Source organism: Cebidichthys violaceus, unplaced genomic scaffold (genome assembly GCF_023349555.1).
Source record: "Cebidichthys violaceus isolate CVI_PGR_0920_01 unplaced genomic scaffold, fCebVio1.0.p SCAF_5, whole genome shotgun sequence".
NCBI lineage: Eukaryota > Metazoa > Chordata > Actinopteri > Perciformes > Stichaeidae > Cebidichthys > Cebidichthys violaceus.
In genome coordinates this window covers 4,075,048-4,363,405 of record NW_027176705.1, presented here as the reverse complement: position 1 = coordinate 4,363,405, position 288,358 = coordinate 4,075,048, and the positions used below count along the sequence as shown (strand labels likewise).

The 288,358-nt window shown below is 40.2% G+C and overlaps 14 protein-coding genes and 1 non-coding gene across 18 annotated transcripts; 5 read left to right on the top strand and 10 right to left on the bottom strand.

Moving 5' to 3' along the window:
• Window positions 1-55,708: 55,708 nt before the first annotated feature.
• Window positions 55,709-63,981, top strand: LOC137887442 (proline-serine-threonine phosphatase-interacting protein 1-like). Its single transcript, XM_068730432.1, has 15 exons — window positions 55,709-55,889; window positions 56,480-56,580; window positions 57,133-57,207; window positions 57,632-57,666; window positions 57,771-57,877; window positions 58,261-58,323; window positions 58,515-58,607; window positions 59,004-59,049; window positions 59,264-59,343; window positions 59,745-59,843; window positions 60,693-60,789; window positions 60,952-61,048; window positions 61,511-61,599; window positions 62,197-62,312; window positions 62,510-63,981. The coding sequence occupies exons 1-15, from the start codon at window positions 55,839-55,841 to the stop codon at window positions 62,639-62,641; spliced, it is 1,281 nt and encodes a 426-aa protein (XP_068586533.1). The 5' UTR covers window positions 55,709-55,838; the 3' UTR covers window positions 62,642-63,981.
• LOC137887443 (tetraspanin-3-like) lies at window positions 63,972-68,670 on the bottom strand. The gene is made up of 7 exons (XM_068730433.1): window positions 68,505-68,670; window positions 67,399-67,590; window positions 67,100-67,174; window positions 66,613-66,714; window positions 66,285-66,437; window positions 66,019-66,102; window positions 63,972-65,113 (listed from the first exon to the last, which is right to left on the bottom strand). Exons 1-7 carry the CDS (start codon window positions 68,565-68,567, stop codon window positions 65,021-65,023), a joined length of 762 nt encoding a protein of 253 aa, XP_068586534.1. The 5' UTR covers window positions 68,568-68,670; the 3' UTR covers window positions 63,972-65,020.
• Window positions 68,671-72,569: 3,899 nt separating this feature from the next.
• On the bottom strand, window positions 72,570-73,621 carry nmbb (neuromedin Bb). The gene is made up of 3 exons (XM_068730812.1): window positions 73,386-73,621; window positions 72,963-73,150; window positions 72,570-72,867 (listed from the first exon to the last, which is right to left on the bottom strand). Exons 1-3 carry the CDS (start codon window positions 73,549-73,551, stop codon window positions 72,814-72,816), a joined length of 408 nt encoding a protein of 135 aa, XP_068586913.1. The 5' UTR covers window positions 73,552-73,621; the 3' UTR covers window positions 72,570-72,813.
• A 2,022-nt stretch (window positions 73,622-75,643) lies between these two features.
• Window positions 75,644-80,576, bottom strand: sec11a (SEC11 homolog A, signal peptidase complex subunit). The gene is made up of 6 exons (XM_068730973.1): window positions 80,409-80,576; window positions 79,837-79,946; window positions 78,303-78,452; window positions 77,925-78,044; window positions 76,260-76,317; window positions 75,644-76,149 (listed from the first exon to the last, which is right to left on the bottom strand). Exons 1-6 carry the CDS (start codon window positions 80,457-80,459, stop codon window positions 76,099-76,101), a joined length of 540 nt encoding a protein of 179 aa, XP_068587074.1. The 5' UTR covers window positions 80,460-80,576; the 3' UTR covers window positions 75,644-76,098.
• Window positions 80,577-87,085: 6,509 nt separating this feature from the next.
• On the bottom strand, window positions 87,086-99,252 carry alpk3b (alpha-kinase 3b). The gene is made up of 14 exons (XM_068730556.1): window positions 99,092-99,252; window positions 98,696-98,846; window positions 96,788-96,909; window positions 96,316-96,433; window positions 94,797-96,051; window positions 90,795-92,910; window positions 90,335-90,482; window positions 90,063-90,190; window positions 89,924-89,959; window positions 89,554-89,828; window positions 89,262-89,350; window positions 88,926-89,143; window positions 88,304-88,352; window positions 87,086-88,205 (listed from the first exon to the last, which is right to left on the bottom strand). Exons 2-14 carry the CDS (start codon window positions 98,821-98,823, stop codon window positions 87,893-87,895), a joined length of 4,995 nt encoding a protein of 1,664 aa, XP_068586657.1. The 5' UTR covers window positions 98,824-98,846; window positions 99,092-99,252; the 3' UTR covers window positions 87,086-87,892.
• Window positions 99,253-103,023: 3,771 nt separating this feature from the next.
• On the bottom strand, window positions 103,024-108,482 carry cry5 (cryptochrome circadian regulator 5). 2 transcript variants are annotated; one of them, XM_068730664.1, is made up of 11 exons: window positions 108,398-108,482; window positions 107,830-108,048; window positions 107,538-107,732; window positions 107,260-107,378; window positions 106,945-107,099; window positions 105,851-105,991; window positions 105,461-105,628; window positions 105,188-105,328; window positions 104,489-104,640; window positions 104,136-104,368; window positions 103,024-104,030 (listed from the first exon to the last, which is right to left on the bottom strand). In XM_068730664.1, the coding sequence occupies exons 2-11, from the start codon at window positions 108,042-108,044 to the stop codon at window positions 103,969-103,971; spliced, it is 1,581 nt and encodes a 526-aa protein (XP_068586765.1). In that variant the 5' UTR covers window positions 108,045-108,048; window positions 108,398-108,482; the 3' UTR covers window positions 103,024-103,968. The 2 variants fall into 2 exon arrangements, with proteins under 2 accessions (XP_068586765.1, XP_068586766.1); XM_068730665.1 differs by lacking the exon at window positions 105,188-105,328.
• Window positions 108,483-108,832: 350 nt separating this feature from the next.
• trnah-gug (transfer RNA histidin (anticodon GUG)) lies at window positions 108,833-108,904 on the top strand. The gene has a single exon. It is a non-coding gene; the product is annotated as a tRNA-His (tRNA).
• Window positions 108,905-110,764: 1,860 nt separating this feature from the next.
• On the top strand, window positions 110,765-180,886 carry LOC137887508 (FERM domain-containing protein 5-like). Its single transcript, XM_068730567.1, has 14 exons — window positions 110,765-111,153; window positions 163,038-163,142; window positions 164,211-164,253; window positions 164,402-164,480; window positions 166,457-166,554; window positions 167,218-167,341; window positions 171,149-171,236; window positions 171,508-171,596; window positions 173,336-173,399; window positions 173,817-173,908; window positions 174,008-174,082; window positions 174,256-174,324; window positions 174,451-174,557; window positions 177,181-180,886. Exons 1-14 carry the CDS (start codon window positions 111,052-111,054, stop codon window positions 177,765-177,767), a joined length of 1,722 nt encoding a protein of 573 aa, XP_068586668.1. The 5' UTR covers window positions 110,765-111,051; the 3' UTR covers window positions 177,768-180,886.
• Window positions 180,887-181,107: 221 nt separating this feature from the next.
• Window positions 181,108-187,820, bottom strand: wdr76 (WD repeat domain 76). Of its 2 annotated transcripts, none has more exons than XM_068730569.1 (15): window positions 187,650-187,820; window positions 187,281-187,400; window positions 187,111-187,188; window positions 186,839-186,931; window positions 184,833-184,885; window positions 184,492-184,609; window positions 184,264-184,359; window positions 183,984-184,024; window positions 183,652-183,805; window positions 183,102-183,260; window positions 182,856-182,971; window positions 182,635-182,733; window positions 182,375-182,527; window positions 182,229-182,282; window positions 181,108-182,123 (listed from the first exon to the last, which is right to left on the bottom strand). In XM_068730569.1, exons 1-15 carry the CDS (start codon window positions 187,698-187,700, stop codon window positions 181,868-181,870), a joined length of 1,641 nt encoding a protein of 546 aa, XP_068586670.1. In that variant the 5' UTR covers window positions 187,701-187,820; the 3' UTR covers window positions 181,108-181,867. The 2 variants fall into 2 exon arrangements, with proteins under 2 accessions (XP_068586670.1, XP_068586671.1); XM_068730570.1 differs by having other exon boundaries at window positions 184,492-184,606.
• Window positions 187,821-188,294: 474 nt separating this feature from the next.
• LOC137887350 (pro-cathepsin H-like) lies at window positions 188,295-194,251 on the bottom strand. The gene is made up of 12 exons (XM_068730267.1): window positions 194,156-194,251; window positions 193,147-193,178; window positions 192,911-193,016; window positions 192,693-192,763; window positions 192,496-192,600; window positions 191,868-191,954; window positions 191,579-191,634; window positions 191,381-191,462; window positions 191,224-191,292; window positions 190,832-190,938; window positions 189,193-189,321; window positions 188,295-189,075 (listed from the first exon to the last, which is right to left on the bottom strand). The coding sequence occupies exons 1-12, from the start codon at window positions 194,229-194,231 to the stop codon at window positions 189,000-189,002; spliced, it is 996 nt and encodes a 331-aa protein (XP_068586368.1). The 5' UTR covers window positions 194,232-194,251; the 3' UTR covers window positions 188,295-188,999.
• Window positions 194,252-194,426: 175 nt separating this feature from the next.
• LOC137887349 (ras-specific guanine nucleotide-releasing factor 1-like) lies at window positions 194,427-223,984 on the bottom strand. The gene is made up of 27 exons (XM_068730266.1): window positions 223,381-223,984; window positions 217,381-217,487; window positions 215,437-215,584; window positions 214,547-214,639; window positions 212,857-213,110; window positions 212,660-212,739; window positions 212,073-212,266; window positions 210,660-210,769; window positions 210,373-210,491; window positions 208,449-208,609; window positions 207,924-207,987; window positions 206,820-206,962; window positions 206,440-206,522; window positions 205,550-205,798; window positions 202,653-203,026; window positions 202,098-202,214; window positions 200,114-200,284; window positions 199,623-199,729; window positions 199,392-199,504; window positions 198,882-198,942; window positions 198,655-198,761; window positions 198,397-198,481; window positions 197,972-198,169; window positions 197,452-197,531; window positions 197,226-197,343; window positions 197,067-197,135; window positions 194,427-196,802 (listed from the first exon to the last, which is right to left on the bottom strand). Exons 1-27 carry the CDS (start codon window positions 223,654-223,656, stop codon window positions 196,710-196,712), a joined length of 3,774 nt encoding a protein of 1,257 aa, XP_068586367.1. The 5' UTR covers window positions 223,657-223,984; the 3' UTR covers window positions 194,427-196,709.
• Window positions 223,985-243,387: 19,403 nt separating this feature from the next.
• On the bottom strand, window positions 243,388-247,583 carry si:ch211-107o10.3 (uncharacterized protein LOC407663 homolog). 2 transcript variants are annotated; one of them, XM_068730764.1, is made up of 7 exons: window positions 247,316-247,583; window positions 246,676-246,816; window positions 246,292-246,483; window positions 245,767-245,928; window positions 245,466-245,582; window positions 245,007-245,211; window positions 243,388-244,767 (listed from the first exon to the last, which is right to left on the bottom strand). In XM_068730764.1, exons 1-7 carry the CDS (start codon window positions 247,389-247,391, stop codon window positions 244,671-244,673), a joined length of 990 nt encoding a protein of 329 aa, XP_068586865.1. In that variant the 5' UTR covers window positions 247,392-247,583; the 3' UTR covers window positions 243,388-244,670. The 2 variants fall into 2 exon arrangements, with proteins under 2 accessions (XP_068586865.1, XP_068586866.1); XM_068730765.1 differs by lacking the exon at window positions 247,316-247,583 and adding an exon at window positions 247,222-247,308.
• Window positions 247,584-248,807: 1,224 nt separating this feature from the next.
• Window positions 248,808-252,378, top strand: tmed3 (transmembrane p24 trafficking protein 3). The gene is made up of 3 exons (XM_068730442.1): window positions 248,808-249,212; window positions 249,620-249,865; window positions 250,702-252,378. Exons 1-3 carry the CDS (start codon window positions 249,069-249,071, stop codon window positions 250,933-250,935), a joined length of 624 nt encoding a protein of 207 aa, XP_068586543.1. The 5' UTR covers window positions 248,808-249,068; the 3' UTR covers window positions 250,936-252,378.
• Window positions 252,379-252,960: 582 nt separating this feature from the next.
• Window positions 252,961-258,557, top strand: LOC137887447 (isocitrate dehydrogenase [NADP], mitochondrial-like). The gene is made up of 11 exons (XM_068730441.1): window positions 252,961-253,155; window positions 254,235-254,326; window positions 254,507-254,672; window positions 255,238-255,398; window positions 255,500-255,643; window positions 255,838-255,974; window positions 256,178-256,329; window positions 256,520-256,632; window positions 257,694-257,791; window positions 257,882-257,974; window positions 258,107-258,557. Exons 1-11 carry the CDS (start codon window positions 253,035-253,037, stop codon window positions 258,189-258,191), a joined length of 1,362 nt encoding a protein of 453 aa, XP_068586542.1. The 5' UTR covers window positions 252,961-253,034; the 3' UTR covers window positions 258,192-258,557.
• A 1,930-nt stretch (window positions 258,558-260,487) lies between these two features.
• znf710b (zinc finger protein 710b) lies at window positions 260,488-271,632 on the bottom strand. The gene is made up of 5 exons (XM_068730881.1): window positions 271,588-271,632; window positions 268,325-269,899; window positions 265,553-265,744; window positions 264,998-265,169; window positions 260,488-262,248 (listed from the first exon to the last, which is right to left on the bottom strand). Exons 1-5 carry the CDS (start codon window positions 271,630-271,632, stop codon window positions 262,067-262,069), a joined length of 2,166 nt encoding a protein of 721 aa, XP_068586982.1. The 3' UTR covers window positions 260,488-262,066.
• Window positions 271,633-288,358: the final 16,726 nt, after the last annotated feature.

Genomic DNA, 288,358 nt, shown 5'->3' with positions numbered 1-288,358 from the left:
GTCTCAGGTGTGAATTGGCACTTAGTGTTGCTGTGGCTTTTTCTATCAGCGTCTCCCTGGAGATGTGGTGAGTCGTGGTCTTGTACGCTGACAGGAGGTTGGTGGCGAGCCCAGATTGTGGGGACAGACACTCAAACACCAACATCAACTCTGCTGCTCTCCAGCAGCACCTACTGGAGTCTGCATGAACCTGCAGACAACATACACACGTAGAGTCAGAAAATCTTTAACACATATCGTATTATAAAGGTTTGTTTACTTACTCATGTCAATCCAAATATAAGAGTCTAAAGGGTTGATTCACTGATATAAACATAACGTACATATAACTCATGTGGACACCTTTAAATCATCTTTTCTAATTTGTTATTTGATTAGGTGTGTGAAAATTATTGAAAGGACAGAGAGGGGGTATTCAGTGTGTGGGAGACCCTGGACAAAGAGAGCGAGAGAGAGGCTGCTGTTGCAGGTTGGAAGAGTGAGGATTATTGTGAAGAGTGGATACTTGAGCTGTATAAACTGTGCTCCAGCATGTGTTTTAACATTCACATGACTAATCACCACTCAACACATTATGTGGAAACACAACAGAACATAAAAGAGAATTAAACCATGTATTTCAATTACGTGCAATTATGAATTTAACTTTAAAATGTATATTTATATCGTTGATATGCAAGGTTTTGTGTTAATGATAGAACAGCTATTATAGTAGTTTAAGGGTCCAGCCACAGTAATGACATCATTTCATATTTTCCTAGAGTCAAATATATGTACATACATATAATGTATACATATGACATGTACCTTTTTCACTCATTACATGAATTACAACAAATACTTTGAGGTCCAATCTGCTGGGTCAGCTCAAGGAAACCTGTGTGGGAGCAACATTACCAAAACAAAAATCAATCATCATCCATTTGAGGGTTATGGACAGTGAGGAAGAGACAATATATTGTGTGTGTGTGTGTGTGTGTGTGTGTGTGTGTGTGTGTGTGTGTGTGAGAGAGTGAGACTATGGGTGACAACCAAAGAGATAGTGAATGCTGCTAATGTGTTGTGTGTAGTATTGTCTTTGTTTATTAGGGATGTTTAGGGTCAATGTCTTGGAGATTGGCTATGCACATTACATAAATATTTCTGCTGCACGCTCAGGAGATGGTTACTTATCTCCTTCTCCCTCTCAGGACCACAGGCCTCACTCTCTTGTTACACAGAGAAAGAAGTGCGCTCAGTTTTTCAGAGTTGTTCATTAAAACTGCAGAAAGCTAACATCTTATATTGTCTTTTTGTTGCTATAATCTTTTTTTAGAGATAAAGCTCAAACAGCATGAATAAAAAGAAATAAAGAGGGTGTGGGGCTTAAACCTTAGTCAATTATGTACATCATCCCACCAAACATCAGTCTTACATTAATGAAAAATCCTCCAGGTTGCATCTTTCCAGAGAATAACCAGATTAAAAAGCCCCAGAGATCTCCTGAAAGGGGATTGTTTTCCTCCAGGTGCCTCTTTTTGCCACCGTAGTCCTTTTGGTTAATGACTTGACTTACTTAAGGGATACTGATCAATATGGTCCGGAGGTAAACTTGCTGAAGTTACCGTCAGCCCTGGTATCAGCACACCTCACACCAGCATGAAGTAAAGAAATGAGACTGACAGGACAGAATGGGTTGATCCATATGTATCATACATGATGCATATGAGTCTGACCTTGGTGATGGAGAAAGAACAAGTAATCTAGACATCAGTCTTGAATGGCATTTTGCAGAGAGATGGAGAGGGGAGGGGATGAAAAATAGAGAGTGGGCGAGAGAGACGGGAATCTGAGACAGAAAAAACAACTATAGCTAAAAAAAACAAACTTTGCAAAGGGATTCAGTGAAGGTAACTCAAATAAAACAGAGAACATAATATGTGTGTTGTGAGGTTACATGTAATGTGCATTCAAAGAAGAAGAAATAAAGATTAAAAATGTTTTTCTTATTACGTGTGTTTCGAGTTGTGAGAACGATGTGGCTTCCTTCCTGTGGTCCATTACTATAAAGCCAGGCCCTGAAGGAGACAGATCCCAATGGACCACCATGGCGGTTGTGGGTTTTTTACAGCTTCCTGGTGTTTCTGAGTAAGTGTAGGTGTTGTTCCCCATTTAAATTCTATTCAGGGAAAATACTTGTTAAAATACATGATAATTGTGTCGTTAGTTGTCCAAAAGTTACCTGTATTAAATGACAAATGGCGTTGACTGTATTTGTGAGTGTGTTTGTGTCCTGGTTGGACTATCACAGCTACAGGTCTAGTCTACATTATCTGTATAAGCATTAGTGATGGGATTCGTCACTGGTGGCACAATCCTCCCTGGTTCACACTTCTCAACACCAGTGATAACACAAGAGGAGAAACCTCTCACACTCACACACCACACTAGCACATGAAACTCAAACACACCTACACACACAAACGCACACACAGGAGGCAGAGAAGCTGGGGAAGCCCCCTTCAGACCAAGAACAGTGCCCACTTGCTTATCTTATGCATGCATGCATGCATGTGCGCACACACACACACACACACACACACACACACACACACACACACACACACACACACACACACACACACACACACACACACACACACACTCAGTCTTTACATTGCACATAGAAATGCGCAGGAGATTTGCAGAAGGTTGTTCTCCAAAGCCAAAAAACCCCCCAGTAAACTGAATGCAACTCAATGCACTGCCTTTTGTGACACAGTACCACCTATATAGTATTTTTGGTATTGTGCATCAACCTGCCATATATTTATTTGATCTTGGTTTAAGTGGTTTGCCATCATTTTGGGTGCACTGCAGTTCCTGCTCTGAAAAAAAAAATGATTAGAAAAAGTGAGGAGGGTTCAAAAGTTACAAGATTCAATACAGCAAACTTTCTGAGCCATTAATATGTTTTCATTTACATGAACATAAACTCTTTACTGCCCTACCTATTGCACCAGGATTAATATATCCGCTCTGGACAGCAACCGCACCCTTATCAAAGTGTTTTCTTGTTTTGCAACTCAAACCAATACTTTCTCCCTAATGCGCACAAAAAACCTTACTTCATATTCCACAATCATGTAGATTATGATATTGATCGTTCCGCTCTGTAAAAGCCTTATAAATATAAAGAGCATTTCTCCATTAACGGAGAGTAGGAAGCTGGCTAATGCTAATGAGCCTCAGAGTGCCCATTCCAGTCCATTAAGGGCTCTTAGCGCTGGGAAATTATTGTGTTTTCGCAGAGAGAAAAACTAACACGGCCGCACGGACCCACAACTTGCACACAGGGAAGTTAATGATAAATGGTACTAATGGACTTTCTGTACATGTGAGGGGAGAAAAAATAGGAGATTAGAAAATGAGAAAATGTTTTTGTTGCTGTAAACTTGAAAGAGTCAATTCATTTGAGGATCTAATTTGATTTCTAATGCATGACATGCAAGGAAAGGAGTTTTGCCAAGCTAAAAAAAAGTCATGCTGATGTTACATCATGCATTTTGGAAAGTTGTGATGAGATTCACTGTATTTGATATATATTGATATAAGTGGTCATATTGATAAGTTATCGTGATATGCACTGACACATGAGGATTCAAGGGCAAGACGACCTTGAATAAAGAGCAATGGGATGATGCATCACATATGGTTGACACTGCACTATTCAAGTCAATCAAATCCAGTAAATTGAGCCATGAGACATAATCTAAAACAAACTGTAATTTTGTGAATCAACAATCATTATTAGTGACTTATGTCAAGTTTATCCAGTTATTTGAATTTAAAGGGCAAGTGTACCTCCATTGATGCAATGATACAATAAAATAGTATCTCAGCTTTGTCCATCAGTTGAGTGTTGGCTTTGTTTAGTATTCACAGTTTTAGGTCTAAAGGCTTGTAGTGAAAAGATTGTGGTAAAAACATGCAACATGGCCTTTTGGGAATCAATTAAATGAACCTTGTATTGTTGGATGAAGATCCTTCCTGTGAAAAGGTCTGACAAAGGTCAGAACATTAAACAAAGGAACAGAGCGAACAGTGTGTAATGAATGGTGTGATTAAGGGGGGGGGGGGGGGGGGTTCAGGCTGCTTGTGCTTAATACTGAGTCAAAGGAATGCTCATGGGGTTGTGTAAAAAGAGGGGACGGGTGGCGGAGCAGGAGGTGGTGGGGTCAGAGTGAGCTACCTGTCTACTGAATCAACAGGAGATGGAGAGGGTGAGAGAGAGAGAGAGAGAAATACAACGAGAACGTAAGAACCAGGGGAGAGAATGGGGAAGAGAGACCAGGCAGGGGTGAGAGCAAGCATGTGAGAAAAAGAGATGAAGCTGGTGTGTCGGTGTGTGCGTGTGAATCTGTGTGAGAGAGACTTAAATGGGCTATGGGGGGGGGGGGGGGGGGGGGTTGGGGGTTCAGTGACTACCTGTCTGGAGAATCAGTGTTCCCTTCTGACCTGAAACATTACTCCATCTGCATTGTTCAGTGACGGACAGAACAAGACACAGTCAAGAACAGCTAGCTAAGCTGGGGGATCGAATTATTCTCAGAGAGGAAAAAAGATTTACCCTGAACACCCCCCCTGCCCTCCTCTCCCACCCACATTCTCTCTCTCTCTCTCTCTCTCTCTCTCTCTCTCTCTCTCTCTCTCTCTCTCTCTCTCTCTCTCAATCCCCCCTCCTTCCTCTGCTACCTCTAAAACTGAGGTGAAATCTGAAACAGAGTGATCCCCAAAACATTCCTGCTAAATCTCAAAAGCCAAGGCATGTGCCTAACCCCCAGCCACCCACCCACCCTCACACCCACAAATGTGTACGCACAAACACAAAAACACATTCCAACACACACTTGCATACGCGCTTAAACATGCCCATACAAAACACTGTATCGGTGCGTGCGTGCACGCACACACACACACCTATATATACACACACACAAACAGGGGTGAGAAGTGAGATTGAGAAGTTGAGAAAAAGCAGGTCTGTGTGTGAGCGGCAGCAGGGAGGTCTGCTCTAATCCAGGGCATCCAGAAGGAGGAGCAGGATGAGGAGGAGGAGGAGGAGAGCATCGGAAGAAGGACATCAGTCAGACACCTACGTGACAAGAATACATTTGTGGCATTATTTTTTGTATATGTTGATAGTGAGAGGAGAAAAAAATAAAGTAAAACTACTGTTAAATAAGGAAAACATGGACCACAGATATACACTATGTGTCTATATGTGTGTGTCTGGAGTGAATATCTGAAGCCCAGTTTATCTAATAAAGTTGGATAAAGTTTGTAATCACATTAGTTCATCAGACTCAGATGAAACCTGTGTACTCTAAAGCAAAGAAACATTTTCATCAGACTAATTTAAGTGTTTGCCATTTAGTTCTTTTTCTGACAGGCTTTATAAACCTTTTTGTTGAACAGTGATTTAATTGACAATTTTTCTTTGGGCATCAGAAATAGGAGATGGAGAAAACATTCCCAGCATGTCTACAGCGCCCGCCTCCATTGCCCTCTCTAATTCTCTGTATAATGCCTTATCTAATTTTTTTCCTGTTTATACAACATTCAACATCATATCACCCAGCAAACTCCTGTGCCTATTTGGTTATTTTTTTAAATGAATATTTACAAAGGAATCAAACAATATATTGCCACAACAACAAAAGAAGAAAAACTTCCTTGCAGGCTTCTAACCTGCTTTCTTGCTGCAGCCTTGTGAGATGACATACCTACCTCCTGGAATTAACAGACTAGCCACCCAAACTGTAATGTACAAGTTAAACACCACCCACTTTTAGGGGATTAGAGGTAGTTGCTATGTGCAGGACCTGTCACTGAAGGCCTTTATGATCTGTTTGCATTTCTGACATGCTTACCTGCTTCCAGGACATACACCCTGAAGGCTCTCTGTTAGGACTCACAGATGGTTTTGCAGGGTGGTAATGAGGCTCAGAAGCTTTGGCTGGTTCTAGGAAACAGATGATTATATTTAATGATTATATTTATATTTCATGTTCATTAAATTGATAAATAAACTGATGCATGAGTGGAAACAAACTGCACTGATATGATTTATAGACGAAATACAGTTGAATGAATACCTGAAACTGACAGTAATCTGAAATAAACTATGAATCCGGTACATGAGAAGACACATAAAAGCACTTACACTGCACATAGCATATCAAAGTCTAAAAGTCTCATATATCTCCTTGAGATTCTGTGCCAGAGTCAAAACACCTGGACTCTGGCAAGGTTGGCGATGATGAACGAGCTAAACCGATCTGAAAGTTCAAAGATGTACATTATAATTCTATCCTGCCCTGCCAACTTCAAGCAGACAGTATGACAGTTTTGCAGTGTGGGTGCTTTGTTCCAACCTCCTGCGAGTCTCAACACATTTCAGATGGAAAAATAGGAAACTTTCCCCTCAATTGCATCTGAGCAGCTTTCTGTCCATCACCTCAAGCGCCCAGAGGTTTCATCATGCTGCGGTAGCCAGAATAATGGCATTTTGGCATGGGCCAACACACTTTGGTTTCAATTGGCTGGAGTCCACCCATGCAATCGACTTCTGATTGAACTGTGTGCCGGTGATTTCATGATGAGACATGTTTCTTTTTGTGTGAGAACAAACGCGAAAGTGTTTACTTAAATAAAGTGTGTTTGTGTGATCTACCTCAATAGCAGACTATACAGGGGAGTCCCTGTATTACCAAAATGCAGACTTTCCAACTGACCAATCAATAGTAATCAAGAAAATATCTGCACTAACAGCAACAATCTTTACAGGAATGAATATATATAAACACATGCATACACATATACTGAACCATAGAACAAAACACACAGAGGTGAAGCGGTCATATGAGCATATAGCTGGTCAAAAAGACTATATCTCTTTTAATGACAGGCTAAGGAGAGAGACAGACAGACTGAGACAGACTGTTTGCCTCGCTGACCAGCGACTAGATTAGAGGCTCAGTTCTTGAGCAACAGACCAAAGACAAACAAAAGAGGTGGGCAGGGTGGGACGGGAAGAGGACTATCCTAAAGATGAGTGACACAGCCCGGCTAGCTGTATCCCATGATTAGCCCTTTGTGTCTAGGCGTTCTTGGCTCTAATCAAACGACTAAGGGAGGGCAAATGGCTAGAAATGATGGCTCAGAAAGGGGTGGAACAGGGTCAGTGGGTGGGCCAGACAAGGTCTTTGTACTGCCCTCCCCCCCTAATTAGTTGACATTGAGGGAGGAGGAAAGAGGGGATGTAAAGGATAGAGAAATACAGGGGAAGAAGGGAGCAAGAGGAGGAGGACAACAGAAGAAATCGTAGAACTGTGGAGAGAAGATGGAGGAGGAGGTAGAGAGGATGATCGTGCTGTAAGATCTCAAGCAACAGATGGAGACCAACGGGAGGGATTCGTTCAGAGAGCAGTGGGAGTGGTGCAGGGCGGTCAGGTCTGCTACTGTTACAGCACATCTGACACGATACACACAGTTTGATGGAAACTGACACGCCGTCACACGCATTTCAACACAACTAAACAAATGCCTAGTCAAGCTGCTGAACGCCCTCAGGTGTTCCTTTGAGCTGCACCAGTCCCACTGTTTAATTCACAATAACTTGAATTATAAATGTACCAGCAGCCATCATGACTACATCAAAATGTTTACACAAACTTAATGGGTTCATGAGCAGTGAATGGGGTCCTGTTTGAATTATGTTAGTGTGGGTCGGATGTGGGACGAGCTGTGATCACACTAAAAATCTAAGTTGGTCCCACGAAATAAATAAATGAATACATAAATAACAAATAGCTTGTTAGTTAGGAGACTGTCTTTTGAATTGTTTTTATTATTATTCTTTTTTCTCTCCTTTACCCATTTGTCTGTCTGTGAAATAATATAGTGATGTTTGATCACATTTAACCATCCAATATCTTTATCAAATGAAACTCTAATAAACTGGATCTTTTCAAGCATCTTGGGTTTAAATAACTTCTATTGCTCATAGTATTGATGCTATCATTTGAGGAGGCTCTTAATGTGACAACATTTCTCAAGTTTATCAAAATTGATTGTTTTTGCATCTGAAAAACCTCTTCTATACTTTTCTGTCAGTGTGCAGGCATTTTTGCCAATGCTATGGGGTTGTAGATTATTTGTTCATGAGAAGCTGAGCAACCAGGGAAATAGTGGAGATTCGTTTTACGAGCCACTAAACACCCACATGAATTAGTTCGCTTTCTCTACCTGCTTTAATGATTAGGTTCAGGCAACAATAGTGTAATATTCTGTTGATCCTCTGGTGAAATGTAACCTTTATACATTTCATAAATAACAAAAACAGAAGTTTTGAGTTAACAAGCTTTTTCTTGAAAGACTTTCCTTTAAGGTTAGGACCCAGAACTGCTCCTTGCCTTATCGGGGTCATGGGCAGATTTGATTGACTGCACCCTAACAATTTCCACATTTGTATTTACATTATTCAACACTCACCCTTTTAAATTAATGTGCCACTGAAATCAGCACATAATCAAACCGCTATGAAGTAATGACAACACAATTAAGGCAGAAGTGACTCAACAACTTCTTGCAAGTTTCAAAGGAGCAGCACACACAAGCCCATTATTCATTGTAGGTCAAAACCATTGTTTAAAACAAAATAATGCATAAGCCACAAGGTGACCATGAAGCATCCAGACAGGCACCATGAGACTGCAGTGGGGAGGCAGGGGAGGGCTCGGCAACCATCAAATTAGCCTCCAAACACCATCCCAGTGGACAGAGCTGCCAGCCGCAGCCCCCGACAGCTCCCAGCATCCTGTAAACACTGTCCATCTTGGCTACCTTTTATTTGAAAGGTGTGACAAACAACGGCAGCCCTGCATTGTAAACATGTGAGCTCATGACTGGTTCGAGTTGCACAACTGCTGAATTTGTCCCGAAAACTTGAGCAGAGTGGAACCAAAATGCACTTTGACACAAAATAAACCATTACTGGTCACCGAGGGAGCTGCACTGGGAGGTCATGGGCTTTGCCAAACTAGTAGACTGGTAGAAGAAAGGCAGGGTCAGACAGTGGAGGGGGAACAGCAGGGTGGGGTTGGAAAAGGAGGGGTGCTGGCTGCAGTCTCTACTCAGCAGAAATAGGGCACAAGATCAGATAATCCAGAGAAAACAAACTTTAAGTAAGGGTGACTCCAGGACACCGATTAGGTCAAAGGAAAAAAAAGAGATGCCTTTTTGCTGATTTGTCAGAAGTTAGGTTTGCACAGCAGGAGGTTGTATTTATTTACATGATGGTGAGGAGCTCTTGAGCCAGCTTCGACAGGGAATCAACTTCACCCTACCTCTGCACCAAACTTGAACTATTCTAAGAAAAATTGCTCCGACACCAGATTAGCATTTATATACACACTTATTTGCTGTGTCAGTATTAGAACACAAAGTGCTGTTCACCAGGCCTCCACACTGCTAAGGACCCATGAGCCTGTGGTAACTCAGAAGTAAACGGATTCGATCAGCCAAGATGAACACAAGAAACTAAAACTTGCTCCAAGGTAAAAGCATCAGCCTTCTATGTCTGTCCTCTCTACTGGATCTTTGCAGTATGTGTTATGATTTTATTTCTCTCTAAATTTGTAAGGTTTATTAAAGGACATCCAGTTATAACAAAGCCAGGAGACATTCTTTCCTTCACAGATTGTTGGCTAAAAAGTCTTATTACAACATAAGGTCATAGAAAAGGAGAAAATGAATTTAGTACAATGACCTCATCAGCACAGACCTTTATCAATCTAATGTTTCAATCTCAAGGATCCTGCAATAAAAAACGGATAAAGGAGAACCAAATATACTGTAAATCAATGTGATGCAATTCCACAGTTGAGTCTATAGAAAAAGGAACAGCATTGCCAGTGTCTGTAACAGTGACAGCAGCCAGTTTATTGACTGGAGTGGATATGTGATCTGAGCGCTCTGCAGGGGGACGTCTTGCCCTTTGACCCTGCAGCCCTCAGGCATGGCCCTTGTGCACGTTGGCAGATGTGACTTACTGGAGCAGACTTTCCTGCAGTGTGACAGCTTGTTACCCCCCTCGCCCCCCTGCTCCCCTGCACGCACTCACACAGACCCGCACACGCAAACTCCGCCTCTGGTGCCTCCTCTCCTGTTGCAGCACCTCCTCCTCACTCCACCCCCACAATCTCTCGTCTCTGGGGAGATTCATTAACGGGCCCCAGATCCTCCCTCACCAATGACTGGCACCATCAACCACCCATCCACTCCGCCCCTCTGCATGGATGATGGGTCAACTGCTTTCTTGGAGAATGGATAGTAACAGCTGGAGAGAGGGAGGAGAAAGACGGTCAGTGTATGTCTCTGGTTATAAACACAATAGCAACTTGTGTAATCCATCTTGTCTGACATTACCGATTGAATACAAAGAGAGGTAACAGGAGTAACACATTGACAGTAGCAACAAGGTTTAGGTGTCGCTGGGCACTCATCAACGTCCACTGCTCCAAAAATCAGTTTCCTCTCCAGCTGGTAGGATCTCTCTCTGACGTCATGAATATGTGTATTTCACTAAACTTTACGTCCTACAATTTTTTTTAAAAACCTTTTAGCCATTTAGTATACTTATATTTTTATAATTATGAGTGTTAAATAATATATTCATCATTCCAGATGTTGAGGTTTTTTTTTTTTGCCAGCATAGCTCTGCCCCTACAAGCCAAAAGATATCATCATCCTCACCATGTGCATATCTTGCTCTGCCGTGGCTAAGTGGAAGGAAAGCAGTGAGTGCTTGCCAGAGAGAGGTGTCACTTGTTCTTAGTATTAGCAGTGGAGTAGATAAGAAAACAGATGGGACAGGGAAGGTCAGAGGGCCATGCTACGGCTGACAGGTTTGTTTATTTGGGCTGTCTCTGATATCCTGCTTTCCCCCTCCACTCCCCTCGCGGACTCTGCCTACAGCCTGACCTGGAAGTGACCATGCAGAGATGGATCAAGGCCACTTTTCACCAGAGAGTCAACACTACCCACCCCACTCACCACTCAGGCCAACTCAAAACACATGGGGCAAGTGTGGGCTTATTACCCTTCTCTGACAAGAATAACTATTGACTAATTTGTACTCACATTTTTAGCAGAGTTTAGATACTGTAGGGGGGATTTCAAACAAAACAAACATGGCTGACAGCAAATATACATATCAGATAAAAGTGATGGAACTGCTGACATGTTACCATGTAATTATGAAATGTATTTACAGTATTAAAGTTGTGTTTGATTATTGCAGGAAAAAGAGCCTTCTCCGAGGAATAAAACTTTAATAACAGGCTAAATTCCAGCTTTCCCTCTTTCTTCAAGTCTGTGTGAGGTCTGAGGTCCTTATGCCTGATGTAGGCCAGAGCTGATAACCCCGCCTGGGTACCAACAGATAAGAGCATTCAGTGAGATCCCACTAACACCGAGCTAAAGAGGCTCTGCAGGCAAAAAGAAGATAAACTGGATCCAACAGATTCCAGGAGATTCTCTCAGTCATTTCCTTTAATGACAGATGCCAAAAACAGATGGTTGAAGTCGGGGACCCAAATCTAACACAAAAAAGTTTTCCACCTAAAAGTTTATTACACTTCTCCTTAGATTAACTCATTTTGACACTTAAGTCATAGTTGTATCCATGCCAGACCCATTGAGAGGAGTGTTTTGTTCCTTGCATTTAGTCTCAAATCCTAAATGGTCTTGCTTGTGTGTAATTATTTCAAGAAACTGCTTATAACATACTAGAATGATGAGTGGTCAGTGGTCAGAATTCCACTATGATACAAGCTGAAAATCCCTACATTTTGCAATCTGAGATCTTGCAACGTGATCTCATCCCTACTCGTCATATTTTGCAGCTTGGGCAGTCACTAGAATGACGCTGGGGCAGCCATTTGCGTAGTATCGCGATGCAGAAGGTTTACACGTGCTTTAGTTGTGAAACAGTTGCGGTTAGATTTAGCCAACAAAATGACTCGGTTAGGGATAGAAAAAATATTGGTTTGGGTTGAAATAAGTATGTCTGTTACGTAACTTAAGCTACGAAAGTAACGTCACTTGACTCCGTGGCATAGCATCAGTGACATTAAGTCGTCACTATAAATAAATAAGTTACTCAACTTTTGGTTTCAAGTGGAACGCCAATGTCAGTACCCTTGAACGCCCGGTGTGTCTCAAATAGATGCTAAAGGGTGCCTTGTGCGTCGGTATCAAGACGCTGAAGGCTACATGCCCAAGCGTCGGTATTTGGTGCTGGACCTTAAATAAGAGTCTGTATTACCGTAGTAGAGTATACTGTATACAGTAGAAGCGTGTATACATTCTTTTCACATGATATATCACTCTGTAAACGCCACGCTCTTCAGACAATGTGCATGGCAGAAATATATATTTCAGATGGTAACATAGTCAAAGGGTAAGAAGAGACTTATTTTCAAAGCAGTGATTTACAGTAAAAGCAAATCTCCACCCTGCTTAAGTGTCCTTCTGCAAGGCATTGTGGCAATTCCCTGATTGTAGTTCTGTAGCTGACTGTTTGCTGACCCCTCAAACAAACAGAAATCTTTCCCAAAGGCATCAATATAGTATCGTACGTGCATTCTACAACTGCTGTATAAACACACAGACAAACATTTAGTTATTTGCATAATTTCACAAGAAAAACAGCCAACATAACTCCAAACAAGCCAGGAAAGTAAACTGTATAGGCAGCTGCAAACAAATCATGAAGTTTAACCCCTACCATAGAGAAGCTGGGTCTGCAGCGCAGTGCAAAGCTCAATGGCCCCATGAACTACAAGTTGATTTTAGCAAGCATTACACTGTGCTATGTTCTTAATTCCAGCCTTTGCTCCAAGAAATAAGAAAAAACAGAAGAAAACCAGGCTTCTTCATATTGTAAATCTGTGTTTGAATAGTTCCAAGATAAGAGTGGCAAGTGGCAAGTAAGTACAAGGCACCAGACTGTTTTGTAGAAGGGGCTCAACACATAAACTTCTTCAATTCTTCAGATGTCCCATAGTGGATGGGATGTAATCCCTTCAGTTCTAAACAGACGAGGGGAAATCGAAAACAAAGCAGCGCTAAAAACAACCAAAACATCTGCAGGGCACCCAGGCCAAGGCAGAGGGGATATCAAGCACACCCAGATTCAGCCAAACAGATGGTTTGTCTCCGCCATCACTCTCACACACACATACCGTGCTCAGACACACACTCACACTTGCTCCCACACATGAGACGCCTAGCCTGGGAGTGTCATGCTGCAGACCGGGAGGGTGTGTCTTAAGAGTGTGTGTTTGAAACATTTGAGATGAAATCAGACAGTTGCCCACATTAGGTCCACATGTTGTGCAATTTGAAATAAACACATGTGACCACAGATGCATACAATAATAACACACATCCTTGCCCTTGCTTCCTCCGTGTAAACTCAAATAATGTTTTAGTTAAGTGTCTTAAAGTCACTGTACTCACTATGGAAGGTAGGAGAAGGAGGGGCAGTGTGTTAATTAACTGCGAACAAACAATTGGACAGAATGAGTGCATGCAGCAGGAGAGATATGCATAAAGTACAGTGGGTGGTGTTTGCTGGATTTCTTCTTTGCGGTCTTTCTCTCTTTGCCTCCCTCTCTCTGCAACATGCTTCAGTGTGAAGCAGACCTGTTCAGACAGCGAGGGCCGACTCCTGTTTAGACTGAGATGGCGCCAGTCGTCCCCTCACTTCGCCTCAGCAGTGACAGGTGAGAGCCTTCAGCTGACTATCATCACACTCACCACTGACAACAGTGACACGGTGCAGTCAATCCATCACTTCTGTCACACAGAAAACAATGCAGTGTTAAATTACTATTACTATTTCATTCCTTGAGTTTTAACAGTAAAACAGTAAAAGTTGTATGTGCATAATACAAGGAACAGGAGAACTAAACAAACAAACAAACAATTTTCACATTTGACACTTGTAAGAGTATGGGGGATATACTGTAGTATGTTGACGCAACAAACACACAAAGGTGCTTTTAAGTCAGATCCCAAAGAGCAACAACATAGAAATAGTTTCTGCAGTGATAGTTTGAAAAATTGTGCCTATGTGTCTATGTGTGAATTGATGGGCATTGATGCCTGCAGTATTCCAAATCTGTGAGGTAAAACCATGTGTTCACCTATTGTTTCTATTCATTAAGTATTACTGTGTATTTATGTTTTCATTAATTCTGCTGATGAACTGTAAGCAAATCAGCAGAGCTCTTTCTTTTCACGCTCCCTTTCTCTCTCCTCATTATTACAGTATGTTTGAGTACGATCTCTGTCGCACAGGAAGAAAAAAAAAAACATGTCTCTATATACTCATACCCCTCTCACACACTCTCTGCATCAGGACAAACACAATGATTAAATGCACGATCCTCTGACAGTGGATCCAACTTCTTTTTTTCCCTTTCTTACTTTTAGAGGAAGAGGACACTGTATCGTCTGGAATTTAAAATTTAGATAAATAGAGAGACGTGTAAAAGTTAAGCTCCATATAAAATTAATATCAATAGTTTAAATGTCATAAATTAATACCAATGTTGATGTAAAACTGGATTCCAGTTGGTCATAAGCTGTTTAATGTTGATCATTGGTTTTATTAAACCATTTGAAAAAAATGCCAACGGAAATTCATCAGATAATTCTGATTTCATAATTCTATAAATCTGTGTAATGTGTGTTTTGGAGAGAAATTCTTTCCTTGCGGTGAAACCCTCTTTTGCATTCAGTAAGTAGGGCTTTGCCATATTTGCTTAAGTTTTGAGCAACATTTCAAATCAGTTGAGATTTAAATAAATATGTTTTTTCAATATTAGTGCAACTATTCAGCTTTCAACCTGCCAGAATTTGTGAACCAGAGTTTTAGGTTTGCCCAGTTTGCCCCCTCATGAAGGTGAATATTACACTGTTCCGCCACGACAGCTTTACAATCCTCAAGGTTAAATGAGGACCAATTGCGAAGCAATATATCACATCGAGACCGGTTTCAGTTAAATGGGCTGACGGTTATAAATATTAGTAATCAGCCAGGGCAAAGAGGGGGAAAACACATGGCTTCAAAGCTGAACTAATAATCAATTAATCAAAACTGTCCCTACATTCACCCCATTGTGGGATTGATGCAGACAGCCCCTGTCATAAAAAGAGATCACTGAGGAATTTGGTTTTAGCGCTGCTTACCAGGCACTGACAGAGCACATATATCTGTTTAAAAGCCATTGTGAGTAAATGCATTCACTGCATTACATGTAGTGACCCAGTCATACTATGAGAAATCTTTAGTTTAGATTGCATGGTTTGTTGTCATCTAGAAATTAATATCTGTAGCCGTATGAGCCTGCATGGAAAATATAAGTCAGCCACTGTCATGACTCTAAATGACAAAACAGGCCAATTATTAAAATGGATTTTGATAAAACACCATGTCGAATGTAATGTCATTTGTTATAACAATAGAGATGTATTGTAGACACAAACTGAGAGTGAAGAGTGGTGACTCTTACTAGCTGCAAACAAAGCTGGTCCAGGATTTAGTGATAAAAATAAAGCATGAAACAAAAGGTCTGACTGAGGAACAGTAAGTGGCAACAATAGCCATGTGGAGAGTCATTGTTTCACAGGTAACATGGCATTTCAAAGGCTAATCCAGCCTCACCTATGCAGCAGCCCGGTATACACAACTCCCTGCTGTGCTCTTTAGGTGGGCTGGACACACAAACGCATACACACACGCGCACTGAAATGTCCACTGTGACCCACCTCCCTCTCTCCTTCCATTCCCCTTTTACAGCCTCTAAAAGCCCTTTCTATTTAACAGTGGGCCTGGGGCTGTGAGTGACAGGGAACAGAATGGACCTTATGTTGTCACTTTCTCAGCACTGTGGCCTGGAGGGAGGCCTGGCACAGCAGTCTGCTCCTGGTGGCGGAGTGGGGGCTCTAAGGGGAGGACTGTGGAAGAGAGGAGGGGGGTGGGCAGTCCACCACGGACCTGCAAGGGCACAAACATAAACTTGGCTACAGTTTCAAATTTACTCAGAAAGTGTAGCCTGGAGGGAGGCCTGGCACAGCTTCTTGTCCTTTTGTCTTCAGAATTAATGGGAGTGAACAGAGATTTGCTTGGGTTGAGTGACATTTGGCCAGAAATAAGGAGAGGTTAATGGGAAACCAATGGTAACAAGCTCAGTGGAATATAATTGTCCAGAGGTTGTTTGATTTATTCTTTGGTTCTGTGCAACCTCATACAGAAAAAATATACTGCACAGTAAAAACGTTTAAATCGGGTTTTACACTTGGAGTCTGAAAAGTCTGTAACATCATCCTGAACTTACTTCTGAGCTTGGCAGCAAGTCAGTTGCACATTGAAATTGATTCTCAGGTAACTCAACAACAAGAACACCTTTATCAACTATTTACATTGACTCCAGAATTGGGTTTAACCCTAAATTCCTCTAGCTCTAAACATTTCCCATTTTCAAACCTTAACTCAAACCACAGCTTCACAGTGGTTTGTAAAAGAGACATAGAAACAGAAGATTGCTTTTTTGCATTTTGCCTCCGTGTGTTAATCACAGTAGAGATTCCGCAGGAAATGTAGAGAAAGAAATGTGACACAATGTGGGGGAGTTAAAGTTATACAGTATACTTTGTAACCACTAAGTCACGGGACACCTCAACCAGACCTGTCAGTGATGCATTTTGGTTATTTGATTTATTGACAATGAGACGACTGTCAAAGATATATATAAACAAAAAAAATTCAGATACATTTAAACTCTTGAAAAAATATTCTGGCATAGACAGCTATCAGGATCAAAGAAAACAAGTTTCAAATAGATACTGGTCCATTGTTTGGCCCCTATCTATGACTGCTTTCACCTATTAAAAATATGAATCGCTCACTCAGGGTTTGGTTACAGACTTCTTTCACTGTGGGTCTGTGCAACCAGCCAACATGGGTCCAACATTGGCTCAACATTCAGGTATGCAGCGAGAGAGGAGACGTGTGACGTTGACAGATGGCTAGGTGTTGACAATGAGTGGCAGGTAGACTACCTGTTTCACAGTTCACCTGGAGATTCATTAAGCATTTTGGACAAGCTCCTTTGGAAAGGCCTCGCTATGGTGTAACCTGATCCCCGGCCTGAGGGATACTGTAATGTTTTTACATGAATCGCCCCAAAGTATGGGTGAGCGCTCTGTCACAGGCCAGGGGAGAGAGGGAAGAGCGAGGAGGAGAGGAAAAAGATAGGTGGATGACTAGGTTTGTGTAGGATAAGCTCGACATCCCTCTCTCCTTATCTCTCTTCTTCTCTAATGACAAATTGCTCATCCCACAATGCACGCTCCATTCAAACCAGGGTCTCAACTTTTTTACGTCTCCCCTTCGTCCCCATGTTGTGACAGGCATCTAAATTGATTAAGCTTTGCCCCAGGATCTGACACTACAGCGTGTTGCCTTCTATTTGTTGATTACTATTGATTTTCTTTGATACTTCATTTAAAAATCAATAGCCAGAGCAGAAGAAAAATAGGCGCAGTTTACACATACTTTAACATACTATTGTGCAACAGAGAAGGCCGCAGTTTTGGCAGTAGCAGCCAATTACAAGGAAAGCTCTTAACAGGTGAAAGAGAGAGGCCCCAGATCGATTCTAAGCTTTCTTGTCCAATCACAGAAAGTGGCCATAAATTAAAGCGCATCTGTTTTGTTTTGAAGACAGCCATGAAGCATGGCTGCAACTTTTTTTTTTCTTTTCTTGTTATCCTTTACTTCTTATATATAGCCCCCACTTATGAAATAACTGCTTCATTCTCCATCATTACATGACAGACAGAAAGGACAAGTGTCAAATAACAGGCAAACAGCGTGCCTACAGCATGATATATCAGTGAAATTTGACCTGTCTCACTACATTTGAATTTACAATGGGAGTGTGAAGTAATTTACAGTAAGTTATGTTATTCTACTCCTCAGATCAGCCACTCTAGCTGTATTGCTCCAGAGTTATTATGTATGAGGCTTCTGTGTTTTTTTCCATAAAACGAGAGTAGCAACTTGCCCATAAGTCACTGAAAGTCACGGACATATTTTAGGATTGTTATTTTTATTAGTAGTAACAGCAATACTTGTAGCACTATGTGCCATTTCAATTTTATTAAACAACATAGAGGGGCAATAAAGATGAAAGGGAGTGACGGATTGCAAGCAACAAAACTGAAATGCATTCAATTGTTGGATGCAGTTGAGGCTCACTTGACATCTGCCTTCTGCAGTGACACACAAACTTGACCTATGCTGAGAGGAGGATCTCAATTCTTCACTTTTCTCGCTGACATAACATAAAATATGACTGCTTCTTCATATCAGACATACTGGGTCTAAACAGATAAACAGAGATGAAAATACAAACACATAAAAAGTGCAATTTATTCTTTACTCAAGAGAAGAGAAAAACTGGGTAAACGGAAATGTACCTTAAAATCTTGTTTTAATTAACTAGAGGTAGATTCAGTCCACAGACAAAAACATTTCAGAACAATTCATTTAATTTTATTGATTGATTTATTGATTAATTACCTTGCTTAATCTAACGGTTGAGTTTGTTAATAGTAATTAAACATATTCATATTGTTTTAAATAATATATTTATTTAGTATTTAAAGTGTCCAAGTTGAATAAGCAATTTACTGGTTATTTTTTGTAACTTCTAATCTTTTGTATGTATTTTTACTTGATAATTGACTATAACAATTCATTGATCATCAAATTATAATCAGTCAAGTTGAGCAATAAACAGAGTTGGGCAATTACTTGAAAACGTTTAGCAATTATCATCACATATTACTCAGTTAAAAAATACTACTGTTGAAGATAAATACTAAATACTAAGTTTTGGAGGTATTTACTGACCATCAACAACTAGTTGTATTATCTCCCATGGCTGCACACACTCAACAGCACTACAGTAGTCCTCCCCTCACAATGAATGTGGCATTCACACTCCACTCCAACTCTGAGCACAATCCTGGTTATATCTGAATGTAGGCTTACCACTGACTAAATGCACAACATATTCCTTTGAATGTACTGGATACTCTATCTCTCTGTTCTTCTCCCCGTCTACAGCCATGAATATCTGTCATTTATTCTCATTTGCACTAATCCTTTTCTCTAATTTCTTTCTCATTCTCACATATTCCCCCCCCCCCCTGTCACCCCTTGCCCAAACTCAAGCATGCAGAACAGAGCAGGCCGGTCTTCTCTAGCAGACCAGAACGCTCTGTTCTCAGAGTTCTCACCTTTCACCCTGGGTGAACGTGAGGCGGCATCACTCGGGGCCCCCCGAGCCCAGCGGAGACCAGAACACAACACTAACCTGAGTCGAGCTGTACTATGGAGAGTCAGTGGCACATTGAGAGACACAAGCTTGGAGAAAGAAACCAGGTAGAACAAACAGGTAACGGACATAGAAGAGACACAGAGATGACATGGAGACATCAAAAGCTGGTTGGAGAGTATTGTTGGCGAGTTTAGGCGTCTTATTCAGGCAGCAAGTGTCAGTGTTAGTGTCATATACAGATCCCTCAAAAATCTGCTAATGAGGACCTACTATGTAAATTGTGGGTTATACATTTAATATTGTGTGTGTGTGTGTGTGTGTGTGTGTGTGTGTGTGTGTGTGTGTGTGTGTGTGTACATACTATATAAGATACAATAATTTGTATTTGGCATGCAAAGTATTCCTGCTGTACAACCATGGAAGATGTCCAAACTAAATCATGTCTTTTCATTTACAGATCAGAGAAAATCTGCTTTGTAATAAAAAATAAGTCAAAGACTGATTTAATTTGTAAGTCTCCCTCAAAATGTTCATTTGTCATTTGTTTTGGCCCTTCTTTATGTCTAGCTCATCATAGTAACTTCTATGCTTCTTGTAAACTTTATAACATTATTAGATTACCATAATAAGTTTATGAAATGTGTGTGTGCTGGCCTGTATACTGGTGTGAGCACATGTGTGTGCCAGCGATAAAGCTGCGACCTTGTCCCTGCCCCCTCCAGCAGGAGTGACAGATGCTCAGTAATCTGTGTGAAAGGCGATCCACCACTTAATGGGATTGTTTCTGTTACACCTTAAAGAAGAGGCAGCCATCAGACCAGAGCTGAGCAGTCATCTACCATAACTGCTGTCCTGGGACCTCAGGTGGACATAGCGGATGAAAAAACACCACACGCGTGTCAGAGGGCTTCACACCTCTGAATCATAAAACAGTGCAGAGCTCCCCTCCCTGCAGAGTGCATTGTCTTAAAACAGATGGCTGACATATTGACAAGGAGCAGTGAGATGATATGGTTGAAAAGTGTGAAACCCCTTGAACATATGGAAGCCTGATTGCCACAGTTAATGGATATGTTTTTGAGGTGCTGTCAAACAGGTGTCTGATAGACCCACAATGGAAAAAGTTTGTCTGGAGTTTTCAGGAAATAGGTTACTATTTGGCATCAATGCTATGGCTAACTGAACACGTTTAGGTCCTTGCCACACCAGTGTCTTAAATTCTCATTAGAATATAATAGAATATAATAGATTTATTGAAAGTATGTAAAAACATAGAATTTGTCAAAATTATCTTAATTTGGTTGTAGATACACGTAACCTAATTAAAGAATTTGTTGACATTTTGGGAAATAAAACTTGCATTCCTGCTGAGAGTTAAACATGCAATATACAGGATTCAGAGCATTAATTTAGCAGTCAACAACTATTTACTTTGTTAAGATACAGATATTTTACCTGCTTTGTTTACATAGCTGAGCTGGCAGTACATGCTTTTAGTGCATGTGGGCATGCCCCACTGGCTAGCTCACGGAAGCTGCTCTGCACTGTGCTCATAGGGCAGTTACAGCTGATAACACTGTCCCAACAGATGGAGTTGTTGCAATTTCCTTAATAAATATTATCTCATTTTTGGAAAAACAAAAAAGCTATTTCAGAGAGAAGCAGACAAAAGAGTCTACAATATGAGTCTGAAGGCTATATCCAGGACGTCAAACTGATTCAACCACAAAAACAGGTTAAAGTGATAAAGATAAGTTAAAGCCTACAGAACACAGTGTAAAGTGAACCACCACATCACCTGGTGACCTGATAATGAAATTAAGGAACAAAACTGTTCCTGTTAAGCCGGGTAGGTCTTTATTCACTGTTCAGTAAAATCAGTAAAAAGCAAAAGCAGCATGTGTACATTTAGTATAGCTTCAGTAGCAAGTGTAGCATAGGAGTGCTAATACAAGTTAATGTTGTGCTAATGTCTTCTGCTAATGTTAGCACCACAGGTTTTTACGTTTTAGAAATCTCCTTCCAACCTCTCCAGGTAACGAGTATTGCTATTAAATAACGTCGACTAGCTCAAAATCCACAAACACAGTCTGAAAATGAAAAACATCTGACACGATTGCATGAGAGTCTAAATAGCACAACTGGATAGTTGTTGGACCCAGGTCAGAGCTAGCCAATGCTATGTTATGATTGGTCAGTCTGCGTTATAGGGGCGGGACTTAGCGAAGGGCCAATTAATGAGCTTTAGACATGCTGGTAGGCAGATTTTGCTTCCTTTGGACGGAGCCAGGCAAGCTGTGTCACCCTGTGTCCCAAATTTGTGCTAAGCGAAGCTAACAACTGCTAGCGAAAGCTTCATAGTTACTGTACAGACATTAGAGAGGTATTGATCTTCTCATCCAACTCTGGGCAAGTAAGGAAATGCTTATTACCCAAAACGTTGAGCTATTCCTTCAAAAACTGTCCTCTCCTCATCAAGACACCCAACCTGAGACAGAGAGGGGGACATTAGAGACACAAATACACACACAAAGACAGCAAAAGGGAAAGATACAGAAGGGAAAGACAGAAAAGGACGACAGCATCTTTATCTTTCCCCTCTCAGAGTAACATGAGAAGGAGTTTCCTTCCTTCCTACCTATGGCAGCAGTAAAACTGTCCGTGTCATAACGCCCAGCGTGTCAAAATGATATGTTTGACCATCTCCTGCCTATTATCCAGGACAATAGCCACCCTGGATGGATTTCCTCCCAGTGATAAATGACAGATTCACCTCCTTTTCTCCCGAGTGCCCACTCGGCTCACCGCTCCTCTTCAAAAGGCTGCGACTATGTGTCACCTGGGTAGAATGTAAAGACACGTTAGATAGAGTTTCACAGCAGTCTTCTATTCATGCTTATGATTGCTTTGTTTGGTGGACAGATTTCAGTGTGTCCATAGGGGATGGGAAGGTGGGACCTCTGCTTTATAAATGAGCCGTTGCTTTGTCAACACGGGAGTGGGGTTATCTCAAGCAGCAGCTGAAGGATTGATGGACTGAGATGATTATCAGTGACACCACAGTATGGTGATCGGCCACAGAGACACTGTACCTACAGAAGAGTGAATAAATTAAGAATAGAACAGACTAGGGTTGACACTTTTTTCAAGAAAGCAAGTTAAAAAGAATCCCATGCAGCCTGATCATAAAATTTGTTGCAGAATTGATGTTCTGTTTAATCGTGGTGCCTCTGCTGCCTCACTGAGTGACAAGCTAACAGGTGTCTTTAGATTTGTAGTTGTGGTAATGTTATTGTGGGCAGTTGCATTTTGAGAAGTCAGCAAACAGCCTCCCCTATATCCATGTTTTACTTCCATTCAACCAAAATGCATGATTATGATTATTCAATCCAAGTGACAGGATGTTTTAAAAACACCTCCCACTGGAGTATATACCGCAAACTGTTATGCTTATACAATTTTTTTGGCATCTTTATTCCTTTGTTTGATAAAGCCAGTTGAGATATGAGAGGAAATGATGGGAGAACGAGATGGAGAATGACATGCAACAAAGCTCACTGGCTAGATGCAAATCGGGGACATTACGAACATGGCCGGCGCCATAGCCCCAATGTGAAGTTTAAATTTCATTACAGATTTAATATGTAGTTTGTTCCCCACAGACAAACGGCATTTGGAATTTTTAATAAAAAACAAAAGCTCTTCAACAGATCAGTCTTAATCCCGATTATAATTACTTTGAGAAAATAACTTGTCATTTCCCTTCATGTTAGTTTCCTGTCTATCACAGACCAACAAAGACATAATATACAGTATGAGCCACTGAGGCTACTTTATGATGTCTTTATGCCAGAAGAATGACAAGAAGAATAGCATATCTAAATACAGTGGAAGAACACACTTTAGCTGAACTCCTGGTACTTGTGAGTAATTCATGTATTTTAAATCATATTTAAAATCTGTCTTTACTGTGACAGACAGAGAGACAGATGCACAGTTGAATGAGTGAAGACCTAAGGGTCACAACGGAGGGGCGTGGGGCCACAGATCAGGGGTCCCGTTCCTTCTCCAGCCTTTTCAATTAAGCCCCAGCATACTGGTAACAATTTATGAACATGACCTTCCAACTCTCCAGCTCCCGCACTCAGCCCCGGGAGCCAACCTCTCCCACCCCCCAACTACATCAAACCAACCCTCAGTACCCCCCTGACCCTCTGACCCACAACGCATACCCCATCTCGACAAGATAAACGTAATGTCACACATGCAAAAGCATGCGTGTATTATGTATGTACTCATACAGGCCCAATTGCGCACACACACACAAGATCGGGTCCCCTGTGTTCACATTGAGGGGTCAGCGGTTATTCTTCAGCACAAGCTCAAAGGTGAGTAATAAAAAAATCCAATACAGTAAATGCACGGGGTCACCAGCATATCAATATATAATACAGAAAGGGGACAGATGACAAGCCATAAGCTGAAGGAAAGCGATTGAATTCTCTGTTTCTCCCAATCTCGCTATCTCTGAATGCATCAATCTGCAGCTGTTGATAATTGAATTAAGAAGGAGAGGTGATTAACAAGTTCTTCAAAAAAGCTGGAATTGCCTGCAATCGGACGCCCGGAGACCTTGATGGGCTTCTTTGGAGGCAAAAACTATTTGTGACATCTCCACAGTTCAGCCAGCTGTCTTCATTTTAATTAAAAATCTTTCACGGTTGTAAGAGTTATGGAAGGTACAGCGAGGGCTTCTGGCAGGGGCCTGAATGAAATACCACGTAACAAATTGATTGTGTGTGCGAACAGAGTAAGCAACAGCTACATCAATCGGATGTGACTGAGGATGCGATTTTTCCAAAAAGGGGGCATACCAAGGTAGCCAATGCACAGTAATGCCGGAGAACTTTATTGAAACTATGAAACTTTATATGATATTATGGGACCTGCTGTAATTAACCTGAGCTCACCACATTACCAATAACTTTATTGTAGTGCTGTTTGACTTTGGCAGGACTATTATAGATGTATGTTTCATATCTTGACTTTTAATCAACCTGAAACATGATGTCAAACATCTATTTAAAATATAAGAAATTTGGTGCTGCCTCTAAAAGGTTGTGAATGTTTTTATTGTACTACATGCCCCGTAATTGGAGGCTGTGAGCTTCTAGATATTGGTTTGTATACATACAGAGAAGATAGGTTGGAATTTCATTAACTCTATTCATTTTGGAAGCTTACTTCTCCTTATTCACGTATACATTTCTGTGATCAAGTTCGATCCTTAAAGCTTTTCTTTTGGTCAGTTTAACAATCCAAACAAGTGGCAATCCCTTTAATTTAATTCTGTATGAGTTGACACTATATAATGAGGATTCAAAGGTCTGTATTCAGTTGCTGTACAACTGCACAGTACATTAACAAAAGAAAGAAGATTATTCAGCTGTTGACTTCCAAACATCATGCTACATTTTAAACTCTGTAGTTCCATAAATTGTCAATAAATAAAAAATGCTTGAGCAAATGTCTGTTTTATCCAATGGTAGAAACATTTTTCTTTTCAATGTAAAAAATATACTTCTTCATTTTGGGCTTATCTGAGTGCTCCTTTCTATGTATTAAAAAAAGCAGAGAGCATAACAAGACAAATGAGCTCCTGTATGCACAATCATCTGCATAACATTAACACTGGGCGAAGCGAGCGTTAGACACATGAGGTTGTTCATCACAAAATTAATTGTCAAATTAGTTCTGATCTCATTGCTTATTATGTCATGTCTGTGCGAACCAATGAATATAAAAAGACAATATGCTCTACCTACAATAAACGGGCCATGGGGATAATTTGAGGCACCTGTGTTTAATGACTATGTATGTGGGGCCATATTTGCAAATCATTTTAAATACCAATGAATGAGACATAACTGACTGACCTCACTATAAGTCTGCTAACAATTACACCCTATCTTACCTCAGATAACATCATCTCCTTCAACCAGTAAGAGAGGAGGAAACATATTTCAAAATATGTCTGTTGTGCATGGGAATATATAAAAAGTGATTTTTTTTTTTTGTTTAGTTGGTTATAACCAGATTTTTACAATGCAAAACAAATGTTACCAAAACTGTTACGGCCTGTCATCTTTATTCAAGTTCACTCTTCCAAGACCTCAATCACGCTTCCTGCTGCTCCTTAATAGACTGAGGTCCTCCCAGTGACACCATAACTCACTCACATGTCTGTGCTGAGGCTATTGTTCTCTTCCCTTTATCACCGCACCAAGTCTTCTCACCTTCTGCAGCAGCGACGAGGAGTCAAACAATCTGTCATGCACGTTTTAGTTTTTTAAATTGCAAGTCTTCACTTTGATTCTGTATCAGCTCAGGCCTCCAACACTAACATATTTTCTCATTATTGCCTTCACACAAACGACCAGACATCAGAGGAATGCACCAAAGACCGAACACAGGCCTCGGTCATCATAATAGGGTCCAGTGCGACGCATTTCATTTATGTGACCCTGGCAGGCCAGTGGAAGAGGAAGTAATGAATTAGAGTGGAGCTTGGAAGGCATTAGAGATTAGGCAGAAGAGAGGGCTCCACTGAGGAACGACTGCAAGGTCAAAGGTTAGGCATATACCACCAACAGTTGTCAGACAACCTCAGCATGTTTATTAAGCAGAGATCTGCTTATAGTGGAATGGAAAAGGGAATGAATTGACTTGTTTCTATTGCAAAGCCAAAAGGTTGAGTGGGTACAAATTTAGCTTTTGCATGCAAGATGGCATGTACAGTATGTTGCCAATTATGGGACAATTTCTGGATGAGTTATTGGACACATTCACGCAAACAAAATGATGCCGTTGATGCAGACTTTGATATACTGTATTAAAAGTGATCACGCTGAAGAAAAATGACTCTTTGAATATTTGAAGTACACAGTAACAGAGTTTTGGCAATCTATTTCTCCTTTTATAAAAAGATGAAAATAGAAAAAGTCTGCCTTTGTTTTTTTCACATCTCCAGCATAGTAGAGTGGTGAGTAGCCTAAATAAAGTTACAAATCACATCTTCTAAATTAGGGCCTGAACGATATGGAGAAAAACAAATGTCAAAATATGTTTGATCAAATACTTCTATATTGACATTGCGATGATATTCTAGGGTTGACTATTGACTGTTGCGTTCACAAAATATTTACACATCATTGGTAATGTGGATATAATGGCAAATCATAGAACAGCTAACAGTCTGGTAACTTCAGAAAATTACATCACAAAGGCAGCCATTAAAACCAGGAAAAGACACTCATTACATTACATTACAGTCATTTAGCAGACACTTTTATTCAAAGCAACTTACAATTCAGTATCTACCTACACACCGTAGACACAGCTACGGGAGCAATTTTGGGGTTAAGAGTCTTGCTCAAGGACACATTGACATGAGACTAGTGGACCCTCTGATTGAAAGGCAGCCCTGCTCTCCACTTAGCCACGGTCACCATCCACTCATTGGATATTACGATATTGATATTGCCTTTTTGCACTTAACCAAATATTCTACATGAAGACACTTTGTATTGCAACTACACTAGAACTAGTAGGAGGAGGCATTTTTTCTCATGTGTACATCCAGCTGTAACTCCTCCTTTAAAACTAAATAAATGTGAGATTCATTGCTTTGTGGATCTGATCCTTCCCCTTTAGAATGTAAAGAAGCACTCTCAGGAGCTTGACGAGGTATAAATTGTGCAACACTCGTGAGAAAAAAATCATTCTTCCTCCCTGCCTGCCCCCATAGGCGCGATAAGTAAAGCATCCCCGTAAATCTGTGATCATCAAAGAAGTTCTGCTTCCAGTAATTGTAACCACAGACTCTGATCTGAGAGACAGAGGGGTCAGGAGCGCGGGGCATCCTGACTCACACAGAGACCGTCAATAACAAACTCCTTCCCCGACCGTCCAGCTTCTTGCACTGGGCTCTTGTGACACATCGTCTTGTTATTCTTCCAGTGAAACATTAGAGTACAGTCATCTGACGAAGTCGTAAATGAATAAGCGGCCCCAGGAGTGGGAATCTGAGTAAACTTCAGAGGTCAGGCCAGACTTGTTGTGATGTCACTTCCTGCTGCAATTACGATGACATGATTTTTTACTGATGTGTTTACTGTTAATCACTAGATATATCCTTTTCTGACAGTTAAGTGTGTTTTTTATGAAAATTAAGTTTTGTGAATGTGAGATGTATGCTATACCTGGGTGTCTGTGGAATGGAAACATAAGCTCATTTTGGGTTTTTTCTGACAACAAACAACAAACATTTAAAGGGAATATAGAGTACACATGGAAAACATTTTTAAAAATATTTTACTTTATAAATACACTGTATAAGTTTGGAGCAGCTAAAAGTTTCCTTGATGGTATTTAAAGACCTTTACACTGGCAATGTTCTACTTTTTTAGTTACCCAAATAATTATTTGTTAAAAAAAAAAAAATGAAGTGAAACGGATGCTGGCTCTTACTTACATTTACAATTCAGCCTCCATGACTGATAACTTGTGACAAACAAAACGAAAATGAACGTTTTTTAAGAAGAAAGGCAGAAAAAAAACAAAAAAAAGTGTCATTGTCCAATCTGATTACGCCAATGGGCCATGTGTCTGAGCCATGTGGGGCTTTGAGACCAAAATACAAATAATGACAAAGTATGAACACCAGCAGTGATCAGCAGATCTAGCACAAGATCATTTGATATCTTGCTTATACAAATAATAAAATGATGGACATTACAAATGATTGATTTTAAGACCAGCCTGTCGTCCACTTTGTGACAATTTTTGGACAAAATGGTCAAAATTATGGCCTGCATTGTCACAAAGAGAAGCATGAATGGTGTGACTTCTCTCTCAAGCCCGGTTGTGCAGCCGTGGCTAAAGTCAATTAACCAGAGTGGCTTAGTGACGGTGACCTGAAGATGATCGCTGGTGTCGGCTGCTGGCCAAGGTCATGCCACAATGTTAACAGGATTTGATCCTCTGAGCTCTCCGTTGCACTTTCCCTGCGTCTCCCTGTTCATCCTTTCTATGTGTCCCGTCTCTCGTAACGATATTTCACTGTCAGGTTTTTGTTGCTCTTGGGTTTTTACTATTCACTCTGTCTCTCCTCCTTGCCCTTTACATCTCTCTTTGTCTCCCACTCTCCCTCCTTCGTCTACGGGATCGTTTTAATCAACAAGATGCCGGGTGACATTCATTGTCCCATTCGTTCCATTTTGTTCCCTTCCAGATAAATGTTGCATGTTTTGATTTGTGGCTTGCTGTCCCTCCTCTATAAGCATAACCATAAAATGTAATTTATCACACTGGCCACTTCATGTTCAATGAATGTAGTTAAATACTCATTTAAATATGTTCTCTGCAACAACAAGAGTACAGGGGCCAACCCCTATGTCAGTGCGTGTGCTAAAATACAATGTAAATGAAACATCCCACTCGGTTGTTTGATGGCAAATCACATACAAGGAAATATTACAAGCACAACATAAATGTTGCTAAATGCTTCTGTTGAGAAGGATTCAAAATCGCATTGCATGATTCAAGGCACCAGTGTTTGATTTTATTTACTTAAGTGTTATTATAAATAGTTTCAACAAAATTATTGGAAGAACAACATAATTTGTCTGTTCCTTCTAAAACTGTTTAATTCACTGTTGGAAAAAATATTTCTAGTGGACCCATCCACCCTGACAAGTTTATCCTCTACAAAAGCGAAACACACATGTAAAATACATAAATACAGATACAATTAATAGGCAACATCCCTACATGTAATGTTAATGAGGGTTGCACTCCATTTAGCTTTACTAAGTTTAGTTTCAGGGACCTGCCACTGTGAGTGCAGACTAATTGATAAGGCTTACTGATACACTTAACTGTCTTTTGTGAAAAAGGGACATTGATTTGATCTTTTGTTTTTCTTTAAATAAATGTTGTTACATTTAAGGCAATTATAATGGATTATATTTTAAAAGTAACTTCCTTTAAAATATAGGTGTCCCTCTATCATCTAGTGATTTGGGCTCAGTACCAGCTCAAATGGCTTATTTTTGCTGAGAAATTAGTTCTCAGTGTTCAACCTTAGCAAGGCTTTTTCCGTAAGGCTGTTAGTGTTTCAGTGAATCGCAGTAGACAGTACCTGCAGCCACTGATCCACCATCAGGAAACCCATTGATTTTCATCAGTCATACATACTGCATCCATCTCTGGTAAGTGATGCTTAGATCATCACTCGGGCTCAGTAAAAATGATTACTCAGCTCAAAGAAGACATTTTAATTGGAAGTAAAAATAAACACATTTCCTTATAAAGCAGTGGTCTGACAAACAGGCAGGCATATATAGAACCCCTGACAAACACGCACGTACTACACTTACAAACACACACATTCATTGTGTGCAGCACTTTCACATACGGCATGTGACATTCATACACACACTTTGCAGACATCATAAGTGTCCATTTGTCTAACTGCCTCTGTTTACTGGTCTTTGTGTATTTAATGCAAACCCTCTATACACACACACACACACACACACACACACACACACATATATGTATATAAATATATATATATATATATATATATATATATATATACACACACACATACATATATATATATACACATATATATATATACATACACATATATATATACATACACATATAAGTATGTATATAAGATATATATACATCTTTGTGAGGCAAAGTGTCTTTTCTAATAGTGATTGTGTGTGTGTGTGTGTATAGAGGGTTTGCATTAAACACACAGACCAGTAAACAGAGGCAGTTAGACAAATGGACACATATGATGTCTGCAATGTGTGTGTATGAATGTCACTTACTTATGCACACACATAGGAACATCATACACACATATACACACACACACCGTCTTTTGTTGGGCAGCGGGGGGGGGGGGGGGGGGGCATCAGTAGTATTATCTTCATCATCATCAGCAGCATTAGAGGCATCGCCGGGCTGTGCAGGTCTCACTCAGATGATGTGATTACCTGCTCCACTGGCCACTGTCTCCTGGATGGTTGGTTAGCTATAACACATTAGCGACCAGGATGTTTCTGCCTGGTAGAGCCAGAGCTCCACACCACTTCATTTTTGCAGTGTAGAGGGAGAATATGTCACATAACCAAGTCTTTTATGTAAAGTGTCTGTCTATTTGTGCAGATTTGTATACCCCTGTGAGAACTTTCTACTTGTAGATCTTATGAAAAGTAAGGTTATTTTATCTCTGGTTTGGGTAAGGAGATGCCCTTAGGTCACCATCAACTTTGGGCATGGCATGATGGGTTACGATGTAGTGACAGAGAGAAATCAACTAAAGGTCGTCACACGTCAGTACGACAAATAGGTACAGTATGTTTATTTATATGCATGCATGCATTGCCTATGAGACGGCCCCCTGTGGACAAAGCAACCGCACCAACATCCTCTCAGTCAGCGAGGCAGTGAGATGAGACAGAGTTCAGTCAGACGTAATGGGCGGAGATCTACAAGAGCTCCCTGCTGGCCCACCAGAGGCTCGCTCCCAGACGCAGCAGCACTGTACAAACAGCCTTTAACACACCTGCATGCTTCACTGAAGCCAACACAAGTGTGAATATCTCAGCTGAAGCTCACTAAACATGAATACCCTACTGAAAATATGATTAAGGCTGGGTAGCCTCGAAGATTAGTGGTTATTAATGCAAGCACCCTAGTTGAAATTGTAGCTTAGGCTGAATCATTTTCTTTTTGACAATACATTTTTAAAAGTAGAATAGAAATACCACAAGTGAAACACAATAATCCTATTGCTTAAATCTCCTCTCAAATAATACACACTGTACAGTACAGTACTGCCTATTGCACACAATTTTGCTCACGTCCATCTTTTGGAAAAGATGATTCACCATGCCAACACCGCAGTTTATCATCATTTTGTCCACAAGGTGTGATTTTTTCAACAACATATTGTACCTTGAGAATAAAAAAGTTTCAGAAATTCCCTGTGGAGGCTCAGATATGGTGCTGTCATGTACAGTATAAGAGCATTGTAACTTTGCGTGTGCTTTACTAGGAGGTGTTGCTGCTCCGTCTTAACACCTGTTCTTGAAAATGTATTTAATGCGAATGTGAGGAAGGGGCTTAAGAGGGATAGCAAGAAAGAGATTGAAATGTGAGAGATAAATAATAAACAGGAAGAGAAAGCAATTGATAGGGATAAAAGATGAAAAGGAAGGTAATAGACCGGTTGATATTGGTCGCTGCGTAACCGAGGCCAGCAGCCACGTTGGCCAACTCACGATGAATGAGCGCTGTGTTAGCTTCTGTAGCCAGTTTGATCCCAGTCAATGTGTTCTCACTGGCCTTCACTTAACCTTTTTCACGCCTCGTACTGTGGCTGTTGCTCAGCTACTGCGGATGCCAACATTAGTCGTCACCCATTTCTCTCCTCCCATCAACTGCTTCCACTCTATAGACCCCTACACTGTTAAATGTATGGCAGGGTCTCTCTCTGAGGCCTTGGGCTGCCACTGGTCTGTCAACAGATTGCCAAGAAACCTGTTGCCTAAGGTGAAGTCCACATTCGTCTTCTTGTCTATTTACGTTCCTGCACACAGCTCCTTGGTTTTGGTAAATCGCCTCCAGCCTTTGGTATGCAGCCACAGCACAACCGCATGTAAGTACATCAGGCAGCATACACAAACCAACACAATATATCCCTCTGTTCCTGTCCTTCCAGTACCTCTTCGTGCAGATACCAACCCACCCTGCACTCTTAGATCCAGGACGTGTTCGACAGCAGATGGTATGAATTATTTGCTGGAGTTTCAGTCAAGGCTTCTTGACATCTTGGTTTTTTTGAGGTTAAATATTTATGGAGCCAGTGCAAGCCGGCGCAGCCGGTGCAGACGGGCACCTCACTGTGTATTTGTGAGGAAATGAAGGCAGACCACAAACACAAGGGAGCGGATCTCTCTGCGAGATGAGTTCTGACTGCTCTCTCATGTGCTATCAGCACTGACGTGTCGGCTATGGTTATGTTAGGTGTCAGATAGGTTTAGATAAGGCCATGACAAGAAGCCCTCCACACACACAAATGGTAAGAGATAGGCCATCTCGCTGTGCTGCAGTTTGCCAAGGCTCATATTACAATATCATCTCTGCTGCGGGAGGAAACCTCATATCAATACGTCGTATCTCCAAAAGCGTGGTTTCAAACCGATTCGAGAATTTTGACTTTCTCGCAAATTGCTTTGAATTTTAGCAACAATAGAACATGTTTTGAATCATTGCAATGGCTTTGTAGAAAATATATTTTGTATGTGACTCTAGCAAAAAAACAACATACACATTATATTACATACTGAAATTACAGTTAATTGTATTATTAAATTACAAATTATTTAATGTAAATGTAAATCACTCATATCCATTGTGAGTGATATCTGGGGATTTTTCTTGTTAGACTGATCCAAATGTTGTACATTAATGCTCTATGAAATGTAGTTCCAAAAGGTATTCATGAATATTTTTAATTAACTGCCTATATGTTACATCTTAAATGTTATAACTGAATTCAAACCTTTCCAATTAAAACTATGGTTCCTTATCATATCATGTTCATATTTACACTAATAGATATCACGTTTAAAACCTTATCCTCTGCCAAAACCACTATGCTCACTCCTCTGCTCAGATACTTGTCCATCTTCATTTTCCAATATCATATCAATTTACAGGCCAATAATTTACCATTGTTACAGCTCATTAGCCTGAAATGTATCACTAACCTCAAATTGAAGACGCAGTAAAGAGCAATAAACCAAGTGGGGAGACTTCACACTAAATTACTTGATTGTTTCATAGTAAAGAACCAATTAGATAATACTGACTCTCAGATTAGCTAAAGCTTGCTGTCCATACCCATTTATAACAAGCTTATATTAAGGGTTCAAGTGCATTTTAGTTTCATCTTGCAACCATTTAAACAACATTTGAGACAAGCATGTATATGTTAAAGGTGTTATGGAGGCTAGCTGTCTGAGCAGCGTGTGTTTAGTTTTGAAACACTTATCCTCCTGTTGACAGATGAGACTAGAGTTTTTCCATGACAACTCCAGACTCAGTCCACCTAACAATAGCTTCCTCAGTCTCGTGTCTGCTAACGGGCTACAACAGGACTTAATGAGGACAAGGAGGGACAGGGCTCCTTCAGCACCATGGCTGTTGTCGCTATACACAGAAAATCTACACTGAAATGGAATCTTTTGTTATGGTTTTCAGTAGAACGTGCACAGCCCTTTGTCCTAAATATATGCTGTAATATATTTATAGCATTTATATAGGGTAGCACACATTTAAATATGAAATGTATTTGTAGGAAGGAATAATGTGTTGTCAGTAGTTTGAAAGGCTTTGACCACTGCGGAAACTTACTGTATGATTTTACAACACTGTGAATAATTGGTGAATTAACACACCTAATTTGTGCTCATTTTTACAAGTGGATTCTGTTTGGGTGGCATTTTGAAGACCTACATTGGTGGGCTGCCTGCACCAGTTGCCACCCAATCTGGTGTTTTAGCCCACACTGAGAGAAAGAGCCAGACCAGCCTTCTTAGATTAGTATCAATCCCTGAAGGCTATTAAAAAGCCATTTGTCTCAATACAAATGGCAGCCAGTCAGACACAGCCCAAGTGTTGCTTGTTTTATTTTAACCCTGTAGATTCTCCTCTGTCTGCCATAATGCTGCTTGTGTTACAACAGAGCTTCCGGTTAAAAAAAGATGAGTAGGTGTTCACTCATCCCAGAGAAGCTAACGGCTTCTACTGGTTATTTCGTTGATAATTTATACAATGACATCAGAGATACTTTCCACTGCTCAGATAGAAAAGAGCTATAGGAAAACACACTGGATTTTAAACTACCCACCTATGTATTATGAGTAAATGATCAAACTGTATCGTAAACTGTAAAGCTTTTTCAATTAAACAATGGTTATATTAATGCCCCCATCCCTACATCAACTGGTTATAAGCATGAGTCATTGTGTGTTTACTGTAAGCTTTAAAATGACTTCATAGTACGTCATTATTCAGATAATACATATACCTTCCATCAGAATTTAAATGCAGCATAAGAGTTGTGGCAAAAAATGGAAAATGGACTGCATTAATATAGCACGGTTCTAAATTACTGGACAAAACACTTTCCAATTTGCCTTTCATTCACCCATTCACATACTTTATTGTGGGGGAGCTGCCGTGCAAGGTGCTGGCCTGCCCATCTCAGGAGGAGCCGGGGATGAAACCACCACCCTTTGTAACTAAAGGATGACCCGCTCTACCCAAAATAAGGGTTGAAAATGTTTTTGGCTTCCTTGCCAAAGCAATGTGAAGTAGCTAGTATAAGCTTAAAAATTCTGTGGATGCACTGCATGATATTTGCCAAAAAAGAAATCGCAATTGGAACATTTTTGCTTAGATAGACAACACAGCACATGAGATATTTTTGGCAGTGGTTGGTCATGAGCTCTTGACTATTTGAAGTATTTATATTTATATTAGTATTACAAAGATTTTAAGGGAGAACTGCACAGAAAGAACAATGCAATAACCTGATATGAAATTATGTTATTCACGTACTACATTTAATGAAACTTGACAAACTGATGCAATCTTACTTAACTATTTCCTATTTGCACTGACTTTACTAAATCAGTCTACCTCTAATTTACTCACCTACACTGAGCTTGTAACCTCAATTTTCTGCCCTGAATGTTAGTGAAGACCCCCGATATTTCAAGTATTACATATAAAGACAGAAATATATATGTTGCAGTGAGGGGGATTTTACACGAGTGAATAATGCAATAATAGGTGGATTATTGCTAATATGACACAGTACAGTAGTTGCCATTGGGTTGCGTGGCCTTCATCGTGACTGAGACCACAGAGATGGAGAGCGTAGTGGAGAGGATGACAGATGACAACAGCGAGAGAAAAAGAAAAGGAGATAAGGATAGAGACAAAGGGAGGGTGAGTGGAGAGTTGTAGAGAGCAGGCAGGTTGGAGTGTGCTGGCCGGGCCCCAGCGGAGCCATCGATCCAAGCTGGCCTTACATCAGAGACAGGAAACCTGAGCTGCATGCTTCATCACCTTCCCCACAGAGTCCTCCCTCTCTCTCCTCCCTTCTAAATCGTTCCCCACAACCATCTTCTCTCCTCAGCTCTCCTGCACCGCACAGAACTATTCTCCTCTCCCGTGATCCAGGGCCTGTCAGGCTCTACTACAAGCTGCTGTCAATTCATCATTTTATGGCCGAGGCTGGCTGCACCCTGAGCTAAGTGCACACAGTCGTCCATTCACAACCACTCATTCATTATACTCCCTGTGCATGCATGTGTGTGTGTGTGTGTGTGTGCGCACTTGTGGCTTTCTGTGTGGCAACATGTGTGCACATCAGTGTCTATATTATGCACAACCTGTCTTGCCTGTCTGCTTAAGCTATTGTTTTGAATGGAAGGAGGTTATTATGGAGGCCATTGCCAAGCGACTTGAGGGTAACAAGGTTAGGTTATCGAATTTGTTTAGGCGTCACAGTCTCCTGTGGGAGGCAGCTCAACCCCCATACACCACTACCTCAACCCTCATCTCTCACCCCGCTCAGTCTAAAATCTCAACAGGCCAGTGTTAAGAAGTCTGCTGTGGAGCAGCTTGGGTGACACTGTAAGACTCCATTTAATATAGAGTTTAAGAGATGTTATCATTTACACTGTGTAACTAGCCACAGAAAACAGTTATGGACTAAAGCAGTGCCATTACAGAGTGTGTTAAGTTTCACTGCTAAATCTGCCAATAGTGACTGTATTGAAAGCTAGTTAAATTCAACCTCATCTGAATATTTACCATATAAGTGCTTGGTAGCCCTTCCTGTTTTCCTGTGGCAAATAAATTCACAAGAATTCTGCTCTTTAAATAACAAAAAATGTGTTAATGTTGTCTCAGTGAAAGCAAAGCCACAAAGGAGTTTGTGGGCAGATAAAGCAGTAATATAGATACATTTACATCAACTGAAACATTAAACTAAAGTAAGTCAAAATCCGTCAGAAGAATGAATGTGAAGGAATTGAAAACAACCTTGCTACTTTTAATAACAGAATAAAGTGCCCGTTTAGAGAATTTGCAGCTGGTGAAATGTCAGTGGATTTAATTTAAAGAATGCTTTATAAACTGTATATAGAATTATTTTAGCAATAAACAATTACAACCCCATCCATGTCTTAAGTCTAAAGAGAAGTATTCAAACTACTGCAAAGTCCTTTGCCGGTATGTTCTGAGCGGGGACATCTCGGTGCGCTGTGGCATGGAGAGAGACCGGGTGCCCCCCCGCTGCAGTACCACAGAGCTGCTGTTACGACCAGTTTATCGATTTTGATTATAAACAGGGGTAAGTGTACTGTAGGAAGCATATTGTAATACTCTTATAATAGGCTATGTTTATTGAAAATTTCAGGGGTAGAAAATGTTGTTTTGTTTTGTGCTGCATATAATGACATAGCCTACAGTTTGTCAAAATAAAATGAACTTAAATTAAATTGAATCTTATGGTTTAACCGACTGTAAAATATTCTATAGTTTTATCGATAGAGAATTGGTCATTAGTGGCAGCCCTAGTCACACCATGTTGATCCAGAGCAAATCTGCTAAATCTCATTTCATCTGTTCTCCCTAAAATATATTTTTTTAATAGGCCCGAGACAGGAACTCGATAATATTTAAATCGAGACCACAGTATTTTCCTTTCCTAAACCAAAAGTGCTTTTGTTGTCTAAACGTAACCACAAGCAGGACTTTGAACAAGAATCCTTAAATTTAGAGTCAACGTCTATTTTCTTTACTCAAAAAAAACATGCATAAGAACATAATCCAATTTCTGTAAAAAACTGTTAAAATAAATTATATAAACGTAAGGCAGGGTTGAATGATTAGAAAACAATATTTCATAATTTCCTGTATTTCAGTAATATTACCCAAAAAAGACGTACGGACATTTGTGGTCCCCAGATGATGAATCCTACTGATGTTGGTGATTCCCCGACCATTCCTCTAGCTCCACAATGAGATTGATATTTGTGATCTTGATAAACTTTTGAATGGATTGTCATAAAATTTGCCTTGAATATTCAAGTTGCCTGATACATTGTAAGGACTTTAGTGATCCTCTGAATTCTTGCACCTCCAGCAGGTCAAAGCTTTCACATTGAAAATTTGATACAGATATTCACTGTGCACAGACGGATCAATCCTTCTGTCTATTTCAGTGATCCCGTGTCTTGTCTTGTGCTTGATATTTTCTATTTATTTTTTTTGTCACAAAAACTCAACTACTTTTGACAAATTATATTAAATGTGGTATACACATTCATGGTCCCAAAAGGATGAGTTGTAATAACTTTGATCCCTTGACCTTTCATCAGGTCAAGATTTAATTTGGTCAAATGTGGCTAATGACTAAATACCTGCAAATCTAATGAGATTCTCATCAGCTTCAGCTGTACTTTAGTGCTAATTAGTAAATTTTAGCATATTACATTAAAGTAAGTACAACTATGAAACATCGACATGCTAGCATTATCATCATAATAATTTCAAGAGCAGCCTCACATAGCCACTAGCATGGCTCTTAGTCTTGTTTCGAACTCAGCACAGATTTATTTTCAATAGGAGCTGAAGATCATTTCTACATTTAAATGTCCTGGGAAACCCCTACCCAGATTTCTTGAGTACCATACGATCTTTCAGACCACACATTCTGCACAACACACAGAGTGCGATACTCTCAGCTTTCAATAGGAGACATGAGCCTAATGAACAACCCAAACAGGACAAACACACTTTTTCTCCTTCCTCATTCTGTATTGATTTATTCTGTTGATATCATACTCCTCTCTCTCTCTCTCTCTCTCTCTCTCTCTCTCTCTCTCTCTCTCTCTCTCTCTCTCTCTCTCTCTCTCTCTCTCTCTCTCTCTCTTTCACACGCACGCACGCACACATTCGTATTGTCCCTACTCACACATCACCCATTTCAACTCTATATGTCTAAAGGTTTAACAGCATTAACTGAGAAAAATCCTCTCACATTCCCTGCCTTCTTCTTTATATCATCATTGTGTACATCTTGTTGGTCTATGTGTGAATAATACCACAGACATCAGTGTGTTTGTGTGACTGTGTGTGTTTGTGGGGGCGGGATCAACCAAAGCCTCAGTGTTTTTGTGTAGTACTCATAACATAATATAATGACAATTGCATCTTGAAATTATGACAGTGTCTTCTTGATTATGTGTTATTTTTCACTTAAAAAAAACCCAAAATAATTTGTAACCAACTGCTCTGGGTCTTCTCACACTAAGATCTGCACAAATGCTCAATCAAGAATAGAAGGTAAACCACACAGAGTGTCGCAGCTACAATACAGAGAGAGAATGTGATCGATTCATGGAGGCAGATGTATGATGGAGTTGAGAGCAGAGCCCGTATGAAATATTACCCAAGAAGAGCGTTTGGCGGTTATCATGGCAAACTTGACTATTCTGAAATGGCATTAGCCTGTCATTTCCTCACGCGCGACTAGTTGGTGCATTTGGCCCCTGCGATTAATTTTTCAACATCACAGGTAGCTTCAATAGCCTGATATAGAAAAATGCAGACACTAACAAAAGTTGAAAGCCCAGGCTTTAGTGTCTGGGCAAACAGATTTCTGGGATATGAATTATGTAAAGACCAGAGGAGAGGAGATACGCAAGTAGCTCAGAGAAGAAGAGGATATAGCTACATCTCCTGCTGATGGCATGTAGTAGAAAAATATGTGCTGTCCTGGTAGATGGGCCTTGGAACAAAGGGTCTCGTCTCAAAATGATGAGTTTGGAAATGGCTGTTGATATTTGCTAAATGTCTGTCATTTTGTCCACCGTTTTACTTTTACATTAATCACGAATGGCATAATATAATTTTAAAGGATAAGGCCCTGGATAAAATTGTTCTGCTATTATCAACTAATTCCATAAAAGGTATCCCCATCATGTCTGTGGTTCTCAGTCCCAAGCAAAGTAATTCCTACTTAAAATGTAGATCTATGAAAACAAGTTATAGTAATCTTTCATTATAAAATAAAAGGTAACACAATTTCCCAAAACAGCTGCGCTTTTAGCAAACCGAAACTGAGTGAATAGTGCATTTGTTGTTAAGATAAGTCAGGCTTTAGACACACAAACAATACTTGTTAGGTATCAATTCATTGCTGGTTTATGGTCTTTTCTTGAGGGTTGTTGTAAATTAGAAATATCACCTGGCTTATCATTTAAAGAAGACACACACAATTGTCTGCAACAAGACTAAAAGGCAGCTCTGCCATCTCAATATGACAAAGATTCTTCTTGGTCTTGCTTTGCCCCACACACAGCCACAGAGTGAGTAAATGGTCATCATGATCAATATCTATTTCCTGTGTCAGGTTTCAGGATAATGTTCATATTGAACCAATGTTTCAGCAGACTCCCACCACAGCTTTTCTCTCCCAGCCGTCCACCGTTTCCGTTGCTGAAGGAGAGAAAATCCCTACAAATCAGATTAAACAAATGATTTTCAGGCAAGCCATTGATCATCCATCCTGCTCCACTGGCCTAACTGGGAGATCCTAACAGCACATACTGGGCATCTGAGAAGGGAATGTGCCTCTAATCTGGTTTGCAATTCCTGTTTATCCTGCACAGATCAGCAGTGTTAACTTAATGGGTGGAAACTCTTGATCTCACTGCTACTCGGGGCTCAAGAAAATCCACCCTAAAACTAAATTCATGCTTTATGTTGGAGATAGAAGCTTTTGATTTGTGAAGAAAACTTCCAAGAAACAAGGAACTGTAACCTGTGATCTCAGTAAAAACCTCGTTGACATTTCTGTGGACACTAATTTAATGAAATTTACTGTAGGTCAGGTCACCGTTTTGCATTGCTGAGCACTGTAAATCAAGAAGGGGTTCATGATCTGGCTGATTTTGGCCATCTCGTTTCTAACTGTGGGAAAGAGTTAAGTCCACAACTCAAGAATGACACCCCAAGATCAAAGAGACCAAAAAATATTTTGTACAAAGGTGGATTTTCCCTTTGAAGGACAGTTGAGAATGAGACTTCATCAATGGAAAGCTTTCCTGAGAGGCAGCCCTAGTTACTGCGATGGTGAGGGGACCTCCCCGTTACTATCTCTCCCCAAAGGTAATCTTTGTAATACTAAAAACCAGCTCATGTAAAATACATTTCTAAATCAGTAAACTGAGTGATTACCCTTATAAGAAACAGAAAGGCCAGAACCCATGCAAAGCACTATAGTTAGCCAATCAATGTACAGTCTGTGCTAAAAGCACAAATTGGGGAAGGGGGAACCTACTTAACAGCCTGTACTTTGATGCCTTAATCAATTTATGGGTGTACTGGTCATTCTGTTAAAGACAATAAACTGGTGGATTACCTTGAAATACTGCTTAGCCCATTGACCACCTATTATTATGACACAAGTTACAGAGGTGTGTGTGTATTTATGCGTTTATGCTTGGTGTAAAAGGCCGTTAGTTGATCCGTGATCTGTACGCATCCTCCCTCACGGTTCGGCACGCATGTGAGCCATGGATTAATTACGAAGTTTAACGATCATATTGTAACAATATGTTATTGGGGGAATAGCATTTATGCTTTCTAGTCACCTGATTCCTGATAATGCTACATTGTGGACTACAAATCTGTGTTGAAGTGCACTAGTGCTAACAGCTAGCATACAAAGGTTACATTCAGATACATTATGATGTGTTCATGGTCTGCTTAGTAAAAAATATTATTGGGCAAAAGCAAATCATAACATTATCACGATGTGTTCTAATGTAATGTTGTAAAATGTAGTTTTTCAACGAGACACTAACTAAATGCAGTTGTTTGAAGCAGAAGTTTTCACAGAAAACAGATATAAAATAGATATTAGTCAGGGAAATATGACCCGTTTAACTTCACAACTTGATGATAGGTGATCTCATTCCAGAGGGGAACAAGCATTGTGAACCACTGCTCTTGATGACTTGCATGGAGTATTTTTTTTTCCTCCAGCTTTAACAGGAGAAGCAGTGATATTTCCACCACAGCTTCTTTCTGGAATTGCTCCCTGACAGAAATCTTAAGCTAAAACATTACTTAATGTTGCATTATCCTGGTGCCATAAGGAGATTGTGGTGAACAAGTGAACTGGTAAACTACTGCTCTATGGGTTTTGAAGCCAAGCATGGTGTTTTTAACTGTTGTAAAACAATGGCCTTAAGACATCACATGTTGCTGTGTTACAGTGTTTTGTCAGATCACACGTTTACACATAAAGAAGTTGGTCCTGGTTGCAGCACTCCATTTGTTTCGTTTGAAAATTATTATCAGGTCCACCACATATTTGAGCATACGCCATTATTGACTGAAGTGAAAAGGGACAGAATATCGGCCATCGATGACTCTCCCTGTGTGTCATACATACAGGGAATTTGGAACAATCCAGAGGATTATGGTTTTTGAATCCACTACCAAGTTCAATGTTCTCAATTGGACACAGTAGGATTTGAAAGACACTATATGGAAGTATATTATTTTACTGGAACTACAGTTGTCACACAGCAAAGCAGAGACAGACTTTTGTGATTGATCCAGAGTGTTTTCATATTCTGCATTCATAAATGTAAGTGTCATTTCGTGATGTAGCTGCTTTTGTTTATAAAAACAACTATACGGTTCATCTTTTTCAAATATTAGTAACATAATATAGCTCTAAAGCATGCCGCAACATGTTCAAACACTATCACTGGCTGGACTGCAGCAAAGTGGAGCCATCCCTACCAACGCAAAAAGTCTGATTGCCAAGATACAATTATAAAACCTAGGTTGAAACAAACTAGAAGTATCCTTTGACTTCCACAGCTACCGATACTCACATGTCAAAATTTCACTGTGTAAGCAACAAATGACCTGAGACATTCTTTCTGAGACAAATGGGCGCTGACTGTACACTTGTATGCGTGACACACATCCACTATTTCACTCACGGGTCCTGAGCCTCTGTCTATTCCTCATTTGGTTTCATTTTCAGTCTCTCACACTTTCCCTCTGCCCTCCTGTCCTCCCACTCCTCTCTCTTTCTCTCTCTCGCACTCAGGCCGACAGGAAGTGTCAGGTCAGGCCAGGTTATTTCAGGCCTAATTGGGAGATTGATGTTCCTCCAGAAACCTGGCACCTTGACATGCCTTTCATCGTCCCTCATGCACTTCCTCCCAAACGGTAAGAGCCAGACATGTTGACGGCTCGCTGAAACACAGACAACTGTCCTTTTTGAGGACTTTTGGATGACACTTGAGTGATAGCAGCATCATCGGGGGGGGGGGGGACCACAAGCAGGCAAAACGGTCACTCAAGAAATGACTGCTTGTGCTACCCACCTAATCTCCCATGATTCCATAGCAGTGGTCTTACCTATTACTGAGGCCATAGAAATGCTGAAAGGAAGAGGGTATCCTTGAATGGGCTGGAAGAATAGGGGCATCGGTCCCAGCTAATGGGCCTATTTGTGGGGAATGTCTGGAGGGGAATAGTGGGGTCAGTGGCTCTACCGTGTTCCCAATCACCAGGCCACGTCAGAGCGGCACGTAACCTGAACCTCACATCCACCACTTCTACAACGCAAGCAACAAGCATCTGGGGCAGACCAAGGCCAGTGGGGCATGTCCTGACCAGTGTTTGCTGTTCAAATAAGATGCGACTCCAATGGGTCTGGGACACTTTTAAAGGTTTAGTTCACCCAATTTACAAAAATTCTCAACTGAAATTTTTTTGTCAGATGATCAAACAGTGTCTCAACACACAAACACCCACACATAAACATCACCTTTCCAAGGTTGGAATTACGTCTGAAAATGTTTGTAAATGTTCAAAAACATAAAGAGAGCAAACTTTTGCACACCAGTAGGTCAACAGGTGCAGGTAATGAAGAAACCTGATGAAGGTCTGTGTACCAAAACGTTGTCGTTAAATATCTCTGAATGCAAGTGATGACGATAGAGTGTGGGAATTTTTTGTTCTACCTTTTCCAAACAGGCAGACAATCATTCGGATGTGCAGCGGTGAGATAAAAGCAGGGTTTGAACTTTTCTCTCAATCAGTCCTTTACACAAACACTTCTGTCACGTTTTGTTGGTACAAACAAGTGCAACACTATGAATGTCTTCCAAGTAAGACTGTGCAAAAGTGTGTGCAACTATGACCGTTCAAGCTACTGCTGCATCTCGCCCCATCTCTCTGATGGCATCCTTAGCCCCATCCTCAGATGTGGTGATTTGAAACTACAAACTTGTTAGCCCTTGCTTGGGCACATGTTGTTAGTTTCATGCATAGCCCAGATTAAACATTTTAATTACTGGCTATTAATGTTGTCGGTGTCACAATTCTCAAATGAAGTATTTGGTTTAACGCATTGCCAAAATTGTTTTGATGGTCTAATGTAAGAAAATTGAACTTGTGAAACATTGGGACCACTGGGGCAGTTTTACAGTAATTTCAGTAACCCTGTAACAACACAGCTCTGCCAAAGGGTTTACTGTCTTTTGGCACAACTACAGCAAACAAAAGTCAGTCTGAGGGCTCCAGCACCAGTGGTCACAGCTAGATCCCCGTCCATGACTAGATAGGCAGCTGAAATTACCAATTAGTTCACCAATTGGCTGCAGCGGATTCGATTGGTTGTAATTAATTCTAGTTACTGGCCCGTAGAGCAGGACGGATGGCGCCATGCCTTTGTCCTACTGACACACTATCCCACAGAGCTGTGCCTCGGGGGGGAGGCAGCGGACATCAATACAGGGCCCTGCAGCTACTGAGTCCTCCACCTCCTCCTCCACACACACATACACATACACACACACACAAACGCACACACACATTCACACTCACACGCTGATACACAGCACAGGCGGACCGGACCCCCTTGCAGCGCTCGACTGATTCCGGAGAAGACGAAACCTCAACCGCCTGAGAAGGCGCTGACGACAAACAAAGACAACTGAAATCTTGTGTTTCGAGACCCTGACCCTGTCTGTCTGTCTGTGTGTGTGTGTGTGTGTGGGGAGGATGTGTTTGTGTGAAAAGAGAGAAAAATACAGACTTTTTTTTGCATGTGCAGCAATTGGAATCCGGTGTGGTCTGACAGTTCCAGGGGAGCTGAAACTTTACATCTTTAATTTAAACTTTCCTGCCTTTTTTCCGTTATTGTTATCCCTGATTCGCTGTGAAAGTACATTTTTGCATGTGAAAGCAGGTGTGTGTTACTCTGTGTGTGCAGTAGTAGTATGAGTGTGAGAGAATGGTGTAGCAGCAGTGGCCCAGTGCGGAGGTCACATGGCTCATTGATACCTCCCACACTGAAGGTCAAGGCTTCTACACCCAGGAGCAGAGGAGGGGAGGTTGAAACAGATCGATGATCCAGATAAAAATACACTGCACCTCAGCTAGTCTCCTTTATAAACACACAGACACACATATTCGCAAACGTATTCACACATCCTCAACAAAAGACTTAAATGCCCCGACAAATGATCCTGGTCTCCTTTTAATGAAAGCGATATCAAAGTGAGAGCCACGCCGCAGTGACTGCTGGCTTTTAGGACAACGATACAGTAATGGAAGACCATTAAAAGATCATAACAGCTTAAACGATGAGGTCTCTATTGTTGCTCTGGCCTAAACCTCCTGCAATCAAACCACCGTTTGCACTCAATATAAAGCAGGACAGGTTGGAAGGTAAAGTAACTACTCATAATGGCAGTACACTGACATCCACAAAGCATGCAGGTAAAAAAAAATAAACTCTGCGGGGCAAAGAGAGACAGTGGACTGGGTAAATGGGCAATGCTGGAGCGAGAGAGAGAAAATCAGACAAGAGTGCAGCTTATGAAAGACGACGATGTGTGATTTATGTGAGCAGTGAGGGGAGTGGTAATTGAGAGTAAAGCTCCACAATGCTTTTAGTTAATGACAAGTCGACTAGTGAAGGATGTCCGAGCCACCACAGCTCCTTATCATAGATGCTGGTTGACAGTGGGAAGAGGGCAGTGTCGGTTAACACCCATCAGGTAATGAATGAAGAGCCATGCTGAGAAAGGATGGGGGACATGCATGAGGGGAAGTAACTACATTTACTCTCGTTGCTGTAACAAAGTCATTTTTTATGTACTTACTTTTTTTTTTTGGAGTATTTTGCCAAATCTTTGAATTTACTTTTACTTAAGTACTATTTATCACAAGTATAGTACCTTGCTACATTTCGAGTCGCATTCATTAAAAACAAACGCCACATGAAAAAGATAAACTATGTGCGAAGGGAACAAAGGAAGAAGATAAATCAGCGGCTGCAGCAGAGAAGAAGCTGCAGGTGTGGCCAGATCTCCATGTCCAGAAAAGTGACATTGTGCACTCCAGAAATTATAATAAATGATACGTTATAAATGTGGGTTCACATTCAAGTTACTTGAAAGCCCCATGAAGATGATTGGGCTGAAAAGTTTTCCTTCATGGGTCGGGGGCTAGCACTTGTGCAAAATATGCACAATGCAATCAAATATAGTATAGTATATAGGGTGTCTTTATAATTAGCATTATTGTACCCCAGTACATAGTTTTTAAAAAAATGTACGTCTATCTTTATTAATGGCTGGTTTAATGCACCACCCAGCAAGCATGATAAGTGACACACCCACAATGTTCATGGCCTGTACAGTAGGGGCCCGCTGGGTCTGGCTTACATGCTACATGCCAAGATGCTAATAGTGGATCCTGCATTCACTGAGGATCTTCAACTTTTAGTGAGGTGTGTGAGGACTTTCTTCAGTTTGAGACTGTTAATCCCTGATGTGGCAGTAGATCCTCATTCAAGTAACACAATAACATTACTAATTGACCTACTTGTTGCTTTTATTGAAGTTTTATTGTCATTTTTTATACATACTTGAGTTAATTGAGTAAAACATTCAAGTGCTCGCTCCACTACTGGGGATGTGGCAGCTACAGAGCACAAGACAAGATAGAATGCACTTTTTTTTTTACTCCAGCAACATTTTGTAATGGTCATTAAGGAGGATGCCAAACATTGTTTGATAAAGTTAGCTGGTACAGAAAGTGTTTAAAAAAGTGGATAACAGCAACAGTTCTACTCTCTGTCGTTCACAGTTCCCTGCTACACAAAACAAAACAATTAACATTTTAAATGATAATTTCACATTGAACTCTGCTTGAAAGAACAGCGCTGCCAGAGTAACTTAGAGCCCTCAAGTCAAATGGGTAAATGCAAGAGAATGAATGAACAACACATCTGATCTCACCGCACTCCTCATCATCAGCCATCAACAGCACAGATAGATGAGTGAAATAACCACAGATGAGTTGAAATCAATACTGATGTTTTTCCTTCACCACGAGACAACTGCTGGCTTGACGCTGTTTGTTACAAGAATCAGTAAAAACTATGATCTTCATCAAATACATTTTCCCATCAGAGCAAGGGAGCAGACAAACTTTTCCATAATCTGAGAATATGGAAGTGTTTGGTGACAAAAATAAAGACAGGGAAGGAGACAGTGTTTGATACAAACTAATTAGGTATTCTTGCTGTGGCTTAAAGGGGTCTTGGTATTATTCAAACAAATTCATTAATTATGACTTGAATGTCAAGAAAAAGAAGCATAACTGAGCTTATGCTGACATTTTTGCTGATGTTACTAAAAACACAGAGGACATCTGTCATTTTGTATCATCAAGGTAATGATGTTAATAGAATTTGACACCATTCAAATTATGATTCATTCCGAATAGCAGATGAACAAGCTCATGCTTTGTAGGATGTATTGCTATAGCTTGTATCTACAGACAAGCAGACTACACTACCATACGGCTATCAGTTTAGAATTGCGATCAGTCATGGATGAATATTTGTCCAATGAAATGTGTGCACACAAGGTGTTTATTCAATTAAAATGTTAATTTGTTTGCTCCGTCAGTGGGCATGGTTTTATGTAAATTAAGTTAGGATTAAGTTCATAGTGTGGTTCAGCATCTTTATACCAGAGGTGAGTGCAAGCAGCTCTAGACTACATTCAGTTTTTTTTAAAAACAGATCGGCGGAGCTTCTACTTTCATGCATGCTGAAAACATACAAAAGTGTAATAACACTTACATAGCCACAATCAATAGTTTCAGTGTGTTACGACAAGAACCGAGCACAGCCACGGTTAAATACATCACATCAAACAATCGACTTGATGTCGAATGAGATGTCCCCATTCCACCACGACCGTATTGAAACTGTTGAGGCTTGCAAAACATACTGAGAGGGGATAGAGAAAATGGAGGTGTGCTCGGAGCATGCCTGTGGCAAAGCTCCGTCAGATATTGTTTGTGTTTAGCGCTGGGCTTCATGAAGAATTGATGAAGCTCTCTGGAATGGTGCTATCATCGGGACAGGGAAGAATCAGAGCATGGCAAAAATTGCGTCTCTGCCTCCACTGCGCAAAGCCCCTGCCATTTATGAGAGACATCCATTAGCTCCCGCCACGGGGCCCAACTCCTGCACACATCCGCGGCCACTGCAGTGAGAGGGCGATAGTGTGCATGTGTGCATGTGTGTGTGTGTGTGTGTGTGTGTGTGTGTGTGTGTGTGTGTGTGTGTTGTGTGTGAGCATGACAAGAGGCAAGCAAGAGAAATTTAGCCAAACCAATAAGGAAATAACTAAGACAAACAGTACAAAGTAAAAGAAGGAGAAGGAGAAGTATCACATACTATACATTTTGTCTTTGAAGACTCAGTCAGTCAAGCAGTAAGGTGACTGGTTGAAAACATTTTGCTGCATATTAAGTATGCGCTATGGCAGAGGTACATCCCCTCACGCACTCAGTAGGGCCATTAGTAGTTGGTGGCTTGTTTGAGGCCTAAGGCACTTCCCAAAGGCTCAACGGTAAAAGCGTATGTGTGTTAGTGTGTGTGTGTGTGTGTGTGTGTGTGTGTGTCTGTGTGTAAATGGCAGAGAAGACAACAATAGCTGAAGAAGGATCAGAGATACAAAATAAAGACAGAGGTTAGAGAAGTAATAAGATAGAAATTATATGCAGTCATAGATACAAAGCATGAAGAAAACACAAAGGGCACAGCGGTAGTACAAGACAAACCCTGCGTGCGCACACACACACACACACACACACACACACACAGCTGATCTTCTTACACATCCTTGGCTGTCTGTAGGCTAACCACAATCCTGCTCCCTGCAGTGCTGACCGCAAAGCAGTCAACAGAGGCACACTGGGCCTTATCCTGCATGACACGCTGGTCGATAATCATGCACACCACCGCATAGCACAACACCACTGTAACTGCAATACCTGGGCCTGCCTGCCTGCCTGCATGCACAAACAAACACGCCTGGATGAAGCCACGCTCACACTAAGAGCGACATATCTTGTGGAAATGGAGATTATTTCAAAACTTATTGAATATCTGATCTCTTCATACTGTTGTACCATGGTACATGTGAGATTAAAGCAGTTTGATGACACACTGAGTTTGTGGGGAATTAAAACTAAAGACAGTTTGGTAATCTCCCATATACTGTGTGACTTTGTGGTGAGAAACGTTGTCTCAGTTTCTCACCACAGTAGTGGTAGTTAGTTTTGGTTACAGGCCAGGAGACCAGGAGGCCAGGATCATTTGTCTTTTGTTGAGGATGTGTGAATATGTTTGTGAATGTGTGTGTCTGTGTGTTTATAAACACCCACAAATACACTACCAATTGTCACTTTGGTGGAGGCACTGGAAACGTTTACAGTGGTACTGGTTGGAAATGACTACTGTGACTACTGGTTTGACACCACACCATGACCATTAAAGATACACGGAGATTCACATAATAATGAGTTATTTTGAAATGTTAGTGTATATTAAGTTAAGATATGGATATTCATAATCAACATAGTCATCCTTTACTTGATTGTGATTCTGAAAGAATCTTTCTAATTACCTCAAAACAAAAATGATTAAGTATACTATCCCTGTTACACACAACATTCAATTCTGAATTAGCTGTTCAGTCATATATTTTGCTAGCTGGATAAAAGAAGGCAATAAGCCTGGGACAGAGGTAAAGACAAGAACAGCTAGATAACCGAGGCAACTCTAATACTGTAAAATGCAGCCTGTGCTGTCCTCGGTTTTACCAAGGCAATAAAGTGTCTGACGGATCACCAACAACCAACCTTGCACTGCACACAGCAACACAACATCAAAGACAAACTGTCACATAATGCCGCTCATGCAGCCCTTTTACAAGTCCTACATCTGTATGCAACAAATTACTCATTGCACCATCAGCCCATTTCCAGCATGAGGTTTGTGAACTGAACTTCAATTTAGTTGTCTTCTATCAGCCATCAGCTGATGCAAGAAGTAATTAAGTCAAAAATGTAGGCAGTTGTGATCTCTCACCGTTGTTTACAGAAAACTGACTAAAATGCATATATCCCACAAAGCTAGACCATAGGAGGTCTCCTGAAATATTAATTCATATAGGATTGTAAGGAGTATTTAATGTCCATGCATAAAAAAAATATTCAAAAGTTTGAAAGAGTGTAAGAAAGCTGTAAATGAAAATATTTAGTGATTTCCTAAAGTGGTTTACAAACAACTTCCCCAAGGTTTTTTGTTAATTTTGAAAGACACCGTTAAAAAGCAGTGGAGAAACAATCATTTAACGTTAAGCTTCCAGGTGTGAATCAAACAGTGATGCAGTGATGCAGAGCTTTGCTGAGATCGGTCTGATAAAGAATGAAAAAAAATGGACTGTATCCTTTGTGGGGGTTTTTCTTTGTTTTTTGACAATACTGTCTGTGAGCAGTTTAGACTGTGTTAACAGGCTGCCTGTTTGTGTTGGATGAGCAGCGGTGCAGCCAGTGATAATTTCCTTGAGAAGGCCTCACCATTAACTGTGAAACTGAACAGAAAACATAAAGAATGTGGATGAAGAGACTTGTGAGGCAAGAAACAGCAATTTTAGAAACTCGACAGCCCCACCTGCTGTTCATTTATGCATGTTCTCAGGGTTCAAGTTTACTCATGCCACTCTCACAGTATTAAGTGTACAGGGTGACAATACAAAAACAAGACACAGGATAATTATTAAGTGTTTAAGCAGAAAAAGCAAAAAACAGTCTATGGGCCACTTCAATTTTACACATGAATTATACATACTATGACTAAAAGGTGCATACTTCATCTGATTTGTGTGGCTCTGGAGGGAGCTTTCTAAAGTTTCAAAATAAAACCCTGATGATACCATCAGAGCTTTCTCCACAAGGGCTTGAGACTTCATTTTTTTGACAAAAAGCCTTTCTCACAAACAGTGGGATTTGAAAGAAATGGGCATTTAGGAGGCAGACAGGGTCCAATGAAAGACACTAACTAGTGTTGTTTTACTCATATTAAGAATTAAAAGTCAGGATATCTCCACCTATGCTGATTTTTTTTTACCAGTCCTTTCGTCTATTGTTAATCCACCAACTTAAGGACAGTTTAATACTAAATACCCTCAGTACCCCATTTAAACTCAATCAAGTCATGAAAATCAAGACGTGGCACATACTTATGCATTGCTCTTCCACGTTCTAAATCTGATATGTAAAACCAGTAAAATGTGCAATATCTCAGCATTTGGCTTATATTAAAAAATACTTGCTGTATTTCAAAAGAGTTGGAACTGCCACCATGTTTTGAATACAAAATTATAGTAAATAAACAAGTATGATAAAAGTATCATGAATATTTTTTTCAGTTAAATAAAAGAATAAGTACTGCTTCATTTTGTAAACCTTTAGTAGTTTTGAACAAATAATTACACTTCAATTAGTCAAAGATTATTATTTCTGGTGTGGTTTCATTCAGAAAAAGGCTGTGGACGGTAATGTCAAACCTGAGTCACAATTTAGTTTATTTGAAAAATCCTTAATTATCTTGTAGGGCAAGTTAAAAGTTGTGTCTGTATGAATGAGATAGCGGCGGACACCTTAAGATGGAACATATTCACTCGGAATCACAGAAAATAAACCGGATACCTTTTATCAGTATGTCAAATCACAGGCCACTTTCCACTTTATAGCCCTTTGAACCTAACAAACAAAAGGTCAGTATGTGCAAGCACACACACACACACACACAGACACACACAATCCATTATCTTCCACTGAGCAAATATAAACCAAACCTGCACACACGCATAGACACACTCTTAAAAAAAATCCATTTGTACTCTTTGAAGAAGAAACTACAAAGCAAAGAATGGCACCCGTCCAGATGAAGTGGCCGCGCGTTGGCCTGCATCGGGGCAGGTTTCAACTCCCCTTAAGGCCTGGATCAGAGGAGTGAAGCCAAGCAGAATCTCAGTCCTCTGTCAGATGAATGAAACCACTTAGCAAATTAGCAGTCTTTTCTCTCGGCCTTTGCAACACACACGTGGACAAACAATGCAAGTGCATAGTGCAAAAGCACACACACACACACACACACACACACACGCACACATGCACACACACACACAGGTGCACAAGTATGCACATTTGCACACACTCAAGTAAGCAGCATGTGATGGTAAAAGGCCAGGTCATGAGAGACTAGTGGGACTAGAAACATGCGGAGGCTGGAGAGAAGAAGAGTGAGAGCAAAAGAGGGAGTGAGAAAGAAGAGGAGAGTATGAAGAAGGTGAGAGGAGAATGGAGGATGATGACACAGAGAGAAGGGGAGTATGGAAGTGAAAAAAACCGAGAGGGGAGGAAGATGGTCAGGAGGTGTAAGTAAAGAGAGCAAGAAAAAAGAGAGGACATGGGGGCAGGTGAGGACGACAGGGTGCGTCCCAGTGGAGAGAATGGCCACTGGGCAAATTAGTGTAACACCAAAAGCCAGTCTGTTGAAGGGACCGTGTGGGGGATGGAGAGAGGAGCAGGACGAAGGGGGAATTGCCTGTGGCACGCATCCCTTTTACAGGGGTCACTACCGGTACACATTGACTCAAATGCACAAACACACACTTCCATACACGCAAGCACACACACACAACCCCTTTCCCCACATGATTTCTTTCACCAAACTTATAGAAGTGCACCTACATGCAATCATCTCAGGGCATTTTGAGATCATCAAATAAAAAGAAACATGGCCGTGATTGTATTATGTGATCAGTGCCGATTCAATTATTTATACAACGGACAATCCACACAATCGTGCATGCTAGACATGCGTGTATGTGTGCCCATACTGCCTTCATCCCAGTGTCCAGAGAATCACATCAACAGACTAGCAGAAGAACGGAAACATGAGGATCAAATTGATTAACATCGGAGTTCTTAGCAGTAATGCCGAGGATTAAGACAGCTAATAAATGTTTCATTCAAAGCCAGACCAGGATCAAACGTTAGAGAGGCCCCCGGCTCGCTCTCTGGGGTTAGCGTGATTCTGCTCTTTCCTCTCCTCCTCCTCCTCCCTCAGCTGTTGGTTTTCAGCTGTATTATGACAGCCACTACAGATTGTCTCACTAGCAACTACAGGCCCTGCCCTTGTGCCTACACATCATTAGCTCTCCATCTGTCAGCTTCCTAACAGGTTCCCACTAATTCCCAAGGACTCACTTCATTGCATTCCTATCCAACAGGCAGCAGCAACAGTCAGCTAAAGACTGCGCTCTGTCCTGTTCAGTTCGGAGCCTCTCTTTTCTTTGACTTTTCCTTCTCTCTCCTTCACATTCCCCCAGATTCTGCATTCTCTTCCTTACTTCATCCCTCTTCTCTTGTACCCTATTTGCCAATCCTCGCCCCCTCTCTCTCTCTGAACTCCTCATCCACTTTTAACCTTTCCACTCTACTCCTCTCATCCCTCTTTCATTCTTCTCCTCAGACCTGTTCCTTAAAGTATGTGGCGAGATTCAAGGCTAGCGCCAGTGGTCAACAGGGGATTAGCAAGTATGGAGGTTGGAGAATGTGTGAAAAACAGTTAAGTCAAACACTCTGCGGACCAGTGGCACTCTCCTTCTCACACTCACACACACACACACACACACACACACACACACACACACACACCAGAAATAACCCACACTAAAGCACAAACCAAAGCAACCGGACAAAAGCAGCTTCTGGCATCACGTTTATCACTTAGCATGCTCACATGGTCCAGAGCCCCGCTTCCGAGAGGAATATAGGCACACAAAATAAATATAAATAATGCAAGTTTTTGCAGATAAATTGATCTGCAGGATTAAAATAAAAAAGAATTATAATGAGAAAGCACAGAAAGATGTAGTGGCTAATGGCAGCGACGTTGACACTGGTCCTAGCAAATGGGCTTTGTGGCTGTGTATGTAATTCTATCTGTAGAGGGGGAATACAGCAGTGGTTGGGTAATGGAAAGGTCATTTAGCCAATCCCCCAGGTAGGGGGGCTGGTCTGACACAGCTCGTTTGTCACAGTTCAATAACTGCCACTCCAGGGAGTGTGAGGGAGAGAGAGAGAGAAAACGAGTGAGAGAGGGAAGGAAACTTAAGTGTATTTGTGTGTGAGTGCGCGCTGAAACCCTGGTGTGTGATAGTGTGCTCAGACCCTGGCAGCACAGCTGATTCCCAGAGCTTGTCCCTCCATTAGAGGCCTCAAACGGGGTCACAGCGAAGGCCAAGCACCACCGACTTGCTGAAAACTTGCTGGGATCCTTGATCTGGGAGCATTATCCTAACTTAAACTGGCAAATGTTTCCAAATGGGAAAACTGAATAGTTAAAATCAAAATGGCCACTCCAGAAGGATGGCTAGCTGGCTAGAAAATTAAACTTCCTACGGTAAAGGCCAACAAACATTTTAAAAACCAATTGAATAATCAGAAAAATGTATTGTCACAAGGTACACAGACCAGTTTTTAATTAATTGATGAAAACTTGTGGGTAAATGGTTTTCACAGGACAGCATTGTAGCTCTTGAATAAATCATCCAAAAAAAGATCTGTCTGTCCAATCAATCAATAAATCAAACATATCTCTGGCCGGTGCAATATACGAATTGCTCCTCAGAGTGCTTTATAATTTTTTTAAAAGACATAAATATAAAACAAATAACAGCAAAAGACGACACTCCATTATTCTCAGTTGGCTGTATTGATTAGAACTGTCCCTTTAACAACCTTTATGTCGTTAGGTGTGTGAATGATCCCCCAGCTTCATGAGAGAGCCAAAGATTTTCACACATTTCATTGAGTGACGGGTGAGAGACACCACAGCCTGTCCATCTCCTCACTTTGAAAATCAATAATACACTTCTAGGTTCACATTCACGTGTCTCCATATCTTCCCGGAAAGATGCCCGAGGCACAGATTTGTTTTCATCTCAACTGGATTGAGAGATTTGGGATTTTATCTCCGACCCCCCGTGGAGATTCGAGAACGACTGACTCCTTGATGGGAAGGTTTGATCCCATGTAATACTTAGGGCTGTTTGATAGTTTTTGGAAAGGTCTGTGTCTCCCCCTTGTGTTCATCACAGGAACGTGCAAGACAACAGTGGGATGAAAATGTTTGTCTGTCACAACACATCTTTTGGAGATATTTATTTATTATATAAACGTGCCAACATATTGATAAAGTATGATAATAATTTGAATAATATAACATAAAAATGATGTTGTATTTATTATATAACACAGCCACTCTAGGTGCTTGCCAGCCATCTGAAGCTGAGACTGAAACTACACTGTATGACTAAGTTTGTCACTAAATGACCAAACCACAAATAAAATGTTCACCTGCTAACAGATTATATCAAACACAAAGACATATAGATAATATTATCCAAGCAGATACAGTATATATCATTGTCTGTTGTGTTTGACAAAACCTTACAAAACCTTTAAACTAGACATTCAGCCTTGTACACCAAATGATAGTGAAAGAGATGCTGTCTCACACATGGGCTGAGCTGACTGTGGTCAGTGACATCATAGGACAGAAGCTCTTCCTCTTTCAAAATGACTCTCTGACGTTCAGGCCACTCACCGTTTGAACAGTTTACTCGGCCTTCAAATATGTTTTCAGGTTGTTGGTGAGCGATTAACTTGAGAGAGAAAGAAGTAAAAGAAGTTCACTCTGAGGAAAGCAACTGTGTTCAGTTCATGGACGTAACAAGTGAGATGGCTCCTTTGATGTTTAAAGATGCGTTCTGGGTAAGTCTGTTTTTGTGCTCTCGTGCTTTGCTGTGGTTGTCCTTGTTCTTGAAAACTGAAAGTTCATTGGTGTCTTCGCAGTCATACAATCATTTATGTTAAATGTTTTTATGTAGAATTCACATGTTGAGTAAACTACAATTTAGTTTATTCATTTTGCAGATAATCAAAATTACCTACAAAATCAAACCCCTTGATTACCAGTACATGTTGGCTAGTTTAAGTCTGCAGAATAGAGTGTAGACTTCAAATTTAACATGTTATGAAATAAAAGTTCTGGCAATTTTGTATCACCTAACAAAGACAATATTGACGAGTTTTACAGTTCATAAATACCCCCAAACTTTGTGCCACAAGGTCCATCTGTGTCGATCTACTTACTGTCAAATCTGTTCTACTCTTTGAGTGGCAGTTTCATGAAGTACTGATAATGTTGCCATGTCATACATACTATTTTTGCTAAATGCTAGTTCTGCATTTTTACCACAAAGTGAGTCCAGGATTGACTCAAGAACATGTTGCAACAGTTGTTGAGCAATGCTGTTCATTGCAGTATTTCACTAAGCTTGTTCTATGTCTTTTAAATACAGGGGTCCAATTTCACCTGTCATGCAGGGTACGACGCTATAATCCAAAGGTTGCAAGATGGAAAGCAAATGTGCAAAGATGTGGAGGAGCTTTTAAAGATGAGGTAGTGTCAGCCTGTATCTCCGTAACTGAAAAACGAAACTTGGGGATTTGGGAAGTTCCATTTTTTGTGATTGTTGTGTAGTTATGTTACCATAACATGGATAGAAAACAGTAAATATAGCTTTTTCCAGTAAGGGCCAGTTCTCCACATAAAGACAAAACAACTGGGTTACTCTGCAAATAATTGAGGCTACTGGAGTTTTTATTATCATGAGACCATGAGAGCATGTAATCAGTCACACCTGTGTTCAGTTAGTCCCACCGCTGCTTTGCATCCCAATAGATTAACATCTGTGCAGCAAAAATATTCAGCACCACCACAAATACTGGATATAGCAAATGATAATAAAGTACTTAAGTCATATGCAGTAAACCTCAACATGTAATCCAATATAATAAAAGTAATGATGGTAAATGATGACAGCATATCACAACAAACTACAGTGAAGCGTAATGCGTCTCTTTTGTTAGGACAAGAAAAACACTGTTCAGTTTTATAAGTAAATACTAATTCTGGGCTCCAGTGTGATGCATCTGTGTTCATACTTCACAGGACACTAGCAGAGGAGAAGTATGGAAAGGAACTGGTGACTATTGCTCGCAAAGTAGGAGGACACTCAGAGATCAGGTAAATACATTGACTTAATTAAACATTGTGTACTGTACACACATACTGTACACTTGGTGTATAAGTAAGACATATTAGAAAAAGGGTCACATATTTATTTTGTTGAAATGACAATATGATGAGTTTAGTGCTGATTGAAACTGACTCACAACATATGAAACATCAGTCAGGAGTCTATGAGTCATATATTCTTTTGAAAGCAAGCAAAAAATCTATGTCTGTGAGACAGAAATAGAAAGGAAAAAAAAGAGTAGCTGTGTGTGTGATTGTGTGTGTATGTGTATGCAACCTACTGCAGCAACAGTGGGTCACTATATGTTGCCAGATTTCCTGTTCCTGTCCTGTCACAAGCAGTCAGACATTTAAGTTGCACTGAGCTTTCTCTCATTTATTTCTGATCCTAAATGTGCATTGTTTTTTCCAGCACCTTGAGAGCATCCTTTGAACTATTAAAAACACGTAAGTTTATCTAGCCATGGACAAATGAAACAAAAGTACTTGCTGGTGTTTTTTTTGTGTCTATAATGTGTAGAATTTATTAATTTTGCGGTTTTTGGCTGCAGAAATCGAGAACATTGGTAACTTTCACATCCAGCTGTCCGATATATTGAAAGAGGAGGTGAAAAAGATTGAGACATTCAGAGAACGGCAGAAAGAGCAGAGGAAGAAGGTACTGGGCCATTTGTGTTTAACAACTGACTTATTATGCCCAAATATAGAGATGAGGTTTCACTGCCCTGATGAACATATGTGAGGTTTGATGGCTTTCTCTAGCTTGTCTCTATTCTTCTCTACTCGAGTGCAGATTGTATGTATCCCTAAGGTCAATTCATATTTACAAAGCTAAGGAATCGTAAGTAATGCATCACCACTAGAATTCCTACATTGATAACAAAATTCCAGTCAGCTGAACAAGTTATTTCAGAATTTCCATTTAGATCAAGATCAATTAGAAATAACTTTTTACAGTTAGTAACTGTGGGTATCAAAAGAATATACAGTAGATGAATACAATACATATTTTAAGTTTGACCATTCTCATTCCCCATATAGTTCCAAAGCATCATGGAGAAGGTTCAGAAGAAAAAGGTTTCTTTGTACAAGAGGACCGTGGAAGTAAGTAACAGCCAAAGCTGATAGCATTTCAATTGTTACATTTTGCATTTAATCCAGAAATCAAACATGACTTTTTTTGTCATTGTTGAGACACTGATTTGATGGCATGCTGTATATATGCTCATCATTGGCATAAAGAGCAAACATGACACAGCTCTTGGAACTCTAGTTTCTGTTTCTGTCTCTTACAGTCTAAGAAGAATTATGAGCTGAGATGCAGAGAGGCGGACGAGGCAGAACAGGGGGCTGAGAAGGCAACTGTTGCATCCAAAAACTCAGAAAAGGTATATTAACTAAATTGGCTACCTCACTATAAGAGTAATGTCAGGCCAGTTGGAGGTTTTAAGGAATTCAAATACAGACTTTCATTTAGACATTCGGCTTTGCACCCCAAACTGCAAGTTTAGTGGTGGGACCGTTCTGCAATTATAGCAAGGAGGAACTAAAGTATGTTCATGAGCTGCCGTTACTGTTATCACGTGCATTCAATCTTTCGCATATCCCCAAATGACTCTGATTATATTCAAGGGCTATAGACATCTTTTCAACAGGTCTAACATGCTTTAGCCTGATAATGTTATGATGATGATGTTTTAATATGATGAATTCTCTCCAGTTTGTGATGAGAGCTTGTCACAGTTGTCATGCATGTCACTTCCTGTGTAATACTTTTTTCACAGATGCGTCACAGGGCAAAGCAATGCAGACAGGCAGCCAATGAAGCAGGTATGACCCAGAATCATGTTTCCTTTCTATAATTTCTATATTTAACCTGTAAAGTTTATGTCGGTATTCATGACATTTTTCAATACAGCCATCACAGATTATATGAATTTAGAAAAAGGTTGCACTGTACATGATTTTTCTAATACATTTGTGTTTGTTGCTGTGTTTCATTTCTAACTCTAACCATCTATAATAATACTGCAATCTCTCACAGAGAAGCTGTACTTTACAAATATTGTTCAGCTAGAAAGTGTTCGCCAGGACTGGGAAGAAACGCACAAAAGCACCTGCGAGGTACTGGGGACTATATACCTATATTACATCATAAACCAGAACGAGGGCTTCTAACCACAAAGACTAGACCTCACACCAGGTCCCCTTTATCTGAAAGTATGGTTCCTCTCACAGCACCTTTCTACTGACCAATGAGGAAATACAGATCCTGTGCATGCTAAAAATGGAACTGCAAACTCACAACCACAAAGTAACTTTTTCAAAGTTGAGATCCGTTATGCTTTTTCATTTTACATTTACACAATTGGCACATCAGTCATTCCTAATACATTCAGATGATACTGCCAGTTTGCACTAATGCAGCATAACAAGCGGTAAAGAACAAAAAGGAATCAAGTTTTTTTAAGTCAGTGATATGAACTTTGGTACAGTAGAAACCAGCAGTGTACTATGTTTCTCAGGTGTTCCAGCAACTGGAGGGAGATCGCATCAGCATGCTCAGGTGTTCCCTCTGGGACCACTGCAATCATTTCTCCATGCAGTGTGTCAAAGATGATGAGGTGAGCTTAATTTCTTACGTTAAATATATTTAAATGGATACAAACCCAAAATACAAAATACATATTTTTCCTCTTACCTGTAGTGCTATTTATCAATATAGATTGTTTTGTGAGTTGCCTAGTTTGGAGATATCAGTCGTAGAGATTTCGGCCTTCTCTGGAACATAATGGGACTATACCGCAGTTTCAAGAGCTATGGTTGAAAGGAAATAATACCTACTTGAAACTGCTCAAGGTCTGTGGATTATCTTGAGTAATAGGGTCATGATTTCTGGAAAGATAAATTGCAGTTTTCAAATGTATTTTTTTGGCCTTTTGAGCAAGTCAAGTGCCATATAGTCATATTTTATTCAAGAGAAGGCATACATCTGTATGGCAGATATCTAAAAAAAAAATAGGCAATTCACATCAAAGCAATGCAGTTTGATAAAAAGCACTACAGGTAAGAGAATAATAATGTATTTTTGATTTTGGGATGAACTGACCATTAACCCTCTGGGTTCAGCTTGGAGTGAGGCCTAAACGCTTGTTTTTAATGACAGCTTGGTCATTAAAAACAATGGTCCCAAGAGGATGTGCTTATTAGCTAATGTTGGCATGCTAACCTTCTACCTGCTACCTTCCAAACAACAGCTTTGTCATTGTGAGCATGTTAGCATACTGAGGTTAGCGTGCAGATTAGTGCAGCCCCAAGTCTCAAATTTGGTGGATGATTTTGAAAGCATCTTTCATACATGCTTTTCTTCCTCATTTGATTTTTGCATGGATAACATTGAAATGAAAGTCTTGAACCACAAAAATGTTATACAGGAAGTGTACAATTCGAAGGAATTGCCTCTTGTTTTTCAGTTTATCGAGGAGGTGAGGAAGCAACTGGAACAGTGTGACATCACCACAGACAACAACTATTTCATAGGGATGAAAAGCACAGGAACGAGGCCTCCAGGTAGGAGAGTGCTCAATGTGCAGATTGTCCTTTACCCTTCAGAGAAAACTACAAACTTAAGGAGAGAAGTGAAAGAAGGTTCTCTCTTTCAGTGACCACAAAGACAGGAAGCCACACCTGACCTCACTTCTCAAAGAAGCCGTTTCTCTTTTCCCCACACAGAGCCCATACTGTTTGAGAGCTTCTACCCGACGGAGACATCCCGGGACAGCAACGGCCAAGCTCATTTCGCAGTAGGAGAAGATGATGTGATGATGAGGTCTGACACGATCCACATCGGAGGAGGAATCAGGAGAAGACAGCATCGTTATGAATTTGAATTCCATTTTATTTGAAGTTTTGTAATTTTGAGGCAGCCTTTGAACATCTGGCCGGGGACAGCAGATGAAAACTAGCCTCTCTGGCTAACTCTGGCTCACCTACAGTTTCACTGTTGATGGGTGTGCATTGTCCCTGCAAAATAAATAAACAAATAAACTGTACAACCTAGGGTAAAGGGTATAACACATGAATACTGCCAGGTTGTTGTGGCAGTAAGAAAACGCTGTCTCCTCCTGGTTCATCTTTCTTCAGTACCTTTCTCCATTTTAAACTACAAAAAGAAAATCTTCTTTTCGACAATGTGAAAGATCAAATGCAGATGTTATTTAGACCTAATTGTCTGTTGATCAAAACACTTCTGTGTATATCCTAAATATCTACCCTGACCTGGATCATGCAGGTGCTCTGATCCCCTTCTCACAAGTTCTGTGAATATCAGTGCCGACAGTCTTCAAAACTCACCATCAGCCATGACACCTTTTGGGGAGAGTAAGTATTGCATTCCATTGATAGATCTCTCTGAGACCATTGAGGGGACTAATGAACATTGCAGTGCTCATATGGTGGATCTATTTGAATATGGATTGAAGTTTAAAATTGTGCTTGCTTGATCTTAAATTTGAGCTTAAAGACAACCACAATAATTACCATAAGATTTCAAAAGAAAGTTTGAATCAACGTTTTATACAATTCAAATGGAATTAAGATGTAACTAGAACACTATTGTATGTTTGCAAAACACCATACCCTCTATGCCAATCGTTCACATAGATGGGTCGCAGGAGATTTGCATAATCTCTTCCATCGGTTTTTTATTTAAGATTCATATATGCAGTACACCTTTGAGCCACATGAGGGAACCTGAATGTTCATATTGTTCTGATAATTCTGGCCTACTTATAACGTTGAATCTAACATAAAACCATGATTTGTAACAAAAGATAAATGTGTGATTGAAGAAACATCATTTAGTTGCACATTTCGAATGAATGAAATATCGATATGCTGTGTTGTATACATCATGTTTTATTTCTCTAGTAGTTAACATTTAGCATTTGCAAACGCCTACTTTCACTCTGGCTTCAGTTGAGATTTCAGATGGAGGATATGCGCCCCTACCAGGCCTCCAGCATGCAGCATCATTGGCCACAGTTTCAGCTAATGAAGACAGCTACATTGTACTTTATCAATACACTGCCCAGGTGATTACTACGGCACATTATTTTGTATTATTTGCAATACGTTACTGAACATGAAACCAAGTTGTGTCAATATCTGTACCATTACTCCAATTGTAGAGTATGTAGGTATTCAGGTAAGAGATTTCAGTGATAAAGGCTCCTTAGTTTCACCCATTTGTAACCAACAATTATCATCTTTGTTTATGATGACTGGTCAGGAAGAGGATGAACTGTCTGTCAGTAGATGGGACATGGTCCGAGTGTTGGAACGAGGAGAAGACGGCTGGTGGGTAGTGGAGAGGAACGGACTGACTGGACTGGTGCCAGGAAACTATCTGGGCAAAATCTGACCGATAAACTACCCGGAGTTGAACATTTGGATGGTGCCGTTTGAAAACGGCTTCCAGTGACTTTGCTTTGTCAGTATATGTCATATTTTCAACGTGAGTCTGACGAACAAACAAGTTTAATATGCTAATAGAAGAACAACAAGCATTGTGGCAGTGCACGAGAGGTTCTACATTGCAACCATAACATAGCTTCTTTTTTTAAATCAACGATCTGCACTGTGATCATCAGACTCCAGACAAAGAGATCATGATAACTGATAAAAGATAATCAATATAATTGATAATGAAGCAGCACTGTTTGACTTCAGCATTCTATTCGATGTGATAAATCAGGAGTAAACATTAGATAAAGTTCAGTGGAGTTTTGGGGTGGATAGAGTGGTGGCACATCAACAAGGCTCTTTTCGGCAGTCGCAAATTACACAATTTAACATTTACCTTAATGCTCCAACGTAGTTTCACATTTACCACACAGTTTAACATGATAATCCAACTGGACTCGTACTTGTTCTCCTCCATTCACTGTTTGCGTTGTCCATTTGGGTAGCGTTGGCTAGCTAATTTAGCTGGCCATGAGGTGTTTAATCTAAAGTTTTTCTTCAAAAGGCAGACTTTGAAATGTGCGCTGTAAAAGATAATCCACATAATTCGTGTTGACCGCAGTACCTAACGTCTGCCACCTGCGAGCCAATGACGACAACTGTACTTGGCGAAACAGCAAATCAAAATGCAGCAGAGTAACAATCGTCGGGCATGTGTGTTGCTGTTTTCCCACACAAGGGACACTTGACATTGCATTACAGATACTTTGTTATATTACAGAGCATATTTAGCTGAGATGGCCCGCATGGTGGCTGCGGCCTCTCGAGCAAAGCCATTTAAAACACCATTTTAAAACCACTCTATCCAGCCACTGACTTTAAATTGTAGCATAATAACAAGTAACAGCAGTTGATGTTTTACGCCATGCTTTGTGCAGGATTGTAAATTTATCAACACAAAAAAAATAATTCTCATGTTCTATATGTGGCATTTCTTCAATGTTTTTTGTATGTTTGTGAGCTAGGGAAGATTGAAGGTTACAATACTGTATTTATATGTCTGCTGTGCATTAGGAATTATCTGTGACTGCTGGGTAGACCAAATTACAGAAAAGTTTGTATAAAAGGAAACTATTTTCATATGTTAAGTGATGACGTAGCTATGTGTTTAAACATCCTCATATTTTTCATGCAACTGATGAAATATCAAATTATCTGTGTAGTTTAACTGCTAATATACTCACTTCCATGTAAAGCCAAGTGGATGAAATGGCAATTAAACAGTCAAGTTGAAATGTATGACTTTATTTGTCTCCTGCCTGTTCTCCAGTCTATACACAATTTTGTTTGTCATGTTTTTTTTTCTGCGGCACAAGCTAAATATCTAGGGGTCAACTTAACAGCTCAAAAATATTAAAACGGTGCACAATTTCACAAAAATGTATAAAATAATGTCATAATTTCCATAGCAGGGGTATAACTAACAATCTAAACGGAGGGATGTCTCTGACTGTAATAAACTGGATCTACAGATACACAGGTCTTCAGGTAACACTGATAATATTCCTACTAATAGCACTGGAGAATAAAAGGTTCATTCACAATGTATATACTGGCAATGCCTCGCTAATGAAGCCTGATTCAGAAACATCCACACCAAAACAGAACATACATTATTCACAACCTGAATATTTGTGAATATGAAGAACTCTTTCTTCCAAACATGGTTTTGAGAGACAAAACAAAGAGCTGCTCCACAAATAGAAATGTAAAGATAAAACCACTGAATCTGTTCTGTCTATGGTAAAAAGTAGTTTCTTCCATTTTCACAAAATCTGGTTCTTACCAACCGCATTCTTAGGAATATTGTACATGTTCTTTTTAGCATAGATTTTCATTTACTACCAGAAAATATTTCCAGAGCTCCAGCCGTAGTGCAAACTAGCACACAAGGAAATACATTCTTATACACATTATGGTCCAAATTACTTCTCGTAATCTTCACTGGGGAGTTTGATCAAGCCACATTAAAAGAAAAGAAATTCTGCATCAACATCGATAATGTAAATTAGCCATATACAACTTTGGCCACTGTAAATATTTCAGTATTTGTAAGGAGAAAAAAAAAGAACATTTAAAGTAACAGTAACTTACAAAGCATGTCAATAAATAACTGGTTTACCCTTGAAGCACCCACCCACCCAGACCACATCACCAGTGTTCGCTACTTTATCAGGAATTGTGCAAGGTGTGCTTGAGCTTATATAACTACAGCTGAAATCTACTGTGGTGATGCTCCTTTTGATTTATTGAGTGCTTCGTTGGTTGTCTGCCTCCCTCATGCATAGCTGTTGGTTGTGACCAGCAGCTCATACGCAGGGTCATGACTCCTCCTGCACAGCACCACGCAGGCACAGAGCATGCCCAGCATCTGCAGGCAGACAGCAAGTGAACAAAAGAAAAGCTGTTATATGAGTCCTTATGCTCTTCAGAAAACTTGGCAGGAAAACAACACGAGCAAGAGCTAAAGACCAGTTATTTTCTAGTTCTTATCAAGCGTCCTGATCTCCTGGATTACTTTCTTTTTTTTACCACTTTACTACTATGGAAAATCACACTGTGTAAGCAAATAATACCAGATAATGTTAAAGCATCATCTTTTTACACACAAAGGATGCATGCTGTGTTATAATGAGAATGTTTGAGTGTAATACTAAGTGATTGACCACGCTGTCTTCGGCGCTGCTTAGGGAGCAGTGGTTTCCTGGTCAGCAGCAACCATGCTGAGCTTTTAAACACGGTAAGAATCAGTTGACACAATTAGGTCAGAGCTGCTGTTAGCTCAGTTTGTGTTGACAGAGACGACTGCAGCTTTAATTATTCTCCCAATCGACATGCTTTTGACTTGATTTAAACACAGTCTTGGAATAAAATGCCTTACGTGTGTTTTCTGCAGTGAGGCAGCAACCTCAGAGTGATACTGACTATAGTCCTTTCTTAGGTTTAGGATTACTGTTCCATTTTCTCCATAAGATACTATCCTTGATTTGCTTCATAACAAAATCCATTTGAGCAACATCCACAACATCAGCGGTCCGAGAGTCGGGCAGGTTTATACACATCCTTGGTTCAGCTGATTTAAACCATACAAATCAAGTAAAACCTAATAACTAATAATTTGCATGTGTATTCTAACATTCATCAACAATAAGTGGCTTAGATGCTATCACAAATCCAGGGATTTGTTTTGAACCTGTCTGGCTGCTTGCACTGATTGGCTCTACTAAATACATTTTTTATTTTCCCTGATGATTGAAATTAAGTTCTCCTCCTTACCTGTATAGATGCAAAAGTGAGTGCAGCCCATATGACATACATCATGATCTCCTTCAACTTTTTCACAACCAGAGCTTCACAACCCTACAACAGAAGATGAATGACATTACAATAGTTTCACAGGCATAACAACATTTCTCAAAAAACAAAACAAGACTAACACCAGATAACCTTTTACATTGTACTGCCATTTGTGCCACAGAAGAAAAAAAAAAAGGCATCCATAACTCTAACTTTGTTCTGTGGTTTTAGCCTCTTGTTTGTACCTCTTGGTAGAGATCTGCAGGTCGAGTGAGAGTGCCGGAACAGTTACTGATGCTGGGCAGACAGCAGCTGACTGGGACACTGTTGTTCTTGGATTCTTTAAACCAGCGCGTGTTCCTCCAGTCAGAGTAGTTGTGGATGCCACAGCAATGAAGCTAACAGGACAATAGAGAAGAATAGAGAGGGACAACCATCAAAGTCTGGAGCTCAGAACACAATTTGAAATTTGTTTCACGATCTGAAATATGTGTACATCAAAACATTTACAAAAAGGTGTCCACATAAGCTGTCAAAAGTCAAATGTTTGCCGCAACAGACTTTTCTCCTTACCTGCCTCTGCACATAGTCAATGGCGCGGCTGGGGGCATCGGTGTTAGTGCCGTTGTACTCGTTGTAAACCTTCTGAATGGAGTGATTCACCTCATCTTCTACCTAAAACAAAAGCACGGCAGCAGTTACTGTCCCTGCTCGGTGACTGCAAATTTCATATGTTGTCTCTAAGGGACAGTTTTTGACATTATTATAAAGCTAATTTACAATGTAGGCCCTTAGGTAACACTCTTACCCAATGGGATTTGTAATACTTGAGAGTGGCTAAACAAATCAACATTAGTTAATCCTAGCAAAGGAAGTTTTGAAACAAAAACATTATGCAACAAAATATTAAGTTTTGCTAAAATGTCAACTCCTAATGCTACGGACGATATCCATGTTATCTTCCACCTATATATTCCAAAACTATATAAAAGCAGACAGACACAAAATACAATACCACACAAATAGATATACAAATGTAGTGCAATGAGACAGTGTTTACCTTTGCCCTGTATATGTAGCCAAGCACCACCACCACACACTCTGTTACAAACACCAGCAGGAGAATGGCAGCAAACTGAAATGACAACAAAGACACATTGTTCAGAGGCTCATTAGTAACGTGAGTTAGCAAAAGAATGATTACTTGACATTGCCAATTATTTTTCAGCACGATTTAATTAACGGTTTCCCAAATTGGATGTTGTTTTATGTATTCCTCGTGCTCCCTATGACAAATAAATGCTCTTCCTCTGCATTCATCTGATTTTAAGGGTGCAAGTCGAAGTAGTCCACACTCACAGTTGCCAGACCACAGGAGCTTTCACGTATTGTTGCACAGCAGCCAATCAAGCCGATGATGAAGAGAAGAGTCCCGACAGCTATTATTATGATAGCAGGAATCAAAGTGTACACATCTTCAAAGAAGTGGTCATAGTCGTCATATGTGATAAACACATAGGCTCCGATGTAGCATAAAATCCCAGCTGCAGCCTGCAGAGAGAAACACAAAGCACAGACAAAGAAACACAGAGGACCTTTATTTTACCTTTATTTGTTATTGTATATTAATCTGTCAACTGTTAAACTACATCTTATACTGCATTTTCTTTTCTTCTGTTTGTAATTTGTGATGATTTGTTTTTCTTAAAATAGAATACAGTACTGTGCAGTACAGTAATTTAGTTGTTATATAGTGTGTGCATTCCCAGTCCCCCCCCAAATTTACAATACTATTTAGTATTAGTATTTGACAATACTGCAATACTGTATTTAACTCTGGTCATGCCACTAAAGCAAAATTGAATTCAAGACAGAACAAAGTAAAATAGCATACAGGCAAGAGATAAAGAAATCGGTTAAAACAAATACTTTAAGATAAAATATGCATTGTTTCATACATTAAAATAATATTTATCTCAAGCTGACAAACAAAGACAACACATTTGGGAGACTGTTGCAATGTGAACTGGGCCACTTGTTCTCTCTGCATTATTCATCCATCCTAGGAGGAGATATGGTCTTTTTTTTTTTTTTAAAGATAAACCGAATAGAGCAATATCCAACATCCATGTATATCTTAATCCAACACTGTTAGTTCCATAATTCCAGGACCGAACAGCTGCTGCATAACGTCATTGATACAACTTGTGGGCGGCAGCTACCGACACACTGTAGCTTGCTACCTTCACATTACTGTTCCTCATATTATTGCCCCTCACAGCAGAATGCTAAAGTGGGCCTTTGCGACCGTGAATATCCAGCCTTAAAAAAGCAGAGCTCTCGTCTTATCGCCACACTGCGGACTGCAGCGCATCTCTGGCGCAGTTTGCTAGCTCGCTAATGCTCTCCATCCCTGGCCTCACTGGGATGCTGCACATTGTTCAAACACACGTCGTTTTTCTTACCCAAAATATGAGATTGAGAAAAACCAACACGGTTTTGGATGACGTAATTCCACACTGCCCCATGGTAACTTGAGCTCCAAAATTAAAACTGTGACTATAAAAATATATATTGATGCACCTGCACCTTTGCTGTTATGATAATAAAATGGCTTCGGTGGTCCTGCCCCCAAAGCGCAAATTCTTTTGGGCTCAACCAATGAAATTGCCACAAAAAAAAGGTCACATGCTCCAATGACATCACCATTCAAAACAAACTGATGGCGTATATTTGAACGTTGAGCTCTGCAACATTGCATTATATGTAAAAAGTGCAGCGTGTGCATTCAATATACATTTTGAATGAAACTTGATTGAAGTTTGTGTTTTTACTTATAACAGTAAATCACTGCAACCTAGTTGCACACTTTCTTACACGGCCATCATATAATTCTGTGTTTAAAAAATTATTTAATATGACACCTTCAGATGTTATTTAGCTTTATTTGTTCACCACAGAATGGATTTAAGTGAACTCAGTGGGATGTAATTTGTCATAAGCAATGAGAATAATTTTAAGAAGAAGAATTGCATTATTGTTTTAATTGATCAAAGAATGATGTGCTTCACTACATCCATTGCTGTCACCATCAATCATTGGCACCTGTCTGGGTCTGCCTGTCTAGCAGTTGAGTTGAGAGATTTGTTTGTGCTGATTTCTCAATGTTATGAAATCAATTTAAGTAGTAGGCCTACAATAGCTCAGCTACAGCTTCCACTGGTGCTGGTTCAATGATTTGTTTGACGGTTTTATCATTTTCTACAGAAACGGTTCCCCTCTTACGAACATATAGGCCAACTGTAAGCCTGCTGAAAAACACTGACAGGCAGCATCAGCATAGAAATTGCTTTGGTTTTATTTCATGGTGTTTTAATGCCACAGGGTGGCAGTGTAGCATCACACTGGTATAAAATGAGAGGAAGCTGTATCAAGCGTAAGCCGGTGGTTAAAAACACCCTACAACCACATGATAAACCTTATGATGACTAAATACATGTTTCAGATGTTCAGTCTTGAATAAAATAATAAAATATGCTCTGCACCCACACAGTCCCATGGTAGATATAAATGAAGGTGATATGCCCCTGCTTTCTTTACTAAAACCTATCAATCTCCTATGAGGGCAAGATAGATTACTCAATTGAAAATTTGTATCTTTGGGGCACTCAATCCATAATGACTTGGACTGGTGCCGGAAGCCTTGTTTTTTATTGAGTTAAAGCCCGACACATTTGTCTCTGTAAGCTTTTGGTTGTTCAAACTAAGCGCTTAAAAATTCAAAGTAAGCCAAGGCTAGCACTGTTGACACAACATACATCCATAGTGTGAATTATGCATCAACTTCACCTGTTGGCTATGAATTGAGTCATTATTAAAACAGAACAATATAAAACAAAGAAACAAGCACATATGCAGGAAGTCAAAGACAGAGTGTAAAAAGTTCCAAAATCAGTTTAGGTCATATTTGCTTACAACTAACTTCCAATGAATATGTGAGTGACTTACAGTTTGTACATATATTCACAGATCTCACCATGCACTATGAGCAGTGATGGCTGTTTGGTTAATGATGTGGTAAATTACACTGGTTAAATGGAGGCTTCACTTATTAAAAAAGCAAAAGGCCTTGGTTGAGTTTACACATTCTACTCCTCTTTTGCATGTCAGATGATAACACAACATAAATCATCATGAATTGCTTGTGCACGAATGCAAATTGAGTTGGCTAGAGAGAGATCACTATATTGTATGGTAAACAGTGATGTTCTCTATTGTGTTTGTTCAAATTAAAAAGCTCTCACACATGAATCACATAAGCAATGCTTAAATTAGTGAAAGACAAAACTGTCCAAAAAACAAATGATAATAAAGTGAAGTCAAAGGGTCTGACAAAGCGTCAGCATGTGACGAGTTAAAATAAGAGCGTGTTGACTGTAAATCATGTTGCTGTTTTCTCAAAATATAAGCAAATATAGAGATTACTGATCCCTTACTGAAAAATAAAATTTGTCACACAGCAGAGATTTAGAATAACAGGCCATGATTTGGATGACATTGCAGCTATCTAAAAAAACAAAACAGATTTGACTCTTGGTTATAAGAAAATGAAAATATCAGTAATAAAATTCCAATTTAACCTATTTAAGATGAGGACATATATAAACTGGCCAATGTATGTGGGATGCAGATTGCCTCCATTGAGCACTCAGCATTTGATTCCCTATGCTGAATATAGTCTAGTATCTAGTTCTTCTGGTCGTCTGCTGTGTTGTTATATGCTGATTGGAATTATTTAATAGCCATAGTCACCCCATTAGCTATTTTACACAACAGTCTTGTTGTGTATAATAGCTGAGTCTTTAAGCCACGTGAACTTTTCATTTGAACTATTTTAATCACATTACAGCAGAGAGTTTAGAGTCCTCTTGGATGACCAGCTATAAATATTGTTGATGGATATAATTCAATAGTGAATATACACAATATTAGGGGCATCTTTTTGATATGAAATGTTTGTACATTCCAGTCGTTCCCTCACTCACGCACAAAAATTAACTATTATTGGATCAACGCATTGGCCTGCACTGTGCGACAGATTAACAACATGCCTGACATTTCAAGTTAATTAATAGAAGACGCAGTATTTGCATTTGAAGATGAAATTTCCCTCAGTATTCAAATACAGACAAGAACATATTGAGTACATGTGCTATCAGTAAAAAATAATAAGCTATGCTGATTCATTATTAGACAATACAATTGTCTGAATTTTGGCTCTGAGTGTTTTCACTGCAAAGACTGAGGAACAGTTTGCACTTTTACAAGTAACCAAAAAGAACATTTTAACCAAAACGAGAATGTGTTTTTAAGTTACTCACTCTCTTCATCAAAGCGGAATGCAAGTTTGAATGTTTTTATTTAAGGACTCAAATTTCATGTTACCTACTGAGCAGGCTCATTTTTATCAAATTGTACCCACTTTTCTAGTCTAACCTACTTATGTAGGCTACAATGTTCTGCACCTGAGAGTTACCAATTTTCAAGGCTGTTTGGCAAAATAAGGTTATAGTTTAAAATGTGTGTTTATAGAAAAAAGAAGAAAACTATTTTGGACAGATTATCAGAACACCTATCAATTGAACAGCACCACAAACTACAGCCTCCAAAATGTTTCAACATGTAAACATTCGTAAAGGTATTCATTTCAGGACTGCTGTATTGGATTGCATTTCTGTTTTTGGGGACCTAATTAACTGTTCTTTATTCTGAGTTTCCTACTGGGCCAAACTTGTTGAGCTAACCAGAAATCTAGATTACACAACTCTATATGAATAGTGGATTAAAGTCTATGTTTTCTCCCACCACTGACTACTCTGAATACAAAAGATGTAAAGCAACAGTCAAGGCATTGTGGGAGAGATATTGAAATAGCTTTCCCTTTATCTACAATGGATTAGCCCAAGGCAAAGAATGGGCCATCTCACCTCACCACTATTGATCGAGAGAATCATCCCTTCATGCAAGGACAGGAAAAGTACAAAAGTTAATATTGATTTCATGTCAAAATATTCAGAAAAATATAAAGTGTGATTTATATAAAATGCCTATATTCGGATTTATATAAGTGTTATTTTGGAAATGCCTTTAGTACAAAAGTGAAGAAGAAATCTTACTCATACTTAGCAATCAGTTGTTGGTGTTGGGCCTATAAATAAGGACTGTGGGGGTCAAATGTACGTATCAGACCCTTGTGGAGGCAAACAGAATGTTAAAGTTTTCAAACCAGGATTTACACAATTACAGAACCTGTTCTCTGTTAATTTTAGAACTCCACGTGCACTGCCTATGCCCCAATGAGTCATACGTTTCTCACTAAAGGACTTATGCTATTCTCTATTAGGAAAGAAATAAGAAGTAGTAGAGTAGCCATAATGAAGCAGTTCTGTGTGCCGACAAAGTTTCAGTGAATCAAAACGTGATCCATCAACATCTTATAATGTATCTTCCGCAGATCAAACTCAAAGCAGTGCAAATAATTATTTTATTTAATATAAATAACGTTTAACGACAAGACAATGTGAAATATCATCATCAAAGTAAATTGGAGAAAAACAACTTTACGTGTATTGCAAATGGCAGATGATCAGACAATTACGGTAAATTACAATCATGATGAGCAGGAGACTGTAGACTGCGTCTAATGTATTTATTTTAACCCATCAGGTCAGATGACATGGAATCCGTGTTCATGCGCGACAGACATCCTCTGTATCACTTTCTGCTTTGGATGTAGCTTTCTAAAATCTTCATCAACATGTCCGCATCCTGAAACAGAGAGCCCATAACATCATATTCAATGACAATTACATTTGAGTTATTTTTTTTGCGCAAAAAAACGTTTGCACACTAGTGGTAATCACCTGATTTTTCGTGCGGCTCTCTTGTGTGTCCACCTGCGCTTGCAACGCCACCCGCAGGAACTCATGAAAAAGCTCCACGAGTGCGCTCTGCTCCACGGGAAGGCTGACTTCCAGCGCATCGACGCCCTGCCCCTGAGCTGGAGGCAGCAGGGAGGTATCCATCACGCTCTTCTTGCCCATGAAATGTCCTGCCAAATCAAAGACAGCGCTCGTGAATATAGACTCAAACTAAGGGGAGAACAAACCTTTTAGGGACATGACAACAGCAATAACAGCAATATCGTTAGAGGCAGAACATGTCATCATGTAAAACGAAATGTATGGGTATTACATGAAAAAAAGTTATTATTAGAAATTATATTAATTTGATTCAATTCAATAAAAACATGACCGACTGGTCCAAAATCAGACGATGGTTCTTACCTGTAGCCCAAAGATTGCCTCTTGGATTCACTTTAATTTTTGCAACTTTATTCCTAAGCTCAGTCAGGTCGAAACTGACTGCAGCGGTGAAAGACATGAAAGAAAAGAGGACAAGACCAGCAAATAAGCCACAGTGGCAAACATTATTCAGCGTAAACCCTCTCATCTCAGCGCGGAGTGGCGAACTGTCCTCCAGGGTGCAGATTTTCAAGTGTCTCCTGTTGGTCGTGGATTGCTCAGACGCATCCTGCTTTTATAGGCTCTCCTGTGCGGGGTGGGCTCTGCTAATGTTGCGTGCAGTTAACTTTTGATTCAGCCAGCTGCATTAATCGAAATGTAGCCTACCCAGCCGAGTCATTGTCAACGTTTTGTTGGACCGAGCCTTTGGCTGTGCGTATTTACGCACCACACGATTCATCTTTAACTCGGGGCAGATGCGATTGTTTAATGAAAAGCAGTCTCCTCAGACACCAAATTACACAAGCAGCAATATACCAGTGCGCAAATGTTTGGTGGGGTTTCATTAAATGAGATTTGATTTTACTTTCTTCTGTTAAAGGTTGAGGGATTTTCAGACGTTTTGGGGGATGGGTATGGCTGCATTTATGTCTTTGAGGAAAATTCCCTAAAATAAATTCATCAAGCTCTTACAATTCACATGAAACCAATCACATGTGATATGCCACAACATAAAGTAAATTGCCACCATAAATAAAACCTTCACACACAGAGAAATAATTTCTTGGAGGTTGCGCACTGTTGGTGTAAATTGCGCGACCCACAAAAGGGAAGAGGCGATAGTTAATGCTTCCCTCTGGAGCAAAACACAGAGTGAATTCCTGGCCATGTCCCTCAACACTCTTCCCGTTCTCAGGGCCAGGTCTGGCCCCTAACAATGAGCAACATGACATTTGGCCAGTTGCAGCATGCTGCTGTGATCACCATCAGTCCTCTGAGGACAGGAGGACCTGCTGATTCTCACTGCTAATTTAGAGCTGATAAGACAGACAGCCTCTTTGTCACTTCAGGGTGCTAAAGTTGCAGGTTTACTGGAAGGGCTGCAGTTTACATCTTGCTCTTTTCATAACCTTTGGCATTCACACACATACTTGTGATTTTCAGCACAGCTGAATGTCAATCTAATTAGAAGACTGTCTGACCATCGCGACATCACTCTTATGAAGTTCACAGATTAGATGAACTGGGATAGCAGTGGCTTTGTACAACACTGCATTTTAAAAGACGTGATGAATATCACAATTCATTTCTAGGGTTACTTGGTGTTGCTTTGTTCACATAGGGACACACCAAAATGAGAAGCTGACAGTGTAAAAGCTTAGGCTTCAACTGATACCTGACTAACGGAACTATACAAAGTTTTATGAAAAAAGCAGCTTTAAAAGGAGACTGCTTGATATTTTAATTTCCTAAACCTTGTGTGATTTATGTCTATTTGTGACCACTGAAGCACAATGTGTTTGTGTCCAAACATGTCAGAGATAAAAAAAAAACTCCACAAAACAGACAAGATCAAGATCATTGGGGTCTAGAGACGACAACCAAATACAATTTTAGTGAAAGAACCCCAACAGAATTTTAAGTGGGTCAATATTATGGTTATATTTTGATCCATACTACTGTATGATTACATGACTGCATTGGAAAGCCTCAGTCAATTTCATCTTGAATGCAAGTACACATTCAGTGTGCTCCCATTATATAAAAGAGAACAGAAACAAGGTTAACACTCAACGCATGTCTAATGAAAAGCTAAGCCCACTTAAAACAGAGGCAGTGTGTGCGCCCCACTCCAGTGACCTTTACATGACAAAGTTATCAAAAAACCCATTACATCATTACATTTACATGAAAATGTGTAAGCAAGAATTAATTTGGCAAATTCACCCTAATTCGACAGAGCTTACTACTGGTTTTATAGGGTATTTAGCTTTATGAATTAAAAACAGGTTGCATGAAATCCATCCTCATCACATACATCTTACTTCAAGGAACTTTATATTTTACAATGCTCTATAAAAGAACAATATTTTGGATTAGCAACAATTTTCCAAGAATGTTCAAGATTTCCAGATGAGGAAATGCTCCCTGAAACAAATACTGGACAGAAACTCTCTTGATTCTGTATATCAATAAAAACTGATGTTGTTCACACTAATCTTGCGACAGGTCTTCAATATTTCAAGATTGCCGTTGCTTGATCACCCAATATACTGTTTTTAAATAAATTATGTCATCACTGCAGGGTGGACAGTGGCTTTTAATGTAACATAGGGGCCAAGAGAAAATGAGGCAAAGAGTTAAATAACCTATAATGGATCGTAACCAGATTTCATATTTAATATCATTCATATTCAATTTTCATAAAATACTTCACATATCTTTTTCAAAGACAATGAATCAACAGAAAAGAAACAACTTAATTCCTCTTGATGAATGTGGTTTCATATTCTGAGGATTACAAATAAAGATACATTTTAAACTAAATCGAGCCTAGATCCCTCACAAAAATATTTTTAAAGCTTGAATTTTTCAAATGTAAAACACCCTATCCACATTTCTACAAAATGTTCAAACAAATGGTACAAAAAAGCCAGTTGGGTCTGACAAAATCTAACTTAATTCTGTTTTGAAAGGCATGACTGAGGTTTCCTGGACGCAGTTTATCGTATCTGAGTTGTGACGTTTGGGTATCTCACTCTCGATGGACCAACACAAAGAGACCCAGCATGAAGAGAACAGCATACTGCAGAATGAAAACAGGAGATTTAACAAGTTAGATGGTCACGCCGAATATTTTCAAGCTTTAAAACTAAGCAAATCTTGTCAAAGGTGCAATGAGGTCGACCAACTTACTTTGAACTTGGGGTAATCGTTCATGAGAATGGTGACAATTCCAATGTATGGCACAAACCTGGAGACGATAAAAATACGTACGGTCAAGAGATTGATGCATCATATATGTCAGTATACAAAAGGTCCACAACTTAAGTCACTGAATAAAAAAATAACTTTCATGACTTTTGTTAGCATAAGGGATGTAATCAGATAGAGAGCAGAAATGATTGCTGCTTATCATAGTAAAATATAATCAGAAGACACCTTTCTGGTATGGGCCTGTCTCAAACATTTTATTCTTTATATCATTTGAGCTGACCGCAATCATTTTGCGCAATCGTCGGATTCCACAATCATGTGAAAGGAAGCCAATGTTACAAATAGAAAGTGAAATAGATGCATTTCCATCAGCTGGTTAAATAAGCCGCCTGCCTGAGCACGAGGATCTGTTGGACACGCCCTTGTGGTTCGGCTCTTATGAGACCATGGTTGTTGCTCTCCAAAGCAAGAGGATGATAGAGAGGTGCCAGAAACGAGTCTCTTGAATCATAAAGGTTTGTCTCTGATAAACACTGCAGCTCCTCAAGAGGCAGTCTCTCCTGTGCCTACCGTCCTCGCTCTGGGAGCTGAAGCTGGTACTGTTAATCCCTGTTGCATATTTACTCTTCAAGCCTACTTCTACATTCATTGAAAGTCTTGGAGCACTTTTTCACTACATTTGTTACATGCAGCCTACACAACAGATTTAGAACAAGCCATTTGAAATAAGTTTCAGCAAACTATTTGAAGATTAATTCACTCCTTTGCCAATGACCACATCATTTCAATGAGCAGCCATTCAAATCTCTTAACATGGATTTAGGTTTAGTTGCAAAGCCAAACCTAACAGCACTGCTGTGTGGCATAAAATAAAAAAGACAATTAAACCGTGAATTGCTATTAATTGTTTGAAGATTTATCTCAAATTTCATGATCGTCACAGCCGTATTCTGGGATGAACATCTGTTCAAACATACAGCTATGTGTTCAATGCCCTTCCTATTTGTAGGAGCAGAGGATGTCTTTAATCTCTGTGTGTGGAGGTGCAATTAATATTTCCTGTGCAACCGCTTGTTCTTATCTATTGTCCAGTTTTTCCCGCAATATCGCATCATGCACACCACATCTGGTAGGTTTTTTTTGTTTTGTCTGTATAATAAACAACCAGAACGCAGTAATGGAGTCATGCTATTTGTTTGAATGTGGCGCGTCAGACAGAGCTTCCTACATTAGCCCTCTCAGTGGCTAACTGCTATCTTTGATAGTCGCTACTACACCATCCCTCTCATTCATCTAGACAAGCGCGGATGAAGCGCAAGCATTGCTTAAGTCCTACCTTGTTCAATATATATTAAGTAGCAAAATTAATAGAACAAGTCTAATCCCCAAATCTTAAACATCAAAGATGGGAAATTGCTGCTTTTTGCATATGACCTTCTTCTCAGTTTTTCAACCAATGAAAATTCGATTAGATCCATTTTATAGTAAGTGTTGCTTTTATTGAGTTTACCCCAGAAAAGCCTTGGCAACACATATTGTTTTATCTCACCAATACAGACTACTGAATATAATACATATTCTTTGGCTTTTCAAACTTTCATTGTTTGTAATTCTCTTTTAGTTTCTTCCAAACAATGTACTTACCCCCTAGCTCGTCCCACCACATCTTTTTTCTCCAGCCAGTGTTGGCCCTGCTTGTACAGTCCTCTGTCGTCCACTGCATTGTTGTCCCCTTTGGTCAAGAACTTAATGTCTCCATTTTCTCTGTAGACAAAGCACCAGTGTGACTTTAGACCACAACGAACACCAAGTCCTCTTTTCCAACACATCTGTGTCTGGATGAGGAAGCATGATGAGCGTGAAATATCACAGAGGCCTCTCTGAGCATTTATAGATAACTCTTCAACACAGTTCAATACTGTGAATGACATTCTCAGGTTTGACACATAGGCATGGGACTCAATGATACTGAAAGTACAAATGAATCATGGCCAACACTACTAATAAAATGTGTATTCATACTTTTCATGGATTTTTAGTACTCTGTGTACTATTGGGATCTCTCTGCCTTCTATCCTGAAGACAACTATCTCTCCGACTCTGATGGGATCCTCTACCCGGTTGGTCAGAAACAGCAGGTCTCCTCTGTGGAAAGCTGGCTCCATACTCCCACTGAAATGAATGGTAGACACACATCATCAAAGTAAGTTAATACCATTTAGATCATTTATATTGAACATTTCCACTTGTATTAAATAATATGCCACGCCAATCTCAACCTTTGTTTAACAGACGTTAGCCACAACTTGTGGCAGCGAGTCCTTTAAGAGTTAAAAACAACTAAATGTTTGCAGTGTGGAATTGTTTTAAATTGAAGAAACAAACAAAGCCTAATAGCATATTGCAATGTTTGCAAAGCCAACCAACTGCATCAGGGCATTGACATCCCTACCCATCATCGGTTAAACTGGGATTGTATTGCTTATACTTAAAACTAAAAGGTATATTAGCATATGACAGAACTAAAAACCTATTTCAGTCAAAAAGATGACTTCACTGAAAGATCACTGAGCAGAAGAAACATAAATCACGGGGAATTATGTCATCATTTGAACAGCAGTCTATAATTGTACTTGTCCCAACAGTATGATCAACAGGTCAACCGCTGATCAGCTGCTTGTGTACATCGTTACTATTCACTGCAGATTATGAGGACCAATTCGCATATAGCTTAACAAAATATACGTAAACACACATGTTGTGTTGCAGAATGATCCTATTTCTACGGACTTTGTTCAAAAGTATTTCTGTATTTAGCATAATGATGGGGAAAAGGTGACTTGTATTTCATATGATTTCTGTTTTCAAAGGTTTGGCACGGCTAGATAAAGCTGGAGCTAAAGAAATGGACTTTAGACGGTCAAATATAGCTTCTGTAATCTGTAATGTTTGTGTGATCTTTCAAATACCTGTTTCCAAATCTAACTCTGCACTACAGAGGGATTCTCAATTGTTCAAGATTGTTGACGACTTCAAATTTGGTGTCATTCAGTCTGGGTGATGCTCTCTCTCATGACCACTCAAATAAAAAAATGTACAGTACATAGAAAGAGATGGTATAGAAGTTTACACCAAAACTACATCCTAGTTAAAATGAGAAACTCCATGAGATTCAATGACTGAGCAACTTCTTCTTTCAGATATGTGTTGTGGTAAAAAAGTAGTTTAAATTTTCAGAAGTGTGCTAACAAAGTCCTCAATCTCTTAGTGTCTCCCAATAATAATGTACAGCTGCCTAAGAGAAAATGCAACCCCCCCAAAAAAAACAATTGTTACAAATGTGGCTTGCCTACTATACATGCATCAGAAACTGCCCTTGGGGTGAAGTACTTGTTGCTTGTTCATGCAGAACCCATCACCCTGGGGAAGTTCTTCACTACTCACGGAAAGTTAGCTACTTAAATTCACACATCACTAACTCCCATCTGCAGGGACTACAAATGCCAAATTAAGGCCGAACAGGAACCCTAATTCCCAACAAATGTGACCAAGTTACCTGAGAACAACAACAATTGGACTCTCGCTGCCAGTGACAACCATCAGTCCCTTCCAGATCATCAGCGCAGAGGAAACAATCATACCAAAGTTCAGCACCTGGTAGTAGAGCTGCAAACACAACAAAGTAACATTAAAATTGCATTTCTAATAACAACACGCAAGTGTATATATAGCCATAAATAACACAAATGCAGGTATTAATCAAGTTAAGACCATATGTTTGATAACATTAAACCCAGTGGTGACTCCCTGGTACCGTTGAGCTAATCTGACGTTAGACTTTAGCTAACAGTGCCACGACAATACAGTGGTAAAATGAGGGAAGCAGCTAGCTACACTGAAGTCAGGGTACGTGTTTGATTAAGGTTACCGCGTGTATTTTATGCTGCAGTGTAAAGGGGACCTTTACGAGATACACGTGCACGAAACAGCGCACTTTCTATGTTGCTAACAGGTGATAGACAGGCTCCAGCGTTGAAAAAAAACGGCTAGCTAACGTTAGCTCAGAGGTATCTCAGCATACAAAGAGGCGGTCGTAACATCAGAGTAAACTCATGTTCGGTTACGTACCTGCCGCTTATTCATGCGCCGAACATCGTCAAGAAAGTCTAACGACAACATTGTTGCGAATACTACTGGATAGAAAAAGCACCTAAATCACATTAACACGTTTAAAGTAGCGGGCATATGGATACACGGTCCGCCGCTGAAACTTGCATCCGAATCTTCCGGGTGCGCGTAACCGGAAGTCCCGCCCCCGTGTGGGCGCTGTGTTGAGGTGTCAGTTCAGGATACGAGAGAGAGCTGAAGCGGCTGACAAAACTACAAAAAGGAACTGAAACTGGTTGCTAGCTCTACTTTTGTTCACTGGTGTTTTAGAGTAGTTTATGGACAGCCAGTTGGTAACATTACATTAAAATAAGGACATTAATGGGATAGGAATGAGTTGGGTGATGATTCCCTGTGGATTCAGTAGAGTCTTTAAAGGGAAATTGCTGTGCAGCAGTTGCAATTCAAAGTGGGAAGATTGCAAATATAAACTCGAAGAAAACAATATAAAATAGGTGCAAATAATGTACAAAACCCAAATGTATTTAATATATAGGCTACAATGTCAATATCAGGTTAACAGTATGGATCATAAACATGAAAAAGGTAGGGACAAGTCTAGGTGGGTTGCTATATAAGATCTAAAGCAGAGGTCTTCAACAAGTGGTCTGTGACCCCTAGGGTGCATGTTTGTGAATTATTTTTTCCCAAACATGAATCTGTCCATTATTTTAATTGTTCAGTATTGTATGCAAGATGACAGGTATGTTTATGCATGGGAGTGGTAGGCCATCAGTCATTTTCGTTTCCATGCTTATGTTTAAAATAAAAACATTAATTTGAATAGCTTGTATGCATGATTATCATACAAGGTATGTTTATTAATGGCAGTGGCACGGCCACCCTACTCACTGTACCTTGCACATGTTTAAAATAAAAACATGAATATATGAACCTGTGTATTACTTGAATAGCTTAGTATTGAATGCACAATAACAAGGTATGTTTATACATTGCACTAGGCCCAGTTTAATATAAAACACAATTTTATACAATATACTGTATATATTAGGGGGTCCCTGCTCCATCTCTCCATCAGTTTGGGGATCCTTGGCCTGAAAAACGTTGAAGACCCCTGATCTAAAGTATAGGTAGCCTAAGTGTAAGAGTACATGGTTAATACAGAATGTACATGATTATGATATTGCACTATAATGTATCCTTTCAGATATATGAGCCTTTCTTTTGATACAAATATTTCCTTCTGATTAAGAGCCAAATGGAGTAAAGCTTAAGCTTACGATCAGTGATAAAATGATTATGACTCAGTGGGTATCATAAACCAAACAACCACCAATATAAACAATCACTCTGATATAATGATTTATGGCATATTAATGGCTGCCTTTGAAGGTGGTTAAACTCTATTCTGTAAATAGAGCGCACAAAAGGGAATGTAGGTGAGTTTACTTACCACTACAACCTTAATCAACACCTGGACTGTCAAGATTGTAATAATCTAAGACAAATTATAAACAAGTGAGAAGCTTTCAACACCACTAATTATTAACTTCTTTCTTTTATCATGGACCATATCTCATTTCCTATAGGATGTGCATTTGACTGAGCAAGTGATAACATAATTAGTGACCGCGCGGCTGAAACCCACCTGCCATGTTTGTTTGTTGACTCAGCCTGTGGGGATTTGTAGCAACACATGTGTTACACCTGTTTGAGCCATCATTAAAAAGTCCAGTTTTATGTTGGCATTTATATGACTAATACTTAATTGTTTTTTCCCTCAGTGTTCAAAAGTCAAATCAATATAATTTCACAACATGTTCTGAGACTGTGTTGACTGTGTGTTTTTCTGAATTGTGTTCCATTTCCCCTGCTGCAGTGTGTTTCAGCAAACACTGGTTGGTTTGTATTTGTATAAAAAATGACGGGGTCTATGTCATTCTAAGATGGTGTTTTGGAAATGTACCTAATGATAAATTCTAACCACAAAGATATTGAATTATAAAAAAGTTTTACATTTCTTCACTGAAGAAAAACATATTATATATACTGTATGTTTATAATTGTTGGTGTGTAACACAAGATTATTAATCAACAGTGCCAATGTTAAAGGAATGTTAAATGTTGGATTTGTAAATGACAGATGATCTAATTTGTCAAACCAACAAACCAAGGGTGGTAACCTCAAATCCTTTACAGTTTTGTTATCAATTAAAAAATAAGTCAAAATATAAATCTAACTTTGTAACAAAACTTTCCTCTGTGCAATATGTGCTGCATGCATGAATATGCAAGTGTACTTATGGAACAACGGCAGCTGTCAAGTTCCCACACACTGCAGAGTTCAGTTATTCATTAATGTGCACGCATCTCTTGGGCAGTTTCTGACCTAAAAGTACTATTTAGATTTATTTTTTTTTGTCTTGCATATTTCTTGAAGAGAAATATGTAACTCAAATTTGTCTGAATTCACACTTTCGTATATGCTTAATGTACACATCAAAAAGCAGGGTGTGAAAGCAAAACTTAATTTCACAGCTGGTTTGAGGTGGCTTTTACTTCCTCAGATTGTTGTGATCTGTAAATGTCTTGGCTATTCTTTTTCATGCTTCATACAGAGGAGGCTGTGTTTACTGCATATCTTAAAATAACTTTTACTGCAACTTCTCTGAGCAAATGAGAACGGTAGTTGTGAAGTGATACACTCATGTTTTGATTCTTTTTTTAAAACCACATTCCATCAAAAGCAATATTGAAAAGGTTTTAGATTAAAGCTGTTCAGAGGTTGTCCACAATGCCTCTTGTATATGCATACCCCGAATAAATCAGAATTGTTACCAGGTGATAGCCCAGTTATTTTTGTTGTAGATATTACAGATACCTCTTGACACCCAGGTGTTAGAAGTGGCTGTGCTGTGCTTTATGCAAAACCTAATTGAGAAGATTTAACAGCTTATTGTTGCAGATTCATCTAGTATCCACACCTCCTCTTCCCCTGCAGTATTTGAAAGGAGGATTGCTCAGCCCTATTGGACAGTGCTTCATCGTGTGCATATCATCCATGGATACACAGCATTGACACGACACTGATTTTATTCAGATTTAGCCTTTATGTTCCCCCATGAGAGGAGATAACATGAGATATGCATCAGAGACCAGTGGCAGCCTGGGACTTTTGGTGGGCTGGAGATAAAACTTTTTTCAAATGCCAACTAGTCTGTGGCATTTAGGGACGTGTGATCATTTTCATATAATCTGCCTAAATGTTCACAACTACCCTGGCCTGCCGATGGTAATTAAGGTCAGTCAGGCAAAACAATGTGAGGTCAGGCAGCTTTGTGAGAGTGGCCAAATACACACATGTTGCTGTATCTGTTTTTCCTGTTTTTCCATTTGATTTAATGAACTCTTACTGACTGTGCCACCTCATTGTGGCTCTGATGTTGTACAAATAATGTCTGGCATAATGTAAATATGTTATTCTATAATATAGTTCAAAACTATCAAAAATGAAATAAGATCTTTGCGTGGAGGAGCCTATTTTTTTACATGTTGCCGCATAATGAGTCTGAATGTGAGAGTGAATTCTACAAATGTGTTTAATGTGCTAAAGACCCAGGCTCTGAGTGTGAGGTCTTCATATTAACTCAACAGTATGTCCTATTATATTAAATGGCAATTAATTAGGCCTACATGTACACACAATTTCTACAGTTGGGGACTAACAATTCTCTCATTTGCTGCGTCTTATCATTGGTATTAATGCTGAGATTACTATGAGCGATCCAGCGCTCTTCATAGCATTTGGTCAGAGCTTCTCAGTGCAGAAGGAAGAGCTGTGCCAACGCATCTTTTCTCTGTAATTTCCACGCTTCGTTCATAATTATTTCTGTAACGCCTTGCAGGAAACTCATTCGGATTAAGGTATGTCCCATTGTCATTGTCATTATTCCTCTCAGAGAAATGGGATTTTTATAATTGACAATTTAGATTGTCAAAATAATATTGATTTTACATATTTTTGCCACTCAGTGATAGTATTGTGGATAATTCTTTACATATACTATTATACTTATATTTCCGTGTGTATTTTGTGATGAGTATGTCACTTTTTACAGCACTATACCCCCACTTGTTTACTATTGTGCGTGTTCATTATTGCCATTTGAAAACTGATAATTAGTGACTAAATATTTAACTCATGGAACCCTCCAATGTACCATAAAAAACGATAACGGCAGTAGTACTTACAATCAGAATCCGATTTATTCCCAAATAGGTTTTCTATTCTATTGTATGAGAATACACCAAAATTACTTTGAATACACCAAAATTACTTTGTAAAAATCAAATCAAGTATGGAGCACCTTGGTAGCTGATGTGGTTCAGTTCATGCCATCCAACCACAATGTCGTGGATTCTATTAATAAAAGCAGGTATAGAAAAAGTCAAGAAACATAAATATAGAATAGAAGAAATATTAAACAAAATACTATTACAAATATTTACAAGATACATAAATAGAGAATAGAAGAAAAATATAATACAAATGTGAAAAAATACTAGCATTTACAGCTGTGACATCGATAGTGAACCATTTATTTGATCACTTTCCAGGATAAATCAAGCATTCACTTCAATATCTCCATACAGAAAGTTTGGTCAACTAAAAACAGACATCATTTGAAACTTAGTGCAAGCTAAGTTATTTCACTTGTCTTATTTTCATCAATGGTGCGGTGATTGAACAAACAGTAGGTGGCAGGAGTGTCTTGTTTCATGATAGGTCCAATCTCCTCCATGTTGTTATCACACTTAAATTACACTACATCCAGTCTGTTCATCTGCGATATCGCCCGTGTGTCTGATCCAAACATACTGAATACGGACGTCGTCTGAATAGAGTCATGAAAGGAAGCCATGCTCAACACCATGTGGACACGTGGTGGAAATCAATGAATTAATGAGACCCGTGAGCCAGATGTCATGCAGTATTGTTTTATTTAGATTCAATTAAAGGTTTGGTCTCATTGTTAGAGATGGTTGTTTCCTTCGTCACAGACATTAACTGCAGCTGGACGTCTGTGAATTCCATTATCTATAAAGTGTTAAATCATTTTGCTACCTCACTCTTAAGTCTTCCATCTCTTCCTTCTGTTGGCAGCATCTGACGCTCTCACGCTACTGGCCAAACATCAGAATTGACACCAAGTGAACTTATTTGTGAAGTGTACATTTCGGTTCATGGCACTGGTCACACTTGTGCGTGAGGCCGCTGCTTACATAAACAATGACTCACTAATGACTGGGAATCACAAATGATTATCATGATGAAGTTAGCCTTTCACCCTGTAACAACACACTGGTTGCGAGCAACACGTCATTCTCTAATATCTGTGAAGGTGATTTGCCCCTAAGTGGTAGTGCTGTTTAGCATGAGATAGCTGAAAGAAGGATTCCCTTTTTAACATTTATTTACACGATATGCCTTTTCTAGTGTTAGATATTAATAAGATCCTACAGCACAAAGTGATGAATCCTTTAGTGCATCTATTCAAAATGTTATCATGTTGTTCTGATTCCAAACCATATTAAACAAATTATTCTGGATCTATTGTAATTAATCAATGTCATTTTTAGCCATGCTAGCAGTTAGTCCACCACTTTGGTCCAAACTGAAATATCTCAACAACAATAACATGGATTGCCATTACATTTTTTAAAGAACGTTTTTTTAAAGACTGACCTTGACGATCCTTTAATTGTAGGCTGATGTTTGTGTTTTTTAGTGAAATGTCTCAACAACTATTGGATGGATTGTACACACATTCATGTCCTCCTGAGGATGAATCGTAATAACTTTGGTGATCCCTTCATTTTTCATCTAGTGCTATCATTAGGTTGAATTTAAATGTGTCCAATACTTTGGTTTATGACCACACACCAGCTAAAAACTAAAGACATTCCCCTCAGCTTCCGCTTCAGCTGTACCTTTAGCGCTGGTTAGCAAATGAGAACATGCTATGCTAAACCAGAATGGTGACTTGCTAAACAGTATCACACCTAAATGTTAGATTAAAGCTATGTTTTACCCATACAGTACAGACACAGAGCAGCTAGCACTGCAGTAGCTTCTTAGTCTCATTTTAATTTTTGCTGATCCCTTTGATGTATTTGTGCACTTTCATGAGTGTCTTTTGTCTTGCCAACAAGTCTTAAGGCCTTTAATTTTTTTATTGACCAAGTCCTTGTTCCAAGATGGCTGTGTTGTACATTCATGCTCCCCTTAGGTCAGCTTTACATCTTTTGTAAAATTCTGATGTAGCAGGAAGAATATTGATAACAATAAAGTGTTGCTTTACTAAAATTGTCTAAAGGAATCAGCCCAAATATGGCAATCCCCTTTATAGAAATGCTATAAATAACAGGTTCTTGTCAGTAATGACAGAAAGAAATGTGACAGAGTCCTCTCAGATAATAGGAGTCACTAAGATAACACCGGGTTACTTATCTTTCAAGACGATGCGATAATGAGTGACTGCAGATGTCAGAGAGACTGAGTGGGATGCTTTCGTTGCTGTGATTCAGCTCACTCCGCAATATGCTAATTTCCATTAAGAATGATACTCAAAATTCAAAAAGCACGTCATGCACTTTTACAGCACTTTCTACAAACGTACAAGGCATAATCATCTTTTATTTTACAGCTAGTTGCATTCAAAGGTGCAGTTTCGAAAAATGCAGTGCAATGTAGAACAGCAAGTAAACATGACAGATTACAATATAAAAGCACAGCACCATTTGCCACCGTACAACAGTGTCATGTGAAGCTACATTTGGCTTGATACATAACCAAAACATATAGTTATATAGTGTAAATATAGTGTTTACTCACAGCCTTAAAAATGTGCTGCACTGTGTATCTGTTATGACTTGACTTTACTATTGACATAACTGCCCTACATTCAGATTACTACAATAACTACATATTATGCCACTTCAGTTCAAAAAGTGTTATCTGGCAAATTCATTTAGTACAAATACACTGACCTGAGATTGGGATTCACAATCTGTGACCTACAATGGTACATTGATTGATAGAATACAAACCCAGGACAGCTACTTCTCATTACACTTCACTGTAGTTTCAACCCCAAGCTTGGTTGATTGTAGAAAACAACAGATAATCACTACAACACGTAAGGGCATCGATCCATTATGAGTGATAATGGCAAGGAATGGTGGCTGTCAAAACAATATTTATTAATCTCTTTCCTGGTCTCTGAAGTTTTTTTGTTTTTTTTACCTCTCTTAAAAAGGAGGTGTAATCAGCCCATTTTGTTTCTCCCTGCACTGTTTTGCTGATACAGTGAACCATTTCTGGTTTAGGACTTCATCGTGGAGAAAGTCAATAGAATTTGATTAGAATTCTATATCACTGAGAAAATATGTGATCTCTCATGTCTTATTGAGTGATGATTATTCTATTCCATCTTAACAAGTTTGGGAGCATCAGCAGCTTTTTGTTTAGTGGGGGTGTTTCTGCCCTCTTGCTCAGTCTTCTTGGGCAGTCTGGGGCTGCCAGCAGCTCTCCGGCCGGTCTGAGGGCTGGAGGAGCCAGCAGCTTTGCGTTGAAGTAATGGACTCCGGGAGCCCTTCGGCTTCGATGGCGTCATTAAAGAGTCCAGGACCTTTAGTGACCTCAGGCTGAGCAGACCACAGAAGTAGTTACACTGGTGCTGGGAGACGAACTGCTCAAAAACTTTGGGATTCCCTTCAACAGAAAGACCTTGATGCCTGCAGCAAAACACAACAAAGTCACAGTCAAATGTCACAGTCGAGCATAAATGTAAAATACCTGTAAAATTAGGTTTTCACTACATAATTATACTAACCCCGTCGATTTAACTGAAATCCCAACATTGGTGATCTTGGTGTCAACACCTGCAAAACAACACCACGTAATTACTTTATTTTTCTGTTGTTCAGGAAACATATTCAAATGTGACAGACATCCAATGTGAATATTCCCCACATTAACTCCAGCACTAAATGTAAGAGGTGGAAAAAAAAAGAAACTACAAGTTGAGTCTTATTGCTATTGTACATATAACACATAACAAATCATGTTTAATGGACTTGAGTGTGTTTAGAATACACATACCTTCTTTAAGGGTTGAGAAGGTCAAATTTTAAGCAGCTCAGCCCAAAAAAATTGTTTGGCTCCCAATCTTGTCTTTATTGCAAGCAACATTTTACTTCATTAGTAATGGTAACGTGTGTGTAATCCGTCAACCAATTTTGAGCTTCACACGCTCACTGCCTCTTCAATTCAATATGCCACTGATTTTAACAAAAACTTGATAAACGCTTGTTGTGTTGTGGGATGAACCAGGATAAAGAAGGTGGCCTCAGTTTCATAGCATTGTACGTCCCAAAACATCATCATATTATTAAAAACTTTTGTCACAAATTTGGCGAAAACATACATTTCACATTGTCCTGTTGTGAGCCTACCTTCTAGTCGAGTGAGTAGCAGACTGCCATTGGTCCACTGAAAGATCCAGTGCTGCAGGGCACAGCACTTCTGCTCCGCCTCAGAGCCAAACCTCATGTCTATTCTGCCTGAATCATCGAGGACAGAGTATTTCTGATAGACTCCTGACAGATCAGTCTCCACTGTGGCATAGGGGACTGTGTTTGCTGGTCGGTACATCAGGTAGACTGGGATCACCCTGTATGACAAAGATGACGTTATTGACCTTTAGTGAGGCTTGCTAGTCTGTGTACTGTATATGATACTCAAGAGGATGTTAACCGTTGGGGAAGAGTTAACAGAGAGATCATACTCACTCAAGCGAGGGGCCAAAGTTTTCAATCACTCTTGCCTCTGCGGAGAAGATTTTGCAGTATTCCCGAGCCAAGTTCTGAATTTTACACTTCTGTATTCAGAATGTTGGAGAACAGCCAGTAAAGATATGCTCAATTTACATCAGTAATTTATTTAATCTTCATCTGATTAGTGCCTCAGTAATCCTATGTGGGTGGCATGAATGACTACTGACGGATTCACTTTAATGCTGGATTTTTAAGCTTATTGAATGATATATCTAAATCTAAGACTAAATCAAACCTTTTTACATACCTGCTTGACAATGTCCAGGTTCCTGTCTATAAGGCAGCTTTCTGCTTTGCCTCCATAGGCGATGGGGTTGCATACTTTAATGATACACGTGTTTCCAGACTCAAACACAGGCTCCAGACCATAGATTACTTTTGCCCTCCAGACTTTATGAGAACAGCCATCACCAATATGAGATTCCTGCATCATTATACGGCCAAACAATTTGTTACCCCAGATGCCAGAATCAGCCACACCCTTGTTGAATATCATTGGTGTCATTTCGATCTCTTCTCCAACTGCATACAGAAGAATGTAAGAAGGGCAGTCACAAAAGCATTTGGGCTCTGACACTGGAAAAACTGGGCTCTAAACATGTAAAGTCTCATCTTACCACCAAGGTCCTCACGTAGAGACATTCCAGCCAAGACTGCAACACAGTAAGAGAGAAAGCAAAATGAGACTTGTTGCGGTCCAGTAATGCATGGAAAAATGTTTGCTTTATGCCAAATGTAAGGTAAAAGAGAACATACTATCTGCACTAAGGAGACAGTCTGTTGAGTCGGTCCCATATTCATTTGTAATTGTGCATCCGTAAACACCAGAGTCTTTGCTTGTTGCCTGAACAATGGCAAGATTGACCTGAGTTTCATCCCCTGCGCTGAAAAACAAACAAGAAAAGCTATTTGTCTTCCTATTTGGCATGCTTTCTTGCCACTTATAAAAAAGAAAAAAAACAGAACCATATTATAAGACATTTCTTGTGAAACTGTGGATTTTCTTTGGAGTCCCACTGAAAACTTACTTTCTTTTAATCTGAGCAATTGCCTCTGTATTTCTGTACCATTTGATTGTAGAGTCACTAAGTACGTTGAAGAACTGACACCACAGTTTCAAGTGTCCGGAGGCATCTGCGAATGTTTCACCCCTGATCTTACGAATAACTTGAGGTGCTGGAGGGTAAGACACAGACAGCATAGTGAAGAAACTTGATGTATCCAGTCTAATATATACTGTATCTGCCATATGCTACATAGCAAACATTCTTTGCTGTATAATTCAGCTTATATATAGAAAATACATATTATGGCGCTGAAAGCAAATGTCAGTATATTCACTGCAAACTTTGTCTTAAACAAAATAGACATGCCTTTTTGTAATTTTTTTGATACAACTACTGCCAAAGTAAGACATATGTTAATAGGCTACACATAGTAACAATTTCTGTTAAAGCTATTAACTATTTACTATTTTGGCTATAGTACCTTTGAATGGATCGTGCTTGTCCTTCTCAGCAGGTTTTCCCTCAGTTTTTGGGGTGTGAATCTCCTCGGTGGGCGGCTGGCTTAGTGCTTGAGTCTCAGATGCCATCTTCCTTCTGCTCAAGAGCGGAGAACGCCTTTCTGCAGGACCGGTTTGCTCGACAGGGGGTTGAAGTAGAGGTGACCGTCTTGACAGGCTTGGAGACGTAGCGAGGGTCACAGGACTTGTGGAAAGCTTGCTGCTCTCTGTAGGAACTTCCTTTTTCTGAGTTTGATTATCAACCGGTGATGTAGCCTCTGAGGCCTCATCAGGTTTGGCCTTGGGTACGAGGATTTTGCGTCGGGCCCCAGAGGCTAGCTCTTGTGGAGTAGCAGAAGGAATGGGAGAAACACAGTCTCGTTTCTTTAACAATGGACTAGCCCCAGGAGTTGGATTACCTAAAAAGTCAGTTCTTGAAAATTCCTCAACCATTGAGCTGTCCTGCTGAATAATGTGAAGATTATTCTCTTGTGTATCTGTTCCAAGTACATCTTTAGCGGGAAACGTTTGTACACTCTGCAAAGAACTGGTGTTTGCGTCGTGTTCTTCCATTTTGTATTGATCTAGTGTTGTGGAATTCATTTCAATAATCCCCATTTCAGTTTGGAAGTTGAGTTTAGCTTTTGGGGTTAACTTTAGTGCATCTCCCATGTCTTTGCCTTGAACAGGTTCACATTTGGAATGCTCCAAAACTGTAATATTTGACTCTTGACCGCTGGCCTTTATAGGTGTCACTGCAAGTGGATTCCCAGGTTCTCGTGGGACAGTTCCAGATGAAAGTCTTTTGGTCAGTTCATCCTTAGAGGTTGAAGGAGGAAGATTTTGTTTGACATTTTCACTCCCAGAAAGGGACACAACAGGGCAATCTTTCAGAGGAACCTGAGTTGAGGCTCCAGTTTCCCGGCAAATGTCCATGACACCTTCATGATATGTTTTGTCACTGTCATGAAGGCCTACAGTCTCTGTAGTGATGCCAGTGTTTTCGACAGAGATAGGAGGGATTACAGATGGGTTTTGTAAAGCCTGAACAGGCGGTAAAGTTGCATCTAGAGACTGAATTTGTTCCTGATCAGTTTTATTTAGCTGATTAAAAACCTCAATTAGGGTTTCTTTTATGCTTGTGGGAGGAGTAATACTCGTGTCAGTTTTCCTGTCAGACATCGACTTCTTCACTGTCGGTTTACTGTTATCTTCTTTTAACTCCTCACATGTTTCTGTCACAGCTGTAGTTGAATCTTGTACAAAGCCAGCATTAACCGGTAAGGTGGTCACTGAATTTACCAGTGTGGATTCAAGAGCCTTTATTTGTGATCTCAAAAGTTCAGCTACAGATATGACTTTTGTGACAGGTTTTGGAATTTCCTGGAACTCTTTTATCTGGAGCTCGGACATGTTCGTGTTTTCTGAAGTTTTTGTCGGGAGTGGGATTGCAGGCTCCAACATAGATGACTGTAGATCCTGTGTTGCTGAACTAGTTTCCGCCTCCATTTCTAATATGTGCTCATTCTTCTCAGTTTCTTTATTAGATGCATCCACAATGATAACATCAGTGTCTTTATTGGCTGCATCTTTGGTCTTTTCTGTTTCAATGTGTTCAATCATATGCAGAGCAGCACTTTCAGTCTCCATCTCAACTATCTTCTCATTTGGAGCCACGCTGTCAGACTGCACTAATAACTTACCTACCTCGTTGCTTTCTACCTTCTCATCAACTTGTATTTCTGTCCCTTCAACAGTTTTTATAGCTGTATTAATTTGGCTTTGCTGGGTGCTGGAAGAAACATTACACCCACGGGAGTTCTCACCACCACCAGGGCTTTGGAGTGGTGACTTCTGTATGTCTGTAAAAAGGGCCCTATGGCTTTCATTTGATCCCTTGGAATGATCCCATGTGTCCTGTGTCATTTTGTCAATTGCTGCTTGAAGACCACAGTGCAAAGACGGGGTCTGGATGTCAGTTGCCGAGGTCTCTCTCTCTGATCCGGTCTTTTGTGGTGGTTGCACATCCATCTGGTTGGGTGGAAGCTCAAGGCTGACAGGTGCATCATTCCTGTTCATCTTTGTATGGGCCTGTGTAACCTTGGGGCAAAATACAAGCAGAGGTTTCCATGCTGTAAATACTTATTCCCTTATCCCTGGCTATGCAGAACAGGGACAAACACATGTAATGTTAAAAACAGCAACAGTGTAACCAGCAACAAACAGAGAACGGATTGGGAAGACCTTGGAGCAAAAAGGAATTTATGAACCAGAGAAAAGATAGAACGTGATGATAACAAGAAACCTTTCCTTCACCAGTATGCAATGTTCCCATGGCTCTCAGTGAAATACCTGCCACATTAGTGTTTGTGTTCATGTTAGAAGCTCATAGCTCCCTGTAAACAAATCGTAGGATATTTCTTAAATCGTTCTTTTTAAATTTTTTAAATATGAAAACAATTCTAAAATCCATTTTGACATTCATCTTAACCTAGAATCCAAATCCACTACTAACATTTGTTCGAGACCCTACTTTTTGTTGTGACAGTGAAAAAACTGCATGGTAGTGTGATATATCTGGCATATAGCGAAACATAAGCACTGTGCACTACCCTCTTCCATACATCTCTGCCATACAAGCATGTTGGTTGAGCTTTAAATCCCCATAAAGTCTGTAATTGAGCTGAATCCCCTTTTAAATTAGCACGAGAGGTTCCCTGTGTCATATGTCATGAGATAAGCCATGATATAGCTTCAGGATCATTTGCATTCTGCCTATAGGTTCCTTCAAAAAGGAACTGCAAAACATAAAAATATGTAACTATAAAGTCATATTTAATGTCATAATAAATTACATACAAAATCTGCAGCTTTGCTCATTTCTGCTTGTTTTCTCTCCTTTCCTTTTATCTAATGCTGACACAGTGAGGTCTATTCACAAGTAAGGTGGCTATTTTACATTTAAGTGTGGCCAGAAAGGAATGCGAATCATTTTAAGAGGTGCTTCAGCTGTGCAGTGTTTTGTCTCAGCACTCAATGCCGTCAGTATTCAACCATGCAGCTACAGCCAGTCAGGAGGATTGCATAAGCAGTAGACAATAAAGATACACAATCCAAATAGAAAAACAAGTGCTTATATAGACTGGTGCCAAATGTATAGGTTGAATGTATTATAGAGGCCTAAAATCATCAATCAGGACATCCTCCATTAACTTTCATTTTTGAAAGAATTAGTTGGACGTTTGGGGAAATACACTTGTTCAAAGATCAATTGAAAAATCTCATGTCTGTCTGTTTAAGTCCATCTGAAATGAAATTGCTTTTTTTGTCTGCATAGCTATACATATTTGCTCTTAGGCCATAGCCAGCTTCAGCATTACACTTAAAACAGGAGTTAACAGCTATATTGCCTCTGTCCAACATTAATATACTGTATATATATACCTGCACCTCTAAAGTTCACTAATAACATACCTCATTGTTAAATCCATATAAAAAATAAAAGTGTAAAAACAAAAATGACCTTCTGACAGAGCCAGGCTTGCTGTTTCCCCCTGTTTCCAGTCTTTGTGCTAAGCTACGCTAATCATCTGTTGGCTATTCTTTCAGATTTAACAGACAGACATGAGAGTGGAATCTATCTTCTGACCTAACTCTCTGCAAGAGTGAATAAATGCATTTCCCCAAATGTCAAACTTTTGCTTAGGGGAAAATCTGCTTAATCCATGTATCATAATATTTTCAGAGTGCCAAAGTATAATCCTGAATTCATATCATAAGAAATACTGCAATTCTCAGACCTTCGAACTAAATCAAATGCATGAATCTACCTGTTGCATCTGTCAACATGTGCGTCATTTAATTCTTGTCACACAGCAGGGCATACTTGTAAAAGCTATAAATAGCTCCATGATGCTTGTGTTACAGATGAGGCCTGTGTTGGCAGCACAAAGCGCTCATGAGCTCATGCGAAAAGGCTCGCTCACCTCGTTCAGCAGCGCTGGCCGAGACACACACACATTTTTTCGGGTGGGGCTTGTTTCCTTCACAGACAGCTGATTTCCAGCCTGTTCACATGGACGCTGAAGTAAAGAGGTTCTGCTTTCACGTGGTGTGTTCACTGACTCAATGTCTCTGCATGCTAAAGATCCACCAGTGGGAGTATTTGACTTCTCGTCCACATCCATGACTTCAACATGTTCTGTTTTAGAAATGTTACCCTTTACTCTGCTTCTGGGTTGTCGGGATGCTGCTGCAGCACTTGACTGTCGCTGTGTTGAGGTCTTGTGAGGACTTTGGTTCTGCATTTCCAAATTCTGTTCAGTATCTTTACGTCCAGGTCTCTTTTCATGCTTTGCAGCTTTTTTACCTTCAGTTCTTGAAACCGTATGACTTGTAGATGTAAGAGCAGCAGCGGGTACTGAGGCAGGCAGCTGTACTTTCTGTGAAGGAACAGCTTCCTGAACACATATGTTTTCACCCTTTGAAGGCTTTTCAGCGCGTAATACTTCCTCTGTTTCTGATTTCTGATGTCGTTCTGTCACGTTCCTGGAGTCTGAATCCACAACTGATGAACTAGCAAAGTTCTCTACTTCCATAAACTCTTCTGAATTCCCCTTAGACTGAACTGGCTCTGTGCAGGCCAGAGCTACAGAGGTTAAGGTCTCATCTTTTGCCCTTCTCTCCTCAGATGGCCGCTCTTCTGGTGTACTGTTGGAAATTTTAATCTTCTTTTTGACAAAGGGAGTTTTGGGTTGGTGCGCAGTAAAAATCTTCTGGGCAGAGTCGTATATACATGTCACGCTCTTGTTACCGTTTTCACCAATAGTCTGTCCCTTAGTTTCAGCTGACACTGCTCCATTAGTGATGGGAACTGGCTTTTCCTCCACCTCTTCCACAGTGGCCTCCTGTAACCTGGCTTCAGTGTCCACAGCTACAGCCTGAATGCTCTCCTCGATGCCCTCATCCTCCATGGAGCTGGGCGTGCTGAGAAAGGCCTCCATTGTGGAGCGGCGCTTCCTCTGTGCGCGGTCAGGACTGATGGTTCGTAGCGGCTCCTGGTTTTCTTTACCTTCCGCTTCCCTGCGTCTGTTCTCAGCCTTTTGTTTGAGCTTGGCGAAGTAGCGCTGGTGGATCTTGAACTCGTTCATTTCACCCACCTCCAGAACGCCAGAGCAGGACACAATGCCTTTACTGTTGCTGGCTGAGACCTGGTATATAGCTGCGTCCTCCACAGTGCAACTGCAAAGAGAAGTAAATTTAAGTTGCCTTGATTAAAATTATTTTGAACAAATTTATCCCTGACAAAAACAAAAGTAAATATTGCTGAAAAGGAAAAAAAGTGCTGTGTTAGCTGAACTCTGCTCAGGACATAAGCTCTTTTTCAAAACTCCAACAGAGTGCCTGTTGCTGTTTAGTCATTTACATTTCTTTATTGAAAGTTTGTACCATTTTGATAGAAAAATTGCATTCAGATGTCATATCAGTGTTTCCAAACATACATACTTGTAGATGTGCAGGGAATGGTTTTGTCCGTTGCGGAAAATTTCATATTTAGGTAGTCCACAGTATCTGTCTAACTGCATATCATCCTTGTACCAAAGGACTTGAGGAATAGGGTATCCTGAAATAAATTAATTAAAAAAATATGGTCATCAGGGCAAACAATTTCTGTATCAACCTAGAAATGTAGCAGTTTATCTTGGAATTGCTTCCCTGCACTGTAAATAAAGAAAGAGCTTGACTTGTAGACTATCACAATATTTTTCAGATGCTAAATATGCATGAAATCAGATTTGTATTGAGCATTTTTTCAGAGGTAGAACATTATTTTGGTGTGTTCTTTTCCTTTAAATTGTTACAAACTGATTTTTCATCAAGTCCCCTGTAATATTGTATGTTCCTGTAATACATTTCCATTAGGTCACTGACATCTGGTGCAAAGCCATGCAAAGTGGTACAATGAAGCCGTGTTTACCTGTAACCATACACGAGAACTTCATATTGCAATCCTCAGACACAGCTTTTGACTTGAGGGTTATTTCGAAGAAGGGCTGGGTTTCCTCAGTTAACTGTGCCATCATGCTGCAGAGTGTGCTCCTGTGCAAGAGAGGAGAGCCGGTCTGTCAACTTGTAGCTTATTTTTTTAAATGATTCCGCACATACTGGATTATTGTTTTACATACATGTAGATGGATAGTTTCCAGACTCAAGAGCAAAAGCATTGCCTGGAATGATTTATAAGGTTGACTGAATTCAAAATTGCAGCCTTCAATAGGTCAGGTTTGTGAAAATTTTCCTTCTGATCCAAATATCTAAAATTAAAATACCAGCTGTGTTATTTGACTCAAGACCTTGCCTCCATTACCTCAACATAGCGCTGAAGATTACAACAAAAAATGTCTGTAACAACCATTGTGAAAAACATAGACGTAGTGACTGTAGCGTCACCAACAGTTTCATTAAAAGGATGTAAACAGATGTTGTGAGCCAACTTGTCGCCTGGCGGTTGTTGGAAAAAGTCAATCCTAAATTATGACAAATTGTGGTAAGAGCAAAATGATAGAGCAACAGGTTCCAATTATGATTGAGCATTACTAGAAGAAAAAAGAGACTTTAATTTCTCAAATGTGTGTTTATTTGGTCACTAAAGCCAAGTCAGAATTTAGCCTTCAATGACATCAATAACACAAATAAAGACTAGACTAAGATTTGTTCTTATTGAGTGTTGAGCAGTTTACAAGAGGCAACGAAAACAGAGGCAAATCTTACAAATCATTTTTTTTATGCATACAATGTAAGAAAGGAAGAAAAGAAAGTGTTTTGTGTGATCTTTGGCTTCTGAAGTTCAGAATGAATAGCTATTTGTTGTGTCCTTAGAGGGCCTAATTAGTCCAGATATATTAATTAGAAAAATAAAACACATCACCATAAATGTACAGTAATAGCTAAAGAATATCAACCCATCATTGCATGTGGAAATGTGGAAGAAGCATCCCACACATGTAATAAAATTAATTTATGTTGGCTTGCATGCATATTATAACAGCATTATCGTGCGGCTTGTATGTCTGGTGTTGACATCCATTTCAGTGTTGGGTCAGTGCACGGATACTGTTACACTTCACTGCATGTTACTTGTGATTAAGCAAACGAAACAAGACAGTAATACTAAATGCAGTCTCACTTAATTAAGTTACTGTGGATGCGCTACAAAGCGCTGTTTGTTGGAGTTTTAATATTGACTATAAAAATACTACAGTAATCTAGCTATGACAAGTACATTTTTAAGCAAAAACATGTTATAAATGTTTGAGTTTGGCAGAAAACAGCATTTCCTGTTCATCATTTCAGATTTTTTTTCCCCAATAGTTTTTGCTCATAGTGCTTGTCCCAATTCCAGCTGCAAACAATACCACACCACCACTGTCCATTCCACCAAACTTATCTTTACATATTATGTTGCAGTGATTACGCACTTCACACGGGCCAACAGAAGATGACAAAGAATCAAAATTCTAGTTTCTTATAATTATATTCACAGAAGCCAATAGTGTTTCATATCCTTTTATAAAATAACTTGAGGGGTTCACGTAAGAAAAGAAAATGCAGGGCACTATTAAACAAGTTCTGTATCTTGAACCTAAAGGTCAACATAGGTTGTTCCATGAACAGATCTTTTTTTAATGCAGAAGCTGTTGTTGGTGTAATGCTTGATATGAAATGAGGCCCATGGTGCATAACTGATCTAAACTTGGGTGACCATGGCAACAAACAAAATATTAATATGTCACACAAGTCCATCCCAGGTTCGGAAAATGATGAAGTATTGATGTTGGACTAACAGCAGGTAGCACAGCACACTGGGTTAGTGTTGAATCTGTACCTGTTCTCTGGCCTCACGTTAGAGAGGTAGCTGCAGCTACTCGGCCGGCTACTCCCACTGCTATCATCCCCACTGTTGGATCTTCCATTGCCAGAAGAGGAGCGTGATGTTGTCCTACGTGAATCCATTTTTCACCAGATAAAGGAATACTCTAGAGACCCCAGAAGAAAAAAGTTTGTGTTGTCACTATTTTTTGGTTGGGCTTTCCAGAGAGATTAATGAGAGCTGAAAGGAAACAATATCACAGACAGAGCAACAGAAAGTCATATTACATCAAAATGTACTGAAATTTAAGATTAAAAAGTGAGATGCTCTGTAAAAATATAATTTACATCCTTTCCTATTCATTATTTGCATAAACAACATTCAGCAGACTATTTTATACATTTAACTCACCATTCACAGGTTTCTCTCCCTCCTTTGACAGACACCCCTCAGCACTGCCTTCAGGCACTGCAATTTCCAATCAAACATGAGCATGCGTAGGCTGCTGGACTATTTATAGTTGGCCTGCAAATAGGCACAAGAGCACATCACACTTTCCAAAACTTGTCCATGGATCATTTTATAAAACAAGCTAAAAGCCATGTCGTAAAAGGTCTGTATAAAAACAAAAAACATCCTTTTGAAGAAGAAACAATAAGTCCATGTCAAATAAAAGGTCTTTACGGGTTTGGTAGTTCCATGAATTGGAGGAGAGTATATATAAAAAACAGGGTGAGGTTTTTTTCTATTTTGTTTCCAATGGATTGCATGCACTCAGAGAAGAGAGGGAGCAGTTGTGTGGTCAGTAGCTGACTGCCCTTCTCCTTAAACCTTTTAGCTAGCTCTGTGTACAGACTGCAGCAAAGAATCATATGAGACTGTCAATCTGGAGAATGATGCCTTCACTCTTATGTACAGCTTCACTCTTATGTACAGTCCATTGATATGAGCTGTACATTCTCTCTACCATCCGGTCTCACAAGGTTATTTTCTAAACATAAAAGTGTGGAGTTAAAATTACATCTGTTTGCCAGAATTGGAATCTTTTCTTCCCCATTTGTTCTTTGGAATTATGTAATTTAAAAAAAGATAAAAGCACATTTTTCTTTAATAATATAATATAAGATGGTGAAGCCTACAGAGCTCTCGGGCATGCATTGTCCAGTGAGTGACAATTGCATTGGATCCCCAGAGGAAAGGCAATAGGAATAGAACAGCCTTATATAGGCAGATCCCATTGACTGCCAACGAGCTATGGGTTCTTATCTTTACACAAGCATGCACACACACACACACACACACACACACACACACACACACACACACACACACACGTGTATTCTCAGACACACAAATCAGCGATCAGCAATCTAATTTGACTTTTGTTTTTGACAGGATGAGTTGGTTTGGTTAAACACAAGTCATACAAATGTTTGAATGGAAAAATGTATGCTGTTGGCATTTTTGATCTCACCAAACTAATCAAAATGAAGAGAAAAGTTAGAAGATTGAGAAATGTTTACCTTTCAATTACCTTTATGCATGTTTCATTTTCACCTCAAACTCATTTTTTTCACAGCAAACAAACTATAAATCCTTCAAATCTTCTTTGAACTGATACTAGTACTAGAAAGTACAGCTTCCTGGAGTGTGTTCCGCCTAAATCAAGTTCAAAGATCTCAATCTGAATTTTCTCTCATCTTACCTCATACGTGCTTCATATTGCACACGCCTTTGAGCCTTCTCTGTCTATTTAAATGTTTTGTTCCATCCATCAATCATGTTCCTCTATTAATCCCATACTTTCCACTTTTCTTGGTAGATGACTCAATTTAATGACCAAGATTAACTGGAGAATTTCATTTCAAAATAAGGGAAAACTTTAAGAGAAAAAATGACAGATTTAACAATGAGAAAGGGACCTTCAACCCCCCAAAATGGACATATACTATTCATCAGTCATAGTTATTTTAGAATGGATTCCATGAGCGACTCCTATAAACAAACACAGCCCCCCCACACGCACACTGCAGTGATAGACATGTTTGGGTGGCGAAGCCCTGTGTGTGACTGGTTGCCAGTCCTCTGGGGCTGGAAAACACAGTTGCCTCAGCATGGTCTGAATACTCTGGACAGGGTGTGTACAGAGAGATCAAAGCCCAGCAGGGTTTGGAAACACTGCCGAGGACAGAGGACTCTGTCATGTGACTCTGTTTGACAGTGAATCCCCCTTAAGCATGTTACCCAACTGCTGATAGCTGGAGAGGGATTTCCTAATGTTGAACAACATATATGACGATACAGAAACATGTGCAACTATGTTGTTTGGCATAAGTCAAAATCTTGTTAAAAAAATAGGACCAATGGAAAGATACTTCAGCTACTCTTTGATAGACATCCAAATGTCGCTTCTTTGCACCTACAGTATTTTGGCCAACTACGTCATAGTACGCCCCTTTCCCTAAAACAAATTATAAGATTTCACCATTGCATGCCCATTGCCTCATGCCTTTCTATGTATAGCGCTTCTCAAATCTTGTTGTGGCTTAGTCTGGCAGATTTAGATGGGGCTACAGATGATGCTCCCTGAGATCACTACCTCTGGCTTTGTTGATACCATTATCTGTCTTTTGCAAACATAATTGGGCAATGTCAGAAATAGAAAGAGGTCACTGCGGGGCAAATGTAAATTGTTACAATCAGTCATAAGAGTCAGAGTGGTAATGGACGAGCCTAGGTATAGAGGACTGTTGTTGTTCAGGATGCCAGAGGAGATGGGGATAGACCAAAAGGTATGAAGCAGATCATACAACTGTCAGCTCTACAGTTTTGCTGTGGTATTTATTTATCAGCTCCATAGACCTCCAATAAATAGTGACCTTTCAGCATGTGCTCATAAACCTTTCACTCACAACTTCACAACTGTCCCTCTTGGTTTTTTGGGTGAGTTTAAGTGTAAACTGGCCATCGTAGAGCACCTGCATTCACCACTAAATCCTCATTTGCTCTTCATTCACGTACTTCAGCCAAAACAAATGTCAATGTAGTTTAATGTTTCTGTGCAATTGAACAGTCGCAATGTTTTTGTTATGAACAGGTGCGACTTCTCACCAGGTAAAGTAGCCTGACAACAGACTGACGGAGCTCTAGAAGTCTCTATTATTTGCCAGCACTAACGCATAAAATCAGAACATGGGCACGTCCACTGATGACGTTTTATGAGGCGATGAACCGCGCTCTTGTGTTAGTAAAGGAGAGACTACTAGCCAATGCTGAGTGTTTCCTCCTGTTTGCTTCTGTTGGTTAATCAAGTGGTTGAGTGCATTCATATTATTTTGTAGTGTCAGTTGATGAAAAAACATTTCTTATAAATGATGCTCCTAATTAACTTTAAAAAGCCATTAGTCTATTATCATGGTCAGTGGTTTGAATAAAGACTGGATCTTCTATTCTTTGAACTAGTGAATTTGTTATTGTAGAAAGTGGGAATTAACAGTTTGATGGTGCTACCCGTGGAGCAAATAAACTCCTGAGATAAATCACTACTCTTGAAGCTACATGAAACGTCAGCTGCATGGGAACATGCTGTTCTAATCCAACTGGGATATTACAGCACCCACATCCAAGATGGTGTGTGTGGTGAGGTGTCGACATGGACAGACGGGGAGAGGGGTGCACCAGTGAACAAACTCGGAAGGAGGCCATTATAAATTGGATTTTGATCACAGATAAATAAATCTTTTCAATTGAGTGACAGCAGTTTAGCCAGACCTGTATGGCAGAGTGGCCCGGTGCCAATTACACCCTCAAACACCCTCCACCACGCATGCACAGTATGACAGCAGACTGTTTTGATGTTTGAGAGGTCTCTGTGGAAACTGAGCTTGGCTTTGTACGGCCGTCTGGCCCGCTGTTGAGGCTGTGACATCATCTTCTGGATATTCACACCAGTGTCAGCTCCAAGGAAGCCGAAACAGGAGAAGACTTGGCCTCCAAGGACAGCTGTATGCGCCCACACACACACACACACACACACACACACACACACACACACACACACACACACACACACACACACACACACACACACACACACACACACACACCGTGACTGCTCACACTGCCCTCAGCCAATCACATGCACAGACTGTAAACATATAGTATGTTGCCTATATTGACTAATGGACCCAAGTTAATGTTGCGGTACACTCAGATTAGACAGGGGCCGATGGCCATTATGATGAATGGGATAAATTTAGCCTTCATCCGTTTTCAATTAACTTCAATCGAACTTTGTGTAGGGATACACACACACACACACACATACACACACACTTGATATATAAGAAGATAATATGAATTATGCAAAATATTATCGGTTTGACAGGCGTGCAATATACATGTTTTGTTCCTTTTCTGCACACAGTATAACATATCTGCTGCTCAGTGTGGACCACAGCTGCTGATTTTTTTTACATTCTTCTAAAAAATGTATTCATAAATATTCTAAAACTCAGAATAAAGCCTCTTAAACTTGACCAATTCAACCAATGAATGATCTTCAGTGGTACTGCATGAGAAAGTGATTTTTCAGCAGGTGGACTTACAGTGTCCTCTAGTGGTAATAGTGAGCGCTCCAATGTACAACCAGTGCACTAGCTTGGATTGAGTTTCTCCATTTGCTGCTCTAAGATGCAAAAGATTTATTTCCATTTTGATGTCTAACTATGATGCCGGATAAACTACTCAAAATGAACATCAAGCCATATACATTGACAATATTTAGCTGATAAAATGGGAAATCGAAAACATCACCTCACTTGAGAATATCTGGAACATATTTTTGATGAATTATAATTGAATATTAACACCCGAGTAGTCATACAATGTAGAATAAAAAATAAACATCAAATTTCTAGGGTGGAGCAGTAAGGCATTTTATCATTAAAGTTGCAATAAAAGGCCACTTGTGAAGCAGACACTACTGCATCTCAATATAAACTGTAGCCTTCCACAAGAGGAGACCATCGATCTTTATACATTTTAACTTAAACTCCATGCAAGAAGAAGAGGAAGTATAACACGCACTTTTAAACATTTATATAGATATAATATAAAAATAAAAAACAGTACTCAAAATATTAAGTGTTATCCGATGTAGGGTGTAATAAAAAAGAAGACATAATAGACTGCCTGCACACATTAATGAGAACCGAATATATTCTGTGATTTGTAATGAAGAGCTATAGATTACACACAACCTCTTTTATGCATTCATATGTGCACCATTACTTTCTTCTCTCCTTCTTCTTCAGCATGTCAAAAACAGACGGAGCCTTGCGCTTTACACCTACAGGAGGAAAACTGAAAGTATTAAAGAAGCAGGATGTTCTGTAAACATGAACAACATCAGAGGAGATAAACCTCTCAGAAAAATTTACTTTTCTTGCACTACCTTGTTTTATGCTGGGTGATTTGCTGGGTGATTCAGCAGGGTCTGCCGATCTCTTGGCATAAGCCAACTTCATCCTCTGGATGTTCGTCTTGCTGATCACTTCATGCTGTGCGATGGGATGCGGGTAGTCTTTACCCACGATGCATCCTGCTGCCTGTTGGACACTGCGTGGAGCTTTCCACGGCTCATAGATATACTGGGCCGGGAACTTCTTAAGAAGAGGAAGGTACTTTCTATAAAAATAGAGTGGAGGCAAAATTATTACTATTATTATAATACATATATTGCACGTATATACACAATACGTGTATATTATTTGTGATAACTTGAGCTTGTTAGGTTTACGATCTTACTTGATGTAGTCTCCATTTTTGTCCGTCTTCTTACCAAATGCGACAGGGGAGTAGACCCTGAAGAACTGGTGGAAGAAGGTACTTGCTGAGAGCCACTGCCAGTTTCCAGCATTCAGAGCCCAGTCGCCATCCAATAAAAGCTCCTCAAACACCTTCAGGGGCAGTCAGCAAAGTGAGAACTCCACATATTTAGCATTGCACTCCTATAACACTTTCATGGTGGACGGTTGAAAAGGATCAAAATCGATGCAGCAGAATGTTGTTGAATCCTGTTGTTTATATTTCATGCATCCTTCGTCCTTGTCGAATCCTGTGTACATTTTCCACAATGCAACTTGAGTGGTGAGTATGCTAGTAGCGGCTAACCTAGCCTAAAAGGTGCTAGCCTAAAGCAGAGATGAGCAGTGGGATACAGAGGTCTGGTAAGCTCACTTCTTTCTGAATGCACACCCTCAGATTTTTCATTTCATTTTTCTTCAACCCCAACCGACCCTACCCAAGGCTTTTTACAACTTTATTTCCCACATGTGCTGTAGTACCACCCAAGACCTGAAAACAGACTTTAATGTGAAAAATAAAAAAAGGCTGCAAAAATAAAAACTTTTGATAATAAAATCCTGTAAATGGAATCCGCATTATACCCAACTCCGCTCTGTACTTCACTTAATCTACAGAAGTACTAGATCTCGTTTTACACACCTTCTGCCCTTCTTCCCAGCTGATCCACAGGTCTCCCCTTGTGAGAAAACAAGCAACTGCATGTCTGGCCAGGTGGTGGATCCAGCCCTCCTGCCTCAGCTGGGTCATGATGGCATCGATGAAGGGGAAACCAGTCCGAGCCTGAAGGGAAATACAGAACATCCAGGATGACAGGAAATATTTATGATCCTAGGAAAATAGCAATGCTAAAATTATAAATTTCAGCTCTTTTCATTAATTTACATTTACATTTTTTTTTAAAGGATTCTGTACCTCTCTCCATGCAGCCAGATATTCAGGGTTTGCGTCCCAATCCACCTGGGTACATACAGGGTTGCCCTCCATCTTGTTAAAATTGGGGATACCCACACTAGCTGTGTAGAAGAACTCTCTCCACAGAAGCTGGCCATGCAGAGAAACTGGAGGATCTGAGTGCTTCTTCTGCAAATGCCACACAAACACAGCAGTCAGACTAAGTCCAAAGTTAGGCCCATAAATCAATAGTTAAACCTATAACACATTTTCTGCTGTTTCTATTAAATCAACATTTTGCTTATTTTTTTACTGTTGAAATGTATTTAACAATGAGGAAAGTTAAGTTACAATACCGTTATAGGCCATAAGTTGTGCAGCCTTATTCTTGTACTGCATGGTGACACTCACCCCCTGATAGACGTCTCTCAGCCTCCACCAGAAGGTGCGTGCAGACAGGCAGCCAAAAGTGACGTATGGACTGAGGACAGTGGTGCTGGGGCTCAGAGAGTTTGGAGAAGTCTGTGGCTTCTCAAAGCCGCACACCCATCCCTGAACAAAAGACATAATGTAAATCAGACGGAGCATTTTCATCAAAGATGAGATGTGTACATTTTCTGTTCCTGGGTATTTGCCACAGGAACTCTTCATCCTGGCAGAGAACCTCCTTATACAAAGCTCAATTGTCTTTTAAAGAGCCTCCACAATCTCTATGTCTTCCAGTTCGTTGTTCTCTGCTCGGACCCTCAAACCCGTTTCTTGACGAAGTATCTGTGGGAGAGCCACGATGTCTCGAACAACAGCTTCCTGTTTCTATTCCTCCTTCGTCAGCTTGTTGATGAGCATCAGGCTTTCAGCTGAAAGCTTCGCTGTGATTGTTCAGGCCTCCTCCATTCTTGTGCCTCACTGATTTTGACTGCCTCCAGTTTGGTCCTCTCCTCCTCTACCTTCAGTTAGTTTTATCTTTTTCTGGAGCCATCCGTCAAACTCTTTACAAACGGCCCCCTCGATCTCAAAGTCCTTCAGGTTTTCAATATCTGTCTGGTTCCTCAAGTCCTGACCTTTGAGGAGCGTTTGCTGCAGCTTCAGGATCTCAGGACCAAGTTTGTGCTTTTCAGATTTGGGCTCGGCTCAAAGCAGCCGGCTCTGACATCCTCTGCATGTCTTCCAGTTTTCGTTAAAGAGTGTCTGCGATCTCCACAGCCTCCAGTTTTTCTGTCTCCACCTGGATCACTGTGGCTCACTCACAATGCGTTTGTAGTTTGTCTCCAAAAGCCTGCTTTCTCTGCTTTACTGGGACACAACTATAAAGTATCTCTGTAATATCAGCAGTGCTTTAATAATAAAGCATTCTTTATTGTTAGTTTGGATGCTGGTTTAAAAAAAAAGTATTTTTAGAAGACGTCTCTAATAATTGTTCTACCATGTGTCTCAACAGTGAGTTGCAGTATCCAAAACCTTTCAGGCGTGTAGAAATGAAGAACACAAGTGTGAGAGTGACATACCGTTCTTTTCATATGTCCATCTAATCTCTTCAGAGCCTCCTGCTCTCCTCCTGGGAACTGTTCCTCTCCAAGAGCTGCAGGGTCCTGGTCGAGCTCATCCAGCGTAGGGATCCCGTATTTCTTCTTGTGGTTTTCTAAACAAGGTGTCTTCACATCTGTGACAGAAGAAACAGGCATAATTCAATTAGACACTTGTTAGGTTTTACTTTCATTTGCTATCTTTTCATAAAGGTTTACCGTTTAAACTAACTGGTTTTAGATTTTATTTCCATGAATGCATTATGATAATTCACTGACATGATCCAGTAGCATTACCTTTCATATCTTCCATTGTTGGAGCAGGGATGGGTCTCTTAGGAGGACCAAGAGTCTTCACTATCGTCTGCATGCGGTTATAAGTAAGCGGAGCCTTACCATTGTTTTCCTCAATTATCCTATGAAGACATGAAAGACCAAAAAAAAACGTATCATGCAGCAGTCAACAAACCTGAAATCAGATATTTCATAAGTAACAATTGCATAGAAGTTAAGTAAAGTAAGGAAACAATGCCCCAATATGTGTAGGCTACAAGTTCAGCATTAGTATTTAATACCTGTCTATATCATAAAGAGTGTGAGAGATTTTGTAGATGACTTCGACTCCGTGTTCTTTGGCCAGTGTGGTCACCGTTTTGTCCCGGCTCAGACTGTAGGGCTCTGTGTCGTACTCATAGGTCAACTTTGTGACTTTCCACATGTCGAACAGCTTGGGGAACACTTCCTCTGGCTTTCCTCTCACAACAAACAGCCTGATGGAGACCAACACACCACAATATAACAATATGTATATGCGTTTCAAACTTTCTTAATATTCAATATTTCTGAATGTTGTCCTCATGTCTCTACCTGGAGTTGAGTTTCCTGAGGCTGCAGTCCAGGTCTGTGAGGGCTCCGACGAGGAACCTCCAGCGGTTGATGCCCACACAGGTGTTGTTGTGGAGGTGAGGGTCCAGGATGAACACAGGGTACAGCTCCTTACAGTCCCTCAGAGCAGCCATCAGGGCTGGGTTGTCATGCAGCCTGAGGCCCTTGCGGAACCAGTGAACACATGTATGAGCCATGAACCTGTGAACACATCAAGGGCAAACATTCCTCTATGAGGGGGAATAAGGGAATGGCTGCACAGACATTGTACGAAAAGGTGAACTGGGTGGAAGTTAGAAGATTTCCAGCGGTGCTGTGTAATCTGCTCAAACAGTGGCAACCGTAACAATACAAGTTTCAAGCCTGCTTTAAATGAGACAAAGCAATGCACCTATTTCTTAGAACCACAAGACGACACAGTTGCAGAAAAAGTGCCTAGGTTTGGCAACAAAGACCTAAAACAACGACCCACAATGACATCATGTCGCAGTAGAGTCACATGCGCAAGTTAAACCCAAAAACGATGCACAGTTGTGAAGCGAAACTTTACCTAAACTGGCCCTTAACACAGTTATACTTGGTCGATGTTGTGTTCGGTGAGATATTTCATTTGGTAATCAGCACGTTGACTTGTGTTACAAAACAGGAAGCTCTGCTACGTCTACAGCAGAATCAGCCAACCAGAGAAGAGGTGAAGCCCCACGTGTTGCCCCTGCAGTTTGTACATTTGTACACCAGATGTCGCTACTGTGTATGCAATCCAAGCTATGTTGCACGTTTCCTTAAAATTATAAAAAAGGTGCTTTTGGGCAGATTCTTGAAAGAAAAGGTGCATGATCTATGCCATCCGCATTGACTACCGGTGAGAGAGAATCAACAAGTAAGATTTCCAAAACAACTCTCCCCTCAACAGACCCGCCGAGGTCTCGTTCCGTTAAAGACATGGTGTTGGGACTCCTCTATATCCGCCAGCTCATCGTAGCTCGCCGTGATCGTATAGTGGTTAGTACTCTGCGTTGTGGCCGCAGCAACCCCGGTTCGAATCCGGGTCACGGCATTGCGATACAATGTCACGGCAGATGGGCTGTATTTTTTTGTCAATGGGAGTTGATGTTAGAGACACAGTTAGTACTCATAATCCTAAACAACCACCTTATTTTACCGCAAGGAAAGTTATTTTATTTTACGTTAATTGAGTGGTTTTCGCTGGTGAAATAAGTAGACCTACATTTTACTCAAGTAACGTTAGTCTACGAAGTACTTGCACTTGAGTTTTTTTATTGTATGCGTCAGATTTCAATGTTAATACCCGTCCAGTCAATAATGATAATACTAATAACAATACTAATAATAATAACAACAAACGTTCCTTTACGTGTTGAGAACATCATCCATTCTTAAGATAAATCATTTTAGCCTAAAAACAACAACGTATGAATAACTGAAAAAATGTATCGCAACAAAGCTGAAAACAGGGCTGTTTTTCTGACCTCATATGCAAAGTTGGCTTCGTAGAGTTAACGTTACGTGGTTCTCACAATACAGCGACGACACAAACGTAAGATGATCTTATAGAATAACATGCATTGCTGTAGACTGAACTACCCAACACTTTAAATAGGAGTTAAAATAAGCATAACGTTAAACATATACGGCAGTAAAATGCAATTTGTGCATTAATGCACCAGTAATACCAATCCAAAAACACAATAGCAAAACACTGAAGGGAACCATTTTTCTGATTAATGAGTATTTTTTAAGTAAGGATTTACTGCTGCGGTGAAGGTGCTGAATACTTGTCCCAGTCAACAATTGGGTTTTTCCCAATTTCCCCCATTTCGTTGTCATTACAATAAAGCGCCACCAGAGGGAGACACAGTCAAAGAAACCGGAAACTATATTGTTATCGGTTTGGCTCAAACTCATCTCAAAGAGATAGTTGTTACAGCAGTATGTAGTATGTTAAAGGTGCCTGCACGTGACAGCAACTGCTCTCAGAAAACAAGCTGAGAAAGATGGGCTGTTTGTAACAATAACCCTTGAGCAAGCCATTTAATCCCAATTGGCTTGAATAGAGCTCAACCAATGCATTCAGCTCAGTATGTCTAAATACGTGAATGTGAAGGAAAATGCTACCTTTATTTGTCTGTTTGTTTATTCTTTATTCAGTATTAAATTTAGAAAAGTATATTTTCGTGCACAGATTGACTTTTCCTTCAAACTGACTCTGGTTACATGAGACATGAGGCAAATAGCCAACAGTAATATCATCAGATGTAAACAATGATTATTTATGTTTTACATGACTGCATATCATACCTGAGTCGTGCTGAATTCATGAGAAAGACAGGTAATCAACGTGTGGAGGCAACAGTGTTAATGTGTTGCTGCCTTCAAGATATGTCGGAAATATTGCCTTTAAACAAAGAGGGCGAGTCAACAATTGGTAAAAATTAGGAAATCTGGCTCGTGCTTGGCTGCTGAAATGTCACGTTTAAGTCATTAGAATATGAAGGTGATTCATTTATCCTATTTTTTTAGTAGCCTATTTGTTTCTAGTTTTACATTGTTTTTAAAAAAAACAACAACAACTATGTGCTTCGAGATTAAATGTTGAATATTAATTCATCAACGTCTGCATCAGCATAAAGCGCCCGTCCATTGTTTGACTTGTGAAACTGAAGCCCCTCCACCTCCCACTATGTTATTATTCCCGACCATGTGGCTGTGGTCACGACGAACACCAGCCTATCGGAATTTCGTCTCCGGTCGTCCCTTCTGTGAAGACAGCGTCTCAGTCACGGCTTCCTTTGGCTGACGGACTCGCCACTCACCGGCCTCGGCCCGCCCAGCAGCGTTACAGCGGCATGGCAACGGCGAGGAGACGAGGGGGGGAGAGGGTGGGGTGGGGGGGGTGACAGTCTTTACCGGACCAGAGAGAGAGTGCAGCAGCAGCAGCACTATTTCCACTCCGCGCTGAGTGAAGAAACGCACCGTGGTGGCACCTCGGCCAGTCAGCGCGCTCTAACACACGGATAAAACGATGCACCACCGCCGCCGCTGCGCACCACGCCGTCACCGCCGCTGACCAGGTGTCGGACTTAACAACAGGGACGTCGCTAACGTGTCAGAAAGATACAACTTGTAGCATATGTATGTTCTGTGCGCCCTTCTCCCTGGTCCCGCGCGCAGACGACCGAGAAGATGCTGAGTCGACTGATGAGCAGCAGTATCAGGAGTCTGGACAGGGAATGCAACTGCACCGTGAGGCTGCTGGACGACTCGGAGTACACCTGCACGATTCAGGTCAGTGGGGATCAACGTTTCCTGTTTCCTTAAACCACCTTGTAGTGGAGGACGTGCTGTTGACACGTAGCGGGGCGGTGATCAGGTAAAACGACCCCCCCCCCCCCCCAAGCACATCTCTCAACCCGCTGCAAAAGGACGTGCCATCTACCTTAAGTCCCTGCGATGTCACGCAAAACATTTTTGAATGCTGCTATGTGTTAATGTACCAACGTCTGTCATCAATGGTCTGCAGATGCTGTTATCGTCAGAGCCTAGGCATCATGATGTGCATTGCGTCAAGGATTGTTAATTAGCACTATGTTGACAGATGGAAAAATGAAACAATCAAAAAATCTCTGTTTAAGACTGGTGTCATTTCAGCTGCTTCACGCATGCATTGATATGAATGCATTATGAAGCAAGTCTGGATAATCTGATCTCACAGACGAGGATTTCTGTATCCTCATGGCTACGTGATACAGAGGGATAAGAGGTTTTTGTCCCATAACACAGGATTTAGATTCTGATTAGTCTAAATAGAGGGTGGGCATATCTTCATTTGTCTTAAGAGCAGGTATCATACGTTATCATGCAGGTTGTCAATTTGCCCTTCAGACTGACCCTGTATGACCGCGGAGTGTCACTTTGCTATGAATTTTGGACCCCAACAGCCTTTGTTTGGATTAAGTTAATGAGATTGGTTGTCTGCTAAAACCTACAGATTAAGTAAACTCATGAAAAGCGGCATTTTATGAAGACGCAACCCACTTGCCACATAGAAGACCTAACGATTCAAACTGTCTTGGGACCATAAAGGTTTGAAGGATTTGATTGAAATGAGTTGCAAAAACACCCACTTCTCTTCCATCACGTAAACCAGCAGTATAAAATGACACAAAATAACCAGTTTTGCTTCAATGGGATGCATTTGGTCTAATGCTGTGGCCTCCACTTCAGTTCTACTTCCCTTATTCTCACTTTGTATTTTTTTGTTCCAGTACATCATTGTTTTTATTCATTGTTGATACAGTGGCAGAGAAGCATTGGTTCTACTCTATGGTGACTGAGGCTTTGTAGTGCTGTTGTATAGAAAGAACTTACTTGGTGTAGATTAGTGTCTTTGTTGATAGCTCCCCCATGTTCTTCGGTAATATAGATTCATTCTGGACATTGGATTAGTCAGTCAGTCAGTCCCTCACAGATTTGTTTGATGCATTTCTCTTTATTTCTTGTACTTCTTGAGTTGTCTCAAAAATCAATTGTATTGACATGAATGAAGGTGAGACATGACTCGAGTCAGTAGACTGAGTGTTTATAAGCGAGAGAGTGGAGGAGTAAGAGCAAGTGATTAATGTCCATTACTTCCCTTTTAAATCATGTGTGTGTGTGTGTGTGTGTGTGTGTGTGTGTGTGTGTGTGTGTGCATGTCTTTAGTGCGGCTGCATCATTGAGAAGTCTGTGTGCATCATCTAACCTGGTTATTAAAGTTGCTGGAGCTGCGTTTGAAGCTTGTTACTCGAAGGAATTCCATTGCTGCTGAAGTGGAGATGACAACAAACAAAGACCAACTGTTCACCTCCGACGGCAAAGGCAAAGAAATCCTTTCAACGTCTAACAACTTAAAGTGGCAGTGCTCGGGGGACAGATGAAATGGTGATTTTACGTCAGTCTCGGGTCCCTGCTTGTGCTCGTCCTGTCTAGCTAAATAATACATAGCGCCAACAAGTGGGAGCCCCATGATTGTTTTTTCATACATGTCGTCATGTTTTTAATTTAATGTGTGTGGGACAAAGGCTGTGACTTTTCATGTCCTGTTGTTAACTTCCTATTAATTGCATTTGAGTGAAAAGAAATGCTTTGTTGTTGATGCAACATCCCAACTTACCTTTCATTTTTAATGTTAATGTTTTACAAGCAAAACATTATGTAACTTTTTACCTTCTGACTGCAGGTCAGGTGTGTCTGGTGTTTTTTGATGAGTTGTGTTTACCAAAGTCTTGTTCCATCTTCACTTTTGATCAGCTCCTTCACTGAGTCATGATTCCCTGTGAAATGTTTGGCTGTCAGGATATGCTGACCCCACCCTTTTAGAAACTGACAGCACACAGCAGGGACCAAATGTTTAATTTCTTGCTTCTCTTGAGAGGGATTAGTTGTCTGTTGGCATATTTCATTATTTCCACTATGTGAAATAATGAAATATGTCATTATTTCACACTATGGGGCCCTTGATGAAACACAGCTGGTCTAAATGAAAACATAAATAGGATCATCGGCTCAATCAATTGTCTATTGTTAACAAACATGTCACCATTTATTTGTTGGCATTAGAATATGTGAACACAACATTTAGGGAGTTCTATTAATTATGGTCTACACAAAACGACTGAAAAAGCCAAGTAAGCCCTGGTGAACCTGTCATTTTTTCATCTGCACTAAGGTTGTTACAGTGACCTTAGTGGAGCGTGACAACATTGTTGATACTCTGAGAATGGGAGCGGATGGCTGCTGTCCTTTCCTGCACACCTTGGAGATGTGGCCCAGAATGAAGGCCCCTCGTGGGGCTCAAACATCGTCACACTTTCCATTTAGCTCAATTAGCCTACACCTCGAGCTGCTGCTGTTATACTGAAATCCCATCATAGTGGAATGATGGTCGATATGACCTTCATAAATAGAAAAAAAAAAATATTACTGCAAAGGCAGCATGAAGTGTAAAAGGTTGGATGCGAGGCAAAGAGAAGAGAAGTACAGACTCCAGGCTCACCTGCCAGCCTCATCAGATTCCACTACCCCCACCCATTTACCTCACCCATACTGTGAGTCTGTCCCCTACATTGTTGCGAATTACATCATAACCCTAGAAGCATGCGAAGACATGTTGTGTTTATTGGTTCCTTCTGTTATTTGAAAACCATTCATTCCTCCAAGAATATTCACAGGCTTCTCACAGTCAAAATACACTCCCTTAAAGCCTCAATCCAGGATTAATTGGTTCGGGAAAATGTGGAAGATGCTACCAAGGGCCGCTCAAAGGCCATAAAAGCCCAAAACAGGGACTTAGAGGCAGCAAGGAAACACAGCATCAGGATCAGGAGGGGTACTATGTTTAGCTACGAGATGATGTTGGTGATACACGATTTTAAAGATACCAGCCACGGTGCAGTGCTGCCTCACTAGACATTGCCTGGCAATAATCCGAGAGCTGCGGCATGTAAAACACTGGCCACTTTCTCAAAGTAAAAGTGTGGATCCTATGACTGTCACTCGGCGTTGGGGAGGGTGACACGTTCCTTCATTACGATGAACAAACGCCAATCACTACACACATCTTCCTGGTGTCAAAACTGTCCATGACGGATTAGTTGGAGGAGAGCAGGACATAGTGAATGAGAGTTTTTACAGAATTGTTATTATTGATTATCAGTGTATAGTTCGGGGGGGTTACCACATTTGTGTCCTATCTCTTTAAGTTACTGTCTATGTTGTTAAGTTTTGTGACACTATTTACAATGTGTCTCTTGTTTAGATTGAGCCGAATTCAACATAGAGGCACTGTAATTAAAGAAACACACAAATACAAGGATTATTTAGATTCATGTTTTAAACGCATGGATTGTAGTTAAGCAGTTACGGTGCACCAGTGTTAATTTGCAGTATCTCATTAGACAAAACAGAAGAGTAGAATATACACTTTAATGCCCCACATTCCATATAGTTACATTTAATTAGTTTATTGTAGTTTATTACAGGAACATACAAAGCTATGTGATTCAAATCCATTGCATGAACTATAAGATGTAGATCACACACTTAATCTCACATTATTAATTGAGTAAACATAATGTAGAACAATCTTTACCATCATGGTACAATGTGGGCCCATTTGCTCTAAATTAATATTCCTACCGTGAACCAAAAGATGTATATTCAATATCGAAAACAAGATGAATGATGGAAAATCACTGATCCAGAGAGATGTACCTTATCACTGTGAGTGAGTGGTTCAGTCACCTGGCACCAACTCAGATCCTGTAAAGACCACTAATGAAATTAGGGCCGTTCTTTTGAAGCCAAATGCAAAACTTGGAAGGAGCTCCTCTCGTTTTGCGTTGTGAATGCATTATTGAAATAGGTTGCTCTTGTCTCTTAAGTGGTCTCTGTGCACTCTTATTGTTTTCTTCTCAGCATGCACTGCTAGAGAGGTTGTAACATATTTTGTTTTCATACATCCAAGGGTCTGTTCTTTTGCTAGTGTTGCCTTCTCCTCTTTACTGAAATAATGTTAATGGCGAGCATCTTACCCTGAAACACAATAGGTTTTATCATTTAAAAAATGGTCCAAACCAGATTTCAGCCAAATACTAATGCAGATGCCTTTTTGCTGTAGTATTTAGATTAGCATAACAAAGTGTTTTTTTCGTACCTTTGGCTGGTAAGTATTGAAATGGTTCCAAAACACTGAACTACTGCAATCCTTGATATAATACAGTGCACTTCACCTTCATGTCAGAGAGGATTTTGGATGCTGAAATGGTTACGATACAACATTGAGGATGTTGATGTTTGTATTCTTTTATTGTATCTCCCTGTGATTGACACAGCTGTTTCAGAGCGATGACACCAGTGATGTGATTGGCAGAGAGCATGTTAATTAATCACCACACCCTCCGATCCATATTCCACTTTTTCGAGCCGTTTGCAATTTGCCTTGCTGGTCATACATGAACAAAATTAGCAGGTACGGGTAGAGACACCCACACAGTTTATGTGCCCAAAATCGTCCGCTTTACATTCATTATGGCGCTTGCACTTAAAATAAAGCCCCAACAGTCTGCAGCCATGCTAGCAGCTCTGGGAGGCGTATTTCTTCTTTGAGTTAAATGCTCTTGCTAACATCACCATGCTAACATGCTCATAATGACAATGCTGACAGTGTTAAGTAGGGATAATGTTTACCATGATATTAGTTGTTGGAATGCTGATTCAGCATTCCAAGTATTGTTCTTCGAATCTTTATTCAACTATTTCTTCCGTATGTATTTTGGCACTTAATAACTTCCACATTTCTTAAGCTACAGAAACCATTCAACTATATAAATGTTCAGCTTTTTCAGGAGAGGGGTGCTATTTCTCATAATTTTTCTAATCTTTCAACTTTTTGAATTATTAAGCATTTTGCACCTTATTTTTTGAATGGGATGTCTATGGAGAATATTTTTAAATCCTCTTAAACTTCTTCAACTTTCAAATCCTTCTACTTCCTCATACTTTCAGCTACAGACACCATTTAAACTTTCAAATGTTGAGAAAACCCTGATCAATGATTGTATGTTATAATCATTTTGATATCTTTTACACTTTTTGAATAGTAGCATTTTTGCTTTTATGTGTTTTTCAGTCCTTTTCTGCTTTTATAATGGGTGTGTATTGCGCAGCTTAGAGTGCGTGATGTCACCGCTAGAGTGAAGAGGAGCCTGAGATTTCTGTGAAAAAAATATTTGTCTTTTGCGACTGACTCCTCAATTTTCATTCTACATGCATAATTTTTTGATGAAAACGTAGCTGATCTTGTCCTTGTCGTAGACATATAACTGTGGAATCCCACAGATTTACACATTTGGCACAAAGGCCTTTACTTGAGAGGAAAACCAACTTTCTCCTCCATAGACCCCAATGTTAAAACGTACTTCAAAAAAGTCTTGCACAGACAACCGTACCCCATTTCTAAATCGCCATTGAAGCCACTTTTTTTTAGACTACAGACACAATTTTCGCTTGATCTGTTCTTCAACTCATCCTCCCTCTCCAGTATTAATATTGGAGCAATAGGGGCTATGGTTATGGGGTTTTTGGGGTTTTGTTTGACAGGTGTTTTCCAGTTTTTTTCTCATGAAAAGGCGGCAGGCTCACAGGTGTTCGTGCTTGAGCTAATTACTAATGTTTATAAACACACAGACTCACAGACTCTCCAACTGCTGCGTCATCACCATGGGAACCAATGACACACACACGCACGCACGCACACACGCGCGCGCGCACACACACTCTCTCTCTTTCTCTGTATGTCTGTCTCTCTCTACACACTCAGTACATATAACTTTCTGTCTGCCTGTCTCACTCACTCAGTTCATATAACTGTCTGCCTGTCTCACTCACTCACTCAGTTCATATAACTGTCTGTCTGCCTGTCTCTCTCTCCCACACACTCAGTCCATCTGACTGTCTGTCTCTCTCTCTCCCACACACTCAGTCCATCAGACTGTCTGTCTGCCTGTCTCTCTCTCCCACTCACTCAGTACATATAACTGTCTGTCTGCTCTTCTCACTCAATCCAGATGACTGTCTGTCCTCCTGTCTCCCTCACTCACTCAGTACATATAACTGTCTGTCTGCCTGTCTCACTCACTCACTCACTCACTCACTCACTCACTCACTCAGTACAAATAACTGTCTGTCTGCCTGTCTCACTCACTCAGTACAAATAACTGTCTGTCTGCCTGTCTCTCTTTCCAAATCACTCAGTCAAGGTAACTGTCTGTCTGCCTGTCTCTCTCTCCCACACAGTCAGTCCATCTTACTGTCTGTCTGCCTGTCTCTCTCCCCCACACAGTCAGTCCATCTGACTGTCTGTCTGCCTGTCTCTCTCTCCCACACTCAGTACATAGAACTGTCTGTCTGCTCTTCTCACTCAATCCAGATGACTGTCTGTCCACCTGTCTCACTCACTCATCCAGTACATATAACTGTCTGTCTGCCTGTCTCACTCACTCAGTACAAATAACTGTCTGTCTGCCTGTCTCTTTCCAAATCACTCAGTTAATGTAACTGTCTGTCTGCCTGTCTCTCTCTCCCACACTCAGTCCATCTGCCTGTCTGTCTGCCTGTCTCTCTCTCCCACACAGTCAGTCCATCTGACGGTCTGTCTGCTTGTCTCTCTCTCCCACTCACTCAGTACATATAACTGTCTGTCTGCTCTTCTCACTCAATCCAAATGACTGTCTGTCCACCTGTCTCACTCACTAACTCAGTACATATAACTGTCTGTTTGCCTGTTTCACTCACTCACTCAGTTCATATAACTCTCTGTCTGCCTGTCTCTCTATCCAAATCACTCAGTCCATCTAACTGTCTGTCTGCCTGTCTCTCTCTCTCTCACACACTCAGTCCATCTAACTCTCTGTCTGCCTGTCTCTCTCTCCCACACACTCAGTCCATCTAACTGTTTGTCTGTCTGTCTGTCTCTCTCTCCCACACACTCAGTCCATCTAACTGTCTGTCTGCCTGTCTCTCTCTCCCACACACTCAGTCCATCTAACTGTCTGTCTGTCTGTCTCTCTCTCCCACTCACTCAGTACATATAACTGTCTGTCTGCCTGTCTCACTCACTCAGTTCATATAACTCTCTGTTTGCCTGTCTCACTCACTCAGTTCATATAACTGTCTGTCTGGCTGTCTCTCTCTCTCCCACACACTCAGTCCATCTGACTGTCTGTCTGCCTGTCTCTCTCTCCAAATCACTCAGTCCATCTAACTGTCTGTCTGCCTGTCTCTCTCTCCCACACACTCAGACCATCTAACTGTCTGTCTTTTTGTCTCTCTCTCCCACACACTCAGTCCATCTAACTGTCTGTCTGCCTGTCTCTCTCTCCCACACACTCAGTCCATCTAACTGTCGGTCTGCCTGTCTCACTCACTCACTCAGTACAAATAACTGTCTGTCTGCCTTTCTCACTCCCTCACACTCATTCATTCAGTCTCTCTATCTCTGTCTTCCTGTCATTCTGTGTTTCTCTCTCTGTCTTTCTTTCTGTCTCTCCCTCGCTCCCTCTGGCTCTCTCTCTGCTACCACTACTGCTGCTATTCATGCTATTACCAGTACCAATACTACTACAGCTATAAGTACGATTGCTACTAGTACTAATACTACTGCTCTCACTTCAAATACTGCCATTACTATGACTCCTTCTTCTACTACTACTACTGTTATATTAAATACTACGACCACTACTACAGCTATTACTACGACTACTGATACTACTACTTATACTGCTTCTTCTAATTACTCATACTTCTACTACTAATAATACTTCTACTACAACTACAACTTCTACTACTACAAATATCACTACTGCTGACATTTTTTAAGCCACAGAAGCTGTTTGAATATCAAAATATTCAGCTTTTTCAGGAGAGGGGTGATATTTTTCATATTTGTAATCTTTAAACTTTTTGAATTATTAAGCTTTTTGCAATTTGTTTTGAATGGGATATCTATGGAGAAAATCTTCAAATCCTGTTGAACTTCTTCAACTTTCAAAGTATTATTTCTCATACTTTCAGCTACTGACACCATAGTTAGACGTTTCAACTAGAAGGGTTTTGAGCAGTGCAGTTTAAATGCTTTCGAGCTTCAACATTTTTCAGACCGGTAGTCTCTCATTTCTGTATTTTCAGCAATGTTTTTGCAATTCATTTCAGCTTTCAGCATTCCAACGCATTTTCAGCAGGAAATGCATTTTCTAGTTTAGCTTGTTAGCATGCTAACATTTGCTAATTAGCTCAAAACATACAGAACAGCTGTGGCAGATGGGGATTAGTTTAGCAGATATTTGGTCATAAACCAAAGTATGCACAAATAAAAATATTAAGATGGTGCTACATGACAATTCACCAAAGTGATTACAATTCATCCTGAGGACAGTCATGTCTTTATCAAATTTCATGGCAATCTATCAAAGTTGTTCAGACAGTACACTTAAACCAAAAATGTCAACCTTCATAGTGGCCCTAGAGGAAAACTTAGGGGATCACCAAAGTCATTAGGGTTGATCCTCTGGGAATCATGAATGTCCGTGCATAATGTCACAGCAATCCAATGGTGCAATGGTTGCTAAGATATTTAAGTCTGGACCACTGAAAAAGCCAAGTAAGCCCTGGTGAACCTGTCATTTTTTCGGCCGACTGACCGAAATTGCCATCCATAATGCCATGCCTACGGCTAATGAACATACAAAATATATGCTGTCTTAAGCTTGTCAAATGTGAGGATGTGCTCACTTGAGCCTGTCATGACAAGTAAAAAACAAATAATGCTAAAATAAAATAAATATTAATATTTCTCTACTGATCTGTACTATAAATGTAATTTCTGTATCATTTCAAGCATTTTTATAATCAAAATCAATGAATTAGTGCATGCTGTTCAAACAGAGGAGACACGTGAGGTGAGGCAGCAACGAGCTGAGCCTCACCTCAGACTGTGAATCCCTCACTAACTGGGTTGAGCGCGTGCCTTTTGCTTTCTCATTGTTTGTCACCACTGTAATATTTGTAGACACTTTTATTATATGTCCTTTCTTCACATAGAATAGGTCATGTATTTCACGTCTGTGTAGAACATATTTAGTCTTGCTGATCTGACAGAAACCGCAGTGAAAAAGCACAGAGGGGAGGCAAACAGTAACTCTGCCTCAAAGAAGAGGGCGTGCGAGAGCCCACGGGTCGGGTTTATGCTTGTTCTGTCGTTGCTCTTCTTCTACACTTCTCTTCTTCTTATATTTTGCTTTGACCACAAAAATGTAAGATTCTATATCCAAGCTTAAAAATGTCTCAAAAAACAAGGTAAAGTAACCTTTTATGTATTTGTTGTTCTCTTTATACATCCATGGTTGTTACACAGATTATCACGGAATCTCACGATTCTGAAACGCTCCCGGTGTAATCAAATATGTACCTTACCTATGTGTGTGTAAATAATGCTGATATGAAAAACAACCAATAGTCAATGTGCAGGCTGCCAATTGAATGGTGATTTAAGCTACTCTATTGGGTTCATATATATACCAGCCACGAACCTCAGCGCACGTCACTGGTCAGTAGTTATGTAATTTTATTGACTTCAGTAAATGTGTAGTAAGTCAAACAAAGAGATAATCAATAGGTTGCTCAATATGACCGCTTTGGGAACTTGACAGTGAAGCTTTTTAAACTTGATGCAGTCAGTGGACAACCAACCAACCTGTGATTTGGGCTGTGCGTTCTGGCTTTGAATCTTGGATACGCAGGGACATGCTTGACTGCACTCACTTCACTCAGAAACTGCTGTCAAAATGTCTTTGATCAGGGCTCTCAGTCTCAGCTTCTGTGGATCTGCTCAGCAGATAACAGAAATCTGCTTGGATTGGGAAGCTCCCAGATGTAGACTAAAGGAGCTAAATGGGAAATATTAAAAAGGGGTTCTGTTTGTATTTTTAGACATCTAAATAATACGTTTATTATTGAGTTGATAGCCTCTATCTCACACTGCAGCTAAATAACCTTAAACAGTATGAACAGTTGGGCTAAAAACATGGTTTGCATAATCAGTCAGCTTTCATTCATAAAGGTTTATCATAAAGTATTCAGCATATAGTTATTGGATAGACAAATCTGACGTCCAGACATTCAGCCTGTGGCTCACAAGCATGGGATTGGAGAGCTTTTAGCAAATAATAATCCACAGACTGGGAATGCTGGTACATTTTTTCTAACCTGGCTTAATATAGAACAAAAGTAGGATGTGCTTTAGCTCCTGCTTATCGTCCTCGCTGCCAGCTACGTGCCGCCCTGCTGAAACCTGCGAGGGACATGTCTTCCTGATGTGAAGGTGCCCGGCTAAATAACATGTTAATCCTTAATGTGGAGAAACGTTGAAATAAACCCCCAAGGCTTTGGTGTGCGCTCAGATTAGGACATGTGTCTCTCGGCCATGACAGTAATATCTACGACTGCATTGATGTCAGGGCCTCAACTCCGCTCACCACACTGACTGATTGTTTTAGTCAGCACATTTACTACCACGACATTACTGTGCAGATTAATCATTATGAGATTTAAACCAACTGATTAAATAAAAACCACATAATTTGCTCTTGTGTAATAAATTCATAGAAAACCAAGACTATTGGCTACTTCACGGTAATGAGCAATAGTGAGGATAACTTCCAGTCAATACCAATTCGTATTGGGGTTAAATTAGTGCAGCTTTATCATTTTCAGTACAATAAATCGACTTTTAACTACTGACTGTTCCACAGCTAATCACACAGTGGATTTGACGGTCTGTATACTGACAGATGACTTGCTTGAAGTTTTTATTGAAAGTAATTAGATTTCCATGAAATAATAATAATAATGTACTACTATGCAAAAGCAAAGCATCTTACACCTCAACCATATAGCTTATTGCATGTTTCATAAGAGATACATTTTGGATGGATTATCACTTATGTGAATAACATTTTCTTTTGTCTTTATTTCAACTTAAAAAGATGATTTACTGAATATATTATTTAGTTCAGTGTAAATGGCGTGGATTCTCAATGGTCTTCATTCATCTTCATCTGCAATACGACTCACAGTCAGGTTTGAATGGAGAGCTGATCAGTCTCAGAGGCTCTTGTGCCTCCATGTTCTGAAGGCTTTCACTCTGAAATCATGGCAGCAGAGACGACTGAAATTGTGTATTTGAGGGTGAGCTCGCTGGGTTGTTGGCTTTCTAAATGTGTGTGTGACATGGGTGAATATTTTATGTTGGCTGTCTCTGATGCACATGAGGTGTTTGATGAGGTCAGCCTATGTGATTATGTGATGCAGAAGCGGCAGTGATAGGAGAACCCGCCAGTACGTGTAGAGCATTTGGTTGCTACATATTGATGTCACTGCATTTGCTGTATAACAGCATCTGAAGGAGTCACAATTAATAGTGAAGCAAAGCTTATTCTGCACACTGTCTTTTTCTCCATCCCCCTCTCTTTCTCTATATCTCCTGTTTGACTTTGACTCTTTTATGTTTCCTCTCTTTTTTGTGCTTTTTTTCTCCTGGCTGGCCCCTAAATTCCACAAAATCCCTACTTTGTTCCTTTTCACTTTCATTTCTCCCCTTCTTCTCTCTGTCTTTGTCTCTCTCCTCTCTCAGTCAGTAGCACTGCAGCTGAACAGATTAATGAGCTTGCCCTGTCTGAACCTGACACCGTTAGACGACACAGCAAAGACATGCTATACATGACACAGCAATAAGGAGGCTGGAGGCATTTCACTCAAGGCTATAGGCATCACAACCATTGTTATTAAATAGGCTTACGTATGCTACTTAGTCATTACTTTGCATATACAGCGGCTTCTTGGTTTTTAGCAGTGCTAGCAGCATGTCTCCAAAGATGACAGTGTTGGTCAATCGACCACTTTGTCCACCACTTTGGAGATCCCTTAACTTTCAGTTAGCGCCATCATTAGGTCAACATTTCAATGTCTTCAATTCTTTGGTTCCTGACGAAATACCTGCAAAACTAATGACTGATGCATTTGTACTAAAAGTAATAGAAGGGTTAGGGTTAGTTTTGCATCCACTTATATATTACAGTCTGTGTGGCCCCAGAAGACAGTCTCTCTCTCTTCTTTGTAGCATTGCTTTCAACAAACCAACCTTACTTTTCTCTCAAACCAAAGTTTTAGGAAATAAATGAAAGCCAACAAGTAATATACAATAGCATTGATGAATTACGTCTCTCAGGGTGGCTGTGTGTCTTTCCAGCTGCTTTTGATTCTTTTGGAAATAAAAATGACATTAAACTATTTAAGTCGACGAGTCTGTCTGCAGCCCGCTGACACGTCAGGGTGCTCAAGTCCAAACAAACTCATGAGGAAATGTGATTGCAGAAGAGTAGGTCAAAAGCACATTGAGTCAAGCTGAGCTTCATCAGTTTAATTAAAATGGTAACGATCAGTGTTGCAGAAGTCCCCAGTATGGAGGGTTTTAATTTTGTAGCTGAAACATAATTAAGTCATTTTCCTGTCATATTTGGGAGGCATCAAAAGATTGCGGTTTTATGTGGGGAACAGAGCAGCAGCCAGACTGTAACCAGCCAAAATACATCACCCCACTGCATTTAGGGAGGAGCAGTTACATCTCGGGGATTATTTAGTTCGACTACCAGGGGACTGGGGGAGATCAAAAAGAAAAAGACGGTCTGGAAATGGATGTTGCCTAGTTTTATAATTCTTTCTGTGTCTGTCTTTCTGTCAATTAGTAAATCCTGTCACTACGCCATCCACAACATTAGGCCCAGTTGCAGTAAGGTGTTAGAGGTACACCATGTCTTCAGAAAGCTGCAGAGAGGCTCTTAAGATTAGCAGAATGAATGTGTATTATTAGCCTCTTAACACTGGTTGACATCAGACTGGCAGAGAAATCCTTCTTCCCCCAGCACAGGTTTTCCAGCAGGGAAATCTTTAAGGCTTTACAGAAATAAGAGAGCAGTTTCTTGTTCTCACTGAAGTTTTTGCCACTGCTCCTTTTCCTCTTCTTTTATGTCAAACTTGAAAGGGGAGACAAGGCTTATTTTAGGGAGGCAGAAATCCTGCTGTGGAGTTGAGGACGTCACCGGAGAGGAAGAGTTCAGGCACAGTGGTGATTCTGTGTAGACTGATGTCGGTCGCACTGAACTAGGAAATCATTCTGGCGTGATTTTTTTGCCCAGACGTGGGCCTCATGTGTTATTCATGATTCAATTCCTTCTGGTTGCAACGGTTGATATTTATTCACCATGCTAATGATGTTTTCATTGAGGTGCTCCTAATTGTTAGAGTGTGCATGTCTTCTCTTCATGTGTGTTATGTGTGCTGTGTAACGGTATTCTTGTGTGTCAGTGTTTAAAAAAAAGGGTTAGCTTGCATATCTGATTTGTGTGAATTCATGCATAAATAAAGGATGGCACAATCGTTTCTGTGTCCACTGGGGTGTGTGTTGGGTGCTTTCTAAAGAAAAGGCAAAAAGCTTTAATTACACTCGGATGCTGACGTCCTGTTGGGCTGCCTGCTGGCTCGGCACATTACAGACAACAGTATCCTCTGAGTGTGCAAGCTTGTGAATGTGTGTGTGTGTGTGTGTGTGTGTGTGTGTGTGTGTGTGTGTGCCTGCAGGTGCTTTGGGAAGGCAGGTTTTACATTGGACAAGAGGAAATGGAGATATTACACCATAAAGACGAGTGTAATGACTCCAGGACTCTCGCGATAGTAACACACTGTGTCTGCAGATTACTCTGCAGCAGAATTGACAAAAAGCAAATGCATGAATGCGTAGAGATGAGATGATGCAATACGACACAGATTTTAAATATGTAAATTCTATAACTTTTATGATTCTTAGAAGTATATGAGAGTGTGCAATGCTGGGATTATTTCGTTTTTGTTATGTGAGCAGTTAAAACATGCGTGGGGATAGACAGTGGTGTCTGTCACAGCTACACTAATGTTTGTTAGGCTCACCATATACTAATGTAAGAGTGCTTCTGTCTGTGCGGTCAGTCGAGACCGTGTGTTGCGGTCTGTGGTGGGTGTGTGTTTATGTTGTAGTTGTCTTGTTTGTTGTCTCCTGGGAGTCTGCTGGGAGTGGGCTGTCTGCGCTGTAATGTGGGATGAAGCTGCGCTTCTTCCTGTTGGATCCACAAAGCCACGGTCATGTGCCAAACTGTTATTTAGTTAAGTAGTTCAATACAGCTGGTGTGACTCATGTTCAGTGCTCTAACACACTGCAATGATAGTCAAATAACGGTTGAGAGCTTCAGGGTATGAAATACAAAGGGTATTAATCAGATGATTAGTGCGATTGTTCAGATCACTCAAACTGCACCTGAAAACCTTTCATTTGAGCTCTATTCATTAGTTTGAAAACATTTGAATTTGATAATGCTAGTGTTCCAAATTATGTTCTTGAATAGATTGTTTTTCAAATACCCAAAATGGTACTATTAAATATAAACCCCACAGTTTATTATATGAAATTGGTTACAGTAAGACAAACAGTAAGAATTGGTGAAACCCCCCTGCCCCCCTTCCCTGCACATAAATCACTACACTTTGTACCAGTCAGCAAGTCCAGAGCTCACACACACATACACACACACACACATACACACACACACACACACACACACACACACACACAAACACACACACACACACACACACACACACACACACACACACACACACACACACACAATGTTTCTGAAGTCATAGTCAATAGTCAGCAGTTATTCTTTTTCTGTTTTCGTTTCAGCTTAACTGCAAATATTTATTTGCACTTATTCCCTTGTATAAATTAAGGCCAACTTCCATTTAATTTCCTTGATTTTGTTTTGAAAGACAAAAAAAGATGATGAGAACTGAAGATAGTATGGAGTTTCCCCAATCTGGAGCGCTCACTATTCCCCATCAATAATAAGGCAACAAGGCCCATACTCCTATTCTTACTTTTATATAACAGTTAGAGGCCATACTCACTTTCCATATTTTGTTTGTCTCTTCACATTACAATAAAAGCCTTTTACCAGCGAAACACCTGAAGGCTTTTATTGTGAAGCAGCAACAGCAAGCACAGTCTTAGTCACATATGTTAAATAAGTCATCATTTGGTTAAAGCTTCTGGGGCACATACATATTTTTAGATCTTTTTTGGTCACCAGGTCAAAGAGTCAGCAACAGCCAAATCTTGCTGTGACCAAAGAGCTTAATTAGTGGACGGACAGACAGTTATACTTATTGTAAAGTTCTTTTACTGTAAAAACACATATCCTAGTTGTATTGTTTTTTCCGCCACAAAATGAAAACTCAGCGCCTCTTTCTGTCGTTCACATTCTTGATTCAAGATGTGAGCCAGACTCTCGTGTGACAACAACCTTTTAATTTCATCTCATCTGCCAGGACACATTAGCTTTTTTTGTGGTAGCTGAGCCATAGCTGAAGTACTGTGAATGTCAGTGCTGAAGTCTTCTCCTGGAAAAAAATATAGGACGTAAAACAACCTCTTCTGTCCTTCAGACGTCTGGAATCAGATTTCATTCAAGAAAAAAACTGGGGCTGCAGTTTGCACTGATGTAAATTGAATCTAGGCTTATCAATTTTTCACAGGGCTTCGTAAGAGAGACACTGTTGATATGCCGGCTTTTGTTAAATCTCTCTGGTTGGTCCCATGTGTTTATGAAGGAGCAACTGATATTTCTGCAGTATGAAAAACTTCAGTGTGTTATTTTATTCTTCTTTGAATGTATATTTTTAGGATTACTCATGAGGAAAGTTGGGTGGCTTTGGTAGTATATTTGCTCTTAAATGTATCGCATCTTGATGTGATGGTCTCAACTTCTTTGTGATACAATATTCTGAACATGCTGTTTTACTCCTTAAGATATTTTTGCTTTCAATGCATCAAGCCTCTGTATATAGATTCAGAAACTTAATAAAAGTAATCAAACTTGTGGCACTGGCCTAGATGTGGCACAGTCTGCTCTGCAGTTGATGTGCATTTGTGCAATGCCAGCTATGAATTCTGTTTACAGTACAGCAGGAATATAATGTTAAAGGAATAGTTTGACAGTTTGGCAAACACACTTTCTTGCCCTCTTGTCGAGATTTGTTGAGAAGATTGATACCACTCTGAGACACAAGAGTAACTTCTCATCTAACTTCAGGCAAGAACACCAATCAGCATAATCTTTTAATAAGTCAATGTCTCCATGCCAGTCTAATGGTATTTTATCATGTAAGATGGTTCAGAAGAATACATTGGATCTTTCAATCAGAGTTGGAGAGATGTGAGGAGTACATATAATCTAAACAAAGTGTCAATCCATTCATATGCTCTTATGCCTTTATCTTCCTTATGTATTGTTTTTTTGTGACTCTTACAACCAACTAAAATAATGCAATAATGGTGAATCAGAGCAGATGATGTTTTACCACATTTTTCAAAAGCACTATGTTAAACAGGAGGGGTTCAGTCAATAATTATCATTACCAAGGGCAAAGCCATCCATCTCCCTCCCCTCCATATCACTCAGAGCAGTCTGGATCCCCCTCATTGTACGCGGCTGCACACTCTTTTTTAGCTCAGCTCCCCACTCCACAAGTCTGCTGCCGTCTATTTTTAAACTCTTGCTATAGTGGAGCAACTGTGTGTGCGTGGAATATTAAGCACTCCTTCTCTAACTGGCTCTCGCTCATCCCCTCTCTAACTGTGGCTAACTGTGTAGTCATCATCGGCTCCCTTCCATACGCAGAACAGTCACACACTCCAGTCAAGTGCCAGCCAAAGAGCCCTCGCTTTTTCTTCTTGGCTCTCTTGCGTTCCCTCTCGCCTTTCCCTCTCCTGCACACACAAACACACAATACGTCTGTTGTCTTTCAGCCTTTCATCACCTCTCTAATATTCCCTTTGTCTCTTTTCTGAGCTTAGTTTCTCCATCGCCTTCTGGAATGGTATGCAGTGAGATCAGTGAGCAGACTGGCTAACAGACTACTTTGTAATCTGATGACGTCTTGGAGAGAGCTGGTGTTCTAATACGCTGGACTGATCATCACTGCCATTCGCTGGGTGTGTGTATGTGTTTCTTAAAACTAGAAGAAGGAAGAGGCACCACAGGTTTGCGTGCCATGAGGGAGCTTCTTCTTCTTCTTCTTCTTCTTCTTTTCTTCTTCTCTCAGTCTTTCTTCATGGCTCATGAATGACTCACTGAGAGGGATTGATCTCGCGGGCCTGATGTACTCTTAGATATCAGCGTTTACTACATATAGCTGCTGACATTTTGTACAAGAAACTGTTCCATGTTAGAAATATATGGCTATTTTGGATGTTTATGGACCAATCTTTTCTTTCAAAATGCAATTGTTTGTGCGTCAAGGCTCAGGGGTGATATTTTTTATTTAATGTAGGAACTTGTGGTCATGCAGGCAGCAGTGAGTCTTCTTGGTCAGAAACAGTACTGTTAAATATAAGTAAAGTTGATTTAATATGTGTAAAAAACATGCTAAGTGCCGTGACTTTTTGAGCAGCAACTCTTAAGACATTATATGTCAAGTACAATAAAACCAAGCTAGTTGATATTGATAACATTATATGGCATTTCCTGCACACATGAATTTCAAACAAACGATGATGTCATGCTTTTTTTTGTGTCCTGCTCAGATATACAAAAAAACACATACACGTGAAGGCATACACATTCAATGAGAAATACAATTCAGGCCAATGCCTTCTGTCATAACCACCACGGCAGGCAATTAATCTATTCAATGATGCATTCAAAGATGTGAGGTAATTTGTCTGTCATTAATTAAGGAGGTATATAACCATAGGAGTTACAAAGTGGGAGAGGCCACCGGTTCTGGAGGTGTTTCTTCCCATTCTGTATTCCCCTTTACATTTTTTCTTTCAATGATATCCTCGATGTTCCAAAAGATAAACTTTAATATGAATACAAAACTGGCATTCTTTATCAAAGTGCAAATCCTAAAACACCATCACTTCTTCCTCTTAAGTGACAGCACATCTTCTATGATTTTGTGGCCGTCAAAACAAATGTGAGAAGAAACTTATTGTTGAGGGAGAAAAATACTCAGACCTCTACATCCACACAAGACAATATTCCATCCATTTAATTATAGCTGGAGAGGTTGGCTTATCTTCAGGCGAGGAATCAAGTGAAATAACAACGAAAAGGCTCCGGAAACCATCCAGGGCAGCAGTTCAACTTCACTTGGTGCTGTATTTGTCTATTCAACCTGCTTTGCTGACCTGTTGACCTGCTGCACCACAGTGCTTCTTATTTTTCCTGGGACACTGAGCAGATGTTTTAAAGCTGAGTGAAAACAAATTCAAATTATGTGTAAGTGTAACATCTGTATAGTATGTATATGACTGCCCTTACATGGTCGATTTTCATGCTTTTTACATGGTGAATGACAAAAAAGTGGTGCTTTTATGTGATTCTTTATGGAGGAATTCAGTTGTATTGATTATTAAATCAACTAATCGATTAGTCAACAAAATGTTAAGTTGATGAAGAGTTTCTCATCCCTCATGTGTATAGTTTTATAATGTAACCTATTTTTTTTAAATTCCCTCTCAAAGGATTTTTTTGCCACCTGAAATGGTTTCACATGCTACTTATTTCTTATATAAACAGGCAACTAATTAGATTCCCGAGCTGGGTTTCTGGGCCTTAGACATCAAGGCAGGGGCACTACTTCATTTCCATGTTTTGAAACAGTCAGGCTTTAACTGATGGTGAGATGCAGGCTGCTAAGAGCTGTTATTTTCTCCCCTTTTCTTTGTTTCCCATCACTTTCTTTCTCTCACTATCTCAGACATTTTTTAGATCCTTTATTTCTCTGTCTAACTCCAGAGCCTCATCTGGATCTCATAGCCTCTATATCAAAAGAATGAAGAGGTTCTCTGCCTCAATTAAGGGCGAGAACTGACTCAGAGGAACACATAATAGACAATATGAAAACCTTTCGGTTTGCTCTACCTGACTAATGTGATGAAACATAGCGGAGACTCATTGGCAATGCAGGTTTTTCTATTTTACCCGATCACTCTCCCCTAATCAAATTCCAAACATCTGTTTGATTGGGAGATTTACTTATGCACTACTCTGGCTGAGGATTTGGGCAATCCCAAGTAACACAGCTTTGAAAACATGAGTAAACCTGTCAAGGTCATAGTGATTCAGCTTGTCTGACTGAATCTTACATGGAAATCCTTCTTCTTCTTGTGGCTTTTTCATGAAGCAAAAGGCCTGTTTTTTTAATGTTTTGATCCTTCCAATATGTAAGAATATCATGACGATGTATATTCTATCATACTTCTATTACAGCAACATAACAAGCTATCGTTAACTTTATGCTGCACACACTAGCTTGATGAGAAGTGAGTGAAGTCAGACGTCTCTGCACTAGCGGCTGTGTGTCATCTTGTCACAGTATTACCACGTCCCAGCCAGCCGGCCCGCTGACTTTCCTCCGCCCTTGGATTTTTTGGAGATGCTGGGGCACCACAGGTCTCCATGGCAACAAGATTATTACATCACTACTCTCCAGCTGCTGTCGTCAAGCTGGTGTTTGGCCAAGCTCTGCGGCAGCCCAACAGTGACTCCACACACTCATCACACACACACACAGACACTGCCAAAATCCTCACTATCAACTCTTCAACAATAAGAGCATCACCGTATGTTCAAACGTATCAAGATTTTGATAGCAGCTAGCCTGTTTCCATTTAGAATTTCTTATGTTGAATTCAACTTAAACTGTAAAGAATGTGTGTTTAAAGGCTGGGTGCCACCTCTCTCAAGCGTCCTGTATTTGTGTGTTTGAGCCATTATACTGCAGGGAGATTGTAAAAGAAATTCATGCATTTTTAACAGCGTTCACCAGAGCTAAAATGCAAAACATTCAATGGCTCCAGCTTCTTAAATTAGACTCTTTGCTTCTTTTTTTTGTAATTAAAGGAAATGGAACATTTGATTTGGTCTGACAAAAATGGCAATTTGAAGATGTCACCTTGGGCTCTAAGAAATTATTTTTCACACCATTTTCTGATATTTTATTGATCAAACAATGAATTGTTTGATCTTATGAAGAAAAAAATACTCTACTTCAAACAATATTGAAGTCCAGACAATTTGGGAAGAAGGGAAGGGAAAAAAAGCAAGAACAGGATGATAGCAATACATAAATAAAAATAATAAATCATGAAAAAAAACTAAATAATTTTAAGGGAACTATTAGTGATACAAAAAAACAGATACCTGTAACTGCCTTCTCCACTTGTAGCCTTCTTTACCCCAGTTTGGTTTTCGCCTTGGGGAAGGTTAGTTCTTACAATGTTTGGCACTGTTTAAATGGGGTTAACAGACTCTGTTAGCCCAATTTTCAGTAGACTGGTCCCTGTGGATGCCTGTGATAGATGGCCACACGAAAGCATCTTACCTACAGTCGTCTATGATGTGCTCATACAGAGGATGTCATGAGGTTGTGATTGGTACAAAAAGGTCCAACAGCATCGGGTCTGTCATTTGCGTAGCTTCAACACAGCTGGCTCTCTTTTACTAACCCGTCTCTGCCAGTGACGTTGTTTCAAGAAGGGTGAAAAATCCCCCCTGCATCATTCATCAAGTTGCCATTACCGACGATGACAGGACAGTGTATCCCAGAAGGCCTTATGTACTTCCTGCTTCAACAGAGGTCAGAGTGGCCTTGCTGCCTGACTGAACTCTCTTTGTTCTGACTGTGCTCCTTCAGGTACTGAACATTAATGTGTGCACAGCGGGCTGTAAGCCCTGGGGTCTCACTAAGAGGAGAGGGTTGAGGACAGATGTGAAAAGAGGGGTGTTAGACAGCTCCAGGTGGGACTCACCTGGCTGGCAGCAGCTGTAATGCTGTCTACCTACATTACTTTTTTACTGGGTATAAAGAAGCTGAATTATATGTGTGTGTGTGTGTGTGTGTGTGTGTGTGTGTGTGTGTGTGTGTGTGTGTGTGTGTGTATATATATATATATATAGACATACAAAATACTATGTTTTTTCTTTCATTTTCTTCATGGGTGTTACACATAATCTTCCTACATTTTAGAGCAATGCTGAGATAAGAAATATGATGTCAGCACATATATCTGCAGAGCAGTCATGGGTGGGGGGATTACAAATTCATAAATTGTCAGAAGGTGGAAAATAATGCAGCAGAAAAGGTGAGGAGAGAAAGATCGTGAAAGAAAAGGCAAGAAATAATTACACTGTTTTGTGTAAAAATTGGCAGGCATGTTCCTTGTTGAGCACGGTTTCTATTTTTTGACTCAGAGTTTTACGTGGCCTTAAAGAAGAGATCATGGCTCACCTCTCAGGCTTTGTCAGTAGGATCACAGTTATGTAGGCCAAATAGCTTCAAATCTTCTGCTTGGCTTTGATCCCATATAGTATGGGCCACAAGAGGGAAGATAACTCTCAAAAGTATGTTATCCTGAACTTCACCGCAACTCTAACGCTTTTATCAGAAAAGTACAAAATCTCACAAATCTTTTATTGGCATTGGTCTAAATGGTGTCATTTGTGTTAAGGTTGCATAGGCACAGTCTCAGATAAAGAACTGGCATTTCTGTAATCCTGAACAAGTTGGAGGAGACGGGTAATGTCAGACAATAGCTTCAAACATAAATGACGAGAGGATGTTGTAAAGCTACTTGATATCTTTATATTAAAGCACACCAGTTATTTCTTCAATGGGGATTCAGGCTCTGGGGATTCAGGCTCAACGTGCAAACAGAATCACACGCAGGACTTAACTAAAGGCCTCTGCCTAGTTTGTAAGAGCAGGTCAAATACAGGCAATATGTTTACAGTTTCCCTTTGGTGCATAATTTTGTCATTTGGTCTGGAAAACATTTCTTGATTTGGAGTGCATGTATGTGTTTTGTCCTAAGGGGCCACCGTACTAGTAATGAATCACAATCCAACAATGGTAATCCAGAGTAGCACTGCTCGCCTGCCATAGATCTCTGTTAGCGAAAAATACTCTGGGCATGTTTTCCAGCTAATTGATGTCACAAGTGCCTCAATAATGTCACTAAAAATTCAAATAACCATCACTGGAAATACGATTCAAGCACTGTATTACAGAAATATATTAACCAAAAGGATTTTTACAAGCCAAAAACAAAATCTGTTATGATGTTTGGCCCTTGATCAAATTCTATGATGTATTATGTTCTAAAAGAAAACATCTGCTTCACTGTATTCACTGAAACATATTCCTTCAAAGTAATGAAGCCATAATAGTAAACGGCATTATTAATGATGACTAACTTCTTTATACTTGTTTTCACTCTGAAAAGGGAGCAAACCGTTAACACTTTCCCATAGCTTGAAGGGACACAGGGTGTTAACTAAGGTGCCTACTATTCAGTTAATGAAATGTCGGTCATTTGACATTAATTTACAAAGACATTCATATTTAAACTGATAAATGAGCAATGATGTCAGAATCCAGAATTACTTCATAAATTAACACATCCCCAAAGTTAATAGTCTTAAATTAATATGCATTGAATTGATTAATATTTACACTGGAGTTCCTATTTTTGGGCTGGCATGGAAAGATCAGAAAACCACTGTAAAATCATATAAAATAGAAAATATTAAAGCTCTGATCAATCTAATGCACACAATTATAAATATTTGCTGTGTAATTTCAACTGGTACGTGTCATATTTGATGATTTGACTGACTAATATTTTAATAGAAGAGTTGTAAATTTCAGATACAAAAAATATATTCTTCTTTGTCATCTTTCCTGTTCACTTGAGTAACAAGTCTGAATGGGTGACATTTCAGTGAATAAAAAGCACTTCAAATTGCAATACTCCATCCACACTTTGAAGGTTTTAGTCCAATTAGTATTTCTCATGAAGCTCCCTGGTGAAACAGGATCTGATGTCTGCAGGTGATGTGGTTAAATGTTTGTTTTCTGAGAAAATGCATCTCTATCTGATTACTTGACAGAATCTATCGTACAGGAGCCCCTGACTTATCGTTTACATTTCCCCTGAACTCTCTCCTGTATATATAGCTCAGCTGTTGTGCTCATTAATTAGTCAATTAGTTCTGACTTTGCAGAAATGTTTGACCCCAGTTTCCTGCAGTCCTACCTGGATACTTGGACGGACCGTTAATTTATTTGCTCTTGTGGGGATTAAACCACCATAAAAAGTGCTTATCATGAGTTCTGGATCAAGACTGGTTGTTCTGTATTTGATTAACCAGCCACACTTCTCATCCAAGGAGCATTATTTCCTTTGTTCAGTTCCAGTTGTATTTCCTTATTTAATTAAATCTTTCTTAACAGGGTTTACTTGCTGAGATGAGATTTGGCGGGTAAGCGAAGCTACAGGATCACCAAAGTCATTAGGATTCATATATCAAATGTTGTGCCAGCTTGTAGATGTTGAGATATTTCAAGACTTTGTCCTGCTGATGGTGTTGGATAAAAAGTCACAAGATATTTCAACCTGGAGCAAAGTGGTGGACTGACAGACGGAATGACATTGCCATCCATAGAGCCAGGGCACTAAGAACAATACTCTTCTGTTGCTGTTTTCTTTTTTGGAAGCTATTATTAATCCACTTTCCCACCATGAATAAATGTCTTTCAATGGCCAATAATAACAATAACAGAAAGCTCAGTGAGACAGTCGATACAATAAAAATAAATAATTTTGTAAAATCAACAAATAAAATTAAAATGCAACGACATCACAAAAAAAACACTCTGACAGTAATACAAATGCACTAGTTAACAAGTTTCTTTTGTATCAGTCTTGCTAGCTCTCCTCTCCCTGGCCAGCCAGGCTAAAGACATTTAGAAAGCATCTGAAAGTCAATTACCAACTCAAAGGACCAATAATTGCTCTGTTCTTTACAGAAAATAGAGTATAATAATGATACCCGGACCTCAAAACCCAATTTCTCTCTCAATGAATCTTTGCTTTTATGAACAGACTTGCTCCCAGTCTGGTGAGCTATTTCTCTCCAAACACAATTTGTTCACGTGACATTTGTTCAATATTGCTGCAGTGGAGCAATGATGACTGTGTAACAAGCCTGACTATCGCTAAGAAACAGATCTGCTTTAAGGATCTCACAGAATGTTTTAGTGCACCCAGTTTACTGCATGCATGTGCTCGACAGCTCAATCTCTGTTCTCCTTTAGATGAAACATGAATACTCAGGCAGGCATTGGTGCTATGGACATCTGGCTTTAACAAGGCTTCTTAATGTGTCAGTCATCCTCTCTGATGCAGTGCATAAAGAGGAATTATGTTTGCTGTGTGAAGACAAGTTCATACTACTTTCAAAAGAATTTCAAAGTTTCCATATTGCTGTACTGTCCTTACATGGCATCACAGACGCAGAAAGTGGCTTGGTTTCCACACGTCGTTACTATTTACAGCCTGTTTCCTCAAGGTGCAACAGCTTTGGTTTGTGCTGAAAATAAAACATGTATAGTAAAGTTCCTTTTGTCACAGGCGACCACTGTCACTGTAACCTGTGACTTTGACTGTAGCTCCCTGACAGACTCTGCCACCATGTGTCTGCAATGCATCGGCGAGCGATGTAAACTATGCACAAGAGCCTCTATAATACATGATAGTATCCTCCCTAGTCACCTGTTATTTAAGGCGTCCTTCCACTCCTCCTTAGTGCACAGCAAGACTGACGCAAGTGTCGGAGGTACTGGAGCTTTTAATTGAAAGACTTGTACTGGAGGTATCTCTGTCGTCCCAATGAGATTACCACTCTTCCTCCTCAGCCAGGTACATAAACTCAGCTGCAACTCTTCCCTTCATTGGGGCACACAGATGGGAATCAATGTTTTTATTAAACACTCAACAGGGTAGAAAAGTTTGCACTGTAGATATATACTTTTCACATTGCCCTAACAGACAGCAAAACAGCATGAAATAGAGACCCTTTTGGCATATCTCATTGCATATCAAAATAGAAAAGGAATCAGGCTAACACACCTACGGAGACCTCTGTGATGCCTTTCTGCACCTTCTGTTGAGACACTTTATGAGATTCAAAGCAGGCAAAGCACAATTATATGTTACGTACACAGCTATCTTTGGCTGTCTGCTAATCATTATAAGCAAACTGATTTGAGGGATCTGTGATGTGTACAGATCACATTTTTATGCTCAGTAATTATACCACAAGAAATACCACAGAGACTAAGTAGAGGTGAATTTGTAATCATTTGACATAAATTATACTGAGTACAGCGTTGAAAGGTATCTCATGACCATTGAGCACCATTTTATACTTAAGTGGCAACTCAACTGCATATTAAAAACATTAGAAGATTAAAAAAACCCACTCTGCTTCATTTTTGGGGTCCACAGGATATAAAGGTTGGGAACCATTGCAATAAAGCACAGATGGTGCTTGGTAGTGGTCAAAGCCTCTTGAACCAAATTCAGTCTATTTGTAATACAGATTCACATCCCATCATACCATCGCTCTGTCTCTTAAATCCCTTCAAACTGTATGCTCTGCTTTTTTCTTCTTCTCATTTTTCCTCGTGCCTCAGTAAAGACCAACGCTCAAGAGAGTGGACTGCTCTCGCCTCGGTTGTGTTGGACATCATGTTGGCCGGGGTTGCCTGTGCTTTGCTTTTTGCTCCTGTTGGCGCTGCTTACAATGCCCTATGAGAGGAAACTGGCATGGATGCTGCTGGGTTTAGCCGGGCATGTGCCCTCAGAGGAGGCTCAACTCACACTGGGGCAGTGCCCTGTGAAATGAGCCAGCTTGGCCCTGTGTGAGATTGTGTGTCTACATGCTGCCCCAAATGACCTGCAGCTCTCGTCAGACTGACCTCCAGCATCAAGCTTCACACTAGCAGTCTAGTAAAGTGTCAGTCAGTCAATGGCAGTTGAAGACAAATAAAAACGTTACGAGGTTAAGAGGCTAAGCTACAACATCAGGAATACAAGAAACAACATAAATCGTCAAACAGACAGACAACCTCGGAGATGTACTGTATGCTGCTGCAGCTTTGTGAAAGCATCGCCTCCTTGACCCGTCTGTCTTGTCGGATACATTATGTCGGGCCCAAACATAGACAATCTGAGTCACGGAATCTATTTTTCCTTTCCTGCAGTTTGTGTGTGAGGAGTGTGTTGTTGAGCGGCGGGCTGTGTGACAGGAATAAGAACGACTCCTGGTTGTCCTCTCAGGGGCTCAGTGAATCTGCAGCTCTGCAGCTGATTGTCCCTCCGCCGCTGTGTGTCGGCATTCTGGATGCTGCAGCAACATTGCTCTTGTCACAGACTACTTTTTGCCACTTATATTAATGGAGAAGGTTCTGCCTCACCTGTGAAGATTTCAACAGCAGGTAATATATAAAAATGGGTTCTTTTTTCTTTTAAGAATTGACAAACTAACTAAATGTCTGCCTAAAGAGTTTTTCTTTATTTCTGTGACCACAAAATACATTCCAGAAAGTGTCAGGAATCAAGGGGCTTACTCATTAATCCCCCAGTGCTTCCTCATAAGTGTCAGTGTACTTTATGTATGTGCTCATTTGCATCTGTCTTTGTGTATGTCAGTCAATCTCTCTCTCTCTCTCTCTCTCTCTCTCTCTCTCTCTCTCTCTCTCTCTCTCTCTCTCTCTCTCTCTCCCAGAAGCCTCTCCAGCTCCACTGTCATTAAATGAGAACAGTTTTATCTTTATTATCTTATAGCATGGTGATTGGGGTAAAACAAATGTGTTGCAGTCCATGTGAGACTTCTTGCCAGCCTAATTTGGTTCTTTGTGCACAGTGGAAAACCTTTACGTTAAATTATGATGCAAGATAAAGGCAGGAGATTCAGCAATATTTCAAGCTACCTAGTAATTATTGTTAAGACTGGGCACACGTTTTCACTTCAACAAGCAATCACCTCTGCTTGTCAGCCAAAAGGATTGTTGGCAACACCTTCCTATGCGCATATTTCTGCAAAAAATATAGTGGAAAAACATCAGTGGCTTGTTCAACAAGCCAAGGTGCAAGACAAGATGTGTTCATGTTTAAGTTAGATAAGAGGGAGACCTTAGCAGGAAAGCTAATTATTGTTCAAAGTGTGACTGTGACTCTTTTGTTGTGTAGCAGGAGGCTGGCTGTTATGTGTCAGTGACAAAAATCACAACCCATTCACTTCTATGTGGAACGGGGAGAGACACATTTGCTTCTGGTTGCGAATCGACCTGCCTAAATCTGATTTAACTATGACAGGCAAAACAGCAAGGCTCTCCAATGTCCAGCCAGTTTGAGAGAAAGGGAGTGATTGACCTCTCATGCTGTATAACTAACAACTTTGCGGACTGCTGTAGCTCCCGCAGTTTGTGTTTACAACTCAAACCATGTTATTTCCTTTACCTACTGCTTTTGGCCACACCAGACAAAAACATTTCATCTAGCATGGATTTTGGTCCGACTGCACTATTTGTCAGTGTGACCGTTTGCCAATTATGGAACGGTAACCAAATATGGTTCAAAATGAAGCGAATTGATTGCCTGTATGTAAACAACTACATAGAGGGAAAAATAACGTTATTGACCTTATTCTGCAAGACCAGTTATCTCATCACCGTTATCTCCTTCAAAGCTGCCATTAGCTGCAAACGTAACAATTACACTTGGTGTTTCTTGGCAAAATGCATCTTGCATTTACATTTAAGTATGTATGTGCACATAAGCGTGTAGCTTTGGCTTTTTATCAAACAACCAGATATATTCTATTGTAGTTATTAATCTTTTGTACTCATGATTTAACCGGTAGAGTTTCATCTCGACCCCAACAGTAGAAGAGCTCCAACTACTGTAACAAAAAAGAAAAAACTAATTTAATTTGGACTAACACTCACCATCTATTAGCAGATGATGTGTAGTCACAGTATTTGGCATGACTGACAGGTGTAATATGCAGGCTTTTGTCAGTGCATTGCAGTGAGTCAGCTGAACTCTACAGAATCTATCTGTGTTTATTTCTGGCACACTTACTTTGTTGCAACTGAATTGAATTTTAATGACTCAGCAAAACTCATTTCCTGGCATCCTTTACATCCCTCTTGGTATTTTACAGAGCAACTGTGAGTGTGTACACAGCCAGCAAAGGCCATCTTTGAAATTGTCATTTACAAGGCCTCCAGCAATGTGTTTCCCATTATGCTGTCCATGACAGAATATAGGAGGCTGCTATGATTCAGTGAAATTAGTCAATAGTTTTAGTGAAGGCAGAGGGACGATTTTTTTCTGTCCCAAGAAAAGGGTAAAGGCAGAACTACACACCACTCAATACAAGCTTTAACAAATTAAACACTTTTCGGGTTCATTACAAAACAAAAAACACTAAAAAGGAAATAATTCACTTAAATATCATCATGGTGCAAAACATATTGCCAATATGAAAGTAAGTCTCTTAATATGCTTAATGTGTACATCAACGTTACTGTTCTGCTCCATGTCTTGTGATCTTTTCAATTATTATTATTACAATAGTTTGGCCTCGTTCATTGTCTCTGGAGCTCTACATCAGCATGCTGTCCCACATTAGTAGCTGTTCAAATTCCTTGCCATGTGTCTGTAGTAGACAGACACATGTCTGAAACATTTATATAGTTTTTTTTAAAGCAATCTGGTACTTTGTATGCATATTTCTGTTCAATCTTCCCTCATTAATAGATTCAACTTTTTTTTTAAATGTAATTTTTTATGTTAATCTTTTCATCTAGATGGAAACATTCAGATTTAACTCATTGTGGGTTCACAGCTCTGCAAACATACTTCTTTAAAAAAGTTTAATGAAATTATAGTGCTAATTCTATACTTTTGCAAGGCAGACATGGTGAGTGCTCCTCAAAAGCTCTTCCACTAATGGAGTCCAACAGGCTGAATATATTGACATGATGTGACTGGACTCTCTTTTAGTTATATGAGCTGGTTTGCAGAGATGTTTGATTCTGATGCCAGAAATGCAATGTGACAGAGCTGGAGGACGACTAGAGCGGCAAAGAAAGGCAATAAAAGACTACTGAACTCATCTCAGGGTCCTGGTGCAAATCTGGGAAATGAATGTGTTATGCAGTCAATTCAAATCAGTGAATGTTGATGTTGTACTCAACATTGCACCTGCTAACACTTAGACACTACAGGCTTTAATGTGATAGGTTCCATTTAACTGGAGGATGTAATTGTATCGTGAGGCTTTGGATTAAGGACAGCTGGCTGTATCTCTGTTAGGGGGATTTGGTTTAGTTGGAATTATGTGACATAAATTAGCATCAATCAAAACATTTTCTTCAGTTAGGCAGAACCTTTATACTTATACTTTGTACCTCCAGAGCTCTATGTTAAGGCCCTGGCCTGCCATTACTTTGAATCAGAGACACAACTTCTTCTCTCACTGTCATTCATGTGCTCTTCTTCCCTTCATGCATTATCAGTTCCCACTGTTGAATACTTCAGAAACAACTTGAAACACCTGCTAGTGTTTGTGTGTTGTTCAAATAAATAATGATGGGAATTAATCCGGTATTTTGCAAAGAAGAAAGCACATTTTTCATCTTAAAATAGATCATTTAACAAACTCCAATAGCCTAGTTGAAGAGGTTAAACACTGAGAGCGCTGCCCTTCAGCAGACATCCGTTGGATATGTGGATAACAGCTTAGTGGGAGGAAAAAGAGCTCTTTTAGAGCTTCTTTATCCTGCAGGCACTAGCTTTGATACCGGAGCTTTCTTGTTCAAGACCTCATGCTCTTTGTGTCTCCACCAGGTTTCAACCTGAAACAAAGTTACCAACATTTTTTTCCATTTCCCAGCTCAGTAATAATAGGAATTGTTAACGGCTATTGTTGTAATACCTACATTTCAATCAGGAAGACTACTTTTCTTTTACATAAATATTTGTTTCCTATCACTGTCAACTTCCCTCACTGTTAGCTGTCATTTAATCATTTCTTCTGTTTTCATTGAAGCAGCTAGATCACAGCCGATAATCATGCTGTTTTCAGAATTTTAAACCCCTTTGCTCATCTGCCTTTAGCTCTTCAGCACTACTGTGCGCCTCAAAGTTAATTTCTTCAAAGGGACTTAATGCCAAAGCCTGCTCTCTATTTATTCAGTCATGCAGTTCAAATTAAATTCATCTTTTATGTCACAGGCATCGCTACAACACATTGGCATTTTCATGACCATGAAATGCACTTTTAGTATTTTTGCTCTGTGTGACGTGAGCCTGATGGGAAGGTGAGAGGGAAAGTGCAACGAGATGAAACAAGTTGGCACAAGGTGAAATTTGGGTCTTTGAAACAAAATGTCAAGGCACCAAGCCTGAGTTCTGCACAATTCAGCTGATGATTTCCCCAAGCATTATGTTCATCCAGATTGAACGTGCAAACCATCGGGCTATTGAGTTATAATTGACGGCGGTAAATCATCTCTGTGTGGATGCTTACTGTATGTAATTGGGATTATTATACATAATTGTTACTTAATGCAATCATGATAGCATCTTAAATAACTATACTAAATGTTTGCAATGCTTGTAAACTAAAAAATTAAAGCAAATAAGCAAAATTATGTAGCATGTTTTTGCTTGTTTCATTGTAATAATGGTTAATGTGTGGATCATTGTTTTGCAAAATACAATTTAATATTTAATTACCATATTTACATGTCGTAAATATGGTAACCGGGCTTTCAATAACCCCATAAAGATAAATTTAATTTCCAACCGCATGACCTCACATAATCTTAAAAGGTGCATAAGATAAAATGATAAAATGATAAATTGCTTATTGTGTATAGGCTGTTGGAGCAGAGGTTTCTTTAGAGATGTACTACTATTGTTATACTACAATGTCGAAAACTGACTTTCTTATTTCAGCAGCTTCATGAGGTTCACAATTTCATATTCTACACTTCTAAGCTGTGTTTTTGCATTTGTGCGTATTCACTGTTAAAGGTCTCGTGTGGGTGGTTTAATCTCATGTGCTGAGGTTATATAGCTGAGATGAATACAGCAGAGGGCTGTGAATGCCTGCAGGTTAAACAATGGAAAATACAGTAGTGTTGTAGAGTTATAAAAAGAGACATTTCCAAACAAAGCCTTATATTTTCAAAAAGAAAGAGTTGATATAAATATTTATTTTTAGGGATAAAAGCATTTGCAAAATATAAATTTCTGGACCAACACAATTTTCTAATCTTCTTATCAGTAAACATTGTCACCTTAAAACTACTGCTCGTGAATAGACCATCTGTTAATGGCATTTAAATTGTAAATAAAGATGTTCAGATTGAGATGGTTTGGTTGCAATAGAAATGGTTTGTTGTCCAAATGTCTATTTTCTCTGTGGTTATATGCTAAAATAACTAAAGTGTGTGGGCAATTATGCAACTAAGAACATTTCTCTCAGCAGGCATTTAGATTGTAGAAATAATCAATATAACTCTGTAGGAATGTGTGTCCAAGGAAGTTGAGACTCATATGGCTAAATATCAGTTTATTTTGCTCCACAATGGACAGTTTATGCAATTTTGCAAATGGAATAAGTTGGCATGTGAAGTTATTCTTTTCTTTCCCCAAAGGTTTAATTAACCAGAGGGAATCAAAGTATTTATATCTTCCTAGGGACCGGGTTATCTTCCACTGAGTTCACCATGTTGCACCGCCATGTTTCTACAGCAGCCCTGAACGGACACTGGCTCTGGCGTGACCCATTTGTGTTTTACATTATCTGAAGGGATGTGTTGCGAAATCCGGCATTAAACGGGCCCTGGTGCTAAATTACTGGAGTATTGCAGTGGCGGGCTGTCAGGGCCAGCTAAGCCTTCTCTGCTGGCCTAAACAGAATCACAAAGTTATAGCTATTTTATAATTTAATACATTTTCACAAATACACTACAAGTATTATCATTTTTTCCCCATTAGCTTATTTTCTCATTGCACAGCTCCTGTCTTCCTCAGTTGCTCTGCTTCCAGCCTGCAGCGCTGCTTCCAGTGCAGCTTGTTTTAAGTAGAGCTCTTATCCAATCAGATTCAGCCTCTATGTCTCTATGTAAGGAGAGAGGCCCGAGGTCTTCTAGGTAGACCTTGCAGATTAAAGTATATGGGGACGATATTGTTGATTGTCATAGCGTTCAACCAATCAGATCTTTAGTTTGACATGTTGGGCGTATTCTTTGACGTGCCAGCGTGACTTTTGTCAAACAGAAAGGTAGCTAACAGATCTTAGTCTTTAGTAAGAGTTCAAGTTGAAACATTTGTAAGAAGTTATGACATTGACATGGCATTTTTAGAGTTTTTAAATGGATTTCTGGAGAAGGACATTTCCAGAAAAACTGGACATCATATCAAAGGGTTGGTCAAGCCCACAGCTAGCAGCCCTGACCCAGCATGGAAAAGGATTTGTACGAATGATATTTCTGGCTGACAGCGGCGAAGCGTTGTACATTTTATGGCTAAGAATGCGTTTCATTTGCAACTGAGCTCTTGGTGTTTGGAGCTGTTTGGAGCTACACTAACCAAGGCAGCTATAGGACAGGACACGCACAAGCTACGTGCTTTTGAAAACCTTTGGAGAGACCTGAGTGGACTTTTTAAGTGAAGAGCAGCTGTGGTAAGTTAACTCATTTTGCGTCTTTACATCTGCAGTAGCGTTTCTACTGTGTTCATTTGTCTATCGTGTTGTTTTTATGAATAATATGAATGGCTCGTGCTCTAGCGCTGTAGTGTTGCTGGATTGATTTGTTGTCATATAAATATATGTAACTGGTTCGTGTGAGTTTTTCTTGTCATTGTGTTAATTACATTGATTTGGACTATATGCATTGTCCGTTAATTACGAAGCATCCTGTCATGCGCAGGGTTATTGTCCGGACAGTTGAATCCATTCGTTTTTTTGTTTCCCCGCTAGCCTAGCTGCGGTCTTTGTCTCAAAGCACATGGCGAGGCACATGGTCAGATCCCAACTACAAGCACAGCATAAACCATCGGCCAAAAGCTCTTTTTTTGTAAACTTCTCTGCTGGCTAAGACAAAGCAGACAGGAGGTCAGAGTACAGGGGGAATGACTGATACTGACCGATGTCTGTGTTCTTCATTCTTTATAAACTTCACTCAGAAGGTTTTTTATTTTATTAACATTTTACATTTGTTTCCAGTGAGATGTGAATTATTTTTATTGTGACTTTGTTGTTAACATAACTGTTGCTGCTCTATACAAAATATTTAGATATATTATAAATATAAATTCTAATCCTGTTCTGAATTCATTTATTTATAAAATTCTATATATGTTTTTAAAAGCAATTATGTAGTCATGTAGAAAAGCAGAGAATTGATTAAGCTCTAGCTGAAGTTCAGTCAGGAAGATCATACTCTTCTAAGCCTAAACCCGTAATTTATTTCTCATACATCAGCCATTCACTTCTCACAAATGCTCACTCATAATTTCATTGCTCAGGGCTGTCAATCATGATATCAGCTGTTTAGTTCAGCTTGTCTCCTCTATCCAATAGCGCAACGAAACAATTACATCCTTAGAGTGTCATCTTGCTGCTGTCTCTTTTAAATATGATTGTCTCTTTACCTTCAGTAGGTTCATGTTCCTGTTAGGCACCCCTCCACCTCATCACCCCATCTCCACCCTGTCTTCGCAGATTCATCATTTTCATCAACTCATCATTCTATCATCCTCATCAGCCACCACCACCACCAGTGTCTGGACTCTACAAGGAGATTTATCTTGCTGCTGCTCGGGGCAGACGCCCCTCGATTACAAATTTCCAAGCGCCAAAGACTGTCAAGACTTTATCATCACATATCATCTGTTAATAATAAACAATTATCTTTTCTTCATCTGACTTGTCTCTCCGGATTGAAATAAAAGTAGCTCCTAGTTGCATAAAGTCCTAAAGAAAACTATCCCTACCTGAAGGCCACCGTAGTTCTCCAACACGCTTGGAAAGGGAGGGTTGAGCAGACACCACTAGATGCCAATAAATCTTACACACTTTAAATAAAGCAAACAGGATGGGAAGCAAACTGTCCAGAGCCCAGTGCCTAGAAATAAGGCTTGTTTGAACTGTTTTCAGTATTTGTTATTTGGCTTCATGACTCACATGAACTCTGAAATCTCTGAGTGTATGCGGAGGTCAGAGCCTCTGCGAGATCCATGCACACGTTTGAGGCTTACACACACACCCACATTAAGATAACACTTTCATCTTATCAGCCAACGTGATTCAAAGTTTGTCTTTTTGTAGAAAGAAGGATGGGTTCAATACATAATGCACCATTCTTGGCCCTTCCTCTCATGACATCCACGGGAGATGGCTCACACGGCTCGGCGGGAGTTCAGCTTGGTGTCAAGTTGCTTCAACAACAAAGAGGTATCCTCTTTTTGTATAAGCTTATTGTGCTCTATTTTAGGTATAGCATCCTGGATGTTGAGCTGTGATTTGCTGAGGTGCTCCTTTCTTCCCTTACTATAAAAGAAGTTCTTAGATTTTTCTCAGGTTTCCCTGCTCGCCTCAGTGGTATGTCCAGCTCCCTTTATCAACAGATCGGTACAGGAGGCGAGCTGTTTCACTGCTGCTCTGGCTCAGTTTGCTATTCACGAAACCATTCTGGCAGCATTCTGACTGTTGTGACAGCGCACTGACGGTCACATTGTCCCCCAAAGGAAATAAGCCAATTCATCCAATACTCAAGTGTGCTCATGGTGCATTCTGGGGAGTATGAGGAAAGATAATGAAAAGTCTTTTGTGCTGTGGATACATTGCCTCTACATCATCTAAGAGCATGTCTGTCTGCCTGTGCATACCATCTGGTACTTTGATGAAATAAGATAATGATAAAACTTGTGCGTGTGTGTGTGCCTGCACATATACGTGTGTGAGCTTGGTTGAGCCGAAGTGCTTGGTGTGTGTGTGAGCTCTGAAACACAACAGCGTCCTTCCGAATCCTTGTCTGGATGCTAGCGCAGCAGATGCAGGGCGCCTCCTTCTATCGTGGGCCGTGATCAGTAACACGTTTGACCTGCTGTCTGCTCGCTAAGGGCAACAGTATCGGCTGTTAGCACTTTTTACAGAACGAACTGCTGTCTGCGGTATCAGAGCGTGAAGCCTTTTGTTACAGTCCAACCCTAAGGCACTGCTTAGAGTGCTGCCAAGGTCTTTCCAGAGAGAAATACATGAGTTTTATTTTTTACAAATTACAGTATGAAGCTGTGTCTTGTGGTCATGTTAAATCTTTTTGATGCATTTTCTTTCCTTCTTTTGTTTGTTCTCTCACTGATTCAACTACAATCTCGCGTAGTCAATCTTATCGCTTACCTTTTCACAGAGAGCCAAATGGTCACTCAGCCAAGTAATAACACCTATGTATTAGCAGTGCTCCTTGAGTTAATCTCTTAAATGGACTGCCATTATAGGGCCTAGTAAACTGAGTAGTTGTTGGGTAAAGTGACCTCTGGGCATTTAGCCACTCAATACTTAAACTACTTATTTCTGCCACTTCGCATGAATGAAAAATAACCAACAACCAATGGCACAATAGCGACAAGTTTGCAAAAGAGTTTTTTGGAAATATTGAAGTGACCTCTCATCCGCAAACCAAATTACCTCTTTCACAGCCATTGGCCTCCTCTTCAGAGTGGTTTGCTTGATGTCTTTCCCCGCACCACATTCCGTGAAGACCCGCCCTACTCTGCCTCTGATTGGCTAGTACTCATTGCACTCAAGTGTTAAGCTTTTAAAGAATAGAGATTTACGTTTTTTCCATTACATAGTCTCACAGAATGTATAATGAACTACAAAATGCAAAGCAACACATGAACACAGACAACCTTGACTCTCCTCCCAAAATCAGAAAAAAAAAAAAAAACATGGCCTTTGCTAGATCATTTGTCAATTCATTATGTTAGCGTAAATTTAGACGTTATTCATCGTGGCATCATGTTTCTTTATTATTATACTACATCTATATAGTCTTGCATATTCAAGCTGTAGTTTAATAAACTAGTGTTAACTATGATAATATACAATTATTAGTTAGTATATTATAAATTATTTAACGGCTGTTTGATTACATCTTATGAGCAGCACTGCCCTACAAAGGTTTTTAGTTGTCTCATTAAACATTTCTTAAGATTTACCCTGTCCTCAGCAGCTATAGTTTTGCTTCAGTTATTGTGATTGGTTTTTAATTGGTCCTTTTTAGTTTTTCTTGGTTTGCGATTTCCAGGAACACTGCTCGTCATTTGCTGACCTGTTATACTGTATATTGAAACATCTCTCTCTGGTCCTTCTGGTCTGGGTCAAGTTTGAAGAAATAATGATCAAATAGAGATTTTCTGCATTGTAATGCTTTCTGCTGTATATTTTTTCCACCCGCCTTGTTCTCCTCTCCTGTGGTGTGTTTCTCTCTCCTCTTGGACCAGCCAAGTGCACAAGTTGTTGGTGTCCTTAATAATACATGCTGCAGAAAGAACAGCATTATCCAGCAGCAAGACCTTCCTACTCCTCAGTGTCTTTGGCTGTGCGATCAGGTCAAAAGTTAGATGAACGTGTCCTGTTAATGCGTCATCAAATTCATGGCCAATACATTGCCAATCATGGTAGCAGCAGGGCTCCAACAGTCTGTAGGTTGGTTGTATCTATTGGATGGATTGCCCTGAAATTTGGTTCACGCAGTCAGGATGAATTGCAATAACTTGACTTTTCATCTAACACTATCATCAGGTACAAAATTCATGATCACATTCTAAATTAAGATGGTGAACATTGTAAACATTGTACCAGAACTGCTAACAGTGCTAGACACTTAGTCTTTTTTAATCTAGAACAGAGCTTTGTTTAGTCAAATATTAGGGACACAAACATATTTTAATGATACTGAAACTCTTCTTGGTATAACATTACTTCTTAATACTAATCGAAAGGTTTTATGGACATTTCAACATACAGATTATGCTTGAAGATTTTGGTCTTTTAATATGTTGTACTGTTATTTTGCTGATTCATCATCTACCGTTGTACCTGATGTTTGCCAAAATCTTTCATCTATTTCGAAGTCACATTTCTCAGGGAAGGGGTAAGAAAAGGACAAGCAAAGTGACTCAGTCCCCCTTTTTTTCACTGCAAAATACTCCATATGGGAAGACTCATAAGCAGACACATGTAAACTCTGCATGCACCACCATCAATGACTGTACTTATTAATAAACATATCATTTTAACACATGTATGATACAACAGATCCAAAATTGTACCCGAAGCTGTGGCTGCAAAGTTGTTTATTGAGCTGTAAACATTTCTCATCTCATATTTGTCTCAATCACTGAGGCTCCTACCGTCATGCATGCAAGACAATATTATACTGTCAATATAAATGAACTGAAAATGAGTGATGGTTTATTTTTTGTTTACCTGACTTTTATTTGAGTGTGAGCCCTTTGCGTGCTCTGCTGTAATGAGCTTTCTGTTGGAGCGTGTGTTTGGGTCTCAACTCTCGCAGACGAAGGAAGGCTGCACGTCTCCCAATGCTGCGTCTTTCCTCAGCAAAGCAGTGCCAAAAAATCAGCTGGTTCGAGTCATAATCAAATCAAAAGATATTTAATAACTACAGAAGCAAAACAGTTGCAAACCATTTACACTATTAATAGCTATATGGTCCATAGAATAGAAGTCCGATACGTTTCACCCAACAGACCAGCATTGCCAGTCAACTGTCCAGCGAATCCCATCAGACCTTTCTCCCTCCGGAGAATCACAGTCTTTTGTCTCCTTCGTGTTTTTGAAAAGTCATGAATCAGCTCAGTGATTGGCTGAAATCCAATAAGCCCCTCCTGGCCTTTGACCCATTGGCCTGGTCATTCACTCCTCCTCAGTCATCAGTCCATCCCCTGCTGGCAAACACTTCCCTACATTCCTGATGCCGGTCTCTCCGTTTAGTTCAGCCACCTCCACATATTGTCGTCCCCTGTGAAAACCCTCACTCACCTATCTATACTTCAGCTAATCTCCTTCACAACATTCAATACATTTAATGACTATACTTACAGTGTTCAAAACTTCTATATGTAAACATTGACATAAAATATCCACCACTAGGGATGCTATTAAACATATTAACATTGTTTTTAAACTTAAATTCCTCACAGATGTATAAAAGACGTGTATGGACACCAGATGGAGCCGGTTTGAAGGAATGTGTTTGCCGTGACGCTTAAACTGCATTCAAAGGAGCACAGTTGATACGATGACAAAATATGGTACGATATGATGTTATTCTACTGGATCCACAGCCCATAGGAATTGCTGACTAAAGTAAGGTTTCATGCAGAATACTTCAGACTAATAAATTAAAGCGTGGAGAACATTACATTTCTATTTGCAGAGCGTCTCCTGTGATCAGGAGCAATGTTCCAGATTTTTGGCACACTTTAGTGGATCCAATTTAGAATGTCCCCTCATTTCTTAAAAGGCTCATTTCAGAATGACATTAATAGTTTAATGTGAGAAAAATCATCCATCAGTAATTTCCTGAGGCCTGAGTCTCCACTCCACTGACAATGATGTCACTGTTGATCTGTGATATACATGAAATTATACATTACGATTTCCCACAAACTTAAATAGATATTACAATTCTAATGATTAAACTCAACTGTTCTAGAGTATTACACGTGTTTGTCTTTTAATTGTAGCTAAATCAACGCAGTGTTCAGTTGTGTTTCATACATTCAAAAAGGGTATTAAACTCAGACAAACTGTATTCACTAGAACCAGTTAAAAAACAACAACATTATTTTGCAATGTAAAGGCATTTTTTACTTGCTGTGTGTGCTTTTTAAATAACTACGGTTAGAGCCTACAGAGAAATTGTGCATTGCTGCAGAGTTTCTTTGAATTCCAGACAAGGCACCAGCTCTTACCTCTGTCTACAGAGAGCAAACATTCAGCTGCACTCCCACTTGACTTTGAAACATTCTCCTGGTTTGTTTGGTATTTCATAGCCATTGACGTAGAAGTGAAACACGCTGATGGTTTGTTTGTAGCTGCTTCCTCAAAATTTGTTCACATCATAAATTAATGCTTTTTGTTTATCTTATAGTGAGCCCTGGATCTTAACTTAGTCTGCCAAAAGCTACATGAGCAAGCACCTTGAAACTTTGTCTGTTTACATGATATTGATGATTAGTCTGGCAACAATACACAAGACTAAGCTTCTTGCTGCCCAATGGCCTATAGTTGGAGATGACTGGCAATTGTTTGTGTTGAAAGAGGTACTCAGGTTTTGTTTACATCCATCATGAAGCACCCAAAGCAAGCAAAGCAAAGATGACAAAAATGTAGAAATTGGGATCCAGATTGAAAACTAACAGAGTTATACCTGAAGCTTTAAGACTCTGCAAGGACTTTTTGTAAGTGCCTGCTCAGTCCCTGGAGCTGGAGGGTTAAAGGAAGGACGGAGAGAACAAGTGCTCAGTGGTTTGGCTTCTTTTTTTGTCACATCATTGCCCTTTTCCTGCCCTTAGAGACTTCTCAACTGGGACAACAAGACACGTTGTGACTGTTGTCTTTCTTTTGTACTGTTGCTCTTTCTTCTACTTTATTATTTTTTCACCTTTCTCTTATCATTTTCCTCTTCCACTGACCTTCCTTTTCCATTGTATTGCTTTCTTTTCCATACAAGTACAATGCCACTCTCTCTTCATCTTTCCTCTCCAAAAGCCTTCCTTACCAGTTATAGCGTTAAAGCAGCGGTGAGCGCTCAAAGTATGGTTGCCCCTATAACTCTTACACTCAGGGCCACTTCTCCGCTGTGGCATCTCTTTAATAGAGCCCCTGGGAGCCTGACTCGCTGTCTAAACGGGAAAGGATTTACACAACTGAGCACTGATTGTGAACGCAGCCCCAGTGTTGCTGAGACCAAGGGCAATAAGATGGCAGCCTGCTGACAGTGAACATCTTTTTAAGAGGATCGCTGTCTTTCCGTCTTGCAGCTAATGGGGTTTTTAGGGGCATGGGAGTGAACTTAAAAACGCTATGTAGAGGTGTTTTACGCTGAATAGTGTATTGTTTGAAGAGGTATTTTTCTTAAGGAGACTATTTATGTAGACAATGCGCTAGTCTGCTAGAGGACTGAATGGCTATGTTAGAAAACAGTGAGGTTTAAAGTAGTTGGTCAACTTGTTAGTAATCACAAATATTAATTTGATATCTATTCATTTCTTGCAAAGAATTAGAAATGAATACATATCACTCTCATAACTGTGTGCTAAGTATGGAGCTAGAGTCAGAGGTAGATTAGCCTAGCTCAGCGTGAAGACTGAAGCTGGGGAAACAAGCCTGGCTCCGTCCATAGTTCAAATGTCAACCAACATTTCTACAGCTCACTGATTAACACATTGTAATAGATTTTTTTCTAATCCGTTTACCCCAGCTTCTAGTCTTAATGCTAAGCTAAACTAAGCTAATCACCTCCTGGCTTAATAACGCACGGACATGAGAGTAATATCAATCTTCTCATCTAACTCTCAGCAAGAACGTCAATGAAAGCATATTTCCCAAAATGTCATACTGTTCCTGAAAGAAACTATTATCTGCAAGCTTTGTGCACAACTTTCATTGTCAGAGCTGGAATCACACACCCAATGTGACGGTAATCATTGCAGTCTAAAGTATAAAGAAATGTTTTATGCTTTTAAGTTCTGCTCAAGGGGAGTCAAAGTACTTCACTTGAAAGTAAACTAAAACGTTAAAGCATTTACCGTGTGAAGGCCCAGGCACATAAAACAGACATTCTTACAGTATTATCTCACTCCCAGAGTTGTTTCCTGAGTTATGTTGAGGTTAAATAATAATATATCCTGAGCAATTTAAATAAGTGCCACCGTGCTGTGCAGCAAGAATGAATCATCAGCATGCAGCCAAATGTAAAGTAATGGCTGTGCAGCCAAATAAAGATCCAATCTCATACAGTTTTTGGACGTTGCGTGGAGAGGAGTGATAAGCAGTGGAATGAGTCATCCTCAGAGAATAACCAGTACGAAGGGTTTCATTTTTACAATTTTGAAAACAATATAACTCAACGATAAATTTAAATGTCTGAAATACAAACTGTCCTGCTAAGTTGTCACTTAATTATTATTAAAATAAAATGTAAGAGAAAACAACATCCCATTAATAAAGAGAATTTTCTTGCACGTTCTGCAAATTTGTTCATTCATTTCAGCTCCTCTATTTAAATACTGAGAGAGACCCATTGGAACCATCCTGTTGTGAACATCACCAAGTTATTCAAGTCCATGCTATTACTATTCATCACCAATTTATTGGTACCTTCTGTTCATTACTTTGAAGTGAAGAAAAATGTGTGCACAACATTCCTGCAAAACACTGAATAATGATCTGTCTGCAGATGGTATTGTGGCAAAAAATATAACTGATTTATTGTTTCTATTAGATTGTCAGGGAAGGCCTGTTGAGTGTAAATCCTCAAACACCATTCAGCTGCTGACTGACAGGAGCTTCCGCTACGGTCTTCCACTTCTGTGCCTGCTCTCCAGTGTATGGAAAGTAGCCTACACATTACCATATCATCAGATTATAGTAAGCCATTTACAAGCTTTGCTGCTCGCTGCCTCGGAGGCAGTAACTTTGAGAACGGTGACAATCAGCATAAAGATCATGCAGTGAGGCGCTGGGATATGCCAACTACCAACACTGCAGTTGAGCCCCAAAGAAGCGGCTGTTGTTTAAGACCCCCATAAAGCATTCGTCGACTTAATCACCTGCTAGCCAGGAGCTCAGAGCTGTATGTAAATACAAAACTGAAAGAAAACACTATTGAACACCAGTGTTACCAGACGCTATCGTAGAAGCAGAAACATTTCAGGACCATTCCTTTAGTTGTTGCAATTTCCATCCTCTAGTTTAAAATGACAGCATCATTTATTGATGTGGTGTTTCCCAAGCTGATATGGAACCCCTCTCAATAATTAATCTGACGCAAGGCTTGTCCAGGCCCAGAGAGCGGCGTGCTGCTGCTTCACTAAGGACCGCAGTGATCATTTGGCCCCAGTCTGGGTTATTTCCATCTCCCCGTTTATCACTTTTATTATAGCTGTGATGAGACACTATGCGTGCGTCCATAAAGCACTTACGGGCCTCTGCTTGTTTAATACTTTCCTCTACCACTGACAGGCCTGCACTAATCTCATTTACCCATGAGTCACTGTGGCTAATATCACGGCTGGTCATTGCACCCCCATATCATTACTTTAACATCACATTTCTCATAAGAAACATTAAGTACATGAATATGGGCATTTGTAGGTGCTCACAAATTTCTACTGACTCCGGTATACCTATTACTACCTGCACATGCCTAACAACTGCTGTTTCTACTAGCAAGTACATTTAGTACTGCTACTGCCACAACAATTATTTCAGTGTCTATACCTTTCTTCATTTGGCCAGGACTAGTATTATACAGACTGAGGTGCAGTGGGAGATGTCCATCTCCTCGGCCACATTCTTCAATTCTCCTGTAGGACTCCGAGGCATTCATGAACCAAATGGGATGTATAATCTCTCTAGCGTCTCCTGTGCTTGATCTGGATCTTTGTCTTGTTGAACTTCACAGGGATGTATCAGGAGGAATGCCCGACCATCTCAACTGGAGCCTTCCAGTGTGAAGGAGCAGCAAAGCTACTCAAGCTTGTTTTGCTTTATAATTTAGGTTGTATCCAGAAGCGCAAGATGGTTTGAAGACTCTCTCAGCTAAATAGCCTTCTTACTATACCAGGTATTGCAGATGTTTATTTCGACCTTGGCCTGTTATCTGCAGTAAGTCTGTAAACATGTCCAAGCCTGCCAGATTTCATACATAAGTGGACAAGCACACATACATAAAACATAGAAAAAAAGGCCTCCAGGCCAGTCATTTGTCTTGACCAGTGAAATCAAATACCAGACTTTAATGACTTCCCCATGAGCTGGATGGAAGCTGACAGAACAATCATGACCCCAGCTCGGTCCCAGTAAACACTGTGCCATAACATCACTTACTCATCACCGATTTGTTTTACTTTTATATTTACATCACATGTCATGATGTGTATTGACAAATTGTAATTGCTGTTTGTTCACTCTGATAATTAGGAAGTAGGACTGGGTCATATGGCTGAAATGTTTATCATGATGTTATTGGTCAATATACGTATGTCACAATATAAATCATTTTATGGCTCAAAGAAGAAGAAAGAAAGACATTTGACATTTTACATGCCGTACAGTTGAGGAACCTTTGCTCAGGTGGAGTTTGGAAAGCAGGGGATGAATGGGGTTTAATTACTCTGGAAAGTCGGTTTGGCTGTTGAGTGGAAACACCATTTATCAGAACTACTGTAAATATGTTGTGGCAAATTTCCCAGATCTAACCCTAACTAATCTTACATTAATCTTACATCAATTGTCCACATTTAGATCTTTGAGTCTTAACAAAGCATGACAACAGTGTAGTTGGTACATTATATGCAGGATGGGTTAGTTTGAAAAGAAAGGAAAAGAAGAAAGCACACAAAACAAGGCAGATCAACACCGCAACTGTAACTTTATCACACAGAAGCCCCACTGGTGAACTCCGGCACTTGACCTTTAACTAATAAAGCACAGTTTACCGACTTTACTCGCGGTGGCTGATCTAAACACAACACTGTTACAGCAGCGTGGAACAACACTATTACAGCAGCAACAAGCACAACAGTTATGTTACACAGCACTGAACGGGACTAAAGCCATGTCCATACTACTCCGTTTTCTCACTCGTAGCTCTGCTGGTGGCTTAACTATCTGTTCTACTGGAGAGCAATTACAGCTTTTGTTCCTTTACATTTTATTATCCTTCACAATAGTTGTGCAGAACAAAATAAACATTAATAAGGACAGGAAAGTCCTCCGTTTTGTGTCCATCACCCTCCCTAATGCCGCTAACCGTGACTTCAGACGTCCGCTCTGTAGGCCTGATAGGCTGCTGCTCACGCCGCTCACTAATCGCTCCATTAACAGCTGTTTCCTCCGCAGACATGCAGACTTTAACTGAACAACAGCTGCTCGTAAAGACAACAAGGTCAGCAACACCTGTAATCAGTTGTCCATGTTAAATTAACCTGGTAGTCAATCGATAATCAATGTTGTTGTTTATGATTTCCGGTCACGTGATATGGGTGTGACGAATCAGGGAAGGACACGTCATGACTGCTAATAACCAATCAAGTAGCGAACACGGTATCATCGTTTCCAAACTTATCCATTTTTGTCCATCCACACGAATATGCAACCCGAAGATTTCAAACTTATCCGTCTTCGGGAGCGTTTCCAAACTCCTCCGTTTTCGGTGCTCGAAAACGCCGGCGTAGTGTGGACACTCAGTGTAAACGTAGCAAAAAATATGCGTTTTCAAATAGAAACGGAATAGTGTGGATGTAGTCTCAGTGTAAAATACACTTTAACAAGGTAAATAGTTCAGTTAACATTAACAAAACAAACAAGGATACAAACACACTATGACCTATCTCTGCCCAGTCAATGATGACAGCGAGGATTCGTTCTTCAGACTTGTAGGTGTAATTTGTCCTTTCCTAGGACCGGAGACTGTACCGCTCTATCGGCGGGTTAACCGGCGAGCTGATTCTCGCCTGGCGGCGGAAAAAACAACAAATGTGGACTTGAAGAATCTGGGAATTTCGTAATCTTCCTTCTGCAGGTTAAAGTGGCGCAGCACGGGGCAAGCTATCCGTTTCTCCTTTGGGATCCAGAAACAGTCTGTTGTTCCTCCAGCGAAGTTAAGACTATCACCTAGGGGGTTTTCGTTAAAGTCACCAATGTCGTTTTTGCCTCCTTTCAGACAACCCGAGTTGCATGGGATGGCGCAGAGTGAAGGTATTTCTCCGGTTTATATAGCCTTGGTGATTCATAGCTGTGTCACAGGGACACCCTGGGGTTCCCGTGGCTCTCGTCCAATGAGGCACTAGTGGTGCGGTTTGAACCAAATCCCACTTTACATGCAGGCCTCTGTCTTTGTTTCAACCACATGGTGAAGTCCCAACATAACAAAACTCTAACACTTGCTTTTCTGAAATGTCAAGATTTATGCAAGACACCTAGTGATGGATTAGATATTTACATTTATGAGTTACAGTTTACAGATTTGCACAATGGGGTGTATCATAAAGAATTTGCTCACTATGCATTCTATAGTGTAAAGTCCATACGTTGTGTATAAAACACAAATCACTCCCACTGCAAAGGCTGTTGTATACGTTCTCACTGTATAGCCATATATCTTAATAGCAGGTTATTTTATTCCCTGATGTTTTAGCAATAAAAAAGGTTTAATCCTAGGATGGCATGGATCTAATTATCTCCCCCACAGCAATAACAAGGGAGAGAATACTGTGAGGAAATCAATTCCCACACTGAAATCACATGACCACAAACCACATAAAAGATCTGCAGTTAATCTACTCTAAAACAATAAAACAATGCTTTAACTAGCAACATATATTTCCTATATGCAGCCACCAGTGTATTGCAGCTTGGCTCTGGGTTTAAATCTCATAAGGATGTTGAAGAAACACTTAACTTCAGATCAATAATGTTTCTGCCTCAGAGCCCGCCTTTGTGTCCCAGTGGAGCCCCGGTCAGCTCACTGAAGTTCAGTGTGTCTCATCAGTATGCAACACAACACCTAATGTACATTAGAAGTGTTTGGTCAGCTGCCTATAGGCAAGAGAGACTGCTGCTTTATTCTAATGCTGTTCATTCGAGCCAAACAATGAGCACGGAGCAACGTTAGAGTGCGGTTCGATCTCATCGTTACAAACTGCATTGGAGTGCAGAGTCAGGTAAATTACCAGGGACAATAGGATTACCTGCGCTGCACTCATTGCAACACGCACTAGAAGACTCCAGAACAGAAGCTCTTTATTAAGTCGTACCATTCAAAATCTGTTTGTAACAGCTGATAAATCCGTTGTAGAAAGTGTGTGTGATTGCACTGTTTTTTTGAGTAAGAACATTTTCGCCAAGGAGTTCAGAATTCTTCATTCATTTCCTTTTCATCTATTTGCTGAAGTGTTGGACTGAGATGAATCGCACCGCTTCTCTGTTGTTTCATAACCATGAACTTGGATGTGGATCATCAAGAACCTCACACACACACACATGTAGGCATGGCGTTTACAAACACACTGGTGCACACATAGAAGGAAACAGGCGGTAACAACATGATTCATGTGGAAGGCTTTTTTGGGCATCGCTGTAGTTTTCACTACAGTGCACAGCAGATGGAGGGAGTGGGAGGTACATGCTCTGAAAATGTTGTGGAGCTAGAGGTTTCACAGGTGTACCAAAGACATTTATAATAGAGCAAGAAGGATGGAGACTCCTTGTGCGCGACTGCACATTGAAGTGTGTGTTTCTATTTTTGCTGCTGGGCCAGTCAGCAGGCCTGTCCTGGTGAGTCAGGGTGTAAGCGGTGACAGTGACATACAGACACACTGACAGAGGAGATGGAGGGTCAGCCTGGTGCATCCTGGGAAAGGTCTGGCAAGTGCTTAGCTTGACACAAGGAGACCTGATAGGTTTAGGTTGGGTTGTGCTTTGTTGTGGGTTGACTTAACTCAAGCGTATACCTCCTTGATGCTTCGTTTGTGTGCTTCAGTGTAATATAGTCTCTTTAATCACTGTTCAAATTTTTATGCAGGATTATCATTTATACATGACATTTTCTACAAATGTTTTGGTGTAATTTTCATCAAATCTTGGACTTTACAGTTTTTCTCAATTGCTAAGACACTAAATCACATTCTCTGAACTAAATTTTCAGTGACCTAAACTCATTTTACGAATGAGGCACTCTTTTGGCTAAACTCTAAACACAATCTCATTCTCTAAAAACATAAGGCACTGTATGTGCACTTGTGTTCCAAAAGGGTAAACACATGCTGCAAACAATAACCACAATTACAACACAGTTGTCATTGATAAAACACAACACCTCAAAATTGTTCACACTTGTTTCCAATGATGTGATTAAACCGATTGAATATAAGCCAGGTCAGAGTGCACTGGTGGCACAGGTGTGTTGGATGGATGCAAGAATGGAAAGAGACAATCTAAGAGACAGAGGAAGAGTTCGAGTTAGAGGTGGTGGACGAGGAGGTAGAGGTAGAGGTAAAGGAAGAGGACGAGGAAGACCAAGAACAGTCATTTCAGATGAAATTCAAGCAACTATAATTGACCATGTTCTTGTGCATGGAATGACAATGCGGGAAGCAGGAATCCGAGTTCAATCTAATTTGAGCAGGTTCTCTGTGGCCACCATCATCAGGTTATTCAGACAAGAAAACAGGTAAATGTTTACTTTCATTTTGGTACATACTGTCTACAGTACTGAATACAATAACTAGTAATTACAGTGTACTGTAAGTCAGCACATCCTTTTGTCAACAGAAAAACGGGGGAACTAGACTAGGGGGAAACATGCATAGAAAAACTGTATTGTGATGTCCATTGCTATTTATGGTATACTTGATTTAGATTACTGTGCATTTTCCCTTCTTGCAGAACTACAAGAATACAACATGCGGGTGGAAGGGCTGCTATGTTCTCACAGCAGCAAGAGGCTCTGATTGTAGATATGGTCCTTGAGAACAATGCCATCAGACTCCGTGAAATCCAGGAAAGAGTTGTTGAGGACAATATCAACTTTGAAGGAATCAACAGTGTCAGCATTTCAACTATTGATCGTGTGCTCAAACGCAACAGGGTACGCATGAAACAAGTTTACAGAGTACCCTTCTAGCCTAACTCAGAACGGGTCAAAGAACTACGATTTCAGTATGTTCAAGTAAGTGTACACTCTTTACTGTACTTTACTGTGCATAAAGTGTGCATAAAGAACACTCAGGAGTCTGTATTTCTGTATACCTTATGTACTACACTACTTGGTGTATGTATCTTTTTTCACGTGTAGAGAATGTTTGAACTGGATTCCATGGAGACGCCGCATTTTCGTGGATGAAGCAGGGTTCAACCTGGCAAAGAGGAGAGGGAGAGGCAGGAACATAATTGGCCAACGTGCCATTGTGGAAGTTCCCGGCCAGCGTGGTGGCAATATCACCCTTTGTGCAGCCATGAGTAACCATGGGGTTCTTCACCATCATGCAACCCTGGGGCCATATAACATGGATCATCTTTTCGCCTTTCTGGATGGTCTTCGGGATGCTTTACGTGAGCACCAGGTTCACCAGCAGGCAGTGCAACCTGTCTATGTGGTAGTTTGGGACAATGTGAGCTTTCACCGAAGTATCCGAATTAGAGAGTGGTTCAACATCAACCCAAATTTCCTAAATGTCAGCCTTCCACCGTACAGCCCTTTTCTAAACCCCATTGAAGAATTTTTCTCTGCATGGCGGTGGAAGGTGTATGACAGACACCCATACACAAGGGTGAATCTAATACAAGCCATGGAATTGGCTTGTGGTGACGTCACTGTGGAGTCTTGCCAAGCTTGGGTCCGGCACACCAGAGGGTTTTTCCCCCGTTTGCCTGGCAAGGGAGAACATCGCCTGTCAGGTGGATGAAGTCCTCTGGCCAGACCCAGCACGAAGACAAGACGCTGAGGCAGAGTGAACACTGATATTGACTTCATTGTAATATGCTTTTCATTTAGAATTGTTTTTCATTACTATAAAATGTTTTGACAGTTGGGTACTGTATTCTATTCTTTACCAAAACACATTTACTGTTTACTGTGTATAATAAACACTTTTTCTTTAACTACATGCCCTGGCTGCTGTGTTCTCCATTTTTTTGTGTTGTGTCTAATGATTGATCTACTGTGTTTGAATATTTAAGTACTGTGTTTGTGATTTGAAAGCATTGCTTGATTTTGAGCACAGGTTAAATGGTTTAGGGGCGAGTGTTTAATTTTGCCAGAAGAGTCAGGGGTTTTGGGAACGTAGTTTGGACAATGTGGTTTTGTGTTTGTAGTTCTGAGAAAATGGGTGACAGTTTCAAGAAATGTGTCTTAGCAATTGAGAAAAACTGTAATATTGTATTTAATATGGGTGATATACTGTAGCTTTCAATGAAGTGCTGACACAAGCAGATACAGTGTGATATATCCAATGTTGTCAACAAGACTATGTTCAGTCAGAAGCAAAACCTTTTTTAGAGCCAGCAACGGAAAACGCAACTCAAATTCACAGGGGCGATGTGAATTGACACAAAGGCTCGCTCGTGCTTGTGGAAAATGTTTCAACCTGAGCAAAAATGTCTCCTGAGGATTTATGAGAGAGAGAGAGAGAGAGAGAGAGAGAGAGAGAAAAACAACCAAAAGAACCGGAGTCACTAGTAAAAACTGAGTTCAGTCAGTGGCTGTGTTGAACACAAATAAATGTAAATGTCAATTTAAGCAGTAAATTCCTCAGTGCTTGCTATATTGACTGAGAAAGGTGACTTTGCAGCTGCAAAAACTTGATGGATTCTTCCTGAATCCATCATTTCACGTGGCAATTTGGAGGCAAGGAAGAACTACAGTCTGCTATTTCAGCTTGGGTTTCTAGTCTCCACTTCTGGGTAGCCAGGGAGTGCTCTCTAGATGCCGCTCACAAACAACTTCCTTTTTCTCTTGTATTGCAAACAAGCTCTATTTCCAACAGCGAAAATGGCATAACATGATTGCAGACGATATTATGAACGAGGATACATTTCACAGTGTTATGGCTGACTCGGATATTCAGCCGCATTAATTCGAGCCAGGGTATGGCAGAAGGAATGCAGCGGATAGAGGCCGAGGCTGTGGCTGCATTAACATACTGTTAAAAAGTGGCAAATTTTCTCTTTAAGCCACATGTGACCTGAAAGGTGTTTGTTCTGCCATTTGATCTGATATTGAGTCAAACAGAAGTGTGAACAGGCTTCAGCATAGAGATTCTCACATTGTCTTAAATGTCTCATCAGGGATTGGAAATGGTTCATACATGACTCCTTCAATGTTTCCTGTCCTGTGGCATGCTGCATTGAGACAGATGAATCACTGTCAACTGGCCTAGCTTGTTCTCCCCCCCCCCCACCCCCCCTTGTTTTCTCCCTCTCTTTATTTGGTTTTGTCTTTCTCTTCTCTTTTCCTCTTCCGTTCTCATATATCTGCCGTTGACTTTCTGACTGTGCAGTTTTGTGTCACGCAGTGTCTCCTCTGAAGGGTACTGTAGGATATTTTATAGCGTCCTTTGCTAATGAAGGAAGGATAGTTAGAGTGTATATGTACAGTGAACATTGCACAGTTGGAGAAATCTGTGTGTGTGTCGATATCAGTGACTTCAGTTTCTAAACATGTATGCCTAGATTGCAAGAGGCATGTGTAAAATGGTTGGGAATATCAGCTTAAAAGCTCCAAAAGGGGCTGAACTTGACCATAAATTTACTTTGAACAGCTTGCGCAGCATAACACAGCCCGTTTTCATTCCCATCCGAGTTATTACTAGACACCCAGAGAAAGTTCTCTGGGAGTATGATGACATAGTTAGTATAAAGACTGAAAAAAGTCACAAAGTCACGCAAGTCGGGAGGGAAGGGAGGTGAGGAGGTGGATGGGTGAAGAAAATACAGGACTTTCAACCAAGAGACTGGTGTTGTAGACCGGTGTTCGTGTCCCAAAGTTACGTTTGTGATGTTTGCGACAGGTTTTCCGTACTTGTGTATATTCGCAGTGATCCAATGGCTTGTGTTTTGTTATGCATGCAGTGGCAGCCTTGTTTGCCTGCACCCTATTGTTGCAGTTAAATCTAAATAAAGACTTAATTAGACTATATTTTTAATGAGTCTCTTGGGGCAGATGCAGCTTTATGCAATGGCCCTGCTCACACTGCCGGATAGCAAGCCTGTTTCCTCTCCTACTTCCTGTCACACCTGATCTAGATTATTCTGTTCATCTGAACTTGGGGAGCTGAATAGCTTATTTTCTTAATTATTCTAAAATAAACTTTGTATTTCCAGGTTCTTAAATGATACAAAAGATACAAAAAGTATTTATATATAGAAGTGTCAGGTTTTCACACTGCACTGCAGGACGGGGGCTTCCTCTCCTTTTCAGCCGGTCCTTTGCCCACACATTGTCTCACTGTCTCTCCAGGTCTTTTTCTGCAGCAAAAATCTCTCAAAGCTTTCACAGGTGGCTGCTGCCTCAATATGAATATTTGATAGCCCTCATATATGTCTCTTGAGGGTAGTTAAATATTAAAACACTTTCTGGTGGCTTCTCTGACTTCTCAGGGGCTCCAAAGATGTGACACTATTGATGTGTGTTTTTTTGCTGCTTCATCTGGGCAGTGTTGGCATACAGTAACAGTATATGCACCATTGATTGGGGTTCATTATGTGACTTTTCACATATTATTTCTCTTTCAGCGGGATGCCAAGGGACAGTACCTGTTCGACCTCATCTGCCACCATCTCAACCTGCTGGAGAAAGACTACTTTGGTATTAGATATGTTGACCCAGACAAGCAGCGGGTAAGTATTAGTTTATAATAATACACCCAACCAAATTTCTGTTGGATTAAATTCAGTTGAATGTTCAGTCTCATCTACTTCTCTGTCATCTGCCCATCTTTCTTCTTTTCTTTCTTTCTTTCATTTCCATTCTCTCTATCTTCTTCTCTTCTCACTCGTGTCATTCTTTCATCTGAAATATCTGGAATGATTTTGAATAATTTGTCCCCTTAAAAACTAGTTCACCCAAGTTTGCAGAGCAAATCCCTTATCTCGTAAAAAAACATTTTCTGTTGTCAAAGGTAGTACAGCGATGTGTTTAACAGGCAATACTTGATTTTGAGGCTGATAACACTTCAAATGTAAATCTTAAAAGGTCCAAGGAAACCCTGTAAATCTGATGCAAGGATAAGAAACCCTCTGTGGTCACATTTTCACAGTCAGTCTTGACTATCTCTACTCTACCTTTTAGAGTCTGTAGATCAATTAAGTCTCTCAGGGAGAGACGGGTGCTTTAGTAAATATTGTTAGGTAAGAATGCCGGACCTTACTGGTCAAATGAGTCTTTTTTTCTCCTCTAAATGAATATTCAGGACAGGTACTGCTGGTCTTTGATTGAGATGAATATCAATCACATACATTAACATAGTCCTTGGTGAATTTGCAGTGCTTGGACCGAGTATTTGTTAATCGTTATACTTTTGAACTATGGATGGGAGCGCAAATGCTTTCAGAGCTGGAATATAGTATCCACTTTGGACTTTCTCTTTGCATTTTAGCTGAGAGACATTTGAAGAAAATGTGAATGCAGGTGTTCATTCATCATTGTGTTTTACAGGTACTGTATTGTGAACGCAGTGCTCCGTTATTGTCAGCGTGTCATCATCTCACTGACTGCATGGAGACTGTGTTGTAAGGGCTCTAAATAAACAGAAGGCAAGGAGATGAGAGTTATTCTAATGTGCCTTCCAGCTATAGATTAGAAGTCATCATGCTCAGCTGCTGAGCAATCAGATTTCAGACTGACAGTTTAGATGCCAAACATTCAGTGTCCAAAGTGGTCTTTACCTCTCTTTCTCTCCCTTTCAGCATTGGTTGGAGTTTACAAAGTCAATTGCCAAACAAATTAAATGTAAGTATATAATTAGTTGATTAGTTGGTTAATAATAAACCCTCAAGAAAATATGTCCTAATTATAAAAGAAAAAGAAGAACACACCAAACATGCCAACAACATTAGAAACATGACAATAGATTTTAAATATTTGTCTTTCTCTCCAGCCCAGCCTCCATTCACCATGTGTTTGCGTGTCAAGTTTTACCCGCCTGACCCCGCTGCCCTAAAAGAGGAAATCACCAGGTAAGATTTCAAGATAGCTTGATGGGCTGCAGATGGGGGGTTGGGGTTGAGGGAAATAAAACGTGCCTCTCATGTCTCCCTTAGTCTTCCACTGATTGAGTTGTGACATTTCTACTAATCATGTAATACAAGCAAATTGTATGAATGGCAGTAGGCTTGAGCAACGTCTTATATAATTTCTTCTCTGGTATCGCAGATCTGGTTGTTGATAACAGCTATTGGTTCTGTTTGACCTCACTGGTGGTATTAACAATAATGTCTGACAGGTGGCATATAATTACATTCAACTAGGGGACAATCACACCATACAACTCTATTTTTGGAAGTCATAACCACGGTGTAAAAATGCTGACAGAGAGCAAACCTCAGTACAGTAGCATTAAAAAATCCCACACTTTGGACTGGTTTTATTAAACCAAAGGGAGTGTTTTTTTAAATCTGTCTCATAAAAAGTATTCTGATATCTTACTGTTTTAAGGCCTGTGCAGCCATCTTTAAGATAATTTAAACATGGATAAGTAAACTTAGAAGTTTTCAAGAATAATGTTTGATTTTGTCTTAACTGAGAATTGGATCAGTACATACTTCTTAGGACTGTAATCATTGTTTTTATTGATTAAAAACTTAAATTAAATAATTTTATGATAGATTTTCATGGAAAATATGTTTTCAGTTTGCCTTCTTCATAATTGGGTGAACTACAAGTATAAATGTAACGTAAATGCATTAAGTAATGCAGGTATAAAAGTAAAACCACAATATCCAGAGCTCAACAGTGAGTCTGTGTGCATGGGGGTTTGAGTTTTCTCTTTTTTATACAGTAAGCTGCAGTGTCATGAAGCTCCTCGCCACTACTGTACTGTGTGTGGCATCCTTGACAGCTGAACAAACTGCTGTGAGGAGTGAGCCACAGAGCTACGGAGCGCACAGATCCCTGTAAATCACATCCCTCGACTGGTTGCCAAGCAGTGAAATCTCTTATTTGCAATCCAGCTCTTCTTGATTGAGCTGGAGTGCCGGCAAGGGACAGCTCCTCCACCCTCCTCCATCTGACTGGAAGCTCTCACAGACACACAAATGCATGGTGGATACGCATAGACATGCTTTACACTGTCTTTATACTGTATATCTTTTTACAAGGTGGTGGCAGGATGTAAAAAAGGCTCAATAACACATCCCAACTGTACTTAGTATCGCGATACTATTTATTGCTTTGCTGCTTGGAGAGAAGTCGAATCACAGGCGGAATTGAGCGGGAAAATTGACATATGAGAAATGTCTGGATGATGTTGACAAGATCAGAAGATTCAGTGGACTGGGAGCAAAATGACTTGCAAAACAGCAATCATATTTTAGATCATTGTCAATTCTCCAAATGATATGCCTACCTCCAGTTCTGCCTTCAGGTTGGTTTAATGTGCCGTGTCTAATGATCCAGGCAACTTTGGATTGACAATTTTAGATTAATTTATTTTTTTGTATGTTATAGGTTAATTGTAAATTAGTTGTGAAAGGGCCCTAGAGTAATGGAGTTGTTGCTAGCTACATTTATTTTACATTTCACCGTGTAGGGTACAGTATACTGCAGCATATCTGTAATAACTACAGACATTGCATCTAAAGGAGAATAGAAAACACAGGGCATCTGCCTCATACACTGTCATTGTATCAGTCTCTTTGTTTAAAAAAAGACAGCGCCTTGAGCCAATACACATGGGTTCAGCGTCAGGTACACAAACACATAAAAGCACACATAAACACAACATACATTTCCCAGTAGTCAGCCTCAGGTTTAAATTTAGAATTTAGAATTCTCAAGGTTTCTTCTTCTATGTTTTTGACACCCATGCTGCTTCAAGGGACACCTTACTTTAAATCGTAAACATCCACCATGTGTGTTTACATGAAGAGGAATGTCGATATCGGGCTTATCTAAATAATGACCCACATCAGTTTCTCTGTGTTCCACTCCACAGATATCTCGTCTTCCTGCAGGTTAAGAGGGATCTCTACCATGGTCGCCTCCTGTGCAAGACTTCCGATGCTGCTCTGTTGGCTGCCTACATATTACAAGGTACAACAAAATAGGGAGTTGTCATAGAGTCAAACTATCCAACATCACAAATATCCTCCCACGAGGCAGTCTTTGCGATATTGACCAGAAAGCCAATGGGGTCTTCTGATTGGTGCATTTGAGACAGTTAGATGTTATATCTCAATCATTGTTTTGATGGGAAATTACGAGCTTTAATTACATTGTTGTCTACCCAGAACTTCCACAGTTGTGGTCGTCATGTCAGAAAACTACAACTCTAAATATATAACCGTATTTCCTCTGACAGAGGTTTGTCTGGCACATATGACATATATTATTTAGAATGTTTGAGACCTACTGTAGACTTTAGGATTCCCATAGGACCGTGGCTTGTTGATAAACACTTGCCAGCTGTGTTTGTGTGTGTTTGTATTCACATTCTGCAATATACAATATGTAGTTTACTGTGTGGGTGTGTGCAAATGTGCTAGCAGAGCGTGTTCAAAAGGTTGAAGCCTCATTCTGATGGGGACCTTGAAAATCTGAATTTGTTGTTTTTACTTTGAATTGACTACTTCTGGTACTTGCAGCTAGTGTCAGCCATGACATTTGGTAAGGCAATTTAATATCAAAATAAATAAGTGGATGGAAAAAGTCATCATCAAACATGGAAGCTAACCTTTCTTTTTTCAAATTTTTCAGCTGAAATTGGCGACCACGACCCCGGGAAACACCCTGAGGGCTACAGCTCCAAGTTCCAGTTCTTCCCCAAGCATTCAGAGAAGTTGGAGCGGCGGATTGCTGACATCCACAAGACTGAGCTGATGTAAGGTGACACTTGTCCATGGCCCAATCCCAATGTTCACACTCACTGACTCACAGACTTTGAGGCACGTCGCCTTAATGGTCATGAGGGCTTAGGGTTGTCCCACTGACAAATCATAGAGTGCTTGATGGCTCTTTTGTGGATATTTTGAGTTTTTTATGCACACTTTCCTATAGACTTTGTCTGAAGGAATTACCCACAATTTATACCATTGTGACGTTAAACAGGGTTACCAGGGGAAGCCTAAAAAACAAAACAAAGAGGATGCCTGTGTGTGTTCAGCCTTACACAGAAACATTCATGATTTAAGATGGTTCATAAAAACATGTGAAATCAGGGGAATACCGTCATAGGCTATAATACACACCTGTGATGGGACGTCACCATGTGGCTAAAACAAAGAGAGAGGCCTGCATGTAATTTTGAAAAAGCCTAGATTGTGATATCGCGCCAACCACAAACAGGCATCAAAATCTCACCTAAGTATGAGATTTGGTTCAAATCCCAACACTGGTGCCTCATTGGACGAGAGCCACGGGAGCCCCAGGGAGTCCCTGTGACACAGCTATGATGTGACAGGCTATATAGACTGGCGCATACGTTTACCCTGCGCCGTCCATGCGACTCACGTTGCTAAGGGGGGTTGAAACAACGTTGGTGTACTTGAAGAAAAAACCCGAAATAATAGTCCTAACTTCGCTGGCCGAACAACAGACTGTTTTGTGTCCAAGAAGACACTTGGATCCTGAATGGGAAATGGATAACTTGCCCCGTGCTTCGCCACTTTAACCTCCAGAAGGAAGATCAAGGAATTCCCAGTTTCTTCAAGTCAACATTCGCTGTTTTGTCCACTGCCAGACGAGAATCAGCTCGCCGGTTAACCCGCCTACACAGCGTGGGTCATTCCCTGGTCCTAAGCAGGAGAAATTCCGCCAAGAAACACACCAACCACAACAAAGCAATCTCAAGTAAGAGGCTTATGTCTGGGCAGAGATAGGTCATAGTGTGTTTGTAACCTTGTTTGTTTTGTTAATGTTAACTGTACTATTTACCTTGTTAAAGTGTTTTATGTACCAGTTGGGTGTCTGTGTGATAAAGTTACATTTGCTGTACTTTACCGCTGCGGTGAGGATCTGCCTTGTTTTGAGTGCGTTCTTTTTGTTTTCTAACTCACCCACACACACACGTACACACACTCAAACACACATATACACTGTTATGTTTATGTCATACACACGTGGCGTGTAAACGCGTTCTCCATTGTCATATTGCCCCGTTAAATAATTGTTACGTCTTGCATGACATAACCACTACGTGAGTATGTCCGCCATCTTTCGTTTGTTGATTTTTACTATTGATTTTTGATCAGTATTGTTGAAGATTAATAAACTTGTTATAGTTTTAAAGAGCAGTTTTCTGTTTTTATTTTGTGCATATGTTTTGTGATGATAGCAGGTCGTTATAGTCAGCGCTCAGATTCAACCCTTCACTGTTCACTCTGAATGTGGAATAATACTTTGACTATTGACATTATGAGTGAACACCAATTTTAAGACTTAATCCACAGTTTGGTTATTGGTCCCTGATTCCAGGGTGATGCCCCGTTATTGTTAACATATGTTAATAATCCTATTGATAATACCAATTGTATTGATATCTATCATTTAAATGTCATAATTGGTAATAACCAAACGGATCCCAACACCTGGCTTATTCATCAACCATTTCTTTTAATAATCTTGAAGCTGTGACAAAAACGAGTAAACAGGTTATTTGACAATCACCTCTCGCCTCGGAAGGCAAGAGCCTGCTAGATCTTCAAAACACATGATATAAAAACCCAGGTTTGTACATAACATGTTTTGGCATCATCAAGGTAACATTATATGTAACCGGAAAGTGATGTCCCATTCGTATTCACACCATTTCTTGCTCTTGCAGCCTCCCACACTCAACCATTTACCAGGTGAAGTCAGTTAAGTCCCTGAGTGTTCAGGGCTTAAGGTTTTAGGGTGGACATTGGTATCGAGTCCACGTCCCAGCAGTGCACTTGTGCACTCCTTCACCTCTTTAGAAGCCACAGTGCAGGTATCATGGAAGCACACCTAACACTCGTAGTGCATCTTAAATTCATAGGGACATAGGGTCATGGGAAATCAACCATGACAGCATGCATTTGTTTTAGTTTCATCAGTAACATATGAATTGGTAGATGTGGCAACTGTGTTTTGAGATATTGTTGCAGTAATACTTGAGAGGACAAGTCAACTCTCATTATGGATAAAACATGGATGCAATTGGTGTGAGTTTTAGTGTATCCCTTACTTTCCATTATGGTGTTATGGAAAGTCCTGATTCAAAAGCAGTGATTATGAGGAGCATAGCATACTTTAAATTGAGACACCATACTTTGCAAAGACTACTTTAAAAGTATCACAGTATAGTTTAGTATACTGTCTCTACTAAACAGTAGACAGATTATATGCAACTCCTCACAGCAAGTAACATTTATTTATTTATTTATTTTGACTCAGACCAGAACATCTCACATTCAGAACACATCTGAAAGTGAATAATTTGATTAGGTATGCAGAACTATAGGTTTGAAATTGCAACTTAATGTGCTGAATATTCACTTCTGTTCAATGTGTGTGTGTGTGTGTGTGTGTGTGTGTGTGTGTGTGTGTGGTTCCGTTTTTGTACTGTGTTGTTGTATAGGCTTTGCCTTTATACAGGCTCTATAGCCTTGCCTACTCACCTCTGCAAAACAAGGCACTGATATTTTCATATACAGATTCAGTACACTCTCTGACTTCTACTCAAACCTGGCGATTGAAAGCAACAGTCTGCAACATCCAGCAGAGCGCTCCCTACAATTCCCCAGTTTTGAGGGGCCCTGCCTCAGGCAAACAGTGGCCAGAAGCCAGTGCTCAGGCAACCATTAATGGTCTGCTGAATTTGGATTTGTTCCCCTTGGTGGTGCTGATAGTTCAAAGAGTCTGTGAACAGAATTTTGCCAGTGTGCTGGACAGGTCTGAGGTGGGGATATCACAATCCCCACATTTATTCTTCTGCATAGTGTGAGACACTTTTGGTGTGCGAGTGCTACTGCATCATCAGCTTAAGCAGCTCTACCTGGTTGCTAATCCACTAACAATGGTGATGTTGGAAAAGGATGATAGCCTGTGTAGCCTATACGGCAAGAGGTTGGCTGGACTTTTTAAATTTGCTGAACTACTACATGCACATTCCAGTGCTCAGATATGAGCTTAACCTGTGCTCATATACTGTAGAATAAAAATGTATACTGTGCAACCTTAGTTTGATTTACTAGCTGATAATTCACTTGAATCAACCCTATTTGTTAGTAGAACATTTGCATTTTTCTCTGATCTTTTCTTATCTCAGTCTTTTACACACACACACACACACACACACACACACACACACACACACACACACACACACACACACACCAAAACAGAGGCACTGGTTTGATCCTACACTGCCCTCTATCGCTCATTTCCTCCATCTTGTTTGACAGAATTTTGAACAATCAAGATACATCTCCCTATACTCGAGCGTCATCACAGGTAAAAGTTGTACCTGAAACCATTTTAGGGGAAAAGCATCACAATACTGGTACACTTCAAAACTAGAGAGGGTGATGTTTGACAGAGAGCAAACGCTTTGGTTTCAGCTCATTTATCAAAAAATTGCACAAACCTTGAATCAAATGATGGTGAAATAGAATAAAGGTTACACACAGTAAGCCAATTAACTGACTTTTTTGTTCTTTTCTCTCAGAGGACAGAGTCCTGAAACGTCAGAGCTCAACTTCCTCCAGAAGGCTCAGAGGCTGGAGACATATGGAGTGGACCCTCATCCATGCAAGGTGTTTTTTACAAAACAAATGTATTTTGTAATTATGAGCTTTTGCTTTTCATGAGTCTCAGCTTAATGTGCAATTGGATGCAATGAGTAATTTTTGTAATGTTTTTTGAGTAAATGTGAGATGAACTAAAGTCAATCAAAATGGAATTGTTATACTACTGTCTTGATGTGTAATTTATCAATGTAGGACATATACAAGAAAATATTATCTAACTGTGATTTGAAATTATGATTCTAAAATAACAAAAAACATGGGTTTATGTGCCTGTCAGGATGTGTCTGGCAACCCAGCTTTTCTGGCTTTTACTCCTTTTGGATTCACTGTGCTGCAAGGAAACAGGAGGATCCATTTCCTCAAATGGTGAGTTAAGATGAACAGTTAAAACTGTACATGATGCTAGATAATAACCATATGTAAATCAAAGGCCATGTGCATGCCCAAATTTTAAAGCAAGACTTTGTAGCAGTTTGTCAAGAAATAGTCATTTCCAAAAGCTCCATATCAACCAGCGCAAGGTGCTAAGCAGACAGAAATAAAAACATATAACCACCAATGAGACAGAAAGAATTTCAATAAACATGCATTCTTCCTTAATTAACAGCTTAATGCAAAAGCTTAAAGCAAACCACTTCACGTTCAAGTCCAAATTTTCAAGTTTTTATGACAAAATAGCGCACTGCAAGGGATCTAGTACAACTTTGCCTCTCTTTTATTCTAAATAACAAAAGCGCATCAGAACACGTTGTTTAAGGAAAGGAAAACAACTTTTTTCTGACGTACATTTTTTACATTTTTCTATGATTTTTTCACGACATACTATAGTGTGACTTTTTATTAAAATAATATACTATGGTTTTGGGACGTTTATATGGCATGCTATACTTGAACTTTTTATGATGTACAATACTATGACTTTTTAATGGCATACTATAATATGACTTTATTTTTACTCTTTTACTAATATGACTTGTTTATCACATGCTAAACTATGACTTTTGTTTAACTTTTTTATGACACACTAATCATTACGTTTTATGACATATTTATGACAACATTCTATGACCTTTTTGTGACTTAGTATGAATTCTTCATGATTTTTTTGTGGCATACTATAGCTGTAACAGTCTCAGTAAATTGCAGAGTTCAACACAAACGGAAAAGGCAGCAGGAAAAGTTCAATGGCTTATTGTTGAAAATGGCTTATAACCTGAGTCAACGAGAAGACAGGGAAGGACAGACAGGTAGCAGGAAGCAGTTGGCAGATAGCAGGTAAATCCAAAACACAGGGAACACCAAACATGAGAAAAACAAAACCACAAGGAAAGACAGGCTGGAACTCTAAGCACAAGGTAAGAAGACAATCTGGTCGTTAAACAGGAGAAACACACAAAGGAAGGAGGGTGTAAATGATCAAACAGGAAACACTAAACATGTATCACTGAATGAATAAAATAAGAAAAAAATAAAATAAGATAATATAAGTGAAATAAATTGATGGGAGGAATCTGTAAAGTAGTAGGGAGTGGATGCATACATGCTGCACGGGTGTTGTGCTGTAAAAACAAAGAAAAGAATCCAAAAGCCACAACAAAGGACTGAGAGGAGATCTGCCAACAAATGAATTCTGCTGCTCAAGCTTTTATCTATTGGTCACCCCAGGTGTGACCAATGCCACTGATTAATCCCCAATCAGGTCTGCAGCCCTGGAAAGAGAAAGAGACACTGCAGAGGAACCAAACAGAGGGGCTGTCGCACTACAGCACACTATAATATGCCTTTTTAAGACTTTTTATTTTGTTAAATCTCTTGCACCTTATTCTTGTCATTTTCTGTGATGGGATTCAATATGTCAAGATTTCAACAGCAAAATAAAACTTATTAATTTAATAAATAATAATAAAAAATAAATATTTTGCCACCTTTATCCATTTCTGCCTATCGCTTCCTTCTGTCTTTTTCCCTCCATCTCTCTCCATGTTCTGTTATTTGTGGCTGTTTCTTTTTCTTTCTCACTTTGTCTTCTTCTTTTTCCATTCATCATCATTTCCCTCTCTATCTGTCTGTCCTTTGTTCTGTCTGTCTGTGTATCTCAAACACAGGGAGGAGGTGACCAAACTCAAGTTTGAAGCAAAGACATTCCATATATATGCAAATCAGACAGAGGTAGGAATGTATGCGTTATTAAAAACTTCCCTTTTCTAGCCTGTGGAGCTCAGGAAGTTAAATGAGTGTGGCTTTGTTTTATGCATGGGGCACTGCCACTATGTAGCCTATGTAATCTAGCCTTAATTGTGATGTAAACGGGAAATGATTGGACAAAAATGTGTGGTAGCTATGGGTTTTAACAGACAAAAGACCAAGTAATGCCACTGTCTGAATGTTGGATAATATATTGTGTGCATTGACTGATCCGTCGTAATGCCCTGCAGCAAAGAGCTCTGTAAAACAAACACAGAAGACTATGCATTTTCTCTTCACATGATGAAAATGTATTGACAATTACCACGTGGAGTTATGTTGAAGTATGAGTTAGATAAACGTATAATATATGTGTGAGTCACTGTGCTGGACATGTTACAGGATAAGAAGATCATACTGACATACTTTGCACCTACACCCGAGGCCTGTAAGCATCTGTGGAAGTGTGGAGTCGAGAATCAGGCCTTCTTCAAGTGAGTCACAAGACCTGCAACACAAAAGTGCAGAAAGGACGTAACGCTTGCCTAACATTATTATGTAAATTATGTTTTCTCTTTCCATTTTTCTCACAGGTTGGAGAAGTCGAGTCAAGTCCGCACTGTGTCCAGCAGTAATCTCTTCTTCAAGGGTAGTCGCTTTAGATACAGGTAACTTATTCAAGTAAGAATATTAAGTACACATAAGTATAAGTAAGTACACATTAACATATTAAGAACAGCCTTGGAAATGTTATACGTCCTTTGGTGTAACAGTCCTATATTTAGTTGTCAAGTTTTTAATAAATCACATGACAGGTTTTCTTTTTCTTATGTTTTCTCAGTGGAAAGGTTGCAAAAGAGGTGATGGAACAAAGTGCCAAAATTAAGAGAGACCCCCCTGAGATACACAGGTCAGAATCCTTAAAAATATAAATATAAAAAATAAGACATTGCCTGCAGCCTTAAATGTGGGTTAACAATGATTTATTCATTTCATGTATGTGATGTGCGCATATGGCTGTGTGTTTTTTGTCCAGGCATGGAATGGTGCCCAGTAGGAGTTGTCCATCCATCACCCACGGCCCTCGTTTGACCAGTGTGCCAAGGACCCGACGGAGAGCTGTGCACATCTCTATCATGGAGGGTAAAACACACACTCAAAAGAACAGAGAAATACTGTAAAGTAAAAACAACAACAAAACACAAAATGTGGCTGACGGGAGGCCACAGTTGTGGCTCCTCAAACTCTCTGGGCTGAGAGAATGAGACCATCTCCATCAGTGTGAGGCAGATGTTGGTCAGCGAGCCTGCACAAGTCTTAGTCCAGGAGTTCCCAACCTTTTATCCAACACCTAACATATTACAAATACTTTCATTTGAATTTATTTCAAAGGGATTGTTAAATACTATTACATTGAAGCAAATATTCTGCAATGATTTTTATACAATTGAAATGTTGCACTAGTGGAATAATTGACATTTCAACTATTCATCCATTACAATTAGCTTCATTAGTTTCATCATTCAACTATTACTTTTACCCAACTATTTCAACCATTTCTTACCTTAAACCCTTTCACCATCTATCCAATACTTTAGCTATCAATTACTTTTATCTAACAATAATTGTTTATTCATTACTTATAGATAATGCTCTCTCAATTGCTATACTTAGTGCCCATGTGTTACAGCTTGACTCAACATGTGGCTTTAAAAAAAAAATAATCTAAAACTTCATTAATTTGTTTTTTAAATTACTTGAGCTACTCCACAAACCTCTGGCAACTGCATACCCCTCGGGTACAATTCGGTTGGGAATCACTTTCTTAGTCCATGTGACTTGATCTGTTATGGATTACACATTGCACAATTCATCTGGGGTCCTTCTTAAGGCGCTCACACAATTTAAATACACTCATATCCTGTTTGGACAATGTAGCCTTTCCATGTGAACAATCCCCCACTCATGAGTGTCAGTCATTCTCTTCACTTAGTGTGATATCTCGCCCTTTCTCTATTGGTGTACTCTTTCTGAAACACACACACACACACATACACAAGCTCCTGGAGCCAGTGGCTTGCGGCAGTATTTTGACACAAGAAAGTCAGTTTATAAAGGGCACTTACTGACCCGTCTTTTCTCCAACAGGCTATTAACCTTTTGCCAATGCTGTCATTGTGAGTAAATTTGCTCTCCGTTGACAAGCCTCGCTAAAAATAAATAAACTTATAGCATAGTGTTTTCAACGAAGAAGGTCTTTTGTAAAACTAGCCCCCCTCTTGTCATCGACATCGAGAGAAGGCTCTGACATTGCAACCCACTGTTGCAACACTGAAACAACCCCCCTGTGTTTTGTCCCGGTGCTCTGTCGCTGCGCTGGCATTTCCACTGGTAATAATATCTCAGCCTGAAAATAGCTCCTGCTGTCAGGGGCCACGCCATGTGTGTGCCATGTCCACAGGAATGGACGAGGTGAACTGTGGCACGAATGAGCCACATTCCTGGGCCTTGTCTTTCAGTCACCATCTGTCTTTCTATTTTTCTACCGCTGTCAGCATGCCTGCCAGTACGTGAGCGCTCTCTGTGAAGAAGGGAGGGCTGCTTAGCTAGCCAGGCGCAGTCAGAGACAAAGACGGACAGCAGGGAGAGAGGAGAGGCAGTTTCAAGTACAGAGATAAAGAAAAAGAAGGAGAGCAGCAAACGTGTGTTGGAACACAGTTAGGGTTAGACAGGTGCTTGTTGATCTCCTTGAACCATGGTGAAGTGTCTGATCCGGATCCAGACCAAGGTGAATGTTCACTTGCGCATGGTTAATCATTGCTATCGAGATGTGAATGTGCGCGTGCTGTCTCTGGGACCCAGGCTCTTGGGCAAGGCTCTGGGGTTCCTACCGCTCTTTCCCGCCCTCCCTGGGGGTTCTTCCACCTCAGGCTCTGGTCCTGGGTCGGGACAGAGCTCCAGGACCCCTTCCAGACTAGCTGTCCCACCCCAACTCCACGGCCGCAACCCACCAGCCAACTGTGCAGGTAAAACCCGGGGCTGGTTTTTGTCATGCAGGATTATGGAGTTCTGCCTTTTTGTGGTTCTTCTTGTGGATTCAACTTTCTCTTTAAGAGTACCGTCTGAACAATGAGCCAGATATTTCAGGGTGATGCTGTATGTTTCTCTGATTCCAAAACCCAAATTAATATTTTATCAATTTATGGAATTATCTAATATGTTGAGTCCAACGCGATGGATATCAAAGTTTAAAAGTTGACATTATCACATTATCTAGCTTCCAAAGAACATCGGGGGAGAACTGAGTAACAGTTGCTCCTTTGAGTCTTTGCAGTTTATTTCATTTAGAAATAGATTACATGACAGGAGGATGGGATCAGTCTCTTGAGCATAGGTCATGACAAGCTGACCACCTGTTGCCACAGTGTTCAACAGAGCACAGTGCACTTAAATACTCCCAGTAAGCCAGGTTAAAACTCAAAGAGGCTGAGCAGAGCTCTACTTTAGGACTAATTAAACTCAAACTGAACAGAATTAACCCTCCTCTTTTAATTGTTTAAAAAGCAGGGTCAGGTTCTTTATAGTCACACGTTTACATCAATGACTTGTAGACATAATAGATTACATTTCTCATGAGTCTTATAAGGTCTGAGGTATAAGAAAGTCATGTCAGAATCTTTCTGTAAATGTGAGTGTGTCAACATTACGTCCCAGTTATTAAACATGTCTCCCTTACGAACTGCCTTCCTCCGTGTTGTGTTTCCAGGTCTGGAGTCCCTTCGAGACAGCGCTCACTCCACGCCTGTACGCTCCGTCTCCCATGGCGATTCCTTCATGTCTTCTCGGGGCCACTTGGTGGACGGCAGCGAGGCCAGCACGTCAGCAGTCATCTCCGACGAGGCCTACAGCCCTTCGGACAGCATGCTGCCCACACCCGTGGCCGAACACGGGATGGAGAATCCCATGGCGCGTCACCTCAACGGTGCTCCCTGCAGCATCGATGAGCAGGAGTCAGCGGCAGGCACATCGAAGGAGGGGCACGCAGCAGAGTTTTCTTCCGGCAGGAGAGCACTGCGTATGGTCAGGAGCAGGCCGTCCCCCCCGAGCGACGTGGAGGAGCTGAACAAATTCATCCTGAGCGTGTTGCGTCTCTTCCTGGTTACCATCGGACTGCTGTTCGCCCTGCTGCTGCTCCTCATCATGCTGACCGAGTCAGACCTGGACATTGCCTTCCTGAGAGACATCCGCAAGACACCTGAATTCCAGCAGTTCCACTTTGAATACTTTTGCCCTCTGCGGCGCTGGTTCGCCTGTAAGTTACGGTGGATGGGAGGTTTCCTCATCAGTAAGTGAAGCAGAGACTGAAATACACAACACAGGAGATGCGACACATACAACAAACGATGGGAGGGGGGGAAGAGAGAAAAGGATGGCATCCCTATTCCTATTATCAGCTCAGCTTCTCCCAGGAACAGGTTCCTGTCCCAAGCCACGGACTGTTCCCTGCCTTTATTATGTTTAACCATCACTGCAGGAAAGGAAATCACATTTTACTTTGGAAATTCAGGTCATTTCAAGGTATTTTATTTTTACACAAAGCCACAGTAACAGGGTTTGATTCAAACACTGAAAGGGACAAGCAAGTCTGACAGACTTCACTTATTCAACCAGTTAATAGTTGCCTTTATTTTTGTATTAATTTATATGTTGCAATATTATTGTAAGACAGAATGACCTGGTGTGTTGTGGTGTGTCTTGTGTAACCTGAGAGTTTGAATTAAGTACTGAGAGAAGACGGGAGGCAGTCTAGCTCATCTAATTTTCATATTTTAAAGCCAACAACAACATTCATGATGATAAAATGTTATTATGGTCACTGCTATGAGATTGAAAACTGCTGCTTTGAGTTGTACAGGTGTCTGGGGGTTAGAGAAAGTGTGAAATGGAAAACTAAGCAGCAGCACTTACTGACTGTAGATCAGTCCTGAATCAAATAATACTTGCAAATATTATAATTAAAATTCGAGCCATAAATGGATTTGCCATGTGACACGTGACAGGAAAGAGTTGGAAAATGAATTTAGCACACTTTAAGATGATTGACAACTTCCTAATGTGGAAGACAACCCTACATCTGGTAAATTGAATTGAAACAAATGCTAATAATTAGTTGCAGTAGCTATTTGACTCAGGAGTGATGTAAGTGCTGTCCTGTTAGATGGCTTGAATGATCATTTTTTAATAAGTGTGACTTAGATTGTGGTCAGACGTCCATTTGGAGTGCTCACGTTACCATTTTTGTCCAGCAACTAGAGCACCAATAAAGTTTAATCGTCAACTGACTAGAAATTATGGATAATTGTAAGGCTATAAGTAAGTAATGGAGGTGGTAGGTTTACTGGTTTTATAAAAATAGCAGCCAAATCATTCTTATAGCTACAATCAACTTCAATGTGTAAGGAACAGTTGTCCCTTTGCCGTAGTTACTTTGACAGTAGTTGTAACGGTGATGGGACTATGTGAGCTAGAGCTGTAGTGATAGTGCAGTGTTTGGTTAGTTCTTTGACTCCCACAGAAGGAGTTTATCTTGATGTGCAATACTGTTAATATAAAAACAAGATCCTTTCCATTAAGGGAAATTTGACCTTAATTTTAGTGCTATATTTTCCCCACATTATACCGTTAAGAGAGCTTGATTTCAGTTCATGTTCAGTGAAGGTCATAGAACTTTGTGCTGTGTTCAAATGTATGCATTTATCTGTAAAGACTGAAAACATTTAAATCATGTTTCCATTTTTGTACAAACTGATTTTCTCATTGACACATTGTGATTTCCTCACAGTGGCTTTTAATGGACTTGAAGCATTTTTTTTTTTTTACAGTGGATGTATAGTTTTCAGCCCTGCTTACAAGAAAGCCTAAGATACATCTCGTTTACGTCGTACAGCAATCTTCATCATCACACCTACCAAAGAAACCTCTGTTGTCTGATGTTTGTCAGTTTGCGTCAACAGACGGAAACTCTGATAGTCTGCTCTCCTTCTCTCGCCTTATTACGTACGTGTTATTTCACAGGTTAGCCTGCAGTGCGTCTTTACAGCCCAGAGCAATCAACAGCATCATTTAAAACCATACAGTTAACCATTGGTCCTCTCAACAAGCCCACAAGTGTTTGATTGGGATACATGTAGGTGTATATGCTGTGTGTCGGTGGTAATGATCAGCAGGTATATGTCATTATACCTAAAATAAATTGATGTATTTTTTATGCAACAATAGTAATGGTATATGATGCTGATTGGCTGAGGGGTTATGCAGGCTCCTTTAGACAGTTTGGAAAGTTACCATAATAATATTCACACCTTTTCCAAAAAAATCAACAGGTTGGAAGTTAACATGAAACAGTACTTAAGTTTATCTCTGTAGTATTAAATACCTGGCTTTGAATGTTGATTTGAATTTTGTACAATAACATTTTAAGATTCAGAAATGGTAAAATAACAAGAAGTATTAATAATTCCGTGAGTTGGATGACTAAGACAGACTTATTGACCGATATATTTATATTTAACAGAAAGAAACCCATTATATTTTGTGGTTGGTTTTTAGACTTGATAAATCACTTTTGCATTTGCTTTAATTCAGACGGTGCTCGCTGGTTTCTGATTGACTGTGTTCGGTGAAAGGCCAGGCGAGGCAGAAAATACGTGATTACTGTATTATAATTTGTACTTTAAAGTCTCATTTTATGTTCATGTGTATGAAAAAACTTAACATAATTTGAGCAATAAATAACAAATCATGTTATGAGTAATAATAACCATAAACAGCAAAGGAATGTTTGTCTGTCTGCTAAACATTCAAAATGTCCCTTCAGAAGGTAGATTCATGTGTGAAGGGAATGGTGCCCACTGCTCCTGACAGACACAGTGGTAGGTAACGTCGTCATGTGAGTCCCGTTTAATTGTTGCCTAATACTAGACTGCTCTTCCTTGACTCATTTTAGAGAAACAGAGTAGATGCAAGTTTTCTTGTGAAAGTACATGTAAATGAACTGAACACCTAACAGTAGACCCATTTTCACTCGACTCTGAACAGGTTTTACTGAAACGGAAGTGAAGCCGTTTGTATTTCTAGCCAGTTTAGAACAGCAGAAGTAGCATATTCAACTACCTGAATATTTCCTCTTGCAATGTAGTTTTTTTTGTATTGTTAAAATCTGTTTCAAATCACTTGTACTGATGAGGGGCAACAGTTCCATTGACAGGCAACTCTTGTATTCGTTTTACTGAATCATGTAAACGGGAATAAGGTCTTATGTAAGCTTCTTCCCTGTACCATGGCCCTGCACATGCAAATGTCTCTGTAAGCATGTGTTCTGCATTGATTACCTCCAAACAAGACTGCTTATTTCCAATCACTGACTTAAGACTGGTGTAATTTATTTATGAATAAATATAATCTATTCTTGACATCTGGCAGCTAGCACGTCTACAAGTTCAATCATGAATCCACAGAGGAAACAAGCGTGTCCCTGCCTGAAAACAAGAGAACGTGGTCAAGGATAGCAAACACTATTCTTTTGTCACAATGCTGCCATCTTAAGCTAAACATGGTACTACTACTGCTAAATGAATAACACTCACACTCAAAATGTTTGGTATAAAATTGTATTTAATTTCCTTCAGCAGCCACAAAAGAAAAAGAAAAACAACATAAATTAATACCAATTTTAAAAAAAATGGTATTAATTCAGAACAGAAACGTAAACAGCAAAGTCCACAAAGTCAGTCAGTCAGACTTATTCATTTGCAAACTACAGTTCATGTACAGAAACATGAGACAGTTACTAGATATTTTTTCTTTTTTGTCAGAACATTTTATGTCTTTATCGTTGTCGGAATGTATTGAGAGTTTCAACAAACATAACTCAGATTAAAAACCCTGGTTTTAATGAGGCAAAGCACAAATAAATGAATGCCTTTCACAGGAGAACTACAACTTAAGATTCATTTTCCAGTAAGACAACAAACCCAAACATGAAGCCAAATCTAAATAGGAGTGGCTTCAAAAGTCCAGACCTCTATTCAGTCCAGAATTTGTGGCAGCACACTGCTGCTCGCTCACAGTCCGCTGCACCTTGAGTTTGAACAGTGTTACAATGTTTGGAGGAGTCCTCATGTGCAGAGTTAACACAGCCCCTTCCACATACAGTACACTCAAGACTGAAAGCGCTCAATATAGTTGCATTTTACAACTGTATTCAAGGTATTGTATTTAGTCTGAGAATAATTAAAGCAAAACGAGATCCAGAGGGGATAACAAACAAGAGACGATGGTCACGACTAGTGTTGAAATTTTTAGTTGCAGACCTTGAAAAATACTTCCTCACTTGTTCTTCCTACCTAAATGAAGGCAACTAGAAGCCTTGGTCACATATTGTGGTCTTCATCTCAGTCGGAGATGACATGCAGGTACCCTGATGCGTTGCCACCCAGTAAGGCGTTCCTTGTGGGGTGGAAAGCAGTGACCTGCAGCTTTGTGAGAAGGTTCTCGCTATCGGTGAAGGAGTGCTGGAGCCGGCCGCGTTCGTGAAACACCTGCACCATCCGAGTGTGCGACATGCTGCCCACCACAAAGCAATTTTCCTGTTTGGGGTCCCACATCGCTGATAGTCTGGTCCACCGTAGGCTTGTGTGCATGATGTGTCTGAAAATGAAGATTGATGAGACAGCATGTGAGTAGTCTCAAACAAACACAGAAATACACAAGAACAAGACAGCACAACGTCGGTGAACAAATAAAGGGATTTACCTGATGGATTTCAGCAAGGGAGATTCCGTAGTCATTGCAGATGTGTCATAAATCCTGTCAAAGGATTTCAGGATTAAATTGAGCTGGACTTGAAAAGTCAACTTGAATAAGTAAAACAGTTATTCAAAGTGCTGAGTCGGCTTCACCTCATGCGTTGATCCGTAGAGGTGGTGAGGACTCTGTTGCCTGTGCGAGGGGAGAAATAAGCGTTGGATATGCTTAAAGAGTGTCCATGCAGCCCCGAGACCGGCTGGCTTTTAGTCTTCTTCAGATATCTGCTGTCGTAAATATTCACTACCCTGCAAAGAGATCAAAACATTCCTTTAGTTCTTTAAAAAAAAGACAAGAGAAATATGGATCAAATGATCTTTCTGCAAAAGTACATTAAATCAATAATCAGACATACCTGTTTTCTGCAACAGCAAAGTACTGCTTCTGTAACGGGTGGACGCTAACACAACGCAGACACTTGGGGTCCAATGAGTGGATTGACTCGTGGGTGTTTCTTCAGAGAAATAAAACACCAGTGCAGCATGTTTATGAACAGATCATTCATTGACGAGATAGTTCAAACTGTTCTTCTCCAACACAGTGGAAAGAGACTAAGAACAAACTATTATTCATTACCCTGGGGTCCGCCTATCGACAATGGCAACTCTTCCAAACCAGTTCCCCACTACTAGTGTCAGACAGTCGTGGGACATGAAGTCAAATGTGTTCAGGCCATTTTCAATGTCGTACACCTAGAACAACGGACAAACAAATTGGCGTTAACTGATTGAGGTGGTACCAATATGTTATGCTCTTAGAATGTTTGCATGTAGGCAGTTAAGCTTACAACCTTCACAACAGGTGAAACAAAAGCTATCTCACATCATTAAAGACGGCCTTCTCTAGATCCATACAGCGTAGAGATCCGTCGTGGCTGAGGCTCAGCAGCTGGCTGGGATGAGCTCTGGAGAACGCCATGCAGCTAACTGGACGAGTGTGGGGCTTGAAGAGCAGCACACCATCATCACCCCAATCACCACCCTGAGGGAAAATACAAATGCAAGAAAATAAAAATAAAACCGGGAGCATTTTCTTTTTGTAGATTTCATATGATGTGAAAGAGATGTGCCTTTTAGAAAGGGCACTTATGTGTCCACTGACGGATGCTTTGCTTCCATGAAACCAGTTTTAAATCACTGCTGAATATTAGCCTAACATTTACAGTAGTCCAATTGACCTTTCCTTTTAAAAATGTGCAAATAAAACAAAGGCTCTGCTGTTGTTTACTAATGTAATAACTAGGATTATCGCAGCTGATCTTGTTCATCAAGTTCTGTTGTTTTGAGCACGTTTTGGAGCCCACAGCGCCGTCCAGTGGTCACATACAAATTTGTAACGTCACTAAAATCAGTGAAAAGAAAAAAAAACACACCAACTTCCAGAGTCCAACGTTCCCCAGCCTGTCTCCTGCGGCCATCAACAGGCTGCTGGTACACGGGTGGAAGGCAGCAGAGCAGATGTAGCTTTTCACCACTTTGGCCACTCTGCCCTCAGTTACCCTCATGTTCCTCAGGGCTGAGCGGTACCTGCGTAAAGACAGCAGGGAAGATTTTAGTCCACCTGTTGAACAATTTCAACTGTTTGCAAAAATGTGACTATGAATGCAATGGCCAAAGGGAGACTAACGTGCTATAAGAGATGGAGTAGTCACTTCTTAAGAAGCCATAAGCTGAAAGAATCAGAATCAAAACTTAAAAATCTTACTCATTCAGATGAAGCTCCATTTTTCTTTCTTCTGTTGTACCCTATGAAAAGAAAAGCAATTTTAATAAACAATAAGCAAACATAAATTATCACCTTGCAAAGATGTAGGACAACCTTTTTCAACATTATACATCTCCATAATATTTTTGGCTTTAAACATTATTGTGTTCTTAACAGTCAACAGCTAAACATTAATTTACAGTTCTGGGAGAAAATCAAAAATAAGTACAAAGTAATGCCAACATGACACATTGAAATAGCCAAGGAAGGTGAGTGCTACCTCAGAGCAGAGCTCAAGAAGTTGTGATGGCAGCTTGCTTCCTTCTTCCACGTTGACTGGATCCATGACCAGAGGACCAGGAGGTATCTTACATGACTTCAAAGCAAGTAAAATAACTCAAGTGAGAAACAGGAAATAAAGAAGAAAAAAAGAAATGCTGGAGAGCCAGACAGCACTAGAGTAGCATGAAATGAGGCAAGATATATATTATTATTTATATGGAGCTACCTCCTGCATGATCAGCATCCTCCTGGAATCAGCAGGCGTCAAGATCTTTCCCTTGATATTTTGGAAACGAAGGGATTTGCGAGCTGGCAGCGCTTCTTTTACAGCAGCCTTTGACCTGCTGCCACAGACAAGAGCATCGAAGTTACATGAAGAAGACACTGGTCTGTTGAAAGCTTAAACTTACAGCTAAAACAAAAAAAAGGACGGTCTAAAGTGATGTGTACAGGCAACTTCTTTGTTTGACAAACAAAAAACCTATGTAATTAATTATCACACCAGATGTCCATTACTAATATGCTGAATTAAGAGCTCAGTATTCACACTCTGTCAGCTGACCGTACCTCTTGAGAACCCTCTGCTTTGGCCGTGTCAACTGCTTCAACTCCTCCGTTGCCTTTTGAAAAGAAAAACAATTAATACCAATCCTACCTGTTCAGAGAAAGTAAGACAAATCACAAGATGGCCGTGGAGAAATGAGTGCATTCGTATTTGTGCAAAATAAACCCCAAAAACATTCTGACCCACATTTGGATTGTTGAGTGGGTGTGCGGTAGCACTGACTCCACTTTGATGAGAAAATAAAATCCTGCACTATTTACAGTATTCTACTATTGATAGTGTATGCTGATCCAAGGCCCCTGTTAAGAAACATCACTTAACATAATGTAAGATATGAAAGATATATATTTTTTTCCTTCTCATTGCCCTTTATGCCCCCTGGCATGTAGGGCAGCAATTAAAGATATATAGGTTGTATGATACATCTCTTCATAACATGTCATTTCTTGTGCTGTTAAATTTTGGATTAAATATGACCAGTGTGGAGCAGTGAGACCTCTGCTCGCAGGAGGCCGCGGACCTCTCGCTCTTTCCTTGTTGTTTGAGCAACGAAGTCACGCCAAGAAAAATTAGCTGGATCCGGCTTACAATGAAAAAGTATTTAATAATTCATAAATGCTAAAAGACAATTACAAACTGAATTACACTGTCGACAGTAAGGAATCGCGAAGCCGAGTTCAAACACTCTCCCCCCCCCCCAACCGGCCTACAGACGCCAGTTTACAGTAAAAGAAGATCGCCAAGAACTGAACTACGTCTCTCCGAACAATGTTTTTATACCCAAAAGTCAGTAGTTTACTTTCAAAAGTCCATTATCAGCTTTGTGATTGGCTGAAATCCGATTGTCTCCTCCTGTCCTCTGACAATGCTCTCCATTGGTCTAAGTGATCCGCATAATGTCTGAATAGTGTCCTCTGGTCCGACCTGTCCTTCTCCTCGTAAAACTGCATGTACCCAACCCCCACACTTTCGTAGGGCTGTATTCATCAACATCTCTGCTTGATCAATACATCTCCCTCCCCCACTGTTAACACCTCACATCCCTGAAGTCAGCTCACCAAACTCATCTCATTATCATACAGTTGTTTTCGGATCTGAAAAGCCTGTCTCAAAGGTCTCTCCCTTTCCCTCAAAACATTCAGTAACTGTATTTTATAGTTTGATACATAGAATGATTATACTTTTATGATTTAACACTTCTTCAAATAAACATGTTATAACATTATATCCACCACTAGGTGTGCTTATTATACACACTAACATTGCTTTTTAACTTTAAATTCTTCACACCAGTTAAATACTCTGCTGGTTGATTGTCTTTGTAGATGGCACTGGTTGGTATAGCTATTTTTACTTTATTTCAATGGGATTTAGAGCATATATTTATTGAAAAGTGGGAAGGGAATAAACTTAGGTTGTGAACGATTCACAATGTCAGTAAATATCATGCAGCCCTAAAGCCTAGTGTCCCTAAATTAAGTGGAGGGACAGGGACCTTTTGAGATAGGCTTTTCAGATTCGTAAGCGACCATATGGAGATAAGTTTGAAGAGGCCGACTTCAGGAATGTGAAACGGTGTGAGCCAGCGGGGGAAGGGTACCTGCTGGCCAAAGGAAGATGACCACAGGACAATGGGCCATAGGCCAATTTCAGCCAATCACAAAGCTGATAATGGACTTTCATGGACTAAGTTTCAGGCGGGGACTTTAAAGTATTAGACATTGTTACCGAGGATTTCTCTTCAGTTCTCGTCGCTGGCCATCTTGCAGAAAATCAGGCCGCTGGTCTGTTTGTAATTGTATAGCTTCTGTTTGTTATTAAATATCTTTTGATTTGATTTTAACTTGGACCAACTGATTTTTTGGCCCTGCTCTGCTGACAAAAGATGCAGCCGTAGGAGACATGCGGCCTTCCTTTGTCTAAGAGAGAGAGTTGAGACCCTTTTTTAACAACAACCCTGTGCTACAATGACAATAACTGAACCTTGTAACGGTGCCGGTTTACCTACCTCCAATAAATTGATAGACGACAGAAAAACTTGATTCTGTCTGATGTTCTCCAGACGCTCCAGCTCATATGATGAAAATCCTCCAGATCCCTCCTGTGTTGAACAAAGATACAGCACAGACATTCAGGAGAAACAGGCAACAACCAGCCATGAAGGAGTTGAGAATATGTTCATTTGACACATTTTTGTACATGCTTCAACAATCCACAGACATGTAGTGAGTAAAGAGGACACTGTCCATGATAAACTGTGCAGGGCGTGTTCATACTTACAGGTGAAACCTCCTCAACACTATCTCCAACATCCTGTCTGTCATTCTGGCTGGTTTGGTGCGTTGTTGTTGTTCTCCTCTTTCAACAAAATATTGGCAGGCATATTAGAAGAAAAAGACAGAAATATATAGAAATATTCTTGTATTATGCATTTCTTAAGTGTCTCTTACCCTCTTCTGTTTGGGTTTTTTAACGTGAGCTGTTTCCGGTGAGTACTGCAGGCGTTTAGGTGGCATGGCGCTTCGTTTAAGCCGTCGGACTGGTCCCTCGAGAGACACAGGAGCCATTTTCTACAAGGTGTGCATTATTAAAAAGTAACTAAAGTTGACTTAGTTACTTTTTACAACTGTATTCACGGTATACAAAAAATGCATCATTCAACTTTTCCACAGAAGCACACGTTTTCACGCAACTCACAACACACTTAACGTGAGGCCTAAAAACATGCGTTGCTGCTATCTAAGCAGCCAGCTAACATACAACGTTAGATATGTTAAAATAACGTTAATTAAACCAGATGAATAACTTCCAAAACTCACCAATAACTGTAACACCACAACAGCTACGCGTTTTGTTCGTTGTGTCTCCATATTAGTGCACCTATAACAGTACGTATGAACTATTTCTTCACGAGAACTGCAAGGAGGTTGATAAATTCTCACTTCTAAGGCTGTTTGTTACCTAATAACTGTAACAAGATGAAGAAACGCTCCACGCGCCACACACTGGAAATGTTTTGTACCTGGCCCCGCCCCTCTGTTGTGAAACAGATTGTCAGCAGCTCATTGGTTGTCATCACATGTTACCAGAATAAAAGGGGCTGTTCTCTTCCACCGACAGCCAATGAAACAGCCTTACACTTTGATTGACATCTCATCTCTGGCTTCTGGCTTCAGCTTCCACAGAGGTAGAGATAATGTCGCCACCTTTTGGCAGATATTGGCAATAGCAGGCTGGAACATGACATAACATCGCTAATATTGATAATTCTGTTTTGTATGCATGAAAGCAGCCCCAAAAGTAACGTTTAAACATTTAACAATTGATTGACTCAAAATGCCAGATTTCTTTCCCAAGTTAAAATACAAAATAGTCCTCAGTTGATAAAAACACCCACACACACACACACAGGGAAAGATGTAATCAGTAATAAAGGCAACAATATGATAAAAGACCCATAAGCATAAGGGGGAGGATTGTTTATTAACAAAACATGTAGAAATGGAAACAGGTAATTCCTTCACAGCTGAGCTGACTCCTTAATGTCCCTTCTGTGCATGACCATCTCTAAAGTATGTTAATCAGGTCAAAGAAGATAGAGAACTGTGGAGGTCAAGGAAGCAGCTTGTCCTTGTCTATGAAGATGTTCAGAGATTTTTACACACATGATTTTGTCTTTACGGAGCCATAAAGAAGCTGCTTCATGAAAAGTTAAGTCAATGGCCCATGGAAGATCTGCCATAACATGATATCATTGATCTACAGGGATGTCTATTGCTCAGCGTGACACTGTGCATGTCACATAACTGATTATATGAAGTGCTGGTGAGGTGGCCTGCATGGTACAAGCATCAGTACAGGCAAACTGTATACGTTTAAATACATTTTCTTTGTGTAGTCATTAACGACACATTAGGAAACACAAGAAACAAAGATAATAGATAAAAAACTTCCAACCTTAAAACAAGGAGAAGCAAATGCAACACACAGGAAAGTTGACAGTGTTACAATTTTTTGATGACATGTACATAATGTCGAGAAATCAAACTTCTACTTAAAACACTTCAGGGAGCATGAAAGCACTGACTTTCCATTACTCCATGTATGTTGTCTCTGGGTTACATTTTCCTGAGTCTTATCACTCCTCCATGAAGTTGCCATTTCAATCCTCAAACTAAAGGTAGAGGGTAGGAAGCACATGCAGCCAGTCCGCACATGTTTTTTCCTTGCTCGATCAAAAAATATCTGTTGGAATAAAAAAGAAGATTACCAGAAGCTGTAACAAGTCATCACACTGAAACACTGAAACACACACACACACACACACACACACACACACAGACAGACACAGACTATATTTACCCGTCCATTCCCCATTCGGTGCCCCAAGAGTTCTTCACAATCCAATACGGCGTGCCGTCCTCTTCAGCACCGTAACCCACAGCCAGGACCGCATGATTCACCATGTCTGCTGTCTTCTTACACTGGGTGCTAAACAAACACTGATGTTTTTAGATCAATGGAGTACATGTCTTTTGTAGGGTGACTGGACTGCATCCTGCCTATGAAAAGATACGTTTTGTAGCTGTTTTCTGTTGACGACAGAGCCACGAAACACAAAACCACAGGCTAATATTAGCACTGTTATGATAGAGAGGACAGAAAGTTTAGTGAAGTGAATCACAAGCACTCATAAATGTAGGCACCGTAACAAATGAACTATCAGATCTTCACAGTGGTCAACTTATGAATAGCTCCCTATTAAAGACGGACATGTTGCAAGCCAGCAGGCAGTACCCTGTGTGATGAAAAGAGTACTTTGTTTCTGGTCTCTACACGGGTCTGATACCAATGTTGAAGCAAACAGGCAGGCAAAGTGGTAGAACAGCACAATATCAAACAAAAGTCTGAAATATATCTTACGCTCTTGTGAAGTATTTAAAGTTAAAAAGCAATGTTACCTAGTGGTGGATATAATGTTATAACATGTTTGTTTGGAAAAGTGTTAAATCATAAAAGTATAATCATTCTATGTATCAAACTATAAAATACCGTTACTGAATGTTTTGAGGGAAAGGGAGAGACCTTTGAGACAGGCTTTTCAGATCCGAAAACAACTGTATGATAATGAGATGAGTTTGGTGAGCTGACTTCAGGGATGTGAGGTGTTAACAGTGGGGGAGGGAGATGTATTGATCAAGCAGAGATGTTGATGAATACAGCCCTACGAAAGTGTGGGGGTTGGGTACATGCAGTTTTACGAGGAGAAGGACAGGTCGGACCAGAGGACACTATTCAGACATTATGCGGATCACTTAGACCAATGGAGAGCATTGTCAGAGGACAGGAGGAGACAATCGGATTTCAGCCAATCACAAAGCTGATAATGGACTTTTGAAAGTAAACTACTGACTTTTGGGTATAAAAACATTGTTCGGAGAGATGTTATTCAGTTCTTGGCGATCTTCTTTTACTGTAAACTGGCGTTTGTTGGCCGGTTGGGGGGGGGAGTGTTTGAACTCGGTTTCGCGATTCCTTACTGTCGACAGTGTAATTCAGTTTGTAATTGTTTTTTTTAGCATTTGTGAATTATTAAATACTTTTTCATTGTAAGCCGGATCCAGCTAATTTTTCTTAGCATGACTTTGTTGCTCAAACAACAGAGAAAGAGCGAGAGGTCCGCGGCCTCCTGCGAGCAGAGGTCTCACTCCACCACACTAATGTAGGCGCGAGCAGATTTCTGTCACATCCTGCCAACAGCCATCAAATAAGATTTTGTGGATTTCACTGGTTGCCTTGTTAGTTCTATAATCCTCTTTCATGATTAAATAACTTATAATACTGGGGGATTACGAGACAAAAATCCAATTATTGTATTATAAATATTTCCATAGTGCAACAGGGACAGAAAGAACATGGCCACACACAGTCCTTTGAATATTCCTAACCGCACGTTATTTCTGAACAACAGTAAACACTTGTTGACTTGTCCTCAGCTCACCTGGTGTAAACACCTTCTTTGTAGTGCATAAATTCAGCCGTCACCTCAAAGGCAAAGGACACAGGGTTGAGTCGGGCCACAGCATCAACCATGGCCTTTTCATCATACTGTGGATGGACAAACATAAAGACATTTTAATACAAAAGTCAACAGCAAAATGCAGTTAGGAGTTAACGTTAATATAGTGCGATCCAGTATATCAGCACGAAGTCACATAATTATAAGAAACTATTTTGTCTATTTGTCCACCAAAATAGTTGCTTTTGTCTCTCTCTCTTGTTAGGTCACCAACAGTGACATGGTTAACAGTGCCTGATTTGTGACTTTGTGACCAAGCAGTAATTTCTTAAAGGACACAATGTAACTCCACATGTGTACACTTGTTCACTCACACTTGTTATGTTGACAACATCCAGGACAAAAACAGCTGCAAGGGCAAGCTCAAAATGGCAAGTGTCATCCTAAAAGAGGAAAGAGAAAAAATTATTACATTGTAAAATGATTTTACATCAAAAAATACAATGAGACATTACTCCAGAAAAGTCATACATGTCCTTTGTAGGGATAGTCCTTGTCTGTCATAAGGCCGTTATTGTATTTGATGTACTCAAATGCCTGGCTGGGGAGGCCACTGAAACAAACCAGGTGGTGTTTAATTCATTGAAGCCAAATACACATATTCTTCTTATTACTATAACTTATAATGTTGTTTAAAAACAAACAACTTCTGTCAAACATGTTACTTACCCCATGCATCCATGATTGTTGAAGTCTTTGGCACAATCTATCAGCTGCTGCTCAGACTGGTAAAGAAAGCAAACTGCGTTATGTTTTTATACAAAGCAATAATTCTGTACTACTACTACTACTACTACTACTACTACTACTACTACTAGCTCTGATCACCAAAGAATACCAACCACAGATCAAACTGTGAAACAGAGATTTCTTCTGCAAGTACATCTGCTAAATTATCCTTGTGGGAAAGTGCTTCATGTGAAATCTATTAGATAGTACTGAATAATAAAAAACCCACCAGAGATATTAGCTTCCCGGTAGCAATAGCATTCACTGACTCCAAACAGCCAGTAGTAGAGAAGGTCCAACAGCTTCCACAGTGACCCTGAAGATGCAAACACGTTATAACTCAAACAACTTGTAATTGACTTATGTTAAAGGGGAACTCCACTCATTTTTTCGCATGAAGGTCAATGGCTTGTGAAAACAGAATAACGTCTTCTGTGTCTCTGGCAGAGCTTTGTAAAGTCTGCGGTCTTTGTCACTTTATCATGCTCATCTAATCACAAATTAGTCGAGCTACATAAAGGAAGATTGTAACTAAATGTTGGATTAATGTAACCACTGTGCCTGTAAATTAAACATCTGTTGCTTTTACCTGTTCAGTGCTCACATGTAACTCAAACTAGCTTAATACAGCCGTTATGATGGCTACTGATGAGGTTTTTCTTGACAAACACACTGTCAAATGAGGTACAAGCCTTCGGTGATGTGCTGCAACCATCAGTTTCATTTTCCATTATAAATTAGCAGGGAAGTTAATGCATATCCTTAGATTAAAGTCCTTGTCTAAATTCTTGTCATCCTGATTCTCCCTCGAGATAGCGGTGTTAATTGATTGGCGGTTCAGCACCATATCAGGATACCTGGTTCTTCACGGGAGTCACAACGTTGCCCTTCATCCTCCAGTCTACGGACTCGGAATAAGGACCAGCCCTGCTGACATGACCGCCTTTAGTAGCTGAGCAGTTCTATAAAAGACCAGAACCAGAAGATTGTGATCAAAAGAGTTATTTGTGTAAAAGCACCAGCCACATAGAGTGTGTTGTAAAATGTGTCATACCTGAGGCTCTGTCAAAAGAAATGATTTCCTGAATTCCTCAAATGTCATGTCTGAGAACTGATTCAAGCCCACTAGAGTTGAAAATGAAATGAGGACATGCATGTGTTTCATAACATTATTAAATATTACACCTTTCAAAAGAGAGTTGACAATGCACCCTCTGTGGTAATAATCAATGTACTACACGTTATGAGCCAGGGTGAGGAGCTCTACTGTACTTGTGAACGAGTGATTCCCAGCATTATGATGATCTATTTCCCTCTTATTCTCAGTGAATATGCGGAGCCGGTGGTAATACTCCTCGGTGTCATAAACGTTGTTGTACTGCAGTCAAAAAGAGAAGTGTAACAGCACATAGAAAAGAACAAGTTTCAAAGGAGTTTTTACTGAAGCAATCAAAATCTAAATACTGTGAAGTATATATTATAACTTTGTTATTATGTAGGCTACATACCTGTGACATCCACTGTTTGAATTGATATTCCTCTGGTAGGACACAGAAAGAAGCCTTCTGTTAATAAAGCAGCCGAATAATCAACATTTCAAACTTTCAAGTTTAGTCCTGAAGTCATTAATGAGAGCAACTGTTTAAGTACTTGTGCTTGACTCCATGGTACTAGTAGGCCAACTCCACCACTTTCCAGGGGAAATTTGTAATTTTCACTCTACTGCATTTATCTGGCTGCTGCAGTTACTTTACAGATTAGGAATTTACAAGCAAAACACTTGATGATTTAATATAATATAATGCACGGCACAAACAGGAGCCTATATTGAATAGTTAAAATTAGCTCAACATAGACCAAGTACAACAGTAAAATGATACACATGAATGCACCAATAGCCTAATAATAATCCTATAATATATCATATTAAAGCGTATAAGTGACATTTCTAATAGGCTACAGGACGTTTACACATAGTCTAATGGGATGTTTTTATATTGCAGAATTGAATCATGTTAGATTTATTTGCATAGTACGTTTGGCCATACAAGGAATTTGACACTATTCTTTTGTATCTATCTTGATGTATTTACACATAAATAAAATAACATAACAGCAAGAACAAAGCGGGACAAATAAAGGTAAATGCTAGACAGGACTGTTATGTACACAATAAGATGACATATTTGTGATTACATAAATATGAAATAAATATTTATATATAAAACAATAACCAACAATAGAATACAGTTCAAGTCAAGTGTTCTGTGCGGTGTAATGTTTAGTAAAGTAAAGGAGCAGCTTAATACTTACTCCACCATTGTTCATAACAGATACACTATATATTTTGTAGCCTAGAAATTAATATTCTGGCTTTTAACACTTGTTTAATTTTCTGCTATCAGATTAGTTTCAACGAGATATTAGGCCGCTGTAAGCGACAGCGACTTACATTTTGCAACAAACTAAAATGAACGAAGATCAAACAACCGTTAAAGTCCATGAGTGTTTACTTACCTTCGGGTAAAGTTAACGGTGTTAAATGGACTAAACTAAAAACGGTGGCGATGAACCACAAAACACCGAGCGCCATACTTCTCCCTGTCGAACTCCAACAAGCTGTGAGAGCGTCACGTGAGTCGGCTGCTTTTTAAAGTAACACCCCCTTTCCTTTGTCCCCCCCTCTTTCTTTTCCGCAGTAAAGCTACAACCAGCAAGTGTCTGTGCTCATGCAGCCAGCTCAGTTTACAGTGTAAAACAAACGTGGCACCCTTGAAGACACTTCTCCCCCTGAGAAAGAATAGATTTATTAACAAGAGGTAATCAGGAAAGAATACACTTTTATACAAAACTGGAAATACTACTCAAGCTGTTGAAATAGACTGAAAGATAATTCTCATACCACTGGGTATTGCTCACTGCAAACATTTGATGTGCCTGTTAGAGGGTAAAGATTCATGTGCAAGGGTGGGGTTTAAATACAGTACACATATCATTCTAGATATAGATTTGATTTGAACACGTGAAAGTGGTACATGCCTGCCACTTAAGCTATAGGTGTTTTTCTATACAAAGCCTGTAAAAAATACCTATAAATATTCCAAGAATAAGCACAATATTACTACTGTATAGTTCCTGCTAACACATTGGAATAGACAGGATACAGAATGTGTTACACTTATAAGTTGTTTTCAACATTTGCTTTAAAGTATCATACACAGAAAAGTTATTACAGAGTTGAACAATCATAAGGATAACACATTTCGAGGGATATGTTTTTAACACATTGCACATTAGGAAATGCATCAGACTGCCTGTACACAATATTGTACACAGCAAATATTTCTGCTTCATTGGCAAATTGTAGAACAAAATAGTTTACATACTTTTGTATATAATCCATTTCATGATTAAGGCAAAACCATAATGCACTGGCCAAAGAGGATTAACCATAAAAACTATGCTCTTGCTGTCTGAGTGAAGCTGGAAATTTAACTTCCTGAAGTGGCTCAATATTGGTTACGTCTGCTACATACACTGCCCGGTGCTTATACTATATATACATCATGTTGCCCACCAGGGGAATAAGGTGATTATAAGCAAAGCATAAAAACCCATCTCTCCAAACAGAAAACATGTGTCCCAGCTCAATAAGAAATCAGCAGGTATTCTTGTTTCAGTTCATCTCCAAACACTTCCAGATCTCTAATCTTTGTCATTCAGCGGCTACATAAAACATCAGAGCACATGATTCAACTTTAGCCACCACAGCAGTCCCACTTTTCACTCCCTTTATTTCTCTGAGAAGAAAAGTTTTTGAAAGTGTCCCCATTTTTGATAGCTGGTCGGCATCTTTTGTGCAATAGTCATTCCACATACATTCAATAATTTGTAGTTTTTAGTGTTAGTGGCGGAGTCTGTTCTCGCTCTGTATCCAAATCAACCAGGACTGACATCTTAAGGATTACACCACTTTGAAATACATGCAGCCCGTGGATTAACAGATACTTATATTACTTTTAAATCTACACTTGAGGACAAATAGGCTGAAGAAATAGATGTTGTAATCAGGCAGAATGTGTGTGTGGGGACATGTTTAGAGACGGTTGCACTTGCGTGCCGTTCTTTCTTCAACTTTTACATCAAAGCAGAAAAGTGGGAGTTGATCATCATGTGTCAAATGTGACCACCATTTCTCATGAATGAGAGCCTTTTTCCATACTGCACATTCCGAATAGAATATGACTAAATATCTTCTCTATATACTCTCTCATCTGTTTGCTCTGTGGTTGAAAATAAATGTATCATAAAATGGTATTTAAGACGAGAAATAACATATAAATACTCTGTAACTATATAAATAAAACCTCTCTGGGCTTCTACTCAGTCTCTAATAACGATTATACACTAACGAGTCCATTGGGGAGCACATACTAGAAGGGCACGGCCTACTGTGTCTAATACAAATAATAGTTTATGTACATTATGATATATTGTTTTTGTACACTCCTCTACACTGGCTGACTGGCTGCATCGCCCTCTGGTATGGCAGTTGCACCGCCCTCCACAGTAAAGCAAATACAGAGGGAGGTGAAAACTGCTCAGCACATCACCAGGACGGAGCTGCCATCCATGGAGAAGCTCTCCACCCAGCAGTGCAGGAAGAAGGCCAACAGGATTATCAGGGACCACTTTACCTTTATAGACTTTAACTTACAGTTTTAAACCTGTTTACATCTCTTGATCTCTTGATATATATATATATATATATATATATATATATATATATATATATATATATTACTAGATCCCAGTTAATTCATTTAGCAATTACTGTCTACCACAATTACATATTATTTCATTTTAGATTTTATATATGTAAAATTGTATCCCTATATTTTAACTTCTACAAACTATTTGATGTTGTATATTCCGATTTTTACTTAGGGGATCACTGTTGGAGTAATATTTTCATTGCCAACGACTGCTTCTCTGTAACTGTTGTGCACATGACAATAAATAACTTGTAAGTTGATCCATATGAGGGTTGAGAGAGAGAGAGAGATCCTCTTCATGATGAAGTTTTGGGCTCGATTCTCAGAGATGCGTCATACAGGCTCTCCTCATCCAGCGCTGTACTGCTGTCCAGCAAGTACTTTGCAACCTAAAGCAATAATGAACACAGACCAACATTTTTTTAAATGAGTGTCCTCAAGATGCCATGCATATCTGGACAAACAGAAATGTAAGCTTGATAAATAAGAAATATGATGAAAATAACTTCTTCTGAGCAAATATATACTTTTACTGAACAATACAGACTGTTAGGAAAACTAAAATTACATTGCAATACTAGTCAAGTAATACATCCACAGAAGTAATCAAATAACATGAAAAAGTATAAAATACACAATAAAACAAAATTCACCTTTGGTTGATAATCAATCTTATAAGCTGTTTGCTGAAATTGCCGTATTTCTCTGATAATGTGAGATATCTGGAGACAAATGAAATAAAAACAATTTAAGACAGAAACAACAACATGTTCATGTTATTGTGTGTACTTCAGCACACTGGGGTTCTTTACCATTCTCATCTTGGAGAAGTTAACCAGGCTGTCCTCGGTGTAGTTGGGTGTTCCCTCCTCGATGAAGGCCAGGTCAGTCAGGTACATTCCCAGGTAGGGAACACAGGGAGGGTCACAGCTGAGGACAAGTGGAGGGTCAGCTATAGAAATATTGAGCTCAATCATTAAGAGGAATGTATGAAACTCCTCCACTGCAAGGTGTGAGTGAAAAGCTATAGATATGTACTTCTTCAGAGCTTCTCTCAGGTTTTTGAATCGCCCCTCTGATGACACCAGCTTCTGTAACTTGTCGATCACAGTCTTTGTCTAGAAAATGGATCAAAGTAAAACTGTTATTACCAGCAGCCAAAAAGATCATTGAAATCTCTATCAGAGTTTCATGAACTGAGGACAATGCTCTTCAAAATGACCATAATCAGCCTTACTAAGAGCATGTTGTCTTCCTTTCATTTTGTTTGATTTTTGATACAAATTATTTAAAAAAGTTAAGTTTGAAATGGTCTCTACAATATGACTGAATAAAAAAAGGTTGAAAAAAAAGATATCCCTGCCCCCCAGAAAGCTTTGTATTTAGTGTTCAAACATGAGAGTGGTATTGATCTTCTCATCTAACGCTTGTCAAGAGAGAAAACAAGCGTATTTCCCAGAATGGGCTAAACTTTATAACTAATTACTTAGCTATATCCTGAAAATCTTGCACCCAGTTAACGTCACTGCTGGGAAGCAACTTTAGAAATGTCTGATACCTGCTTGGAGACTTTGAGCCAGGTCTTCTTGAGGCGGAAGATGGAGCTGCGATTGAGAGAGGATGTGATCTCCAGCATGGCGTTGTAGTTGTGGAGGCAGCGACAGATGTCAGCCACTGCCACCCATTTCTCGATCACCGCCACTCGCATGTTGACATCATCCCACTGCAGGATCTCTGTGGCAATCTTGTTGCTGATCTGACGAAAAAAGAGAAAAAATACATGGTGATAATAATGAGGATCAATAAATCATATCTATCTATCTATCTATCTATCTATCTATCTATCTATCTATCTATCTATCTATCTATCTATCTATCTATCTATCTATCTTTCTATCTATCCAACCATCCATCCATCCATCCATCTATATATCTATAATACACATTTACATTTTTATTCACAATACCAGGGTAAACACATACATCGTTGAAATGCTTGGTTGTCTTCATAATATAGGGAGTTCTCTCGTTCTTGTCGTTCTTCATCCAGCCTTGACCAAAGAACTCCCTGTAGAAGAAAATGTTTTTTCAAATAATCAACAATGAAAATAACACCAACATTTACTGTGCGCTCTTCCCTTCACTCCCCCCGCCCCCCGCTGAGCCGTTATCATTTTTATCGTATAGACCAAGTGCCTGTGTTTGTGTGTTTGTGTTGCACATGCATGCCTGTGTACTCACTCGTATGGGATCACCTTGAAGACCAGGTGGTCCAGCAGCGTGAGTTGCTCGGCTATCTCCAGGGCAGAGTGGCTCTCAAACGGCTCAGTCTTACAGTCCTCCGAGGCCTGACACAAACACAAACACACATTTTGACAATTAAAGCCCAAATCATTTCTACAGGATGTATAGCAATCTTTTAAGTACAGGGGTTATTTTATACTGAAAAGGCCTTTTATTTCACTCACCATCTGTGTGATCTCTTCCAGTGTGACCTGGTTGTCTCCAGGGTCCTCCTGAGTGAGAGTCCTACATGCAAAACATACAAGTGTCATTATTTTGTTTTGTCCACAATTGACATGACCTGAGTAGACATAAATGGATTTAACCTGTTCAAAAGTGCTCAACTTGACCCAGCACACTGGGTATTCCTTTCTTTCTTTGTTCAGTTTGGGTTACAGGCACTTTTGGCTTCAGCTCCTCAGGTTGATAATGTTTAGTAGCAGTAGGGCATGCTGACAGGTTGTTGCTGTGCGAGTGTACAATGTGAAACTGCTGCTCAGAGGAAAAGATTTAAGTTTCTATAGCTTCACTGTCAGTGTCCAGGTCCATTTTGTGGAGGTCCAACAGGGACCTGGGATGTACTGTATCTACATCAGAAATACTTTTGCAGAAGTTTTTTTTCTAAAGGGAGCTGACAAACAGATGTGTCATATATGACTTTATGTGCCATCAAGCGATGATAACAGAAAACCAACCTGATGATGTTGGCAGCTGCCTTTCTTTCCTGTGTCAGGAGCTCCGGGTCATGCATCACCTCCTCCAGGAAGCCAATTACCCGCATCTTCAGCTCTGTGTTGAGCTCAAAGTCCTGAGGATAAACACAGGAACAACAGCAGAGTCATTACAGAAGTGTTGTTTTTCTTCTGCAAAGGCCTAGAAAGACAGATTGAAACAAAGAAAACGATCGAGGGAAAGGTGAACTGTACCTGCGAGTGTTTGGAGACCCAGTGACGCAGCACATTCAGGACTCTGTTTGTGGCAGCTCTCCTGATAACAAACTCTTTGTCCCCATTCCTTTGGTCTGTCGGAAAACCTGGAACCCGGTTTAACAAAGTCGCAGTGAAAATCAATTCTCACACTGATGTAACACTATTACCTGCCTCCAGATACAAACAAAGCAGATATCAGATATCATTGGAACAGACGTAAATGATGACATGACATTTATAATTTGTTTGGAGGCCCCCTGGTGGTCATAAGGCATAAAACTGCTTATGCTTTTGCTTATCTACTGTATGTCAATTTTGTTAATTTGTTCAACCAGAAATGAACTGTTTTACAAAGTCATCTGTCATCCAAACAAGGAGATTTTTTGTGGGGCTCATACTAGACATGAGATACTGTTTTGTTAATTTCATAGTAGTCTAATATTAGTCTAATAGTAATAATTAAAGTAGCATCCCCTCACACGACTGACCTGTGCTGGCGAGCGACATACGACGGTACTTCTCCTTGGTTGGCGTGCCTTCATTGGCACCAGCGGTGGCGATGGCAAAGGCCGAGGCAGCAGAAAGGGCACTGCGGTTATTGTCCAGCTCCCGGCAAGATGACACCACCATGCCATTGTTGAAGGAAAACAGGGAAAACTCTACAGGGAGGGGAACAAAACAGGGACTTTTATAAGATTAAAACCCTTAACTCTTCTTTATTGTCACCAAACGGTGAAAGGATTCTTCCACTAGAGCATTTTTTATTTACAAAAACAATATTACAACTCTTATATTTCTGAGCCTCAGGATTAGGCCGAAATGGGAATTGAGTGTGGCTCATCTGTTAAGCTATTAAAATGTATTTCTGTAAAGTGCTGAGGAATTACTATTTGTGGATAATCAAACTCAAGTTGTTGACCAGTGGAGGGCAACAGAGAGCTAAAATAAACCCAGCACAGTGTGTCCTGCAGCTCGTGGCAGTGACGGTGTACACTCCACTGTTTCTGCCTCTCTGCCTCCCTCCTTCACTCCCTCCCTTCCTCCCTGCCTTCCTCCGTTTAGCCGGGGGCGGTATAGAAGAACATGCACATCGTTGCTAAGGTACAAGGTTTCCTTCCACCTACTCACACAAGGCACTGGCTTCCCTTGTATCCAGCACCGTGGGAAGAGAACACGCTGGGGATGAATTGTGCCTGACTACCTACGGGGTGGATGCTCCCTCTCTGTGCGGTACGGGGAGGGCCAGGAGGCTGTGGGTGGTTTTTATCAAGACCTTATTTGGTTATAGTTACACTTGTCATTTTCCGAAAAAAAAAGTTTGCTATACAGTCCACTGCTGCAGTGTATATTTAACTCTTTGAGTTACTCTTCTCATCTCAACCTGTTCGCACTTCTCACATGCACGATCTGATGGTAAAAGCCTTTGATATTATTGATTTGCACACAAAACGTGATTTGGACCTAAAATGTACTCATTTGCATCTTAAAAGATCTTTTAAGAATAAGTCAAACTCCTGAATCTTTCAAATGCATTAAAGCAATAGTTTGCAATTTTGGGAAAAACGCTTACACCATTTCTTGCCTAGAAATACAGTAGATGTGGTCAACACTCTCATGTCTGTAGAGTAAATATGAACTACCACCAGCAACCAGTTATCTTAGATTAGTAAACAGGCAACACAGGTTGAAAACAGCTTGGCTCAGTCCAACTGTAGCAAAATCAGTTTGCTTATTAACAACACGTTTTACTGGGGGTTTATGAACTTTAGAGGTGCTGGTAGGTGGATTTTGGACAGAGCCAGGCTAGCTGTTTCCCCACGTTTCCCATCTTTATGCTAAGCTAAGCTAACCAGCAGGGAGCAGTGGCTTCTTTTTTACATATATTTACTGACATAAAAATCTTCTCATATCTGTATGCATGAAAGCGAATATACTGCCAGGAAATATATCCTGCCTAACCTGTGTATGAATGCCAACTGGTGTTACTTCTGCTACAGGTATTTTCAGTACTACTCCACTGGACAATTGCTCTTTTTAAAACTGATTTAATTTCCGTTTAACTGCTCATTTCACATTATCTGGTTTTCTGACTAGTTGAATTATGCAATCTGCCAGCAGGAAGTATTCATTAAAGTGCTCATAGAGGATGTGACATAAGAACAGCATGCCTGTTTGTTACTAATGATGTTGTTATTGACATGATCTATTATTATTGATTTTATTTTGTCATTTTCTAATCCGCCAAGACATTCCACTGGCAAGTACTCTATGTCACTAGCACTAAGCGCTAAGCTACTTTAGTTTGCCAGCTCTTACATTCTTGCCAAGTTACTTAACAATCTTGCCAACTTGTTTGTTTTTAAACTGGTGGGTCGGCATTCAAAAGTAGATCACACGATGTCGCGGACATGGAGCCTATCAAACAGAACACTGTGTTGTAACACAATGGCACAGAGACAAAGTATACTGCACCAGAGTTTTTTGACTTGACGTTCTTGGGTGTTGATGGTGATTTGGGAGGAGACATTTCTGCTTCTGCTTCGTCACTCTGTCTTGGGTCCTCATCACATTCCTCTCTCACAGACAGATCTGGACAGAAAAAAAGTGTTTCACAATCAAGAAAAAAAAAGGCAGCAAAGGAGGAGACGTGTATGAAACTGATGTACGAGCATAACTGCTGGGTTGAGCTTGGTGGTAGCTGGCAATGATACGACTGGGGCATAGTGTCAAAACATTCAAATTTAATTTTGTTTGAAAAAACCCCTACATGGATGTACTGCTGCTCTTTTGCTGTGCAAGCTCAAAGAAAATCGTTAAAGAAGCTGATTCTTTGTTTATTTCACCTCTTACATATGCAAAATATATTCAGTACCACTCTAACTTTGATGGGATTGACAGTCAAAGTTGCTCTAGTATGAGCGGAGGATACATACAAGATATGAGCATGACAGTGGGTTTGTGAAAATGCTTCCACACTACATGAACCTCATTAAAACTGAACAAAATCCCATGGACAGTGATTCTGACCTTGCTTGTTGAGGACAGACTCCTCCGCCTTGCCTTCGGCTTTGGTCTCTCCCTCATCAGGGATTTTGCTGGCCATGGTGCTGGACACATACAGCTTGTTGATGTCGAGGGTGGTCTTACTGAAGGGCGACATGGTGGAGTGCATGCTTGCATAGCCATTGGGAGAACAACTGAGTGCAGCCAGGTCCAGGGCTTTGCCCCCTGTGATGATGGGGATGTTGAGCGAAAGCTTGCGACGGCGGTTGGGCGAGGACGTCTTGGTGATGGAGAGCGGAGGAGGGGAAGAGAACTTGCGGCTGGCACGTGGCGACGTGGGTGGCTCGCCGTAGAGGAGTTTGTTGTTCTGGCTGCTGGCAAAGAAAAGCTCCAAAGAACTGCAGAAGAGGAGAGAATGAAAAAGTGGAAAAAAGACAGAAGGGTGAACATTAAGAAGAGCATATTTTACAACTACAAACATCACTTTTGGGATTTTTGGTTAATTATTTCCTGTGACCTGAATAAGAGAGAGAGGGAAGAATTTGTAATAATGGGGGTGGATGGTGCACTTGGTGTCAGTACACAGAAGCAGAGAGGGAACACATTAACCACAGGGCTCTTCGGGAGCTCCTGCCTCTTTTATTTAAGCTACATTGTTTAAGACAGCATCCTTCTTGCACTGAGAGCCACCCCCTCTGAAGGCCTATAAATAGCATGTCAAGTGACAGTGTGGGAGGCACGGGTGCTGCCAACAGCAACCAGCCCAGGGGAGGCCCACAGAGACATGGGGAGAGAGAAACAGAGAGAAAAGGGGAGCCAAATAGAGGATGGGAGAGGGAAAGAGGGAGAAAGAGACGGAGGTGCAGTGCAAAAAAAAAAAGCGGGGCAAAAACAGTGAGACTGAGAGGGAGGGGGCGAGAAAGGAGCAACATAGTGGATATGGATTCCACCACAGCGAAGGCTGCTGGCTGGGAGTGGGCGAATGGGAAGCCTCCAGCCCTGTATGGTGTTAGCTGCAGCCATGTTGTGTCTCCTCGCCTAAATTTGTAAAAGAAAGGAGGTGAGAATGACAAAGATGGGAATTGAGGGAGGCCGGAAGAGGGAGACAAGGGGGAGTTTGAAAAGAAAAAAGTACAAAAAGCAATGTGGAGAGTTGAGAGAGGACACAAGTCAAGCAGGAAAGAGGAAAATCGAGAGGAGATAAGCGAGCAGGAGAAGAGAGAGGAGAAAGACAAAAAGAAAGAAGGAGCAAGAGAGGAGAGCAAGGTCTGGGTGCAAAACACCACCATCAATATTTAATACCGTAGAGCCGCTGCAGATGATGGGAGAAAGGGAGAGAAAGAGGGAGGGAGGGAGAAGACAAGGAGAGAGGGAGAGGGTGGGGTCCTGCAGCAGAGTGAAGGGTTGCCATGGTGACAGCGCAGCGGAGAGAGGAATGGTCAGACTCGTGGAAAGAAAAATAAAAGTGAGAGAACGGAAAAGGGTAAAAGAGAGGAATGAGAAAGAAGAGGAGGGGTAAGGGAGAGGTGGGTGGACGCATCACCCAATTAACTGTGATGGTGGACAGAAGACGAGAGGAGTGGATGTGTTGGTGTGACCTCTCGCTGCCTCTCCTCTAGTCCCTTCTCACCTGGACAGGGTATGATAGCATGAAGAGCTGCTACAGACAGTCCACGTGAGAGCAAAGATAAATCCAGACACAGGGGGAAGTCCTACCTTTTCACTGCACCATTACAGCACTGTTGCTGCATCCTTCGGAGAAAATTAAATTTCAAACTTTGTTCCTTTTTCAGTTGTCAGAATCTACATGGATTGGCACTGAGGTGCTTGGAGGAGTTAAGTGTAACAAACCATTTGAGCTCACCTGTTTAAAGGTAGAAACACTTCCTGAAGAGGGACTACAGTAACTCTGAATTAACTTGATCACAATTGCAAACACTGTTACAGAGGTGGGCGATGTGCAGGCCCTCTGTTTCAGCTGCAGTTTCAGCTGGTTGAGACACTTTTCCTTTCATTTTCTTTGGCTGGTGTCGTCATGGATTTCAAGTCTACCACATGTACAGCACATTAATTTGCCTTGTTGTTGAAAGGTGCTATACAAATAAACTTGCCTTCAACGCCTTCACATATCAAATAATTATGCTGTTCTTGGACTGATGTTAAGCACTTTGTGACTTATGTCTGTGAAAAGCGCTTTATAAATAAATTTTACTTACTTACTTACTTACTGATGATGGACCTGGAGATTTCATTTGACTTTGGAGCTCAGTTAGTTGTTCCATGTTGGTTTACTGTAACAAGACTTAGAGTCTTACTTCAAGCAATGTTAGCTGCCTTGTGAAGCTGCACTTCCGTGCGCTAACATGGTTACAGTGATGATGCTAATGAGAATGTCATTAGTTTTGCAATTATTTGGTCATTAACCAAACTTTATTAAAACTTTGACTTGATGGTGGTAAATGAAAAGTCAGGGGATCCTTAAAGTTAGTAAGATTCATCATTTGGGGACTATGCATCTGTACAAAATTACATGGCAATCCATCCAATAGTTATATCGATGAAATATTTAATTTCTGGATCAAGTTGGTGGACCAACCAACTGAGCTTCAAGCATGGCTAAATGACCCACATATCAAAGTGCTGATTGCAGACCTCTTTACACCTGACAAATGCTGCTAATTGGTATTCAGGCCTTTGTGTTTGCAACTGTTTCCTCAAATAAATTCCGCTAATAAATGATCAAACACATAAAAACAATGTGTGCACACACAGAGTAAGCAGAACAAGATGTTGGAGTGCTATCTTCAAACGTTCTCTATTAGCCTGCAACTAAAATATGGTTAGTGTGTAAGATTTCATACCAGTGAGCTCATAAAATCCCTTAAACCTCTTGGAACCGCCTCACTCGGGGGATCACTTACCGTGCAGGGATGGCACTGATGGGCTTCTTGTAGATGGTGATGAGCTTGTCCAGCACTACGTCAGCGCTGGTGAAGACGCGGTAGGAATGGAGGAAAGTGTTCAGGAAGTCGATGGAGAGGAAGCGCAAGTCAGTCAGCCTCTCCAACAAACGCTCCACGCTGGCGTAACGGATCTGCAGCACCTTGCAAGAGTTCATCATCTTGCTGAAGCGGATGTCCACATCATCACAGTACAAGCTGGTGTCCGACCTGCATTGGAGTTTAACTGAGGTTAGGAATGTGACACATAGGGATTTAGCTCCCAGTACTTATGCAGACCACCTCCAGTTAGTACATTTTTATGGTCACATGTGGGTCAGTGGGTGAAGCATTAACATTGCTATGGGTTGGGTAGTTTTTAAACTTGAAAAAACACACTTGATAAAAATAAAAATCTATACATTATCAGAAAGTACTAATTTTGACATATTAACTCCATGGTGAATATTCAGCTGTGTATACATACAACTGTAAGAGACTAGTGTGTGTGTGTGTGTGTGTGTGTGTGTGTGTGTGTGTGTGTGTGTGTGTGCCCTTGTAATATTTATGAGGACCAATTTCAGACCTTGAAAGTGAGAAGATTTTAGAAAATTAAAATCATGTTTTCACTTATTTAACTTGCTGTTTCAGGGTCCAATTAGGTTTAGGTTGGGGTTAGGCATGTAGATGTGGGTTAGAGCATGGGGGATATGTTATGTCGCTGAGAGTCCTCACAAGTATAGCACTAAAAACATTTAAGAGTTTGGGCACACATGTTCATGCATTTTTCATATATGTATGTAATGCCAATGCCAATCTCTGTTTGTGCATGTATAATGTATGTGCATTTCAGCGTGGTGTCAGACTCTCACTTAATCATCTGTGGCACAGTCACTTTACTGTTTTCCTCGAAGGCGTTCATCATCAGACCATTGCAGCGAATGTTGTCAATGCACTGTAAGGCAAGCAGACAGACAGAAAAAAGGCAGTTAGTGATTATAACAAGCAAGAGGGAGTTAACAAACCTGTTGATGATACACATTTCTATCCAAAACGGCCATGAGAGTTGTTCTGTTCTAATCTTTGCAATGTTACGTTCTGTCCCGAAATGATGTTTGCAGCCTACAATCTTAGCTCTAATTTGATTACTTCAATTGTAATGTAAACTCTCTTCATCTAATGATGCTTAAGTCAAATCATCACTTTGTTTGGAACACATTGAGTCTTTAATCACGCAGTTGAGCGCTTGTACCTGGCTGATGTCGCTTGTCCACGCTGATTTCTCCTGTCGGGACGAAGCCACCAGGATTACGGTGAAGGGCTGGACGTCTTTGGGCTCCACCATCACTTTAAAGTCCAGGTGCTCTATGTCCTGGCCACTCCGCTCACTTTTGGCTGCAATGTTCAACAATTATTATTTTAGTGTGACAGGGTAAAATAAAATATTGTGAGAAGAAAGAAGAACTTACAAGAAAACAGAAATGACAAAATAACATTTAAACTAATTTACACTTTAGCAAAGTTCAGTTTCTAATTGTGACTGAGTCTAGCTCAACGTTCTGAGAGGGCAAACATTAATTTTTAAATCAGATTTGTGTCATGTATAATTATACTGTTTTTTTTTTAATTGATTTATACATTCAGAAATATTTAACACCAGTGACAAGAATACAATTTTTTGCATTCTTGACATTCCCACATCAGTATGGAATTTGACATTATGAGTGTTTAAAATTGCAGATATGTGTTTTTCATTTGCAGTTTCTAATTAAGAGGGAGTTGCATGAATGCACAACACTATTATTAACAATGATCCATTGTGGTTTGCTTGATTAAATAATGTGCAACCAACACCATTTCAACCCTTGTGAATGGGATTGTTTTGGTTACGTTTGATGCTGGTGAGTGAAGAAACAATATCTTTGTGGAAAAAAAGTCAACAGCTCCCTCTGGACAGTCACACAAACAGGATCATTTTGGAGAATTGTATCCATAGGGCTCAAAGAAACTACTTAACTGATCAGAAAAATAATGTAATATGTTAGTCATCTGCAGTTTTGTTGTTGTAACTGTTTAAGTTTTGCTATTCCCAAAACAAAAGTGACTGTGGGAGTGAAGACGGAACGGTAGAAATGATGCAAAGCGCTCGGAGTCAGGGTTAACATCGTGGAAATATTTTGCACAGACAGAAATTTAAATTTTGATCACTGACTGTTACAGTTTGTTTTTGGTAAGGTTTGCAATTATTCAAGTCCAGTAGTTTACTGAGCTACATTAACTGAAAAATTGTATAGCTTTACTGTATGTTTCAACTCCTACATATACACTTTTGAATATATTGTACATGGTAACTTACTCTCATCATCTGTCCCCTCTGGCTCCTCCATCAGTGTGCAGTCTATGAGAGAGACCACTCCATTCTGTGACAGGGTTGAAAGGTCACAATTTCACATACAGTTTGCTAGACAGAGGAGGTTTCTTTGTGGGTTTTTTTTGTAGCATTTGTTCAGTAGTCTGAACATTTGCTTCTAAAAAAGGTACCGACTTTGTAAATGTCTCCTTCAGGGCCATTAAAATGCTGCGTCAATGCTATGAATTTATTGGATATGACTAAAATGTTTTCTGGAGAAAAAGAAAATGAACTAAATTATAATTATTATATGTATATTTATTCGTTGGGAAAATTCTAAAGCTTTGTCAACTTTTTTATTTTCACACCTCAGTCGTGGAAATTGCAAACTCCAAAATTGCTTGAATTAGCTTCAACCTGTTTAGAGACGTTTGATCTGTTTTATAGGAAACTTTAAGAAAAAAGTTTACCAATAATTGGGTTGTATCTTATTTTTTATATCAGGTCCTTTGAATCACAATCCTACTGTACCTTAGTGATGTGTAGTTTTCCCCCAGAGCCGCGGGTACAGATGATGAGATGTTTGGAGAAGAGGAAACACTGTCTCTCGCCCTCTTTCTTCAGAGACAGAGAGCCCAGTCGGCCTCTCGTGATCTTCCCTTTCTCGCTCATCGGCACCTGGATCAGGGAACCTGTGGAGTGTCACCATCCCGCACACACACACACACACACACACACACACACACACGAGAGAAAACACATGAAATGTGACTTTGACCTTGATCTTATAATTGGTGTTTAACCTTCGAAAGCCTTTTATAGGAATAATTAAATGACTCTCTCTCAGCAATTCCTGTACCACAAGGTCCACACATCTTTCGAACATCAGGTGTGGTTACAGTTAAAGACAAATGCACAAAATGTTTGCTCCTACTGTATCTGTAAATCTTTAGAGTAAAATTGTGTGTGTAAACATTTAGACTTCTGTCATTTGTAGTTTGCAATTACAGTGAAATATATAACAGGTATGTGCGTAAGTAATCAGTGATTTTATTCACATGTCTGCAGAGATGGAGGAAGGTATTGAACATCTGGGTGAGATTATATGTGATGCATCACAACAGAAGAGATGTGTGAGGAAGGTGTTAAATGTATGAGGAAGAATTGATATATAAAACTGTAAACAAATAATGTATGCCATGCCGGTCAGTATAGTGTTACTCAGTTGATAGGTAGTTACTTACTCAGTTTGAAATTCAGTAATAACCTTACAGTTACTATTGACGTCTGACTTTGACGTCTCGGGTCGGCTTGTTTGCTGTCTGACCAGAACTTAGATAGTGTGTTAATCATCAGTTTGGTCTCTTTGTTTTTAGTGAATAAACTGGTCCGGTGGAGATTTTCAGTGTATGTACAAATGATTTTTAACAATGAATCCTTAAACTGAACTGACTTTGCTAGCTGTGAGCAGTGAAACTCCCCTCACCGGTGACTGAGAGCACTGACAAACTATACGTTACTTCCTCCTTAAAAGACTATGAAAGCCACAGAAACAATCATAATCTAATAACTCATCAGTAACTTGGTAATTAGCTGTTAACCATATGTGCAGTGCTTGTGTTGCTAGTTTTGTATTGAACTGAACATGACAGCTAGGACCAGAATCAGACTGAAAGAACTGAAGACAGTCAGAATGAACACTGGACATTACAGCAGTATGAATGGTGAGGCTAAGTGCATTTGCACATTAACGTGCCGCTAAGCTCAGGAAAAAAAGTAGACAAACTACATAGTCAGTGAGTGAATCTTTGACCTTAACTGACAATATGATTTGGATCATCAAAGTGATTGTTGATTTCCACCTCTATAGTCCAGATGCAAAGGGTCTTGAGTTATTGTTTTGTTTAAAGTCTGGGTGTGTTAAAGTGCTTTTTTGAGGTTGGGTTCTCTAGAAAGCTTTGAGCACCGAGGCTAAGGTCAGTAAATTCCTCCAAATTGTAGGCATTGTTAAACTACAACATCTTATTTTCTATTTCTACCACAAGTTGAATACAAAAGATTTGATGTGTGGGTGTTAGTTGTGTAAAAGTACCTTTGACAAAGCTGAGCAGAGTAGCACACGTAAACTAACAAGTGATGTAATGTAATACATTTTCCGTTGAGTAATTAGGACAGTCAATAGTAAAAACTCTTCCAATGAGTATAATGTGTAATGAATAATAAAGTACAGTTTTGAGTAAATTGTCCAATACTGGTTGTGTGACCTTTTGTTTGGTATTGTGGGTTCAGTTGTGGCCTCCTTAATTAGAGAAACTAAACATTTGTATAAATTAATGAGTCTCCAACCCTACATTCAACCTTACATGTTTACAATAATTTTTTGGGAATTTGCTGAGTATAAAGTTTGCAAACAAACCAATACAAAAATCCCTGTTCACAATGTTGTCTTACTTACCTTGCCTGACAAATGTCTGACTGGTGTCCAGCAGCACTTCACAACCCTCCACAATCATCCGCTCAATAGCTAAGTTCTTCCTGATGTTCTCCGTCTCGCTCACCTCATCATGCATGATTCTGAAGGTACAGAATGAAAATCAGAAACTTCACCGTCCAAGTTGCTTGTTTGTTTAATTCATTAAATGTAGCATCTCTTGACAAAATCACTGCATGAATCTGACAGACAATTGTAGTACAATGCACATTATATTTTCAATCGCTTGATTGACTGACTGATAGAGCTACCTGGAAAGTTCCTCCAGTTTTGACTTGGCATAGTCCAAACTGTTTCTCTCTACATGCTCATGGGGGGTGTGAGCCAGCAGCTCATGCAGCGTCAGGATGTAACGAGGGATCTGAGAGAGAAAGAGACAGAAAGGTGTTTTAATGGGTTATTTAAATGAGTATCTTTAATCTTTTTGTGTTAAAATGTGTTAAAAGAGATTTCAAGCTTTTCAGAAAGCAGTGTCAAACATCTTGACTCTAATGGCCTTGGACTGGTAATTAACTGTTCATGAATCCAATCCAGGGTTTGCCCGAGAAGCAAAAAGATCCTCTCTGTTACCAGAGAGCTAATAATATTGGCACTTTTGTTCACATTCACCATGAAACACTGTTTCCTTTCATCACCACAACATCCACTGTCTTCATTTGAAACATAATTGTGCTGCTGTTAATGTAGCTTTGAAAACCTCAGTTCATTTGAACACAGATTGTTATGCAAAAGTGCTCCAACTGTTTGCACGTCAGCATTGAAGATTAAGAAAATGAATTAAGTTTTCTATGGTGACGTCTCACAATGGTCTAATTTTTTAAATAATTAATTTTCATTTCAATTCAACATTGATTGCCTAATAGAAGCATTCTTACTTTTTATGTTTTCAGTTTTTTGATGCCAGAACTGCTGTATTAGTGATGTCACTATGATGAAAGTTAAGTTATGAAAAATTAAAGATAAAGCATTGACGCATTTTGAGGTTTAATGTTACACTTGTTGCCCTGATGGGGGAGCCATGATTAACAGTCTTTTATACTTAAATGCCATTTTCCAGAAATCATTGGTCCAGTTTAGACCAAAACAGAATGATATTTTCTGTCAAATGGGCATGTGTCTAACTTTGAAAGACCCGATATGCAGCTCCATGAATCTCAAAAACAATACAACTATGAATACAAATGAAACAGATTGGCCTAATGAGGGGCTATAATAAAGGTCTAACTCATAAGTGATATGTCACAACAGTGTGATTTTGACAAAACATGGAAATATGAGGCATTTTGGCACTGTGCAATGTTTAGAAACACTACACTTGTTGGTTTAACTGTGATATAATGCAAAGTCAGAAAAGTAAAATTGTGAAAAGCCATAGTTTTGTAAGAAGGCTCTGGATTGCTTTATTATACAAACATAACTCTTGATGTTTACCTACAGGTACACCAAGTTTGCTTGATTCAGGTCAGTACATCGGAAAAGTAAACATAATACCGTATTTGAATATATTTCCCCACAGTGTTGTTTGAGCACAAAGACCTTTTTCAAAAGGATGTAAGGTTTATGTGCATGCACTAAACAACGTGTACAGGCTTATACTTTATCACAATGTATACGGATTGTGTAATAATACTGCCATTATCAACACTGTAACCCTGAAGTCTCACCTGAAACATGGGGTAAGTGAGGAAGGTCTCCAGTGTCCTCTCTTCACAGTCGGGCTTGGCCTCGTACTGCTTCAGCAGTTTGTCAAAGTCTCGGTTCTGTTTGCAGTGGGCCAGGATTTGCAGGCTGTACTGATGGTTCCTCACAAACTCCTGGTAGATGTTGAGCATGGGCAGCAAGATGTCAAACAGGTCCGCTGTAAAGAGAAGCAGAAGTCTTCATAAATATAAATATTTTCTGACACTACATCAAGAGCAAAAGCTAAAAACAGGCTATTTCTTATCATTCTCCATGAAAAAATGAAATTGCTTTTTATTTGTAAAACTTTCTGCAAACACCTAAATTAAAGTAGGACACAAGTACAAAATCATTTGGATTTATGTTGTTTACAGTATGAATCATGTGAGAAAAATGGCATTGTTTTCAGAGAAATGTGTTTGCAAGGTATGAGTGCCACAAGCTGGTTGGCGACTCTCTCAGGTAGATTTTTTTTATGTATGATTTGGGGGAACTGGCCCTTTAACAAACTCCAACAAAAACAAGCCAAATGTTGTGTGGGTGACTGAGGGGTAGTCTCCGTGTCTCTTACCCAGCACTAGGGTTGGCCAGCTGGCTATCCGGGCCTTCAGGCCTTGGTAGAAGATCTGATGGAGGAACATGATGGTCTCACTGATAAAAAAATCAAAGCAAAACAGTGGTCATGAGGTATTGTTTCTCCCTCTCTTGTTCACAACCATTGGCAGCTTCAAATGTCCAACTATCACAACCAGTCTCAGCACCAGCCACCTGTTAAGGAAGATGCTGCTGACATCATCGTGAGTGATGGGCGGCTTCTTGGAGCTGGCGGCCATGCGCAGCGGCCGCAGGAAGTTGTTGACCAGGATGTGGAGTTGCTGGACGTATTCGGCCTCGGCCTCCAGCATGCTAAACACCACCTGGTTCCTCTTCCTCATGCTTTCAGCGTGGGGTGAACGGATGTAGTCCTGGATGATGGTTTTCCATTTCCTGCGGCAAATCCAACCTCGCAGGAAACTCTGGACCTGTGATGAAAAAGGTTAGCACACACAAGTTAAGCTACCTTTGTTTGCATTTGTGTGTGCATGCATGGATTTGTGACTATAATGAGGAAATCCAGTGGGTTTTGGAAGAGTTTTACCTAATAAGTAGGCTACTTTTCTTTATAAAAAAAGGTGTACTTAGTGCTCCAACTGATCCTGCAACTTTGGGAACAATTAGGAGATAGCTAATTTTCACTGGACAGCCATTATATGTTGATATACTTATATTTCCATGTACATTAAAATGAGTATTTCACATAAAATTAGTCTGGGAAAAGTGTATTCCAATAGAGTCACAGAACTTTTTAGTATTTCATTAACTATTTAAGACAATTATCATTGTTTACATGAAGCATTGTTAGATAGTGACAAACTGTCACTGCCACTCTTCCCTTCACTATGTAGATAGTATAGTAGTCCCTCCTGGAAGATTTCCGACATCACAAGGCGAAGAGGAATGCACCTAGTCAGACTAAGATCCATATCTTGAAGCTAATGGCTATGAAGACAAGCATAGCTAGCTCGTGTTTGGATCATCACTGTGTGAGAATTGCTAAAGAATGCTAAAGAATTCCTAGTGTTTTTACTAAAACCTGCATTAATTGACTTTTTGTGGTCACTTGGGGGTATCACAATAACACATATTATGACCTAATAAAGGTGCCGTGGAGAACGTGCTAGCAAACAGTTGCCTGTTTACACATCCTGCAGACAGTAGCATTTATTTGGAGTGGTGTTTCTGCTGATCTGACAAATTCAATATTCATTCTCCTTCATGCTCCGTTTCCGTCTTCACCACCTCCTGAGATCTATATTGTTACTACTAGTTGAACATTTTACACCGTTACTAGGTAGTACTGAGTGTGTAAATCATAGATGTAAATACAGCTACCTGCTGCAGTTGGAAACAATTTTTGTTGAGAGTACTGAGAGTACACCAAAACAGAAACGTCGAAGGCAGTAAAAACCAAAACACTGAGCTCAAAGACACAAAAATACTCTGTAGAGCTGAGGGGAACAGCAGAATCGGGTCATAATTATCTGTAGGTTCGTTGCCTTCTCAGCTTTAAAGTAACTGCCTTTCTAAAACTTTCCAGCTTCATTAAGGAGCAGGCAGCTGCTTCAGTAGAGCTGAAGAACAAGCCTGTGGTTGTAGTGGATGAGGAGCTCCCTGCTGTGAATGCGAGAGTGAGCTTCCTTGAATAAATGAAGGTTAAAAATAAAACCTGTTTCAGAAACCATACGTATATCCCTGCTGGAACAGATCAAACTTCCCCTCTGTCCTTTTCCCCTTCCCACTTGGCTTTCCTCTTTGCATTGCTTTAGTTTTTCTTGATAAAGACAGAAGAGTGATTCAGGCTTTCTCCTTTAAAACGGCACAGCACTGGTAAAGCACTGGTAAAGCAGTCAGACCTCACCTTTTTGATCTTCTTGATCTCTGTGTCGTCTTCACTGGGAGGCACCTCCGGATTTGACTGGATCTTTTCATTGTCCTTCAGCAGTCCAGCGATCTGAAATCAAACACAAATCAAACATTGACTGAGTACCTCACACTGTATGCATCTATAATCCTGCTCTTGATCTTGGTAATGTCATATTCTCTCACTGCACTCACTGTTTTTTTTCATGATTCTGAATGTTTTTTTGCTTAGTTTTTGTTCAACTTTGTTATCGTCCATTAGCTGGTTTCAAAGATTCACATATGAACAAACGATACCAGTTTTATCTAAATGTATTTCATTTTATTCAACCCTTTTTCATTTACTCCCATTAGACTCACACAGTGTATGAATAAGAACAGACCAGAGAAAAACAGCTCTCAATAAAAGACTGAAATTAAACAAAACAACCCAAAATCCATTACTACTTCCCGTTTTAGCCATGGAAAGTGAAACAGTTGATTATCATTTTGTGGTGCAGGCGGCTGTATCAGGTACAATAGAAGTTGATTCATGCATATTGAAAACATTCAATTCAAATGGAGCTATCCATTAGCACATTAAAGAGAGATGTATTTGATCCATTTTAGACTGTATAATTAGGATACAAAACACTCAGTAACAGTACTGCAGGGTCTCTAACAAGGACATCCCGGGGGCGCCGCAAGCTGCGATGCTTGCCTTGAACTCACAACATTTTGGTTTGGAATCCGGGTCCTGACCTTTGTCCATTGCCCTTTCTGTCTTTATACTCTGTGACTGACTACTTTTACTTCAATCTTTTCTCTCTCTCTGTCTCTGTAAACCATACAGTAACAAAAAACAAACACACACAGGTATTACTAGCATGAAATTACAAGGCAAGTTACCTCTGATTTTAGCCGCTCTATCTCGATTTCCCCATCCTCTATCTGTTGTCGAAGTTGCTTGGCAACCGTTTTCTCCGTCTCCACTATTTGGAGTAGATGGAGATACTTCTGCATGAGGGTCTCATGCTCTGTAGCCAGGTTCCTGTAACTATACAGACACGCACACAGACATTGTAAGGACCTCATTAACGCATGTTTCATGGGCTCGCCATGGATTTATCAAAGCAAAAGCAGACTTCTGATCAGCATATGTTTGAACCACAGACCTTACGTCCACACCGAGCCCAGGCACTTACGCAACCAGTTATTCAAATACTTGTGGGCTTAGCAAACCATGTGTAAAGCCTGCTTCTGCATGAGCAATTATTCTGAGCATTACCCAATTCAACAAAAGGTTTTAGATTAATTGATTCAACATCATAAGACAGTGTGTCAAAGTGTAAATACGCTGAAATAAATAATAGTAAAAAAAAATATTCAAAGCCTTAGAAAATGGCATCCAGACATAAGAAACCTCAATAAAGGCCACATAATGATATGAAAATACAGATCTTCATTGCCCTGCTGCGTATAACATGCTTACAGGCCATCTTACTACAGTAAGTGCTGCTGCCCTGACTGAGAACTAATCAATGAGATCTTCAATAAGTTCAATCAATTGACCTTTCGCCTTACAAATTCACACCGCTGACATTTATAGCGATTGTAACACTTGGCTTTCATGACCCTCTTTTGTCTCTAAATCTTAAAGGGGCATTTTGCTCACAATTTTACTGTGGAGAAGAATGGTAGGAAAGTTTATGTTGTGCATTCATTTTGAGCTGAAGGCAGAATATATTGGAGAGGACATAGCAGATTATCATTTATATTGTGGTTGATTACATTCTGTTGTGGTCCTTAGAATCTTAGTCAGCTTAATGAGACTTTTGGAGGTAACACAAATGCTTTTTTAGCCATGCTAGCAGTGGGCTTCTAGGTGTGGCAATGTCCACTGCATAAGAAAATATCCTGACAAATATCAGAAAATGGCCACGACATTTTTTTTTAAACATTCATGGGTCCAAGAGACTAAATCGTAATGACTCTAGTGATCCCCAGTCTTTTTGGGTCAGGTAAAATCTGCATTTGTCTGATATTTTGGTTCAGCATATTAGCATATTCATCTTAGCATTTAGCTCAAAGCACTGCTGTGCCTTAGTACAGCCTTATATTTGATTCTTGTTAGGATACAACTATATCTCATTTTAAGGTCCGACTGAAATCACATTTAGTCATCCCTCTTTATGACATTTGCGGACCCATTTACATGCTGCAGCTGAGCGGCTACTTAGCTAGCTAACCTGCAAACTAATGTTAGCAGTGCACAATTCCCAAGTGAATGTTTGTTATATCGCTCGTTTGACAAGCTACGGTGCAGAACAAGACACGTGTTCACGGGTTAGATAAGAAGGACACCTAAGCAGGAAAGCTAATATAGCTGCTGTCCTGTGACTCTTGTTCTTGTGCTGCTGTCTGGCTCGGTGCGACCGTCTGCTCTGCATATGAGAGAATGCTGAATTATTGCAAATCTAGGGGATGCCATCATGAAACCAAAAATAGGTCATTTCTCCCTTTTTGGTTTCCGACTTTCTTTTCTCATAGGAGAACACAGGACAATTGATTTAAAGGGCAGATATGTATGCTGTAGTAGATTTATTATTTTTGTCAGTGGACTTTGAAATATCAGGTTGTGAGAAGTTAATAGTACTTCAAATGACCATTTTGAGCCTATCGAGTCTTACAATCTGATAGACTTGAAAAACCCTTTCAATGTCCTACATCACAGGGTGCACACACACACACACACACACACACACACACACACACACACACACACACACACACTTCCTCAACATCCTCAGCTGACTGTGTGTATGTAGGTGAGAGGTCATGTGTGAGAGGTACCTGGCCTGTGTGATGGCAGCCACCCACTCATCACAGTCCTTGACGTCCTCCGTGCGCAGCTCCAGAGCCTTCTGGTTGTCATGATTGAACGTGACGGTAAAGTAGTACTGGAAACAGATATGATGGAAAGAGTCAAATATTTGCTCAGCATGTAATAAGACAATCGGTATATATTAAAAGGTTTTAGTGAAAGCCTATCTAAGGGAAAACCTTGCATGATTTGTCATCACTCACCGTCTTTTTTCATAAACCTACATTGTGTTCAAATTTAAGCTGTATGTCTACACACATGCATGCCCATGTGTGTGAATGAGTGGGAGAGAGAGATCCTGAGGGAAAAATCTTGAGAGATTCATTATAAAGCCTCTGTGCATTCTCCCTGTAACCTGGCAACTCACCTCTGAATTGGTGGAAGCCTCTCGACTGACGCCACATTTTGTTTTGCTTTGTCCCAGTGGTTTGGCTGCATTTTAGTGACAGAAACACCTCTGTGTCCTCATCCGTTTTTACTCCCTTGCCAATTATCCTCAGTGACCCTTCAGCCTTAAAGGTTCAGAAATGGCAATTATGGCAAATGCATGTGGAATTGTTTTCTAATAGGCTTATCAGGTAAAATCCTCAAATCAACAAAGTGGTGGTCATTGCATTAATAGTACAGACAGCCTATTTGTAGTAGAAACACATCAAATTATATAACACTAGTGCGTTGTAAATAGACCCCCACAAATCCAATATATTGGATTTTTTTATCCCTCCCAAATGCCAAGAGCAAATCATTTGTGAAGGGGAGTAATGTTCCATATTTCCTGATGAGCAGCAGAATGGGCCTTTGTCAATAATGTGCTTCCAATCTCTTGCTTCCTGTGAGCTGTTATGTCAAGCCTTTCTTTTTGCCACAGAGACACTATCTCTTGGTAATAGAGACAATGTAGCCACTAGTAAATCCTTGTTTAAAATGGACAAAAGGTGTTTGAGAGAAAATATAAACACACATACTATACCACTATGTAATGATTATGTTAAATGTGGCCTCCAATTACTACAATCAAGAGTAATTTCTCTAAAAAACATTTTGATCCAGTTATATTTTTAATTAAAATGCTTTTTCTTGTAGGCCCAGACTATAAAAAGCCATGTTCAGATGTTCGATTCTACTTTTTTTCTATCATACATGTATAAATGTACACCCTAATGTTCTGTTTGAAGTCATTAATAACTTACTTTACACTTACTTCACATTGTTTTGACACCATGAGTTTTTCTAATTTTCTGCGAGTTGCTTATAAACATGATCTTGAACAGATGACTTGTTTCAGATTCTGCTCTGAACACAAACAACAGCTTTAGAGTCCAGCTGTAAAGCACAATTGATTTGTATAAGACCCTTTTTGTGATTAGTGCTGACAGTGCTTCTCTCACAGCACTACCCCTCCCAAAACAGCCTACTTGGGTTTCTGTTACTGTGGTTTTATAACAGTTTATCAAGCATGGGTGACCCAAAAATCAAGCAGTGTCTGACTGGATAACATTCTGTACATGTATTGAATGACTTTTGAATGACCTATTTCCTGTATTTGGTGTAACAACCCTTTGTGGTCAATGCATGTTTTGCCATTTCATTAAATGTGCAAAGAGAGTTTGAAGAAAAGGGAAGCGTTACCACTTCAGTACTTTTGTACATGAACAAAAAGTATTATTAAATAATAAAGATGTTATTATTATACATACAGTGGTTGGGTTTGTGTCACCGCTACATAGTGGTAATGTTTCTTCCTGTGTAATTTGAACCACCTGCAGTAAACTGAAAATGTAACTTGGTTAATTAACATTTAAAAAGTTAAATAAAAACGGACACACATTTCAAAACAATTGGGACTATATTTGGACTATTGATACTCCATGGTGCAAAAGATATAATGGACCACTATTGATGTACGGATGTATTCATTCAGTCTATACAAGTCATTGACCCACTTGCTCTGGTATTGTCCTTTTGACACAGATACTGTTGAGAATTACTGCGATAACTTAACACTGACACAGCCGTGCTGTTTGTACAACACTTTAAGAGTGTACTTAATAAATTCTGTAGAGTTTTAAAAAGTTCTAAAGAATCCTCACAGAAATCCCTACAAACAATAGTCAAGTTATGAAATATGATGGTAAACTAGATTATTTTTTCTTTTGTTCTTTTGTTTATGTGAAACAAAGAAAAATGGTAAAAACAAAAACATATCAAGCACTTCCACTTCACCCGCCCTCTACCCCATCACCACCTCACATTTCTTACATGCCCACATTTGCTGCACTTGCTAAGTGAAGCACAATGCCGAGGCATGTTGTTGCACATTTCGTTGGCCCCTTCAAATGCACTTTTTCAGATGCAAATAGGGGTTGCCATAGTAACTGTGGGCTTAAACGTAGCTCGCCTTCTAAACGGGGAATAAGAACATTTAAAAAGTAGAACACTCCAAAGAATACAATGAGAAGGGAGAGACAGACGGAGAGGGAGGCAGAGAAAGATCTTTCGCCTTCTTGAGGAGTGAGGGCTATAAAAAGCGCTGTAGCCCTGCAAGGTGGCAGTTGGCTTGGCATCTATTCGCTGCATTGTCCCTCTCCCTGTCACACACAGATAAGATCCAGCACTCGCCCGACCATTCCTCCTGCAGCTCTGACACACACACACACACACACACACACACACACACACACACACACACACAGTACATGCAGACACACCACTGAGACGCTCATCACAAATCTGTTGTAATCTGCATATGTACCAGGTTTAATGTCTGTAAATCTACAATCACATTGCCTCAGATGACCTCTGCAGTCTCCTCATTGACTCGAGTGTCATTCTTTGTTTTTCCAGAGTGGGGGAAAGGGAAAAGGAAATCTGTATGCCCTCAGACACCTGGAGCATTGATTACTCTTTCGGTCCTCATTTCACCTTTTAGAGATCAACATCGGTGCATGCCAGGAGGTCACAGTGGGGCGACTGCAGACTTCAAGCCACACACAAGATGTACAGATGTGGACACATGCAGACATGTACACTTGCATGATTGATTGCCCACTACGAAGTGTGCGGTTCTCGCACATGAAAAGTACGCATTTGTGCAAATATGGATTGATCCAAATTTTATATAGGTGTGCACAAAAATTTCACACCCCCACACAAATAACACAAAACTGAGAGAATTTATTCGTGACACATATTATGTAAAGGGACACGTGCTAAACAGAAGACTGTGTTATGCTAATTGAAGGCTTTCAAATTCATTTAATTCACTGTTGAAATAAATTCACTGCAGCAGCCTGCATGAACAGCTGTCATCATAGATGTCATTCAGTCCGTATTTCATCCCAAGAATAGAGCTCTTCTCCTGACAGGGTTTTAAGGAAATAGGTTTAACGGTGAGCAAAGTTTAATAGTTTACGTCTCGATAAGAGTGGCCAAGAAGTTCTCATAACTAAATGACAAAGTTGGTTGTTTGTCAGTGTCTTGCAAAACAAGCCATTTGACAAAGTTCTTTCTGATCTGCTATTTAGTTCTGGTTAATTTTAGGCAACTAAAACTACTTAAATATCTCTCAATGTCAAAGTTCACATGACTGTAACATCTTGCTTGTTAGGAAAATAACAAATAACCAGTGATTGTTTAGTTTTTTCCTGCTGAGGACTGTAACCCCAAAAACCTAAATTTGAATATGTTACAGGGGAAAAAATGGTCTCTGCTAAAATAAACTGAATTCTGCTGGCACATCTGTATGACGCCCTTTTGGTGACAATGATACTAATCCTGACAGCTCTGCCAACAAAGAGCAGAGGGCAAGTGTTTGAAGAACATGACGTGACAGCAGAGTTCAGTTCCATGGACAGCAACACCAGGTACAGCTGATGAAAACGGCCACGTACAGAAACTGTCGGAGCCACTGTACAATAGTCTCTCATAATGACTTTACCCTGTGTCCAGCCTTCATCTGACATTTATACAGTAACATTTAAATATTGTAACTCAGGATTGGGATCCAAACCAGACAACCTACAGTAAGGAAGCTATATAATTCAATTGATTTGTTAAATAATAATAATAAAAGAAAAGTAATATTTGAGTCTGACAATATAGCAACAACATATGTACAATAATCCTCAAACATTGTTTTGGATAGATCGATATTTTAGCTATTTATATTAAATAAGAACTCCCAACACATGTTGCATTTTCAGATAACATATAGATGGAATAGATATGACATGCTCAATATTTGTATGGGATTTTGGGTGTATCTGGTATTAGTTGGTGATTTTTTTGTAAGACTCACTGGAGTAAAGTTCTAGTTATCTAAAACTGAACTTTTGCAATGGAGTTATTTTCAACACCTGTGAGTCCAGAACAATGTGGGCACCCGTATTAGTTTGGTTTTCTCTTTAAATCTATAATCTGAAAAACATTCAAAGGCGTAGCCTAGGGGGATCATGAACCCCTTCGTCCCCGGCTTCAACGCGGCCAGGCTCATTTGTTGCATGCATAGAAATAAGACAAAACACTCCAATGCCATGACACAAACACGATGTGTATAGTTTTCAGAATGTTTGTCTCACTTTTGTTGTACAAACATTTTATATAGTGAAAGTGCAACAGAAAGTCCAGGTTTACCTACATTCATGTGAAAACTTTCATACATACGCTCAAAAGGAAAATAAATGCCAAATTAAACATTGTAATGACATTGGTGGAAAACAGTGACAAGCTTTTTTTCCCCTTATAAACGAAGATTATGATGACTGACCAGATAAAATGACTTTTGACTTCAATTATTCATCGGCTGTGCTGCAGGGAAAGCAGAAGACACTGCAGCTGGCAGAGCAGATTTCAAAAGGTGACTGCAGTCATAGCTCACAGCTGCTTGACCACTTCTCTGGCTCTTAAATGCTTTTATGCCACAAGGTTTATTCCTTCCAGCAGCAGCCTTCATAAGCCTTCAAAACGGTTTCGCTAGAGGCAACCATGCTTTCCCTGAGATTATTTCTGACCCTGAAAAAAAAGAGAGTGGAAATTGTGTAGCCCTCACACATGTTAATCCATGGCACTAAATGCCTGAGGAATTCAAACGCATGGGGGATGTGCTGAAAAACAAAAGCATGCCTGGGACATCGTTTGGGTTTCATTCATGGCTATCGTTATCAACATTATATGATAATGAGAGAGCTATCAAATGAACTAAGCCGCTATGAACCGGGGAGACGCGCAGTTGCCAAGGTAGGATGCTATTAATATCAAGACAAGGAATTAAATCAATACGTCAAAACGACAGGGAAGGGGCAGCTCTCCTCCGCAAGATGGCAACCTGCAAAGTTTGGATGCTGTTTAAGTTTACTCCCTACCCATGAGCTGCGATCCCTGAGCACTTGAGGGAAAAAATGCAGCCTCTTATATAAAAATAAATGTGCTGCAACACATATTGTTATAAGGAGAGAGAGAGAGAGAGAGAGAGAGAGAGAGAGAGAGAGAGAGAGAGAGAGAGAGAGAGAGAGAGAGAGAGAAAGTGGAGGAAGGTAAACCAGTTCCCGTGTTTGCAAAAGTTCCTCGGAGAATTGCATTTATCCTGTCAACTTTAAACCACTGCATGATGAGTTACATGTGAGGTTGGCTGCGAGGCTATTTTAGTGCAGAATCGAGACAATCAATCAGTTAGAATGACGCCATTACGTAACACCGAACGTCAAGTGAACATCTCTGGGACATTGTTTGCGTGATAAATAGATGTTGGGATTAAAACAACAACTCTGTCGTTTGCGCTTCTGCTGCGTACACAGACACCTCCTCGCGTAAATGAGTCTTTCGCCGAGTGCCACACTGATGAAAGCAAGTTTCTCCAAAAACAGGAGACACATCAAGTAGCATGTGCGAGTGAGCCTCGTTCACTGAGACGACTTACATCGACAGTGTCAGTCAGTCGGACTTAAGGGAGCTTCGCGTGATCGATATCTCACCTGTTTCTCTAAGCATTCCTTCGCTGAGAGGGACGGTTTCGGTGACGGTGCCCTGTCACAAACACATCCCTCCAACAGGTACAGTCCGGAGGGGCGTGAGCTGGAGTCGTTCTCGAAATAAAACAGCATGTTCTGCAACAAAGCGAACCACTTTGAATGCCATTTTGTGTTGTCTGAGCTTTTCTTACTCAGGCAACCTCGCCTCGTCCCATCCTTCTTCGCCAAAAGAGCCAGATAGGTGATGTGGCCGTCATTGAGTCTCATCCCTTTCTGCATTTTGGTCTGTGAATCCGAGAGGATCTGCGGGGGGGATTGCCTGCGGACTCTTACATGTTCTTCTTCTCCTCAGCACCTCCGAAACCCAGTCAGACTTGGTGGGCAGCAGCCCACTCCCGCGTGCCCATCATCCACAGTTGCCACACTAATGTCTGCAACGGCGAAATAAATAAAAAAGGATGCACGCAGAGTCAAAGTTACGCATTCAACTGCACTAATTCCACGCTGCGAGCACACTACAGTACAGCTGACGCCGACGCCGTCTTAGAAAAGCCTTCCTCGTGAGCCCGAATCGCTCATGATGAGGACTGAGGTGTCCCCGTGCATAGCCTACACGCGCGCACATAAGCGAGCGAGCGAGCGAGCGAGTGAGCGCGCACACTGCATCCTGTTCTCACAGAGGGAAGAAAGCGCAGTCACGTGACCCTTCCCCGGAGCAGCAAGATTTCAGCACCTTGGACAGAAACTCCGAGGAGCAACACAGAGGAGAAAGAGAGACGGAGCTTCTTCATGTGGAGAATCCCGGAGCAGATAAGGCTTATCGGGAGGCCCTGTAGACCAACAACACACACACACACACACACACACACACACGCACACACACGCACACACGCACACACGCACACACGCACACACACACACACACACACACACGCACACACACACACACACACACACACACACATCTGAGAGGAGTGTTTTCTTTCTTAGAATTTGAACCACATGTGGAAAGAGTCTGATTTTGGGATGGGGAATCGAGATAAGTGCATGCAATAATGTCACTCATGTCTATGGCATATTATTTTGTATTTATGTTCTACCCCTTCATTTTATTTGACCATGCTTTATGAATCGGTATTGTTCTTTTGCCACTGTACATCACTTTAGTCAACTTCTGTTGTTTTTAAATGTGCTCTATAAATAAACTAAACTTGATAGTTGAAACTCTTGTGATAACATTTAAATGTCCTTGCTCAACTTATTATTTAGTGTTCAGTATATTCATTGTAAATAGTTCTTTACCTGTTACCTACCTCTTAAAACTGCTTATTTCACTGCTGGAACACATTATTTAAATTTTGGATAAATACAGTCATATCTTTTCGTATACATAGTGAACAAGTTGAATTATTATTACCTATAAAACAGTGTAGTTGAATGAGAAGACAAACAAAAGAAACACTAACAAGATACGATAATGTACAAAAAATATACACTTTGTACCCTACAATAAATCCTGTCGTTTTTTTCAGTTGTTGTAAGCGGTGTTGCTTTAGATTGCATGTGCAGGTGTTTGTATTACTGCCACACATGACAGAGAACTAGAGCCAGTGATAAGATAGAGACAGAAGACAGCAATCCAGCCATTAACAGCATTAACAGGCCCAGTCCTAGATTGGGAACCACTTATTCAAAATGATTGTAAATAAAGTATACAAACTAGCTCAACCTTGATCTGCTACAATGCTAAAATATAATTTTCAATTTGATGCATCAGTAATACCAATCAAATAATAATAATAATCTAATGTAAAGAATTTGAAAATATTTAGATGTTCTTCCACCGCTGCTGAGAAGTCTCACTTCCTCTAGCTAAGGTGTTTGCCTTTCAGTAATCCTTATTATTAATAACTTTACATATGCTGCATCAATACATATTGTGTAACTGGCTCTACATTAGTTACAGTGCCATACAATACATCCCTAATGCCCCCTTTATTGTTTGCCAGCTTGTCCGGACTTCCTCGTCCATCACCTTTCAAGTAAAGAGGGTGAAAGTGTTACAAGAGCACACTTCCTCTGGGTCTGCCCATATTCACACTTCCTCTCTAATTAAGCATGGGTGGTGAAGCAATTCACCACCCATGCTGTCTGGGAGACAGGTAGCCACTGAAGGTGAACTGTCTGTCAACAGCCATATCAAATGGGTCCAGGGCAGTTTGTACACTGAGTTTATCATAACCTGTACAGTGTATTAATATATAAATAGTATTGATATAAACTCTGATCCTAGCAGATTTTTGTCTCTACACCCACAGGTGGAATTCCCTCAATTCGCATTTACTGTAAACACTGATTTCACTACAATGATCAATACAAATTTACTCCTGTGACCCAGTGAGAGAAGATTTTGTTTCATTCTAGCAATGATATTATTTGAAATAATCTACAGCCACTAAACCTTTGTTCTTGTGTCTTTCTGTCCTGTCCTGCCTCCTTTACAGAACACAGAGAGCACAGAGTTGACAAAAGCCTCTCAACGCTGTCCACTGCTGGTACATTAACATATCTAAGAGGGCGAGAGAGATACTCATTAGGGTTGGCCCATAATTAATCCAGGATTACCATATTGGGGCGAGGACACACACAATGGTTTATTTCATCACAGGGTGTCTCACAGTGGGATCACAGTGCTTTGTCTGTGTGGGATCATTAAAAGGATCCAGGGAGGTAACACAGCATAATTGAGAGAGATTTGACTGCTCTCTTTGCTAGGTTCAACCAGTTTATTTGTCTTTTTTTACTAAAGAGGAGAGAGGACAAGCCACCATTCTTAGGTTTTTAATTTCTTTCGCCCTTCTTTGGTGTCAGGTGCAGTGAAAATTGACAGGGAAGTAAAGGGAGAGAGATGCAACAGTGTGGAATGAGCTGCAATTCAACCCCATGCAGCCATTACCAGACTGAGCCACCGGGACGCCCCAGGCTCAGCTCTGTTGGCGGGTTCCTTCCATCCCATAATCACCCCTTCAGACAGGGGTGGTAATGAGGTGGTGATTCTCCTCTCTGACTGGCAATGATAGTAAAGATTATTTTTATGGCTTCCCTTTATAGACGGTGTAAAATGGAAAGTGACGCAGAAGATTGGAGATACATAGCGGTGATGACATTTGACAAAGGTCATGATGGGGAGTCAAACCTGTGAAACTTTAACCAATCAGAAAATAGCGGAGCCCACAGCTGGAGGTGATTTTGGACATATTGTGCAACATGATTTTCAGGCATTCTTTCTGGGTTTCGAGGTTGCTGCGTATCAATAAACATGTTTTTCATCAACAAAGCTGGGATGAAAGGGGGGTTAATGCAAGCTGACAATCTCCAGCTCTGACATATTATTGCCTTATACAATTATGTTATGTCATGGCGTGTTGGAAAAACAGTTGCAAAACACATTCAGCAAACAGAGAAAAATGCCTGACACATAAATCCAATATTCACTCTCTTTTTAGCTTCGTTTTGGTGTCCACCAACCCCTGAGAAAAATATCAGGCTATTTAACTGCAAATTAAAGATTCTCTGTTTCATAACACATTTGGTTGTGTATATTGCATCTGCAAAGGTGATTGTATAATGGATGTTCACATACTACAGCTTTAGTTTCCTGAATTAATTATGAAGATGGTATCTGGATTATTGCTACTTTTCATTTATTATCTGTGTCCACTGAAAATGTTCAATATTTCAGTACAAAAACAATGTCTAGCCAAAAACTATCCCTAAATATGGATCTTGAAATGTTTATTCAGATCAGTTTTTTAATGTAAACTGGCCTATATGAATTCCTGTGTGCATTTGCTTTTTGTAAATGTCTTCTAATATGTCAGTAAGTCAGTTTTGAGACTGTGAAGACCACCAATCATGTCACGCCTGGCAACCATTCAACCACAGTAATTGTCTGAAGTCACATCCCGTTCGGGATGCTGTCAGTCTTCACAGGACATTGAAGTAATGAAAAGACTTGCTGGATTAGGGAAGTAGCCTTGACACTCATCTAACATTTGTAAATGAAATGCCAATTTACAGTAGATGCATGTTAAGACCAGTTAACTACATACATATTTCTACTGCGGTTTGACATCTGAAAAATAAGTTCTGTTTGAATTATTACTATAGTATAATATAATTAATAATAGTTAGTAAGTAGGCTGACTCTGTCTCTGTCTGACAGATGTTGGCACAATGCAAAGAAAATTACGTTTGTTGTGATTTTTATGGAACATCACAATTCAAATACTTTTACATAAAGTACAAACATTTAAATTACACCTTTTATTAAACAAGATGAAAGGGTAACCCAAGAAGAAAAGTTGTTATTGGATTAAGGGGGGTGGGTGCTTCACTTCCTTGACGATGCCGTGAGTCAGGATGGTGTCATCAGATGTAACCACCATATGATCATGCCTAGTGCAGAGCGCCGGCCCTAGCTAGTCAGTGGGGCACATTGGCATGCAGGAACAAGCATGCACGGCCGGCCCGACTGTAAACAAAGCAAGGAGAAGCTCAGATTACAACACACAGAGAGACTTCATTTTCTACTCAAGTAGACATTATGCCACTATAGCTTTACATAGAAAATAGTTGTTTGCTGCTATATTAATGCTCTGAATATCAACTTTAGCACCGTTAAGCTTAGATTTGTCCTGTAAATGTAATGACAACATTTTTCTTTAAAGCCATCTTGATCAGAAAGTGATGACATAACTTTGAAATTCTAACATAATTATTCACAATACAGCTAAAAGTTTTATATATTTATATATAAGCAATAACATGCATTGAAAATGAGCTTTCAATAGTCCTGCTAGAGTGTTTGTATAAGTGACTGTGTCTACTGCTCATTCCCTCTGATGGCAGATTGGCCAGTGTGGGCAGCTCTTAGACTCCACGCACTCTGCTGTGTGCCAGGTACTGCATGCAGGGTCACCACCTGGCTGCAGCATCCTCAGGCCAAGCAGCATCAGAACTGACCAAAAGCCTGCACTTTAGACAGGAACGAACACAACCCACAGATCTCACCCACGTATTACCTGAACTGCCCCAACTAAAACAAAAACAAAAAAGAAGAGAAGATTGGTTAACTGATGACTCAGACCCTGGAAATTACAGAGCAGGAATTTATCCCATAGTTGCTCTCATGTCGTTGTTAGTGCGTGTGCTGTGTAGTTTGAGGTTAAGCAAGAGACAGAACTGTTTTGCTTTTTTTGAGCAATGAGCAATCAGCAGACTTAAACAGAAGAAGAAAGTTTGCTAAACCCTTGGAGCCCTGTCATTGCTGTCCCTTTGTTTATACAAATGAGTCATTATTTCAGATGCCATACTGAATGAGAGAAGGCTTCACAACAATAGGACAAAGATTTGTTCTTTTTGAGAGAGCGTCACTTGTGGTGTCTTATTTTGCCAGCCAGGCCTCATTTGATAAAAACTATGCTTTCTCACCAGCAGGGAGACCACTGAAATGCCTGAAAATGCTCTCAGGATGAATTTGACTAACTTTGGTGATCCCTTAACTTTTCATGCACCACCATCATCATGTCAAAAGTATAGTATGTCTAATGCTTTGGCTTATCGCAAATCATGATACCAAACATTATACCCATTAAAAATCCTCATCGACATAGTGAGCGTGTTAGCATTAAGGATAATCTCTGGATAACCATTTATTTCATGTATCATCTGAACTTCTAAAAAAAAATATTTTTATGCCACTATTTAAGAAAACTGCATCCAGATTCTTGGAAATATTTTTGTTATGGATTTGAGATCAAAACTTAACAAAACTAGAAAAATCAAAGCAAAATGAACAGTGGGATAATTTATATTTGAATGTGAATTCCATGGTAACAAATAGAACTGCAACCAGTCCTAAATTATGGCTGCACATGTTCCCTTACAATCCAAGAACTGTCTACCCTCCCCTTGTCTTCCACCCTCTTCACCCAAACATCCACTGTGTGATCCAGCCAGAGTAGCACCTGCCTCTCTGTCTAACAGGTGTCATTCCCACAAGCTTCGCACACTGCAGCGTCAAACAGCTGGCCCAAAGATATATGCTAAAGTCAAGCAAACGCCATGTAGCAAATCTGGAGGTGAGACATATTAATGAAAGGCAAAGCACGATCATCAGCCAGAGAAGTGCACTGTCCTTGACAAGCGGGCCGTCGCATCTTCAAATGTTACTGAAGGTCAGCGGACAGCACATCACTGGAGACACTGCTGAGGCTTTAAGCAACATCTGCTGGGACACGTGACTGTACGGACACACGCGTGGGGTCATGTTTGCCCGTGAACGTGCACACATTTGCACTTACAGACACCGTCCACCATCACATGCACACATAGCCTTGGCTGTGGGATGAAGGAGGCTGAGTCATGTAGGCATGTGTTCATTATTATAATGTAGTCAGTGTGGAAGCATCTTAAACTGATCATAATTCAGATCAGATGAAATATGTGACAGAGTGGTAGATTTTTACAGACTCTCACGGCTTCTTAAATGTGATGTCTGGATTGCACTGTTATCGATTCACCAGTCGACAAAAGACTTCTTCGGGATTTGTGCTCGTTCCACCTACATGCTCAGTGCCCACAGTGTGTGAAACACAAAGTCAGAGCAAAAGGTCAACTGCAGGTCAGTATGGCGCATTGCAGCACTACGGCATGCGAGGAACCAACAGGAAGAGGGTCCTCAGTTCAGCAGACAAAATGTCATTGAGTCACTCAAACTCCTTCTGCTCCAGGGGTCACGTATGGTGAAACTGTTCCTTAATCACAACTGCTTGAAATTTTTAACAATTGCTCAAAACTCCTAAAAAAATGTATATAAGTTGGTGTGAGACTGTGACTAAAAGTGTAGCTTTAAAGCAGCTAGAATCAATATTCTTGTATTAACAACGCATCATGTGACTATTTGTATGTGAACACAAGGAGCATTTAGCAGCCAGAAAGCCAAATATTTACTGCAGGGGTTGAGGTGGAGACCAAAAAAAGGGCTATAAGAGAGTGAAAATTGTACTTATATTTATCAGGTTGACAGAAACATGACTCCAAATGAATGGTAATGTTGCTTCCTATCAACTTAATGTGTAAATGTGCAACTGCTTCCTAAAAAATTAAGTTTCACAGCTTGTGGCCAAAATGTTTCATAGGCCTTATAATGATCAATAAAGCAATGGCATTGAAGACGGGTGATTGTTTTGTTGCTGGAATCTAGTTAGCATGCAGATAAATTGGGACTTTCCCATTAATATTTATTTCATCTTTGAACATGCAGACGCAACACCCTGATGGTAGATACTGCCATGGTGGACACATCATAGTCTGTAAATTCTGCATTATGATTATTATGAGACAACATTTATCTGAGATCTGCTGGTAAAACTGTAGCCTCACAAGCACAAATGATGCACATTTACTGTAGATACACACACAGTTGCAAGCAGGCACATGCCCACACTAAGACTCAGCTACAAACACTCAAAACATACACATATTACAAAGTGTCATCAACCGTTCAGCCTCTCTTCTGTCTTGTTCCTTTTATAGAAGCTGTTTGGTGGAGAGGCCCAAAATTCGATCATGCATTCTCTCTTGACTGAAGCCCTCCATATTTAGAGAGTCTATTTGTGGCAATGTCTCTCCACAGTTGCCTTTGCCATGCCCTGAGGAGAGAGAGAGAGGGGGACTAATAAACCTCCCAGAGTATGCCTCTATTAGTTTCAAAACTGCAGCAGAACTGGCACTCACCGCCTGCAGTGCACAACAGTGCATGAACACACTGATAAACTGGAATAGGAACAGTGCTAAGGGCCGACATAACTGGAGGAATTGTTTGTCTGATCTGTGCAGATTGTTAAAATCCCTCCTTCTTGCTGTGTCATAGCAAGTTTAAGGCTATATACCTATATAATTAATAATATGCTTATAGTAGCTACAATAGTTTTTTTATTTTTAACAATGCATGAGGTAACTAATTTGTGTCTATAATTAGATTACTTCTGGGGGCATGCTGAATTAATCTTTCATATCATTCTCCTCCTTCGGGGTAATTTTTTTCGACTGTGAAACTGAATTTAACAAGCCATATAGAGCACTGAATATATAATAATCCATGTTTTTCATTTTGCTGAGGAAGAACATATTTCATTGACAGAGAATAACCTTTTGACTTTAACTCCCTTTGACAGGACTTGTCTTAGCTGATATACAGCCATGTCAAACTAGTTGAAACAAATAAAGACAGCAAGTTGCTGACAATTCACATTGCCACTTTTTTCAGAAAATAAGGATAACCTCTACACATCCCAGATCAGCATCTAGTCCCAGCAGATCAACAAGTAGAACAGGCTGATGGAAAACAAGGGCATGAAATAGCCTACTTTGTACCGGCCAGCTGTGGTACAACTGGACAAATAAAACAAAATATAGCTCAACACTTGTGGGAAATGAGTCACAGTCAACACACTGCTGTGTCTTCAAGCTGTAGCTTAATATGCAGCTGTTTACCCTTATCTCATCTGTTGTGTCTTGTAGGAATTAGTACTGACACTAGAGGTCACTGTTTATAAGGTAGAGGTAACACCTATACTAAACACGCGGTTGAACTGAGGTTTAAAGCAGTGTGTAGTGTGCGGTATAAGTCTAAGTTAACTGCACAGATTATATTAAAATAAAAATGTAAGATCTGACACATTTGCCAAATCTATACAGTAAGTAGAGGGGAACAATACTAGAGGTTAAGGAATAAGGAGTTAACAATTTTATGTTTAAAAAAGGCCAAGTAGTAAAAAGAAAAAGGTAGATTTGCAATATTGCTCTACATTTCTAGTTGTTACTGTTGCTAATGTTTTATGAACAAAAATTAAGCAATTTATTCTTTTGCCCCCTGGGTCCAGAAGTGGCCACTGACCAGGTGTCTCCAGCTTGAGCTTTAAGTGGATTCAACACTAATATTCTGCAGAGCCTGTAAAATGTTTACGATATTACACACACACACACACATATATATATATATATATATATATATATATATATATATATATATATATATATATATATATATATATAGATGGCAGACGATTGGGGCCACATGTGAAAAATCAATTCTGAGTTTAAAGTGAAAATTTTGCCCAAACCTTCCCAGTTCTGGACCTCATTTTTTAAATGTCACCTGGTGACTATAAAGCTGTCCAAAGGCCTATTCTGGTAATTTGGGATACTTACTTAATGTACATTTTGAGGGTACAAATGGTAGGGGTGCAAAATTAACTTATAAAAAAAAAAAAAGACAAGTCTCTCAAAACTTGGGGACATGGGGTACCAGTCTACAAAGACTGTGTGCCAGATTCAAATTCAACATGTTGGGCGTCTCTCCTGCTGGACAACCGGTCTGTCTCTTCATGTTGACTCTTGTAGACTGTGGAGGCTTTTTCTTCAAAAGCTTTGACAATTAAAAATTACCAGTTGATTTTCTCAGTTCCTATGTTTTTATACAAGAGGTGTCTTGTTGGGCTGACAGAATCCATTATCAAAGTAGATGCAGTGCTTGCCCTCTAGTGTTCATAGGCTGACAGTGACTGTGGCGACGCGTTAGATCTCAGTTTGCTGGCCTTGCCATTTCAACTGCCACGTCCTGATGTGTGCTGGCAGCCCTCCATGATCACATTTCACCCTTCAGTGAACAGCAGGGGTGTAGCACAGCACAACAATAGCAGCAGCAGCAGCTCTGGAAGCTCCACAGTGTTGCTTCGCATCCGCTTGGGTCCCAGCGAGGTTGATCAGTTACAGATCACTTTCTCCATGCTTAAAACTGGAGCTTGTACTGTGTTGTTTCTCCCACACAGTAACACACTGATAATTAATTCAGTTACCTGGAAATCAACCTACTATCTTGCTGCTCACATGATAGATAGTTCACATGATAAAAAACTGTGAATCTAATGAGTGCAATTGCTATTTTTCTAATCTTCATTTGTATTATATATCTGTTGCCCCTTGTCTGTAACGATTTGTAATTGCCTTGTCTTTTTTTGTAATGCTTTATTTTATAACTTTTGTAACATTGTAATGGTGTGCTCTTGGTCAGGTTTCCCTCAAAAATAGATTTTAATCTCAAGGTTGAATAAATAAAAACATACAGTGTTTCTGCCCAAAGTGTTGCACTGGCTAATGCTCACCTGTGGGTAAATCATGTTATTGAGTTATGAGTCACATGAGTGCACACGCCTTGAGAAGCACCAACAAACCTCTGTAGTGCTTCTTCCACAGAGGTACAGTGGGCACACACACACACACACACACACACACACACACACACACAAACAAACAGAGAGCTGTAGTTTGTTTTCAAGGACACATTATTTCAAAACCCACATGATCTGTGTCCATGGCAACTGAGTGCTGTTTAGCCTGTCAAAGTGGAATGAGGACGGTCTGGAAGTGATAAGAAACTCAAGGATCATATGTGAAAACATGTGTAGAATCAGCCACAGAATTACATCGTTTCAGCCGATAAATCAAGTGCAACTTCACTGACTCAAGTAAAGTCATCATTATTTAATGATCTCCTGAATACAGAACTGCATGCTTAATTGTGTGTGATTGTTATATCCAAACACAGACTCAAATGTCCACATAGCTGCTTGTTTGAGGTGTCATAAAATGCATTTCCTTCACATAACAATGTCTTATATCATATACTTTATATCCATCCTGAGATCAGCACAAACTGTACTGAACCACAAGCACAGTATGTATAAGTGTGTTTATGTACTTTAATCTGTGGGTGTGAATGTGCTTTGGTTTTTCTTTGTACAAAACCAAACCCTAAGCAAATATGTTGAAATCCCTATTCAAAGTAGTTTAATAAGTGGCGTGACAAAAGTTTAATCAATCCAATATTCTTTGAAAGTTGTGTTTAACAGTAGAAGGTAAGCCATTTGAAATTTAATTCAATCCTTTCAACTTTCGTCGGGTCCAGTTGGTTCTCATCAGGAACTGGATTCATGGATATAAAGATGCAGCAGAGAAAGAGAGATAAGAACGAAATGAAGAGACCCAATGTGTCTCGTAAACCAACAGCCTTTCATTACTTCACAATTCGTGAACATATTTAGGCAATTAGTAAAATATTTTTACTTTATACTTCACTGCACACAGATCATCAGATAGTCAAACATCAGGGCTGGTAATGAATGCGCTGAGGGAGTGTCTGAAGTCCAACACGGTCCTTTGTCGAAGCATTCGCTGTCTCTTGTGCCGGTCTCAATCTGTCAGAGCAGAACAACCCATCATCCAAACTACAGCTCTCACAAAGGACAATTTAGAGACTTTTTCAAGGCTCAAACTCTTTAGAGGCCATTACTGGCCATGATGTTGCCAAAAAATGTCCTGTGTCCGATTGCCTTACAGACTGTGACACACTTTTGGTAATGTGATGGTGTATTTTTGCCAACAATAGTTACCAATTGTGATTCTTCACCTTTTTCATTCATTTTATAAGTCAAATCTTAGTCTGCTTTGTCAGTTTGCACTTTTGCCCACTAGAAGGCATTACACGCTTGAAGATGATTCAAGTGATGTGATGTTTTTTTTATTACTATCTCTTTATAATACTGAGTTCACTTAAAAAAGAATAACATTCACACAGTTTTACCCATAATGTTGGTAATCTTACATCCAAAATACATGTTATGCATGCCCCAAAATGAACTCAATGATACAAGATTAATGCAACATTTTGTCTTTGTGTCTTTGACTATTGTTCATACAAACCTATATGTAATTTCAAAACACATTATAAATAGGCAAAAGCTAAAGTAGCTTATATTTTCTCATGTCTCTGTGACACTAAATACAACCACAAGGCAAATGTTAAATGAAATCTTATTATAGGAGTGAAAATTGGGACCAAGAATATGTCAGTGTGTACTGTGTCCTGGGTAGTTTTGCTTGTACTAGACACAATCAGACTCTCTTCAGGAAATTAGGCTTTATCAGGACAAGTTTACAAAAACATCAAAATTTAACATATCAAAAATAGGGTTCTCAAATAGAAATATAAACACACACAGATTTGATGCTTGAGACTAAGTTTACTACTTCAGTCATATGCCTCTCTTACGTTTTAGTTTATTGGAAATGTCTCACAACAGAGGCCACTGTTGAGTGTTATGTGGCTGCACTCTGCCGTTTTCATTGATGGACCATAAATAATTCCAGCAGCCTACGTTTCATTTTGAGGCATCGCCTTCCTTATGTGTCCTTCTCCTTCCAAATGAATAAAAACGCTTTGAATACCGGGAGGACACTTTCACTTATTTCACCACAGGATGACATGTTGCATCATCGCAAGAGTTTAATGAAAAACTCACTGCTCTGCTCAGGGATCCAAGCCGATCTGTGTGAGACTGATGTGGATGTTTTTTCTGGTCATTTAAGCATGAATATGTGAGCGCATGTACCTAAATGTCTCACAGGCAACGACACATGAAGGATGAGATTAAAGGCCAGTGACAATCTAAATTCAAATCTTTAAACAATGGAAATATGGGTAAGTGAAGTGCTCTCCTGTTCCAAGTAAAGTTTGTTGATGATTGTGAATAGAAAACCTGAGTTTGCAGTTCAGCTGGTGAATGTGTGTGTGTGTGTGTGTTGTTACTACTATCTTTTATCTTCTGCTGCAGACCACACACCAGAGCTTTTTATGTGTTGACTACATTTCTGCTCCGTCCTGTATCATTTTGAATTGAGTCCTGTTACATCATGGTGTCACACTGTATTGTGTTGTATTATAGAAGGGTTGGTTGTAAAACATACAGCAGGAAAAGGTGTTACAAATAACTAATAATACAAATGATGCATATCTTCTGGTTTCAGAGCCATTGTGCGTTTATTTGCTATAACGGACACTCAGTTGGAATCATCGTTAAAGTCATTAGTTACACCTGTGCATTGTCTGCCATGACAAGTCACAATGTCTACTAGGTCAGTGCAAAAAAAGACCATACAAATGTGACCAGGTGATCATGTAGCATCCAAAAGACAGCGGCGTTGAGGGGGAGAACAAAATGTCTGTTGCCATCTATGTCACAATTTTTTCAATCAATAATTTTTTTTTTGCTTTTGCTCACACACTGAAAGTGAATGCTCAGACAAGAGCATCAAAGCCTTATCTTTTGTAACCATGTCTTAAACAAAAAGTAGAAAGACATTTTCTGTTTGCACTTTGTTTGCAATTCTGCAACACACGTTTTACAAACCACTACACACTGTTTCTTACATTAGACACACACGTTCAACAAATGAAATATCAGACAATTATTGGGAAAACACTCAAAATGCAAGCATACCTGATTTGGCAACACACACCCCCACACGAACACACATGAAAACACGTACACACTAATTGAACACCAATCAGTCCGGTGTTTAGCACTACAGACCTCAAGTAAGCCCACATCTTTTGTGAGAACTTGCAAACATGGAGGAAGTTAGAGCAGGAGGATAAAAAGGAGGAAGATAGAAAGAGAGAGGCGGCTGAGGACGAGGACAAGAACAAAGAAGGGACCAGGGATGACATTGATTGTGATGTGGATGAGAACTTAACAGATGGCGTATTGTATTGGTTAATGTCATTCAACTGTCCTTTGTGTTTTTTGTTGTTGTAAAAACCTGCATTTGCATACAAAAATGCTGTATATATTTATATTTCTTTTGAAATGTGAGTAGATGAACTGTACTGGACGTCTTACACAGAAGCTTGTATGAGAAAATTAAAAAGCTATACACAGTACAAAGACAGCAGTGTTTTGTATAAATTACATCAGTGCATTATTGCTGCTTTAAAATTAAAATCCCCCTTGTGTGAATGTGTGTATCATTTTGTTGCAAAAATGCCATTTTGAAAAAGTGATTGGAAGGTTTTGATTGCAGTTTTACTTTGAGATAGAAGTGAGATGTTTATCTCCAAGTCTTATTTGGCTTGTGTTTACGGTTTGGACCCAATGAGCCAAATTCTGAAAAAAATATTTTTTTTAAAAAAACGACCTGTGAAATGGATTTCATGACCAAAATTCCCAAATCATTTTAGCAACCATTAAGAATGGTAATTTTCCAAAAGTATAATTTTCCTGCTTACAGACAGACATATATCATCTTTTGTTCTCTGAACATTAACTACAGGAGTTACTGATAACATGAATGACTAGATCAGGACTCCTGACTTAACCACATCTGTTCTATTCAATTTCAGTAAGTCATGGAACAGTGAGCCAACATGCACAGTATCAGCTGATGGACCTGTTTTAACATCATTGATGTCAATATTTCAATTTGAGCTTTACTAACAGTGACATGTGAAATGTCAGCCTATACCTCTATTAACACAGGTTGTAGCATGACGTGTTCATCCAGCAAGGACTGTCATTCAGGACTATTAACCTAAGCCATCACACCTGAACTCAATTAGCAGTCCATTCTCCAGGTCCAAACACGAAACAGCAATTTAGAATTTCAGGATCAATAAATAGTTTTGTTTTTTTTCTGGCCTGGTGTAGAAGGTGGAATCCCTTCAAGTTGGAAAACCTTATGAAATGCTGGAGGAAGCATGTGGGGACATTCCACTGGAGTCCATCCAGGGGAGGATTCGACACGCCAGGGGGTACTTCCCCCGCTGCCTGGCCCAACCTAACATCGCGTGTGACGAGTGGATGACATTTTTCGGTAGAACTTTAAAGATGAAGAAAACAATATGATGTGAAAGAATATATACAGTATTGTTTGCACTACTGCAGTTATGTGCTCTTGATTGGTGTTTTCTCTAATTTACTAAGTTTAACCCAACATCAGTTTAGTGTACAGCAGTCATGAAATCAAGCTTTTTTAAATCTGGATTGACTGTTTTGGTTTTCTGTCACACTAACTCATGGATTGCAGATATATACAATGACAATATTTTTTCTGGCAACTGGGTTGTGTAATTTCTATTGATTGCAGTAGAATAATGTTCCAAAGCATATATGTTGTTTTTTTTAAGCACATCTGGTTCATTATAACATGCTTTAAGATGTGTTTTAAACTAAATGTGTGTTTTCTGATGGACTTGCCATTTGGAACAATGTGTCATTTTGAAGTTTGACTTGTAATGTAAGTACTTATTAGTGAGTGATTTTGTCTGATTTTGTCATTAAAATTTTCTTTCGTAATATATTGCTATGGCCATTCAGAATGTGTCGGATTGAATTTTGAATCACAAGTCATTGTCTTTGAATGCATGCTTATCTGTGAGTGTTCCTGTGTGAATGCACACACATGGACACTCATACGTGTGAGCAGCGTGAAGCAGAGTGGTGGGAGCCGCAGAGCAGAGGGCCCAGGAATGTGTCCGCACTAATCCCAGTGAGGGACAGAAGATGTTTTAGCAGATCTCCTCTGGTCCACATGAGTGGCCCCGGTGTTGGATTTTCCCACAAACTCCGGAACTGGATAAAGAGAGGCAGACGCCTGTTTGCTTAGCACTAGATTTTCACACTGACAAGAGGAACTCAACTAAATAATCGACAACAATGCCAGCAGAGATGGCTGTAGTCCTTCCTCTCCGGATGGTATGCTAAGACATCACAAAATATCAAGAGTAGAATGTCAAACCATGTGGAAGAGGGCTGCACATTCAGGCTGCATGGCACCAGTTGAAGGAATACTTTAAGCAAAAAGTAAAGATTTAACAACTTTAAACTAGATTGAATCAAAACCTCATTGGTTTCCTTTTGAAACTCAGTCAGAAACTAAACTAAATAACGTTTTTATTTGAATAATCTTGAAATATGAGATATTTAATTAAGCTGACAAAGCAGTTGTCTTTTTAAACTAAACTGTCCCTCCATGGCATTTTGGAGGAAACACAACTTTTCAAAAGCCTAATTTGTGTCATTTTTAACAGCATTATCCTCCAAGTGTGCCTATAGATGTGAAATATATTCATATCTAAAATTATAATTCAAAGTACCGAGTGTACAACATTATTATAAAGGAGTTTTGGGACTACATTTTATTTCAAAATACATGTAATCAAAGTTCACAATAGCCAACATTCAAAATGTATCTTTAGTTCCCATCATGCACCAGTCTCTGTATGTAGGAGTAAATGTCTTCCATCTCATATTTTGTGCTGCTGTGCTTTTAAATTTGCCTGTTTAAATAAAGCAGTCAGAATATTAAAATTGGCCTCGTTGAATAGAAACGTTGTATTCGTGACTCCTGACTTGAGGAGCTGATGGGAACCGTGCGGCGAAGAGTCCGGAGCAGCGCAGCGTGTGCTAAACCAGGAGGACAGCTGACTCAGCACCTCCCCTGTTGTCTTTGTGCTCGTTCGACAATGTCTTCATCCCTGGCGACAGAATGTAGCCGTAGGGCCCTGAACGCCTCTAACAAGCCTCTGAAAATTCTCCTCCCAGCACGGGCCCTGGAATTCTTACAGACACCCCTGATCCTGATCCCGATCCGCCATCTCTCTCTCTTAACACAAACAAGCAGAATCATGAGAGAGCAGGTCGCCAAAATGGTCAATTTTTGTTAACGTAGAAAAAATAATGACGGTTCAATGTTAAGTATGTCTTTTGAGCTGTTAAATAAACCCCGGGGTCTTAAGGACCCCAAGCATAAGATATGTCTTAAAAAAAATATATAGTCAAAATAAAAGAAAAAACCTTATAATAATGGTGTTAGTGTTTGTACATTTACCCTTGAAATGAAGTCGGTTACCTACTTTTAGTTTCTTTCTTTGTTGAATTAAAGCACATTTCATGGTGTGATAGCTTTTGATTTTCCTAATATCATTTCAGTACCAAAATCTCCTCTTACTGATAATGCATAGTTTAATTTCAATACGCTACACCTCTGCTTTTGGTTATTTCTTTTCTTTTTCATATTTATTCACCTTTTCCTTACTTCGCACTGCAAACAAATGCCGTGTACCAACCATAAAAAACATACTCTGGTTCGTAGTTTCACATGAACATAACTCCAATAAGCCAACATGGGACATGTCAGCATATCAAAAAATATATATATCAGTGACACAAACAATATTATTCTCAGTCTGCACACAACTTAAGCTACAGCTGTACAACTGGCGGGTATTTCGCATTTAGGATGCTTTGTTACTAAACTCCGGCATCACTTGGATTCCATGACAATTATCAGAAGTAAATATTGTGATATCATCATTATCGTTATTATTGGTTGTAGTAGCAGCAGTATTATTTTAATAGTTTGATGCTACTATTATAATATATTAAAGACACTCATTATATACCAGTTTCTTCTTGTCAAAGGGCACACAATGGGTTACAGAACTGTTCCTGAGTTGAGGATTCTTTTGAAATAAAACAAGCAGCATCTGATGCGAGCTACAGCTAGACTATACTGTAGGTAAGTGATTGGTGACACAAAGGAGCTTAGTCACTGTGGCTGCTCTGACACAGCTCAACACATGCACAGACTCGTCCAAAAGGTAATCACGGCATGGGCCGCACTGCACCGCTCTCCTCTGCTTTAGGCCTGTGAATGCTGCAAACCTGCATTCCCGCACCTGCCTGAGGCATACACTGTTCACTGTCTCTGTACTCTGAAAGAGAGAAATTGAGAGAGAGAGGGAAAGAGGGAGAGAGATGAAGACCGAGAAAGACATACAGAAAATGGCTCGAACAGAGAAAGAGACAGAGGCCTGCATACTAGAGGGAGCAAACAACACAACCCTCCACTTCACACATTCTCGTTAAGGCTTCATGATCTCCAGAGGGAGAAAACAGGCACAGATGATCTGATGTTCTCTGCTGGGGGGGGGGGGCACATGCCACTGCCTGCACCTGTGCGCTAACTGACTCCACATATCAGGGTGTATCATGAAATGAGATATGACTATGTAAGTCTGCGGTTCCTGGAATACGCTGCAAAATGTAAAAACATAGTGCTGCCTTTATTTATTGTGTCTACTCACATAGTTCACAAGTTGGCTGTCGTGACTCCCATGAGTTTACACTCCACACTCCACAGCCTTCAAGCACAAAGGGAGCCTTTACTTTACCTATACATTGACTGTATCATTAGTGATGCTCATGAGCAATGATCTAGTAAAACAATGGGTTTGCTCCAGAAAGGGACATCACTTTAAATGAAGTGGTGTGCTTTCAGAAAGAATTGAAGATACACACAGCATTTGTTTGTGCAACTAAAACAGGAGCTATTTCCTTCTCCCTCTGCATGGGCCCCCATGAGGAGGAGAGGGGAGAGCGAGTGGTCAACAGAGGACCTTCTAGGAGCAGCTGAATACCAGAGGAGCCGACAGGTATGTACATATTGGAATGTGCTTCTCAGCCACACCTGTGGGGAACACACCCGCCAAGCCTGGCCTCTCTCATCCCACTGGCTGATCTTCCCATGATTGACAACTGGAAGAACTATTTGGCTCCAGTCCACAAGAGCCAGGGGGCAGGTATGGCGAGTTGTGAGCGTTAACCAATGGCAGCAGAGAAATCCCTCCGAGCCAGGCGGGGCTGCAGTGAAATAAAACTCATCAATGGGGTGTGTCTCAAAAGTTTGTCAGCAGTCAAACAGCGAGGGGCCACTGCTGCAGGAACCCACTCTGACTGGTTAAAGCTTAACCAGTTCCTTGCTGCATGAGGATCTGAGCGGTTTTCAGCTGGCAGAGATGGTAGAAAAAGAGACGGGTTTACCTCTTCTGTGACCGTAGGATGGAAGTGAAAACAATACAGATCTCATCTGCTCTGACTTCGAAACTCCTCTCTTTGGACCAGGAGGACCAGGACCTCGAGGAAAGGGACGGCAGTTCCAGGCTGTCCATGGATGGCGACTTTTTAAACCTTTCAGGACTCTCACTTTTGTCCCTGAAACAATAGGTCCTCATCACAGTTTGCTAGAGACTGTAACAATTGTTGTAGTACTGTGGTCGCTCACATCTCCTTATCACTTTTCCAGCCCAGCTATAGATTCTGTATCCGTTGGACGGAGAACTGATAAGGGCATGTGCATGACATTACCTACAGACACTGCAAGGGACAACATCTGAGTCAGAGAGCCTTGGGGTAATTCAGTCAGTCAATGTTTTTATTAGCTTTTGTGCTTTAGTTGTTTGCTTTTGCTACTATTTTCATTCAGAGGGAATTCATTGCATTTTGAAATAAGAGCTGTGTGTGAAGTTTGTAAGTGACTAACACTAACATTTAGGTTGCATTGTAATCTTATGATTTGTTTATAATGAAATGATCTTATGTCCTTTTTAGATGATTTAGTGCTGGACACATTGGGTTGTACTTTACACCCATGGATTGAAAAGAGTAAAGTTGGTTTTGTGCTTCTGTCCCATAAAATGAGAGACAGCAGAATATTCCCTTCGGGCAGCTCTGAGCACACCTGTTTTTCAGTCATATTTATGACATATGTATGACGGAAAACGACCATCTTTGTCAGGTGTGGCTTCAGGCAAGATTTTTATTTATTTTTTTATTAAAAAAAGTTAGTTAAAGTGTCTTGACATTATCAGTATGATCCATATAGATTAAAAACAGTTTATACATCAGGAGGAGTATGTAGCATGTAAAATCAGTTCTCCTGACATTCATTTTAGAAACCAGCAAGATAAAAGTGAACTCGAACACCTTGACATGATACAGCATGACATAATCATGATGATGCAAATGGTGAACTTGAATACAGAAATTAGGTGAGTAATTTATGCTACATGCCAACTTACTGACATGATTTTCACACCTACAAACATGCAGCCTTGGTATTTCTGTTCTTACTTTCCACTCACTGAATGGATAGTTTAAAATTGTTGTGGATATTTTTTTTCTTCATTTACAGCCATCAATCTTCCATAAATATATATCTAAGAGTTCAAGTTACAACACCTACTAGTAAATAACTGCCTTAAAGTAATAATTTTTAAATCAGACATTTATTGCAGAAATTATTACATTGCTGATGGTTTCCTGTTGTACACTTTGTTCTTTTTGAGTTTGTTCGGATAACCTAGGTACAAAGTTGAATTCTCTCATCAAAGAATAAAAGCAACAAACCTTGATACACAAACAAACAGCATCCACACACACACACACACACACACACACACACACACACACACACACACACACACACACACACACACACACAGGAGGGCACTGAGTAAGCTGACGAGTCTTCTGGATCTACTGGCTGCTTCCTAACTGCTCTCCCCTGAGGGGTCCACTCCCTCTCCACACCTGGTGAAGGATCCTCTCTCTTCTGAAGTGCAACAATCTTTTCACCTTTGCCAACACAAAAAGGTCACTTCCAAGCATTCATACAACAATTCACTACTACGACGACAGTCTAACGCTTCAAACTGTACGCAAATAGGCTGTCTTCTACCTTTCCTTGTAGTTCTTAGGAAAATGTAGCATTGTTTTATATGTTTTCTATTAATGTTCTGCATTGCATTTGTCACAGAATTAATCCTAAAAAATACACAATCATTTTACTGTATGTTGGCAATTGTTGCAATGAATATAAGCAGCAGTTTGAAGTCTTAAAAGTCTTAGACATTTTAGAATTCCAAATAAAAAAATTAAATAAAAATGTTAAAAAAGCAATTGCTCATCCTTTCTACTTTACCGGACGAAGCGCTTTAACATTTGCCGCTTATTTGCCGATTCACACACTGATAAGAGTGGAGCTGCCATGCAAGGCCTTGGCCTGCTCATCAGGAGCAACTTGGGGTTCAGTCTCTTGCTCACTTCAATATGCGAACAGAAAGAGCCGGGGGTCGAACAATCAGCCTTGTGATTAAAGGACAACCCGCTCTTTCTCCTGAGCATCAGCCGCCCCCAAATGCATACAACCAGATGACAATCAGCCAAAATGGTCAATTAAAAAGCAAGCATTGCCTCATTTTGATAAGCACATAACAGCATAACACAGATATAAAGCTCAACATAATAAATGCATAATTTTTCATAATATAAAGATGAAGCAATAAACCTAAGTTTAAATATCCACACAACTGACTGGAGTCTGATATTAAATAGTGCAAAACTTTGGCAGCAAATCTTTCAGACCCAAATCAGGTCATTATTAATGCAATGCCCCTACCCAATAGAATAGATAATAAAATAATTTGCTGTGGTTAATTCACCCGTGTAAACAGGGCAGCTGACTCCAGCAGTAGGAGCAGGCTGTTGTGTTTAAGCCAGACCAACCATGGAAGCACTGAGGTCCCACAGCTTCTTGGCTGCAGCATCATCCAGGGCCTGTGGTGCCGGCTTTTTGGGGGCACAGTCACTGCATGAGGAAATAAAATAGGGGGAGAAGAGTCTAAGAGTCTGATACAGCATTCTGATAATCTAAACTGATGAACTGATGCTATTGCTAATAGTCATAAATTATTATTTAATTGGCATTCTCTGCAATTGTACAATTGGCAGAGAAAAAACAACTGAATTCCAGACAACTGCAAACATGAACTCAGTTAATAAAGTTCATCTTCACAGTCCAGGGGGTGTTATTGCAGATGTACTTGCCTGTAATAGAGGCCACTGGAGTTGGCCTGGCTCTCGTCCACAGCACAGTAGATGCTGGTCTGAGCTCCAGCATAGGGACTTTTGATCAGCATGAGGAGTGGCATCAATATGATCCTCTGCCACAGAGCTAAAGTAGGGAACAAGTGGCGGCCCAACTCGGTGCGGATGACACCAGGGTGAAGACTGTACACTGTCACACCAGTGTCTAATGAAAGGGAGAGAGAGCCATCAAATCAAATACAAAGCATGACACACCATAGGGCCATTTAGACAGGAACACCAAAGCAAAAACAAAAGATACAGAGATTCAGACTTTATGTTAATTTAAGAAAATTAAAAAACTGGGACAGTGTGAGGTGATTTTTTTCCCCAACAATTTAACCCTCCACTGTATCTGATTGATAATAACTTTTTTGAACAACAGCATATTAGTGCAACGTAGCATGCATTGGACCCTACCTTGCATTCTGGAAGCCAGTTCTCTGCAGAAGAGCACATTGGCCAGTTTGCTTTGCCTGTAGCTTTCCTCGCGATGGTAGTCTTTATCAAGGTTGATGTCATCAAAGTTTATGCTGCCTGCAAGAAACAATCCAGTGTAGTCCTTAAGCAGAAATTACCTTTTAAAATCCAGTCATGTAAATTGTATCTGTCATATCCAATCAAAGTGTAATATCACTAAGAGTGGTGTAAAACATCAGAGATGCAATTTCTCACTATAAAGTAGATTTGATGGAGAAAAACTACAAAGTATCGTCTTTACCTTTCTCGTGTGCCAGACTGGAGACGATGACAATGCGACTTGGAGTTGACTTCTTCAGCAGGTCAAGAAGACAGTTGGTCAGGAGAAAATGTCCCAAGTGGTTGACACCAAACTGCATTTCAAAGCCATCTTCAGTCTTCCACTTTGGACACATCATGACACCTAAAAATCAACAGATAAACGTAACATAAAAACTTAATATACAACCTCTTGGTCCACCATCAGTTGACCCCAAACTGAGGGGACTTTTTGGTCTAAAAACACTGAGAGGATAAGTTAATAAATACAGCCAGCTCAAGTTCAGCCATAAAAATCAGCCGCTCATATGAAACACATAGGATGCTTTTTTTTATCCCACTTAATTTTGATACAGGTTTTTAAGCTGTGATGTGTTTTTTAAAAGTGCAAAATCAAACAATATGTCATGAAGTTTGCACATATTCTGCCCCCCACCCCAAGTAGCTCCGCTTGCACCTATACATGTATTAGTACTGTGTTACTTTTCCTGCAGTGAATTCCACATACCTGCGTTGTTGATGAGGATGTCCAAACGTTGCTCATTCTCCTGGACATCTCTGGCCAGGTCCCTGACAGACTGAAGTGACGTGAGGTCCAGTTTCTTTACCACCACGTTGCCGTTGCCACTCTGCTGCCGGATCTCGTCAGCCGCAATGCAGGCTCTGGTCATGTCTCTGCAGGCTAGGATCACTCTGGCTCCTTGACATAATAAGAAACAGCGTCAGTGTGTTCAAGTGTTAAACAGCACTAGTGGTAGTAAGGAATTAGTAGTCAAGGTAAGCAGGGAATTTAGGTCAATCCAAAGCCACTCTAAAGATAGTAACAAAGTGTTGCACAAAAAAACGACAAAACATAACAACTAACAACATTTACAGAAGGTGAGGGTCTTACCTCGCTTGGCCATATCCAGGGCCGTCTCCTTCCCAATGCCAGTGTTGGCTCCTGTGATCAGGACTGTTTTCCCATCCAGTCTGACCTTGCTCCGACACACTCCCCCAGCCATCCACCTGCGCAAGGCCAGTATGCCTGCCCCTGACAGAAAAACAAACGTTAACTTTAATATCAAATGCAGTGTAATATACTTTGTTGTGGTTATCAATTTTTTATTTCCCCTATGGTTTATTTCTTTATATTCTTGGTTCTTGTCAATGTGACATGAAAAGCTGTTGGTAAAACACATTCCCTTGCAGGAGAATACATATATCGAATTTAACTCCTGCTTTGGTGTTTCAGATACGGCTCGACATCCAAAGAGATTAAAATAGGTGTATTTATACATTTATGACAATAATACTAAAACTACTTTATATTTGTGAAATACTTCACTATTCTGATTCAAGTAGCTATTCCACTGACAATTCACAAACTGAGCAGCAGTCATGATGAAATAAACTGGTTCTGCCTGACTGATGTGTTAGAGTTTATACCATTACTTACATTATCAGCAGGTAGTAATGATCACCCGCCCTTGCGCTGACATTTAAGGAAACTCAGCATACACAATATCCTTCTGATAAAATAATGTATTTACCTGCAACAAAAGCAACAGCGAGACCGGTCGCGTGCCTCTCTACAAAATACCCCATTGTCTCTGCGTAGTTTTGCATAATTTAGCCTGTTAATTATTAACCAACTTAAATAACTGTAAGCTTCAGTGGAAAAATAATCACAAGAATCACAAATTAATAGTAAACACTGTCCCGTTAAGAATAACACCACGCTCCTCGTTGGATGAAATCACATCAAATGCTATCAAACTGTATAAAAAGGTGATCATGTTCTTCCTAAAGACAACTCCCTGTGGGGAAGTGAAGGCGTGCACCTACTGGGATTTTCAGAATAAGACTCTTGTTTAAGTTGTACCTTTTGTTGACACGGTAACTTGTTGTAGTTTATGACATAAACTGCTGCTGCTTTGTCTCTGTTCACAATGAAAATAAAATGACAGGCCCAAGGAAATGAAAGCAGCCTATCGTCACCCGTAGTGTTCACTTCTACAGTCACCTGTATTGAGGACATATTTTAGATTTTCATTCATTTTATCAAATAAATTACAGGAGATCATTCCTGCCCACTGCAATACGACTTTATAATAAATCACCTCTGGCTAAATCAATCCCACAACTATAACACTGTTGTTGTTGTTGTTGTTGTTGTTTTTGTTGTTTGTTTGTTAAATCTTTGTACTATTGTTTAGTTAGTTAATTTAATATAATTCTATTTTATTGTATATAATTGTGCATTTTTTATATTAAATATGTTTTACTCTGTTATTTGTATTGCTTTGCTTTACCTGTACCAATAAATGCTGCTGTAGCAAAAATAATAATAATTGCGGGATTAATAAAGCACCTATACAATCTATCTAATCTAATCTATCTAATCTAAAATGAATCATATTGTATTAATTGTTCTTTATTTGATACGACTGGGAAATTTAATTTGTCAAAACAACAGTGGTGGAAAGTAACTATTTACTCAAGTACTGTACCCAAATACAATGTTGAGGTACTTGTGCTTCACTTCAGTATTTCAATGTTGTGCTACTTTATACATCCACTCCACTACTGATGCAAATACTCTTCACTACAATTATTGAACTGCTTTACTGTTTCAATTTAAGACTACATGCAAAACATGATCAGTTTGTGAAATAAAATCTAATTTTATAGGTTAAACAAACCAACAGCATGTTTATCTGTAAATGCATTACATATATGTATGTACTTTTGGTTAAATAGATTTTAAATGCAGGATACATTTTTCGGAATCCTTAAAAATAACTAAATAAATAAACAAATAACTCATTAATAGACTTTTTTTTTTTTTTTTATATTTTACTTCATAAAATGTGGTGGTTTTTTTGTAAAAGCAAAAGTAATGTGTGTGCTGCCTTACTTGAATTTACTTACTTATATACTTGAAAAATTGGCATTTATTTTGAAAACTGAACTTCATGACGGTTGGTGCTCTGCTCCTCTGATTGGATTAGATAAACGGCTCTGGCTCTGACAGCGGTGTAGATGTATCGCAACAATGTGTCGTCTCGTGGTTTTAACTTGTTTAAAAACAGGTTGACTCACATTTAGAGTTACAGTGTGTCTTCTTTGACAATATTTTTAAGCGTGATAACATTGGGCTTGTTTATTTTTACATAAAATAAACAAACCTGCCCCGGAAGTTATTCGTGCTCGTGCCACGTCAGAGCTACAAACCTGTTAGCATCACTGCTAACCAAGTGCTACACTGTCTGTAGGTTTCAGCTGTTTCTTCTCGCTCTCACGATGCTGTGCCTGGGACTGAGCTGTCTGCTGCTGCATGTGTTTGTGGTGTTTGGGACCGAGCTCACATTTGAGCTCTCTGACAACGAAAAGCAATGTTTTTACGAGGAACTAGACAAAGACGTGAAGTTTGAAATAGACTTCCAAGTAAGTTACTCTGAAAAAAGCCTCATCACTTGCACAAGTGTGTGTTCACAAGATGCTGCATAAGTTATATGTATATTTTAAGCTAGTAAATTGTTCTGTCTCTCGTTCTGGTTCTTATCATTTCAAAATGTCCATTTGCCAACTTAATTTGAGTCCTCATTAATTCCTTTACCTGTAGTTTATCACACGCTTAAACTCAGTAAAAAATGCTCTCGTGAAATGTGTTCTCTTACCAAAAGTAACCACCTAACTGGTTTGCTCTATTTGCTGCACAACCAGTATGAGCCGGTTCAACCTTGCACAATCCATATGTCACAACAAAACATCATGTTACAATGGTACAACTATTTTGGAATGCATATGTTCTGTCATCCACATGTTTATATGAGTCTTTTCTTTTCTTTCAGGTCATTGCAGGAGGCAACTATGATGTGGACTGCTTCGTCACCGATCCTCTTAACAATGTCTTGTATAATGAGAAGAAGAAGCAGTATGACAGCTTCTCTCACACCACAGCTATGGTGGGGGTCTACAAGGTCTGCTTCAGCAATGAGTTCTCCACTTTTACACATAAAACTGTATACCTGGATTTCCGCCACGGAAATGAGGAACCTCTCATTCAGACCATGACTGGAAATACAGCGCTGACTCAAGTAAGTCTGCTCACACTCTGTCTGCTGCAGTGGAAACCATTCAAAGGGACACTGACACCTAAAGTGTTCAGAGAACCACACAATCACATGTTTTGCCTTTTAAGTTAGGGTTATGGATTTGTTTTTATACTTTATAGTCTTATTTCCTGATTTTGAAACACTTGCAAACACTTCTGGTAGACAGGCACACAGAAAACTAACATAGACAAGAAGAAAACTACAATTCATATGTCCACATTTAGAGTATGAGCCAGGTTAAAGAGACACTGTAGCGAAAACATTATTTGCCAATAATGGTGTCTTTTGTACGTTGGGCTAACTAATCAGCTGTCGAGGTGATTGCAAGTGCAGCAAAACCTTTGCTGTTTCATTGTCAGTTTAGTTTCAGAGGTGGGACAGTGTAAAGTCCACTAGGTGGAGCCAGAGATGTTCTAACTTGAGATGAAACTTAATATTTAAATGTACTCTCCTTACCCCACAATACCTAAAACATCCAGGTTTGTTAACGCCATCTTTTTAGTCTGTTTAAATTTTACACAAACTGGAGTCAGAAATGTCAAACATTGTCATAAATATTGCAGTTTCTATGCTTGACATCATTACAGTTTATCAGAACACAGAATAAAACTCAGATTCCCCTTATCAGCCCACATTTGTAGATCCCTAGTTATAGTGTATTTAATGCTATACTACATACAAGATTGTTTTACGTATATATTGTATTTTGGCCACTTCAAGTCCTGAGACATGTGGGAAATTGAAGTGAACCTGTTCAGGAGCAGTTTTGGCCATTTCCTGTGCTCGTGATTGATTTGCGTTGATCTTTCTACTTTCAGTTGGAGTCGTCTTGCGTCGCCATTCATGAGATCCTGAAGGTGGTGGTTGATTCACAGACATGGTACAGGCTAAGAGAGGCACATGACCGCACAAAAGCCGACCATCTCCTCGAGCGGGTCACCTACTGGTCCGTCGGAGAAACCGTCCTGCTGTTCGTTATCGGCGTCGGTCAAGTCATGTTGCTCAGGAGCTTCTTCAGTGAGAGGAAGGGCTCCGTGGCAGCCGCCACTTAGAACTCGTAGTGTTGATGTGCCCTCAGAAAGACAGGATGAACCTTGTCAATGTGAACACATAAGTGCGTCTGGAGATTAGCACACATCTTGTCGTATTTTCAGCGGACCTTTTTTGTTAAAAAGGATAGTTTGGGAAGCCTTTTCTATTTTTTTTTCCTGCTCACCAAGTGTCATACAAACTTGTGAGTGCCTTTTTTATGTCTGTGCTGATTTGTTGTTAACGAAATGTTTCGAGAAGAAATAACTCTTGTGCTTGTTGTGAAAATGAGATTGACACCTTTCAACCTTGCGCAGATTATTTATTATATTTTTCTAGTGCAACACAAAGCAGGTTCAGTTTGATATGTCTGTTAATAATAAGGACAGTCACAGGCTTTCTTCTGGATACTCAGTAATTACACAAGATGTTGTGGCAAATCAGTTACTGAATGTAGGTTGTTTTATAATGTGTATTATGTTTATTGTTACCTTAATTTATGTGCGGTGTAAGAGCTCTGTCTCCCTCATCCCCTTGTGTGCCTTAAGAAATCTTCTTTTAATTTCCCACCAAGTTGAAAGTTTACTATTTCTTTGTTAATTGGTCTGTTTCATGCCTTCCTGTTGCTGATTGGATTCTCAGTTTTCACTCTTGTGAATTATACATCCATGTTATTTTATAAAGAGATATGTTTAATGAACACTGTTAAGTGACCCAATTATTATGGCTTTTCTTTTTCAACAACAAAAAATATGCTTGCAGTCCTATTTTTTTTTTTTATCTGTAAAACCAGTCGACAGATTTCAATAAAATTGGGAAGAAAGCCATTTTTGGTAAAGATGAAAATCCAGTTTCTTAACATTGTCATATTATGATTCATATTTTGAGCAATTTTGTTATTTTCTGGCACACTGTGTATGGAAGTGCCAACTTAGATCCAGGTTCATGTAAAGTGTATTTTTAATTTTATTATTAAAATAAGTAGCTCAGATAATTGTGCCCCATTTTATAGGATTTTAAGCTATTTCTCACAGGTTTTTTTCTAACATGCAAAGAAGATTTTTCCCTAGATATGAATATCTTCTCTCTTTCCATACATTCACACACCTCATGCAACAGTTTGCAGTGATAGAAAGTACATTTACTCAAGTAATGTACTTGAGTACAATTGCGAGGTACTTGTATTTACCATTTCCATTTTCTGCTACTATATAATTCAACTCCACTCCTTTATTGATGGAAATATTGTACTTTTTACTACATTAATTTCATAATTTTGGTGGTAGCTCAGACCTCCTGGGCACTGTCGACGTGCCCTTGAGCAAGGTACCAAACATCCAAACTGCTCCTTGAGTTCTACATAGTAGCTGCCACTGCTGCTTCTACTAGGATGGGTTAAATGCAGTGGCTACATTTCACTGTGCTGTGGTGTACAATGTGTGATAAATAAAGTTGATTTCATTTTCTTTCTTTTTTTACATTTAACATAATTGAAGATGCTAATTACTTTGCAAGTTAATATTAAAAAACATAATCAACAAATACATTAGGTATTATTAAAGATTACGATAAAACTGTATTTATCTCCAGGGGGAAATTCACGAGCTATGCAGCAGTACATTAATTAAAATGAGTTCCACCATTACCAGCTGCAACATGAGCACTTTTACTTTTGGTACTTTACTTTACTTTCATATCGGCTACTTTGCATGAGTAACATTTTGAATGCTTTTACTTTCACTTTTTAATGGGGTATTTGTACACTGTGGTATAGCTAATTAAGTAAAACTATTTAAGTAGGCTACTTCCTCCACCACTGAAAGTGTGAGAAAACAAGCATACTTCCACCTTTACAGGCTGCTGTGAGGGTTAGGGAAAGAGGAAGAAAGAAGTAGGGTTGAAGTGACCTTAATGAACCCACACTGAACTCACCGTCGGCTACGTCAACGAGCATACTTCATTCTGATTGGACCGGAGCCGATTTTGCTGGCCAATCAGAGTAAAGCGTGTTCTATCCAAGCTGACGTGTGTTCACTACCGGGCTCTACCTGGGTGTCGTTCATTCATAAGTAAAAGAGGTTACTGTAACAGTGTCTGCGACAGTAATCAGTTCCTAGTAACCATGGCGGGTTACCTTAAAGCTCTGACGACTGTGACCAGAAGTACAGCCGCTGCACTGTCGCAAACCCCCGCTGTGCTCTCACCGGCCGCCGTCTGCCATCATAGCCTCCAACAGAGGAACTGTAAGTATTTTTAAGACATTTTTGGTGACGTTTAGAGTATTAATATGGTCACCTGGCTGTGTAACACAGAATGCGTGTTTTACGAATGAGCACTACTAAATGAATGGTCGGCATCAGTGGAAACCGGTAGCCTACGTGGTCGATCTTGCTGATTGGCAAAGTGCCATCACTGAATCATACATAAGATCCTGAAAACAGACTCAGTATTTTTGATTTGGCAACGAAATTGTAACGTATGAAGAACTCAAGGCAGAACAGAAAGTTAAAACAACACAATAATTGTTACAACAAGCTTTATCATGCTGAATACTGGATACAATGTGAAGAATAGAAGAGCAATTAGTTGTATAAATCTCCCAGGTGAAACCGTATATCTATTTAGACCTCAAGACATACTGGGCACTGCAAACACAAAGTAGTCTTATGAAGTCTATAATAAAGCTTGACATGTGAGTCCACCTGTGTGTGCCGGGTACAAAAAGGGCTTGCCAGGTAAAACCTGCTATCAAAGCGGTCATAAAATCCCAAGGGCACAATGCCTGGCAGAGTTCTCAGTAACTGTGTAACTACAGTAACCTAAGTTATGAAAGGGATATGACACCAAATGCAGGTGTGTCATCAGTTTGTTGTCTGGTGATCAGACAGTGTCACGGGTCATGTTAGAGATATTCTCCACTCGTTGGTGAGCTTTCTCACAGGGATGTGAGTTTAAAGGCTCCTTCCCAAACTGCAAAAGCCACAATTAATTCAGGAACCAAGACGTGTATACAAGGCAATGAAAACAATGAAAACATGCAAATTATGACAGTTTGAAAGTAATCCTCCAGCTAAGCGAATGTTAAGTTAACACAACGGAGCAGCAGTTTCGACTGTGGCAAACTTTAAATAATCTTTTTTTTAATTCTGTTTTTGTCAAGGATATATGTGTTTATGTTGGGTCAACATTTCAAGAAAATGCTTAATTTGACCAAATGTGTATGCTGATTTCCTGTCTGTTTTTGTTGTTTAAACATTAAAGTTATAAAAAATCTTTTCTTTTCTTTCTAACATTGTAAAACATGAATAACTTAAATTTTCAGATGCCACAAAGCGCATCAAGGCGGACCAGCCGGTGGTGGAGATGGACGGCGATGAGATGACTCGCATCATCTGGGAGTTCATCAAAGAGAAGGTTATTTAGACTTAAATTATTTAGACTTTCACTGTATAAAGAAACCGTAGGTCGCCTTTGAATGGGTTTAATGGGTTTTAATCATCAAAAAGACTGCATGTGTGCACGTTGTTTTTGTGTGGTTTCTGTGCAGTGTGTTGTCCTGGTGCAAGTAACACACCAACCTCTCTTCATGTGCAGCTCATCCTGCCCAACGTGGATGTTGAGCTGAAGTACTTTGACCTGGGTCTGCCCTACCGTGACCTGACAGACGACCAGGTCACAATCGACTCCGCTCTGGCAACGAAGAAATACAATGTGGCTGTCAAGTGTGCCACCATCACCCCCGACGAGGACCGAGTTGAGGGTGAGTTTGACTCATTGTGTTTAATTATATGCTACCTGTGCTATCTATACTATTCTAATTTTGTGTAGAACAACAGTTGTCGCGGCTTCCTCCTTCTTGCCTTCTGAAAGCCACTCTAGTAGAGATATATTTATATTCTCAACACTTTCTTTCAGGTTATTTTGGCTCGTCTCGTGCGGTTAATCAAGATAAATAAAGGTTGAAAGTAGGCCTCACAAAGATTAAATCCAAATAAAATGATAAGCAAACTTAAACCGTCTTGAGGGTTTACGTTACACGGATGAGAACTGTCCCTCGTCTGCGTCTCCAGCCTCAAATTGTTCTCCATTAATTGGCTAGAACTTGTGGGAATTGTAGCGCTGTAGTTTGGTCACCACAATTCTTTTGCATTGCAGTATAGTTCATTTTCAACCCATAGCTGCATTAGTAATACAATCAGTTGTATGTTAATAGGAATACATGTAATTGTACTTTTCCTTTTGGTTCTGTAGGAGTTCTTAACTGTTTTGGATCCGTTCTTTGGGTCTTCAAATTATAAAAAAATGTCAATGCATATTTTTTTCAGAGTTTAAGCTAAAGAAGATGTGGAAGAGTCCTAATGGAACCATCAGAAACATCTTGGGTGGCACCGTTTTCCGTGAGCCAATCCTCTGTAAAAACATTCCTCGTCTTGTGACCGGTTGGACACAAGCCATAACAATCGGCAGACACGCTTTTGGCGATCAGGTAAGGGATGCGAATGTGTGTTTTTTGCTCTTTCCAAAGATGCTCCCAAACTGACAGAGGAACAATCTGACATCCCAGGGTTGATATGTTTAATCTCACAGTACAGGGCCACAGACTTTGTTGTTGACCAGCCCGGCAAGTTCAAGATGGTGTTTGCCCCAGCCGATGGAAGCAAGCCGAAGGAGTGGGAGGTGTATGATTTTCCCGCTGGGGGCTGTGGGATGGGAATGTACAACACTGATGAGGTAAGAGAGGGCTTGTTGTTTCATTTATTTACATGAATTACTGTACAAAAAAAATAATTCAATGCAACATTATAAATGGTTAAAGCTAATTTGTTCCGAAATTGTTTTGGGGAGTGCATTGTTTTATATTTTTTGATGTAAAGTTCTGTGATGGGTTTAAAATCTGGACCTTATTATTCATTTTCATTGCACAGTCTATCAGTGGATTTGCTCACAGCTGCTTCCAGTATGCGATCCAGAAAAGGTGGCCTCTGTACATGAGCACCAAGAACACCATCCTCAAGGCCTACGACGGGCGCTTCAAAGACATCTTCCAAAACATCTTCGAGGAGTAAGATTCTGGACGTATGAGAAATCAGATGTAATGCATTGGGTTGTTCTATTACGTTGCTCAAGGAACGGACTCTTTAGCTGAGTCTTCGCAATTTCATGCTGTGATCAAACAAAGTCTCCAATTTGAATATGGAATGGTCAGGCCGCTGAATTTAACAGTCACTGTGAAGAAGACATAAGCAATTATTCTGTCTTTTTCAGGGAGTACCAGCCAGAGTTTGACAAGCTGAAGATCTGGTATGAGCACCGTCTTATTGACGACATGGTGGCCCAGGTCCTGAAGTCTTCTGGAGGATTTGTTTGGGCCTGCAAGAATTACGATGGAGATGTGCAGTCAGACATTCTGGCTCAGGGTTAGTGCGCCTTCCCTTTTTAAATGGTGGGACGGCAGTTGTTGTATTGCCCTGCTCGCATAGCGAAGGCCGCACAGTCAAAATGACAGATTATTTTATTATTTTTTACACCTCATGTTTCGTGTGTGGGCTTGTTTTTGTCAGTAGCGATTTCCTTGTGATGCCAGGTTTGTCTGTGTGTTGTGTCCAGGTTTTGGTTCTCTAGGTCTCATGACATCAGTACTTATGTGCCCTGACGGAAAGACTATCGAGGCCGAGGCCGCCCACGGCACTGTGACCAGGCACTACCGCGAACACCAGAGGGTAAGAGCCACCGGGTCACACCGCTGGGACGGTTTTTACTTTAGGACTCATTCAGGGCTGGGACTTGGTGTAAGGTTTGAGGTTAGTTTTAGGACAACGGTTGTGGTTGAAGTTGTGATTCTCCGCTTAAATTACCAACTCTCTTTAATTGTTAGAAGCCAGTGGAACGCAAACTGATCACACTACTGAGCTCTTGAAATTATAGAATTGCACTGAAATACCGGACCAAGGCTTTTTAAAATGTTTTTTATTTTTATTATTTTATCAGTATTCAATTGGAAGTGTTAATTGAGTGATTGCAATTTCATTCTGTTGAGTGAAAAGGGTAAAGGGGAGCATGATTATATGTTTAATTCTGTATGTTTGATAATAAATTGGGCTGAAATTGTGTCAATATGACTGTTGAATTTCAGAACCAAACTAAACTGAATTGCACTTTACAGGTGATTCAGTGTAGAAACTATTAAATACAGTTTTGCAGCTTGTTTAACATTTCTAGATCATTTTTGTCAGGTGAGTATACGTAGAGTATTTTCTCACAGACAAAAGTTATGAGGGTAACCATGGCTAAGTGGAGAGCAGGGCCGCCTTTCAATCAGAGTGTCGGCGGTTCAATCCCCGGCTCTGCTAGTCACATGTCAATGTGTCCTTGAGCAAGACACTTAACCCCAAAATTGCTCCCGTAGCTGCGTCTACGGTGTGTAGATAGAACTGAATTGTAAGTCGCTTTGGATAAAAGCGTCCGCTAAATGACTGTAATGTAATGTTATTTCTTTATGTTTTCAGCAGAACTACTATGAGTTTGAAAGCAGAAGTGATCAATGTCATTAATAGTAAATGCTGGTGCAGGTTATGTTGCAAGTCCTTTAGAATCATGCAGATGAGACTCACCATATTAAACCTTTTATATACCCAAGAAATCTACTCCATAAATCCATGGTGGGAGAGGCAGCAACGTTAACGACCCTATCACCAGGGGCATCAATGAACCTGAATGCAAAGCAACCACAAGACATGTTGACGTTTCTGTGACTAAACGTAGCTGTGTCCTCGCTTTGCAGGGAAAATCAACCAGCACCAACCCCATCGCGAGCATCTTTGCTTGGACCAGAGGACTGGAGCACCGAGGCAAACTGGACGGAAATCCTGATTTGATAAAGTGCGTTATCTGATGTCATTTACTCATACAGCATATGTTTACGCAATTTTACAGCGAAATAATGTGTCACTCTGCATTGTTGCTGTCCAGGTTCTGCCAGACGTTGGAACAAGTCTGTGTGACAACTGTGGAAAATGGTGTGATGACCAAGGACCTTGCTGGCTGCATCCATGGCTTGGCCAAGTAGGTTTACATTTTTAGATCCCTCAGTAATGCTATGTGTTTTTAGGCAACCTTTACCAATGTTTTAACATATGGACAGATTGTCATAATGCATTACAAATTAAACCCCTGCACTTTATCTTTATCTTGCAGCTGCAAGCTGAATGAACATTATGTGAACACATCAGACTTCATGGATGCTATCAGGACCAACTTGGACAAAGTTCTGAGCAAATGAAGAGCAATTGGAAGATACACTTACCAACGTAGAAAAAACCCCAAACGTTTTTTAGCCACTTTTTATCCTTCATTTGAACAAATCTTTGTATCCAATTTTGAAGAAACCAATTTTTCTATTTTTGTGCCATTTTTGTATAGCTCACTGAAACATAACTGTGCTCATGGTCCCCTGCCTTTCCTTTTGCCAAATGTCCAGTTATGCATTGCACAATTTAAGTGATTCTACTGTATGAATCAATACCAATGCTATTGTTAACACAGTGTTCCCTGAAGATACCTTCTCATTTAATTACAAGGTATCTTCAGGGACTAGTGTGTGTAAAAAGTGGTGACTCAATAAATTCCAGTGTATGGAGTTACCTAATTCTGCTTGGATGTAATTGTGTTCTTATCTTCATCAGCAACACTGTTCAGTGCTGTTAACCTGAACATAGGAGCAGAAAACGCACAATTATTTTGGAGGGGTGATTAGATACATTTTCCAAATCCTCTGTACTATGATGATGCTCACCAATTGAATCAGTTATTGATGGGTGCAGAACAGCTGAGGCTTACTGCAGTAGGACAATTCAGATTGTGTCAGGTAAATTGTCAATCACACCTGAATTTACCTTCAAACTATGCATCTGTTAATCTAGGTTACCTGGTTTTCACTGTTATCCCGGATAACAATCAAGTAGACTTAAGCAAAACATACCTTCAGGAAGTAACTGTGAACCAGATGTCATCAGGCCTGGCTGGTCATCTAATTAAAGGACACTGGAGTATGCAGACAAACACTGATGAAGGATTAGTTTGATATTGTGTTATTCTTGCCGTTCATTCTCAATCTACAGCATTTGGTACTCAAACATCTCGACAGAAGTTAACTTTATAACTGAACCACTGACCAGGGAATATGCTTGTCTCTTTCTCCCAGTCACTAAAATGTCAAAGAAAATAGTCAAGGTGCCTCTATCAAAAAATTACCATTTAGATTAGCTCTTTTTCCCTCTTATTTTAATTTCCTCCTGGTGGAACATTCCTATGCAACTATGAAGAGCTAAAGAACCTCCCACTATGATCTGCAGCCATAAAAGAGTTATATCTGAGCAAATTGTTCAATCCCGTCCTGGGAAATGCTTTCCTATGGAGGTATAATTGGTGCGAAATGCAAAGCATCCGTGAAACAGTTTAGAACCAATCCATGGGTGCACATTTTACAGCAGGTGGGTCTGCACAGGAGATCACTGGGGCTTCAGAGACCACTCAGTTCCCACAACAGGCAACATGTCCTAAGGCAAGACACTAACCTCCTGCCAGCTGACTGCATTACATAAATTAAGAGTGATTACCAGTTAATATTAAGGGAGGTTACTCCCTTTACAGTTAATAAATCAAATGTGTGATCTGCCTTATTTATATTCATTACAAATTCATTTTTCTTGACTTTTTTCCTCATTTTCCATTAGTATACTAACATGCTCACAATGACAATGCTAACATGTTGATGTTTAGCATAATGTTTACCTTGTTTACCGTCATAGTTTAGCATGTTAGCCGGCTAACATTTGCTAATTAGCACAAACGACAGCATCAGCAGAGGCTGTTATTAGTTTTAAGAGTTAGAGTAGTCGTGTCCACTAAACCTCAGTGGGATGGGTGCTGGATACTAGAATCTATATGATTGCAGTAAGAGTAACTACACAGTGGAATCACTGCTCCCTCTAATTGTATTAGCAATGTTTGAACCAACTACAGCTCTCACATATCCACAGGCTGGAAATGAGGGATCACATTCATATGAATGTATTAGATGATGTCACTGGCCGTCTTGCTATGTAGTTAAAATCCCTCATTTTCTTCTGCGGGTACTCTTTGTTAGTCACTAGTTTTGTAAGTGTTGAATCATAAACAAAATTATTGGACGAATTGTATTTTTTTTTTTACTGATGATGGCTCTATAGGAAAAGTCGGGGGATCGCCAAAGTGATCATTCATCCTGAAGTGGAACACGAATGTGTGAACCAAATTTTTGGCCAATCCATCCAATAGTTGTTGAGACGTATCACTTAAAACCACTAATGTGAGCCTCGTGGTGGCGCTAGAGGAAGTCAGAGGATCGTGAAAGTCTGTAGGATACATCCACGGGGACAATGAGTGACTGTACTAGACTTTATGACAATCCATTCAATAGTTGTTGAGATATTTCAGCCTGGACCGATTACCATCCCTAGAGCCGCTAGCATGGCTAAAAATACCTGATTCTGAGGATCACCCCCCCAAACAGTGACAGATTAAAACACCAGTCTCCATCATTTAAACTAGAGAACCTTTATTAAATAATTCATGGTCAATTTCCATGAGGTCTCCGTTTGATACTCCTCATCTCAAAGAAGAACTAGTGCTGCAGACTGTTCCTCTGGTTTAGTGTGCATATCAAGGCTGACCTGCATGGCAGGACAGGGGGAGCTGACTGTCTTCCCCAAAACAGAATTATGAATAACAGAACTAGTGTCAGTCCACTTTCAATTCAATCATACAACATGTAATCTGGACCTTTTCTTCTTTTAAATCTACAGATTGGATTTGATAGCCATTCTCAGTGTTTTGTTCCACATTGAGTGGGAAATATCTTTCTGAATTAAGTGAATTGAAAGTGAAGTGAAAACAGCCCGAAATTAAAGAGTGCTGAAACTACAAACAACAAAAAACCTCATACTGCTGATTCTCCATACAAACTGCTCATTCTTCAATTCGCATTTAAACTGACAATATCCATATCAAGGAAACTGCACTTTACAAAAAAAAAAAAAAAAAAACTACTGAGAAAGCATATCTGTTTGTGTTTAATAATATTGCCATTAATGAGGGTTTGGAAGATTATTTCCCCCCAGCTTTTCTCCTTGAGGCAAATGAGTTCACTCTTACTGAAGACAGTCTTCACAGAAAAATGACAGGTCTCAATAAAAAAGTGCTTTGTATTGTTCACTCGGTAATTCAAAAACTTTGAGCAGTATATTCACTACACGGGATAGATTATTGTTATGCTAAACCATGTGAGACAAAAAAACGGTGGGTAAACACACTGTCTGTTGCAGAACCGAACCATCTGTACAGTGACGGGGCTTTACGTGTCGCTAACGTTGTTTTTTTCTGGTATCAGCTGACATGGGACAGCAGCAACTTTGGTAGCAAGTGCCCCAGTAAGATAAAAGCTACAATGATCTGTGCAAAAAGCACACACGCATTGAAAGAGCGACCTGTTTAAACTGAGGGGCCGGGAAAGAATGGGTAACTACAATTAGGAACTGTTTAGTAAGAGCATTCAAACCTATGAATATGTTGTGACTATGTATCAAAAGTTCGATATACAGTGAGATAAATAGCTGACACGGTGGAAGCTTAGTTGCAAAGGTATCTAGCTGGCACTTTCAGACAAAAATATAAGGGCATACATTGGTTGTGAATGACAAAAATGGCAAAAATGGTAAACAGATTTCTATCACATCAAATGTAACTGATGGCTCTGCAACTTTTTTTCTTTTCTTTTTTTCCCAAATAACTGATACATACACACAACATACAGATTCGACTGTCTGCCGGCGAGAGTCTTTGAGTCGCTTAGCATAGTAATCCCAAAAAAGGGGCTCCAGACCGGCGTCAACAGCTTCAGTGTCTCTGCTATCAGCAACAGAAGCGTCTCCTTTGAAGTGTGTCTCCTTCCTGGCCTCCCATCAGAGGCCGTTCAGTTCTGGCTCTTCTGGAAGGAGGCCAAACCAAAAAAGAAAACCCCGTCCCCAGTGTCTCCCAAAGCTTTGACAACAACTCTGTAATTTCCTTCTGCCTTCAAAAAAACCCCAACCCAAAGCATGTTCTCCGGTTCATCACCACTCAAGGTGTTGTGTAGCTGCTTGTATCCTTCCCGAAATTGTAATACTCCTCCATGTCGTCCATGTTTGCCGTAGTGAGTTTAGTGAGGTTTTGGGAGCCACCATTGTCCATATTGTCTTGTGGTGTAAAGCTGAAGTTCTGTCCCTCATACTCCCCCTGGTTATTCATTTCTGGAAGAACTTCTGGAAAAAAACAAAGACAAAAGAATTATAAAGTGCATTTCCAAAGCTACCTTTACTTACACCAAGTACAATCAGTGTCACCATGCTGAAGAACTTCCTGGGACAACATTGTTTATTAGGGTTACACATTGTTATATTACTGTACTGTTAAAAGCTATAGGTTCATTAAGGCATTATTCATTTCATGATTGTGCTACAAAACAAAAAGGTGTGTTTTTCCACCAGGGGGGGATGTGTTTTTTCCCCATCAACTTAAAGCCTCTAAAATGTTATCTCACATCCTAAGCCATTCTCTTTACCATTAGATATGTGTGATTTAAAAAAAAGCAACAATATCATGTCATTCTTAGTCATATAAACTTAGTCTAACACTTAAAAACTCAGCTAACCTGCTTCATCAGAACTGCGCGGGTGAGAATTGCTCAGATTTGATTGACAGTGGCCTGGCACCATAAGCAGGCAATCCCAAAACTGTCATCAGATTCTGATTCAAAAGTTGATACATCACCTTTTCGTCCACCTCAAACTAGTGAGATGATCATAAAGAAAACATAAATAAATACAGAAATCTCTCATGTTTGGCAGAAAGTTGTGCGATCACGTAGGATCGCAATCGCACGTATGAGAAGCAGATTAAGAAAATAGTTTCTTTAACACATTCCTGCGAGACTTAATGTTGCAGTAATTGTAAACATATTACATCCTGATGTGGACAACACAATACAACAACAAAAGAGCCTTTGGTACTATTGTTGCCTGTAGAAAAAGCAAGAAAATGGATACTGAAAAAACTGTGATTTATCTGCCATATAACATTTTTATTGAAATAAGTTTAGTCTTCTTGAATATCTGGGAAAAATAATGCGCATGGATATTAAATATTCTGTTACTATGGAAGAAAACTTTAAATTACAGTTAAAAGATTCACCGCAATCAATGTTAATTACTTATATTTGTGGGCATGTGTGTACAAGTTCTACAGCTCAGACCAGGCCGGTAGCAGGTTTCTATATTGTGGATTGAAGATGAGCTCATACATACAGTTGTGGTCAAAAGTTTACATACACTTGTAAAGAACATAATGTCATGGCTCTCTTGAGTTTCCCCGTTATTTCTACAACTCTGATTTTTCTCTGATAGAGTGATTGGAACAGATACTTCTTTGTCACAAAAAAAACATTCATGAAGTTTGGTTCTTTCATGACTTTATTATGGGTTAACAGAAAAAGTGATCAAATCTGCTGGGTCAAAAATATACATACAGCAGTGCTAATATTTGGTTACATGTCCCTTGGCCATTTTCACTTCAATTAGGCGCTTTTGGTAGCCATCCACAAGCTTCTGGCAAGCTTCTCGTTGAATCTTTGACCACTCCTCTTGACAGAATTGGTGCAGTTCAGTTAAATTTGATGGCTTTCTGACATGGACTTGTTTCTTCAGCATTGTCCACATGTTCTCAATGGGATTTAAGTCAGGACTTTGGGAAGGCCTTTCTAAAACCCTAATTCTAGCCTGATTTAGCCATTCCATTACCACTTTTGATGTGCGTTTGGGGTCATTGTCCTGTTGGAACACCCAACTGCGCCCAAGACCCAACCTTCGGGCTGATGATTTTAGGTTATCTTGAAGAATTTGAAGGTAATCCTCCTTCTTCATTATCCCATTTACTCTCTGTAAAGCACCAGTTCCATTGGCAGCAAAACAGCCCCACAGCATAATACTACCACCACCGTGCTTGACGGTAGGCATGGTGTTCTTGGGGTTAAAGGCCTCACCTTTTCTCCTCCAAACATATTGCTGGGCATTGTGGCCAAACAGCTCGATTTTTGTTTCGTCTGACCACAGAACTTTCCTCCAGAAGGTCTTATCTTTGTCCATGTGATCAGCAGCAAACTTCAGTCGAGCCTTAAGGTGCCGCTTTTGGAGCGAGGGCTTCCTTCTTGCACGGCAGCCTCTCAGTCCATGGAGATGCAAAACACGCTTGACTGTGGACACTGACACCTGTGTTCCAGCAGCTTCTAATTCTTGGCAGATCTGCTTTTTGGTGGTTCTCGGTTGACTCTTCACCCTCCTGACCAATTTTCTCTCAGCAGCAGGGGATAGCTTGCGTTTTCTTCCTGATCGTGGCAGTGACAAAACAGTGCCATGCACTTTATACTTACAAACAATTGTTTGCACTGTTGCTCTTGGGACCTGCAGCTGCTTTGAAATGGCTCCAAGTGACTTTCCTGACTTGTTCAAGTCAATGATTCGCTTTTTCAGATCCATGCTGAGCTCCTTTGACTTTCCCATTGTAGCGTTTGTGGGCGTTTGTATCCAATGAGCCCTATTTAAATGGCCTCAGAGAAGTCACCAGCTGTAGTCACTCATAATCACTCACAAGAAGTTAAGAGGCCATGCTATGAAGCTCATTTCATTGACACAACTTTCTAAGTCACCAAAATTGCTAATTCATGTTGCTGTATGTATATTTTTGACCCAGCAGATTTTGTCACTTTTTCTGTTAACCCATAATAAAGTCATGAAAGAACCAAACTTCATGAATGTTTTTTGTGACAAAGAAGTATCTGTTCCAATCACTCTATCAGAGAAAAATCAGAGTTGTAGAAATAACTGGAAACTCAAGAGAGCCATGACATTATGTTCTTTACAAGTGTATGTAAACTTTTGACCACAACTGTACGATCAACCTCCAGTGGATAAATACCAGTGAAAGAAAATGTGTGACGACATGCGCAGCGGAACTCACCTTGTCCTTCTGGTGAGACGTCCATTCCATGCTTCACCTTCATGTGCCTGCTGAGGTTTCCCTTCAGGTTGAACTTACTGGTGCAGTAAGGACACTTGAAGGGCTTACTGCCAGCATGGAGATGCATGTGGCCCAGCAGGTTGTACATTCTGTTGAAAGACTTGCCACATACCTGGGGAAAAATTAAATATATATTGACATTGATGAACACAATTAATAATCTAATTTAAAAGTTATGCGTCTAGGTAGCTACTCGTAGATGGCAAGTTAGTGATGAACACATCCTGCCTGACGACAGTTGCCTCAAAGCTTAGTGGGCTTTACTTCCACGGTGAGAATTTGAATTTCATTGAAGCAAACCCGCTGATATCAAAGCGTATTATCCCTGAGAAAAGTTCTCCTCCTCACATAATCCTGTTACATTAAATTGAACTTCAAATGCATCATCACATCTCATTTCACACTGAAATTAATTAGAAAAAAATCTTCCACTTGCTGCTATCACCCAGAATAATATTTTTTTATGAATAAAATTAATCAAGTTCAAATACTCACCTTGCATTTGAATGGCTTCACGGGCAGGTGGACGATCATGTGGGTCTTGAGGGTCTGTTTCTGGATGAAGCTCTTGAAGCAGACGTGACACTGGAAGGGTCGGACGCTGTTATGGATGAGCATGTGCCTCTTCAGGTTGGCGGACAGGGTGAACTCCCGCGAGCACACGTCACACTTGTGGCCTTTCATTCCCTACCGGAGTCCAAACAGAAGGAACGGGTCAATCGTTCAAATATAGCAACGTGCACTGCATTTCTTTCCCCTTGTAATATTGAGACAGAAGCGGATTCACTTTAAAGCATTTGGAACTGTGAGCGGGAGCTGCGAGAGGGTCGAAAGGAGGAAGCTGAGGGGGAGACCGAGCAAAGTAGGTGAAAGGGAGAAGTGCATTGTGGTGTTGTCTGAGAACAACGGGATGCTATTTACTGTAGTTCGGCTGCTGATTCGGCCGGCTTATCAACATGGTCGGCAATTGGAGCTGCAGCGACGGCACGCAGCTCACGGAGGCAATCAATTTAAGGTACTTCAAAACCCTGAGCAGCAAAGTGCCACAATAAGTGTCATAAGTCAAGTCTGAACACACAGACATGATAGGTATTTTCAGATTCAGTGCAGCTGACTCTTTCCAAAAATATCTCTGTCTCTGATGTTCATTAATCCGCTTGTAAATCATAAAATATGCTCATTACAACTCCAGCTTTTAAGTTTTCTTCATCAATCTTCTGGACATCCATTTTTAAATGGTGCCAAAATGTAAACAAATGTAGGCCAAAATAGTTGTAGCCTACTGCATCACTCACTGAATTCATGGCATTAACCTTCCTAAACATCCCCCACAGCATTATGGGAGCAGTAGTTCCAAAACTTTGACAGATGATTGTCCTTCATAGAAGTATAAGAATAATAGTAGGAGTGACAAAATCCATTAAACCCATTGTATCACCAATATAGATTATTCCTGACACTACTAAGAATGTCCCATCAACATGGTTCCTATATTCCTGGAACAGTGACACTCATCCATCTGAATTGGGTGTATCTAATTTAATGTTGGGGAGCCCCCAGTGTCAAACTTTCAAAACTAATTTGAGCTATTGTGACTTAATATCTAACGTCATCCACAGAACAACAGGGGAGGTATAACAGAGGGCTATGATGGCAAAGCAAGTGTTTGTCTGGGACGTCAGTTTGGTAACGTGATGATATTCACATCCTGCCTGGGAGATGTTGCCCATCAGTTTGACCATATCAAAATCCCCAGCAGCCATTTCGGGTGTACCAAAAGAGATTACAACAGTACAGGGAGAAAAAAAAAAAAAAGCCCTTGCCGCCCGTCTTTCTTCTGTTCCAGTAATATCCTCAACCACATGCGACAGGAAATGTGTAGTCATCGAGAAGCAGGTCACAAGAGCAGACAATTCACAACATCCAAGGCCTTGAGGCTCGTCTAAATGAATGTACTGCTGCATTACGCACTTCACTCTGCAGTCTATGTCAGCAGACAAACAAGTGGGCCTGCATAACTGGTTCCTAGTTTATTGAGAAGAACTAATATGTATTAAAAGGTTGCCACTGGGTCGAGAGACTCTGTTTGTAAAAGCAGACATATCAGACTGTCACTGTCTGCACAACAAATGTGTCGTGCTGCGGTCGTCCACCAGGGGGAGCAGTGAACAGACGGCAGGCTCAAATACAAAAGAGAACATTCGACTGCTCTCTCATTTCCATGATGAGTGTGGCTTAGGGTTATTGTTCCCCTGGAAGTAATCAAATTTAGGGAAATCCTCAGGAATTCAGCATTTCAACTCGATCCACTCCTGTATGAATTAAAAGTCTGGCAATTTGCAAACAGGGAAATGTCAAGATGTCACGTGTGGCGTATTTTAGAACAACAACTAATAATCAAGGCCTCAAACTGAGGGAGAATAGAGGCGAGGACGGTCCTGTGGTAACATCAAATGAATTGTGATACCTCTGTGTGTGTGTGTGTGTGTGTGTGTGTGTGTGTGTGTGTGTGAGAGAGAGAGAGTAGTCAGGGGGCACTGAGCAATTACAGACATTTCATTCTGATGGAGACTATAATGAGGACTACATGAAGACGCTCAGTATTGTGGATGTTCAGAATCAAATCTGTGTGACAGACGTATCTATTCTCATTTCCTTGATTAAAACATATTTTTAAGTGAAAAGGATTTCTTTTAACAGCTTATAGGAGAATTATCCTGCAACAGATCTGTCCTCTTTTTTTTGTTGTGAACATGAATAATCCTTTTTTTAAAGCTGGAAACTCAATTCTCCCGAGAACAAACATCCTGGAGCTTGCTTTATTGAATAGGGAATGGCTAATTAACTGTACGCAGGGTAACTGCATGTAAAAAACAGTCACATAGCCTTTTCCAGTCTAAAAAAACAAACATTTAGCTGGTTTTTTTTGCTTCTATTCTGACCTCAGACATGCCAAAGAAGTTTTAGTCACGACAAAAGTCAGACGAAGACACAAAAGGACAGTAAGAGTCCAAAGTATGGATGCCTGCCAGGGTAAGTGCTCTTGCCTGTCTCCTTCACACAGATCTCAGTGGGTGAAGGACAGAAGATGAGCAGAGGTGCAGTAGCCTCCCTCTGCTGATCCGATAGTATTTGCTTTTGCTCTTCACTCTCATTTTCTTTCACATGACAAAAGAAGAATCCTTAACCATCTAATTTATGCAGGTAATATCTAGGTGTGTTTGTAATTAGAGCATTCAGGAAGTCCGGGGTGGTAAGTGTCCGTACCTTATGAGTGAGCGAGTGCTGACGCAGGTGGTGGAGCTGCACAAACTCCAGGCCGCACTGGGAGCAGGTGTAAGGCCTCGGGCTCTGATGCTTCAGCAGGTGGTTCTGGAGCTGGCTGCGGTAGGCGAACGACTTGTTGCACTCGGTGCACTGGAAGGTGTGGGGCCCCTGGTGGCTGGTCTGGTGGCGTTTCAGGTGCGCGTAGGTGGGGAACTCCATGCCGCACTGCGAGCAGACGTGGCAACGCCCGCGCTCGTGCTTCACCTCGTGGGCTCGCAGCTCGCTGGGATAGGCGAAGCCACGGCGGCAGAAGCGGCAGCTGTAGGGCTTCACGTCGGTGTGCTGGAGCATGTGCCGCTTCAGGTGGCTGGTCTGGGTGAAGCCCTTCTTGCAGACGGTGCACTTGTGGGGCCGCGTGCCTTGGTGGGTCAGCAGGTGGGTTTGAAGATGACTGGGCTGCTTGAAGAGTTTCCCGCAGTGCGGACAGGCGTGTGGTTTGATGCCATTGTGGCCCAGGATGTGCGTGACCAGGTTGTACTTGGAGGTGTACGATTTGTCACACATGCGGCACTTCCAGCGCTTCAAACCGTCTCCCACATCCACACAGTAAGATTCATCAATCTGAATGTTGATATCCAGCCGGTCCACTCGGCGGCCGCCGTGCCGACGGGGAGGCTGGGGGTGCGGAGGCTGCTGGTGCGGCGCTCCTGCGCTCCCGTCGGTCCACATCATGTTCTGGCTGCCGTCTTCGTACTCACTCGCCATGCCCATTTCCGCCGAATCATAGCTGCCCACTTCGCTGGTCTGGAAGTAGCTGCTGATGGCTTCCTCCTGCTGTGTCGGCTTCATCATGTTGTTCCCCTGGTGTTCTACCTCTTCCTCTTCCTCTCTGCCACCTCGACCGTGGCCCCCCATGGGGCGCTGGCCTTGCAGTCCCCGGTGACCCTGCTCCCCTCCTCTGTGACCGATCTGGGGGGGAGGAGGAGGGTGAACGTGCGTGTTGGCTTGTGGCTGGCTGGAGGCTTCCCGCTCACACTCTGTACAGTTCTTGCTGTTGGATCTGAGGGTGGCTGGATCAACTTGCACTAAACCACCTCTGGGAGCCAAATTGTTAAGCATGTGGACACAGGAGGACATTCCAGAGTTCACCACTTCCCCTTTCACATGGGATGAGGACACGTCACCGCCCTGAAGGCTGTGACGATCAGGGCCGACCATTTTTGTGTCCGGATGTTGAGGGGGCCCCTGCTGCCACCTCCTCTGACTGCAGCTGGGTTGCATCTGTCCGTCTTCACCCAAGTTATCTCCGAGGTAATCTCCGTTGGCTCCGATAAGCTGGTCTGCGTACTCGTAGTCGACTCCGTCTACTTGTGGTGCGGGGGACTCTTTGGGTTCGCCGGTGTAGAAGCCGTTGGGTGCAATGGTAGCGCCGAACACTTCATTCTGGGAGATGAGACCTAGCACGGCAGCCTGGGCCAGGGACAGCACGACTACTGGATCTGTCTGTGTGCCTATGTCCACCAGCCTGGCCATTACCTTGGGCTCACATCTACCCAGGCGCCGGCTCGCCTCCTCCTGGAACAGAAAGAGACACACAGGCACCGACATCAGCACTGCAAGGAAGCAATCATCAAATATACACCATGTCTGACTAAAGAGATATAGTCAGCAAAGTGAGTTTGTTACGACTCAATCTACTCTGCCATATTGTGGGGAAAAATAAGTGGAACTAAGGACTTTTTCTCTCTCATCGTCTGTGTGTTGTTTCAGGCAATTTCTCAAATCTAACAAAATTGTCTTGGAGAAGCTAAGAAAACAATTGACAACACAACATGGCTTGCTCAAGATGAGTTGAAACAGCATGCGTTTGTCAATACAGGAAACTTGGGCTACAACCAAATGGTCTACATTCTAAACTAAAGGCAGAAAGGCAATGACAATAATTTAGCAAGAGCAAAACTACAGCACACTGTCCTCAGATGAAAAGTGTCTTTTATTGACACATGAGCCGGTTGTAGTGAGAGATAGAAGGAGAAAGAGACAGAGATAAACAGGTATTTATATTTTAAGGAGCCCTTTATAGCATCCCTATGAAGAATACACACAAAAAACATTTCCTCCTACAGAGACTAGCCTCATCACAAATCAATGTTTCTGGGACAAGAAGTCAACCTGAATCAAGGCTGTCCAAAGGCAAACCTTTAGATCTAGTGACAGACACAGGAGCTATGAAAGACACCATCCTAATCCAGCGGGCTAACCATGTATTGGCTTGTGTGTGTGTGTGTGTGTGTGTGTGTGTGTTATGAGGGATAAGATGGCCTGCTGATCTACACACAAACACACATTCAAGTACAAGAGGGAGAGAAACAGGAAGACAAAACTGAGCAAGATTAAGACATTTCTTAAAAGAATGGAAATGCAGTAGAGGAGACAAAAACAGAGTAGAGCAGAGAGAGAACAGAGGGGGCAAAAGAGGAAAAAACAGAGACAGAGAGAGGGAGGGAAGCAGGGAGAGTGAGAGAGAGAGAGAGAGATTAGAGCAGACAAGAGTCTAGTGGAGGGGAGGGGGGAGAAGAGGAGAAAAAGAAAAAATGAAAGGTAGAGTGAAGGAGAGATGGGGGGAAGGAGGAAGGCTGAGAGAGAGAGAAGGAGGAAGGCTGAGAGAGAGAGAGAGAGAGAGAGAGAGAGAGAGAGAGAGAGAGAGAGAGACTGGAGTGGGAGGGGGGAGAGCTGAGTGAAAGAGTGAGAGGGTGAGTGTAAGGCAGCAGTCAAAAGAGAGCAAGAGGAAGAAAGAAAGATATGTGGAGACAGAGAGAGGGAGGGGGAGAGAGAGAGAGAGGGAGGGAGGGAGGGAGGGAGAGAGAGAGAGAGAGAGGGAGGGAGGGAGGGAGATGCAGTGAGCAACCAGGAGACAGAAGGAGAAAGAAAATGACAAAATGAAAGCCGGACAGAATGAAAGATAAAGAAAATTGTGAAGTCGAAACAGAGGGAGCGAAAGAAAAAGAGGAACGAAGAAGAGTTGAAAACAGCTCAAAAGAGGGCGAACAGAGTTAACGGCAGACACAAGTCTTAATTAGTGAGAGACTAAGACATCTGCAAATGGCAACTTTAAAAACAAAGAAAACCTACCAAGAACCAAAAAGCACCCCTGAAGGCAGCTTTCTACCTGTCTTTCAGCTGTGAGTGGGATCAAGCCATGTTGCCCACCAGCTCAGTAAACTACCACTTAACATGCTACGAGGGAGAGCCAATGAACTCACCACGCTCCTCTTGCTGTGAGGTTTCAGGTGCTTTAAGGATCTCATTCTTCAGTGCGAGTGTGTTGAGTGAGAACAGGCTACGTTCCCTTCCTTTTTATACGTGAGGGACGAGGGGAGGCGGGGCTAATATCGCCCGCCTCCACCCCTCTTCTTCTTCTTCTTCCAACACAGTTTTGGTAGTGACTCTGGTCACACCATCACAAACACAGACCAGACACAAACAACGTCCAACAAATCAGCGTGAGGCCGGTGGGTTTAAAAACAAACAAACAAACAAATGCACCGCTCATATATCACTGGCTCCTCGATAGTCTGATGATAAATGGGCTAAGTCACCTCAAAGTCACAAGACACACACACCAACAAAATAAAATCAACATCATATCAGTCTAAAATTATGGATCCACCAGGCTGCCTCCTGCCTCACTCTCCCTCCTTTCTTCCATCTCCGTCTGTCATTCTTTGTTTCTGCCTATCTCTGTCTGTCTCCCTTTCTTTATCTGCTTATTCCTCCATCTATTGCAGAGTCTCTCTCTCTCTCTCTCTCTCTCTCTCTCTCTCTCTCTCTCTCTCTCTCTCTCTCTCTCTCTCTCTCTCTCTCTCTCTCTCTCTCTCTCTCTCTCGTGTTTATGAGTACGAAAAAAGTGTTGGAAGATTGTTTTGTGCAGACTTGGATGCAAGTATGTGATGTAGGGAGAGGGGAAGAGGAGAGAGACAGAGAGAGAGAGAGAGAAAGAGAGGGAAGGTGACTGACAAGGAGATGAGCGAATAGAGAAGAGAGAGAGAGAGAGGATGGTGAAAGAGAGGAAGAGGGAGTGGAAGGAGAGAATACTGAAGGAAAAGAGCGGGGAGGGCTGGAGGGGAGACAGAAAGAGAGAGAGAAAGAGAAAGAGACAGAGGGGGATGGGAAGAGTGGAGCAGAATGCGGTAAAAGAATAAGAAATGGAAGATAGATGGAGGGAGAGAAAAGGATAAAATGAGAGTAAAAGGGAGAGAATAAAAAAGGTACTACTGCTTCTTTTAATGATGCAGCAAACAGGCCAATGTATCCCTCTCTCCTCAAATCAATCACACACACACACACACACACACACACACACACACACACACACACACACACACACACACACACACACACACACACACACTGGGCCATTGATTGACACCAACCTGTCCAAAGTTCGAGTGTGAACTTTCATCTTTTTTTCACGGCATCTCGCGTGAAAATTAGGGAAGCATGGAGAGATGAGACAGCTGCAGTGAGACTGTTGACTGTGCCAACGGTGGCCTGAGAGGGTCATGCCAAAGATCATGCACATCCTGAATCACGAAACCGAGACAGAACACAAGAGTGCAAACTATGGAGGCAAAAAACGAGAATCAGGAGCCGACCAGCACTTCCTCCAAAGAAATGAATAAACAGGACTTAACATACACAAAGCCTACATTTAAGATGTCTTGTATGCATTTTGCAGTGTATGTTGAAGGTGTGTTCCCTCTACAACATCTTTCCTTTGGAACAATCATGCATCCTCCCATGTCACAACTACAGTCAACACAGTCTGAGCTCTCGGTTTGTAATTGCAATGTGAAGAACAGCCGTGTTTAAAATGCGCTAGACAGCTAATGTCTTTTTTAGCATTGCTCCTTCTCAAGCTATAATTTGACAAGACTCTCATGTGAGATACAGTGAAGCACTTTTGACACTGGGAGTTAAAGAAGAACCGCTAAACGTTCAACAAATGAATAGACACGACTGATCACTTTGAGAAACCAAGGATCTGATTGGAAGGATTGAATCAAAATCTTCTAGTCTAGAAAAGCATTCATTTACAATTAAGTTAGAAGGAATAAGAAGTGAATCCGGAGAGTCTCATATATATGATTACTGCTTTTAAAAAAAACATCAATTAGGTTTGCTTAATTACAATTGGAACTAAAACCATCCGTTGACGAATTGATTGGTCAATTCTTGGATAAATGATTCCAAAGAATTCCATAATTTTCTGACATAACTATAATAATAACCCTCCAGCATTCCAGTTTTTTTCTCTCATTCCATGTGCTTTGTTAAGGTGGACTACGCTAGCAGTGTTTTCTATTATCTCAAAATAAAACTTTACACAAATAGTTAACTGTCTCTGGGGTTATGCTGCTAGCACCAACCCACCTCCTGACAATCACAACCCAGACGAGCACAAAAGTGTTTTTTCCTGCATTTAGTTTATAAAGTTTTGCTTGATTTAACTTGTGATAAAGCAAAAGTGAGGAAATCCTGGAAATTAAACTCATAATGCTTTTTTTAATTAGTCTGTTGCATTGTTCAGCTTTAAACTCCCAATCATATCTTAAATTATTTATAGTTTTGCTTGACTATTTTCTAGCTCTATAGTGAAGTCCATTTTATTTCTGTTTCCCAGCCGTCACAGTTTCCCACTGATAAAATCAAATGGAGAGGGAAGTGAAACCTGACTAAACGTAGCTGCTGGAGATGCATTCTGATGACAGCTGTAAACTGCTGTCTGTCTCGGCTGTATACAGACTTTGGCCATCGCAGTCTTTGCAGGATCCATGTTCGCTCCACATTATGTCAAGAACTTCTGATTCAAAGTCATAAAGGCATCTTGCCATGGCAATTAAAAAACAATAAATTCTTTATTTATCGAGCAAAATGGCAAACATTCACCGATTCCAGCTTCTGAAACGTGAGGATGTGCTGCATTTCTCTGCTTTGCATCATTATACTGTCAATTTGTTTGGCTTTTCAAATGTTTGGTTGAACAAAACAATATATTAGAAGACTTCACCATGGACTTGATTTTGTAATAATAAGTAAACAGTACCACTCCAACAGCCAGGGCAGAAACTGTGCTCAATATATTTTGGTACCGACTGAAATGTATTGAAAACAGTCACCCACCAAATTTGAGCAGCCAGCGTCTGCTCAAATTTGTGCTCACAGTTGTGAGTGACATAGAAAATAAATGAACTGAAATAAAAAGAGAATTGATTGAAACGGTAGATTGTAAAGAATAACCTTAAGCTCTGTGTTGTGGGTGTTTCTTGGGGGTCGTAGTTAACTTCTTGCCCCATGTTTTTATGTACTCAGGCCTGTACCTTCGATTTTAATCAAAGAACTACATAACATGTAACGCTGTCTTTAGGAAACATGAATGGGACTTTAAATAACTCCTCTCCTCTCTACAGAGCGCTGCAGGAATGAGTCCTACAACCTGGAAAGGAGCATTTTAGCACTTCCTGTTCCCTTGTCTACTTAGATGACTGAAATGAGGTCTGTGGTTTACTCAAGTTTAAGATAATTCAAAGTTTTGTCCTACGATACAAAATACGTCAGTTAATACACCACTCATGAATTTTAAAAGCTTTTATGTGTCTTTAAAAAGGCGCTCGCTAACAAGTGGCTAAATGAGACTACTAAACGTCATCACAGCCTCGTTGCGTACACTCATCATGCAACCTTTGTGTAGTCCATTTATATCCTAACGTTAGCTTTTTACTTATGCCGATTGCATTCACGCTTTTTTCATTTCAAAAATGATAAAAGTGGTGTTCAATTGTGAACATCCTCCTTCTGAACAAAACTTGTAAGCATCATAAACTTGTGTTTCCCATTGGCGTTTTGTCGAGCGAACCAGTCCGATGCTAATCTCCAGGGTTGGCCTACAAAAATACATCATCCTATCTATAGTATTGAAGGAACTTCAAACCCAGCCCTAGCAGCAACACTTTATGTATCTGCAGTGAAACCTCAGCAAACTTCCAGCTCTGGTTCATGAGGCCATCGTCTCTGTTGACCTGAGAGGTGAGGCAGTCACCTGGTTCCTCTACGGTCCTGTGAGGACGATTACGGTCATTCGTGGTTGTTTTGTAGGCCGGCAAGTTAGCCACTTGTTGAACAGAGACAAACAGAAGCAACCGCTATGTTACGGGAGGGAGGCGGTTGTATTTGAGTTAATACGAATAACAAAGGAGAGTAAATAGCGTCACAGATGGACAGGTTAAATAAGAAACAAATATTACGTGATGGGGAGAGAATCTTTTAGTCAAAATACAGCTTTTATTGTAGAATTCTAACGGTTTCTAACGGTTTCTAACCCTGACGTGTTTGTTTTTTCTGTGATAGAAAACATTTTTTTATTAAAGTTTGCGACATAAATGTCATGGGGGAGTGTGGTAAACAACAGGATAGAGAGAACATGGAGGAAAGAGAGAGAAAGGGAAACGGCAGAGGACAAAATGGGGGCGTAATAGAGAAAGCAGAGAGAGAGAACAGATGATTGCATGGAATGAAAGAGGGATTGAAGGGGGAGGGAGGGGAGGAGATAAAGAGAACCGGGAGGGGAGGGGGAGTGAGTGAGTGAGCAAGTGAGTGAGTGAGTGAGTGAGTGAAATGGTGGAGTGAGAGAGGAAAGGAGAGAGAGAAAATGAGAGGCAGCAGTGGGGGAGGGGAGGATGTAGAGGGAGAGCAAGAGAAAGATAGAGAGAGACAGAAAAGATAGAAAAAAGGAGAGAGGAAGAGCGAGCAAGGGAGAGAGAGAGAGAGAGAGAGAGAGAGAGAGAGAGAGAGAGAGAGAGAGAGAGAGAGAGAGAGATGGGGCAGGGAGCAACGTGAGAGCAAGACAGAGAGAGGGAGGGAGGGGCAGTGTGCAACGTGAGAGAGGAAGAGAGAAAGACAGAGAGAGAGAGGCAAAGAGAGAGAGAGGAGAGGGAGGGGTAAAGCATGATGGAAACCGAGAGCAAGAGAGAGGAGAGAGCGAGAGCGAGAGAGAGAGGAGGGAGGGAGGGAGAATGAAAGAGGGAGAGAGGAGGATAGACGAACAGAGAGGGAGGGGGAGGGGAAGAGAGCTGGAGAGAGAAAAACAGAAAGAGCGAGCAGAAAGAAAAAAAATGAGGGAGTGAGCGAGGGAGAAAGAGAGCACAAAACCCATTTCGTTCTATTTTGTGGTTTCACAAGCATGGCTACAGCAAAAGAAAAAGAAGAAGAAGAAGAAGGGTATTGTTGGTTTTTACAAGTCCTCTCTATGTAACACAAACACCCAACCAGTAACATTACAATGAACCAGCATCAGAGGTAATCACCTGTGTTAATCACTGTAGGGTGAAAACAGCTCAGGTGTGTCGTGATGTGGTCCTTCCTAAAAGGAAACATTTTCTTCTCCTTAACTGCTGAAATGCTAAATAGTGGAGAACAACAGACATATCGCGATATATAAATCAAGACTACCGTGTCCTCCCAACACCTCTCTCACCTCTTGTGAGTCGCTATGGATTCAGTGCAGTGCATTGTGGGCTACAAAGTAAGTCTGTTTTGTCTATATTTGTTTACATTTTGCCCATATTTAGCTATTAGCAGTCCATGTTTGCTAAGTACTCATGCATGAACAGAGAACCGTCACTGGATTATGTTGGTACTCCAGAAAACCTGATGATTTTCAGGTAAGTTCTGTAATAATAGGGAGCAGCTTTTGAGGGAGAGTTTCCTCGGATCGTTACATTCATTCAGTCATTGCAGGTCAGAACACTGTGGATCGGTGCATCAGTTCTGTAATAACTCAATTTAAAGTTCATTATCAATAATATTACAACACTACTACATGAGTGAAAACGATGTACTCTGGAAACATTGGCTGATTAGGTGAAATACATGTCAGTAGTATTAATACACTTTTAGACAGAGTAGGAACATATAACATATTTAGTCATTGTAAGCCTTCATAGGATGCAGGAAGTGAAGGAGAATACAGAAGCAGAGCTTCTTGGGGCAGAAATATGTTTGAAATATATTCTGCTAGAGCACAATCAACAACATAACTATTATGATACTGTAACAGCACTGATATGTCTCCAGCTAAATCTACGGCAGTTGCGCCGAGCCATCCCATGAAGAGCCACGAGCAGGCGAGTCGCCGCTGGAGCAACTCCACTGTAGGCCGAGTAAAGCTAAAGCTAGCAAGCAGGTTTCTACAGCGACGGTTCAGGTTTGCACCAAGTATGAAAATGGGCGGGGCTTCAAGGGGTCCAGGTGGTGGGCGCTATGAGCTATTATTTTTATAATAATACTGAAACCAGTTTGCTGCAAATGTTTTTGCACATTTAAAACTACTTTTACCAAAAAAAATGTGAATTAGCCACGACGCACTTTACTGTAATCTCACATTTTGTCCAATTATAGGAACAAAGTTTGAACTTCACTTTTCACACACAAATAACATGAAAACATACAGTGTGTGAAGGTATAGTATTGTTTATAGTCATAATAAAGCAGCTTAATAGAAGTGGTTGCTACAGAGATGTAGCTACAGTGTACTCATGTACTATTTATAGTAATAGTAAATACTTGTAATTAAATATTGGACTCTAGTGCTCACCACCATTAATAGTTGTGGGGCATGAGAGAATTCAAAGTTCTGCACTTTGACGCATTCACATTATACTGGGTTGAAATTAAAATTCATAAATAAGTGAACCCTGTTAAGAAAGTTCATACAAGAGATACATTAAAAGGAGAAACCTGAATAAATTAGTAGAGGACGATAACAGACGCTTCCTTACAGGGCTCCACAGGTCACTCGCTGGTTTACTGTCGGCTGCTGCTCTCAGTCGGCTGGTCGACTAATCGGTGGTTTTGGTCTTAGTCGACTAAGATTAGGTTTTTCAAAGCTGAATGACTTAGTTCTAAGAAACGTATGAGCACATCTCTAAACACAAGATTAAAAGTTGTACTTTTGTGTGATTCTTTGTGGAGAAACTTAGTTTTACAGATTTCAATTAATCGATTGCTCGTCAAAATCAAAGTTAGTCAACGAAGAATTTCTTTGGTCGAGGACAGCGCTAGTTTGTGTGTGTGTGTGTGTGTGTGTGTGTGTGTGTGTGTGTGTGTGTGTGTGTGTGTGTGTGTGTGTGTGTGTGTGTGAATCATATGCGTATAACCTGATCTCAACCTTGGAGATTTTGGTCCGTCGTGTTAGAGAGCAACAGACTGTTCAGGAGGTTCTCGTGTTTTCCTTTAATTTGTCAGCCATCTTTAAATCTTACAAAATGTTGCTCCCGTCTCCGAGCACTCCTTTGAAATTAATGACTTCTGATCCGAAAGAAAGACATTAAGGGATTACGTGCATTTCTGATAATATTTTGATCCTCAAGCCCTTCAAACAGCAACTACTCAGAAACACGGTATTTAAAGTATTTGAACCAACAGAATTTCAATGCAAACCCATAGAAACAATAGAAATAACAACAAGCTGGATGTGACACTAATCAGCACTGTGAAGGGAGGACACCCCCTCCTCGACTGCAGCACAGACGAAGCCATTTCAAACTGTCGAGGGTCCAACACCACCGGCCATGGGTCGAACTGCAGTTCAGTGACTCATAAGCCTCTCACGCGTTTCCTGAGATTAACGTACAAGGGCATTAGAAGAGATCCCTTACTTGTGCAACACTTTAGGTCTTCAATTTAAGATTTAAGAGTTTTTTTTTTTTATCTTAAATCAACATTAAACTGCAGTCTATGAATATGCCATCAAAGCAGACAGCAGGTGTGAATGACAGATTTAAGGTAGCCTATTTGCAGCTCTTGAGGCAAGTACACAGCATAACATATTTATGAAGAGCTGTCCTTTGGGAATAAAGTCCCAAACACATGATGTCTTCGCTGTCTCCTCTTTGCTCTCCTTAAATGTGAGTGAAACACGGCGACATGACTTATGAGCTACACATTCAAACACTGTTTGATTTGTAAATTTTCATGTAGATATGAATAATCGAAGAGTTAAGTCTGGGTTTGTTTGGTGTTTACGAGGACATCGATCCAAACTAACCTAGCAGAATTTAAATGTCAGTCCCAGATTTCATTTTACACCATGTTTCATACTTATGCTAAAAACTCACTAACAATAGCATAATAAAATATCAAGGCACAAAGCTCTCAAGCAAATTCACTGAGAAAGGCACAATTTAAAGTCTCAACAAACGTCACCTCTGCTGCTGTTAAAGGTTGCTGTGGGCCTCCCATTTTGTTCCAGTGCTTTAACAGCTTCAAACTACATTCTCTCTCTCTCTCTCTCTCTCTCTCTCTCTCTCTCTCTCTCTCTCTCTCTCTCTCTCTCTCTCTCTCTCTCTCTCTCTCTCTCTCCTTGTTTTTTGGAAATCAGCTACACAACAGCACCCCCAGAGACAAGATGGAGATTCAGTCTCTTGCTCATGGGCTCTTCAGCAGGGCAGACATTTGTTGAAATGGAGATTTAAATTTCCCTTTCAACATCTTTTTCTCCTATATACGCTTGTATACAGGGGAACATATAGAGGGGAAGATATTTATATCGTGACAGTCGGTTGTTTTGTGTATTGTGTAACGAATTTTTAAAAAAAAGAGAGCTGGAGAGACAAGTTCACTCACGGACAGCTGGCCAATCACACATCGTGATGTAGATTTGAAAGTTGGATTCGGAAAATTACAGATACGGTCGGACAAAATCCCTCTTAATCCGGTTTCCGAAGCTGTTCGACCATCCGACAAGATGAAGCATACTGGTAGCTTCAATGTTTGTTAAGTAAGATTTAATCTATCTAACATCAGTCTAGATTTTAAGCAATTCTACACCTCGCATCATCTTTTGGATTAAATGTCTGTATTGCATTCTTGCGCTGGAAGCTCCTTCCTTACATGTACGGCTGATTCTCAGCACCTTGTGTGCAAGTTGTGAGGACATAACTACTTACGACAGAAACATAAACACATGACATATTTAAAACAACCCGATATGGATACCTTAGATTTTTTTCTCCTCAAGTCGTCACCAAGATACACACTGAATGGGACATTTTACAGTGTAAAAATAAACTTGTCAGCGCTCTCTGGAGGATTATGTAATGGTCACACTGTTACTGGTGCAAACTGGTAATTAATTCTTCGAGTTTTACCACCTGAATATTCCTTAAGGCCCCATATTCATTTTAATCTGCAACAGACATTTAACTAGCGACTTCATCGTGTAATTCTTCAGTACGGCTACCCCCCCCCCCCATTCACAGCCTCAGCGTAAACCCGATATCAGAGCAACAGAAGGCGTCAATCAAACCAACAGTGTAAAATGGCTGTTCTGTCTCGGACTCCCTTGAGGATAACATCATCCATCCACACAAGAGATGCAACTACCGGGGTAACTATCCGAGCATCGCCGGCCCGAGTTCTGCACACCAACAGCGTCACGACGAAAGCCTCATCACTGACGGAGACAGAAACCGTGTGAGAGGACAGAGAGGGGACGAGAGGACGGGAAACAGAGACGATAAGAGAAGGAGACAAAACAGAGAGGCGTCCACGTGCACGGATACACACAATGCATGCACTCAGACACACACAGCTAAAATTACATTCAAGAGGGCATGAACTAGGCCACTGCGCTGCACTATGCAGGAAAGTGGTAGTTAGCTAAGTGAACAGAGGCTTGCAGAAACATAAAGGCTGAAGGCTAACACTGAATGTGCTAACCTATAGAGCTAAAGAGATTCATCGATTAGTTGTCAACTTTTATATTAATCACCTACTATGTTGATGATTAATTAATCGATTTGAGTAAAAACACTGATTCCAGCTTCCTCGATGTGAATGTTTTCTGGTTTCTTTACTCCTTTATGACAGAAAACTGAATAACTTTAAGTTGTGGATAAACCAAGACACTAGAAATACGTTTTCACCATTTTATAGACCAAAGAACTAATCGATTAATTGAGATAATAATCAACAGATTAATCGACAATGAAAACAGCCCAAGTTACACCTTTGTGACTGAACTGTTAGCTTACTACACCCAAGACCATCAGCCCAGATGACTATTGTCTGAAAATAGGATGCATCAGATTGAAAGAGAAAAAGGATCAAACGATAAAGAGCAAACTGTCATGTTTTCATGTGAGAACAGGATAGTCCAATTTTGAACCACAAATAATTTGAGCTATGAAGAAATTAACAGCTTGTACGATATCACGTTATGTTGAACTTCAGCAAAATAAGTTCAGCAGCTAATCTTTTTCACACAGAGAATTTGGCAGGATTTGGGAGGACTGAATAACAAACCGACTCACCAGACAACTAGTAACAACTTCACACAGTAAAAGCTGGCACGGACAGCATTTAGCCAGACCAGCAGCGAGACCAGAACTGACAGACATGACTCGCACCTAATAAGCAGTACATACTGCAGTTGTCTATTAGAAACTCCTTCTGCGTCCACTCCATGGAGCAGAACAAATATTTCATATTGTGCACTAAAACAGTGAATTTATAGTGGTATTTTTCAATTCCCCACTTATTTATTGGCAGCAAACAGATACAGCTATTTGCCAGTTGTCTGGATTCTAACGGAAAATGAACACAACTTCATTTGAAGCATTTCAATTTCAGGACTAAGAGACGTAGCCATGCTAGCAGCTTAGCAAGTACGGTGCTCTGAGCTATATTCTAACATGATTACAACTGTTCAACATCCTTGTCTAGCCCTTAGCATGCCAACATTTGGGAAGTACAGCTGAGGCTGATGGGAATTACATCAGTTTAGCAGGTATTTGGTAAAAAAAGTATTAGACATATTGATGGCACGAGATGTAAAGTTAAGGGATCACCAAAGTTATTACAATCTATGAATAAAAGCACCAAAGTTCATGGAAATCCATCCAATACTTGAGGAAAAGTGACTTAAGCCGGTAGGATTCATTCTCTGAGGACCATGAATGTCTGCACTAAATGTTGTGCCAATCCATCCCATAGATGTTGAGATATTTCACAGAATAAGAGAAAACGTCAACCCGCTGGTGGCACTGGAGAAAGAATCATAGTATCACCAAAGTTATTTAGTGTTCATCCACTGAGGACAATGAATGTCAAATATCACAGCAATCGATTGTTGAGAGATATTTCAGTCAGAACCAAAGTGGTGGACCGACCACTGGCATGCCGGAAACAAAGCATCCCTGACATTAGCTACAGATATTAGGAGAAATACAGGTGACACAGATGAGTCTGGATTAAATCAGGTCCTATTTTGCCCAATGTCTCTAAAAACCAACACTTGTTTCTCTCAAAAGTGACAGTGGACAAGATTGTTTTTGCTTTGAATCACAATTATATTAATTCACATGTTCTAACATTATGTGCACTGACAGTTATGTTATTAGCGAACATTCAAACATGCCGACGCTTTAGCCAACCCTCATCTGTTATGCAACGAGAAAATAGCAAGCTGCATTTATTATTAATGAAGCCATGTAGAGTAAGCAGTTAGCCAACTTAACGACACAAAGCAACATTTTGATGTAATTTACGAACAATTCAATGTGGCGGGCATCGTTTTCCCAGAAGGACCTGAAGTATTGTGGGCTTTCCAATAGGACTACACAATACACATTACACTCATACAGCGCACACAAACAAAGTGGCCTTACACTCTGGAGGTCGTTCAGCACGGCTGTAACAAACAGGCCCTACACATTAGGCCTTTGTGCTTCGAGAAACATCGGCCTCTTTTTTTTAAAACCGTGCCTGCAGCACTGCCGAGCGCTGCAATGTGCTGACACCATCATCAGCTATTCTAAACCTTTTACCACAGCTTTATCCCCACATCCTGACAAAGAAAGGAGGGAGAGGGGGGAAAAAAAGGAGAGACCAGCTAATTTTCATTTTTCTTCGTTTAAAAGAGGTGTGTCTAATTGTCAGCGTCTGTTAAGATGATTGGTTCGGTTTTTTTAATGCATATTGTGGATGTCCTGATGGGCTTTCTGTTTGGCTCTGCTGGACCTCTTTCAACTCAGCCAACCTGCCGCTGATGATCCACGGACGAGTGGCTCAAGATCCCCTGGGTAGCATACAGATTGTGTAGTAGCAGCTTGCAGCAGCAGTGTAATAACACATTATCGATTTAAACTTGGGGAAATTCATTCATCACCGCACAACTCAAGCTGGCCAAGCAATAAAAAAAAAGCGTACTGTTAAACTTGGAGGCATTAATTCAAAAACAAAGCACAAGCCTGAATTGTTGAGAACTCGACAGTGCTTTTTTGTTGAGCTTGGCATTTTTTTTCGGTAGACTATTATTATTATTTACTCAAGTTATTGGATCATCGTACAAAATGTCAAAAAATACTATTATAATCATCGATCAAATATTCAACACCACAAATTAAGTAAGTCTGGTCCAAATGCCGGCATCATTCATCACGGAGCACAATACATGAAAATCACAAGATCGTTTATGTGCAGAGCCGATTAGACACATCAGTAACACAAGGTTAACACCGAAGACAACAAATATAGCAAGCAGCTGAGAGACAGCAAGTTTGCGAATTAATATTTGGCAAGATGCCTTTGAGCAAAAACAGACGGGAGAGGTTATCATCAAACAGTGAAAGTCAGAGAGGCTCAAAGCGGCATTCAGGGAGGCAGAGAACTCCATAACGTGGTCAGTCACTGGAGCTGCTTGACAAATCCAGGGTAAAAGTACAGAAACTGCCAATAAATGCACTCTTTAGAAGACAGAGGTGGAGGTGGAGTCTACAAAAAGAAAACACCGGGAAAGCACCACTTGACCAACACTCATACTCATAAGGGACTGGGGATGCTCAATCGTAGAGCTGCAATGAAATACGATCTCCTGACAAAAGGTTACTGTAACACTAGAGAATGGGTGAGTTGGACAGAGATGGTTGACACCCTTCACTCCCTCGAGCGCTGAGGTGATTAAATCAGTTTAGTCAAGGTGTCATTTCAGGATGCAAATCTGCTCAAACCAACAGCAGAAATGGGTCAACTTTTAAAAAACTGCAATCGGCGAGATCTGCAGAGGGAATTAAGATCTGCATGGCGGCGATTACTTCGGTCGAACCATGCTGAGTCACTCGAATATTTCCATCTAAATGACCATCAATCAGACGACCCACGAGCCACAAGGGGAGGACGTCTTTTTAATTACTGCCAGCCACTGAAGTGCACTGACACTGAACTGCATCGGAGCACATCTATAGCCCCCCCCCCCGGCTGCCAACTGGTATGCACAGTATGCAGCTGCCTTGCTGCATGCAGCCAGTGCACCATCAGACACTGCATGGCAGGTATGCAAGGGGAGGTCAGCAGTGTTATCACCCATTCTGGCCTTGCACTTAAATACAAAGAATGTCACCGAAGCAGTGTATACTGGGTGTATATACATATACATATACATATATATATATATATATGCAGACCCAGACAGTCATAGCACCTTCACGTCCCATGACAGCCAGTGTGAGATGCAGTGCCCTCAGTGCAGTGCAGGATACCTGTGGCCTATCAATGATCTCTGACAGCCCAGTGAGGAGTCAGCCAACTGGTGGTGGCTTGTCTCCCTCACAGGAGCACGCAGGCCGGGCTACAGGTTATCTACTGCAGTGCATCTTTCCGGTGCTTTGAGGTGTCAAACACACAGCACCACCACCACCACCACCACCCCCACCACCTCTCTCTCTCTCTCTCTCTCTCTCTCTCTCTCTCTCTCTCTCTCTCTCTCTCTCTCTCTCTCTCTCTCTCTCTCTCTCTCTCTCTACCCTCTGCACTGGGCTGTGACCAAAATGTGGTCTCGGACTGAAGGCTATAAGCACCAAAGCAGCTTTATCTTCTCATTGGGGTTGTGTTCACTTTTCGCCTGCGCAAAATAAACTATTATTCCAACCGAAACTCGCGCGGTATCTTTAAAAAGAAAAGGCCCGACAACTTAACAGCGAAAACTTTTGTTCCAAGACAGGCCTACGCAAGACATCTCGGCCTGCCCGCGTCCTGGCATGAGGAGGTGGGTTAGTTATGCTGTGTGTGCAGGGCAGCCGGGATTAGTGATGGGCAGACCCGGGCTAGTGTGGCCTGGTGTAGCCCCCTTACTCCCTTTATGCGTCTCTTTCCCCATTCTCTCCACCCCCCATCTCGACGCCATCTGTTTGTGGCATGAGAGAGAATGTGGAAGTAAAAAAAGAAAAGACGACATTTTGACTGTAGTTGCTGACCTACATCGACCAATTTGTTTCTGCTATAGCGTTAAAAAATAACAAACCCCGCACCAAAAGACGCCAGATCGAAACGCTCAGGTAGTAAAATCGCCAGACATAACGCGCATACATTTTCTAGCCTGGTCAGGGGGAATTTAATAAGTTACGGTTGAAGCACTCCTCCGCCTCGCCGGGCCGGACAAGTCAACGCTCCGGCGGCGCATACGTTTCCTCTAGCATCGTCAAGAAAAAGAAAAAAAGGAAGAGAAACATCAAAATCGCAACTCACCTGATTCCAAAATCGGTTTATGGTGGCGGCGTGATAGTGGTTAATTTCAATATGTGGAAAAACAGTTGGTGGGTCCCCGTTGTGTGTGTAGCAGGAAGGAGGGAAGGGAAGGCGAGAGGGGCTGACGTGAATGAATAAACAACTGAGCTCCTCCTCAACGCCACAAGTAAAGGCGGAATGTAGCTCCCTAAGTGGAATTCACCACCAGCCATTAAACGTCCCCTCTACGTGGTCTTTATCGGGGAATTCTTGTGTTTTAAACCAGCTTTACAACCTTTGATACGGACTATTATAGCCTACCGATGACACCGCATGTGGCTGATTTAAACACGCCCACTTTATAGGTAATCCATCCGACAATTCTATTATTGCATCATTCTATTTTTATTTTAAAAAACACAAAACTAGGAGTAATTTTGTCTACTGTAAAACACATATTTTGACAAAATCCACCAGGTGGCGCTATCTCTGCACCCTGACAACAGGACTTAATTTGGCATGGTGACTAGACTCCATTAAAATCCCCTGCAGACATGATTCAAGACATGTAAAAAAAATACCTTCCTTTGAATGATTATACATTTATTCAATAAAGACCTATCTTATTCAACAACAACAACAAATAATTTAAAAATCCAGATGCAACTGAAAATGTATCCACAGCACATTTGTGTAAATTGCATGTTGGACTATGAGTGGCCCCCAAACCACAAAATCCTGCTCATGTACAAACGCTGAACAAGAGAACCTTCCCAGATCTCCTCTACTGTCAAACTCACATCATTCTGAAACTCAAACATCCAAATGAACAATACGCAAAGCACATTTTTGAGTGAAGGGGCACTTTCATAGAATAAGCCTTAACGCTAAAATGTAATGGTTAACAGTATTGAGAACCAGCTGTTTGTCCCTAAAATGTGAGTCTCCATAATGTGACTGTGTGAACACATTTTTATCCTTACAATGTGGGTAATACAAGCACACACAGTGCAGAACAATGTGACAAGAACTAGTTTGCATTAGTTAATTAGCTACTAAGCCTATTTCAGAGGAACGCTGTCATTTGTTTTGACTAGTTAGTATGGCAAGATCACACAGTGAGAACCAGATCTCCACAGAGATATTTTTGTTTTTGTCTGTTTGTTTTTGCATCAAGTTATTTAAAGAATCATTTGAATATTTGAATGAACTTGAAAATGTCAATTAAGAACAAAACTTTTGATCTATCCAAATTCCTTAATCAAATCAAAATTACTAATTTTTAGTGGCTGATTACATTTTGATTGAATCTGTGAATTATTATCAGTCAGGGTTTTGGAACTGTGCCGCAATAATCCTAAAAGAGAAATGCACAATTCTGACGCTAGAGGGCGAAAGCACTCCACTGAATTTGTGTGACTGAGCATTAAACCTCTTTTCAGTGTCCAAATGATTATTCATGTCTCATATGATTCCTGAATTCATTAATTGCTGTTAATGTGGGAAATACTAGTTTGGTGTTCCTCTTATAAACTGTCAGAGAAGATCAAGACATGTCCTTCTGATTTTCAGTGGTGTAGCTCTCCTCTTTTAAAGGCAATTTAGTTTTACAACATGAAAGGAAATGATTCTTGATAGATCAAGTTCATTTTTAGCTGGTAACCAGAAAACGATTGAGGGTTTTTGTTGTGTGATTGTGAAGAATAGCAGTTGGTATTTGTCTGTGAATCATAACTGTACCTTCAAGTCCTTTTGTACTGTGCTATATCCGTCCAACCCCCCCTGCAGCCTGTGATTATAGTGTTATTGACATAATATGCTCCCTTACATTAAGATGCTGCTGTGGAGGCCTTTAGTATTCAGAGGCCCGTCGATACAAATGCGGTGTGAATTTAAATGTTTGCGGGTTGTTGGTCTCAGTCTTGGATTAAAACTGTGTCAGCGAAGTGAGATGAGTTGTTATTGATTGTTTTTAGAATATTCGGGGGTAAGAACACTGCAGGCATTGTCAGAGGTAAAACCTGCTTGTTTTCCCAAAGGTATAGAGAACAGCAACCAGACAATGTGGGGGTGTTTGGGAAGCTCACTGGGTTATAAGTCACACTTCTGGCCATTTGAGGCTTCCTCACATCTTTTTTTTTCTTAACATATGCCTCTGTCTTTCTTTCATCTATGAGCAGAAAAAGTGCTGTTCACATAACGACCTGAATATGTGAGTTAATATGCAGCAAACGCTTCGACTTACAGTAACACACGCTCCTTTTTTTCTCCTGCCAATGTATTAATATTCTAGTCTGGTACTGTTGGTTCATCATGATGCACTACCGTGATAATTTGACTGCCTGCTTTTTCGCATTGCAGAAATCTGTGCAGTGGAGTCTTTGAAAACAGCTTAAAAAATGTTGTTCCTGTGGGTGGTTGATTTAACAGCAAGGAACATCTCCTCCTCGCCTTCCTCTTCTCTGGCCTGCCTGT

What these genes read in the sequence shown, in the direction of transcription:
- LOC137887442 (XM_068730432.1), top strand. Translation starts at nt 55,839, where the DNA reads ATGGACGTAACAAGTGAGATGGCTCCTTTGATGTTTAAAGATGCGTTC. An exon ending in GGAGGACACTCAGAGATCAG is followed by an intron (nt 57,208 to 57,631) that starts GTAAATACATTG and finishes TGTTTTTTCCAG; the next exon opens with CACCTTGAGAGCATCCTTTG. An exon ending in AGAAAGAGCAGAGGAAGAAG is followed by an intron (nt 57,878 to 58,260) that starts GTACTGGGCCAT and finishes TTCCCCATATAG; the next exon opens with TTCCAAAGCATCATGGAGAA.
- LOC137887443 (XM_068730433.1), bottom strand. Translation starts at nt 68,567, where the DNA reads ATGGGGCAGTGTGGAATTACGTCATCCAAAACCGTGTTGGTTTTTCTC. An exon ending in GCTACATATACAGGGCAAAG is followed by an intron (nt 66,715 to 67,099) that starts GTAAACACTGTC and finishes CTTTTGTTTTAG; the next exon opens with GTAGAAGATGAGGTGAATCA. An exon ending in CTGCAGATCTCTACCAAGAG is followed by an intron (nt 66,103 to 66,284) that starts GTACAAACAAGA and finishes CTTCTGTTGTAG; the next exon opens with GGTTGTGAAGCTCTGGTTGT.
- nmbb (XM_068730812.1), bottom strand. Translation starts at nt 73,551, where the DNA reads ATGAGAGGGTTTACGCTGAATAATGTTTGCCACTGTGGCTTATTTGCT. An exon ending in AGGCAATCTTTGGGCTACAG is followed by an intron (nt 73,151 to 73,385) that starts GTAAGAACCATC and finishes TTGATTTGGCAG; the next exon opens with GACATTTCATGGGCAAGAAG. An exon ending in AGAGCCGCACGAAAAATCAG is followed by an intron (nt 72,868 to 72,962) that starts GTGATTACCACT and finishes TCTCTGTTTCAG; the next exon opens with GATGCGGACATGTTGATGAA.
- sec11a (XM_068730973.1), bottom strand. Translation starts at nt 80,459, where the DNA reads ATGTTGTCGTTAGACTTTCTTGACGATGTTCGGCGCATGAATAAGCGG. An exon ending in GGCGCATGAATAAGCGGCAG is followed by an intron (nt 79,947 to 80,408) that starts GTACGTAACCGA and finishes TTGTGTTTGCAG; the next exon opens with CTCTACTACCAGGTGCTGAA. An exon ending in GTACTAAAAATCCATGAAAA is followed by an intron (nt 78,045 to 78,302) that starts GTATGAATACAC and finishes CTTTGTCTACAG; the next exon opens with AGAAAATGGAGACATTAAGT.
- alpk3b (XM_068730556.1), bottom strand. Translation starts at nt 98,823, where the DNA reads ATGGATTCACGTAGGACAACATCACGCTCCTCTTCTGGCAATGGAAGA. An exon ending in AACGTGAGGCCAGAGAACAG is followed by an intron (nt 96,910 to 98,695) that starts GTACAGATTCAA and finishes TCTCTTGCACAG; the next exon opens with GAGCACACTCTGCAGCATGA. An exon ending in GCTACTCACTCGACTAGAAG is followed by an intron (nt 88,353 to 88,925) that starts GTAGGCTCACAA and finishes GTTGTTTTGCAG; the next exon opens with GTGTTGACACCAAGATCACC.
- cry5 (XM_068730664.1), bottom strand. Translation starts at nt 108,044, where the DNA reads ATGGCTCATACATGTGTTCACTGGTTCCGCAAGGGCCTCAGGCTGCAT. An exon ending in ATGGACATATGAAAAGAACG is followed by an intron (nt 105,992 to 106,944) that starts GTATGTCACTCT and finishes TCTTTTGTTCAG; the next exon opens with GGATGGGTGTGCGGCTTTGA. An exon ending in GCTGGGAAGAAGGGCAGAAG is followed by an intron (nt 104,641 to 105,187) that starts GTGTGTAAAACG and finishes CTGCCCCTGAAG; the next exon opens with GTGTTTGAGGAGCTTTTATT.
- LOC137887508 (XM_068730567.1), top strand. Translation starts at nt 111,052, where the DNA reads ATGCTGAGTCGACTGATGAGCAGCAGTATCAGGAGTCTGGACAGGGAA. An exon ending in AATTGCCAAACAAATTAAAT is followed by an intron (nt 164,254 to 164,401) that starts GTAAGTATATAA and finishes CTTTCTCTCCAG; the next exon opens with CCCAGCCTCCATTCACCATG. An exon ending in TATATGCAAATCAGACAGAG is followed by an intron (nt 173,400 to 173,816) that starts GTAGGAATGTAT and finishes GACATGTTACAG; the next exon opens with GATAAGAAGATCATACTGAC.
- wdr76 (XM_068730569.1), bottom strand. Translation starts at nt 187,700, where the DNA reads ATGGAGACACAACGAACAAAACGCGTAGCTGTTGTGGTGTTACAGTTA. An exon ending in CGTCTATCAATTTATTGGAG is followed by an intron (nt 184,886 to 186,838) that starts GTAGGTAAACCG and finishes TCTTTTCAAAAG; the next exon opens with GCAACGGAGGAGTTGAAGCA. An exon ending in TTCTTGAGCTCTGCTCTGAG is followed by an intron (nt 184,025 to 184,263) that starts GTAGCACTCACC and finishes TTCTTTTCATAG; the next exon opens with GGTACAACAGAAGAAAGAAA.
- LOC137887350 (XM_068730267.1), bottom strand. Translation starts at nt 194,231, where the DNA reads ATGGCGCTCGGTGTTTTGTGGTTCATCGCCACCGTTTTTAGTTTAGTC. An exon ending in ACCGTTAACTTTACCCGAAG is followed by an intron (nt 193,179 to 194,155) that starts GTAAGTAAACAC and finishes GTGTCCTACCAG; the next exon opens with AGGAATATCAATTCAAACAG. An exon ending in CCGGGAAGCTAATATCTCTG is followed by an intron (nt 191,635 to 191,867) that starts GTGGGTTTTTTA and finishes TTTCTTTACCAG; the next exon opens with TCTGAGCAGCAGCTGATAGA.
- LOC137887349 (XM_068730266.1), bottom strand. Translation starts at nt 223,656, where the DNA reads ATGCAGAAAGGGATGAGACTCAATGACGGCCACATCACCTATCTGGCT. An exon ending in TATGTCGCTCGCCAGCACAG is followed by an intron (nt 199,730 to 200,113) that starts GTCAGTCGTGTG and finishes ACCGGGTTCCAG; the next exon opens with GTTTTCCGACAGACCAAAGG. An exon ending in ACTTCTCCAAGATGAGAATG is followed by an intron (nt 197,136 to 197,225) that starts GTAAAGAACCCC and finishes ATTTGTCTCCAG; the next exon opens with ATATCTCACATTATCAGAGA.
- si:ch211-107o10.3 (XM_068730764.1), bottom strand. Translation starts at nt 247,391, where the DNA reads ATGCAAAACTACGCAGAGACAATGGGGTATTTTGTAGAGAGGCACGCG. An exon ending in CATCCTCATCAACAACGCAG is followed by an intron (nt 245,929 to 246,291) that starts GTATGTGGAATT and finishes GTTGATTTTTAG; the next exon opens with GTGTCATGATGTGTCCAAAG. An exon ending in CAGTCTGGCACACGAGAAAG is followed by an intron (nt 245,583 to 245,766) that starts GTAAAGACGATA and finishes TGTTTCTTGCAG; the next exon opens with GCAGCATAAACTTTGATGAC.
- tmed3 (XM_068730442.1), top strand. Translation starts at nt 249,069, where the DNA reads ATGCTGTGCCTGGGACTGAGCTGTCTGCTGCTGCATGTGTTTGTGGTG. An exon ending in AGTTTGAAATAGACTTCCAA is followed by an intron (nt 249,213 to 249,619) that starts GTAAGTTACTCT and finishes CTTTTCTTTCAG; the next exon opens with GTCATTGCAGGAGGCAACTA. An exon ending in GAAATACAGCGCTGACTCAA is followed by an intron (nt 249,866 to 250,701) that starts GTAAGTCTGCTC and finishes TTCTACTTTCAG; the next exon opens with TTGGAGTCGTCTTGCGTCGC.
- LOC137887447 (XM_068730441.1), top strand. Translation starts at nt 253,035, where the DNA reads ATGGCGGGTTACCTTAAAGCTCTGACGACTGTGACCAGAAGTACAGCC. An exon ending in CGACGAGGACCGAGTTGAGG is followed by an intron (nt 254,673 to 255,237) that starts GTGAGTTTGACT and finishes TATTTTTTTCAG; the next exon opens with AGTTTAAGCTAAAGAAGATG. An exon ending in GGAAATCCTGATTTGATAAA is followed by an intron (nt 257,792 to 257,881) that starts GTGCGTTATCTG and finishes GTTGCTGTCCAG; the next exon opens with GTTCTGCCAGACGTTGGAAC.
- znf710b (XM_068730881.1), bottom strand. Translation starts at nt 271,632, where the DNA reads ATGAGATCCTTAAAGCACCTGAAACCTCACAGCAAGAGGAGCGTG. An exon ending in CTCACAGCAAGAGGAGCGTG is followed by an intron (nt 269,900 to 271,587) that starts GTGAGTTCATTG and finishes TTTCTGTTCCAG; the next exon opens with GAGGAGGCGAGCCGGCGCCT. An exon ending in CGTCTCACCAGAAGGACAAG is followed by an intron (nt 262,249 to 264,997) that starts GTGAGTTCCGCT and finishes GTTTTTTTCCAG; the next exon opens with AAGTTCTTCCAGAAATGAAT.